A 258,851-nucleotide genomic window follows, 5' to 3' on the forward strand; every position below is an offset into this window, starting at 1 on the left:
AGAAGCAAAACTATTGGCATGCAAAAGAACCACAAAAAAGAAACTTAGACTTGGGACTTCCCTGGTGGTACAGTGGTTAAGACTCCCACTCCCATTGGGACCACTCCCAATGCAGGGGGCACAGGTTTGATTCCCGGTCAGGGAACTAACATCCTGCATGCTGCATGGTGTGGCCAAAAAAACCCCCAAAACCTTAGACTTGAGTTCCCTTAAGTATACGTAGACCCCTTTCACTCTTACAGTTTTTTTTGTTTGTTTGTTTGTTTTTTGCGGTACGCGGGCCTCTCACTGTTCTGGCCTCTCCCGCTGCGGAGCACAGGCTCCGGACGCGCAGGCTCAGTGGCCATGGCTCACGGGCCCAGCTGCTCCGCGGCATGTGGGATCTTCACAGACCGGGGCACGAACCCGCATCCCCCACATCGGCAGGCAGACTCCCAACCACTGCGCCACCAGGGAAGCCCCTACACAGTATTTTTAAACAGCAAAATTATCTCACAGACTTGATCTTTTATCAGGATAATGAAAATGTCAGATTTGGTTTAGACAAAGTACCATTAGAAGTTTTATTCATGGATATGATGTTCAAGGCATTTAAGAAATCCCCAAGCCTGCAGTGTGGAAGTGGATGGCACAACCCTGGAGCTATCAGCAAAGCCTTTTTGTGTGCTGCTGTTTCTGTTGGTAAAAGACAACACTCAGAAAAAAGTCTGACAGTGCCAGGAAAAGGACTCAGAAAATAATTTGATAAATGTGGAAAATAATTTGATAAATGTATTATGTATCCAAGCTTCGATGGGGTGATGATCCTTACCTGTGGCTTATGTGTGAGCTCTGTAGTCAACTGCTCAGCTAGTTTAATTTGCTCAAGAGATGAGGAAAGACTTGCATTTTGTGAATCCCAGGAAGAAGACTGACCAACATCTTTGTCATACTCCAGAGCAGATATTTTAAAATCCAGTTTCAGCACGGAGACCCTATTCAGTTGCTTGGTACGGCTACTGGAAGTGAGATCTCACAAAATCTTCCGGCTTGTCATGAGGCACAGTGGGATTGGGTAAGGAGTAACAGAATACAGTATTTCAGCCAAAACTTTTATTATGGCTAAAAAATACTGGGAAAAAAACCCATATCTTACTTTCTATAACATACAACTATTGAAATATACAGACAAATAATAACTTAAAGGAACAAATAGTTACAAGCAAACTTAAAGCTTAGCCCTCACCAGGTGGTGGCTGTTTTTTCAGCTCCCGCCCAGTGATCTTTCTAGTCTGTTAGTTCTTGCTCTTGAGCAGCCAGATTTTAGTCTGCTGGGAAGAGAGAATTTATGGGATGTAGCACCAGATATACTGTTGATCTCCAAAAGTGCGCTAGCTCTTAGGGCTGTGGGGGTAGGGGAGTAGCTGTGATCTTTAGGCTAGAAAGACTTCCTGAGGGAGAAGAGTGTGGAGCAGAGTTAAGAAGAAAGCATGGGAAAAAATTAAAAAAAGAAGAAAGCATGGGGATAAGTACTTTGATCTTAAGAAGTGGGATACAGATTATTAATAGTGCCTAGATTTATATGAAGTTTATTTCAAATACCTCCTATCTATCTACTGAGCAACTACGAAAACTAAACTCATAGTCCAGTTGTCTGAGAGGCTGCAGACATACATGTATGTAAAACTAGGAGGAAATTTCTGGCAGAATTAGGATAGTGTCTAATACATTACCAGACAGTAAAGCATGAACCCAGAATGTGGGTCAAGTCGCTGCAGTTCTGGATATATGTCAAGGTTTGGCTCCATGGGGAGGGAAAGCAGGCACAAATCTGTGGCCTGGGGGTTGAAAGTCTAGGCTTAGGTCGCAGCTCTCCTACTAGCTGTGTGCCCTTGGACAAGTGACACACTCTGAGCTTATTCATCAAATAGGGATAATATCAACTCTGATTCCTCAGGATTACTGAAAAGGATCAAAATGAGTTAAACGTTGAATTCAAAAAGTACAGTAGAAATGTGAGGCAATATAATTAGAAGAGAATAAAGGATTTTCATACACATTTCATTTGCATCTCGCAAAAAAAAATAAACCTAGAAAATGCACATTAGCATTTCCATTTTCCACAGAAGATTGACTGCCAGATACCGTCCTAAAGTCACGTAGCTAATAAGCACCTGAACCTATGAACCTAAACTCAACGCTTCTTGGGATTTCAAATCTCACGCTCTTGATTGCATTAGGTAGGAGCAAGGGAGAGCTGAGAACATTTAAGGAGGTTATTCAAAGGACCGGTTCTGGGGAGTAACTTAGCAATTAACATGCGAGAAGGTGACATCTGAGTAGAGCTGAGTGGGAGCCCGGAGACAGGGGAAGGCTTCATTCACAGAGAGTCTCTGGTATTCCTGCCCCTGGAGAGAGGAGGAAGTGCTGTTTCACCTCCATCCCTGGACCGCCAACCCAGCTTCTCCCCTAGACGATCGTTCGAGGCGGGAAGCGGGCGGGGTATCGGAAAGCCTGATGCTTAATGGTGAGTCCTCGGATCTTAAAGAGGGAGGAAAGTCCTGAGAGGGCGACGTATAGTTCCTTTTTATGTCTCGCTGTTCACGTAGCCCAGAGGGGCAAAAAGGCGTAAGCCCATGGAGCATCGAGAAGGACCACAAGCCTGACAGCCACCATCTTCTCGGTTCCGGCAAAAGACTACCAGGACCATAATGCAACGGTGCGCCGAGCCAATGGGTCGCATCTCGCTGCACACATGCAGGGAGATCCAATTCCCAGGGAGCAGCGAGCGGAAGACTACGAGGCCCATCAGGCAAGCCAAGGGCCTCTTCTTCCGATGACTGGCCTAGCTCTGGAAAACCTGCCCGCGCCCAGGATCCTCTGCGCGCAAGATGGCCGCGCCGGGAGCGGAAGCGGAGCGGAGGAGGTGCTAGGCTCTACGCCCCCTCGGCCTTCCGTGAGGACCGTACCAGTCCGAAGAAGGAAGCTCATGGACCCGAAAAATGCGTACTGCCTTTTCTCGCCGTGACCATGGGGGCGTACTGACAGAGCCTTTGATCTGATAGGCAACCCCAGCATTTCGCAGCCCTGACTTGGAACCTCCCCGAGGACTGCAGTGTAAGCGCGGTCTCTGCGTTCCGACCGAGGCAGGAGGCCAGTCAGGCAGGTCCCTCTGTCCCGACAGGTGGGACACTGAGCACTCCATGCCAGCGGGCGCGGGGAGGCGTGGCCTCCCCCAGGGCCGCCACCTCTGCTGGTTGCTCTGCGCTTTCACTTTAAGGCTCTGGTAAGGAGGGGCTGAGGGCAGGGAAAAGGAGGGGACGGGAGGATCGGATCGTCCCCGCCCCTGTGTCCCTGGACCGTGGAGGTGGGGGGGTGGGGTGGGGGGAGGTTCCCTGTTTTCCGGCTTCTGACTTTTGCCCATTTCCCCCCCTCACCCGCTTCAGCCAAGCAGAAGCTCCCGTGCGGGAGGAGAAGCTGTCAGGTGGGTGATGGTCTGGGAACCCGACGCCCCTATAGTTGTTTTGTTTTGACCTCCTCCCATATACCTAGAGATCAGGTGGAAAAGGGCGGCACCACGTGGAGCGAGGGCATTCAGCTGTGATGGGAAGTTGATGGGCAGAACTTAGGGGAGAAATATTTTCTGAACGAGGTCTGGGGCTTGCATTTCTCTCCCTCTCTAGTGAGCACCTCAAATTTGCCGTGCTGGCTGGTGGAAGAGTTTGTGGTGGCGGAAGAGTGTGCTCCATGTTCTAATTTCCAGGCTGTGAGTATCTGTTTTCTCTCCCCTTCTTCTTACATCGAATCAGACAGGGACTGTCTATCTAAGTATGCCTTTGCATTGTCTTTTCGTCTTTTTTCCTTGCAGTCTCAGTGTGAGTCCAAATCTAAACTGGTCTTGCCCCTGAAAATGTGCCCTTTTCTTTCCAAGTTAATGGCAACGTTCAGCTAATAACCGTGTTCTGTTCATTTTTAATCTAGTAGGTTCTGGAACCTGCCCTTGCCTCTCGTAGACTATTGACCCTGAAGTGTTCTTAGTAACACGTACTTCTCATCCTGTAACCACCACCTCATCACCCCCGTGAGAACTCTTCATTAGTTCTCTGTTGCCCACCAGCTCTGAGCCGTAGCACTTGGACACCTGCCCATTCTGAATGGCAGCCTTCCTGTTTCTCCTGCTGCCCCTTCCTAACAAGTGCTTTGGTCCTTTCCTCCTGGCAGAAAACCACCCCCGAGTGTGGTTCCACAGGGTATGTGGAGAAAATCACATGCAGCTCAACTAAGAGGAGCGAGTTCAAAAGGCAAGTGCTGTTTCTCTTCTTGAATCCTCCTAGATCACCCCTTTGCTTCTGTGACTTTAGGTAGATAGTCCTGCCTCTTCCTCTTTGTATGGAGGTAGCATGGCATATTGGAAAGGGGAGGGGATTTGGAGGCAAATTACTTGAACCGAAGTCCCAGCTCTACTCCTCAGCACTATATTATGGGCCATATTTTCTCATCATTAAAACTGGTTAATACCAGCTCTGCTTATCTCACCAGAAAATAAATTAAATATTTGAATGGGATTAATGTACTGTAAACCCTTTATTTTTATTTTTGGCCGCACCATGCGGCATGCTGGATCTTAGTTCCCCGACCAGGGATCGAACCTGTGCCCCCTGTAGTGGAAGCGCGGAGTCTTAACCACTGGAGCATCAGGGAAGTCCCTGTACTGTCAACACTTTAGAAGGCTGACGCTGGTTTCCTCTTTTCTCCTCAGATATATCTTGGTGAGGATGAAACAGGAGGGAGATTAGAGGGAGAGGCAGTCTGGTCTTCCCTGGGGATAACTGTTTCTTCTTGCCCTCAGCTGCCGCTCAGCTCTGATGGAACAACACTTATTCTGGAAATTCGAAGGGACTGTCATAGGTGTGGCCTTGGTCTTTGCTTGCCTTGTCATTGTTCGTCAGCGACAACTGGACAGAAAGGCGCTGGAAAAGGTCCGGAAGCAAATTGAGTCCATATAGCTACCTCCTCCCGTTTCATCTGGGTCTTAGAGACCCTACCTCAGACAGAAAGGGGAATGAACTGACTCGTGCCCCTGGTTCTCTGGAACCTTGTGGTGGCACCCCCTTTCTCCCATCTTCCTCGTCTAAATCATTAATGAGCAGAATAAAAAGAGTAAAATCGTTTCCTTCCCTAGTGTAATTTGGTTTGGGGCAGGAAGTCATGGGGGTAGAGAGGGAAAGGGGGTGGCAACTTTAGGCCTCAGTTTACCAGGTACCTATCTTCCTCCCTCTTCTACTACTACTTAAAACTGTCAGGATACAATTTTAGCAAAAAAAAAAATTTATTTCTCAGCCAAAATGTCAGTTTCCCCTCAACCCTATCCCCAAAGAAGAAATAAAATCACAGATACATGACAAAAGTATTTGAGGTGCCCCTTGACATAGGCAGACTGAGCCATGGGGTACAGACATCTAGGGCATCCTGATGTGATTCAGACCCCTGAGGCCAAACAGCCCTGAGTGGGAACCCCAGGAGGAAGCAGAACCACAGCCAGCAGAGCCCTGGATTCCTTATTGTGATTGGGAAGTGGTCCAGGAAGTGTTACCGCTCACATCTCATCTGCATGCAGCACAGTTCTGATGTGCCTGCTGGGGCCTGCCCTCCCTCCTGTCTTCCCAAGCAGTGTCCTTGTTGAGCCATTTACACCCTTGGCCCCAGGTGGCCCCTCCAATCTGGACTCCACCGCTGGATTCTCCAGATTTTCTGTCATGTCCTTGTGAGTCAGGATGTTTCTGGAAATCACTGTGGGGTGAAGGAAAAAGGGCAGTAGAATAGTGCTCCCTTGGTTGGGGATCCTAGACAGAACAGGACCTCCCTCCCACTTCTTGATTACTCTGGAAAACAGAGTCCTTTCCTGCCCTTGCCTCTCACCTCCATGAGGCTGGTAATCCTCAGGCCCAGCTTCTGGTAAGCCCTGAAAGGGGCTGAAACTGGGCAGGATGATGAGAGCCAAGGAGAAAAGAAGGATCTGGGAAGAAGCAAGAGGACATTTGGGCTGTGGGGACAATAAGGGAAGGGAGCAGAGGGCAGAGTGACTAGGGGGCAGTTGGGGTCATCAGGGATGGGAAGATAGGTCTGGCTATGGAGTGGGGGCATCAGGATGGCAACCTGGCAGAAGATGGAGGACGTGGCAGGGGAGATGGGAAATAGATTAATGGTACCAGAACACAAGTGCTAGTCTGGGCAGCTTTGTTGGAGGTTTGAACAATAAGCATCTGCAGCTGGCGGAGCTGAGTCACCAGGGAGCTGGGAAACGAGGAATGAAGAGTTAGATCTCCTGGGAACCAGGGCCCAAGAATGGTATCCCTGTGTGCTGCACCCTTACCCCAACACACGCACTATGTTTTCACTCACATGTTGTGCCTCTCCAGCTCCTGGACTTTTTTCTGTAGTTCCTGGTTCTGTGCAGAACAGGCAGCCACCCTAGGAAGGGTGGAAAGGTAGGATAAGGCTCTGTAATCATGAGTCCCTGACCTTGCCTGCCTCGGTGAGGAAGGGGGCCCAGTCGTGAATCCAGAAATGTGAGTCCAAACATACCTGCTCTCTAGTCCATCGATGTACTCTTTCTTCCGCCGCCGACTGTCCTGAGCTGACTGCTTGTTACGGATTTTCCTCCTGACCTTCTTGAGGACCCTCTCCTCTGCCTGGAGGCCCAGGGTGTGTCAGTCCTGGGCCCTTAACCTCCCCCAACTCCTCAACTCTTCCCCTGCTATCCTGGCTCCTCAGAGGCCATGGTAGAGCCGCTGGGTTACGATACCCTTTGGGGAAGCGTGTTACCTTGGTGAGGGGCAGGTGAGAGGGTAGGGACACCCCTTCCTGTCCCAGCAGACGCTTCTCCTCTTCTGTCAGGAACAAGGTTTGACAGGGCAGCTGGTGGGGGACGAGAGAAGATGAGAATGGAGAGAGGGTCATCCCATTTTCAGTACTCATGCTGTTCCCCTTGCCTGCCTCCTGGAGAGAGTTTCCTATTTGCACTGAGGAATAACAAACCGTAAAATGAGATGAGGGGCAGGGACCTTCATGCAGACAGACTGTTGATTAAACCACAGGGACTTCCTGAGGCTGACAAGGGAGAAAGGTGGTTTTGTCATATTTTTGCCCACAGACTTAAGACCTTGGCAATCACAGCAAGTTAGGAAGGGCCTATTCTGGTCCACATTTGCGGAGACCTTGTGGGTATTGGAAGAGGATGTGGAGTAACTCACTAAGGTAGGGTTTGCTTGACCTTACAGCAGGCAGATGATTCATTGTCAGCCATTAACTTCAGCTTGGCACAGTGTTACCATGACCTGCCAACCACAAGGAGATCCCTGGGGCGATGGCCCATCCTCCCCTAGGGGCTGAGCCCTAACTTTCAGACTGAAGTTCTGTCCCCTCTCAAAGAATTCCCCAAAGGCAACCAGACTGAACAACTTCTCATAACAAAGTATGTGGGGAACATAGACAGGTGTCTGGTTAATGTGAGCCCATCAACTGGGTAACTTGCTTTTCTGACTAATACTTCTTTTTGAAAGATTTATGCTTCACTTTGTGACTCAAGAGGAATTTGCTTTTGCCTGTTGATGGTCTTTGGCTTTTAGCTAAACCACTTCTATCTCTGCCTTATTCTGATGTTCCCTTCTTGCCTCTGTGACTATTTGGTGAATCGTTAGAGGGGTGTCCCTCCCAATCCACCTACTCAAAATCTCTAAAAATGAGGTCTACAGGTATTTATGTATGTACGTATGTATGTATTTTTGGCCGCGCCGTGCGGCTTGCGGGATCTTAGTTCCTGACCAGGGACGGAACCCGTGCCCCCTGCAGTGGAAGCGCAGAGTCCTAACCACTGGACTGCCAGGGAATTCCCCTAGAGGGTTTTATTTTATTTTATTATTATTTTTTTTTTCGGTACGCGGGCCTCTCACTGTTGTGGCCTCTCCCGTTGCAGAGCACAGGCTCCGGACGCGCAGGCTCAGCGGCCACGGCTCACGGGCCCAGCCGCTCCGCGGCATGTGGGATCTTCCCGGACTGGGGCACAAACCCGTGTCCCCTGCATCGGCAGGCGGACTCTCAACCACTGCGCCACCAGGGACAAAACCAAAAACAAAACAAAACAAAACCGGGACTTCCCCGGTGGTCCAGTACAAACTCCCCAGTGTTTCTGACGCACACTCAAATTTAGATGCCTCAGACTTTTTAAGATTCCTCAGCCCAAGATTCTAAGATGCTTGGCTTGGCTTCTGGTCTCAGCTTCAACCACAGATTTTCAGGGAGGCTAGAACCTATTCCCTGCCTTTTGCACACAAGGAGTCCTTTTCAGGATAAAGGGAGGAACAGTGACCTGGGCAAGACCCCCTCCTCATCCCCGCTGCAGGAACCAGCCCAGCTAGCCTTGGGAAGGTATGTGATGTGTTACTCCCCTACACTGTAACCATGGGCAGTGGGTGCCTGCTGAACCATTGTTCCAGTAAAAAACGTAGTTGCAGTTGCTTCTACATTCTGTGCCCAGTAACCAGTTGGATTCCCAGGTGGCCTGTCACGTTTCCACATCCTGACCCAAAGCCGAGACGATGGCCCTAGCTGAGCAGACAATGCTCATGGGTCTGGGCTTTCTCCAAACCCTATCCCTGGATTCGCTCAGCCCACCCTCTCCTTAACTGAGGCATCACCCCCTTACCCCCAAGGGATTCTGTCTCTCTTGTCTTTTCCTGCTCTTAAAGTTGCCCACATCTCCCTGGCATTCAGGCCTGATGCCACAAAAATTAGGGCAAAGACAGTGTTCAGCATCAGTTTTCCCCTCCCTCATCCCCTTCTCCCCAGTTCTGTGTATCAGGGAGTACTGACCCCAGCTGACCCCCAGGACTCACCAGGGCTGCAGGAGGCACTGAGTTTACAGTGCCTGCTCTGGGCAGGATGTGGGCATGAGCATCGGGAGGCAGCTCACTGACCACACAGGCATCAGGCACCATAAACGGTGGGCTCCACTGATCTGAGGGAAACATAGGTGGCTGGGAGAAAGGAGATGGATGGCCGCAGGCCCTGGGTAGTGGCACAGGTTGGGGAAACTCCCTTAACCCCAGGGTTAGGGCTGAACCTGAAGGGCCATTGTCCGCTTCCCACAAAGAACACTGACCTATTTGGATGGAGATGAGCCCTACAGCTGGCCCAGCTTCCCCCTGCATCCTCTCTAGGGTCCCTGCCTCATAGACAACCTCATAGAGGGCAGGGGAACTGGGTGGCTTGGGGGCAGGGGGACTGTCTGGATGGCGAGGATCCTCAGAGATTCCACTGTCACTGCCAGGAGAGGCTTCTGAGCAGTACACTTCATTGGGATCAATGAAAAGTTTCAGGAAATCTTCAGGCTCACTCTCTTGAAGACCCTACAGTAGAAGAGGGTGTATATGTGTATAAGGAAGAATTCTGGAAGTCCTATCTAACGTCAAAACTAGATCCTTCATGCTTCAGTTTCAGTCCCTTCTGTCCTTGGACATGAGGATAGTTACAGCTCATGTCTATTTTAGGGGCTCTGTCTTCAGACTTCTAAGCGGAAGCTGAAGCCTCTTGGACTTCTTATCACAGAGTTGTCTCAACCCACACCCACTCCCATTCATCACACTCACACAACCATGGCCCCCACTGGACTCCCAGCCTTGCAGCCCCTGTTCCTGTAGCCTAGTTACTGGGACCTCTGAAGGTGGACCATGGAGTCCCAGCTCCAGGAAGGATCCTGTTGAGAAGACGTCTTCTGGAGGCTCCAGCCACATTTCCAGCAGGTCAGGGGTTCTGAAATCCATGCTTCTGCGGGGAGGCATGGGGGAGAGGGGGGCAGTTGCAGAAGGAGAATGATGGCTCTCCCCCTCCCCCACCCCCCACAGTTTCTGGGCTCCTCTCCCTCTTCCATTATCCCCCTTCCTCACCTGTGCAGCCCCCTCGCCTGTCACCCGGAGCTCTCGCCTTCGGCCTTATCTCTCTGGTTCAGACCAACAGGCACCCCCCCTGGGTATTACCTGTTCCGAAGAGCCCAGCCCTGCCAAGCCAGCCTAGCCCGTTGATGGCCCCAAACGCTACACCTTTTCTTTCCTCCAGGATCTCGCATCCTGGACCTGCCTAGCCAAACCCCGCCCCCAGCCTTACACTACGTAAGTGGGTTGCACCTAGCCAGGAGCCACGATAGGGGCGCAGTAGCTGGAGCAGGGGGTTAAGAGGAGGAGCGTGCACAAACCGGTCTTAAAACAGCAGCCTGCCCTTTCTGCCTCAGTTTCTCCTAGCGATAGCAAATCTTCCTGAGGGTTTGCTGGCTCCTCAGGGAAGGATAGAGATGGCTGTGACTGGAGCACAGGACGCTTGAGTGCCTGTCCTCTGGACGTCAGTTTTACAGGCGGGAAACCACGGCGGGGTTGAAAACAAAGGAGGGAAGAGTCCATAGGATTGCCGAAGACTGACAGAGGCATCCCTTCCCCCACCTCGTGGCGCTCTTCCCACACTTGAGTCTGATTGGACGCTAAAGACATCCAGAGGTTTTGAGGGGTAGTGCATTGAGCCAATGGGATTACCGTCTCGAGGCAGGCTCCACCGTAACTGGTCGGAACGGGCTGTCAGAGAAGGAGTGGGGCCAATGCGGCCGGAGCACTTATTTGTCTGGCGGGGGTTTGGTTCTGAGGGAGGGTAAGAGCCAGGAGACTTACTGTAGGGAAGGGGTGGGGTATGTGTGGGGGGGGGCGCCGGGGGAACTTCCGGAATGTGGGCTGAGGCTTGGTTTGGTTTCACTTGCCACGTGACTCCGAAGTGTTAGGGAGTAAATAACCTGTTGACCCAAGTTATGTGACAGCACTTTGACTCAGCGGGCCGGAAAGTCGCGCAATCGCAGGTTGTCCAAATCCGTAATCCATGCATTATGCTACTGATAAAGAACAGCACTTATATACGCACACTCACAGGACTCTCTGTTAACTAACGGAGGGACAAGGGCCTAGAAAACTGCAAGAGGTTAAAAAATCATTCGGATTTGGTTTGGGAATGACTTATTTTTTGCGTATGATTACCAACGACAATATGCAATATGTGTCCTGCATTTGTATAGTTTACAAAATGTTTTTTGTAAGCATTGTCCCTCATTTAATACACAACAGCGCTGAGGTAGACAGGGCAGGTAATGTTTTACTAACTTTACCAATGAGAAGACAGATACGTGACTAGAATGTAGTAATACCGAAACTCAGGGCATTTTGCCTTGGTCCAGAGACTGATGACCCAGGAATTCACTTTAAATAAAATAATGGATATAGGATAATACTGATATAGGTATGATTTTTCATCTGCCTGCCTCACCATCAGTACTTCAAATAAAGGATAGCTGAGTGAATAAAGCACAAAAATTTGGGTTGATCCAGAGTTCAAACTGGTATTCTTCCCGTGAAAATTTAAATGGGCTGAGGGTGAAGACAAGAACAGGATATAATATTTATTGAGTAACTGATATATGGTCAGGTATTTTCATGTTACTCATATAATTCTCATAACAACTCACAGCTGGCAGAAAGAAATTAAGTAACTTTCTCAAGATTACTCTTGTTGACTGAAAAACATTGCACAACCTAAAAGTTGAGAATTTTGTTTTATTTGGCAGTCTTTCTGAGGACTTCAAGCCTGGGAGGCAGCCTCTCAGACGGCTCTAAGGGACTGCTCCAAAGAGGTAAGGGAGGAACCAGGATATACAGGAGTTTTTGCAACAAAGACCAGGTGGAACTTTGTATTAGGACTTTGTGTAGGACAAATACAACTTTGATGTATTAGGAACATCAAAGGATTATTATTAATTAAAGAAAACCAGATATCTCAAGTTAATGAAGTTAGCACTCTATGTATGGGAAAATGTAAGAGCTTGGGCTCACTGAAATTATTCCTTTGATTTACACCTTAGCTCTCTAGGGCCAGTTTCCTGTTCTATCCCATCCCAAGTCCCTCAGGGCACACCTTTGGAGGTGGCTGCAGTGGCTGAGGGCCTGGCAGCAGGGCAGCCCATTCCTATCCATCCTGAGTTCTCTCTGGGCTTACCAGGCGCCTGTAGTGGCTTGATGGCTGCAACATCCTTTGTTTACTCACATGGCGGGCAACATTTTTCATTCACACTTTGTAAGTAGCTGAACCAAGATTTGGATGCCTGAGCCCATATTCTTTGCACTATACAAAGCTACCTTGCTGGGGCTTTCTCAAATTTTCCCACTCTGGCTTTCCTGCTCATCTCCCCGCATCTTGCTCAAGTAGTGAGGAGACAAAGCAGGCTTCCTAGATTCATGCAGAGCTCTAAGGAAAGCGGAGCTGTCCTTGCTGAGATCTTTCCTAGAGGAAGAAAGTTTTCAAAGGGCTTCCTGCAGGCTGCATGTGTAGAGATGATTAAGTGGAAGATATACAGTCGTCCCTGCTTATCTGTGGGGGATAGGTTCCAAGATCCCCCTCGGACACCAAAGTCCTCAAATGTTCAAGTCCCTTAAGTAAAATGATGTAGTACAGGCAGCCCTCTGTATTCGTGGTAGCAGTTCCGCATCTGTGAATAGGGAGGGCTGACTGCTCTCAGCCTCTGTTAGAACTGGATGGAAACTCTGGCATCATCTGCTAGTCTAACTTCCCTCTTCCACCTGATTTATCAAGCTCCTGAGAGGGAAAATGACTTGCCTAAGATCACACATCAATTAAGGTAGAGCTGGGACTAGAACCCAAGTGTCCTGACTCCCAGTCCATGATTCCTTGTTAATTTACTAATTAACAGTAATCTTGAAAGCATAATTTGTGACAGACAAACCAGTGCATGCATATTATTCCCTTGAATAATCTGGAGTTTTCCCTAATAGTAATTTTTATCTTTTTTATTTTAAAATATTTATTTATTTTGGCTGAGCTGGGTCATAGTTGCGGCACATGGGATCTTTGCTGGGTCATGTGGGCTTATAGTTGTGGCATGTGGGCTTCTTAGTTGCGATATACGGACTTTTCTTTAAAATTTATTTATTTATTTATTTTTGGCTGTGTTGGGTCTTCGTTTCTGTGCGAGGGCTTTCTCTAGTTGCAGTGAGCGGGGGCCACTCTTCATCGCGGTGTGCGGGCCTCTCACTGTCGCAGCCTCTCTTGTTGCGGAGTACAAGCTCCAGATGCACAGGCTCAGTAGTTGTGGCTCACAGGCCTAGTTGCTCCGTGGCATGTGGGATCTTCCCAGACCAGGGCTCGAACCCATGTCCCCTGCATTGGCAGGCAGATTCTCAACCACTGCGCCACCAGGGAAGCCCCGGACTTTTTTTTTTTTTTAATTTGGCTGTGTCGGGTCTTAGTTGTGGCAGGCGGGATCTTTTGTTGTGGCACATGGGCTTCTCTAGTTGCAGCGTGTGGGCTCCAGAGCGTGTGGGCTCAGTAGTTGTGGCACGTGGGCTTAGTTGCCCCGCAGCATGTGGGATCTTAGTTCCCCGACCAGGGATCGAACCTGGGCCCCCTGTATTGGGAATGTGCAGTCTTACCCACTGGACCACCAGGGAAGTCCCAGTAATTTTTATCTTTTAATGAAGAGCTTGGAACAGCAACGATACTTTCATTAAGTGACAGGACACCAATACCACATTTCACTTACATCCTGATCTTAGAATCCTGTATGATTCTTTTCTCGTAGACCCCCTCCGCCAAGAAGTCCTGATATTCCCTTTTCTTAAGGAAGTTGCTGGCCTGCATTTCCAGAGCCTTCTCAGAGGCATCACCATGTCCCTTCTTTAGGTGAGGCCTTTTCACATTTGCAAAAAAAAATAGACTGACCCCCCCTTCATTTTCCTCCTTTGCACCCTACCCTCCCATGAAACTAGAAGAGGATTCGGATAGCACAGTGATGTGGGCCAAGAGTATCCAGGCTAAGGAAGCAGTGAAGGTCCAGAGTCGAAAATACCCTGATTCATTCAAAGAACAGAAAACAGAAAGGAGGCCCACAGGGCTGGAGGGAGAGAAGTTGGAGAGTTCCAGATGAGATTGGAGAGAACCCTGGCCAGATGCCTCGAGGCACGGTAAGGGTGATAAGCTGGAGTGTGCCGAGAGAAGCTCCTCACTGAGTGGGGTTTCAGCAACCTCTGAGAAGGGTCCCACCACTTTTTTACCCACTTGCAGGCAGAAGGCTGCAGAGAAGTCAGCTCCGGCCATTGGTAGTTCAAGAAGGGTTGATTTTCAAGAAATACCCTCACTTTGCTATTCCCCTTTTCCAATTCTTCCTTGTCCTTTTTCTTCCTTGTGGGTGCTGGCGAGGGAGTCAAGCAAGAAAGTCAGTTCTAAGAAGGGAATGCTTTCCCTTTGGTGCCCAGGTGCCCAGAAGGGGATCTTAGAATCTTCTAAGAGAGATAAGAAGACTTCGGCCCAAGACCAGGCAGATATCCTCAGAGATGTGGGAGGCGGAAGACTTGGGAATGCGGGGGTTGCGTATGGCGCACCAGCCTTGACCGCGGGGTTTCTAGCTTCCTCTTTTAGAATCTTCAAAGGATCGGAAGCCTTCGTTGACCGGCCACGTTCGCTGGTCAGACCTCCACCACTGCGTCCCAGGCCCTCAGCCCCTCAGCCCCTCAGCCCCTAGGTGCTCTCCGAATTCCTTTCCCTTGCCCCGCCCCGGTTGTCTTCGGCTCAGCCGGGCTCTGGCTGCTGGTCTCTGATTGCTCCTAGCTCACGTCACTCCCAGTCTGGCCCCGCCCTCTGGGCGCTGTCATTGGCCACTGGGGGGTCGGTACGCCGCGGCTGCGGGGGGAGGGGTAAACGATGGGGAGGGGGCGGGAATTCCCGACTGGAGGCCGGAACAGAGCGGGTGCCTTGTAGTGAGACCCTTGAGAGGTGAGTGCGGGATCCCAGAGAGCGGGATCTGGGTCGGCCGCCCAGGCTTCTCGGGGCCTACGAGCTGGAGTCCGGGCTCTCACGTTCTTCTTCAGCTTCCCGGCACGCTGGCGGCCTCAAACCCCGCCTCCCGGAGCCCGGACTTCCAGACACCGCCCTCAGCCCGTCCCGGGACCCCAGACGCCTAGGGCCCCTCTTTGGTCGTTTGCCCCGACATCCCAGCCTGTGGCCTGAAACGGTCGCTCTCTGCTCTCGGGGGGATGGCGCTGGGGAAATGGGAGCGGGAGAGCACCCCAGCTCTCCCTGTTCAGGTGGTCCACGAAGCTACCCATGACATCTCTCCCTGAACCCTCTTCGCTTCATCCATTCCTTCCTGGAAAGGAGGCTTGACCTCTCCTTTGCTTAGAGGACCCCAGCTCTCTAGTTTTCTGGGAGCTCCGCGTGAAAGGGTAATGAGATATCCACACAGTCCTCATGCCTCAGTTTCCCCCTTGCTAGGTCCCTGAATGAGTCACTTGAAAAAGTCACTTGAAAGGGATAAAGTCTGAGGGGAAAGAGTGATATTCCCAGTACAGGAGTGGATGAGTCACACTGGGATAGGGAAGGTCACAGAGTGGCTGGGGTGAGGGAGCTGCGTTCTGCTGACCAGCCTTCCCCTTTCCTTGGCCCCATATTTCCCTTGTGACCACTCCCCCACTCACCCTGTCTTCCTAGGTCTGAGAGTCATTGGAGCTACCACAGCCGCCATGGGGCCCTGGGGAGAGCCAGAGCTCCTGGTGTGGCGCCCTGAGGCAGCAGCCTCGGAGCCCCCAGTGCCCATGGGACTGGAGGTGAAGTTGGGGGCCCTGATGCTGTTGCTGGTACTCACTCTCATCTGCAGTCTAGTGCCCATCTGCGTGCTGCGCCGGCCCGGCACTAACCCTGAAGCCTCAGGTAAGCCTCTCCTTTTCCCTGCTGCCATGGACGCTTGGAGGAGGGAAGGCTCTGGGGCTAAGGAAGGTGACCTAAGAGGGGACGGCAAGAGTGACTATTGCTTAGGTTGGGTAGTGGGGCTCATTTGCTCATTCCCTTCTATGCTCCACTCCTGCCCAGCCTCCCGCCAAAAAGCCCTGAGTCTGGTAAGCTGCTTTGCGGGTGGTGTCTTTCTGGCCACATGTCTCCTGGACCTGCTGCCTGACTACCTGGCTGCCATAGATGAGGCCCTGGCAGCCCTTCATGTGACGGTGAGCCCCGGTCATCTGCATGTGACCCTTTGTATGTGGTGTTCAATCACATACCTCTGGGAGTGGTGGTTTGTATGGATCTGTCCATGTGTCACTCCACGACTGTATGGAAGGCTCTTGGCTTGTGACCCCATGAGCTGTGATTTTTAGTCATAGAGCATAACTCTTTCTATAGGTTCTCACCCTCTCAGTCCCTATGTGACCCCTACGTGCCCTTTGTGACAGTGTGAGGAACCCTATTACCAGGTGTGTGACCTATCTGTAAGGTTTCTCTAGTTTCAGCCTCCAGGAAGTTAATAGCCCTCCAAGAATCATCTTCACCCTTCACCCTTTCCTGAAGGGCTGGAGATAGAGGTCCCTACAGGCCTGGGACAGGTAGGAGGCAATTTCCAGGGACCCGGTGTTGCTGACCAAAAGGCTACATAACTCAAGGAAGTAGGATGTGGGGAAGATTAAGTCCAAGGCATAGGACAGTCTTATTGGAAAAACTGAGACAGTTGGAGGAAGTGAGGAAGTAACACTGAATGTAACTGTTCATCTGTGACTGAGTGACTTGTGTCTCTGTGTGACTGTGTGTAAGCTTGATTGTCCCCATGACAGTATGTGGCTCTGTGTGTGAGCATTTGGGAAAGTGGACCAATGTGTGGCCTACATGTGACACTTTGTGTCCATCTACCTCAGTGACTTTCAGCTGGGGGTGGTTTTGCCCACCCCTGTCATCCTCCCGCCCTCACCCCCCACCTCCCCAGAAAACATTCGATAATGTCTGGAGACTTTTTGGTTGTCCCAACTCAGGGAGGGAGGGCTTGCTAACTGGCATCTAATGGGTATAGGCTAGGGATGCTGCTAAACATCCTACAGTGCACAGGACAGCCCTCTACATCAAAGAATTATCCAATCCAAAATGTTACTAGTACTAAAGTTGAGAAACCATGATCTACATGTAACACTGGGAGTGACACCATAATCTGTACGGTGTCTATGGCACCAAGTGACTATATTTTTGTGTAACTGAGAGTGGCTCTGTGTGTGGGAACCCAGGTCTGTGTAACTGGGACTCCACTAAACTCTGCCTCTGACTCTTCCTCCCCATTCTTGGCCTGTCTCCTGAAGTCCACGCTGTCCCCTTTGCCCACAGCTCCAGTTCCCCCTACAAGAGTTCATCCTGGCCATGGGCTTCTTCCTGGTCCTGGTGATGGAGCAGATCACGATGGCTTACAAGGAACAGTCGGGGCCACCGCCTCGAGAGGACATGAGGGCTTTGCTGGGAACAGCGAATGGTGGGCTGCAGCACTGGAATGACAGATCAGAGGTCCCACAGGCAGGTGGAGCCCCGGCAGCCCCCTCAGCCCTACGTGCCTGTGTACTGGTCTTCTCCCTGGCCCTGCATTCAGTGTTTGAGGGACTGGCAGTGGGGCTGCAGCGAGACCGGGCTCGGGCCATGGAGTTGTGCCTGGCTTTGCTGCTCCACAAGGGTATCCTGGCAGTCAGCTTATCCCTGCGGCTGCTGCAGAGCCACCTGCGAGCACAGGTCGTGGCTGGCTGTGGGATCCTCTTCTCATGCATGACACCCCTGGGCATTGGACTGGGTGCAGCTCTGGCAGAGTCAGCAGGGCCACTGCACCAGCTGGCTCAGTCTGTGCTGGAGGGCATGGCGGCTGGCACCTTTCTCTATATCACCTTCCTGGAAATCCTGCCCCAGGAGCTGGCCACTTCTGAGCAGAGAATCCTCAAGGTCATTCTGCTCCTAGGAGGCTTTGCCCTGCTCACTGGCCTGCTCTTTATCCAAGTCTAGGGGGCTCCAAGATACGCACGGGAGGGAGGTTGGGTATCACGTGCCCTTGACCTTCCTCCCCCTCTCCCAGTGTGTGGGGAATAGGAAGGAGTGGGGAAGGGAGGTACTGAGGACCAAAGAGTTCTCTGGGAGGTAAGGATGGAGCCTTTGGCACTATTTGGCCAATGAGAGGGAAGTGGGCAGACAAGAGCCTGGCCCCCAGGCCCAAGGGACAAAAGATAGTCAAGTCACTAGAGACACGATCAAGGGACATTAGTATTGGGGAAGACACTGAGTGCTGGTATCAGGGATCAGACACTACACATAGGGACAAGCTGATAGTTGGGAGGCCGGAGGTGGGTACCCAGCTACTGTGGGATAGAGGTATAGAGAGGGCATAGGCCCAGAGTCAGCAGTCCAGTTGGCTCTAGCCCATTTCAGCCCTCTGTCACTTGGAGTGGACCCCTCCAACTTTTCTTAGCTCCTACTTTCATATCTATCTTCCTCTTCCCTTCTCCCAGGGGACTATTGCCAAATGGCATCTTCCTGCCAGTTTTGGTACCTTCTCTGGCTTCTCCAGCCCTGGTCACTCCTGTATTTTTAAAGTGCCAAATAAATCCCCTCCCACTTTCTCAAAGCACAAGTGATGGCACTGAGCCCTGCCCAGCACCTCAGTAGAAGGGGTCTGCTTGCTCTTTGTTTTGGTCCCAGATTGTGGGGTGGGACAGAAATGTTTGCTGAGGTGGGGTGGGGGGCAGGTTGGCAGAGCTACCGTCCTCCACTACTGCTGTACCCTAGGAATACTGAAAATGGACATGGTGCCCCGTGCCTAGATGATAAACACTGAGATGCCAAAACTTTTTTATACCAGAGGATCCCAAGGGGGAAGGGGAAGGCTCGCCCCCAGGGTTATTTTTTGGGGCGGGAGGGCTGTGCATAGGGCCATATATTCTAGAATCTATTTTACTAACTGACCTGTTTTGGGACATGTTACCCAAATAAAACAAGTTTCTACACATCTGTACGGTATCTGATTCATTTGTCTTGGGAAAGGGGTGGGCACATGGCAAGTCTGAGAGGGCCTGACTCCCAGATGTTTAGGGCTGTTTGAATATCCCTGATCTCACTGTTTACATTCAGGCCCCTCTAGTTCCCTTCCCTGGAGATGACCAAATTTTTCCTCTTGTCTCTTCCCGCTTCCTTCCCTGTCTCCACCCCTTCCCTGTCTCCACCCCTTCCCTTTCCTCCCTTTTCCTTTCCTCTCTTTAATCCCTCGCCCCTTCGCGTTTGTAGGCTCGGGACCAATGCAGAACTACTCTTCCCAGTTTGCCCCGCGCAGGGAGGAGCCGAGAGGGAGGAGCAAAGTCCCCAGTTCCCGGAGTCAACAGGGCAGCTGGGAAATGGTGTCCGTTTCCTCTCCCGTATTGCGTGACTGCGGCTGCGAAGGAGTCACGTAAACAAACTATAATTCCCGGCGGTCCCCGCGCGCAGCAGGTCAGGGCTAGGCTGGGGCCGGGTTCGCGGTGCTTGCTGAGGCGGCGGCGGCGGCGGCGGCTACGGCTGGAAGAGCCGGGCCGGGGCCCGCGGCGCAGGCCGTGGCTTGTATTGGGAGGGTGGCGGGGAGGGACGGGGGAGGAAGATGGCGACGTCGGGGGCGAACGGGCCCGGCTCGGCCACGGCCTCAGCTTCCAATCCGCGCAAGTTTAGTGAGAAGATCGCGCTGCAGAAGCAGCGTCAGGCCGAGGAGACGGCGGCCTTCGAGGAGGTGATGATGGACATCGGCTCCACCCGGGTGAGGGGCCGCGCCGGCAAGCGGGAGCGGAGCAGAGCACTTCTCGAACGGGGAGCCGAGAGGCGGGGCGGGGGCGGGAGCCGCAACGAAAGAGGCGGAACGCGGCCGGGGTAGCGGGCGCCTCCGTCTGGGAGGCACGGGTGGAGGGCCGGGGGGCAGGAAGACGGGTTTTGCGGGAGGAGGTCGAAACTCCAGATAGGCTGGAGGGTTTGGGAACGAATGGGAACTGAGAAAGTGAGGCAGGAGTGGACAGAGAGAGGAGATGGTCCCCGAAGCCCGGCGGAGGTAGGAGGTGGGTGGTCCTTGTGCATCTCTGATTGAGTTCTCTCAGGGACTCTGCTGAAGCATCTTCTATGTTGGGTTATGGGGTTGGGGAATGGCCTGCTTGCCCTAGTCTGGCTCTTCTCAGTTGGTGATCTCCTCTCATCTGGTCCCTCTGCCCTGTTGTGCTACTCTTGGCAGTTAGTATCTCCGGGAAAGGGCCCCTTGAGTGGTTTGAACGGCAGCGCTGGGTATAGTGGGCCAGGAAGTCCCCTCCTGCGTCCCGTCCCGTTGCTTCCTTTTTCAAATACTTCTTGTGGTTTCCTGACGTGAATGAAGGTGAGGTCCATTGCTCACAGACTGGTGGTATTTTGCCCTGGCCGCCTTGGAGGAGACATAGGGCTTTGGATCTTGAAAGGGGGTAACCAGTTGGCTATAGGTTATGTGGAACCTGATGGTTAGCTGAACTTTCTAGAGAGATGACTGTTTTGTGGGTCAGTTATGGGGTGCCTGGGAGGGTCTTCTGTGTGTAGGGAATATTCATTCCTGGGAAGTTCCAGAAAGAAGGAATCCTGGCGGCGTTGCTTCTGAAGCCCCCTGATCTTGGTTTCTTGCTTCCCAGGGCTGGATGTCAGAGAGAGAGAGGGGTGGGAGTTTGCCCAGCTGGTATGCAGTCCTAATTTAGGGACACATTATTCTCAAAACAGCAGGTGAGGATATTGCAGTGATCCCTTATGGCAGGGAGCTAGAAGGAATTTAAGGGGTGATGGATGGCCGAACATAAATACCACATTTCAAAGTTCTTTCTGCTCGTCTGACTGCCTTTGATTGAACCTGCCTATGACTGTAACTCCGGTTGTATTTTTGTGTGTGTCTCCCTTGACTCTGTTAGTCTTTTTTGTGTTTTTTACTCTTTTGAGTCTCTAGAGACCATGTGTCCTAGTTTTTGGGAGTCAGAACAGAGAAAGTTAGGTGGGGAAGCAAATCGTGTGTGTGTGTGTGTGTGTGTGTGTGTGTGTGTGTGTGTGTGTGTGCGCGCGCGCGCATAACCCCCTCTAACTGCCGTGAGGACCATGATCTAACTGTGGACTGTCCCCCCTTTAGGAGCTTTTGATCAAAGTGGGGGCAGAGGCAGGAAGGTGGGCCAGAGGCTGACCTCCATCTGACAACGGAGGAATGGTGGGATCTTAGGGCTTATAGGTACAAACAAAAGTTCAAAACTGGCCTTTCTTTCTTTGTGGTGCCTTGGTCTGTCAAAAGGTCCCCTCCACTCACCTTGCCCCTGTTGGGTAACTTTTCTTCTGCACATAAAAAAATCTAGTGGGCATACATGTCCAGGGCCTGGGGACCCAAGAGTCTAAAGCTAGGGATTAGAGACCTGGAGCTCAGCCTGTTATCTGGCCAGCTGGGAAGTCTCATTTGAGGCAGATGTGGCCTTTGGGGCCTATACTCCTGGAAGCTGGGGTTATCATGTATATTAGTAGCAGTCTTGAAGTGGCCCAAAGGTCAGCATAGTGCCTGCTAAACTCACTGGACTGACCTCTTGGAACAGAAAGTCAATTCTGTTGTTGCCCTATGCACAACGGTGTGACCCCTGGAAGCTCTTAGAATCTTAACCACTCATCAGCTGCCCTGGGTCTCATTTGGCTGGGGTGGCAGTAGCTGAGTCTTAGAAGTAGGTGCTCACCTCTCACAGAGGGACATGAGACCTTTAGGCAGACTGAAACCATGCCAGGCTGAGGGTTGTGGTGTCTTACTCCGGTGCCAGACGTATCTCCCCAAAGTGAGGATGAGGCCAAGGAGACAGCTCTGGGCCAGGCTGGAGTGGGCTACTGCTTTTCTCACCCCCATTCTCCAGGCTCCCCTACCAATTCAGGGGCTTTAGGACTATGTAGAAGAATGCTTCTTTGTTTTGGCACTGTTTTTCCAGTTAGAAGAGCCATCATTCCTTAGTTGTTCTAGTTTGGGAGGTACAGGCTCTGTGTAGCCTTCCTGAGGCTGGGCAAATGGCAGAGCCCAGGAGCTTGTGCCTGCCCTCCAGAGTGGGGAGGAAAGAGGCTGGCAGCTATGGCTCTATGGCATCCACCTGTGGCCCTTCCCTTGTCTTCCAGTTAGTCCTGGACACATCTGGAAGGGAAAGCAGAGGTGCCTAATAGGCACCCTTCCCCAGGAGTTAACCCATGTGACTAGCCTAGGGGCTCCTGGCAACCCCTCAGGGACTCTGTTTAGACTGATGCCGACTAGGACAGGCCCTGAGCAGAGTATCAGGCTCCACCTGGCAGGGTGATGCCAGGCATTAGTGATAGCATTGATGGGGGCAGCCTGAGGAAGAGCTAGGGCAGATTGTTTGCACCGGGTCTCAGTGGACCTTCTCCCCAGTACTGGCTTTTCTTCTGGCAGATCTCTTAAAAGCAGCAGCAATAGTAGCATGTCCTGGAGACAGGGATGGCAAGGATGGCCACAGGAACAGTGCTCAGGACCCTCCCTGACATTCCCATTTGTCCTCCATGTCTCAGTTACAGGCCCAAAAACTGCGACTGGCATACACAAGGAGCTCCCATTATGGTGGCTCTCTGCCCAACGTGAACCAGATTGGCTGTGGCCTGGCTGAGTTCCAGGTGAGTGGACACCAGCTGGGGGAGCGCAGGCTCTCACGCACCTCCCTCTGTTGACTTGCCTGTCTCTTTTGGCAGAGCCCCCTCCACTCCCCTTTGGATTCATCCCGGAGCACTCGGCACCACGGGCTGGTGGAACGGGTGCAGCGAGATCCCCGAAGAATGGTGTCCCCACTTCGCCGCTACCCCCGCCACATATCCTTCACTGAGGGGCTGCGGAGTCTGGAGGGCAGTGGGGTGGGGTTCCTCAGGAACTCATGGTAGGAAAAGGGACCTGAAGTGTTGTCCAGTGCCATCCTGTGGGATCTCTCCTTTACCCAGGTTCCCTGAAAAGTGCCATTTGGTGCGTGTTTCAGCACTGGCTGCTGTGACAGGGAGCTGCGCCTCCTGAGACTGTGTCCTCCATCTCTGACCGTCCTCACTTCAGCTTGCTCTTGGCTGCTAGAGGCAGGGCTCCGTGATATGTCTCATGCTACAGGGATTTTGCTTCCCTCCTGCTCACATTTCTGTTCATAGCTTTCAGTCTCAGAGACCTCCACAGACCTGTCTCCCCCAAACCCTGCCTAGATATTCACCTATATTTTCCAGCTCCTTTTTCTCTTCCATTCTTTGCCCCTATTGTTGCCCCTTGTAGAGGAGGAGAAAGGTGTTTGTTTCCTGAAACAACTCGTCTGCTGCCTTCTGTTATTTTTCTCTCATCTGGTCTCTCTCCCGTCCACCCCCTCCTCACTTTTTCCCTTAACTGGTGCTCTTCACATTGACAGCTCTCCCTATAGTCCTGCCTACTTATCTCCTCCCCCGGAGTCCAGCTGGCGGAGGTCAGTGTCCAGGGCGGGCAGGATCTCCTGCCCACTCTCTGACTTGTCTCTGGCGGGAGCTGGGGTTGGGTTTGGGCCCGCTGGGCCAGGCTTTCAGCAGTACCTCCTCCCGTAATGGCAGGGCTGGGAGGGGTGGGGGTAGGTGGAGTAGGTGGGTCAGAGTCCAGTCTTGGCCATGTTGACACGTGTGGCCAAGCCTCCCAGTCCAGCCAGAGCAGGACTAATGGCAGCTGGGGTGTGTGTGGGGGGAGGGGAGAATGGTAGGGTGGCAGGTGAAAATGGCTGCCTCCTGTCAAGAGTGGGTGCCAGGTGCAGTGTTCTGGCATTCAGATTTCTGAACCCTTCCCCTGTCCATCTCATCCGTAAGACTTACACCCAGCACAGTTGCTGGGCTCCAGGATTCCTATTCAGCTTGTCCTGGCAGAGAGGAGTTATTTCCAGATCTCCTAGGTTGTTTGGGGAGAGGGTTCACGGATCACAGATATCAGCAGAACCAGAAAGAAAGAGGCATGATGATCCTGGGTGCCCAGCCCTCTTGGCTGCCCCACACTTTCCAACCCCCATGCCTGCCCTCTGGTCCATTGCTAGCCTTCCTCCTCATCACTTTGTTTTTCCATCCCAGGACAATGCCCTGGGGCAATTTCCCTGCAGAGAAGGGGCAGTTGTTTCGACTACCATCTGCACTTAACAGGTGATGGCCCTTGCCTTCTTTAGGCCACATCTCTTCTTATCTGTAGTTTCTGGGGCCCTGCTCTCTCACCCCACCCTGTCCCAGCCCAGCTAGTGTTTTCCCCTACTGAGCAGGGCATGAGGACCAGGAAGACTGTCACAGGTGGCAGCTCATCTCTTTTCCCCGCACAGGACAAGCTCTGACTCTGCCCTTCACACAAGTGTGATGAACCCCAGCCCTCAGGACACTTATCCAGGCCCTGCACCCCCCAGCGTCCTGCCCAGCCGCCGTGGAGGTAAGTGGCCATGTCCCAGGGGAGGGAGTAGCCGTGGAGCTTTTGTTTGAAGCAGGTAGGCAAGTGGGCACTGCAGCCAGCTCCGCCGTATCCTTTGCAGGTTTTCTGGATGGCGAAATGGACTCCAAAGGTATGTGTTCCTCACCGCATTTGATATGTGCGGGTACTGAATGCCAGAGAATCTCTGGGCTGGTGTTGGGAGCTTTGTTCAGGGCCAGGGGGTGGGAGCCCTTCCACTTGCGTCTGCTTCCTGTCCTGCCTTCTTCTTCAACCCTCTCATCACCAGTCTTTCTCTTTCAAGTCCCTGCTATTGAGGAGAACTTGCCAGATGACAAGCATTTGCTGAAACCATGGGATGCTAAGAAGGTAGGCGTGGCCCACTGTCCCTCTTCTTTCCATGGGACGGGTCTTCAGGGTCCTCCACTGAGCTCTGTCCTCATTTGCCACCTTCTTTCTTCTTTCCTCAGCTGTCCTCATCCTCCTCCCGACCTCGGTCCTGTGAAGTCCCTGGAATTAAGTACGTATCTCTCTGAGGTCAGCTGAGCGGGTGGAGGAGGGAAGCGAAGGGAAATGTGGAGGGCTGATCTCTGCCCTTCCCTGACCACTGCCCCCCATCCCCATTTACATCTTTTCCTCTCCTTCCCCAGCATCTTTCCATCTCCTGACCAGCCTGCCACTGTGCCTGTCCTCCCACCTGCCATGAACACGGGAGGCTCCCTACCTGACCTCACCAACCTGCACTTTCCCCCACCGCTGCCCACCCCCCTGGACCCAGAGGAGACAGTCTACCCCAGCCTGAGTGGGGGCAACAGTACCTCCAATTTGACCCACACCATGACCCACCTGGGCATCAGCGGGGGCCTGGGCCTGGGCCCAGGCTATGATGCACCAGGTGAGTGGCTGTCTTGGCTGTGTGTCCCTGGGGTGCTGTCTAGCTGGAGGGACGAAGGGGTGGGAGGCTCGAGCACCTTGGGATTCTCCTGTGACTGCCCACACCAGCCCTTCACCTGTGTACCCCAGGATTCCCTCACAGCAGTTTTCTGCCAGTGAGAACTGGTAGGTGTGGCTTTTCCTAGAAAGAAGATGGAGAGCAACCCCCAAGCGGGCAATGCCATCCTGACTGTCAGGGACAGAGTAGGGAGGACATTGTGTTGCCACTTCCATAGTCTGGCCACTGCTACCCATTCTGGGCAGAAAGGGGCCCAGTTCCCATCAGTAATGTTGGCATCTCTGGTTTTTTGTCTGTGCCTACAGGACTTCATTCACCTCTCAGCCACCCATCCTTGCAGTCTTCCCTAAGCAATCCCAACCTCCAGGCTTCCCTGAGCAGTCCTCAGCCCCAGCTCCAGGGCTCCCACAGTCACCCCTCACTGCCTGCCTCCTCCTTGGCCCGCCATGCACTGTCCACCACCTCCCTGGGTCACCCCTCACTCAGTGCCCCGGCCCTCTCCTCCTCCTCTTCCTCCTCTTCTGCTTCATCTCCGGTGCTGGGTGCCCCCCCTTACCCAGCTTCTACCCCTGGGGCCTCTCCCCGCCACCGCCGTGTGCCCCTCAGTCCCCTGAGTTTGCCCGCGGGCCCAGCCGACGCCAGAAGGTCCCAACAGCAACTGCCCAAACAGTTTTCGCCAACAATGTCACCCACCTTGTCTTCCATCACTCAGGTATGCGTGGCTGCCTTCCCTACATGTCTGTCTCCCTTCCCTTCCTTCTCCTGCCAAGTTCTCTCCCTCCCACCCTGCTTTCCTCAAATACCTCTTCTTAACTCCTGTACTCCTGCTGTCATCCATCCCCTTGCATTCCTCCGTCCTCTGCCTGCCCCACTCTTAGCCACCTTGTCTCCTCTTGGCTTAAGAATACAAACCCTGGGGTTAAGTTTTCTGATTTCAAATCCTGGCCCCACCTCTTACTAGCAGTCTCCTTGGACAGTTATTTAACTTCTTTGAGCCTCAGCACCCTCGTCTGTAAAACCAGGACAGCAATGTAAGAATCAAAGGAAATCACATACGGAAAGTACGCAGCACCATGCCTAGCCCGGGTGCATGCTCGACAAATGATAGCGTGTCCTTTCCCTTTTCTCTCTTTTTTGTTCCGATCCTTCTTTCCTTGTCTGTGTTTTTTCTCCTGCCTCCATCCTGTCCCATCCGCTCTCCCATCTCCTCTCCTTCTTTCATAGATTTCATAGAGTCAGAGACTGTCAGAGGATGGAGCCCAGTCCCTTCATCTTACAGATGAGGAGGCTGGGGCCCAGAAGGGAAGTGACTTGTCCAAGTTTACACAGCATGTTAGGGAAGAGTTGGGACCATTACTAAAAATTCTTGGTTTAGGGTTTTTTCCTCAGTGTCAACATTCTTAGCTCTTCCCTCCCTCCCCATACTTGTCCCCTTTTCTGTTCTCTCTGCTCCCCTTCTTTCACCCTAACGCTCTTCTTCCCCTCTCCTCTCCCCTACTTTCCCTTTCTTTCTCTGTTGTTCTTCCCTGGAATGTGTGTTCTATGTTCCATCTTTATGCAGGTCCCCTTTTCTGTAGGAAAGACTGAGGTCAGGCCAGCAAGGGCTCTGCTCTCTGGGAACTTGGACTAAAAGCCTAGCTTCCCTCCTTCCTCCCTCCTTCCTCTCACAGTCCCTCTGGCCTCTTCAAGGCTTTAGAACAGCCATTCTCAAGGTCACTGTTGTGTGATCAGTCCCTTGTGAGGTGTGTCACAAGTAGTTGATTACTAACAGTAGTTAAAGTACCAAGGTTTAGGAATAGTTGACTCCTGGAGTGGATTCAAAATTATCCTTGTGTTAACCTCTCTCAGTCACTTTCATCCTGAGACGCATTTTTGAGAGTAGTTGCACCCCAGTGATGCCCAATGGAACGCTTTTGGGTTTGTGTTGACAATGGTCGCAGCTTAAAAGGGTGGGAAGCCCTGACAAAGAGCTCCTCTCAGGGGGCACATTGAGGGGTAAGCTTCCCCCTTTCTCCTTGCTTTTCTTCAGGGCGTCGCCCTGGACACCAGTAAGCTGCCCAGTGACCAGCGGCTGCCTCCATACCCGTACAGTCCCCCAAGTTTGGTTCTGCCCACCCAGCCACCCACCCCAAAGCCTCTGCAGCAGCCAGGGCTGCCCTCTCAGGCCTGCTCAGTGCAGCCCTCCGGTGGGCAGCCCCCAGGCAGGCAGCTGCACTATGGGACACTGTACCCACCCAGCCCCAGTGGGCATGGGCAACAGTCTTACCACCGGCCGATGAGTGACTTCAGCCTGGGGAACGTGAGTACCCGGGTCCCTAGCTCAGAAGCAGGGGAGGGGCTGGGAGTGGGCCAAAAGAGCCTGAGTGGTATCGAGGGGGGCATTTTGAACTGGGAGATCTAGGTGGGGGAGAGCCTTCTTACCTGCCCCCAGGTAACACAGTACCGCCAACTTGGGGCTCCTCTCTTCCTGCATTTGACCCCGACTCCTGCCCCTCTCCCCCAGCTACCTCCGTGCAGCTTGCTCTTTGATGACTACTGCTTTGACCCGTTGTCTTCCTGGCACGCGCATGCTCTGTCCCAGTAGGTACGGTGCCCACACCTACTTTGGGCCCCGTGCTCACTTCTGTCGCTGTGCTTGTGGCCATCTCCCGCCGTCTCTGCTTTTGTTCCCATGGTGGAGGTGGGAAGCGGGGTGGGGTAGGGGGAGGTGTATGAATATTACTGGGCAAAGAGGATGTGTTAGCAGAGCTAGGCAAAGGCAGGCAGGACCACCCTGTTCTGAAGCCTACTTTCTCAAGGCCTGTCTGTGTGTCCATAGCTGGAGCAGTTCAGCATGGAGAACCCATCAACCAGCCTGGCGCTGGATCCCCCTGGCTTTTCCGAAGGGCCTGGATTTTTAGGCGGTGAGGGGCCAGTGAGTGGCCCCCAGGACCCCCATGCCCTCAACCACCAGAACTTAACCCACTGTTCCCGCCATGGCTCAGGGCCTAACATCATCCTCACAGGTAAGAGGTGTGGGTGGTGATGGGGGATGGAAGAAGGGCGTGATACATTTGGTGGCACAGCAGGAGACTGAGGGGGTCTTGGGAGAGTTCGCAAGACATGGGGTCCTCACTCATCTCTTCTGCCCACACAGGAGACCCTTCCCCCGGTTTCTCTAAGGAGATTTCAGCGGCCCTGGCTGGAGTGCCCGGTTTTGAGGTGTCAGCAGCTGGGCTGGAGCTGGGGCTGGGGCTGGAGGAGGAGCTGCGCATGGAGCCTCTGGGCCTGGAGGGGCTCAACATGCTGAGCGACCCCTGTGCCCTGCTGCCTGACCCTGCTGTGGAGGACTCGTTCCGCAGTGACCGGCTGCAGTGAGGGCACCTCATCGACATCCCTCTTCTCGGCCCTGTCCCCCATCACTGTCCCTTTCCTCCCTTCCCCCTGGCCAGTAGAGACTTCACTCTCTGCCCCCAGATCCTCTTTCTAACATGAACGGAGGATCCCAAGAATGAGAAAAGGCAAGGGGTTTGTCCAGGTGGCCCCTGAATTCTGCACAAGGGATGGGGCTTGGGGGAGCTCAAGGGAGGGCCTAAAGCACTTGTAACTTTGAACCGTCTGTCTGGAGGTCAGAGCCTGTTGGAAAGCAGGGGGTAGAGGGGAGCCCTGGAGGCAGGGCTTGTCCGGATGCCTAGGGGTGGGCAGTGCCAGCCCCTCCTCACCACTCTTCCCCTTGCAATGGAGGAGAGAGCCAGAGTGGATATTATTTTTTATTAAATATATTATGTTAATAAAAAAATCATATCAAACCCTTGGTGTCGTTGGCTGCTGTTTGGGATGCAGGTCGGGATCGAGGGAGTTCTTGGGGCACGGGCCCTCTCATCTGTCCAGGGCCTTGCTGCAGCATCAGGGGACAGGGGCTGTGACTGGCCGGACAAGTTACTGCTCTTTCTCAACCCTGAGGGCCTGGCAGTGAGTCAGGAGATGAAGAGGTGACTGCTGGCTGAGCTCTCGGCTCTGGATTTTTCTGGTAGAATGATCCCAGTTTTCCCGGGGGTAGCTGGCCTCAGTGCTAAGGCTCCTAAGGAGAGAGGATTTAAAAACTACTGACGCCAGGTAGGTCTCAGGTTGGCTCCCTCTTCTTTATGGCCCTTTAAGCCCAGAGGACCTGGAAGTTAGCAGTGATACCTGGCCAGCCTCTGACCCCATGCTCCTAGGTCTCATTCCTGCCCCCTCACAATGCATGAATTCACTTCACCCTCCCCACTCTTCTCCACTCATTCATTCAGATGCTTGAGTGCTAACCTGTTCTGAAGAGGTTTCCTCTCTCTGGCTTGGGTTGCTAGCCCTCTGACCATCTGAGCTTCTGCCCTCTATTCTCTCCCCCCATGCAGCACAGAAGAGTAGTGCCCCTTCTCCATTACCCTCACCTCTTCTGCTCTCCCACACCCTACAGTCCTGGCCTTTCTTCCTCTTTCCAAAACTTGTCATTTTCAGAAAAGAGAACTCAGAGCTTCTGGCTTAGGCTGGAAGGGAATGCGGTGTGCCCTAAACCTGGAAGTAGGGGCAGCCACCTGGGTCTCCGCAAACTAGGTTTTCAGGGCCTTCACCCAGGCAGGAAAGCCACGTCTGAGTAGGACCGAGGGTGGGACGGGAGCGCGCCCCAGACTTCAGGGGTCAGTGTCCTGCGGCAATTGTTGGTTGGTGAGAAGCCGCCTGGGTGCAAGGGGCCCTCCCAGCCGCCAGGTGTCGCGCTGCAGGCGGTCGGGCGCTGGGCAGGCGCTGCCAGGGTCACGGCCGCCGGCCCGGGAGGTTGGGGGTTGGGGGGAGCCGCGGCGCCCTCGGTCCGGGAGGGGGGAGGGGGGGTGGGGGGAGCAGAGAAAGCGGGGCGCACGGAGGAGCACCCGGCCACCAGCGCAGCAGGAGCCGGAAGGGCCGTGCGGCGCGAGCGAGCGGCGCGGCAGCACAGTCCCCGCGTGGCGCAGCGCAGCGGGGACGCTGGGATCGCCCGGATCTCCCTTCACGGCGCCCCGCGCCCCGGCGCCCTCGGCCGCTTCTTCTTCCTTCACGTCGCCCCGGCGGGAGCGGCGCCCGAGTCGGGTGCGACATGTCCGGGGCCGGGTAGCCGCGCCGCCCGCCGGCCAGCCAACCCGCCTTCCGAGCCACCCGCCCGCGGGCCGGCCGGCGGGGGAGTCGCGGGGCAGGCAGGTAGGGGCTGGACCAGGCGGGGCGGCGGGCGGGGAAGGAAGGGAGGGAGCGCCGGCGGGGCGGGGGCTCTCCCCCAGCTGTTCTCCGGCGCTGCACATCTGGTTCCGGTTCCTCTCTCCTGGGGAAGTGAAAGTGGAGGGGAGGGCGCAGCCCGGAGTTAGCTAGCAGTGCCCTGGCGCCCTGCACCCCTCCTGCGCCCGCGGGTCCTAGAGCTCGAGCACCCCTCCCTCCGCTCGGGTCACGCGGCGGCCGGCGCTGCTGCCGTCACGTCTCCGGCCGCCTGCGCGCCCGCTCCTCTCTGCCCTCCTGCGCCTTCCTCACCCTCCTCCCGCTCGGCGCGCCCTCTGCCCCAACGCGAACTTCCCGCCGCCCGGCTTGTGGGCGTTGCGACCCGGAGTGGCGCCCCTGCCCCTTGCGTTCCCCAGGGAGAAAGGGCTGCCTTCTGCAGGACTCTTCCCTGGCTCGGTGAGGAGAGGCCCGGGTGCGGAGGTCCTGCCGATGGGGGCCACTCGCTCTTCTGCTGGTCTCAACCTCATGGCTCCCGCCTGCTGCCTTGGGCATAGGGCATAGGGCATAGGGCTCCCTCCCATTCGCCAGCACGGGACGAGGCATGGGGCTGTGTCCCAGAGCTAAATCAGGAGGCTGACGCTAACTCCTGGCCTCACCTCGCAGATGTAGAGACTAAATTAAGCTGGAGTTGGTGTGTGTATGTGTGTGAGGCCAGAGGCCAGGTTAAGGAGAGCCAGCTTGGCTACTGAGCTTCCTTTGCCCCCTCTTCTCTTGGCAAGGGTGGGAGGTTAGGTAGGATTGTACATCCTGGATCCAGGCTGAGCCTCCTCTGCCTTGCTCCGGGTCCTTTAGTCTAAGGTTCCAACTTGGAATGATGCTGTGTTGGCACCTTCAACGGTACCCCCCCCCCCCAGCACACGCGCGCACACACACACTCACACACCCATAGGCTGGCTTCCGCTGAGCTGCAGCTTCCCCTCCACTGTTTCAGGAAGTCACCTCCCTTCCCCTCTGAAGCGGCCCCCACGCCTTCGGTCCTCAGCTGCAAGCCACCCACCAAGCTCTTTCCCAGCTTCTGCACCCTGGGGCACCCCGGGACCCTTGGGGCTCCTACTCCCTGGGGTTGGGCCATGAAGGCAGGTGAGAAGAGTTACTGAAGACCCGTTGTGGGCCTGTTTCTGTCTCTGGGCTCCATGGAGGAGGGCTTGGGGATTTCTGGGACTGTCTCCCACTCTGCTTTGGACTTAACTGGGGATACCTAAGGATCCTGGAGGTTGGAGGGCAGTGGTTTTTTTGTCAGATAGTGGAGCTAAGTTAGGAAAAAAGGACACTTGAGTCTGGCAAAAAGACGCTTAAAGTTTGGGTTTTGTGGAGTCCTCACAAAAACCTAGAAGTGGGCTCTTTAAGAACATTAGCTGGCTCATGAGGTTCTTAGAATGTCAACTAGAGTAGGAAGGCCAGAAACCCATAAAAAGACTGTAGTTGGCATGATGTCATGGCCAGAAGGAATGATGTCATTGCAGGCCATTACAGAAAAGACTGTGATCTCTGTTATGTTAGGGAGTGAAGTGGGGCGGAGTCTTTAAAAAGGACACAGAAACTATGATGTCAGAGCCCAGGTTAGCTGTGTGCGGTGGAGTGGAGTTTGGGTTCTTTGGGAAGAGGGCTGGTACCACCAAGAGGGAGGGTCCTGGTCTCTTTAAGGAGCTGTGGTGGGCTGTGAGGGCCTGGTGATGTCACAGGCGGGAGAGTTTAGGATTGGCTGACCACTGATCCTGCTTTTCCTTGAAAGGACTAGGAAGAGGAGGGAAGCAAGAGGGGGGACTCCCTGGTTGCCATGGCAATACCAGCCTTCCTTGCTTCATCTCTCCCCCACTTGACCATTCCAGATGCAGTGAGTGAGGGGGGGGCCATGGCGGAGGAGCGGCCCCCCCGGCTGGTGGATTACTTCGTGATAGCTGGGCTTGCAGGGAACGGAGCGCCCATCCCTGAGGAAACGTGGGTTCCTGAACCCAGTGGGCCCCTTCGCCCTCCCCGGCCAGCTGAGCCCATCACAGATGTGGCAGTCATCGCTAGGGCCCTGGGCGAGGAGGTGCCCCAGGGCTACACATGCATCCAGGCTTCTGCTGGGGGCCACCCCTTGGAACTCAGTGCTGGGCTCCTGGGTGGAACTCAACCAGTCATCTGCTACCGGAGGGGGCGTGACAGGCCCCCCCTCGTTGAGCTGGGGTGTGTGCACCTACCCATGCTGGCACCAAGGGAGGCTGGGAGGAGAACTGGGGTGAGGCAGGGAGAGGTAGGGGTATGGGATGAGGGATGTGCAATGGGAATGGGAAGGGAGTGGGCTACAGGCCAGGGAGAAGGGCCTGAAGTTGTGCGTACTTAGTTCTCACACAGATTTGGGTGCATATACTAGTGCTGCTACTTGCTAGCTATGTGACCTTAGGCAGGTTATTGAGCCCCTCTGAGCCTTTTCCCTCATCTGTAAATTGGGGAAAATAATACCTCCTCATAGCGTGGTTGAGAAGATTAAGTGAGATAATCCATATAAGGGACTTAGCACAGAGTCAATAAATGGTAGCTTTTATTCTTAGTATTTATTAATGAGCTTGAGAACCATGGAAGGTTTGAGGAGTTGTTACTGATCAAGAAGTAGAGCCAAGGGCAGAAGAGGGGCACAGGATTTTGGAGGGCAGAGTTCAGCAAGAAGTGGGCCCTGGTGTTGGGGTTTGACTAGGCTGAGTAGGTAGGACTAGGTAGGCAGATGTAGCAGGACTGGGGTCTTGCTCCTCTGTATTGGACTTTTGACATCTCTTTCTGTTCTCTGTGCCAAGGGTGTTGTATGAGGGGAAGGAACGTCCCAAGCCTGGCTTCCAAGTGCTAGCTACGACACCCTACAGCCACTCAGCCAACCTGGCCCCTCCAGGCCCTGGGCACCCCCGCACCTACCTCACTTACCGGCGGGCAGCAGAGGGGGCAGGGTTGCATGCCCTGGGCATCACTGACCTCTGCCTGGTGCTGCCCAGCAAGGGCGAGGGCACGCCTCATACTTACTGCCGATTGCCCCGCAACCTCAACCCTGGCATGGTGAGTGGGGCCCCGAGCCAGAAGCTGAGACCTGCCCCATCTCTGTGTGACGGTGTGGACCCTGGGCACAAAGGGTATCCTAGGACCAAGGCATCTAATGGCGGGGCGGGGCCCAGAGGCGTGATTCTTGTCTTGGGGGACTGGGATTAGTGGGAGTTATAAAGACAAAGACCACGTGGGGGTGGTGGAGAAAATGAACCCCAGAAACGTTTGTTAGCTGTGTGTCTGCTTGTCTCTTGCCATTTCTGGGGCAGTGGGGCCCAGCAGTGTACCTGTGCTACAAGGTGGGCCTGGCCAAGGCCAACACGCTGGTGTATGAGGCAGGTGAGTAGCCCCTCTGTCTCTCCAACCCCTTGACCCTCTGTGTCCCTCTGCCCTGGTGCCTCTTGGCTGGTACCTTCAGTGTCCACAGAACTCACTTCCCCTTTGCCGCTTGGCCCGTCTCTGGGATCCCCTGCTTCCTTCCCCTGGAGTCTGATTGACCCTACTCCTTTTGGGTACCCCCACTCTGCCGGGGGTGCAGAGCTGCTGGGCCGCTACCCAGAGGAGGACAATGAGGCGTTCCCGCTGCCCGAGTCAGTGCCCGTCTTCTGCCTGCCCATGGGGGCCACTATCGAGTGCTGGCCTGCCCAGACCAAGTACCCCGTGCCCGTCTTCTCCACCTTTGTGCTCACGGGTGCAGCTGGTGATAAGGTGGGTGTGCAGAGTGTGGTCAGGGGTCCGGGCTCCACAGGGCCCGCCTGACTGCCCCTCTGCCCCTGCCAGGTGTACGGTGCTGCCTTGCAGTTCTACGAGGCATTCCCGAGGACCAGGCTCTCGGAGCGGCAAGCGCGGGCCCTGGGCCTGCTGAGCGCCGTGGAGCGGGGCCGGGCACTGGGGGGCCGAGCTGTGCGCAGCCGCCGTGCCATCGCTGTGCTGTCCCGCTGGCCTGCCTTCCCTGCCTTCCGCGCCTTCCTCACCTTCCTCTACCGCTACTCCGTCTCAGGCCCCCACCGCCTGCCCCTGGAAGCGTGAGCACGAGACTTCCCCGGCACTGGGAAGGGTTATGAGGGGATCTCGGGAGGCCAGGAGAGATGGACGAGATTAGGCTGGAGCTGGGGGTGGGGGGACCTGGGTGGGCAGAGGAGTGGGGATGGGGCTGTAGTGTGTGGCTGGAGAGTTGGTCCACTGCAAAAGTGCCCCTGGCTGAGGGGCTGAGTGGGACCTGAAATCCACTTGCTAGCTAAGTCCTGGCCAGGGGCTGTGCAGGCCCAGAGGGAATCTCTTTTCTGATTTGCATAAATGCTGTACATAATGGAGGCTCTGATGGCTGACACCATTCTCGAGGTGGATCTCAGGGAGGAGTAAGGTTCTTGTGGACAGGTGAAGGAGAAGAGCAAATGTGGCTGAATGAAGTAGACTGGGAGTCTGCCTCTGACTGGACCCCTCTCTCCCCCAGGCACATCTCCCACTTCATTCACAATGTCCCCTTCCCTTCCCCACAGAGACCCCGCATCCTGGTGCAGGTGAGAGCTGAGGCTGAGGCTGGGGCTGGATGGGAGGAGGAGAACTGCCAGGGGCTAGTCTTCACCATCCTGACTTGTGGCTCTTCTGTCTCCCAGATGTCTCCCTATGACAACCTGCTCCTCTGCCAGCCTGTATCCTCACCCCTGCCCCTCAGGTATGTGCCCAGGTTGGGGGGGCTTTGATGACCAAGGACATGGTAGGTGCCAGGCAGATGGGCACAGGTGTTGAGGTCTATGCAGGCTGGGCCCAGGTGGCGTCTGTGCCCAGTGACTAGGGAAAGGCCTCCTGCTGACTCTTCCCCCACCTTGGCATTGCCCGCAGTGGTGCCAGCTTCCTGCAGCTGCTGCAGAGCCTGGGCCCAGAGCTGGCTATCACGCTGCTGCTGGCTGTGCTCACGGAGCACAAACTGCTAGTCCACTCACTGCGGCCGGACCTGCTCACCAGCGTCTGTGAGGCCCTCGTCTCTGTGAGTGCTACCCTGCCCAGACTGCCTTGCCTAGAGTGTTCCTTCTGGTGCCCCGGTCCCTACCTAGATTCTCCTTACTTTTCTTTTCTTGGGGAGGGTTCCTCAGCCTATTTACCCTTGGGCACGACCTACAGGACATACAGCTTCCGTCAGGAGCTCTTCTTTGGAGCCCAACTCCCACAGCTTCTCTCAATAGGCACCACCCCCCAGGGCCAAGGCCCCCTCTCCTGCTGCCCCTACGCCCTGCTCACTGGTGCTCACTCCCTGATGCTTTAGATGATCTTCCCGCTGCACTGGCAGTGCCCCTACATTCCGCTGTGCCCGCTAGTGCTGGCAGACGTGCTGAGCGCCCCCGTGCCCTTCATCGTGGGTATCCACTCCAGTTACTTCGATCTGCATGACCCGCCTGTGGATGTCATCTGTGTTGATCTTGATACCAACACACTCTTCCAGTAAGAGGGCTGGGTCTTGTCCAGGGGGTTTCGAGGTGGGGGGCAGGAGAGGGCTGGTGTATGCAGTGTACCTGCTCAAAAGGAGCCTCAGGCAAAACGTGGAGGAGGCTGGCGAGGAGCCCCATCACCCTTTCTTCCTTCTGTTTATCTCACAGCACTGAGGAAAAGAAGCCCCTCTCCCCTCGGATCCTGCCCCGCAGACCCTACAAGGTTCTGCTGACTACACTGACAAACCTATACCAGCAGCTGGATCAGAGTGAGGAGCGTGGGTGGGGGTGGGAGGCTGGAAACTGTCATTGACCTTGAACCTCCAGTTTGGGGAGGCCTGTGGGGAGCTGACCTTACCTGAGGAGGTTAGAGGAGTTAGGCTTTCATTTGGTGGAAGTGAGAGGAATTCAAATTCCAGTTTAAGCAAGACGGAAGCGAATGTCACGTTAATATTCCTGAATATGTCAGGGAGGTTGAGCTTGTCATTGGGGAGGCTTGAAACTGTTACCTGAAAGTAACTTTTTTTTTTTGTAAATTCTTTTTTTTTTTTAATGAATTAACTTATTTATTTTTGGCTGCATCGGGTCTTCATTGCTGCGTGCGGGCTTTTTTCTAGTTGTGGCGAGCGGGGGCTACTCTTTGTTGCGGTGCATGGGCTTCTCATTGCGGTGGCTTCTCTTGTTGTGGAGCACGGGCTCTAGGCATGTGGGCTTCAGTAGTCGTGGCTCGCGGGCTCTAGAGCGCAGGCTCAGTAGTTGTGGCGCACAGGCCTAGTTGCTCCGTGGCATGTGGGATCTTCCCGGACTAGGGCTCGAACCCGTGTCCCCTGCATTGGCAGGTGGATTCTTAACCACTGCACCCCCAGGGAAGTCCCTGAAGGTAACTTTTTAGTTACTATTGGTACCAGGTCTGTTAGGACCTGCCGGTGGTGGGGTAGCAACAGCGACTTCTGTGTGAAGGGCAGGGTTGAGGCAAGCCCTACGGGTGCTGGCCCTGATTCTCAGGCTGCCCTGGTCCCCAGCATATACTGGACCCGAGGAGGAGGCCTCCCTGGAATTCCTGCTGACAGACTATGAGGCAGTGTGCGGCCGCCGGGCCCAGCTGGAGCGCGAGGTCCAGGGAGCCTTCCTCCGCTTCATGGCCTGCCTGCTCAAGGGCTACCGGGACTTCCTACGCCCGCTCACCCAGGCCCCCTCTGAGGGGTCTCGTGATGTCGACAACCTCTTCTTCCTGCAGGGTAAAGGGGCCCTGTCTCTGCTTGGGGCGGGGGTCACGGGAGGGGTGGCCAGGGGCTGGGCTCCATGGGGAAGCCCGGGGGGACGAGGAATCACACAGTTTCTTGTTCCTTCACTCAGCACACGTTTTTGTGGGCACCAGCTTTGAGCTGTATGCTCTTCTGGGTTTGGAGAGGGGATAAGGGTACAAAGATGAACCAGCTGTGGCCCTGCCCTCTGGGAAGCCTTGGGCTTGGTGGGGACACAGTGACGCCTGTGGTGAGCCGCCCCCATGGGCGAAACTCTTTTCCCTTGGAGACTCCCCAGTCTGAGGTCCTAGGTGCCAACAGATAAAAGGGAGGGATTCCGTGGGACTGTGGTGCTGGGGTAGCTGAGCTGCTTGGCTTGGCGTGTGGTGTAGTGGTGCCAGAGGGGCCAAAGAGGGGATGACTTTGATGGCCTTGGACGCCAAGTTGGCAGGGAGCCGAGAAAAGGGTTCGGAAGGGGGTGCCTGTGGTAGGGACCCCTGGTAACCTTCCTCTCTGCCCCATTCTCATCTGTCAGGCTTCCTCAAATCCCGAGAACGCTCCAGCCACAAGCTGTACTCCCAGCTGCTGCACACACAGATGTTCTCGCAGTTCATTGAGGAATGTTCTTTTGGCTCTGCTCGGCATGCTGCCCTGGAATTCTTTGACTCTTGTGTTGACAAGGTATTGGGCATTATCCCTTCTCTTCATGCCCTTTGCCCTCTGCTCTCCTCTTGGCAGTCTCTGTTATCCCAGGTATCAACACTCTACATCTCATCTGTGGCAGGGATGGTGCCCCTGGAGTTATACAGGGCACAGCCTATGCAGCATATGTGACCGGCCTCATAGACGTACTGTCTTCCCATTCCTCACTCCATCCCCCAGCTCTGTCTCCAGGGCCTTGGTGGAATCTGGACCCACTACCTCCTTCCCTGTGGCTATGCTTTCCTGCGAGATGCTCATTCTCTTACCATCCTGCTCCAGGTCCACCCAGAGCAGGAGAAGCCGGAGCCAACACCCTTGGTGGAGCTGGAGGAGCTGTCAGGAAGTGAGCTCACTGTCTTTATCACACCTCCCGAGGAGCCGCCGGCGCCAGAGGGCAGTGAATCTACCCCCCAGTACTGGTGAGAGCCTCTTGTCCCCTCACTTGTTGTGAGGCCCCATGGGCTGACTTAGTGCCGACTGCTCCTGATGTTGCCTCTCTCTGCCCCTCCAGCTACGATGGGTTCCCCGAACTACGGGCTGAGCTGTTTGAGTCTCCTCAAGAGCAACCCGGGGCTCTGCCTGTGCCAGGTCCATCCCGTAGTGCCCCCAGCAGTCCTGCCCCTCGCCGTACCAAACAGGTAACCCGCAGGTGGGCCCCCCAGAGGCATCTGGCTCAGGCCAAGGGCTGCTGCTTCAGTTTCTTCATCTGTAAAATGGGTATAATAGTATTTACCCCATAAGGTTGTTGGAAGGTTTCAGTTATGTCTGGCACATGAAATACTAGCTATTGTTACCACTGTCATCATCCTCATCTTCATTTTCTGAGCACTCTGGGAAACCAGGGCACCTGCCCGAGCTCAAGCTAGGCATCTCTGCTTGGGGATCCTGGGCTGTGTGTGCAGCATCTCTCCCGCCTCGTCAGTGCACAGACCCTTCCTCAGGGAGGGTGCTGTTTCTCCCACACTATTTTAAGACCTGCCCTGCCCTGGCATTGTACTCACCCAGGTGTGTCCCCTGCCCTACCTAGGAGATGAAGATCGCACAGCGGATGGCGCAGAAGTCAGCAGCTGTGCCTGAGCTCTGGGCCCGGTGCCTGCTGGGCCACTGCTATGGGCTGTGGTTCCTGTGTCTGCCTGCCTACGTGCGGTCGGCGCCCTCCAGGGTGCGGGCACTGCAAACGGCTTACCAGGTGCTGCGCCAGATGGAGAGCCGCAAGGTGGTGCTGCCCGACGAGGTGGGCACCTGCGCCCAGTCCCAGGGGCTTGTGCAGGCATGGGAGCTGTGAGAGGGAAACTTGGTGACCATGGAAAGCAGATGGGGAGCACGGGCACACGTTGAGAGCTCCATCACATTCACTGAATTAATGAGCATGTTCAGGGTGTAGCAGTAGAGATTGCAGGGTGGCAGGGTCAGCAGGAAGGGTAGGTGGCTCTGAGGCAAGCCCAGGAGCTGCCAGGGGCCAGTGAAGTCTGTGAGAATTGGGGAGGCTGGAGAAGGGTGCTTGCTGAGACTTGAGGATTTGGGTTGGGAGTGAGTCCGCTCTCATCCTGCACATCTCCTGGCCCAGGTGTGTTACCGGGTGTTGATGCAGCTCTGCTCACACTATGGGCAGCCCGTGTTGTCCGTGCGGGTCATGCTGGACATGCGGCGGGCAGGAATTGTGCCCAACACCATCACCTACGGCTACTATAACAAGGTACCTAATTTGGGGTCGGGGGGGATGGCAGCCTGTGCCGGGTAGGTATGTGGGAAGGATGCTGCTCCCTGACACCTGCCGCTCTCCCCTCTCCTTGGAGGTTGGGTCCATACAATCCAACAAGGTCCTGTCACCATTGTCACCCATTGTGCTCCTCTAGTGCCTTAGCACCTACAGACGGTTTTCTCATACTTGGCTGCTTTGATCTTCACCCACAATACCCCTGACAAGGAGGTTGGGCGAGTACTGCTACCTCCCGATGATAGCTAATAGTGGGAGCCAATATGCCAGGCCCTGTTCCAAATACATTTTCCACATCAAATCATTTTTTTTTTTTTTTTCTTTTTGTGGTACGCGGGCCTCTCACTGTTGTGGCCTCTCCCGTTGCGGAGCACAGGCTCCGGACGCGCAGGCTCAGTGGCCATGGCTCAGGGGCCCAGCCGCTCCACAGCATGTGGGATCTTCCCAGACCAGGGCACGAACCCGTGTCCCCTGCATCGGCAGGCAGACTCACAACCACTGCGCCACCAGGGAAGCCCACATCAAATCATTTTATCTTTACCACAGCCCCATGAAGTGGAATGATTATTGTCCCCATCTTACAGATGAGGCCATGAGGTTGCAGGGGCTTAGTAACTTGTCCGAGATACCACAGTGAGTAAGTTAGGGAGTTAGGAGATGCACACAGGCACGCCGATGTTTCCTGAATTCAGGCCCTTAACCATGATACTAACCTATATTTCCTGTTTTTTAGATGAGGAAACTAATGACCCAAAAAATGAACCGATTTCTTCAAAGCCCATAGTTTATAAACAGCAGAGTCTGGATCCAGGTTGTCTCCACTGCTTCTGGCTTCCTCTAGAACCCCTCAGGGTGGCAGCTGCCAACTGTCTCTTCTGGGCTCTTGCTCCCGGCTGAGCCATTGGCAGGACAGTCCTAGGCAGGATGTCTGGAGGAGAAGGTGGTCCCTGGGGCTCCAGGTCAGGCAGTTGGCGTCAGGCTGAGGCCAGGGTGTGGAAGTAGGCCATCTTCACGGGCACTGTGCTTGGCAGGCCGTGCTGGAAGGCAAGTGGCCGTCTGGTACACCGGGTGGGCGCCTGCGCTGGGCCAAGCTCCGGAACGTGGTCCTGGGGGCTGCTCAGTTCCGCCAGCCCTTGAGAGAACGGCGGCAGCGGTGGCAGCGTCAGAAGCAGGAGGAGGAGGCAGAGACGGCAGCACAAGAGGCAGGCGGCTCCCAGACAGGTGGGTAGGGGCTGGTGACACGGGCAGGGGGATAGGTGTGGAGAGCTGGGGCTGGCCTAGTGGCTGGCACTGGGCGTTCTCAGAGTGGATAAACTATACTTGGCTGGTAACAAAAGAGGTGAAGTTCTGCCTGGGAGGAGCCCTGTAAATCCAGGTCCACTTAAGGAGCTCTGTTTCGGAACTGGGGGCTGGGTTTCTAGCTGGCTGCCTTTCAATCCCCTCTCTTTTACAGAGCCCTATCTGGAGCGCCCCTCCCCTACCCGCCCCCTTCAGCGCCAGACTACCTGGGCTGGGCGAAGCCTGAGGGACCCTGCCTCGCCTGCGGGGCGCCTGGTGAAGAGTGGCAGCCTGGGTAGTGCCCGAGGGGCACAGCCCACTGTGGAGGCTGCCGTGGCCCACAGTGAGTGCCCTCGTCCCACACCCCAACCCTCAGCCCCGTCAGCTTCCCTGACCACTTGCCAGTGAAAGTGGGGAAGGCCAGAGCCAGGATGGACGGGTGGTGCTTTGTGGTGGGCACTGTAGGCGCTGAGGGAATCTTGCCTGGACTGTCACCATGGTGGGGGCTGTGGTGCCAGAGTCTGTACAGCCAGGAATTGTGTTTACTCAGTTCCTGGAGGAGGGACTGGCCTCCATCTTCCCTGATTCTTTTCTGCCCTGTAGTGATAGAGGCCTTGGGGGTACTGGAACCCCGGGGATCACCTGTGCCCTGGCACGATGGAAGCCTCTCAGACCTGAGCCTGACCGGGGAGGAGCCGGCACCTGGAGGCAGCCCAGGGGACGCAGGCTCAGCCCTGAGTACCCAGTCCACTGAAACCCTGCAAGGGCCAAGTGGGCGGGTGCCCAAGGCTGGCTGGCATCAGGATGAGGCCAGCACCCCCCGAAGAGGGCTGGGTGCCCGCCTCCAACAGCTGCTCACTCCTTCCCGCCGCTCCCCTGCCTCTCGTGTTCCTCCGCCTGAGCTGCCCCCTGACCTGCCTCCCCCAGCCCGCCGCAGCCCCATGGACAGCCTTCTGCGCCCACGGGAGCGCCCTGGATCCACTGCATCCGAGGTAGCCAGTGAGGGGAGGGTCCAGACACTTTAGCACCAGGAGGCCTGGGGAGGAGCTGCTAACCAGGAGTGCCCAGAGAGGGCCTTGAGGGGTGGCTGAAGCCAGCATCCTGGGTGAAGAGGAGCATGGGTGTGGCTAACTATGCTTTCTCATGTAATGGCAGAGCTCAGCCTCTCTGGGCAGTGAGTGGGACCTCTCAGAATCTTCTCTCAGCAGCGTGAGCCTTCGCCATTCCTCAGAGCGCCTCAGTGACACCCCTGGATCCTTGCAGCCACCTTCCCTGGAAGTGAGGATAATCCCTCCCACACAGATGTGCTTGAACACACACATACACCACACCCATTCACTCTGTCAAAGGCAGGGGTTGGGGAGGAGGTGGGAGGAGCCTGGGCTGGGATGTGAAGATGAGAGGGGCTGGGGAAGGAGCACGGGCTCCAGAGCCTAGAGGCCAAAAGGGGCCTGCTTCCTGGGGTCTCCTTGCCTGCAGATCCTGCTGTCTAGCTGCTCCCTGTGCCGCGCCTGTGATTCCCTGGTGTATGATGAGGAGATCATGGCTGGCTGGGCACCTGATGACTCCAACCTCAACACAACCTGTCCCTTCTGCACCTGCCCCTTTGTGCCCCTACTCAGTGTCCAGACCTTTGATTCCCGACCAAGGTGCCCAAAGCAGGGCGAGTGCTGTGGGTGGGGCAGGGAGGTGGAGGTCCGAGGGCTGACCCTCCTGCTATCTCGCTGCAGTGCCCCCAGCCCCAAGCCTGCCTCTGCTGGTGCCAGTGGCAGCAAAGATGCTCCTGTCCCTGGGGGCCCAGGCCCTGTGCTCAGTGACCGCAGGCTCTGCCTTGCCCTGGATGAGCCCCAGCTCTGCAACGGACACGTGGGGGTAAGGGCTGGGCCAAAGGGGCACAAGCAGTGTGTGTGTGTGTGTGTGTGTGTGTGTGTGTGTGTGTGTGTGTGTGTGTGTGTGTGTGTGTGTGTGTGTGTGTGTTGCCCTGTGGGTGGCCCCAGTGGTGCTGGGGAGAGGTAGGCATTGAGGGCAAGGGACGTCCCAGAAGCTGTTGGACATGGTGGCCCAGTGGGAATTGTGGCTCTGAGGATGGGGCTGTGGTACATGCCCTCCATTGCCCTCCCACTTTGTGCCTGACAGGGTACCTCCCGGCGTGTCGAGAGTGGGGCATGGGCGTATCTGAGCCCCCTGGTGCTGCGTAAGGAACTGGAGTCGCTGGTAGAGAATGAGGGCAGTGAGGTACTGGCGTTGCCTGAGCTGCCTGCTGCTCACCCCATCATCTTCTGGAACCTTCTGTGGTATTTCCAGCGGCTACGCCTGCCCAGTATTCTGCCATGCCTGGTGCTGGCCTCCTGTGATGGCCCCCCACCTCCCGAGGTCAGTTCCCTGATATGGTCCCTGCTTCCTCATCTCCCAGCTCTGTTTCTCAGTCCTCTGTGTCTTCAGTGCTATAGAAAGAGCACAGGCTTTGGAGTTGGTTGTACCTGGTTTGACTCCCGGCCCTTTCACTTCACTACTCTGAGCTACAATTTCTCATTTGTAAAGTGGCATAAGTGCCGCCCCCCCACCCCCACAGACAGGGCTGTTGTTAAGGCACCTAGTGTAGTGCCTGGTACCCAGACAATAATTTGTTAATGTTCATCTATTTATTGCTCTATTCACTGCACCAATATTTATTGAGCACCTTTTAGGTTCCAGACAGAGTTTTAGGCACTAGGGATGTAGCAGATTACAAAACAGAGTCCTTGCTCTCAATAGAGCTTGCATTCCCACGGGGAACAAGAGTTCCTTTCTCTCTTCTCTTTGGCTATGTCCTGTAATGTTCCTGTCTCTTGGAATAACGCCTGTCCATTTCCTGTCCCCTGCCTCCCACCCCATGAGCCTCTCTCCTTTATCTTGGCTCCCCGCAGGCCCCATCTCCTTGGATAATGCCTGATCCAGCATCTGTGCAGGTGCGGCTGCTGTGGGATGTCCTGACCCCTGACCCCAACAGCTGCCCACCTCTCTATGTGCTCTGGAGGGTCCACAGTAAGTCTGGTATTTGGCCTAGGATGGGAAGGGGAAGGTCCCAGACTTAGAGGGCTCAATAATCCTGGCTACCTTCTTTTTTTTCACCCAGGCCAGATCCCCCAGCGGGTGGTATGGCCAGGCCCAGTACCTGCATCCCTTAGTCTAGCATTGCTGGAGTCCGTGCTGCGCCATGTCGGTCTCAATGAGGTGCACAAGGCTATAGGGCTCCTGCTGGAAACTCTAGGGCCCCCTCCCACTGGCCTGCACCTGCAGAGGTATCGTGTTCCTATCTGAGAGGTCCCTGGTCTGTCCTGGGCTCCATACCCCCTTTATCTCACTTATACCCTTTTGCCTCCACTCCAGGGGCATCTACCGTGAGATCTTATTCCTGACATTGGCTGCTCTGGGCAAGGACCACGTGGACATAGGTGAGGGAGCAGGCAGGGGGCTGAGGAGTTTAGGGATCTGGGGCCAGGTGTGGAAGCTTGGAATCCTAATATACTGACCTACCTCCACCCTCTTTCCTAGTGGCCTTCGACAAGAAGTACAAGTCCGCCTTTAACAAGCTGGCCAGCAGCACGGGCAAGGAGGAACTGAGGCAGCGGCGGGCACAGATGCCCACCCCAAAGGCCATTGACTGCCGAAAATATTTTGGAGCACCTCTGGAATGCTAGGGACCCTTAAGCTTCCTTCTCCAGCCTGGGCTGAGGAGGTGAGGGAGAATGGATTCTAGAGATAACCTGCTTCCCTGTTGCTTTCATAGAGGAGTTGGGAATAGGCTGGGAAGCATGCCGAGCCGTAGGCTCTGAATGGGGGCAGCAGGAAGAGGGACCCACTGTTACCAAAAGTCACAATTCCCCTATCTCCAACCTGCCCTCTGTGCTCATGTTGATGTTGGAGGAGGCCTGGGGGGAGCTGGCACATCTCTGTTCCGCCTCATCCTATACCAGGAACTCCTCTCCAGGGTACCCACAGATCTGCACTGCCCTGGTCATTTTATAAGTTTTTGTTTTAAAAAACAACTAGAAAGATACACAGCTACTGAGCCTTTGCCCTGAATGGGAGGGAGGGATGTCATTCCCCACCAATGATGGTCCCGCTTCCCTAGAGTTGCCGAAGGAGCCCAAGGCTCTCCATGCTTTTCTACCTTAGTGTTTGTATTTTATTTTAAGTTATTTATTCTGGAGCCACAGCCCCCTTGCTTATGAGGTTCTTATGGACAGTGAGAAAGAGAAGGGAAATGGGCCCACGTGGTCCAGTGGTTTGTAGCTCCTTGAAAGTTAGGAGGTGGGAGCTAGAGGAGTCCCAGCCTCCCCTTAGGAAAAACTGGTGCCCCTCTGGTCCTGATCCTTTCTGTCCACTCCACCTTGGGGAATGCTTCACCCACCCAGGGCCCTGACTGTGCAATAAGGATTGTTCCTTGCGAAGTTTTGTTGGATGTAATATAGTAAAAGCTGCTTCTGTCTTTTTCCTTCTGCCTCCTGTTCTCTGAGACTGGGATAATGGTGGGGATACCTCACTTTTTCTCCTGGCTGCACATCCTCCTTTCCACCTTTGCATCCCTTGCTGCCTTCAGGCACGCACTGCTTTCCCTGACCAGGTCTGGTTCTGGTCCCTTGGGGCACAGGGAGTTCTTGGAGCAGGAGAGGGGTGAATCCGGTGCTGGCTATGGTGGTGCCAGTCTGTGTGGTACTTCCGGCCCTCCCACACAATCACCCCCTTGTCCCTCATCTGTACCCCACACAAAGACTCCATTCTCTGGGGGCCCTGAGCTCATCTCTGCCTTCTTTCCTCTCCCCACAGCTTCCCCCTCCCAACTTCTCCAGTACCTCCACAGGGCAGCTCTCACGCATCCTGGGAGCCCTGGATCTCATTCTAGGCCTCCTTAGTTGCTCTAGTTGAAGGCAGTACTCTTCCAACCAGGGACTCAACCTGGGGACAGCACCAGGAAGACAGGGGCAAGGATTAAGGGGCTCACTGCGTGTGGGCGCCAGGCATCCAGGCATCATTTTTCTAATCCTTTTGGTCCACTCGGAGTTCTCCCTTTCTTTCCTATATAATGAAATAAACACAGGAAACACTCCTAACAGAGCTGCAAAATCAATTACCAAAGGAATTAGCCAACAAAACAGAAATATCTTGGGGAAGGAGGGCAGGAGTGTCAATGGAGGAAATAACTTACATGAGCCTCTAGCGCAAATTCCTGGGGGTGGATATCGGTGGATGAAGAGAGCCATACTACTTCTGAATTCTGGGACCTTCAAGCCAGAGGATGCGTCCCCATCCTAACTTGAGCAGTGTCCTAAAGGAGCTGCAAAGGAGGGGCTTAGGAAATGCCATCTGTTTTTGCCAGGGACTAGGAGATGCCTTCTTCAGAGGGGAACCCTCATGTCACCCCAGGTTCTGATCAGACCTCACTCCCTAGAGTCAAACTTTCCCTGTATCATCCCCAACAACCTTCTGCAAAGTTGAGTGACTTCCTTCCTGAAAACATAAGTTTCTGTTGAGTGTAGCATGCCCAGCTGTGCACTGAACCATCTGGAATTATAGAGCGAATTTTGGGGCTCAGTCCCTACCTTAATAGAGCATACAGTCTTCCTGGTCTAGAATGCCCCAATGATGACTCTGCCTCCCAGCTTATGCTGCTCCTTTTTCAACAGGCCTGTAGTCAGATGGGTGGAACTACAGAATTCTTTAACCGCGAGAGTACCTGCGGATTCCAATAGCAAAGTACTCACCACAGCATCTGACATCTCTGTCCTGTGGCTTAGGGAACTGTATGAGGGGCAGGATAAGTCCAAATTACCTGGCCCCATTTCTTTTCCCTGACTTTAGAGTGTGTAGGTTCAAGTATGACAAATTTTAGTTAAATCTTGTCTCTGGCACTTACTAATTTTATTACATCAGACAAGTTACTTAACTGCTGTGCCTCAGTTTTTCCTCATCTGCAAATTGGGGAGGTTGTTCAAAGATTAATTATATAATCTACATAAAGTGCTAAACACACTCAATAAATGTTAGCCACAAAAAGAAAACGAACAAACAGAGCCTGCATAGGGCAAAGTCACGTCCACTACACCAGTGGCCTTGCTTACCTGTCTGTCTTGGAGCTTGATCGCTCCAGATTGAAAGTTCCCCCTCCACGGCCTGATTTTAATTTTGCTGAAAGGCATTTTCTCAGGCCTCACTAGTATCTTCCTCAGGCTAGTATCTTCCACTACTGTGTTTCTCATATCCTTGCAGCCCTTGAAGAATGGCCCTTCAGACAGCAGAGAGTGCCCTGGACTGATAATGGACAAAGCAGCAGGTTAGGGAAAGAGGGCTGTACCTTCCATGAGGGCAGTGACTTTGTCCCATTTACTGTATATCCCCAGCACATAGAAGAGTATCTAGTCACATAATAGGTCTTCTATCGTGTGTGAAATAACCGAGCCAGTGAAGGAATTAAAATGACATAATTTTCAGTGTGGTAAAAGACAGGTACTACAGGTAGAATACCAATCGAAGCTGAATTTTGAACTAAGAGGGTGAAATTGTTGGAAAAGTCAGGAAAATTCTCGTAATAGTTAATGTTTACTGAGTACTTACTATGTGCTTAGCACTATCCTGAGCTTTTTTTAAAAAAAATATTTATTTGTTTGCACCAGGTCTTAGTTGCAGCAGGCGAGCTCCTTAGTTGCAGCACATGGGCTCCTTAGTTGCGACTCGTGGGCTCCTTAGTTGTGGCATGCAAACTCTTAGTTGCAGCATGCACGGGGGATATAGTTCCCTGACCAGGGATCGAACCCAGGCCCCCTGCATTGGGAGCATGAGGTCTTACCCTGCGCCACCAGGGAAGTACCCCTCTGAACATCTAAAATGTATATTTTATAATCCTCACCATTACCCTATGAACTAGGTACTCATCAAGCATTCCCATTTTAAAGATAGGGAAAGTAGGGCATAGAAACTAGAGGTTAAGTAACTTGCACCCAAATCACACAACTGGTAAGAGATCCAAACCCAGACAGTTGGACTCCAGAGACCATGTTCTTGGAAAGAGAAGGTGTTTTATCCACTTTAGAATTGGGGCATGCCTCTGCATGTGTGTGTGTTCAGGGGCCCACCTGTATTTTTGTGGACATGTCCTTCATTAGTTTCATTTCTATTGCACAGCATGACTTCTAAATGATTCGAAAAAACACATTCTAGTGCTTCTGGAACCAGTTATTTCTGGGTTCAAACCACTGCTTAGTCACTAATTAGCTGTCTGACCTTTTCAAGTTCCTTAGCCTCTCTGAACCTTTTTTTTTTTTTTGCGGTACGCGGGCCTCTCACTAACTTGGCCTCTCCCGTTGCGGAGCACAGGCTCCGGACGCGCAGGCTCATTGGCCATGGCCCACGGGCCCAGCCGCTCCACGGCATGTGGGATCCTCCCGGACCGGGGCACGAACCCGTGTCGTCTGCATTGGCAGGCGGACTCCCAACCACTGCGCCACCAGGGAAGCCCCTGAACCTGTTTCTTGATCTACCTGGATTCAAGTTTCAGCTCTGCCACTTACCATGTGTAACTTTGGGCAAGTCATTTGATTTGTACCTCATTTTCCTCATCTGTAAAATGGGGATAACAGCATCTACCCCACAGAGTTATGAGGAATAAATAAAATAACCCACGCATAGCTCTTAAAAGAATAAATAAGGATGCATATATAGCACAGTGCCTCAGTCTCTTTTCCCAAAACGTTAGCTATTATTATTCCTTCAACACACTGACTCTGATACTTGGTCTCTATCCTCAGATGCTCAAGAACAATACTTGTGGTAAGTGCTCGAGAAACGCTGAGAGTTTAGGTGGGCCTAACTGCTTTTGGGAAGTAGGGAGGCTAGCAGGAGTTGGGCCTTGAGTTAAGTGGAGTCGGTGGAGTGGGAAGCTGTTTCCCTCACTGTGAACCTGACCAGACCAAGAGTTCCCGAGAGGAGCTGCGAGGGCTCTGCACGGCGTAATTTCTCAGCAATTTGGCTAGCTGCCTTTTTTTCTCCTGTCGTGGTTCAGTCACGACAGGACCATGCTGGGATACAATGAAGACCAGGAAGCTCAAGGCCTTTGGCAGATGGAGACAGGCCACGCCCCAAATAGACTGCCAGGCCTGAGCGCCTCAAGCTACTTCTATCGTGAAATTTCTGGATTCTGTCGGGATGAAACACCATCCAACACAGAGCCCAGCGCCGTTCGCCAGTCTCCATCTTTAGAATTGGAAGAATGAGAACAGGCCAAAGGGGAATCCCGGTTTTGGGATACTGGGGTACGGCGGCTGCCTGGGGACCAAAACGTCTCTAAGGTAAAGTTGCAGCCTGAAGCGATTTTTTGACCCCCGACACTTAATGGGCTGCTGAAGACCCGGATGTGTCTGGGACTGGCCGAGGTACCCATTAACGCGCCCCCGCTAGACCATCCCCCTCCTCCGTTTACGATTGGGTCTTAGGTACGCCAATCATCACTTCTCCAGCCACTCACTCTTCAAGGGTGGGGTGTAGCCCCGGCATCCTGTCTCCTATTGGTATGGCCGAGAAGAGGAGGGCGGGGAGGCCGGCTCAGGTCGCCCAATGGGCGTCGTGGCGTGTGGGGAAGGCGGAGTCGAGGCGCTTGGCAGCTGCCCAATCAGCGTCCTTGTTTGTGTGGTGCCGCCGCCGCCGGTGCAGCCGCCGCCGCCGCCGCTGCCCCCGTCTGTACCGCAGTGTCTGCTCCGCCCGCCCGCCCGGGTCCGGCCCGCCCCCCTCTCCCACCCCCGCCCCCGGTCCCGTCAGCGGGGTCCGGAACCTACTGTGCCGTAGCCTCTTCCTTTTTCGACGCCGCCGCCGCCGCCTGGGGAGGCGAGCTAGCCGGGAGTTACACCGCCACCGCCAGGTGAGGAGCTTTGGCCTAGGCCAGCCTGGCCGCCCGCCCGCCCGGGGGCGGTGAGGAGCGAGGAAGGGAGGGAGGCTGGGAGGAGGCGGTGGTGGCGGAGGTGGGGGAAGGGAAAGGTGGAGGGGCGGGGGGAGGGGAAGCGCCCGCGAGCCGACGCCCGCCCGCGCGCCCCCGCCTTGCGTCCCCCTCCCCCCACCCCGGCACCGCGCGCCCCCGCCTCGCGCTCCCCCTTCACCTCATCCCTTCCCCCCGCTCCGCGCGCGCGCCCCGGTCTTTCACTTCGGCCTCGCGCGCCCCCAGCTCGTGTCCCTTCATTTCTTCTCCTTTTACTCTTTCTCCCCTCCCTCGCGCCCCGTTTCCCCCGCCTTCCCCGCTTTCACTCACTGCCTCAGGCCCGCCATGCTCCCCTCCTTCCTCTCTAGCGCGCCCCCCCTTAACTCTCTCCACCCCCAGTGGTGCCCTCAGGGTGCGGGGGCCGCTCCCTGCTCTCAGTCTTGTGTTTGCTGGCGGTTGGGACAAATGGGGGATCCTTAAGGGTGAAGGAAGCACGGGATGATTACCTTTCTTAAGGCGAAGGGATCTGGAACGCAGAACCTTACTCCTTTATTTCATCGTCCACCGTTCCCTCGTCCTCCCTTAGAAGGGAATTGTCTAAGCCTGTGTGGGTACTTGTCTTCTGTAGGGACTAAACTACCCCTTTCTTCAGCCGGGCTTCTGGGACCCACTGGATCTGTATCCCAGTTCAGTGCCTGAGGGTCGATGGAACTAGAACTTACCTTTTACTAAACCAAATCCGGACTTAGAGTACTTTTTGCCTCCCTGCTCTAAGGAGCTAGCCACTCCTATGAGTGCAGAGCTTTCGGTGCCATTCGCCGGCCCAGGCACTTTTCCCCTTCATAAAGGTATGGTAGCCTCCTTGGATTCTTCCCTAGCATCAACTTCCCTCCACACACAAGGTGTTAGTTCATAGGGCTGGCCCTGAAGTGGAGATGGAGGCATTGATGGTGGGTGGGTGGCATGTGGATGCTAACTGAGCTAGCTATCAGCCTTTTCTGCTGCTGTCATCTGGAGAATCAGGTAGCCTTCCGAGAACCAGTTTTCTCATTTCTAATAAATGATTATTTAGAGGGCTTTTGTGTGCGTGTGAAGAGAGCAGGGAGATGCTTAACGTAGTGTGTTTCAGCAAAGGAAAAGAGTAGTGCTTTCAGGCCAGACTCAAAGAGATTTGAACTTGCAGCAGCTGGAGTAAAAGCCGGTTTAACAGATCTGTGTTGGGAGAAGAGCTGATGCTTTTGAGTTTTTAAAACATTTTTCTCTCAAAATTATTTTTAAAAAAGACAATGCATGCATGTGATACAAAGTGAAAAGAAGTCTCTCTCTCTCTCACCTGTGTTCTCCAGCCATCCAGTCCCCATCCCAGTACAGATGACTTCTGGTTGTTTTCTTGCAGCAGCGGGCTGTCTATATGTTGTTGTCTGTATGTTGGAGATTATCCTATTTGGGAGTTTAGTGCTAACTTTACTGCTTCTTCTTTGATACACTGATTTAAACTCTTCCTTGAGATAACCATTTGGATTCATATTTTTGGTGTTGGAGCAGTCTCGGTAGGGTATTGTCCTGTAGTAGCATTTCTGTTGGTGCTTGGTTGGGAAAGAGGCTACTGCTGGAGCTGGTAAAGGTGGTGCTTTGGACAGGCTCAATATATTTTGAGCGAAGGCCCACACCTGTTGGAAATGGTGCTGCTTTTTTGTGACTGATATTCAGTCTCTGACTGTTTTGGAATGGGCTGGGTCAAGAATAGTCTTTCCTTGGGCTTTTTAAGCAAATGGGCTGTATAAATAACGAGTTAATGGGAGTACTGATTTGGTAGTACTGTGTTCCGTTTTAAGAGGAATATAGTTTTTTAGTCTAGTGGCAGTGGTAGTCATCATGGTAAGGAATGAAGTGGATAAGTATTAATTAGCAGGAATCAGAAGGCTGGACCTTTAGGCTGAGTGACCCAGTTTGAGAAGAGGTGAGGCTTATGGACTTTTGTCCTGCCTATTCCTGACTTGAAAACACTTTTGATGAGGTGAGAGTGATGAGTAGCTGACAGCAGAATCCATCTTTTTGACACTGTGGTTTGCCTTCCCTGCCTATGTGTGATGTCTGTTAACTTCCTGTTTAGAGGCAGTCCCAGTAGGGTCTGAATAGAGGCTACATTCAAATACTTGTCTAGGAACAACATTAACCAGGTTCCCTGATCAGCACTTCAGATGTAAGTTATGGCAGTAACTTTTACTGCCGTGTTTAGTGTAAGGCCATAAGGTGGTGGGGAAGGGAAACGTGAGAATTCTGTTCTGAATTTCAGTCTTAAAAGTACATTCAAAAGTCTGTGTGCTGCCTGCCTCCCCTTTTTTGGACTAATGTCTCTCCTTACCACCCACCACCCCCACCTTCCCCCCACCCCCACCCAGATCTCCAGGTTGGGTTTTGTTTAGAGAACAGCAGTGTGGAAGAAGAGTCAGTGTGTCAATAATAGTATCCTAATCTTCTGCTGGGACCTCTGGATTAAGCGTTATCTCGTATGTTGTATGTAAACTAGGCCTGTTGTTATTTTAATTTAATTTAATTTATTTATTTTTGGCTATGTGGAGTCTTCCTTGCTGTGCGAGGGCTTTCTCTAGTTGCCCAGAGCCAGGGCTACTCTTCGTTGCAGTGAGCAGGCTTCTCATTGCGGTGGCTTCTCTTGTTGTGGAGCACAGGCTCTAGGCATGTGGGCTTCAGTAGTTGTGGCTCGTGGGCTCAGTAGTTGTGGCTCGTGGGCTCTAGAGCGCAGGCTCAGTAGTTGTGGCGCACGGGTGTAGTTGCTGCAAGGCATGTGGGATCTTCCTGGACCAGGGCTCGAACCCGTGTTCCCTGCATTGGCAGGCGGCTTCTTAACCACTGTGCCACCAGGGATGTCCCTCTTGTTTCAATTTACTGATTCTTCCTTTCTTCCTTACCTCCCCCACCCATCAAGCTGAAGGTGCATATTTAGGGGAACAGCAGCTGTGCTGTCCTGGTTTCTAGACTCTGCAGCTTATTCCATGTTAGCCACCTCATTGGGAGTCATGCTGACAAGTAGCCCCTCTGCACTCAGCTCAGGATGCTCATTTAGTTCATTGAGAAAAGCCAAACCAGCTTTGGTTGATTAAAACAATTGCTCGATAAATCATGATTTGAGCCATACTGGAACTGAAGGACTTTCTTCTCCAGACCACTTGCAGTACTTAAAGCTTTGCTTCATTACATATTAAGGCACAATAGCCAGGCATTTTCTGAGACAATTTAGAGGGGAAGAAAAAAAAGACACAGAGTCAGATTGACTATAAATCTAGTCCTGGCATAAAGCTGTTCACCTTTTGCTCAGGAAAAATCCAGCCTATCAGGCAGTGCCACACGAAGTTGCAGTTCTCTTGCATTGGCTAAGCAAGCAATCCTGGGAATTGGATACATAAGGAAGTTCAGCTTCTGTTGAAAAGAACTGGCTTTGGTGGGGGGAAGCTTCTGTTAGCCATATAGTTTATCTTCAGTAATCCCTGTGATGTTTTTTCTGTAGGTACTGGTTGGGGATTTTGGTGGCTCCAGAGTACATGAAGCAGAGAGCCTCCTATATTTGCGTAGTAATGATGAAAGCCTCTGAAGAGTAGATTTGATTTGAAGTGCTCCTTCTTCATGTTCCATCTTTTACCTTCTCTTTTATGGATATATGAAATATCCCTATACGGTTTGAGTTTATTCAGTAGGAAAGGAGTGACCCAGGGTCATTAAGGGCTTAACCAGTCTGATATACTTCTAGAAGGTATCTCAGTAATGTTTGATGTCTCCCTCACAATCCTCTGGTGTTTGCCGTAAGTTGCCATCAACCGGCAAGACGCTATCGAGAGTTCTGGCTTGTACCAAAAGCAACAGATGAATGAGGACACATATTTTGTTAATTTTGAGGTATGAAATGGTCAAATCCCAGACCTTAAAGAGTCATAATAATTGCAGAAGCTTCTTTGACTACATGTGAACTTAGTTGTTATTAATACTAACAGTAAACTATTAAGGAAAATGATAATACTTTGGCATTCCTGAGCCATTCTCTTGTTTTTTTTTCACATCTGGCTAGTATACATTTTTAAAAGTAATTCAGTTACTTGAACCTGAAAGTCATGCTTTAAGCCTCCTAATAAAGCTTTCTTGATCTTGTCTCATTTATGGGGAAGGTGGAGTTTGTAATCTACCAAAAAATAGGCTGGATATTAGGATTTAGATTAGACTTTAGGATTAGTAAATTCTCATTATGGTTGTGAGGGATTAGAAATGTTAATTGGAGAGGTTGTGCATCTCTAACCTAGAAGGTAGTTATAAAGTTAGCTTCTTGAGGATATTTAAATTCAGACTTCCTTGGAGGGAGTTTGTGGGCTAATAAGTGGCAAATTGGAATAGCAGAACACCAGCGTAGAGTCTAGAAATCCCGGGTCAAATCCTAGCTTTACCATTTATTTGACACAGGATTTTGGGTAAACCTCCTAAATTTTTTTTTTTTTTTTTTTTTGGCCACGTGGCTTGTGGGATCGAACCCAGGCCCTCAGCAGTGAAAGCATGGAGTCCTAACCACCAGACCGCCAGGGAATTCCCAAGCCTCCAAATTTTTGAACTCCCGTTTCTTGCACAGTAAAAGCCAGTCTTTACCTTGGGCTCTAAGGTCTTACATGATCTGCCTCTCCCTATTCTTCTCTTTTTGATCTCCTGTCATCCTCCCTTTTGCTCACTCCATTCCAGCCACATTGACTTGTTCCTTAAGTGCATTAGCCACACTCTATCTCAGGACCTTTGCACTAGTTATTCCCTCTAGTGGGAAATCACTAGTTTTTCCCACAGAGATAATACAAATGACTAATTTTCTTACCTTCCTCAGTCAAGCCTTTGTTTAAATGTCACCTTTTCAATGAGACTTTATCCTACCCCTATTTAAAATTTCACCTTTAGCTTCCACCCCTCACTTGTAATCCTTCTCTGTTCTTTCTTTTTCATACAGCACTTACAGCTTTCTAACACACTTATTTGTTACATTTATTGCTTATTGATTCCCCTGGTATGATGGAAGGTCTATGAAAGCATGGATTTACTCTGATGTTTTGTTTAATGCCTAGTGCAGTGTTTGGCATATAGTTAATACTCAATAACTATTTCTTGATCAAATAGGAATAATAATAACTTTTCCAAACTTCGTATTTGTTTATAACAAAACTATGAAATGTGGTATGATACAGGATATTAAAATGTTTTTTGAACTTTGAAGCATTATACAAATAACGATGATAAAATGATTGCCTTCCCTTTGAAATGGTAAATAACACTTGATTGTGGAAAAAAATCTTCATATATATTCACATATATTATCACATCTCCTAAACTCCAGCCCTCTGTTTCCAGTTGTCTACTTTGTGCTAGACATATCCATCTCTGTATTCCATTGGTACCTCAAGCTCAGCATTTTCATCATCTATTCCCATTTTGTGATTCATTGAGTCACCTAAGCCAGAAATGAGAGCATCATTGTCAATTCTCTCTCTCTCCCTTATCCATTACTTTCCAAATATTTCTGAATCTATACCTTTTTTCTGTATCTCCGTTGCGGGTCTCCTAATTCAGGACCACAGCAACTCTTATTTGGAATATTGCCATGATCTCTTACAGTTCTGTTTGTTTTTAGTCGTTTCCTTTTAAACTCTCAATCATATTCTCTTCAGAATAGTCTAATGGAGATCTGATTATTCTACTTGGCCTTCTCAAAGGTATTCAATAGTTTCCAATCATTTAAAGGTACTCTGCATAATATCAAAGCCCCTTTGTAAATCTTGACCTTTGTTTTTCTATCCAGCCTTACTTTTCTCCCTTTACAGTTTATACATGAGCAAATACAGTTCTTTTATTCTTTTTTTTTAAAATTTATTTATTTTTGGCTGCGTTGGGTCTTCATCGCTGTGTGCGGGCTTTCTCTAGTTGCGGTGAGCAGGGGCTACTCTTCGTTGCGGTGTGTGGGTTGCTCATTGCGGTGGCTTCTATTGTTGCAGAGTACGGGCTCTTGGCACACGGGCTCAGTAGTTGTGGCTTGCACGCTCTAGAGAGCAGGCTCAGCAGCTTGTGGTGCACGGGCTTAGTTGCTCTGTGGCATGTGGGATCTTCCTGGACCAGGGCTCAAACTCATGTCCCCTGCATTGGCGGGCTGACTCCCAACCACTGTGCCACCACGGAAGTCCTCCAGATACAGTTCTTTCAGTTCCCAGATCAGCTACCAAATTTCATCTCAAACGCTGCTGTCTCTGGGAAGCCTTCCTTGACTTGCCCAAAGAGACTTAGATATGCTTTCTTCTTTGATCTCACTGTAATTTATAAATATTGCTTGTCTCCCCCAGTAGTCTGACAACATTCTGAAATAAAGAGATAGCATGTCTTTTTACTTTTGTGTCTCCAGTGCCTATCATGGTGCCTGTCACCCAAAAAGTATTTTAAAATATGAATAATTCTGTGGGTTGAGAAAATGCTGCGTACATTTAGAAGATGCCCTATTTGTTATGTTCTGGGAGCAGAAGAACAAGTTTGGAGTCTTGGTTCTTTTTATCATCTGTGTGACCTTGGTTGAGTCACTTGAAGTCTCCAAGCCATAGTTTTCTCAGCATAGAAATGAGGATCAGTAGCTGCTTTATCTGTTTAACTAGGTCTCTTTGTCAGTCAAATGAGATTATGCATGTAAAGATGTTTTATAAGCTAAAACACTGTACAGTTGTTAGTTATTATGTACTGACACAAGCTGAGCTTTTCTCACAACTCATTTTTTCTTGTTTATATTCATGTAAGGCCCTTTTTATCACTGAAACCATAAATACTCTTCTACAACATGTGTTCTGTTCATATCCATTTTTATCAGTAGGTGTAGTGTGTTCCTGTATATCATTCTTTTTTTTTTAAATACTATTTATTTGGTTGCACCAGGTCCTAGTTGTGGCAGGCATCTCTTTAGTTGCAGCTCGCCAGCTCCTTAGTTATGGCATTTGAACTCTCAGTTGCAGCATGCATGTGGGATATAGTTCCTTGACCAGAGATTGAACTTGGGCATCCTGCATTGGGAGTGCAGAGTCTTATGCACTGTGCCACCAGGGAAGTCCCCCTATATCATCTTAAATGTGGCAAATTTAAAGGCTTTCTCAGTCCAGTGGATTAAAAAGTTTGCAAAATCCTGAGAAATTACACTTCTCAGGGAGTACTTCAGTCATGGATTCTGTAATTTTTCCCTCAGATTTTAAAAAATTGCATTTTTGCAACTTTTGGAACTTGAAGGGAATTTTTTAAATTATTTATTTATTTAATTTATTTTTGGCTGCGTTGGGTGTTTCTTGCATGGGGTCTTTCTCTGGTTGCAGCGAGCAGGTGCTACTGTTCATTGCAGTGCATGGGCTTCTCATCGCGGTGGCTTCTCTTGTTGCAGAGCACGGGCCCTAGGTGTGCCGGGTTCAGTAGTTGTGGCACACGGGCTCAGTAGTTGTGGCTCGTGGGCTCTAGAGCTCAGGCTCAGTAGTTGTGGCTCATGGGCTTAGTTGCTCCGCGGCATGTGAGATCTTCCTGGACCAGGGCTCGAACCGTGTCCCCTGCATTGGCAGGCAGATTCTTAACCACTGCGCCACCAGGGAAGTCCCTGAAGGGAATTTTTAAAATGTAAATATAAACTCATTTGTTGAGCACTTTCTTTGTGTAAGGCTTTATGCTATTTAAATTCTTACAGTAACTCTTGTGAGGGAGATATTATGATCACTTTACAGATGAGAAAACTCAATTCCCAGAGAGGTTGTCATTTTGCTAGAATCTCAAAAATTAATAAAAGTGGTGAATCCAGTATTTGAACAACTCTGCCTGACTCCAAAAGTTGTGATCTTACCATTCTCCTAACGCTTCTTACAGAGTTTTGTTTTGCCTTTACAAAAACAAAACAAACAAAAGAAAGATAGTTTTCCTCAATATTAATAGGTCTTATATGAAAATATAATGTCAAATAGGGTTTTGAAAAATTCTGCGTTAAGTTAAGGCAGATTTCTTTACAACATGATGTCCAGAGCCTTGCGTGCCTAAATATACATTGTGTATTAGGAGTGGTAAAAGAATGGCTAAAGGATGCAAAGCTTCTGGAAATTATTTGACCATGAAAGAGCATCTCTTCGAGAAGACAGTACTGCACCTTGATATTCTGCTTCCCTGTAGTTCTTCATGGGTTGTTGTTGTTGTTGTTGTTGTTTAAGGGTTGTCACTCTTGAATGAGGGAATTGACTGCTTTAGTGTGCTGGTTTTTCAGAGAACTAGTATGGTGGCCTTAGACTAGGTATATTTTAGAAACTTCACTGGTTCGGAGGCTGCAGTTTTTTTCCTTATGAATCTTCTAAGGCAAATGGCACAGCTCATCCAGCTTGGCCCTCACCTTCAGTGAGTTCTCAGGAGGATAACTGTTACTGAGCTGCTGCCCCCACCTTCTTTCATCTGACGTTCTAGGAAGCAGGAGAGTAAGGTTTCAGCTTTGTGAGTGAGCAGAATCCCTTGAGCCAGGAGCAAGAAACCCTTCCTTTCTGTAAAGATGGTAGTATCACACTAAGAAATCTGTAAAGCCCCCCATTCTTTCTCTTCTGTGAATCATGCAGGCAGACCTGGGGATCAGAGGCAAGAAGGAACAATACCTTTGATTTTTTTCGGTCCTTTAAAGATGATACATTAGTCTTGAAATTAAAACAAAACTTTGAGAAATTTGTCCTATGTTCTTTAAAGGCATAAAGGTTACCTGAATGGTGTGCACCACTAAATAGGTTGAGCTACCAGTGAAAAACGTTGAAAATATTTCCCCAAGAGGATAACATCTTTTGGAGGGAGGGGCACTTTTCTAACCACTCTTTAACATTTATATGGCTAGATTGATTGTTGCTATCAAATGGATTGAAGCAGTTGGTCATGTGTATTGTTACTGCCCTGGACAGGTTGGCTAGAAGATCCTATATTAGATTCTATGGAAATCTGATATGAGTAGTATGACACTCTTCTCATGTAGTAGTGTCCATGAATAATTATTATGTTACTCTAATGCTCTTCTTTTCTCATTTTATAATTCAGTTAGTAAAGAATGCTTGCTGAGTTCCTTGTCTGAGTGCATTGTGAATTTGAAAGTTTTGCTTTCTTAAGAGTATATTAAATCCAGATATTTTCTGCCAAGTGAATGGAAACTAGAATATGGGTCTCTCTTTTTTTAATATATAAATTTATTAATTTTATTTATTAATTTTGACTGCGTTGGGTCTTCGTTGCTGCGCGCGGGCTTTCTCTAGTTGCAGCGAGCGGGGGCTACTCTTTGTTGCAGTGTGCGGGCTTCTCATTTCAGTGGCTTCTCGTTGCGGAGCACGGGCTCTAGGCACACGGGCTTCAGTAGTTGTGGCTTGCGGGCTCTAGAGCGCAGGCTCAGTAGTTATGGCACACGGGCTTAGTTGCTCTGCGGCATGTGGGATCTTCCTGGACCAGCTCTCCAACCCGTGTTCCCTGCGTTGGCAGGCGGATTCTGAACCACTGCGCCACCAGGGAAGCCCAGAATATGGGTCTCTTACTGCACTAGGATTCAGTCTTAAGTTTTCATTAGCCTCCATTTTTAACTCTTCACCTTCTGCTTGGAGAGCTCTTTCCCAGTTGAGTTCTGTATAATGCATTAATATTGAACTGAAAGCTTTCAAGGAGTATGGGTGACTGGAAAAGGATCTTTTACAGCTGTGCTTGCAGTGGACAGAGACATCTTAAAAATAGCAAGTGCAACTTTGAAAACCCTTGAGGGTTCAAGGGAATAAGATGTCTCTAGCTTAAATAGTGGTGTAAAATTTTTTTTTTGAGATTTAATAAATTATTATACACGAAGGGGTACCATCTGTAATGAACTGTTTTGACTGTTGCATTCATACTACCGAAGTCTTGATATATATCTGGTATTAAATTGTAGGTTCCCAGTTTTGTCAGAGACAGAGTGGTAGATGTCACAGAAGAGTATAACCAAGGTTAGAATCTGAGCAGTTTCTATTTCCAGATTAAACCTTCTATTCTGGCTGGCTGAATACCTGATAATATTCACAGGAGGGAGTAAAATACAATATGATAAAGTTGTATCAAAAATTAAAACTTAGAAGTGTCTCTAGTTATGTGTGACTTCTTTGCTGTCTTCTAGATTCAGTTTGGTTGAGAGTGTGAAGATGACTGTATAAGGGGCACTTTTATGGTGCAGAGGTGTATTGGAGGAGAACAGTGAGATTTTTACTCCTTGTTTTATAGCTTTAAGAATTATCTGAAGAAGCCTTTGAAAGTGGTCATTTTAATTTTGTTGTTACTGGGGCTGCTTAGCACATCTTTCATGTGTTGCCTAGAGTGTTACATTAGGTTTTGCTGGTTATTCTGAAAAACTTTGCACTCTCTGTTGTTCTCCTTCAGAACCAACCATTCTTGGTGTTGTGCATACATTTAATTCTGGTGTCTGGATATGAGAAAATAGTCTAGTATTGGTACTAATCTTGGGGGTATTTTTACATAATTAGTTGAAATCTTTCCTTCTTTGGTTAAACTAGAATAAGTTTTGGTCACTTTTAAAAGTATAGCTCTGCAGTTGGAAAGTCCTAGGTTCAAATTTCTACTTTGCTGCTTACTAGTTGTAAGACCTTTAACTTCTTTCTGCCTGGCAAATAGTAACTCTGTACCCATTAAAAAATAATTCCATGTTATTCCTCCCCTTAGCCCCTGGCAACCACTATTCTACTTTGTCTCTGTAAATTTGACTACTCTAAGGACTTCACGTAAGTAGAATCATACAATTTTTGTCCTTTTGTGTTTGGCTCATTTCATTTTAGCATAATGCCTTCAAGGTTCATCCATGTTGTAGCGTGTGTCAGAATTTCATTCCTTTTTAAGGCTGACTAATATTCCATTATGTGTGTGTGTGTGTGTGTGTGTGTGTGTGTGTGTGTGTACACACACACTTTACCGCGTTTTGTTTATTTGTTCATCTGTCAACGGACATTTCGGTTGTTTCCACCTTTTGGCTATTGTGTATGATGCTGCAGTGAACATGAGTGTACAGACATCTGTTTGAGTCCCTGCTTTCAATTCTTTTGGGTGTATACCCAGAATTGGAATTGCTGGATCATATGGCAATTCTATGTTTAATTTTTTGAGGAACTGTCATACTGTTTTCTACAGTGACTATATCATTTACATTCCCATCAGCAGTGTACGAGGATTCCAATTTCTCTATGTTCTTATTACCAACACTTGGCTATTTTCTTTCTTTTTTTTTTTAATTTTTGTTTTTATAAAAGCCATCCTAATTGCTATGGAGTGGTATCTCATTGTTTTGATTTGCATTTCTCTAATGATTAGTGATTTTGAGCATCTTTTTATGTGCTTATTGGTCATTCGTATATCTTCTGTAGAGAAGTGTCTATTCAAGGCCTTGCCCATTTTTTAATTGGGTTGTTTGTTTTCTTGTTGTTGAGTGGTAGGAGTTCCTTATACTAGATATTAATCCTGTATCAGATATATGATTTGCAAATGTTTTCTCCCATTTTGTGGGTTATTCTTTTACTCTGTTGATAGTGTCCTTTGATGCACAAAAATTTTTAATTTTTTAAAAAATTGTTTATTTGGCTGCACCGGGTCTTAGTTGCGGCATGCGGAATCTTTCAGTTGCGGCATGCGGGATCTAGTTCCCTCACCAGGGATCGAACCTGGGCACCCTGCATTGGGAGCACGGAGTCTTAACCACTGGACCACCAGGGAAGTCCCCAAAATTTTTAATTTTGATGAGATCCAGTTTGCTTTTTCTTTTGTTGCCTATTTTTTGTGTTGTATTAAGAAATTTTTGCCAACTCCAATGTCATGAGCTTTTTCCTCCTCTGTTTCCTTCTAAGAGTTTTATACTTTTAGTTCTTACATTTAGGTCTTTGACCCATTTTGAGTTAATGTTTGTATATGCTCTAAGGTAAGGGTCCAGTTTTATTGTTTGGCATGTGGATATCCAGTTTTTCCAGCACCATTTGTTGAAAAGACAGTCCCTTCTCCATTGAATGGCCTTGACACCCTTGTTGATAATCATTTGACCATATATGCAAGGCTTTATTTCTGGAGTCTCTGTTCTGTTCCATTCATCTGTATGTCTGTCTTTATGCCAGTACCACACTGTTTCAGTTACTCTAGCTTTGTAGTAAATTTTGAAGTCAAGAGGTGTAAGTCCTCTGACTCCTCTTCTTTTTCAAGATTGTTTTGGCTATTTGGGATCCCTTGAGATGCCAGAATTTTAGACTGGGTTTTTCTGTTCACATTCTTTTTTATTTTGGGCCAAACAGTATAAAACTAAACTGAATGGGATGCTGTTACTATAATATGGCAGCTGATTCCTATCACGGAGAGTTTTAATTTCACCTAGCTCCTTGGATCACAGTATTTTTCTCTATGGTATTAGAAACAAGGTTACTCCAAATAGCTTTCGTTCTTGTAAATGAATTTGTTTGTTATGGTTGGAACATTTTATTTATTGTTAAAAGTTTGGTTCAAATTTAAAAAAAAATCAAGATACACAGTGAAAAGTTTTTCATCATTGTTTCTCACCTGCTTAGTTTTTTTGTTTGTTTGTTTGTTTGTTTTTGCTGTATGTGGACCTCTCACTGTTGTGGCCTCTCCCGTTGCGGAGCACAGGCTCCGGACGTGCAGGCTCAGCGGCCATGGCTCACGGGCCTAGCCGCTCCGCGGCATGTGGGATCTTCCCGGACTGGGGCACGAACCCGTGTCCCCTGCATCGGCAGGCGGACTCTCAACCACTGCACCACCAGGGAAGCCCTCACCTGCTTAGTTTTAAGCCCCATCATTGTTATTCCTTTCTTTTCTATCATTTCAGAGTTTTTTATATATATGCAAGCAAATGTGAATTTATTTTTAGTTTTTCTTTTTACGCAAAAGATGGCATAGTTTTCCACGTCTTGCTTTTTTTCATTTAATAACATAGGAGATTTTTTTCAAATCTATATGTAGAGAATTTACTTATTCTTTAAATGAAAATTTTAAGGGTGAAAATCTTTTCATGGATACCAGAACTTCGTTGGGAAAGAATATTCGACTTTATGGCTGTATACCTTTCCTATTGCCTGCAGGTCTTGCTCTTTAATAACTTTCATTGCTATTATTCTCTTAGTCAGCATTGAGTAAACATAATTCGAGTACTGCTAGGTTATTAAACTTATTGTAGGAATGCTGATTACGTAGTTCATAAAGTCTGTTTTGTAATTTCATCGGTAATCCTAAATCCCAAATTATGTCAGAAAATCCTAGGCCCTGATCAGTGATAACAGGGTTATTTTTCCATTTCCTGGAGTATAGACCCCAGGTGGTTTTCTCTCTCCTAGACTGGTTTGGTTTAGGAAAATGACAGTTAAAGAGAAAACTTGGGTCTCTTTTCCGTGGAGCTCTGTTTACTTTGTAACCACTTAAATCGGCTGGTTGTGGGGAACTGAAAAAGCCTGACCATTCATATATTCATATGAACATTCGTAGGTATTAGGTGTTTATTGTACACCTACTGTGTAAAAGACATACACATAGGTGTTGTAGAGTATGTAAAGATAAATGATACAGCCTCAGTCCTCAAGAAGATACATAGTACAGAAGAGAAGACAGGTATTAAAATAACTGCAATACTAGATACAATGTATTTATAAATTAAGTAACCAGCATAAGAGGAACAACATATCAGCACCTTTTACAACTTGGGTCAGAGTGTGAGTTAAGCTTACCAAATCCTGAAAATTCTATTTTCAAAACCTCTCTTTATTCCATCTATCTGTGTCTTTCCCAACTTCTGTTGTTTTAGTTTTAGCCATTGTAATTGTTTGCCCATGTCCATTTAATACCTTGGATATGTGGTTTCTTTGTTTTTGTTTTTTCTGGCTGCACTGTGCGGCTTGCAGGATCTTAGTTCCCCAACCAGGGATTGAACCCATGCCCACGGCACTGAAAGCTCCAAGTCCTAACCACTGGACCACCAGGGAGTTCCCTTGGATATGTTTTTAGGAATAACTAACATTTACTGGGCTTTTCTATGTGCAGGCACTATTTTAAGCACTTCACATTAATTAACTTGTTTAATCCTCACAATACTCTAAAGATAGACGCTGTCATCATTCCCATTTTACAGATTAAAAAAACTGAGGCGCAGAGAGCTTAAGTGATTTGCCTAAGGTCACATACCTAGTCAGTAAAAGAGCTGGGACACAAAATCAGGAAGTTTGACTGTTACGCTTAAATTCTTGAGTATTGGGGCTTCCCTGGTGGCGCAGTGGTTGAGAGTCTGACTGCCGATGCAGGGGACACAGGTTCGTGCCCCGGTCCGGGAAAATTCCACGTGCCGCGGAGCGGCTAGGCCCGTGAGCCGTGGCCGCTGAGCCTGTGCGTCCGGAGCCTGTGCTCTGCAACGGGAGAGGCCACAACAGTGAGAGGCCTGTGTGCCGCAAAAAAAAAAAAAAAAAAAATTGTTGAGCATTATGCTGTACTCTTCGTGTGTATGTGTGTATTATACAATGTTTGTCATTGTTTTAGTGGCTGTGCAATATTTCATTGTATGGATATATTTTAATTTGTACTTAATCTGTCCCCTCTGAGGAACATTTAGGGTGTTTCCAGTGTGTGGGAATACTGTCATAACCAGGGTTCCAGTGAAACATCTTACATACATCTTTATACATTTTAGTATATCTGTAGGTAAAATTCCTAGACATACAATTACTAGACCAAAGGGCATGCACATTTAAAATTTTGTTAGATACTAAATTATCTTCCAATAATTTGTATTTATATTTAATATATTCACACCAACAGGCTATGAGAGTTTCTAAAACAACTCAATTTAAATCTAAATTTGAGGGAAGTAGTGTGGCTGGACAGTGATGAGTACTGTCTTCAAGTGCCTTTGAAAGCACTTTTGTGCCTTATTAGAATTTCCTTCCTTAAATGCAGATATCTTTGGATTTTGATTATTGGCCATGTAACTGTAGCCAGTTGTTGGGAAGAGGAGTATGCATTTTAGAAGCAAATTTTACTTTTTTGAAATGTCCTTCAAACCTCTCAATTGTCAGTCTAAATGTAAAAGTTTTGACAAGTTGATTTCTTGTCACCACAATCTTTTAAAATCAGGACGACTTCAGGAATAAGGAGCATATATAGTTCCCAGCTGACTGTTCTCATGGAAACTCCTTACTGGAGTTCTTGTTAAACTCCCAGTAGGCAGAGGCAGAAAGCCAAACACTGCTAAATCAGCAGGGTTATATGGTTTTTAGGGAATGGGGATGTTAAGACAAATAAGACCAAATGCCTTTTACGACTCATTTCCTTTCCAACTAGTTTTCTGCTCATTGTTCAGTTATTTATCTTCTTCTTCATCGCATTTCTCTGTTTTTAGGGTGAAGTGATTCGTTCTATTCAATAGATTTAAATTTTGTTTAGTGAACTTAGAACTTATTAGTAGGCCTTCACTTGCCCAGAGTAGGGGATTACCTTTGGTGGTACCATCACCCTACATACATTCTTTATTTTATCCCACATTAATGGCCTACTGGCAGCAGTAAAATGAAACAAACTTAGTTTTCGTACACATCCTTAAGCAGTGATAGGAAATTTGACTAATTCAAGGGTATGAGATGTGTTCAAAGTTACCATCTCCTTTGGAATTAAAAGAGCATTGGAGACTGTTTCATTAATTTATTATTGTTGGTGGTGATGTCTTGTTTAATTCCTACTCAGGAAGTCTGTCATTTTATTTCCAAGGAGCAAAACTTGTCTTTTAGGCCTGTTAATATCAGTTCTATTAAGTTTTGGATTACTATAATATTTCCTTCTGTTGACCAAAAGATTTAGACCCACTGCTGATCTTTATCTTCCTTATTGCTTGACACTGGTTTTGGGAAATGAAGAGGAACAGAAACTGGAAGCTCCAGATGTCTTATCATGAGTACTCCCTGTTTGTAGTGTAAGTCTAAATGAAGGCAACTGTGAATGGGGTTCCATTTTTTTTTTAATACATTTATTTTATTTATTTATTTTTGGCTGTTTTGGCTCTTCGTTGCTGCGTGCGGGCTTTCTCTAGTTGCGGTGAGCAGGGGCTACTCTTCGTTGCAGTGTGTGGGCTTCTCCTTGCGGTGGCTTCTCTTGTTGTGCAGCACGGGCTTTAGGTGCACAGGCTTCAGTAGTTGTGGCTCGAGCGCTCTAGAGCGCAGGCTCAGTCGTTGTGACGCTCAGGCTTAGTTGCTCCGCAGCATGTGGGATCTTCCTAGACCAGGGCTCGAACCCGTGTCCCCTGCATTGGCAGGCGATTCTTAATCACTGCACCACCAGGGAAGCCCTGGGTTCTAATTTTAAAATGTTGGAAGCTTAAAGATTTTGATATTTGGGGTGAAATTTATTCTTGAAGTTTTCTTTTATCTCTTTTAGCTTAGCAAGAAATATCTTTAAACAAACCTTAATGAAGGAGAAAGGATTTCTCTTCCATTTACTAAGTAAAATTGATGGCTTTTTTTCTTTTCACTTTCTTTTATGCTTTGGATAAAATTAGGTTAGGGTCACTTTTGAGACTTCACTTTTAAAGAGGTAATATCAGTAAAGAGCAAGTGCTAGTGTCTATCAGAGTAAACTCCATGGAGAGAAGAATTTTGCCTTATTCACTGTTGTAGCCCTTGCACCTAAAACAATTCCTGCCATATACTATGTAATTAATTTGTTGAGTGAACAGGAAGTAGAAAACTAAATTGTGATATCCCATAGTTGGCATTCTGTATACCATATAAGATGAATGAACTAGTTACATGTATCAACCTGGATGAATTATCAAAGGTAATGTTAAAAAAGTAAGTTGCAAAGTGATATACAAATGTATATTATATAATCCCATAAAAATTTTAAACTTGAAAAATGATATGTTTTATGTAGTTATACCTGCACACATAAAGTAAAAGTACTAAAAAAACCCACAGGGCTTCCCTGGTGGCGCAGTGGTTGAGAGTCCGCCTGCCGATGCAGGGGACACGGGTTCGTGTCCCGGTCCGGGAAGATCCCACATGTCGCGGAGCGGTTGGGCCCATGAGCCATGGCCGCTGAGCCTGCACGTCTGGAGCTTGTGCTCCGCAACGGGAGAGGCCACAACAGTGAGAGACCCGTGTACCGCAAGAAAAAAAACAAAAACAAACAAATTCAGTGTAGTGGTTACCTTTGGGGAAAGGAAGAGAGAAATAGGATTGGAATACTTAGCTTCAGTTTTGTTTTTTTTGCTTTTTTTTTGCAGGTGAGAGGCCTGCGTACCGCAAAAAAAAGAAGGATAAGGCCCTCAAAGCCTAAAATATTTACTGTCTGGCCCTCTACAGAAAAAGGCCAATCTGTGGTATAGATGAATTCTTTTCCTAGAATAATGGTGATATAACTGGGCAGATGAGCTGCTATTTGGTGAATACTTGTAATAAGTTGGAGGTAGTTATCCCCAGATTGTGTTTTTTGAAAGAACATACAAATCAAAGAAAAGTCAGCCGGATGTTGACTTTCATGGAAGTTTTAAAAATGGTTGCCCAGGGACTTCCCTGGTGGTCCAGTGAGTAAGACTCGGTGCTCCCAATGCAGGGGGCCCTTGTTAGGGAACTAGATCCCACACGTGTGCTGCAACTAAGAGTTTGCGTGCTTCAACTAAGAGTTTGCATGCCGCAACTAAGAGGTCCGCATGCTGCAACTAAAGAGCCCTCATGGCACAACAAATACCCCGCATGCTGCAACCCCACGTGCTGCAGCTAAGACCCAGCACAACCTAAATAAATAAATAGATAAATAAATATTTTAAAATTAAAAAAAAAAGGTTGCCCAGTAGTAGTCTCATCTTCTTGAGTAAGTCTAAGTCTAATGTATTTTCCCCCTTTGAATCACTCCTTAACTTGCTTATTATTAAAGTTCCTGATGACCTTGGATATTTGACAGTTTTAAATACCTACCAGAGCTTTGGGATTGGTGTTTTGGTAGCTTATTGTTTATTATTTCCGACAATTTTCAGTAGAGCAGCAGCATTTTAAAGGAATGTAATATTTGAATATGCAAACATACAAAGTCACTGAAGTAGGGACATCTCTTTCAGTAATCCTTCTTTTACATTTAGGTGTATTAAACTTTGGCCAAGTGTTTAGTTTTGGGAACTTAACCTATATAGCAGTAGTGGTGTTTTGAATCCATTGCAGTATAGTTGGTGTTTTTTAAAGACATAGTGCTAGGTCCCTACAGAAGAAATTTTTCTTATGCAGGTACTTCCACTTCAGGGCAACATGATGTAATTTTGATTATTTGTAAAAATGTCATGACTTATTTCCCTGAGAAACGTTAATCTTTCCCTTGCACTCCATTGGGTAGTCTGAGACATTCAGTGCTAAAAGTCAAGTAATCCTATTTGAGGTGACTGTCTTGTTCACATTCTCCCCAGGTTACATAAGACTGTTCTGCTCTCATTATATTAGAAGAAACGGAAAAATAAAATCAGTGCTCTTCATTTTTTCTTCCTTATAAAAAGTGTTTTAAGCGATATTGTTTTAGTTTTCAAAGCCATAGCTACAGTATTTTTTATTCAACTGGAAATGTTTGGTTAATGAATTTTTCTTTTTTAAAAGACCCTTCAAAAAGGGATCTTAATACTGTTGCCTTGGATATAAAAAGCAATAAAGCATAAAATATCTGGTCTGATGACATTTTTTTTTTCTAAGAAATTTATGGATGTACAAGTAGGATATAGGAAGATCTTCTAAACTTCTCTGTAGTTAATATTTCAGTCAGTATTAGGAATTGCTTTCTTGGTCTGAAAATATTCCGGTCCACTCTTACAGGTTCACAAGCTGTTCAGTTTTTATGATCCCTCCTACTTTCCTTTTTGTTTCAGATTATCCCCTTTATCTGCCCTACTTGTTGGAGTAGAGAATCCAGTTCCTGTTTGAGTGGGGTTTTTGCTTGGGGATAAGCAAACTGTCTTAGTGTTAGGAGCCAATATATTTCATACCTGATCTCATGCAGACCTCTTTAATGCTACTTAGAGATTTTCTTGTTAGAGGGGTTTTTGAAGGACCATTCTTTTTTTTTTTTTTTTTTTTGCGGTACGCGGGCCTCTCACCGTTGTGGCCTCTCCTGCTGCAGAGCAGAGGCTGCGGATGCGCAGGCTCAGCGGCCATGGCTCATGGGCCCAGCCGCTCCGCGACAGGTGGAATCCTCCCGGACCAGGGCACGAACCCGTGTCCCCTGCATCGGCAGGCAGACTCTCAACCACTGTGCCACCAGGGAAGCCCTGAAGGGCCATTCTTAACTTCCAAAATCAAAGGTATGAAAGTCTCAGTGAACAGGATATATATGACCCTAATCTCAGATGTGATTATCAATCTTAGAAAGCTTTGTAGGTAAAAAAGAATGAGTAATTGGAGCTGTGTGCTAAAGGAAGGACCTGAATACTGTCAACTCTCTTGAATTCAAGAGTAAATCATTGCATCATCAAGAAATATTTAGGTACTCATCTCCCTGCTCCTCAGATGTCTTGGTTCTGTACCTTTTGCACCTGATTTCTAGCAGCACTGAAGCAAGGAAATACTATCAAGCTTCTTGCCTATCAGTTTTTTTTTTAATTTATTTATTTTATTATTATTTTTTTGGCTGCGTTGGTTCTTTATTGCTGTGTGCGGGCTTTCTCTGGTTATGGCGAGCGGGGGCTATTCTTCGTTGCGATGTGCGGGCTTCTCATTGTGGTGGCCTCTCTTGTTACGGAGCATGGGCTCTTTAAAATATGCTCTCTGTATTTTCAACATTAAAATTGACAACCTCAGTAATAGTGACACTTTGGGCCAGATAATTCTTTGTTGCACGCAGGCTTCAGTAGTTGCAGCACGCAGGCTCTAGAGCGTGCGGGCTTCAGTAGTTGCAGCGCACAGGCTCAGTAGTTGTGGCTCGTGGGCTCTAGAGTGCAGGTTCAGTAGTTGTGGTGCACGGGCTTAGTTGCTCCATGGCATGTGGGATCTTCCCAGACCAGGGATCAGACCTATGTCCCCTGCATTGGCACGCGTATTCTTTTTTTTTTTTTGCGGTACGCGGGCCTCTCACTGCTGTGGCCTCTTCCGTTGCAGAGCGCAGGCTCCGGTCGCGCAGGCTCAGCGGCCATGGCTCACGGGCCCAGCTGCTCCGTAGCATGTGGGATCTTCCCGGACTGGGGCACGAACCCGTGTCCCCTGCATCAGCAGGCGGACTCTCAACCACTGCGCCACCAGGGAAGCCCGGCAGGCGTATTCTTAACCACTGCGCCACCAGGGAAGTCCCTCTGTTTTGTTTTGGGTTTTTTTGGTAAACTTTTTTTTTTAATTGAGGTGTAGTATAAATACAGAAAATGTTTTGTAAGGTGACCACCTAGATAGAGATATAGAAGATTACCTCCACCCAGGAGCCTTTTTCATGCTCCCTCCTAGTCATTATCCTTCCCCACCCCTAAAGGTATTTGACACTATTACTTTTCTTACTTCCTCTGATAGTATTTGTGTTAAACTTCAGGGTTGAGGTTGTTGGTAACACTAGCCACAGACCTCTTTGAGAGTAAAATCATGTTGGTGGTGTTCACTCTAATCTAATGGTTCTTAACTGGGAAGGATTTTGCCCCCTACAGGACATTTGGCTGTGTATGGGGACATTTTTGGTTCTCAAAACTGGTGGTGGTGGTACTACTACTGGCGTCTAGTGTGTAGAGGCCAGAGTAAGCATCCTACAGTGCACAGGACAGACCCTAGAACAAAGAATTATCTGGCCCAAAGTGCCACTATTACTGAGGTTGTTAATTTTAATGTTGAAAATATAGAGAACATACTTTGAAGATATTTAAATTTGACAATCAGACATTTACCACTTTTCTCTTTCCAAATCTTTCCTTTTATGTTGGCCTCCATTTATCTCATTAGTGTTATATGAGGTGGTTGTCCTGAAATTCTAGTAACTGGTTGTCTCATAAGTGTACCAAGATTGTCACAGATTGAAGTGAATTCTTAACTTGCCCAGTCAGGACAGTAGGTTAGATTCCAAAGCAATTTCTCCATCTCTGATCATTAATGGATAGTTAGATCTAGTTCTAGCATAGCCTGTTGAGCAGAGGAATTCAGTGTGGTAATTATTAAAGTAGAGGATAGATTTTTAAAGTTTATGGAAGTCGTGTAGCTGTGATAATTTATTTTATCTTAGATTCTTTCTTGTTGGAGGCTCTTTTTTTTTTTTTTAATGTCTATTTATTTGGCTGCGCCAGGTCTTAGTTGTGGCACGAGGGATCTTCATTGTGGCGTGCAGGATCTTGTAGTTGCGGCATGTGGACTCTTAGTTGCAGCATGCAGGGATCTAGTTCCCCGACCAGGGACTGAACCCAGGCCCCCTGCATTGGGAGCTCAGTCTTAACCACTGGACCACCAGGGAAGTCCCTGGAGGCTCTTTTAAAATCAGAGATTGAGTGGAACATGAGCATATAGAGGGTAGCTCTGTGTGTGTGTGCGTGCGCGCGTGTGTGTATATATAATATATGCGTTATAGGCATTGTCTGTGATTTAGTGATAAAGCTAAGAGCAGTCTTTACAACAGAAGCGAAAGATGAGAAGCTTAATGCAGAGTAAAATATCTGAAGCTTTAAGCAAAGCTGCTCATAGACTAGGAGCTCTACCCTTTGAAAACTAGAGAGGGAGAGACACTGGTGGATACCTAGTCAAAAAGAATCCATGTGCTTAGAAAATCTATGGCAAAATGTTAATTTGACTAGTAAAACATGTCTTTTCTCTGTGGCACATAGTTGATGACAGGTGTTTAGGATGTTTGGGTTGAAATTTTTGTTCGTCTGTTTGTTTATTTTAGTTTTTTGGCTGTGCCACGTGGCATGCGGAATCTTAGTTCCCTGACCAGGGATGGAACCTATGCCCCCTGCAGTGGAAGTGTGGAGTCTTAACCACTGGTCTGCCAGGGAAGTCCCTTGAGTTGCATTTTTATTGTCAGATGTGTGTGAACATTTAAATGTAACTTGTCTGAAAAGAACTTGGCACCCCTATAAAGGTACAGGGAATAGGAGAGAATGAAAACAGCAGTCAAGTATTAAGAAAGGAGATGTTCTTAGGCCTGGTCCCTAGGAATCAATAGCATGCTGCTGATAAAAGGATGAGAATAAGTTAGGGATTTGAGACTATAGTATTTATTTATTTATTTATTTATTTAAAATTTAATTAATTAATTAATTAATGGCTGCATTGGGTCTTTGTTGCTGCGCACGGGCTTTGTCTAGTTGCGGTGAGCAGGGGCAACCCTTCGTTGCGGTGCGTGGGCTTCTCATTGCGGTGGCTTCTGTTGCAGAGCATGGGCTCCAGGCGCGTGGGCTTTAGTAGTTGTGGCACACAGACTCAGTAGTTGTGGCTTGCGGACTCTAGAGCGCAGGCTCAATAGTTGTGGCACACGGGCTTAGTTGCTCCATGGCGCATGGGATCTTCCCGGATCAGGGCTCAAACCTGTGTCCCCTGCATTGGCAGGTGGATTCTTAACCACTGCGCCATCAGGGAAGTCCCTGAGACTATACTAGTTAGATACCTTGTGGATCCCCCTGGAATTGCTTTGTTTTTTGGAAGAGAATTATTATTTTGTAGTTGTTAAATACTAACTTAATGCTCTAGATGATTTTCATGTTTCTTTTTCCTAGGGATAGACAGTGAAATTCCCCAGTGCCCTTGGGAGGGTAAACCATCCTCATAGAAAAGACTGGTCTAGGAACATTTTATGTCTCATGAGAGATGAAATAGTGGATGTAATTTGCTTCTTCTATATGCTGATTAAGTCACTGAGAGTAGGGTATAAGAGTAACTTTTTGTTATTTGCAGAACTTGAACAGTAGAGATGTTTGTCGTCTCTACAATTTTTTTTTTTTTATGGCCTCACCACGTGGCTTGCAGGATCTTAGTTCCCCGACCAGGGATTGAACCTGGGACCTGGTAGTGAAAGCACCCAGTCCTAATCGCTGGACCACCAGTGAGTTCCCTCTACAACAATTTTATTTCCTATAAACCCAGGACGGAACACATTGAGGAATACTACTTTGAAAAAAAAAAAACAGTACTCCTTAATTTAGATACTATCTCAGAACAGGAAATCTTGTTCTCATTTTCTTTAGTACCTGTGTAAGAAGACCCAGTCCATATTCTGCTGTATCAGTGTAGTTAGTTTTTATTGCTTTAACCAAGTTTTTAATAAATACATCCTCCCAATTAGTGGTAGATACTTCAGTATCATCAATCACTAATTTATCACTCTGAAGTAATTGAAGACTGATTTTTTTCCCCATTAAAATAGGAATTATTCTGTTTTACTTAATGAGCATAAATCACCTGTTTTTAAAGACTAAATCAGTGCATTATTCTGGAAGTAATTCCCAATTTGTGCATCAAGCTTGGGACAGCAAAATGGTTTTCTTTGTAGTACTGCTTGATTGCATGTACTGTTTCTAAATATGTGGAGAAGAACTCCCATGCCTTAAGAATTAACTTCTCATTTTGATTAGTTGAGCTTATCTACACTTAATGAAAAAATGGAAGCTTATTGATCATATGAATGGGGTTCTACTCTTCTTTGATCTGATTGTTACTGTAATAGTAGTAATTTCGAAATCATGAGCTGATTTCTCCAAATAGACTAGACCCGCTGAAAACAGAACTATAAGGAGTTTGCAGGAGAGGACTAACAGCTATGCAGCTTGGGTTTTTAGCTTGGGATTTTTAACTTTAGCTTGGTTTTGGGGGGTTTTGTTTGTTTTGTTTTTTTGTTTGCTTTTGACACCAATAAATAGCTTGTGAATTTTATACAAAATAATCTTAGGTGTATGTTAAAATTTTTAAGTTGGCTTTTTTAAAAAAATAGATCTTTATGGTGGGTGGGGGTAAAAAAAGAAAAACTAGATCTTATTTTTTAACCTTAGCAGTGGTTCTAATTTTGATCCATTTGTTCTCTGAGCCCAATGATATTATATCAAAACTGGCACAGGGCTTCCCTGGTGGCACAGTGGTTGAGAGTCCGCCTGCCGATGCAGGGGACACAGGTTCGTGCCCCAGTCTGGGAAGATCCCACATGCCGCCGAGCGGCTAGGCCCGTGAGCCATGGCCGCTGAGCCTGCGCGTCCGGAGCCTGTGCTCTGCAATGGGAGAGGCCACAACAGTGAGAGGCCCGCGTACCGCCAAAAAAAACTGGCACAAAAAATTTAGCAAATTACTTATAAAATTTGTAAAGAGCAGAGATGGGGAACTAAATAGTTTTTGTAAATTTGTTTCTGATATTGCTGAGGTTTTTAAAAAAGTATTTGATTCTCTGAAGTTCGTATTTGTCTTTTAGGAGTACCTTCGAGCTTTTAGTTATAATTAATTTGAATCTTGTTTCCTGATAGATAATCACCTTTTTCCTCACGATGATTATTACCCTTTATAATTTGACCTTCCCAGATGTTTATCTATCAGATGTCTTTTGTACATATCTAGATTGTATATGTTTATTAGCCTTTCAGAAGAAGTCCTGGATGAAGTCTTCTAGGATTAGAAATCAAAGAGTTTGTATTTTTTACTTCAGTTGTATTTGGCTGATATTTTCTTTAGTCCAGTGGCATAGAATGGAGATTGGCACAGCAAGCATAGTGAACTGGGCTCTTGAGTTTTGGCCAAGAAATGCTGAAGTCATCATGCTGTAGTGGACCAAGTGTGGACATTGGAGCCAGCATCTACTGAATGAGTTAGCTGAATGACCGACTTCATTCAAATTTCTTAATTTTACCAAGTTAGTTTCCATATCTATAAAACGGGGAAAGGACCTCACTTTTCTGGTTTGTTGCGTGGATTAAATAAATATTTAGTGTATTAAATGCTCAGTGAATGTTAGATCTTTTCTTTTTCTTAAAGAATTTGATATTCTTCAGAGCATCACAACTTGGATAACATTTACCAAGGAGTATTTCTAAATTTAAAGTTTTCAGTTTACACAATTAAATACCTTTGGTTTTGGATGATGATGATTTAGCTGAAAAGAGCAGGGTCACTGGCTACCAGATAGTTGTTAATTTTTGAGGATCTGAGGAAAAATACCTGTTGGTTTGAGAGCATCTCTGGTACCTCTGGACTACTAATCAGTTTAATATAAAGGCAGGCATTGTAGTAAACATAGTATACTGTCTTAGCCTGTACACTGTTGGAGAATTAACTCTTTGCTAAAGGTAATCACTCCCGACAGCTTAACTGTATCTAAGCCTTTTATGTTATCTTAAACACTGATAACCAGTGTTTTTTTAAAAATTTATTTATTTTAATATTTATTTATTTATTTGGCTGCATCAGGTCTTAGTTGTGGCGGCATACAGGGTCTTCACTGCAGCATGCAGGATCTTTCGTTGCAGCATGCGGGCTCTTCATTGCGGCACGCGGGCTCTCTAGTTGTGGCACACGGGCTGACCAATGTTTAAATGCAGTCAAATGTATGGGTTTAAATGGGCATGACCTCTGAATGATTGTTAAAAATGGACAGTCTTCCCTACCCTGATTAAACATGAAACTAGTGAACTTCAGTTTGAAATTCATAGTTGGTCTCTTGTGGAAATGTGTTAAGAGAAAAATTGATTATTTTCTTTCCCGCATTTATCACAGACATCATGTTTTCCTTTATCTCCTAAAATGATAGTATCTAGATCTGGAGACCTCTGATGGGCTCCTATTAAGTACAGCTTATTGTGACTGAGGTGGTACAACATCAACCACTTGAAGCTTAGCTTGGTGTAGATGTAGATGTAGGGTTTTCCTTTGTAGTTTGTAAATTATTGAATGTCTTATGCCAGTGATCAATACTACCTATTTCAGATTTAGCTCAGTATTCCTTTTCTGAAAATTGAAGTTAATATTAGATTGCTCAGGAAAACTTTTATTTACAAATTAGTATCTTTGGGTAGGGTGTCAATTATTTTTCTCTTCTCTAGACTCTAGAAGCTTTAATATTTGGGCAAAACAAGAGTTTTGTAGGAGATTCTTTTTTTTTTAAGGCATTTTAAACATGTTTATTTATTTGTCTTAGTTGCTTTTTTTTTTAGTTGCGGCATGCGGACTTCTTAGTTGCAGCATGCATGTGGGATCTAGTTCCCTGACCAGGGATCGAACCCGGGCCCCCTGCATTGGGAGCATGGAGTCTTACCCACTGGACCACCAAGGAAGTCCCTTGTGAGAGATTCTGATGGAATAACTACAGTTATGATTTGAGTTTCAGAGGCCCAAATGAGGCAGGTATTTGGGTGATATATTGATAAGAGGTATCAATTGAAAAGTAAGGAAATCTCTCCCCTGCCCCCATCATTCCCTGTTACTGTTTATAAAGATTATTTTCTTGCAGAGATCCTAGAGTAAAGGTCCTCCAGCTAGTAGACCGCCAAAACAGTTACACTGCCTTACCTCCTCTTTGGTTGTCTTGGATTTCTTTCCCACCGCTTTCTGACCCCTAATCAGTACTCTTGGGAAATACAAACTCCTTATAAAGTGATTGGAGACATTTGTTCTAAAACCAAAAAAATGTTAATTAGGAGAAATTGTTGTAAAATGTATATTACAAGGGCCTAAGCCATTTTTATAGTTTGCATGTACTGTTATGACTACTTAGCTGTGAAACCTTGCTATATGATTTTTGTTAGATGTGGATTCAACTGCCCTGAGTGGTGTGAATTGATAGGGCTAAATGAGCTAACTACCTGTGAGACAGCTTCAGGAAAAAAATCTTTAGTGAATTTATCTAGTGTCTTATCAGTGTCTGTTCCCTAGCACTAGCAATAAGGGATAAAGAAAAGGAGCTTGGTTGCCAATATGTCTTCATTTTTTGGTAATTTGGGGTTTGGTATTGATGCTGTGATTTCCTGTCTTGGATGTTGGCTTTGGAAACTAAACAGTTAAAGCATCATGATTTGAGAGGAAACTGGCTCTCATGAATGAAGGCAAAGTTTGGCACTAGTCCAGAATAATGGGGGTGATAGTTAGGGTGGGGAGACTGACTTTTGTACCACAAATGACTTAAAAATTAAGAGATAATTCCATGTCCTGAGGTTATAAACCGGCTACAGCTGGTTTTTATCCCCCCCACCCCGCTCCTGCCCCCGCTAGGCATCATGGGTAAAAGTAAGCATCCCCCTGTTTCTTTTGTTTAATATAACAGTACGCCATGTGATTGGCAGGGCAGTGCCCGCTTGGAGACCGGGTTTGTGCAGGTCTCCCAGGGGGGCTGGCACGTATGAGGCCTCCCCTGTGCAATAGAAAGAGCTTCTCTTACGATAGAAGAGAGAAAGGGAACCCCCCCAAAAAAACAAAACAAAACAAACAAACCTAAACCCATCTCTTATTCCTTTTTTTCCTCCTTTTTCTGTTTCCTCCCCTTTCTTGTCTCCAGCTTTCCTGGCAGCTAAAGGAGGGAGCAGAAAAATGTATACCTGTAAGTACATTTAACTGTCTTGCCCGCTCCACCCCCCGCCCATTTCCCCTTTTTCTAAAAGCAGAAACTCAGTTCTTCACAGCCTTTTCCTCACTATGTGTAGAAGGTGATACGCTGAGGTTTCTGATGGGGTTGAAGTAATAAGTACTGTTGCTTTTAAAAATTTGTTGCAGGATAATTGTTTCTCATACAAAGCTCCTTTTGGTTTGGATCCTCAACCCTTCTACTTCATCCTTTTGCTATAATGGTCTCTGGATTCTAGTTTTCTTCAAGCTGAAGCTGTGAGAGGAATGTTATGCTAAGGTCTTCTTTTTCTTTTTTTAAATTTCTTTTGTCTGTAGCAGTGATGGTTCTAGCTCCCCCTTATCCTCACTACCCACCCCCCCTTCCTGTGTCAGCTCCGATGCTGCTCTGTGAATGGAGTCAACCAGCTGACTGAGTGCTGGCATCGTGCCAGGGGCTGCAAAGCAATGAGAATGTGCGCGCACTCGCATGTGTAAGTGTGTACAGAACACAAAGGGAAAAGCCTGCAGTCTAGGAAATCACAGGCTATTATATAAGGAAGTCTGCGTCATCTCTGCTTACTTGTGCTGATGGACAAGGAACAGGGGGAGGGCAAGAAAAATACCCTTTTGATGTATATACATACACACACTTTTTTCCTTCCTGTCTTTATTTAAAAAAAACAAAACAAAAAAACACATATTTCTGTTGTGGCAAAATGAGACAGGGCTTCTCTGTCCAGGTGGTAGTGACCTTGTTCCTAGTGAAGTGTAGTAATAACTCTTCTGGGAGGTGAAGCAGTTTGTTCTGAGTCTCTTCTTCCTGCCCCGATTCGGAGGTGTGTGTGCTTGAGGAAGAGGGGTGACTAGAAGAGAAATGCCTCCTGAATTTAACAGCTATAATTTGTTAGATACTTTTTTCTTTTTTTCCAGACTGTTTCTAATCATTCAGGATTGCCAAGGGTACGGGGTGAGGTGGGGAGGTGCTCTTTTTTTTTTTCTTTTAGAAACTTATTTATTTTTGGTTGTGTTGGGTCTTCATTGCTGCACATGGGCTTTCTCTGGTTGCAGCAAGTGGGGGCTACTCTTTGTTGCGGTGCGCGGGCTTCTCATTGCAGTGGCTTCTCTAGTTGCGGAGCACGGGCTCTAGGCCCGTGGGCTTCAGTAGTTGTGGCTCGCAGGCTCTAGAGCACAGGCTGAGTAGTTGTGGCGCATGGGCTTAGTTGCTTCGCGGCATGTGGGATCTTCCCAGACCAGGGATCGAACCTGTGTCCCCTCCATTGGCAGGTGGATTCTTCACCACTGCACCACCAGGGAAGTCCTGGGGGAGGTGCTCTTAAGGAGAAGCAAAAGGCCAGGTAATAGAGCAAATACTATCTATTAGCTATTCCTTTGAGTCCTCTCCCTCTTTTCTCTTTATTTCTTGTTTTTGTTTTATTTCGTGTATTACAGAAATGCAGTAGTCTCCCCCTGCCATCTGCTGCAGAGTTAGGATTGTTCAAAGGGAAGGTCAAACAGCATGTGAAAGGAAGGAAAAATGAAAGATCTAAGCTTCCAGACATTGCAAGTGTTACGATTTTGGGATTCAGTTGGAGTGATTGTATCTTTAATTGGTCATTAAGAGCTCATTTAGAAATTGTATTTCAATTTACCACTAATTTACCATGGTGCCTTTTTTCCTAGTTTCTTAATTTCTCTTTATGTGCTTCTTAGGTGTGTTAACGTATATATGAAACAGCTCTTGTGTTAAGTGGAAATGTAAAATAAAGTGTGTTAGTGAATAAAAGAAGGTCATACTGTTAACAGTCATTTTATGTAAGTTTATTTTTGCTCCTGTCTATTTGGAGTAATGATGCTGATGTGCAGTAAGTGGGTAGGGAGAGTTTAGAGTAAGAGAGAACTTTTGAACTAGTTTATCCTATAATAAGGTTTGTCATGCTGCAGTCAAGAGGAAGTTCCTTAATTCAGTCTTTTTGACTCTTTATGTTATGGCCCATGAATTTGTGTTCTTGCCATGTTTTCACAAGCAACAATCTTTGAATATACTGTGTATATTTTTCTCTTTGATATGTGAGTGTTGATACAAGTGTGAGGAGGTGCATATGAAGTTGTACTTTCTTTAAGGGTTGCTGGTTGGGACTTAGAAGAGTGGCTGGCCTGCTTATTCCCTAGGCTGCCCCCAGTTATTTCCCCACCACAAGTAGCTGGATCTCACTCTTCCAAATGTCCATTTTGATTAAGGGAGATTTTTTTCCTCTGTCAGTTGAATACTAAAGACAAAACAGCAACAGAGACCAGCCTAGCTCAAACCTAAAGGCTAGATAAAGATTCATTCCAAGTTGTGTGATTCCCTAGTTCTTGGAAGTAATAATTACCTTTTTGAGTTGATATTATCCTCTTATACTATTGGGTTGGCCAAAAGGTTCGCTCAGTTTTTTCCGTAAGATGGCTCTAGTAGCACTTAGTTGTCTTCAACTTCATTCAAAACAGTTTTGTTAGATTGTATGTGACAGCTGTCATATCAACGTGAATTTAAAAAACGACATCAAAATTGGTGAATTTTTGTGTAGCCACTTTAATGTTGAAAATGGAAGAAAAAAGCAACATTTTTAGTATATTATGCTTTATTATTTCAAGAAAGGTAAAAATGCAACTGAAATGCAAAAATAGATTTGTGCAGTGTATGGAGAGGTGCTGTGACTGATCGAATGTGTCAAAAATGGTTTGCGAAGTTTTGTACTGGAGACTTATCGCTGGACGATGCTCCACAGTCGGATAGACCAGTTGAAGTTGATAGCGATCAAATCGAGATATTAATTGAGAACAATCAACGTTATACCACGCGGGAGATAGCCGACATACTCAAAATATCCAAATCAAGCGTTGAAAGTCATTTACACCAGCTTGGTTATGTTAATTGCTTTGGTGTTTGGGTTCCACATAAGTTAAGTGAAAAAAAACTTTCTTGACCGTATTTCCACATGCGATTCTCTACTTAAACGTAATGAAAATGTTCCATTTTTAAAACAAATTGTGATGGGCGATGAAAAGTGGATACTGTACAAGAATGTGGAACAGAAGAGATCGTGGGGCAAGTGAAAGGAACCACCACCAACCACACCAGAGGCTGGTCTTCATCCAAAGAAGGTGATGGTGTGTATATGGTGGGATTGGAAGGGAGTCCTCTATTATGAGCTCCTTCCGGAAAACCCAGCGATTAATTTCAACAAGTACTGCTCCCAGTTAGACAAACTGAAAGCAGGACTCGACAAAAAGTGTCCGGAATTAGTCAACAGAAAACGCATACTCTTCCATCAAGATAATGCAAGACCACATGTTTCTTTGATGACCAGGCAAAAACTGTTACAGCTTGGCTGGGAAGTTCGGATTCATCCACTGTATTTACCAGACATTGCACCTTTGGATTTCCATTTATTTTGGTCTTTACAAAATTCTCTCTCTTTTTTTTTTTAAATTTATTGATTGATTTATTTATTTTTGGCTGCATTAGGTCTTCGTTGCTGTGTGGGCTTTCTCTAGTTGCGGCGAGCGGGGGCTACTCTTCATTGTGGTGCACAGGCTTCTCATTGTGGTGGCTTCTCTTGTTGCAGAGCACAGGCTCTAGGCATGCGGGCTTCAGTAGTTGTGGCATGCAGCCTCAGTAGTTGTAGCTCGCGGGCTCTAGAGTGCAGGCTCAGTAGTTGTGGTGCATGGGCTTAGTTGCTCTGCGGCATGTGGGATCCTCCCGGACCAGGGCTCGAACCCGTGTCCCCTGCATTGGCAGACGGATTCTTAACCACTGTGCCACCAGGGAAGTCCCTACAAAATTCTCTTAATGGAAAAAAATTCAGTTCCCTGGAAGACTGTAAAAGGCACCTGGAACAGTTCTTTGCTCAAAAAGATGAAAAGTTTTGGGGGACTTCGTTGGTGGTGCAGTGGTTAAGAATCTGCCTGCCAATGCAGGGGACACAGGTTCGATTCCTGGTCCAGGAAGATCTCACATGTCTCAGAGCAAGTAAGCCCATGCGCCACAACTGCTGAGCCTGCGAGCCACAACTACTGAGCCCACAAGCCACAACTACTGAAGCCTATGCCTAGAGCCCGTGCTCCGCAAAAAGAGAAGCCACCGCAATGAGAAACCCACGCACCACACAGAAGAGTAGCCCCCGCACGCCGCAACTAGAGAAAGCCCACGCACAGCAACGAAGACCCAATGCAGCCAAAAATTGAAAAAAAAAGTTTTGGGAAGATAGAATTATGAAGTTGCCTGAAAAATGGCAGAAGGTAGTGGAACAAAAGGGTGAATACGTTCAGTAAAGTTCTCGGTGAAAATGAAAAATGTGTCTTTTATTTTCACTTTAAAACTGAAGGCACTTTTTGGCCAACCGAATATTATTTGTAATGTCCTCCATGGGAACCAGCCATTTTGCAGGTGCATATGTATAGTATTGTTATGTTTTAATTCTATCTATAGGATGCTTGCTTATTCGACTGATAGGTTTCAGAAATATTTTGCAGTCTTTTACTTTTAACTTTTCTCTTTGTACCTGGAAGCAGATTAGTAAGGATAATCTACGGTTAGGTAGTTAAAATCAGTGAGGCATAAGTTAGCACATTCTATCAATGGACAGATTTTTTTTTTTTTCTTAATTCCCATAGGCCCTAGTTACTGTTTAGGAGTGACTGAAGAGTTTTGAAGGATGTGTGAAAAATATGCCCTTTAACCACCTCTGTCTCCTTCATTCTAATGTTTTATATATTTTTTTAGCATCTTTATTGGCGTGTAATTGCTTTACAATGGTGTGTTAGTTTCTGCTTTATAACAAAGTGAATCAGCTATACATATACATATATCCCCATATCTCCTCCCTCTTTCTTCTCCCTCCCACCCTCCCTATCCTACCCCTCTAGGTGGTCACAAAGCACCGAGCTGATCTCCCCATTCTAATATTTTAAATAATGTCTGGCAGCTTTCCTTTGATATATATCAGAACTTTTCTGCTGATTTATTATAATTCTTTATAATATATATTATTATAAAATATATTAGTATAATAAGATAATATATTTGTGCTGATTTTTTATAAGGTGATAGTGGGAGTGGGCTGCTTACCTCCTATTCATGAGCTTTTTAGGCAGCACATCCTAACTTGTCTCATTTAAGCATAGGAGCCTTTATGATCCTTGTTGTGTATTAAAGAGAACGGTGTGTCATCTAAGGCAAGGTCACCTAGGCTCTTCCATTCAAGGATGTGAGCCAAGGTTTGTGCAGTAAACTCAATGAAATAGAAGAGACTGTTGAAACAGTGACAGTCTGTTTTTATTTAGAATTACTGCCTTAGCAGTTTGGATTAAAAAACTAAAAATAGGGGGCTTCCATGGTGGCGCAGTGGTTAAGAATCCTCCAGCCAACGCAGGGGACATGGGTTCGAGCCGTGGTCCGGGAAGATCCCACATGCTGCGGAGCAACTAATCCCGTGCATCATAACTACTGAGGCTGCGCTCTAGAGCCCGCAAGCCACAAATACTGAAGCCTGCGCGCCTAGAGCCTGTGCTCTGCAGTGAGAGAAGCCACCGCAATGAGAAGCCCACACACCGCAACGAAGAGCAGCCCCCGCTTGCTGCAACTAGAGAAAGCCCGGCAATGAAGACCCAACACAGCCATAAATAAATAAATAATAAATAAATAAATAAAATCTATTTTAAAAAAAGGATTATTTTTTTAAAAACGACAATATAGACAGCATAGTCTGATGATTAGGAACATGGGCCGTGCAGTAAGAAAGACCTGTGTTTGAGTCAGGCTTAGCTACTTACAAACTATGAGACCTTATCTGTTTCTGTTTTCTCTTCTGTAAAAGGAGAATTATTTAAATTATTAAAGCCCTCCTTTAAAGGGCTTAAATGAAGTAATGCATTGTGAAGCACTTTAGCACAGTGCTTAGCAAATAATAAGACCTCATTGAGTGTTAGCAGCTGTTACTAATATTCCTATCTATTGGGTTTGTGTGTACTGTTTTCAGTGTTCCTATAAGTTTCTTTAGTCAGTCTGTAACTATATCCTTTTTAAACTTTTGGCATCTTCTGAGTTACACTGGGTTGATTGACATATATGTCGGAAGAGTCTAGATCAGGAGTCAGAAACTACAGCTACTGCCTGGTTTTATAAATAAAGTTTTACTAGAACACAGCCACACCCTTTTGCTTACAACAGCAGAGTTGAGAAGTTAGCCCACGAAGTCTAAAATATTTACTGTCTGACCCTTTACAGAAAAAGTTTGCAGACTCCTGTTCTAAATCAAGAGTCCTTTTTTTTTTTTTTAAGAAAAGTGAACCAGAAAGCAAGTTCTGGAAATCAAAAGGGAAGTAATTAAAATAGACTAGATTTAAATGGACCAGAAGGAATTAATCATTTCAGGCTTTTAGGAATGGGATTCTTTAGCCTGGGGAATAGTGGGAAGAGGTCCGTTGACGTAGCTGATACGAGTTAGGTGAAAGAAAGTACTATTTGGAATTGGTTAGGCAATAACAGTGCTTACATGGTCTGTTGGGGCATTTCATAGTAGTGGGTAATAAGGGAGGTACAAAGGAGAGATTTGCTGCCAAGGAGTTTGCATTAAACCTGAAAAATAGTATGAATTGGTAGGTTACTCTAACAAGTGTATTAGAAGTGTGATCTACCTTTTTGACCCACCTTCTAGAGAAATGGAAATAAAAACAAAAATAAACAAATGGGACCTAATGAAACTTAAAAGCTTTTGCACAGCAAAGGAAACCATAAACAAGACGAAAAGACAACCCTCAGAATGGGAGAAAATATTTACAAATGAAGCAAGTGACAAAGGATTAATCTCCAAAATTTACAAGCAGCTCATGCAGCTCAATATCAAAAAAACAAACAACCCAATCCAAAAATGGGCAAAAGACCTAAATAGACATTTCTCCAAAGAAGATATACAGATTGCCAACAAACACATGAAAGGATGCTCACATCACTAATCATTAGAGAAATGCAAATCAAAACTACAGTGAAGTATCACCTCACACCAGTCAGAATGGCCATCATCAAACAATCTACAAACAATAAATGCTGGAGAGGTTGTGGAGAAAAGGGAACCCTCTTGCACTGTTGGTGGGAATGTAGATTGATACAGCCACTGTGGAGAACAGTATGGAGGTTCCTTAAAAAACTACAAATAGAACTACCATATGACCCAGCAATCCCACTAGTGGGCATATGCCCTGAGAAAACCATAATTCAAAAAGAGTCATATACCACAATGTTCATTGCAGCTCTATTTACAATAGCCAGGACATGGAAGCAACCTAAGTGTCCATCGACAGATGAATGGATAAAGAAGATGTGGCACATATATACAATGGAATATTACTCAGCCATAAAAAGAAACGAAATTGAGTTATTTGTAGTGAGGTGGATGGACCTAGAGTCTGTCATACAGAGTAAAGTAAGTCAGAAAGAGAAAAACAAATACCGTATGCTAACACATATATATGGAATCTAAAAAAAAAAAAAAAGGTTATGAAGAACCTAGGGGCAGGACGGGAATAAAGATGCAGACCTACTAGAGAATGGACTTGAGGACACGGGGAGGGGGAAGGGTAAGCTGGGACAAAGTGAGAGAGTGGCATGGACATATATACAACTATTAAATGTAAAATCGATAGCTAGTGGGAAGCAGCCTCGTAGCACAGGGAGATCAGCTCGGTGCTTTGTGACCACCTAGAGGGGCGGAATAGGGAGGGAGGGAGACGCAAGAGGGATGAGATTCGGGGATATATGTATATGTATAGCTGATTCACTTTGTTATAAAGTAGAAACCAACACAAAAAAATAGAAGTGTGATCTGTGGACTCTTGTGGATCCCTGAGACCCTTTCAGGGAGTCTTGCGATGAAGGCTATTTCATAGTAATACAAAGGCATTATTTTGCCATTTTCCCTGTGTTGGCATTTGCACTGATGATCCAAAAACAGTGGGGAGTAAAACTGCTCTGATGCCTTGGTATGAATCAAAGCGGTGGCACCAAACTGTACTAGTAGTCATTGTATTCTTCATTGCCATACAGTTTAAACTTGCAGGTAAAAAAAAAAAAAATCTAGTTTCACTTAAGGATGTTCTTGATGAAGCAGTAAAAATGAATTTTATTTAATCTTGGCCTTTCAGAACATGGGTTTTGAATATTTTGTGTGATAAAATGAGAAGGACTTATAAAGCACTTTTGCTACGTGTTGAGCTACAATGGTTGTCTCAAGGAAAAGTGTAATCAAGCTACAAGCTACCTAGCTGCTTTCTTCATAGAACATTGATTTTACTTGTTACTTGGTGAAAGAATAATTAGGGACTTCCCTGGTGGTCCAGTGGTTAAGACTGTGCTCCCAATGCAGGGGGCACGGGTTTGATCCCTGGTCGGGGAACTAAGATCCCACATGCTGCACGGTGTAGTCTACAAAAATTAAAAAAAAAAAAAGAATAATCAGTGAACTATGATCTTTAGATTTGGGTATTTGGCAGACATATCTTAAAATTTTTCAGGGAAAGCAACTGACTATATTTGTGCCCAGTGATAAAATTCGAATAAAAATTAAACCATGAGTTTGACAGCTTCCAGGACTTAAATATCAGTACTTTTCTGATGAGATTAGTGGTAGTACTGACAAATGTGATTTTTTAAAATATATATTTTATAATGAACTGTGTCAGCATTTGAAATCTGCATGACCTAGTGGACCAGAATTTTCCAGATGATCAATGCATGATGTAAAAAAATCATGCTTGGGTAAAAGAGCCATTCAGAGTACACGATAGACAATGGATTTTAAAGTAACAGTATGAAGTTTATTGATAAGGTTTCAAATTTCACCTTGCAACTAACCTTTAGAAACGACTGTGTTTTTTTTTTTTAATTGAGGTAAAATTCACGTAACAGAATTAACTATTTTAAGTTGTATAATTCGGTGGCATTTAGTACATTCACAGTGTTCTGCAACCACTACCTAAATCAAATTTCAGAACATTTTCATTACCCCAAAAGGAAACCTGTGCCCAGTAAGCAGTTGCTTCCCATTTCTCCATTTCCCAGCGCCTTGCAACCACTAGTCTGCTTTCTGTCTCCATGGATTTATCTATTTTGGATATTTCATATAAATGGAACCATCCAGTATGTGACTTTTTTTGTCTGTGTTCTTTCACTTAGCATGTTTTTGAGGTTCATCCATGTTGTAGCATGTATCAGTACTTCATTCATTTTTGTGCGTGAATAATATATACCACATTTTGCTTATCCATTCATCAGTTCACATTCATGTGAACATTGGGGGTGGTTTCCACCTTTTTTGCTATTGTAAGTAGTACTGCTGCGAACATTTTGTACAGGTTTTTGTTTGAATACCTGTTTTTTTTTTTAATTTATTTTTTATTTGTTTATTTTTGGCTGCGTTGGGTCTTCGTTGCTGCCCACAGGCTTTCTCTAGTTGCAGTGAGTGGAGGACGGGGACGCTACTGTTCGTTGTGGTGTGTGGGCTTCTCACTGTGGTGGCTTCTCTTGTTGTGGAGCATGGGCTCTTGGCGCATGGGCTTCAGTAGTTGCGGCATGTGGGCTCAATAGTTGTGGCTCACAGGCTCTAGAGTGCAGGCTCAGTAGTTGGTGGCGCATGGGCTTAGTTGCTCTGTGTCATGTGAGATCTTCCCGGACCAGGGATCGAACCTGTGTCCCCTGCATTGGCAGGCAGATTCTTAACCGCTACGCCACCAGGGAAGTCCTGAATACCTGTTTTCCATTCTTTTAGTTATTTACCTATGAATGGAATTCCTGGGCCATATGATGATTCTATGTTTTTGATAATTCTAACTTTCTGAGGAACTACCAGACCATTTTCCAAAGCAGATGTCCCACTTTACATTCCTGCCAGCAGTATACTAGAATTACACTTTCTCCATATTCTCACCAACACTTATTTTCTGTCTTTTTGATTATAGTCATCCTGGGAGGTATGAATTGGTATCTCATTGTGGTTTTGGTTTGTATTTCTCTAATGACTAATGATGTTGAGCATCTTTTCGTGTGCTTTTTGGCCATTAGTATATTTTTTGGATAAATATCTATTCAAGTCCTTTGCCCACGTGTGTTGAGCTTTGAGTATATCAAAGATGAAGGTGTCCACAATTCTGACCAATTGAAAAGAGTATTAGAATACCTTTCTCTGGTATCAGTATGAACTCACGAGTTTTAATCTGTATACATGTTTTTGCACACATACACATATACAGATATGGACATGGACATGTGTTTGTACGCACATACATATATTTCTTGTTCTGAGAGGACACCACCATAGCGCAGCAAGCACATATGACACCAGTTCTTGGTTTCTAGGTGCCAGTATCCAGTAAAAGGAACCAGAGCTCCTTGGAGAAATGACTAGGGCAGAGAAAAAACTCACATGAATCTGAAATATCATGTGTAACCAGAAAGTAATGAAATGCTAAAAAAAAAAAAGATGGAGAGTCAACTTGAAGGAGCTTCCAATGACCAAGTCTGGGACAGTTTGAAGAATAAAATAAGTAATGATAGTAAGGAACTATATAACCCATGGGATAAAATAAATATCCACAAGTCCGTACTGCTATAAATAAATACTTGAATAAGTAAATGGGGAAGAGGGGACAGCTATTTATTCCAGTAAAATTCAAAATGTATAAGAATGATGGAAACATTAGGCAAATGCTACAGTAATAATTGCTGCAGGCAAGAATTACCTGTAAGGACTTCCCTGGTGGTCCAGTGGTTAAGAATCTGTCTTGCAATGCAGGGGGGGCCCGTTCGATCCCTGGTCAGGGAACTAAGATCCCACATGCCGAGGGGCAACTAAGTCTGCACACCACAATTAGAGAGAAGGCCATGCACCGCAATGAAGGGAAGAGCCCGCACTTCAACGAAAGAGCCTTTGTGCCACAGCTAAGACCCAACACAGCTAATAAATAAATAAATATTAAAAACAAAGAAAAATTATCTATAGATGTTAAAATTAGTGGGTGGAAGTTTGATGCAAAATGGGATTTAGCATAACCTTCCAGTATTTCCCCATAATAATTTTTCAATGGAGAAACCTGGCAGACACCACCTCAGTCAAGTGATTAGAGTTAACATCACCCATAGTTCAACATATTGACATTATGTACTTCCTGACATGATACACTGAGAAGGCCACAACATCACTTTTGTGACATTGTCAAAAATACATAGGCTCAGTCTAATCATGTGAAAACATCAGGCAAACCCAAATTGAGATATATTTTACAAAAGAACTGGCCAGTACTCTTCAAAAATGTGAAGGTAAGGAAGACTAATAAACTGCCACATGTTAAAGGAGACCAAAGAGACATGACAACTAAATACTATGTGGGATTGTGGATTGTATCCTGGGTCTGAAAAGGATATTAGTAGGAAAACTAGTGAAATGTGCATAAGGCCTGTAGAATAGCTAATAGTATTGTATCAGCAATTCAGGGGACTTCTCTGGTGCCACAGTGGTTGGGAATCCACCTGCCAATGCAGGGGACACGAGTTCGATCCCTGGTCCAGGAAGATCCCACGTGCTGTGGAGCAGCTAAGCCCATGTGCCACAACTACTGAGCCTGCACTCTAGAGCCCGTGAACCACAACTACCAAGCCTGTGCGCCACAACTACTGAAGCCCACGCGCCTAGAGCCCGTGCTCTGCAACAAGAGAAGCCACCGCAGTGAGAAGCCTGCGCACTGCAACAAGAGTAGCCCCTGCTTGCTGCAACTAGAGAAAGCCAGTGCACAGCAACAAGGACCCAACAGAGCCAAAAATAAACAGAAATTTTAGAAAAACCAATATTCATTTCTTTGTTTCAGTAATGTTGTACTGTGGTTATGTAAGATGTCAACACTACAACTCTACTTCAGTTAAAATATAATTTTAAAATACTTCAATTTTAAAAATAATTTTTTAAAAAGATGTTAACATTAGGGAGAACAGGATGAAGAGTATGTAGGGCTTCTCTGAACTATTGTTGCAACTTTCTGTAAGTTTAAAATCATTTCAAAGCTGAAAAAGTTTCTTTAAATAGTGAGTTCATTAAAGATTTTAAATTTTTAAAAAATGCCCTTCTTTTTCTAACTACTCATCTGTTTAAGACCAGATTTTTGGGGGGACTTCCCTGGTGGTCCAGTGGCTAAGACTGCACACTCCCAATGCAGGGGGCCTGGGTTTGATCCCTGGTCGGGGAACTAGATCCCGCGTGCCGCAACTCAGAAGTTCTCATGCTGCAATTAAAGATCCACATTGCAGCAGCAAAGATCCCGCGTGTCTCAGCTAAGACCTGATGCAGACAAATAAGTAATAAATACTAAAAAAGTTTTTTTTCCTCCATATATATGTATATATATATATATACTTCAACTAAAACAACATATCACAGCAGATTGAATGCAGCAGCAGTCATGGGAATCCAGCTTTCTTTTTTGTTTTTTAAATTTTTTTTTGGTCTGCATTGGGTCTTCGTTGCTGCACACGGGCTTTCTCTAGTTGCAGCAAGTGGGGGCTACTCTTCTTGCAGTGCACGGGCTTCTCATTGCGGTGGCTTCTCTTGTGGAGCACAGGCTCTAGGCGCGTGAGCTTCAGTAGTTGTGGCGTGCGGGATTAGTTGCTCCGCGGCGTGGGAGATCTTCCTGGACCAGGGCTTGAACCCATGTCCCCTGCATTGGCAGGGATTCTTAACCACTGCACCACCAGGGAAGTCCTAATGAACTAATATTTTTAAAATTCTGTTTTAATTTCTAATACAGTGACTATTGATAGCTATAGACTACAAGCAAAAAATCTCTTTGGAGTCTTAATTTTTAGGAATGTCCTCTTAAAGGGATCCTGAGACCAAAAAGTTTTGAGAACTGGGAGAGTATGCCTAAGAGCTGCAACAAAGATCCAAAAACTCAAGGGCGCAAACAAGATAGAAAGTATTTCTTTCATGTAATTGCCCAAGGTGATTGGTTCTTGATGCTCTGTTGTTTTGTGTGGTAATTCAGGAACTCAGGTTCTTTTATACCAATTTTCCTGCTGATCCCTAGAACAATGGTTCTTATACTTTAGCATGCATCAGAGTCACCTGGAATGCTTGTTAAAACATAAAACACAGTCCCTAGTCTCTTTCCCCAGAATTTCTGATTCATGGGTTTGGAATGGGGCTCGAGAGTTTGTATATCCAACAAATTCCCAAGAGATGCTGATACCACTATCAGGGGGATCAACTTCTAGGGTATTGTCCTTGTCTGCAGGCTTGAAACTGTGTTGCAGCCAGCAGGAAGGGGAAAAAGCATGAAAGAGTTTGCCTACTTTTTATAGTTCTTGGGCTGAAAGCAGCACACATCACTTCCTCTTTATTCCATCGGCAAGGCAAGAATTTAGCCTAACAATCACCAAGGGAGGCTAGGAAATGTAGTGAGCTGAACAGCTAGGTAGCCAGTATTTCCATTACTATGGAAGGACGGGGGGGATTAATTTTGATGGGCAGTGAGCAACAGTATCAAGACATTGGAAGAATAAATACTTGGATAGGACTAATTAACTAGGCAATATGTTTTATTAGGTAAGGAACAGAAATTTACTTAGAAGTGTGGCAGGGGAAAGTCTAGGAGAGTAGTATATGTATATATAGAAGTGAAACTGTCTTTTGGAAGATTGGGACGGAGTAACTTGGTTAGGAGGGCAGAGTAGAGGGGGCCAGGTAGTAAGTAATAGTGGAAGGTATTGTACTGCAAGAAGGCTTATCAGATTTATATGATAAATTGATTCAGCAAGAAGCCAGCTGAGAAGCTGTTCTCTCCTGCTGTAAGGGTCTTAAGGTCCTTCTCTGTTGATGCTCTGTGTTGTTATTTTCCCACTCTAAATCTTAGTCACAGAAATCATTTTAGGGGCTCTTGGTGCCTTGGTGTTAATTACCCATATATGTGTATCTGATACATAATTTTCTCTAATGTGACCCCAGGGGGTGGCAGTTGCATGGTATATCCCCTTGCCTCCTTGACCTACAAACCCAAATGAAAAATGGGGAGCCAAAACTTAGCTGACCACCTAGAATAGCGTGGGGATATTGTATGGGGGTTGAGGCTTCTTGCTTTAGAAATGGGAAGATGTTTACATAGAGAATAATCATCAAAAGTCTCCATCTAGTAAGAAGGCTGAATAATCCTGAAATAGCAGAAATGAATCAGTTCTGCTGTTGAAGTTAAAATTGTGTAGCATTTGCTCAGTCTCATTTGCTCCATTGTCCACTACCAAAGTAGCATGCAAATGAAGGGCTCAGTTATTCACTTAACAGGTAATCATTGAGTGATTTTTTTTTAAGTGCCAGGAACTTATCTCAGAACTGGGGATATAGCAGTGAACAAAGTAGACAAATCCTTCACTCCATAGTGTTTATAAGTTAGTAGAGGAAGAAGGAAGACAATAACCAAATGCATACTATGTCAGAAAAATAAATCAGGATTTGGGTGAAAGGGTTAATGTGCCTTTGTTTTCAGTGTAGATCAATTTAAGTGGGACCCGTGATATTCTACCTAAGAATGGCTTAAGACAAGTTCTGTGTCATACATGTAAGTTTTGCACCTTTAATTTGTAGAAGTAAGTCTTGACTAGCAGAAAGTTGATAAAAGTGAAATGTGATTTCTTTGGATCCCAGCTTCCTTCTTTGTAGGCTTGATGTTTTGTAACAGCTTTAGTGATATTTGTAGTAATCTGCCAGTGTCTTCTATAGTTGTGTCAGGTTTATTTCTAACCTATGGTTGATAATATTGCTAGATATATTGTAATATAATAAACATTTAAGGGTATGATCTGTCCTGTGTCTTTTTGTCTTATACAGAGATAAGGGTGGTCTCTCTTGGTTCCCTGTTATCGAAACCTCCTTTTAATGAGAAATAGTTAATAGAGCTCAGATACTCACATTGATGCATACTCTTCTCAAGCCCTTGTCCACAGTCTTTTCTGTTGCATCAAATGTTGAATTCCAGAGGTTGTTACCTCTAGGACTGTATGGAAGCAACTTCTAAGATGATCCAATAAAATGGTACATTCAGAGATAATTTTACTCTTTGTAGCATCTAACATATTCTGTAGCCATTTTGTTTTTCCTTAAGGGCTTTTACCCCCATTTGAGGAATTCGTTTTGCAGTTTGGTTTGTATGTGTTTAAGTTCCTTTAGGGAACTAAAATAGAGAGCTTCCATCCTAGGGAAGTGTGGAGTTAATTGTTGGGAATAATTGGCAGTAGGAAGCATTAGATTGCTTGGAAGGAGCTCAGCTATCTGGTTTGCATTAGGGTAGTTTGGAGATGTGCAGAACAGAACCATTGCTCTGTGATCTTTGCCAGGACCTGGAAGTACAATTTGCTTCCAGTTTGGTGGAAGTCAAATGGCCATTCATTCAGCTTACATTTGCAAGTAGTGGGCATGAGCCTACTAATCTCAGAAGCTCCATTGAGATAGAATTTATCGGTATGGTTATGTTTATCCCTTTAAAGTAAAGAATTTTCATTACAGAAATTTTATTAGACCTACTCTTTGTGGAATAAATATCTGGCTAGGCTGCTACTTATAACATTCTCCCTTCTCTGTTATGAGTAATGTAGTATACAGAGCTATGAATATCCTTGAGGGATATTCTGGAGAAATTTTTGTGAAGCCAAAAACTTTTGTAAGACTCTCCTAAAGCTTACAGATCACTGCTGTTTCCCTTTCATGCCCACCTCCCAGTTCTTGTTTCCTCAAAGTGCGGTTACCCTCACAGTCCACTGAATTCAAATACCTCTGGTTTTACTAGTCTGATTATGAGAGTGTGTATATGGTAAATATTTAGTTGGTGTGTGTGCTACTACTTTCATATGTTGTACCTATGGCAGACAATAATTGAATAAAAGTCTTTACTGATGGAACAGAATGTTACAGTTGCAGCGAGCGGGGGCTACTCTTCCTTGCGGTGCGCGGGCTTCTCATCGCGATGCCTTCTCTTGTTGTGGAGCACGGGCTCTAGGCGCGCGGGCTTCAGTAGTTGTGGCACATAGGCTCAGTAGTTGTGGCTTGCGGGCTCTAGAGTGCAGGCTCAGTAGTTGTGGTGCATGGGCTTAGTTGTTCTGTGGCATGTGGGATCTTCCCAGACCAGGGCTCCAACCCATGTCCCCTGCATTGGCAGGTGGATTCTTAGCCACTGTGCCACCAGGGAAGTCCCAGACAAGTTTATTTAGTCTAAGTCTCAATAACTTCTTTCACAGGATAGGGATAATGCAGACTTCATAGGAATGTTTTGAGAATTAAATGAAGTGTTGTTTCTGTGTTTCTTAGCCCACAGTTTTGATATTTAGCCTCACTCAAATGTTATTCTCCTTTCTCCTATATCCCCTGCCCCTTTGCTCCCAGTACACACCATGTTACTTCTCTTCCTGTTGAAGTGCACTTTCCCCCAACTGTTTTCAGATTTGTGTGATGAATATATCACTCAAAAAATGATTTGTCTGAGAAGAGGCTCTCCTGAGTATGTGTGTATGAAATGTACCTAAGAGATCATGTTTTTCAGAGCAGTGTGAAAGATCACAACTGTTCAAAACTCTTCTTTCCTACCGCCCATTATTATTAGTGCCCTGGTATAAAACATGAAAAAAAAATTTGTTGTTTTCTTCTTTTAAGTATTATTTTTATAATATTCCTAAGGAAAGCCTACATTTTCTCTACTTTGCCCAAATAAAAATGGAGTGTTATAGATAAGCTCTGAAGGAGGTTGGAAAAATGTGGCTAACTCCTATTCCTTTATTTAATTATGTACTCCTTAGGTTACTTACTTCCCTGTTTCTTTTGTGAAAGTTTAAGGCAGTCATTCTTCAACTATATAGAGTGATAATAATCACCAGGAAAATATGATAAAATGCAGATTCCTTGGCTCCTCAGTGAGAAATTCCAGTTCATTACTTTGAAATGGCCCTGGGAGGATACATTTTAAACACATATCTGAAGTAATTCTGATGTAGGGTCTAAAATGATACTTAGAGAAACATGGATTTAAAGTAAAAGAAAAATGACAAAATTAAATTTATTGAGTTCCATCCATGAGTGACACATTGGTCTACATTACCCTCTTTAGTGATACTTCTCCAAACCTTCAAAAAAAACAAATTTTGGGACTTCCCCGGTGGCGCAGTGGTTAAGAATCTGCCTGCCAATGCCGGGGACACACGTTCTATCCCTGGTCTTGGAAGATCCACATGCCACAAAACAGCTAGGCCTGTGCGCCACAACTACTGAGCCTGCGCTCTAGAGGCCGCAAGCCACAACTACCGAAGCCCGCATGCCACAACTCCTGAAGCCCATGCGCCTAGTGCCTGTGCTCCGCAGCAAGAGAAGCCACCGCAACGAGAAGCCCATGCAACCACATAGAAGAGTAGCCCCCGCTCACTGCAACTAAAGAAAGCCCGCACGCAGCAATGAAGACCCAACGTTGCCAAAAATAAATTAATTAATTAAAAAAAATTTTTTTTGTTTGGTTTTCTAATATAGCATGGACCAATACTTTTGTACATATAGTGAGATGAATTACTGGAAAAGGGGGATAAAAAAAGATATCCAAATACAACCCCAGTATTTTGTATTGTTAGATTCAACAGGCATAAAATTACTCTGTCAAATTAAAATAAAAGTTTCTTAATGTTTACTCGCAACCTCTATGCTTAATCTTATTGCAGAGTGGTAACAAACAGTTCATGGACCAGCACCAGTCTGTGGACCACAGTTTGAGTAGCATTGCTCTTCAGAAAATGAAGATGAATTTGTGTTAACTGGCAAGCTAGAAACCTAGTCTCTTCTACAAATCCCAGGAAGCCTGATTTCTTCATCTATAAAACTGAGACAGTTTTACTACTCTGCCTATCTTATATGGATGTTATCTTCATATAAAGTGTAATGTATGTAAAAGTACATTGCAAACTAAAAAACTAATGTAAGTTACATTAATCATCAGAAACATTTATTGAACATTTATTATTGTTCAGGGACTTTTTCAGCAACTAGGGATATAGAGATACTACAAGGAGCTTACTATTCAGTTATATATTTGTCACATAAGGTTGGCAGTATGCTGAGCTGACAAAATTCCAGCTTCATAAACATTTTCCTAGACTTGTGCAGTCTTTTTCTGAACTCCAGTAGCATACTTATATTTTTTAAATATGTAAGTTTGGAATGTTTCTTTGTAATGCCTGAGATAAAAACTTTTTGAAAGTACGTAACATATTTCTCTAATAGATTGGAAACATTTTGGAGGCAGGCCCTCTTTTGAATTGAAGCTTCTTATCCTTCTCATGTATGGGTCCTGTGCTTTTAATCCTGGAGCAGATTACCCCTTCTCCCAACTGGCTCCCAGTCTCAGGCTTACTGCCCAATACCATACCCTTTCTCTCCTCTGACTACCTCCTGTTCTTAGAGTGTTTGCAGAAGATAGAGTTCCTTTAACAGGAATTTTTGACTGCCTTTTATGAACAGGTTAGGTGCAAGAGATAAGAAAATGAATAATACATAAGGTTCCTGACCTCTGGGAGCTCACAGTTTTTTTTAAGGGAAAAGGACAAGTAATTCAATAATGAGACACGTACTGACATGTTCAAAATGGTTTGAGAACACATGGGAAGAAAAAACTGCCTAGGGGAACAGGGAAGTTTTCATAGATAGGATGACCATCTAATTTTGAGACACTGTTAAAGGTGAAAGGAATATTGTTAATCATCAGGAGGGGACACCAGGTATAAATTGGGACTGTCCCATGCAAACTAGGACATATTTCACCCTATTCATAAATGTCTCTATGTAGTCTTAAAGTAAGAGTTGGAGGATTTACTAGGGAAAGAAAATAGCACATAGAAAAGCTTGGAAGCAAGAAAGAATATGTAGGTGTGCCTAGCGCATGAGATACTTGAGGGCAGGAGTAGTAGAAGATAAGGTTGCAAAGGTAAATTGGGATGAGCTGATGTAGGGACCTGTGTGCTAGTGTTGTAGATAATGGGAAGTGTTTGATATTAAGGATGGGATGATAAGATTAGATTTTTTTTTTTTTAAGATCACTTTACTGGCTATATGGAAGATGAAGCGGGGGACACCTTAGATACTGAGACCACAAGATCTTTTAAAATATTTGCTATAGATTAAGAGAGAAAAGATGATATTCTGAATTAAGGAATGGCAGGAAAGTTGGAAAGAATGGAGAGACTGCAGAGACATTTAGGTCTTTTAGAGATATTTAGATTTGTTGGGGGAAAAGGCACTTGGCTTCCAGGACACCACGCTCTCCTGTTTTCTTCCTACCTCACAGACCACTCTTCAATCTTATTTGCTAGGTATTTTCTTCAATTTATAAATGTTGGAGTACCCCAGAGCTCAGCCCTCATACCATCTCTCTGTTTACATTCACTCCTTAAATGATTTTGTCTACCCCCGTGACTTTAAATTCTGTCTGTATGTTTATGACTCCTGAATATGTATCCTCAGCCAAACATTTCCTCTTAACTCTAGATTGTGTCTAATAGGCATTTCAAACTTAACATGTTAGAAATACACTTTTCGTTTTTCACTCTAAACATGCCGTTATTCACCATTTTCATAAAAGGCATCATCATTCATGATAAAGCCCTGGAGTCATCCTTGACTGCCTTCTTTTTCATACTTCACATCCAGTACACCAACATTTCTGTTGGCTCTTCTTTCAAGGTATATCCTGATACTTGGTTTGGCCCCAGGATTACCTCTCCTACCTCCTTTCTTGCCACTCTCCCTCTTGGATATGGCACTTCATCTTTACCTTTTTACTGTTTCTAGCATAATACTAAGCACCATTCTGTCTCAAGCAGCATTCTTGCTTTTTTCTGTACCAGTTATATTCTCTCCCATATATATGCATAGCTCACTTTCCACTTAAGTCAGGATTTAACTCAAATGTTATCTTTTTAGATAGGACTTTCCCAACTGTGCTTTTTTTTTTTTTTGGCTGCATTGGGTCTTAGTTGCAGCACGCGGGATCTTTGTGGAGGCATGCAGGATCTTTCGTTGTGGTGCACCAGCGCTTTGTTTTGGCATGGGGGCTAGTCTCTGGTTGTGGTGCACAGGCTCAGTAGTTGTAGCACGAAGGCTTTCTAGTGGTGCTTGGGCTCTAGAGCACACAGGCTTAGTTGCCCTGAAGCATATGGGATCTTAGTTCCCCGACCAGAGATCGAACCCGAGTCCCCTGCACTGGAAGGTGGATTCTTAACCATTGGACCACCAGGGAAGTCCCCCAACTGTGCTTTTAAGAATAGTCTCTTCCCCTGATCTGACGCTCTATCCCCTTTTCATGCTTAAATATTTTCAAGGTACTTATCACTGCTTTACCTGCCCGTATTATTTGTTTATTGTTTCTTTTCCCCACTAGAATGTTAAGTCCATGAGTGCCTAGAAAATGCTAATAATAAATATTAGGCATTTCATAAATATTGTATTTCATGGAATCTAAGATGCCTTTGATATTTGTTTTTAAATTGAACTGTAGTTGATTTACAATGTTGTGTTACTTTCTGGTATACAGCAGAGTGATTCAGTTATACATATATATGTATTCTTTTTCATATTCTTTTCCATTATGGTTTATTACAGGATATTGAATATAGTTCCCTGTGCTATACAGTAGGACCTCGTTTATCTATTTTATTTAATTAATTTATTTTTAAAAATTTATTAATTTTATTTATTTTTGGTTGCATTGGGTCTTTGTTGCTGCGCACGGCTTTTCTCTAGCTGCGGCGAGCAGGGGCTACTCTTCGTTGCGGTGCATGGGCTTCTCATTGTGGTGACTTCTCTTGTTGCGGAGCACAGGCTGTAGGTGCACGGGCTCAGTAGTTGTGGCACTTGGGCTCAGTAGTTGTGGCACACGGGCTTAGTTGCTCCAAGGCATGTGGGATCTTCCCGGACCAGGGCTCGAACCTGTGTCCCCTGCATAGGCAGGTGGATTCTTAACCACTGCGCCACCAGGGAAGCCCCTACCTATTTTATATATAATAGTTTGTATCTGCTAATCCCAAACTCCTAATCTCTCCCTCCCCCACCCCCTTTCCCCTTTGTTAACCATAAGTTTTCTATGTCTGTGAGTCTGTTTTCTGTTTTGTAAATAAGTTCATTTGTGTCATACTTTAGATTCCACATGTAAGTGATACCATATGGTATTTGTCTTCCTCTGACTTACTATCTCTAGGTCCATCCTTGTTGCTGCAAACGTGAAGATGCCATTGGTTTAAGATGTGTCAATATTTTATGAACCAATAAGGAAGAAGAAATACTGTCAGTTGTTAGATGCCATTGATTGTAAGATATGCCCTGATATCAGAGGTTAAAATAGAGGAAATTATGTATATTAGAATCTATGAAAAAATTATTTGAATGAAGTAGGAAGGAGTCATCTCACATGACTTTAGGGTTTCTAACTTGATTAAAGGAATGATGGTATCTATTATAAATATGGAATACAAGAGAAAGAATAAGATTGATAGAGGAAAGGATACCTCCTCACATTGTGTAACTCATGTGGCAGAAGCAAGAAGAATCTTGCAAGAAGTGGGAAGAAGTCAACTATCTAGTCTGAGACTTAGATTCGATTCTTTTTTTTTTTTTTTTGCTGTACGCGGGCCTCTCACTGTTGTGGCCCCTCCCGTTGTGGAGCACAGGCTCTGGACACGCAGGCTCAGCGGCCATGGCTCACGGGCCCAGCCGCTCCACCGCATGTGGGATCTTCCCGGACCGGACACAAACCCGTGTCCCCTGCATCGGCAGGCAGACTCTCAACCACTGCGCCACCAGGGAAGCCCTTAGATTCTATTCTTGAAGTCATCCATATCATAGCACTCTTATTACTAGGTCACTTCTTCTCTGAGGGTAAACACATCTCCAGATTTCTCAACTACTGTATGATCCTTGAATTCATCCTTGAATTACTTGTATTTCTTACTACTGTGTACATACTGGGTGCTTCAGAACTGTTTGAATGATTTCAGGAAAATCTTCACTTGATCCCTTCATTGAGATGGAGGTTCTCATTTCCTCCAGCCTTCTTTCTGTGTTGTTGGATTGTCTGATTTGGAGTTATTTAAAATATTACATGGGCGTGAACAGGTCTTGGTAGACCTGTAGCTGATTGATGCCTCCCAGTGGCAGAAAGCAAACCAGGAATTGCCTCTTCTTAAAATGTTAGAAGGGGTGATGTTTCAGCATTTCCTGTTTATAATTGTCATAAGGATTTATTTACTAGGATTATCCCATTCTGAACCCCATAGACTTCTGTAGTCTGAATTCTCCCTCTATCACTTTTTTTCCTTTTTACCTTTTATTCAAGTCCTTTTTGGACTTGAATAGATGAATATAGTGGACTTGGTGATTAATCTTTACATATTTTATTAACATGAAAATTTTATCACTTGCAACGAGTTTTATTAGTGTCTACAGTTGAAAAGGGAATCTTTGTTCTATGAAAGGACACTGTAGCAAAGGCAAGGCAGAGCTGTGTGTGTGTGTATATATATGTATATATATATATTATTTTATTTTATTATTTTTTGTGTGTGGTACGTGGGCCTCTCACTGTTGTGGTCTCTCCCGTTGCGGAGCACAGGCTCCGGATGCACAGGCTCAGCCGCCATGGCTCACGGGCCCAGCTGCTCCGCGGCACGTGGGATCTTCCCCGGCCAGGGCACGAACCCGTGTCCCCTGCATTGGCAGGCGGAGTCTCAACCACTGCGCCACCAGGGAAGCCCCTATATATATTTTTTAAGTTATATTTATAAAAATATTATAAAGCTACTGTTCCTTTTTAAATATAAAAGCAAGACATAAGGAGTCCAGATTTCTCATCTGATGTGTCTTTTTTCCAAGGCAGTTAGTAGGACCGTGATAACTAACGCGGAATGATCTCACTTTTCAGGTGGGACCCTGTCATCTACATGTAAAGAGCAACTTAATCCCTTACAGACCCAGCTGGTAACCATATCCACAGTATCGGGAAGTCTACATGCACTTCACCTTAATAGTGCTGCTCTATTGAATGTCACACACTGTCTGTATTAAATATATCCACATTACTGTTTTCTGTAGCCAGGTTAAAGGCCTCCTTTTGAAAAAGGAGTCTGTTCTGTTCTGCTTATCTTTTTTTTTTAAATTAAAACAATCTTTAAACTTTTCAATTTTTTAAAACTTTGAAAATGTTTAAATATGTAGAAAAAATGTGAAGAATAGTACAATGAACAGCTATGTTACTATCTTGAGTCAACAGTGAATGTTTTGCCTCATTGATAGGTAGTAACATATACATATTTTTGCTGAATCATTTCAAAGTAAGCTTTAGACATTACCTCTGAACACTTAAGATTGAAGTGTTAGGCAGAATAATGCCTGTTCCCCCAAGATGTCTATCGCCTAATCCCCAGAACCAATGAATATGTTCAGTTTCATGGCAAAGGGAAATTAAGACAGCAGATGGCGTTAAGGTTGCTAATCAGCTAACCTTAAAATATGGATATTATTCTGGACTATCCAGGTGGGCCCAGTGTAATCACATGGGTCCTTAAAATGGAAAAAGGCAAAAGAGAGAAAGATGGCAACATGAGGAGTGGGCCCAACATTGATGGCTTTGAAGATGGGGAAATGGCCACGAGCCAAGGAAAGCAGGTGGTCTCTAGCTGGAAAAGGCACAAAAATAGATACTCCTCTAGAGACTCTAGGAGAAATTAAAAGAGTCCCGGCTGATGCCCTGAATTTGGTCCAGTGAGACCCATTTCAGACTTCCGACTTCCAGACTGTAGGATAATAAATTTGTACTGTTCAAACCACTAAGTTTGTGGTAATTTGCTTCCCCAAACAAGAAAGACAATTTTCTATTCAACCACAATACCATTATCACACCTAACAAGATTAATAGTAATTCCCTAATATTATCTAATACCCAGTCCATTTGAAATTTCCCCAGTTGTTCCTCATAATATCTTTTTGTAGATTTTCTTTTTAAACCAAGATCTAGTCAAGTATCATACCTTGCATTTGGTATGTCTCTAAGTGTCTCTTAATTTAGAACAGTCTGCAGTGACGCCCCCCCCCCCTTTTTTTTTTTTTTTTGCGGTATGCGGGCCTCTCACTGTTGTGGCCTCTCCGGACGCGCAGGCTCTGCGGCCGTGGCTCACGGGCCCAGCCGCTCCGCGGCACGTGGGATCTTCCCGGACCAGGGCACGAACCCGTGTCCCCTGCATCGGCAGGCGGACTCTCAACCACTGCGCCACCAGGGAAGCCCTGCCGCCCCCCTTTTAATATCAACTTTTTAAGAGACCAGACTAGTCTATTTGCAACATGTTCTTCATTGTAGATTTGTTAGATTGTTTCCATATGGTATCATTTAGCTTGTTCTCGGACTCTGTATGTCCCGTAAACTGGACTTCAGTGTAAAGTTTATATGTTTTTGGCAAAAATACTCATGGAAGATGTTGTATACTTCATACTGCATCACATCAGGAGGCACATAATATCTGATTGTCTCACTGTTTACACTGCCAAGTTTGGTCCCTGGGTTAAGGTGATAGCAAGATCTTTCTGTTGTTAAGGTGTGTTTTTCCCTTTGCAGTTAGTAGTCTTTGGTGTTGTTTTGTTTATTTTAAGCTGGGTGGCCTATCTGCTCTGAAAGGATACTGAGCTAGTTATTATGAAAATAAATTTTGAACTTCCAGACCATCGTTTTGACTCTGGAGTATAGCAGACCATATAACTAAAACCGTTTGCAATTCCATTGCAAAACACCACCTAGTGATGCTGGATAAAATATTGTAAAACAAACTTTTTTTTTTTTTTAAAACACATAGCTGAGCCTGAAAGAAGTAAGGAAAATTCTCAGGAACCACATGAATGAAAGGGAACTGAAAATGAGCAGTGTGCATGTGACTTAATGCTGTGGCAGTTCTGGGGGCTTTTCTAGTTTCAGTAACCAAAAGACTCGGTCTTTTTTTTTTTTCTTGGCCGCACCGCGAGGCATGCAGGATATTAGTTCCCGACCGGGGGCCCCCGCAGTGGAAGTGCAGAGTCTTAACCACTGGACCACCAGGGAGGTCCCTAAAAGACTTGGTCTTAATGCTCATGAGGAGTCCATAGACAAAGTTTAGGCCTGTATGGAACAGAGGTAGAGATGAGAATCCCCTTATAAAGCCAAGATCCTTAAAGGCTCATGTTCAGGGAAGGGAGGTGACCATAAAAAATTCCATCCCCTAGTTCAAGGAAACAAGAAAACTTTTCGGTCTCAGCTTAGGCTCTGACTAGGGGTGGGTGGGAATCTCCCCTGAAAACTTAAGTATGAGGCTACTCTCATATGGATTTAAATTATTTTTGTCTGAGATCCCCAAGCTGAGAAATAAATATAAAAAATTATTCGGAATGCTTTATATCCTTGCAGTAACTGGCAGAAGCACGTGAAAAACTGCTCTGGAGGAACAGGTCCACAATGCAAACCACACAGGATTCCTACAGATAAAGTCCCAATGAAGACAAGGTGCTCTTAAAAAAAAGACAAAAAGCACAAGAAAACAATTCATTTACCATGAACAAGAGTCACAGATACAATAAGCAGCAGGAATTGAAAACTTCAGATAATAGAGCCATTGGCTATAGTCAAATACTTGACTATAATAGAGCCATTGGCTATAGTCAAAACTTCAGATAATAGAGCCATTGGCTATAGTCAAATACAAAGATTTGAGAAGAAAAAGTACTTTGGAGACAGATTTGAAAAAATATCTTGAATATCTTAAAAAGTACAGATTATGGTCTTCTATTCAGCAGGTATTTATCTAGTACATACTATGGGCCAGGCACTGAAAAAACTATCTCAAGGAGCTTATATTTTAGTGGGTGGGAAACAGACCAACATATATAAACATAATAGGCCAGGCAGTTGTAATTACCAAGAAGAAGAATAAAGTTTTATAAGGGGGTGACAGAGTAATGATGAAAGGTGCTGTGTTTTTATCGTTTGTTTGTTTTCCCTAATAGATGCATTAGGAAAAGGCTCCCTGAGATACGAAGGAAATAAGGGAACAAGCCACATGGCTATCAGGGGAGATCAAGGAGACTAAACTGACTGGAAAGGGAGTTTATGGGAGAGTATTGGGAGATATAAAGTCAGATGGTAGTGGGCCAGATTATGTAGGGCCTTATAGGCTATGATAAAGACTTGCAGTGCTGTTCTGGTTACTATTGCTGTGCAACAAGTTAGTTACCCCAAAACTTAGTAACTTAAAACAGCTGTTTTATTATGCTCTTGGATTCTGTGGGTCAGTAATTCATTCAGGTTGGGCACAGTGGTGATTGCTTGTTTCTGCTCTAGTGAATGGTGCTGTAGCTGGGAAGATGCAGAAGTGGGGAAGATGTATTAGTGGGGGGCTGGAATCATCTGAGGGTTCATTCACTTACATGTCTGGTGCCCTGGGCTGAGATGACTTGAAGAATAGGCCTGTCAACTGAAGTGTCTACATGTGACTTCTCCCTGAGGCTTTGCTTCTTCACACTATGGCAGCCTCAAGGTAGTTGTACCTCTTAGAAAGCAGTTCGAACGGTCTCCAGACTTCAGTGTTCCAGAGGATAAGGCAAAAGCTGCATTGCTTTTTATAACCCAATGGCAGAAGTCACCCAACATCACTTCTGCTATACTCTACAGGTTGAAGCAGTCATAAACCCACCTAGATTCAAGGGAAGGGGACACAGATTCCCCACCACCACCACCACCACCTCTTGATATGAGGAATTTCAAAGAATTTGGGGTGACAGTGTTTGTAAACCACTACAGATGCCATTAAAAAGCATTTTGAGCAAAGGAGTGATATGATCTCATTTAAATTTTAGAAAGATCACTCTTGTTTCTCTGTGGAACATCGACTGAGAAGGGCAAGAGCAGAAGCAGAGTTTAAAAAAGTTACAATAGTCTGGGCAGGAGATGACAATAGCTTGGACTAGAATAATAACATGACAGTGGTGATAAGATGTCAGATTTGAAATATATTTGGAAAGGAGTACTGACAGAATTTACAGATGGAATGCATGTAGGGTGTGAGAAAGAGAAACCAACAATGACTCCAAAGAGTTTGATTTAAGCAATTGGTTGAATGGCGGTGTCGTTTACTGAGGTGGGAAGCACTAGGGGAAGAAAAAGTTTTTATCCCAGGAGTTCAGAAATTCAGTTTTGGACATAAGTTCATAAAATGCCTGTTAGACATCCAAATGGAGATAACAATTAGGCAGTTGAATATATAAAGAGAATTTTAGAGGAGAGGTGAGGTCCGGGAATATAAATTTTGGAATTAGCATATAGTTGCTCTTTAAAGCCATAGGAATATATGAGATTATGTAGAGAGTGAGTGCAAATAAAGAAAAGGTACATGATTGAGCCCAAGGGCATGCATACAGTTAGAATTAGGAATATCAGTAGAAACTAGTGAAGGGGAGAGTAAGAATAAATGGTCATGAAGACATACAGATGGGGAAGTTCCCTGGAGGCCTAATGGTTAGGATTCTGGTCTTTCACTGCTGTGGCATGGGTTCATTTCCCTGGTTGGGGAACTGAGACGTGCGGCCAAAAAAAAAAAAAGACATTACAGATGGCCAACAGGTACATGAAAAGGTGTTCATCATCACTAATCATCAGGGAAATGCAAATCAAAACCACAGTGAGGGTTTCCCTGGTGACGCAGTGGTTAAGAATCCGCCTGCCAATGCAGGGGACACGGATTCGAGCCCTGGTCCAGGAAGATCCCACATGCTTTGGAGCAACTAAGCCCGTGCGCCACAACTACTGAGCCTGCGCTCTAGAGCCCGCAAGCCACAACTACTGAGCCCTCATGCCACAACTACTGAAGCCCACAAGCCTAGAGCCTGTGCTCCGCAACAAGAGAAGCCACCACAGTGAGAAGCCCGCGCACCGCAACGAAGAGTAGCCCCCGCTCGCCGCAACTAGAGAAAGCCCACGCAGAACAACGAAGACCCAACACAACCAAAAATAAATTAAAAACAAAAAAACCCCCCAAAAATAACAGTGAGTTATCTCCTCACACTTGTTAGAATGGCTGTTATCAAAAAGACAAGAAGTTAGTGTTGGTGAGGATGGGGAAGTGGGAATCCTTGTGCACGGTTGGTGGTAATGTAAATTGGTGCAGCCATTTTGAAAAACAGTATGGAGGTTCCTCAAAAAAATTAAAACTAGAACTACCATATGATCCAACAGCTCCACTTGTGGATATTTATCTAAAGGAAACAAAAACACTAACTTGAAAAGATAATGTACCTTCATGTTTTTTGTGGCAGTATTTACAATAGCCAAGTCATGGAAGCAACCTGAGTGTCCATCAGTGGATGAATAGGTAAAGAAAATGTGATATATATGTGTATACACACACACACAAAGTGGATTAGTCATTAAAAAGAAGGAAATCTTGCTATTTGTGACAACATGGATGGACCTTGAGGGCATTATGCTAAGTGAAATAAGTGAAACAGAGAAAGACAAATACTGTATGATCTTATATGTTGAATGTAAACAAAACAAAACAAAACAAAACAAAACAAAAAACCCCAACTCATGGATACAGAGGGCAGATTGGTGGTTGCCAGGGCGGCTGGGGGGAAATGGAGCAAAAATGGGTGACGGTGGTCAAAAGGTACAAACTTCCAGTTATAAAATAAATCATGGAGGTGTAATGTACAGCATGGTGACTATAGTTAATAACACTTTTTCTAAAAATTGAAGTATAGTTGATTTACAATATTGTGTTTCAGGTGTACAGCAAAGTGATTCAGTTACATATATACTTTCAGATTATTTTGCATTACAGTTTATTATAAGATACTGAATATAGTTCTGTGCTATACAGTAAATCCTTGTTGCTTATCTGTTTTACCTATAGTAGAACTATGTATATAGTTTTCAGACAAACTAAGCTTTGAGACCATAATTAGGGGAACTTTTTAAGATACAAATAAATATAAATTGTAAAGGAGAACATTGATAAAGGAAATTTAAAATGACTGAAAAAGTCTTTATTTCATCTTTGTTTTTAAATGGTATTTTTTTGACAGGTATGGTATTTTAGATTGTCAGATTTTTTTCTTTCAGTATTTTAAGGATGTTGCTGTCTTCTCTTTTGCATTGTTTCCAGCAAGAAATTTGATGTTATCCTTATCTTTACATGTAATCATGGTTTTTTTTTTGATGTGGACCATTTTTTTAAGTCTTTATTGAATTTGTTACAATATTGCTTGTTTTTTTATTGTTTTTGTTTGTTTGTTTATACTGAAGGTTCTTATTAGTCATCAGTTTTATACACATCAGTGTATACATGTCAATCCCAATCACCCAATTCAGCACACCACCATCCCCACCCCACCACGGCTTTCCCCCCTTGGTGTCCAAACGTTTGTTCTCTACATCTGTGTCTCAACTTCTGCCCTGCAAACCGGTTCATCTGTACCATTTTTCTAGGTTCCGCATAAATGCGTTAATATACGATATTTGTCTTTCTCTTTCTGACTTACTTCACTCTGTATGACAGTCTCTAGATCCATCCACGTCTCAACAAATGACTCAATTTCGTTCCTTTTTATGGCTGAGTAATATTCTATTGTATATATGTACCACTACTTATTTGCTTCTGTTTTATATTTTGTTTTTTTGGCCGTGAGGCATGTGGGATCTTAGCTCCCAGACCAGGGATCAAACCTACACCCCCTGCATTGGAAGGCAAAGGCTTAACCACTGGACAGCTAAGGAAGTCCCTTTATAGTAGTTTTGAGCAATTTGATTATGACGTCCCTTGGTGTAGTTTTTATCATGTTTCTTGTGCTTCAGGTTTGTTGAAGTTCTTGGATTTGTAGGTTTATAGTTTTCATCATTTATTCATTTTGACTGTTATTTCTTTTCTTCTCTTTATTCTTCTTTTGGCTGTGTTGGGTCTTAGTTGCTGCACACGGGCTTTCTCTAGTTGTGGCGAGCAGGAGCTACTCTTTTTTTTTTTTTTTTTTTGCGGTACGCAGGCCTCTCACTGTTGTGGCCTCTCCCGTTGCGGAGCACAGGCTCCAGATGACGCGCAGGCTCAGCGGCCGTGGCTCACGGGCCCAGCCACTCCGCAGCATGTGGGATCTTCCCGGACCGGGGCACGAACCCGTGTCCCCTGCATCGGCAGGCGGACTCTCAACCACTGCGCCACCACGGAAGCCCCATCGCCCTCTCTTGAACTCAGGAGTCTGCCTGGCTCTGCCTCATTTCCCCCTCCCCACATTATGTCCTAGAAACTCTCCTATGGCAGAGTTCCCTGGCAGTCCAGTGGTTAAGGCTCTGCGCTTCCACTGCGGGGGGTGCGGGTTCCATTCCTGGTCAGGGAACTATGATCCCACGTGCCATGAGGCCAAAAAATAAATAAATAAAAGGGTTTTTTTAAAAAAAAAAAAGTAACTCTCCTATGGCAAAAACGAGTGCAGTTGTAGAGCTCACCTCATTTGTTTCCTGTCCCTCTGGGATCTCTATCCTTTGTTGCCTGATGTCCAGTGTCTTGAAAACCTTGTTTCATGTATTTTGTCTGGAGGTTTTTTGTTATTTCAGGTGAGAGGGCAAATCTGTCCTGTGTTACAGAATCTTGGCCAGAAGTGGAAATCACAGCATTGATTTAAACATCAACATATTGGTGCCTAAATGTTGAATTGGAGAATGATTACTGAATCAAATATTTTTGCTGTGGAGTTCTACACAGCAGTTAAAACAAATGAATTGGTGCTTCATGTATTTACTTGGATAAATTTTAAATATTAAAAAATTAAACATTGAAAAGCAAAATGAAAAAGGATACATACAAGAGCTACTTTGTTTTTTTTTTGGCTTTGCCGGGTCTTAGTTCAGTGTGCGGGAATCTCTTAGCTGCAGCATGTGGAATCCCAGCTGCAGCATGTGGGATCTAGTTCCCTGACCAGGGATCAAACCCAGGTCCCCTGCACTGGGAGCGCGGAGCCCTAGCCACTGGACGACCAGGGAAGTCTCCCAAGAGCTACTTTTAAAAATACATGAACTAGGGAATTGTTTAGGTGTGGTGCGGCCTAAACAAACAAACGAATAAATAAATACTATACTATGTACTATTTATGGATACATATATATGTAATAGAATGATAACAAATCCATCATAATGCCTTTCTCTGGGAAGGGAAGAAGGGAGGATAGAGAATGGTTTGGTGGGGAAGTGACACAGAGTGCTTCAACTGTATCTGTAAAGTTTAATTCACTAAAAATAAATGAGTATTTCTCTAATGTGATTAAATGAGGGAATAAATATAAAGGGCCTTGTACATTGCCTAGTAAATAAAAGGCAGCTCAGTAGATACTAATTCATTTTACTCACCTCTATCCCTCCTCTTCCCTCTCAGAATCTTCTAAAAGTTTTCGCTGCAGACCTGTATTTTGATTTGGGGCTAACAATGAGTCAAAAACTTGACAAGCATGAATCTAAAGCTTTGTCACCATCTGACCATTCTTGTTTTTTACAACAGTCAACAGTAAATTTAAAGCTGGACATTTTTCTCCTGTAAATTGTTGGACACAATTAACTACTCTTCTTTAATTTGTTGACATGTCATGCTTTCCTAGTTTTCCACTAGCTCTCTTAGTTTCCTCTGACCAGCCAATCCTTAAATGTAGGTACTGCCCAAGGTTCTATCCTTGGCTCTTTTCCTTCTGAGTATATATTCATTTCTTTTTCTGGACAGTTTCACTCATCCCTGTACATTACTTCAATTACCTCCTTTACCTGTTCAAATATTTATCTCCAGCTCTGGCCTGAACTCTGGCTCTCTTTGTGTGCCTCGTATCCACCTGTTTATTGGATATCTCCACTTTGATTTCATTTCAGCACTTCTGACAGAGTTATCTATTCTTTAGGATATTTTCAGTTTAGGTAACAGAAAACCGAGTTCATACTGGCTTAAACATTAAAGGAATTTATTGGTCTGTGTAACAGGACTAGCTTCAAAGTAGTTTGATCTGATGGTACAGCTGTGTAATTAGCTCTCCTCTCAGTATTCTACTGTGCACAGTGTCTGCTTTATCTGCAAGCTGCCTTCCCTCATGATCACAAGGTGGCTGCCAAAGCAACACACCAGTGTTACATATTTTCTCATTCAGAGGAAGATAATAGAATTGATAGGACTTGGTGACTTAGATTTAAGAGTCTGGAAAAGTCAAAGATGATTTCCAGGCTTCTAACTTTTGCCTCTGGATGAATTGAATACTCTTCATTATGAGGAAGAAAAGCAGGATATAGGGAAGGCAGAGGAAATTTAACATCTAAGTACTTTAGTTATATGCACTTCTGTCTCCTATCAGAATGAAATTGTTAAAGACAGTGACCTGGTCTTTTTTCACCTTTACTCCTAGTACCTAACCCTGAACTTGTCACATAGTATATATGTAATGTCTGGGGGGGAATGGATGTGTTAGATGCATGTGCAAATACATGAATACACAACACTGCTTCTTAAGATTCTCTCTCTCTGAGTAGCGAGATGTACTGTGTAATAGATTTTTTTTTTGGAAATAGCTGTAAAATGTATAATAGATTTTTGAAGTGAGCTAGACCTGCGTTGGAATTCGAGATTCACTATCCAAAGCTTTGCAGTCTTGGGGTACTTGATTTGACACTTTTTCCCACCTCTAAAGTAGAAATAGTACCACTTAGTAACTTGTTGAGGTAATTTAAATAAGAATACATAATAAAGTGCCTAGTAGCTAGTAGCATGTTTGACTTTTAAGTAGGTACTTAAGAAATATTAGTTATTATTTGCAGCCCAGAAGAAACAGAAAAGTTGGATTAGGCATTAAAAGGCAACATACAACATTCATTTTACAGAATTTTTGTTTTACTTTTTGGAGAGGAATTTGTGTGTGACAAACTTACATTGAATATTATTTTTGCAACTTCATTGGAGTATAATTTAAGTGTATGATTCAGTGATTTTTTTTTAAAGTAATTAATTTATTTTTTGGCTGTGTTGGGTCTTCGTTTCTGTGCGAGGGCTTTCTCTAGTTGCGGCAAGCGGGGGCCACTCTTCATCGTGGTACGCGGGCCTCTCACTATCGCGGCCTCCCTTGTTGTGGAACACAGGCTCCAGATGCGCAGGCTCAGTAGTTGTGGCTCACGGGCCCAGCTGCTCCGTGGCATGTGGGATCTTCCCAGACCAGGGCTCGAACCCGTGTCCCCTGCATTGGCAGGCAGATTCTCAACCACTGCGCCACCAGGGAAGCCCTGATTTTTTTTTTTTTTAAAGTAAATGTGCAGGGACTTCCCTGGTGGTCCAGTGGTTAAGACTCCACGCTTCCAATGCAGGGGTGTGGGTTCAGTCCCTGGTCAGGGAACTAAGATCCCACATGACTCGTGGCGCAGACAATAAATAAATAGATAGATAGATAGATAGATAGATAGATAGATAGATAGATAGATAGAGTTGTGCAGCTGTCACTACAATCAAGTTTTAGATCATCCCCAAAAGATCACTTTTGCCCATTTTTAGTCAGTCTCTGTTACATTGGATTTTTTTTATTGTGGCAAAATATACATAAAATAAAATTTACTATTTTAAACATTTTAAAGTGTACAGTTCAGCTTTGAGTACTTTCACAATGTGCAGCCATCACTACTATCCATTTAAGAACTTTTTCTTCATCGCAGAGACATGCGATGTTCCCATTAAATAATAACTCCTTACTACCTTCTCTCCACCCCCAGCCACTGATGGACTCTATTCTGCTTTTTCTCTATGAATATGCCTATTTTAGGTACCTTATATTAGTGGAACCATAAAATAGTTGTCCTTCTGACTAAGTAAAGTCAGTGTCTGGCTGACTTAGTATGATTGTTTCAAGATTCATCCATATTTCATTGGATTTTGAAGCAGGCATGGCTATGAGTACATAAAGTTGGGCCAGTAAAGTCAAGAGTAGGCAACGAAATTTTGGTCAGATTTCTCAAGCCATCTATTGAGAAAGATTACTTACCTCAGACATTCAAATATCTGGTTCTGGTTTCTCCCAACTTCCAGTGTACCCATTTATGTCATTATAATAAAGGGGAAATTTTTTGAACTGATTTCAGCTATTCATATAACTATCAGTTGAAGAAGCCAAGCTAATGATGGCATCCCAAATTCCATTCAGCTCCAGGTTGTTGAATTTTGTCATTTTGTCATATACTTTCAGTGCTCATAAATATAATTTATCTCAAAACTTAGAACACTGTATTGTGTTAATATACACTCATATATTTTGCTGTGTACTTTTCTAAAGTACTTTTTTCATCTAGGTATATAATTAGTTGAGTGACAGACTTTTTACCATCTGCAACTCCTCATGGTATTCTCAATCATACTCTCAATATGAGGTGTTGATCAAATTACCCAAGACATTGTTATTGTGGAATTAGGGCTTAACTTTTGATATTCTGTAGCATTCAACTTTCCAGTCACTCCATCTGGGGGTATTTTTCAGAGGTAAACCACTTCAGAAGTAACACATGTCAAAATAAGAAATCTTTGAGGATCCTGCAGCTAAAGAATGTTTATATATGCTATAATATGTTTCATATCTATAGCTGTTAAAAGAGAATTAAGAGGATATGGAGAAATTGGAACCCTCATTGCAGCCATTTTGGAAAACAGCGTAACAGTTCTTCAAGATGTTAAAGAGAGTTACCTTAGGACCCCGCAGTTCTACTCATAGTTATATATCCAAGAGAATTGAAAACATGTGTTCATACAAAAACTTGTATAAATGCTATAAAGTTCATAGCATTATTGATAATAGTAAAAAGTGGGGGACTTCCCTGGCTGCCCCAGTGGTTAAAACTGTGCTTCCACTGTAGGGGCATGGGTTTGATCCCTGGTTGGGGAACTAGGATCCCACCTGCCACATGGTGTGGCCAAAAAAAAAAAAAGGGAAACAAACCAAATGTCTATAAATTGATAAATGAATAAACAAAATATTATATATTCATACAATGGAATATCATTAGGCCATAAAAAAAAAGAAGTAATGGTATATGCTACAACATGAATGAACCTTAAAAACATAATGCTAGTGGGATAGGGAGGGTGAAAGGGAGATGCAAGAGGGAGGAGATATGGGGATATATGTATATGTATAGCTGATTCACTTTGTTATAAAGCAGAAACTAACATACCATTGTAAAGCAATTATATTCCAATAAAGATGTTAAAAAAAAAACAAAACATGGGCTTCCCTGGTGGTGCAGTGGTTGGGAGTCCGCCTGCCGATGCAGGGAACATGGGTTCGTGCCTCGGTCCGGGAAGATCCCACGTGCCGCAGAGCGGCTGGGCCTGTGATCTGTGGCCGCTGAGCCTGCGTGTCCGGAGCCTGTGCTCCTCAACGGGAGAGGCACAACAGTGAAAGGCCTGCGTACCGCAAAAAAAGTCCAAAAAATGGGCGGAAGACCTAAATAGATATTTCACCGAGGAAGACATACACAGATGGCCAAGAGGCATATGAAGAGATACTCAACATCACTAATTATTAGAGAAATGCAAGTCAAAACTACAATGAGGTATCACCTCACGCCGGTCAGAATGGCCAGCATCAAAAATGCTAGAAACAATAAATGCTGGAAAGGGTGTGGTGAAAAGGGAACCTTCCTACTCTGTTGGTGGGAATGTAAATTGATACAACCACTATGGAAAACAGTATGGAGGTTCCTTAAAAAACTAAAAATAGACCTACCATACGACCCAGCAATCCCACTGGGCATATACCCTGAGAAAATGATAATTCAAAAAGAGTCACGTACCACAGTGTTCATTGCAGCTCTATTTACAATAGCCAGGACATGGAAGCAACCTAAGTGTCCGTCGACAGATGAATGGATAAAGAAGATGTGGCACATATATACAGTGGAATATTTCTCAGCCATAAAAAGAAACCAAATTGAGTTATTTGTAGTGAGGTGGATGGACCTAGAGTCTGTCATACAGAGTGAAGTAAGTCAGAAAGAGAAAAACAAATACTGTATGCTAACACATATATATGGAATCTTAAAAAAAAAAGTTACTGATGAACCTAGTTGCAGGGCAGGAATAAAGAATTAGACATAGAGAATGGACTTGATGACATGGGGTGGGAGGGCGAAGCTGGGGTGAAGTGAGAGTATCATCAACGTATATATACTACTGAATGTAAAATAGTTGGCTGGTGGGAGGCAGCAGCATAGCACAGGGAGATCAGCTCGGTGCTTTGCAGTGACCTAGAGGGGTGGGATAGGGAGGCTCAAGAGGGAGGGGTTATGGGGACATACGTATGCATGTGGCTGATTCGCTTTGTTGTACAACAGAACCTAACACAGTATTGTGAAGCAATTATACTCCAATAAAGAGCTCTTAAAAAAAAAAGTCCAAAATAGGCAAATTTAGAGACAGAAAGTAAATTAGTGGGGAATAGAGGTGAAGGGGGAAGAGAGTGACTGCTAATGGGTATGGGTTTTTTTAAGGAGGAGATAATGAAAATGTTCTAATACTGATGTGGTGATGGTTGCACAACTCTGTGGATATACTGAAAACCACTTAATCATACACTTTAAATAGGTGAACTGTATGATATGTGAATTATATCTCAACAAAACTGTTCTTTAAAAAAGAGAAAGAGGGCTTCCCTGGTGGCGCAGTGGTTGAGAGTCCGCCTGCCGATGCAGGGGACGTGGGTTCATGCCCTGGTCCGGGAAGATCCCACATGCCACAGAGCGGCTGGGCCCATGAGCCATGGCCGCTGAGCCTGCGCGTCCGGAGCATGTCCTCTGCAACGGGAGAGGCCACAGCAGTGAGAGGCCCGCGTACCCCCGCCAAAAAAAAAAAGAGAGAGAATTAAGAAACATTACCTGAAAATTCAGAGATCTGAGTTCTGACTTTTCTCTGGTCTCCAAAAGGTCTGTTTCCTCTTGCTGGAAATTCTTTTGTTGGTTACTGTTTTTCCTCATTATAACTAGAAGAAAATCAGATAGCTCTTATTTTACTCTGCACTACAGGAAGGAAGATGTCTCAAGTGTATACATGTTTTTCTTCGCAAGAGCACCAATTAACATTGGTAATCTTCTCTGTCTTACTACTTGAATCTATGAATTATCAAGCCTGATCTTGTATCTTAGGTGTAGTAGTCATATCCTGAGGGTATAGGAATTAAATTTTGTTGAGCCCTCTTCCAAGTGCCCACTTCTACAGATGGAATTGAGGCTTGGGGCGGTAAAGTAACTTATTAATATTTGACCTTGTAAAAGTAGCAGTTTGAACCTATGTTTCGATGACTCAAAAATTTTTCTTTCCAGTGTCACATTGCTTTTTCCTACCAGGAAGATAACCCTGGATTTAAAAAGTGCTGGTGAAATTGTGTGTCTAGATTTTGTTAGTGTAAGAAATCAAAATGAGAAGGACAAATGATTATTAGCTTGTCTGTAATAATTTTGCTGTATGAGTAAAGAAAATATTACCTTTTATCAGCCTGAGTTCTTCATTAACCAAAGCCAAGATACTGAATTTATATAGAATTGAGGGCAGATAAATGGGCCCCTCTGACCCTCGCTGTATCCAGACAACTGAGGCTTCCTGTTAGATGCCCTTGGTCTCCATCAGTAATATAGGCCAATTAAAGATATGCATGAGTGACCTGAGGAACTTCCCATTCATAAAAGAGTCTTCTCCAGGAGAAGAATTTGGTATGAGAATTAAAACCAAAGCATCTGACTTTTGAGCATGCATGTACAGAAAGCCAGTCACAAAAGAATGTTTACTTTTTTGAGAGATGTAGGCTCTTAATGGACTATCCAGGTGAGCATGGTATTTGGTTTCAGGCATCTATACAGTAAGAGCCTCAGTGACTGGAAAGCTTTTGAAGTTTACTTTCACTGCTGAGGTTGAGAGATGAAATCTCCTTTAATATAGATCATCTAGGAAGTTATAGGGTAGAATGTTAGCTCATTTAATGTTGACCTTCCATGTATATACCTATGATTCTTCTTTCCTTATGGACTATTTAAGGGCCTTTATTCTGATAAAGCACTTGTATATTTCTTTCCATAGGATGGATAGAATGACAGAGGATGCTCTTCGCCTGAATCTGTTGAAGCGGAGCTTGGACCCAGCTGATGAGCGAGATGATGTCCTGGCTAAGCGACTCAAAATGGAGGGGCATGAGGCCATGGAACGTCTGAAAATGTTGGCACTGCTCAAACGGAAGGATTTGGCAAATCTTGAAGTGCCACATGAGTTACCCACCAAACAGGATGGCAGTGGTGTCAAGGGCTATGAAGAGAAGCTCAATGGGAATCTCAGGCCTCATGGAGACAACAGGACTGCTGGAAGGCCAGGCAAAGAAAACATCAATGATGAGCCTGTGGATATGAGTGCTAGACGGAGGTATGGCTTGGTTCAGCTGCCTCCATAGATAGGGTCTCATCATAAACTAAGCCTATGAAAAATGAATGACTTCCAATGAGAGGAGGGTGTTTTTCAACTTAAAGCTTCTTGAATGAAGACGTACCTGTGCTATCTGGCTTGACCGTGAATTCCTCTTGTTTCTAGATGAAACTAGGTGCCTCCAAAAATTATTACCCTTAAGATAAAGTGGCCATTTCTGGATAAAGGAGGCACTAAGAGTTGATACCCCAGTTAGAAGCGAGTTAATATACACTTTCACTCTAATCTTATGGCCATTTTAGGAGGGAAGAACAGTCTTTTCTTCAGATCATCCCAAGAGTTTTAGGGATGTGTTTATTATGGAGACCTAGCTTTTATTACATCAAAGAGCATGGGCCTGTCTTTTCTTGTGTTAACAAGGAACTTTATGTGCTAATCCTCTACATTCTTACTTCATTTGTGCCACATTCCCCAAGCCCCATATGTGCATACACATTCACTTATATGAGTACCCTCATGCTTGTGCTCTTTCATACACACAGCACACAAGCACATGTTTTCACAGGTCTTGGTCAAGGTTGAGTATTTGGAACTGTGGAGAACACAATATAAAGAGGTACCTAGAACTGGCTGAGGTTAGAGTCTACCTGAACAATGAATCATAGTATAGACAACCCTAGTTTTAAGAACATTCAGTTTATTTATGGTTCAGAAACACCTGATAGACATGAGATTACTCTTCACTGTTCAATTGCCCTCCAGTTGACCTTGCTGACTTTGTCCTAGGACTGATCTAAAGCAGGATCCTTAAGAAGCTGGACTGATGCAGAAAGAAGAAAAAAGGAAGGAATGATTTACAATCTTACTTGGGTTTCTTTCTCTACCTTTTAATGTTTACTTATTAGTATTGTCCCAGAATTATTTTTTTAAACCACACCCAGTAGGGGAACATTGTTCTTGGTAATAGCATTAAAACCCTTAGGAAACTTCAGGTAAGTTCTCTAGTGGTTGTGGAAGAAGAGAAAAATTCTTGGGAGCTATACATAGTATCGGCAGAGTATTATGAAAGTAGATTAATCCTTAGATCCTTTTAGAAAAAAAGAAAAGTGGGTGAATGAGATAATGCACCTGAGTAACCCACTTGCCCCATAATCACCCTTAACCTTCTGGGGCAAATGACTAATCCTACTTCACTGGGGACAATGAAGAGGAGAAATGTTAGGTGGATTCCTTACATGCACATTGGAACTGAAAATGTGTTTTTCATAGAAACATTGTTACACATTTTGATAAGATCTCAGTTCTGTTGGAATTACAGTGTATCACAGATAAATTCTGTATTGAAAAGAGTACCCTGAAAACTCTACCAGTGTGTTTAATTTTATTAGAGGAATGAACTTTTGAAACTTGATTCTTTGGAAACTGGGAACTGTTTTTAATGGTCTCCAGGAAAAGAGGCTTGATGTAAACCATCTAGATCCCCATTCTGCGTGAAAAAATGGGCCCTATCTCCCCTGTCGTTCTTCTTCCCTTTCACCAGACCAGATATACTGACAGCTATTTCCACTTAGCCTCAAGCTTATTGTAAGAATGAACTAGACTGATATAGATTGCTCAGCATGGAGAACAATGGTTTATTTGATGTGGATAAAAAAGGAGGAGGGAATTGGAATTTAAAAGCAGAAAGAAGGAAGGGCTCTTGATGTGATAGCCATAATTGCCTAAATATCTTTTTTTTTTTTTGCCATCAGTTGGGCAAGTTATGATATCTGTGAAATAAGATATGCATGAAACCAACACTGCTTATGTTTTGGAATGCTGTCGAGATGTGGCAGTTTTCTTTCTGGTTTTGTTTTTACTACCTGGATAAGGATTAGGAGTTTTATAATTTCTGGGAATTTGCCAGTCTGAGTCACAAAATGATGTCAGCAGCAAGTCTGGCTTTTAATATTATCTAATTGGTAGGGTTTCATACTTAAGAACACCAAATATTGTAAATCATATATGTGTTTGGGAAAGTAGCAAAATAATTTCTGTCCCCGGAAAAGCTTAATAAATGAGGCCAGAATTCCAGGTCAAAAGTTAAAAAAAAAAAAATTGAAGAATGAAACTTGACTTGGGCTTTGCCTTACCTGTGCTATCTATCTAATGTGAGTCTCATTATATCTGGGAATAAAATATCATTTAGGGTTTTCTCAGATACTACTTCCTTATAAATGTCGCTCAATTCCAAAATCTCCATGTAGGAATGTCTCTGCTTGTCCTGTTGCTGGACAGTCCTTAGCAGTAGGTGGCACTCATTTGAGCAAGGAAGAATTCCTTAGGTTAGAAATAATCTGTGAGGTGTGTATCCAGCCAGGACCAGGATGGAAAGAGTTCTGACTGTCGATGTAAGCATTGGGGAATCATGTAGAAGAAGTAGAAATCTACCAGACCTCAAAGTTGTTCACCCATGTTCTTGTTAGGGATGGGGAAGGGGGGGCATGAGGGAATATAGAAATGATAAGTAAAAATTCAAACTCTTCATTTAGGCCTGACCATTACTCCAGGAACTTGGGGTTAGAGAATGGAAGGTTCTTTTCTCCCTCTAGTGACTTCTTTTTCTGTAAGCCTACATTCTCAGCTTGCTGTGTCTGTGAGCAGTGGTTATAGAGCGATCCAGACAAACTTAATAGTTCCCAAGATGGTCATTATTATGACTGTCTCCCTACTTTATTTCCTCAGCTAAATTTGGTTGTTTTAGTAACTCAGTTTTACCCTGTTGAGGAATTGAATGCCTGTCCCAGCCATCCAGGGTGCCTTGTGCAAAAGGCATCCTAGTCCCAACAGTACCTGAGACAAGAGGCCCTGAGAAATGGTCAGAGACTCTCAGGACTATAAAGATCTGTGGTTATAAAAGGTTTGAGTTACCTGTTTAAATAAGATCTAAGAACACATTGTTTTAGACCTACATACTCCTGACTATACACTATAAATCTCAAAGAAGTAGGGTCAGCGAAGATAACTCTGAGTTAAGAAATCAGAGGAGAGTTAGAGGTTATGGCCGCTGACTTGGGAACCTACGGCAATTAGAATTTGCAGGGTTCTTGTTATCCAGGTCTTACGCAGTGAGTGCCATTTCTCATGATTTTAGAGGGACAAGATGCTCTTAAGGCTTGCTCCAGGAAGACCAAAACCAGAGTTGTCTAATAAATAGGATTGGCCATAAGGCATAGCCAGTGTGGAAGATTTAGATTTCAAAGTTATTTCTAGACAGTTTCTTTCTGAGGGAAGATGCTAAGTAGAACTTGCAGGTAGATGCAAGTCCCATGTATTTAATTCTGAAGTTTCAGTCCTCCAGAAGGCTGTAGACATTTATACTTAGCACTGTCCATTCTCTCAGGCCATTGACAACAGTACCTTCTTTTGGCCTTAACTCTTGACAGGATAGACTGCCAAAGGAGTTGTCATGTAACCTCCTTTTTTGTAAATCATCAGACAGGCAGGACCATGTTATCAGTATCATGGGTTGCCTCCTTAGCAGTGTGTCATCTGTATTTGGGGTGGACAAGTAGGCTCTACTGCCTTTGTCTTTCTTCCCCTGTGAAGCTAACCATTTCTTTCTTGACCTTCTCTGTAACTAACAAGACAACCCAAAAGGAGACTGAGATATAAGGAAAACATTTGGAATTTTGATTAAAATCAGTGTGACAAAAACACTCATCTCTTTTTCCCATTCCTAAAGCCAGTCAGTGTCTTTCTGTCTGCATCTTCTGTAAGGAATTTAGATGGGAAAAATACTTTTGCTGAGGTTTTGTCGTCACTTACATCTTGGTGTCTATTTTATCCTTTGATTTGGATGTCTCTGTCTTTCCCTGGGTGAATCAGGACAGATTTAAGTTTCCTTGGATTTCTTTGGTCAGTGTAGAAAAGTTTTCTGAACTTTTCTATGAACTTCCACTGTTGGAAGTACCTTAATTTTTCTTCTCTTGTCTAGTGAGCCAGACCGAGGAAGGCTTACTCCCTCCCCAGACATCATTGTTTTGTCTGATAATGAGGCTTCCAGTCCCCGTTCCAGCTCCCGAATGGAAGAAAGACTCAAAGCAGCCAACCTAGAGATGTTTAAGGTAAAGAAAAGAAAGATTCCTTTCTCCATTTCTTGCTTCTACTATTCTCTTTAATTCCCTGAGACTCCCATGTCTGGTTTTTTAGTGTTTACTTTTTGGATCTAAAAACTACCCATTGATGAAACTCTTCATATGTGATTCTCAACCTCAAGGGTGTGCCCTTTTAGAGGGAACTATTAGAATCAAGTGGAGAAGACAGTTTGAAAATGCATATTCAATATAATTTCTTTGGAAAATGAAAACTTCATAATTCAAGTCATGTGAAGTAAACTTTTAGCTAGAAGGATACATTCTATACTCTATCCTGGGTCTCGGAATATGGAGGAATTCCTAAGTTTTCATGTATTTCTAGAGGAAACATGGCTTTAAAAGATTGAGAAACATTATTTTAAAGGAAAGCAATATCTCCCTTTGGCTGTTCTATTTTGCCAGGAATCTGGTTAATTAGCATTTATATGTGGTCTCTTCTTTCACTCTGTAAGCAGTTTTTGAGTACCTACTGAATACCAGGCACTGTGCCAGACTGTGTGCTAGGGACGCAAAGATAACAATTCCATTGCCCCTTGTGCTTCTTGTGGAAGGTGGAGGTTTGGGACCTAAAAGAAGAGATCATCTTGCAGGAAAGGACTCTGAGTAACTGCTACCATAGCTGATAGTCTCCATGTTTCCTCAGGGGAAAGGCATTGAGGAACGGCAGCAGCTCATCAAGCAGCTGAGAGATGAGCTGAGATTGGAAGAAGCCCGACTGGTGCTGTTAAAGAAACTGAGACAGAGTCAGCTACAGAAAGAGAATGTCGTCCAGAAGGTACTGTGCCCGAGAAATAAGGGACTAGCAGAAAGCAAAGAAAAACTGGTTTGAGAATGGGCTGCCCCAGGTAGATTCAGCTGGGTGGCTCATTCTTCTCTGGTTCCATGGTTTTTAGTCTCTAGGAATAGTGATTTTTTTTTTAATCTTGGGCCTTAATCAAGAAAACAGTGATTCTGTTTTTCTTATTTTCCCTCCTGGTCAACAGGAGCTTCAGACTGACAAGGAGTTTTGAAAGTCTAGAAGTGTACCAAATTTCTGCCTCCGATTATTAGCCTTTTCCACTGTCTCATTTTCTCTTCTCTCTCCCAGACTCCAGTTGTACAGAATGCAGCATCTATTGTTCAGCCATCTCCTGCCCATGTGGGACAGCAAGGCCTCTCCAAGCTTCCATCCCGGCCTGGGGCACAAGGGGTTGAACAGAATTTGAGGACATTGCAGGTATGTGACCCATAGTGTGATCTTAGTTTCAGGGGGCCCTGTTATCCTGTCTCTGTATTGGGGCTTTTGTAAGATCATAGAAGAACCTGGCCTTGATAGAGGTGTTATTACCATAGATAGTCCTTTTGGTCCTTAATGGCATGATTTAGTCTGCAGTAGAAGGATGAATAACTAATCTTCCCACCGTAGTCTTTCTTCTCCAGAGGTTTCCAGCTTAGCCCTTTTCCATAGAGGGTTAAATAGTTTATACCAAAGAAGCTAGGGAATTCCTAACCACTAATCAGGTTTTATAGTGATGGTAGATTTATCCCCATAGATCCTTACACAAAATTACCAAGTCTGACTATGTTTCTGTGTTTCTACTTAGCTATGTATTATAGGCAGTGTTTTCTCTTTGGCATTTTGTGAAGCGTTTTACCGCTATGACTGTATCTTTTCCTCTTCTTACCCTTCAGGGTCACAGTGTTATCCGTTCAGCGACCAATACCACCCTCCCACACATGTTAATGTCTCAACGTGTGATTGCGCCAAACCCAGCCCAGCTACAGGGTCAGCGGGGCCCACCTAAGCCTGGCCTTGTACGCACCACAACACCCAATATGAATCCCGCCATCAATTACCAACCGGTAAGAGGGAGCCCTCATGGGGAAACAGAGAAATCATTTTTATTTTTATTTATTTATTTTTTTTATTTTTATTTTTATTTATTTATTTGGTTGCACTGGGTCTTAGTTGCAGCAGGCGGGCTCCTTAGTTGCTGCATGCATGTGGCATCTAGTTCCCTGACCAGGGATCGAACCAGGGCCCCCTGCATTGGGAGCGCGGAGTCTTAACCACTGTGCCACCAGAGAAGTCTCTCTCTCAGCAGTTATAGTTCGTAGCCACTATCATTCTCCTTTCTTACATGCCAGAGTCCTTTATCAGTGAAGTTGGACACCTCATGTCTTTTTCTGAGCTTGGGGGAAGCTAAGTAGTTCATACTAGGATCAGATAGTGTTCTCTGCCACGAAAGTAAGAATTGGTTCTTTCTCCCACATACCATCACTGACCCCTATACTCAATCTGTTTCAGCAGTCAAGTTCTTCCGTTCCCTGTCAGCGTACAACATCCTCTGCCATCTATATGAACCTTGCCTCCCATATTCAGCCAGGGACCGTGAACAGGGTGTCCTCACCACTTCCTAGCCCCAGCGCCATGACTGATGCTGCCAACTCACAGGCTGCAGCCAAATTGGCTCTTCGCAAACAGCTGGAAAAGACACTCCTGGAGATTCCACCCCCTAAACCACCTGCTCCCTTGCTTCATTTCCTGCCTAGTGCAGCCAATAGTGAGTTCATCTACATGGTAGGCTTGGAAGAAGTCGTACAGAGTGTCATCGACAGCCAAGGTAAGGCTATTTGTTGGTCAGTCTTTTTATCTAAACAAGAAGTTGTCAAACCTGATTGATATGGGCAGAGTATCGCATGGTACTGTGTAATATGAAATAATCTCTCTTTACTATTGCCAAACCATCTCCTGTCTCTGATTCGGAAACTGTTTAGGAGCAGCGTATCAAAAAGCTTTTTGTGTGTCTGTGTATCTTAGACTTAATATTTTTGCTGTGTATTTTGTATATCTTGTCTGTTTTTTGCAGTATATTGTTAGCTCTTTTAAATGTGCCTAGCGTGATGCATGCATAATTTGAAGACTAGAACACTTATTTTTAATGTTAGTGTTTATGTGGCATTGTGCTTGCATTATTATATTCAGTCCCTGCTGTTTGAGTGCTTTTAGTTGAGAAAATAGACTGATAAAGATAACTAGGACCACATAAAAGCTGTAAGCCAACACTGAACTATAAAGTATTAATAACATCACACAGTCTATTCTGACAAAAGTTATTAAGCCTGAATTTCTAAACATAAGGACTTAGGGGAACACCTGAGGAAAGTGCCTAAAGGGCTCAGTATTGGCTATAAATAGATCACAAAGTGAATAATTCAGACACTGATAGGTAAAAATTATGAATGTATATGATAGAGTAAGTGTAGACTGAGGTAAAGAGATGCTAAGAAGCAAAAGTACTGGCGGAATTAGGTGGAGCCCTTTGACTGAATTGACACACATTTTCTTCTCAGTGTGGTTTAACAGGAAATCAGAAAACTTGAGTTCTTGTCCCAGTTTTGTCTTTTGAAGCTATGTTTCTTAGACTTAGTTTCCTCATTTGTAAATGGGGATGGTACTGTCTAATTCCCTGAAGTGATGTTGCAATCAAATGAAATAAAAGTATTTTATAAATTATAGAGGCTCCTTCTTAATTCAGCAGAGTAAACTCCTGGAAAAAGATCATCTGATGAAAAGAAACAGAGGAGATACAGAGGAAATGTGAAACCACTGATTATTCTTTTTGTTGGCATCTAGGGAAAAGCTGTGCCTCACTTCTGCGGGTTGAACCCTTTGTTTGTGCCCAGTGCCGCACAGATTTCACCCCTCACTGGAAGCAAGAAAAGAATGGTAAGATTCTATGTGAGCAATGTATGACCTCCAACCAGAAGAAGGCTCTAAAGGCAGAACACACCAACCGACTGAAAAATGCTTTTGTTAAAGCCCTACAGCAGGAACAGGTAAGAATTCTGACTACTTCTCACCAGCCACCTGCCCAGGTTTGGTTTTCCCAAAAGACAGTTCTTTCTAGTTTAGAGGAGTTGTCTCTCTGATCCCCACAGTCCAGGTGATCTAGGTTTCTGAATCTAAGTTCCTAGAACCTAGAGGTCTGGGTTCCCTTTTTTTCTTCTTACCATTCTGCCTTTCCCATTTCCATTTGGCTGTTTCTGATTGGGTTAGAGCATAATGACATATGGCTGAGCTTAAGGGAAAGGGACAAAAGGCTTGAGACTCTTGGCTTTCCCTGGTAGTACTAAATAATTCCTCTATTCTTGATTTCATGTCCTTAAACAAATGGATTTTGGTGAGAGGGATTTATATTTGTACTAGAAATCTCTTTGAGAGAAGTAATTATCTGCAGTCCATATTTGACAAAGAAATGACAAAGGAAAGGGTAGATTATAAAGTAGCCCAATGAAGATTAGTGGTTGCTAGAGTGTGTGAACTCTCATATAGTATTAATAGAATGAGAATATCTTGGAGTGGGGAAGATGTGTTGGGAAGCTCAGATTCTTTTCCACCCCACCACCCATCAGACCCCTCTGGGTAGCATCATGGGTCTCCTGGAAAATGGGTAGACAAGAGTCGAAAAATAAAACTTAGTAACTCATCAACCTTAATTAATTACATTAGGCAGCTCATCGCCAACACCCAGATCGCTCCAGCCAACTTCTGAGAGCCAGCTTTCTTGGAGATGGGATTCCTAATCATTGAAGTGTGTAGGTTACTTGTACCCAGAGATCTTAGTTCACCTACCCCACCAAACTCTTTTGCCTTTTCCATATCCCTCCAACTAGCTGGCAACATTAGAGATAAGAAGACCTCTAGGTTTTCTGGTTAGGAAATTGGGTGCTGTCCTGCCCAACTTGACCTGATGACTCCCAACAGGAAATTGAACAGCGATTACAGCAGCAGGCAGCACTCTCCCCCACTACGGCTCCAGCTGTGTCCAGTGTCAGTAAACAAGAGACCATAATGAGACATCATACGCTTCGACAGGTGAGGATTTCTCTTGAGGTTTTGTCAGCCATTTATCTCAATTTGTCCTTTCTTCTGCCGAAAATCATACAGAAGTACTCCCATATCCTTACCTCCCCCTTACACCTTCCATCATGGTAAAGTTATGATCGCTTGTCTCCTCCTCATTGCAGGCTCCACAGCCCCAAAGCAGTCTCCAGCGTGGTATACCCACGTCTGCCCGTTCCATGCTTTCCAACTTTGCACAGGCACCCCAGCTGTCTGTGCCAGGTGGCCTCCTTGGTATGCCAGGTAAGAAGGGTTGATCTGAGAACTTTTCTCAGGGATTGACTAATTAGTATGCAATTCTTTAGCAGCCCCTTTAGGTGAATTGTTCTTTCTTTTGTTTTCTGCTCTTTCTTTAGGCCCTACTCCCTTCACTCTTATTTGGCAAAGGTTTGCTAAATCCATATTACATGCTAGGCACAGTACACTAGGGTTTTAGTGGTGAAAATGTCACAGTCCTGTCTAGTGTGCCCTCTTAGTGGGCATGTGGTTATTGATCTCTTTTGGCCAGAATAGCAGGGTTAACTGTCCTGATCCAGTTTGAATGACCCAGGGATGCTTCTTTACAGTCAGCAGGCCCAAAACCAAAGCAGATTCAGTAATTCCCTCTTTGTCTTGATTATTTTCCTTTCACCACTGTTTTCTTTGACTCTTCTGTACCATCAGAACTGTTTATTATTCCTGGTAGGATTGAAGTTTTGGGAAGACCTCTCCTAAAGCTTGAGAGCAGGGTGGGTAGTTGCTACTGAAATAAAGCTTAACTGAGTCTGCAAAGATGTAGACAACTTCTAATGTTTCCTCTGCATCTCCACCACTGCAGCCCCAGGGTAGTGTGGAAGAAGGTGTCATTTCCTCTTTTAATACCTGCGCTCCACTTTTGTCTCCTGGGTCTAGGTGTCAACATTGCATACTTGAACACTGGTATTGGAGGACACAAAGCCCCCAGTCTGGCAGACCGACAGCGGGAATACCTTTTAGACATGATCCCTCCCCGGTCTATATCGCAGTCCATCAGTGGACAGAAATAACGCCTGTTCCACTTGTACTGCCCCAACCTTGTATCCTTTACTCCTCTCCTCTCCCATTGCCCCCAACTTCCGTCGCATGCAGTGCCTGTACTGGTGCCTACCATACACGGAAAACAAAACAGAAAAACAGAAGACAAACAGTAGAAATCAACAAGAAAACACACGCCCTGCCCCACCACCTCCTCTTTATTTCACACTGCTGCGATCTGTTCTTCTGCCACTTTCTCTCTTCAGTTTTCTATAACAGTGAGGTGGATCTTTGCCTCTGATAGAGGTCAGAATGAGGTCCTGGGGAGAAATCCAAGCCCTCTGACGTGTGTTTCTAAAGTTTGTTTTTATGCTTTAATTATTATTATCATTTTTAATGATGTTGTGTGTCGTCCCTTTGTTCAGTGGACGGTTAAACCTTTCTATTTTCCCCCCAATATTTTTTTTTTCTCTTTCGTCTCTTTTTTTTTTTGGTAAACACAAATGATATTCAGTTAAGTGATAGGAGCATTGCAGTAGGGTCCCCAACTGCCAAGTAGGACATGACTGGGAGTGTTAGGGGCAGAAGTTTTTAATGCACTTAACCCCAGGGTCAGGGGGAGGTGGTGGCATCAAACAAGGAGGAATAGCACACCCGCTCTGGGGTGTCTCTGAGCTGCACAGTTCTGGAGGCAGTGTTGAGTATTGAAGTTGGGCTCTAAGAATGAGGGGAAAGAGCCTGGAAGGAGAAGCTTTAAAACTTAACCACCCTAGAATTGACCCATAAAGAAGGGGGAGAAAGGGGCGTGACATTGAGCATAATGTTGAGCCAAGGAGGACTGAGACCAGGTCCTGGCCTTCTGGATGCTGGGGGAATGAGATTGGTCTCCTGACCCCAGTGGAGACACAGGAGTCTATTCCAGGCCAACTAGCCCCAGATTATTTCATCTTATTTTCTTTGTAAAATTCTCCCCCATCCCTGTCTCTTTTCTTTTCTTTTCTTTTTTTAAATCCTAATCTGCCCTTGGTAACCACAGCCCCATCTGTAATATAGAGGAGTGGCTATTGCTAGCCTGACTTTGCTGTGTGTCCTGGACATTGGATGGACATGAGTGAGTGAAATGTCAAAGGGAGGAAATAGAGGAAGAAAGAAAGAGGGGTTTCCCTCCCAACAGTTGCGACTTTCCCATTTGTCTCTTTACCTTCTGAGCGCCAGGAGATGAGGGTGAGGGCACCTAACAGATTGGAGCGCTGCCCTGACCCTGCTGCACTAACTGCAGAGCCAACCGCTCAAAGCCAGACAATTCATGTCAAAACCAATCCTGGACTTGTGCTATACAAGTAGATGTTGTCTTTTTTCTCCCCAGAATTCTATAAATTTTGCTTTTTTGTTTGTTTTTATTTTTTTCTTAAGTGCTACTAATGTAGAGAATGAATTGAATTGTGCAATGTTGCTGTTCTGGGGATTGGGGAGATTAGCATCCCATTTGCCCATACTGTGGGGGAAGGGGGAGGGGACCAGGCTGTTTTTGAGGTAAGGGAAGCCCCTTAAAGGTAGAGGTTTCTGCTCTCCTCATAGTGTATGCCCACCTGCCTCTCCAGCCGTAGAAGCTGCCAGAGTTCAAGGAAGGGATATTCTCAGCAAAGAGGTATGAAGAGAGGAGTTTAACATTTTACCCTTGAAAGCAACCTGGGGAAGGTCCCCCACTTTTATTTTTAAAATTAAATAATTTTTTAAAGTAAGAAGGCACTTTTAAAATTAACACACACACAAACTGCACATCCTCCCCATAAAGTTTGGGGAGGGGATGGGAGAAGGAGCTGGAATCAGGCTCAGTTCCCCCCACACTGGCCTCTACTCCCCATACTCCAGAGCCACTGTGGGTGATTATACTGGCCCTACGGGCCTTCCTGGCTTTTTTTTCTTTCCTCCCTTCCCCCAAATTCATTGAGCACTTAATAAAGGAGCAGAGATGCAGCCTGTGTCTGGGCTCCCCCAGTGGTGAAATGATCTGGAAGCTAGACGCTAGTAACAGGTAGTGATGGGGTCGTTTCGAGTATTTTTCTGGGGAATGTGGAACCCCTGACTGTAAGTGGTGGGAGAGGGAGGGGGGTTAGTGGAACTGGGTCTGGGATTATTTTAAAATTATATATATATATATAAAGATATATTCTTACATCTCTCCTTTGCCCTCTGTGCTTTGAAAGCACTGGATAAATCGTTTGGTTTTGCTTTTCCCTCTTCCACAAAATTGGAAGCTTTTTAAAAAATATTTTCCCTGCAAGTCATCTTGCCTTGTGGCATGTCTGTCTAGCTTCTTCCCCCCCTAGCCCCCATGATGAAGTGCCATTTCTGTTATGTCTCCCCTCCCCCAGCTCAGAGGTGCTCAGAGGTACGAGGTACCCAAGTTTGTCAATTGAGATTAAAAGTAAGGAACAGAGAATGTGCAATACCGTCTGGCTGGGGGGTGTCCCTGCCCTGAGCTGAGTCCCTTCCCTGGGAGCCAGGCCACCTTTGAATGGGGCTTGGAAGTAATATGTGTCGAGAATGGGGGATGATGGGGAAGGAAAGCCTGTAGTCGAGTGCCTGCCAAGGTGCTGAGGCGATAGGGGAGAGGATGGAGTCTTCCCTGTTTTTATCCCCTCAGGGTCAGTTACACAGAGGCTGCTTGTTGACTAGTATAGCTCCGTGACCCTTTGCTCAATCGCTGAGGTTTGATTTCTTACCCACTCTTCTCCCCATTTGCATACCCTTCCCAGGGATTAGTGACAGGGGTGAGGTTCCCCTAATCATGGTAAAGTATTAGCCTTCCACCTCCTCCCTTTCCTCCCTCTCCCTCATCCTTCTGTTTTCCTCATTCCTCTGCTTTTTCACACTGATTGCCTTGTGTCCCTCCAAGTCTATTGTTGCTGTCCATCCCCAGGCCTTGGGCCCCATAGACACTAAACCTCATGCCCTAAAGATAGGAGGAAAGACCCTCTGTTCAGAGTTATTTTACCCCTGGAGCATTGAAGCTCAGGGTGATACTAGAGTGAGGATCCCACCAGTTTTGCCTGGCTTCCTCCATCCCCAGAGGCTTTAAAAGTAGTAGTAGTTTATGGACAGTGGCTTACTCTCTAGAAGCCTGATATGGGTGGATAAGCAGTAAGGCTTGGGTAAAACTGAGGGACAGAGGTCCTTATTTGGTTTTTTTTTTTCTTTTTCTTTTTTTTTGTCATTTGACCACAGCATCTGGACTTCTTTCATCCCTGGAATAAGTACTTTTTCCACATTTTTTGGATGTATGTATGGTAGACAATTTTTTTTTTAAGACACAGAGATAAATGTTTTCCTGCTTTGGTTACCTTTCCTTTCCCCTTTAAAAGGAATTAGCTATAGAACTGCTTTGTAAAGATGCTTCTTGATATTTTACTTTTGTTCCTTTTCCCCAACCACTCCCTTTTCTCCCCACTTCTCCAGAAGGCATAACCTTCTCTCCACACCCCACACCCCAGTCCTAGGCTCCCTTCCCCTCCAACAAGACCTTCATTAGCTTATGATATTTGCTGCCGAGATGTTATAACAAGGACTCATTCGTGTATATAAGCTATTTCTTGATCCATTTAAAAGGAATTGTACATTGTGTAGAAAAAAAAAAAACTGAAAAAGAGAAAAAAAAGCCCTAGCCATGGATATTGTGAAACTGTGTTATGTCATTTTGTAATGTGCCCGTTTGTGTATGATCCGTGCAAAAGGGTTTCTGGGGAAGGGGCGGGGGTAGGGAGGCAGGGCTGTGGAGGGTGGGTAGGGGAGTGGGCCGGGCCCAGCACACTGAGACTGGCAGCTGCCCCAACCCCATCCCTCCTTAGAGATGCCACCTCCCCCACCACCCACCCCTAATTTGTGCCTTGCCTCCCCACCCTGGAGTAGTCCCTCCGGGTCACCAGCACTGCCTTGGCAGAGCCCACTCCCTACCCTAACCTGCCCACCCTCCCTACCCCCCAGCATTAGGTTGATACTGTGGGGAAGTGCTGGGGGTTGGGAGGTAGCCGAGGAATGGGGCAGTTCCCGGGGGCATTGAAACCAAGTATTATTATGAATTGTAATTGTATTTGCACTGTTTTTTTTCCTCTGATTGCATCAGCATATATACAATATACCTATATAACAAAATTCAGTGTCAAGCTTTCTTATGCAAGGGATTTCCTTCAACCCCAAAAAAGAAGCTAGTTTCATGGGCCTTTGAGGGTGGATTGTCATGGGATGATAGAAATGATTTTAACAAGTCATCCTAAGAAAGTCTCCCCTAGGGAGAGTCATATCCATCTTTGTAAATTGGGGTGAGGTTGGGTTACTGCAAAAGCTAAGGCTCTTAGTCCGGACTGTGGAGAGTAAAGAGAACCACAACACAAAGGGAGGTGGGTGGTGGCACAGTCTGGAGACCTGGGGTTTAGTCCCAAGCTTTCCTACTAACTTGCTATGTGACCTTTGGTAGAGTTAATTTTCTGGGTCTCAGTTTTCTTATTTGTGAAGTGATGGCAGACAGGGGGAGATCATCTGGCCACCAAGTTTAAAATGCTTCCTTCCCCACCTACAAAACAACTTGAGGTGAGGAAAGTGTTGGGCTGAAAACCCATGGAGGAAACCAAAGTGACTAGTGTTGAAGTGGGTAAATGCGTGACCAGTACCCTTGGAGAGCTGCCAGGCCCCTACTGTTCCTTTTGGTTTAGGAAAGGCAGCAGAGTGATGTTTAGGACATCAGTTAAACCTGTGACATCTTTGCCCTCATGTCTCTAGTCATCCAAGGGCAGGGACCAGGCCCCAAGCCCCACCTCACAAGCAGCTGCCCTCAAGGGTGGTTGACCACTGAATACCCCAGGTTGGTGGTCACTCACACCCTTTGTGAGCTACAGGATGCAGAACTTTACTCACTTCTTGGTAGGAGAGGTCAGATATAGTCTACATCTTGTCTCCTTCCCTCAGATCTCATCTGAACCCCCTAAAGGCAGCTGTCTGAATAGCTGTCTCCTTCAGGGGCCCAATTTCCCCACAGCCTGGGCTGAGTACTCCCACACTCTAGGTCTTGGCTGGTAAAGCCTGGAGAGGGTATAGGATGGTGGGTGAAGCCCTGGTGAAGGTGGAAGGATAGATTGGTGGTGGGGTGGGGAGCAGGGAGGTGGGATGGGGAATGGTCTTCTCTGAATGGGGTGGGTGGGAGGGGAACAAGACCCTTTTGCACAACTCTTTAAGTTTCCTTTTTTTAAAAAAAAACAAAAAACAAAAAACAAACTCTAATTTTCTGCATTGTGTTTGGGAATTAAAATGAAAAAACTAAGACCAATAGAAACTGGTTTTCAAAAAGGCAAATACACTCCCATCTGTTTCAGATGCTGCTGAGCATTTCAGCAGTGACAGATTCAAATAATAAGCTAATTTTTGGAGAAAGGATTAAAAGAAAAAAAACTTTGTAATATTTATCACTTGCAAGCTATGTTTAATAAAGAAAGGAATGGTTTCTAAACTTTCCTGTGGCTTGTGCTTTAGTCATGGGGGGCGGGGGGGGGCAGTTTGGTGGGAGAATTTTAGGGGCGATCTGGAGATTAGCTATGACATACCCCCTCCAGTCAATGGGGTACCTTTAGTTTGTGCCCTTTTCTTCAATTGTGTTGATTATTTAAAGCCCTTACTTCTGTATTATTCTTCCCCTCACCTTTATATAGATCCAGGGTTCTGGAAGCCACTGACCCCACTTAAATTACCTGATGACGTAAGGTCTAAAGGTATCCGTAAGGAGGCTGCATTTAACCCAGAGGCTGGATCTCCATCCTGTCCTAAGGAGAGGTGTACCCTAGCTGTCCTTGGCCCTTCTCATCACACTGCTCTAGACTCCAGTAACAATCCTTTGTAGCATGCTGGTTTCTCCAGGTGGGGACCTTAAAACAGCTCACACTGTTCTTTCCTTAGCAAACTGCAGAATATGTAGTTCCTCAGCCTCAGTGCAACATGCCCTGAAAGATCTGGAACCGCTCTGTCTTACCATGTCATCACCCCCACTTCCCCAGGTTTTCCTTTCAATCCAGAACATTAACCAGATCCTAATTTATTTTTTCCATTTTGGTTTATTTCCAACAAAGCTCTTAGACCAGGCCCACCCAGAGGAGAGGATGTTACTTCCTCAGGGACCTGAAGTTTGGGGCTGTTCTTAACCTCTTGGTCCCCTGCCACATTTATTAGTTAAAGCTGCTTACACCCCTTGTGCAGTTGGGGAGGGGCAGGGCCCAGCCTTGCTGGAGGTCTTGTCACTGGTATGAGCATCATCCTACAAGAGCACAGAGGAGACAGTGTTTGGGGTTCCCCCTAAGACCTGGGTTTTCCTTCCTCCGAGACCCTACCCCCTTTTGGGCACAATACTGGACAGCCTTGGAGGGAGGCAGATTGAGGGAGAGCCTGGGGTTTGGTTTTAGGTTTGTGGTAGAGCTGGACGAGGAGGGACAAGGAGGCCAGGAGGGCCATAGGTCAGAGGGAGGAGTGGGGAAGAGGTGGTCTTTGGACACCTAGAATTGAGGGGAATAGATGTGTGGGGTGCTCCACAGCATCTGTGCTCATTCTACAAGGGATTCAAGGCCACCAGAACCTCAACGCAAACTAATATCTCCTTTCAAAAATAGAAAAATGAGGAGGCATGCCTCCCAAAAGGGGTCAATGCTTTGGTTCTGGAAAGGGGGAGATGGGCATTTGGTTGCTCAGAGAAGCAGCGTGTGTGAGCTTAGATGTTCAGAACTCTTCTCATGTTGGGACAAGGGGGCAAGGAACTTGGCAGCCCCTTTGTCCACCTGCCTATTTAGACCACCAGGAATGCAGGTTGCCTGTCCCTGGTCAGACGCCAGCTTAGGCATGAGGAGACAAACAGATTTCAGACCGGGGGTTCGGGTTGGAAGATGGAGTTGCTGACAGAGCCCCTTGCCCTGAGTCCCCTTCTTGGTGGGGGGGGGGGGGGGCGGTGCTTCAAAGCTATATATCTTTGGGTAGTTCATATTTGGATCAAGAGGATATATTCGATGGGGTTTTGAGGGAGGACTAATGGGTTGGAGAGAACTCCCACCTGACATGGTTTAGTTTGAGGTTATTTGGTGTGTGGGGGAAGACACAGATTTCCCCATTTCTTGAGAAGGGAGAAACAGAAATCACCACCTCTTCTCTCGCCCTATGGTCAGACCTGACCCTCCCCGGAGAGGGGCTTAGGGACCTTTGGTTCTTTCTTGACTCCGGGGTGGCAGGGAGAGGTGATGTAGATTCTTTGGTGGGGCCAGAGTTAGTGGCACCTGGGAGGGAGCCAACTTGGAGGGCCCTAGGCTAAGGGCGGCTGCTCCACGGCCACCTGAGAGGGAAGGCGGTGATCAGGCTTCGGCCCCAGAGCCTCAAAGCACACTACTTTCTCCTTCCCAGTCCCCCTCACCTGAATCCCCCTCACCTGGGTGATGAGTCAGTCTTCTCCTCCGGCTTCCCTCCACTCGGAGCCTGGCCTCTGCAGCCCCCAGCTCTGTCAGAGGCAGTCTGAGGCACTGCCCAGCACTCTTGGGACCCCTGTCTGCAGAAGAGGCTGCCCGGATAGGGAGGGTCAGCACCCTGACCTGTCTGGGGCTTCTCTCTGGCTTAGCATCCATCGGTCCCAGCCTTTCATCCTGTTCCATACTCCACGGGGAGAGGCTGGGCCCCTTCCTCGTGCAGAGGATGGCAGGGATCTAGCTCTGGCCCACTTCTGCCACCTGCCCTCTGCCTCTGGAGCCCCAGTGCTCTCTGCCCCGCTTCCTGCAGCCCACCAGGCCTCCTCCCACTTCTGATGCCACACAGCTGTGAGAAGAACTGGCCCTCCCTCTCTGCCTCAGTGTCCTTATTTGTAAGACAGATTACTCAGGGATAAAAGCCCTTTCTTGCTCTTTGGGCCTGTGCCACCATAGTGCAGACTGTCTTCCTAGCAGTTTTCCACATATAGCCATCCTGGCCCTTACCTGTGTCTCCAGCCCAGGAGGAGGCAAACGATGAGGGCAGCCAGGCCCACGTGGATGCCCACCACAACCCCAGGCAGCGAGCTCTTCTCATCCTGGCTGCAAGAGCACCCAGCCTTGGACTCTGGACACTGCCATCTGTCAGAGGACCAGGATGGAGGCAAAGCTCAGGCCCCTCCTCCTCCCTGAAGACTGACAGCCGTAGGTCCTATGGGAAGAGCCTGCTCTGACCCCGGGCCTGCTACCCTCCTACGGGACCCCACTCACCAGGGGTGGCTAGGGGCACTTCACGCAAAGAGACAACATGGGCACTGCTGTTACCATCCCCGTTGCCCCTGAATGCCTGAAGCTTGATCTCATAGAGGGCGGCTGGCTCTGCAAGAAGCAGGAGATTGTGAAGGGAACAGGCCTGGCTGGGCCAGGAAGCTCAGTGCCTGGGGCAAGACCACACTGAGGAGGGGCCACAAGAAGGTTCAGGGCCTCACCCAGATCTGTGTAGAGGAAGGAACTGACAGTGCTAGCCAGGAGCAGGGGCCCCTCAAAATGGGCAGCGGGCAGCTTGCAGTGAAAGAGTTTGAAGCCCTGGATGGGCCCCAGCTGGGATGGCAGCTCCCAGGAGGCCTGAACAGAGGTGGCGTTGAGCACGTCTGTGGAGAAGCCAAGGGCAGCAGGGGCTGCAGAGAAATGAGATGAGCTGCTTGGCAGCCCTGTCTGTCTGAGGCCAGGGGCTCTATAAGGCTGGAGAGGGTGTCCCTCACTGCTGCCCATGGTGGAAGCGTGGATGGAGGCAGGGTCCTGGCTGGCACCCTCTGCTGAGTAGGCCCGCAAGTGGATAGAGTAGACCGTGTCAGGCTCCAGACTGGAGAAGACATGCTCAAAGGTGCCTTTGCCCACGGCCTCTTGGAGCTCCGGACCAGCTGGCTCTGAGAAGCAGAGCAGCTTGGCAGCCAGCATCCCTCTCCCTCACTACAAACATCCCCCACCCCCACAAAGTGGGCACAAAGCTTCAGCTGGGTCTCCAAGGAGAGCAGGGAAGGGGGCTGCAGAAGTCAGAGCCAGGATGAGAAAGGGACTGAAGAGCAGAAGGAAGTACCAGAGGACCACAGGTCCAGAGGCCCGGCCAGTGTCCAGACAGGTCTGGGGGTCACTAAGAGTGAGAGAAACTTGCCCAGGGACACACCCAGTCAGGGGAGAAGTGGGCTGGGGTCAGGGATTCCCGTCTACCCACCCACACCCACCTCCAACTGGCCGGAGGTGCAGCACATAGCCAGTGATGTCCCCATTGGAGGGCGGTGGTTCCCAGAACACTCGAATGGCAAAGGTGGAGAGAGCCATTGCCTGCAGACCCCTGGGGGCAGGGGGTGGCTCTGGGTCCCCGTCACAGTCAGGCGGGTACTGGCCTGGTTGGAGCCCGCGCTGTTCTCTGCCACGCATTGGTAGATGGCCTCATCCTCTGCTGAGATCCCCGCCAGCATCAGTGTGCTAAGGGAAAAACAGACGTAGCCACTGGGGGCTCCTTCCCGCCAAGTCCCCTGCCCTGGTTGGGTGGTGAGACCCACAGACCTGCCCAGAAGCAAAAGGACACACCACCTTGTGTGGACATTGCTTGTATGGAGCAGACAGGGCAGAGCCTCCCGTGGGTGGGGGTGGATGCAGGGGGTTTGAGTGGGTGGTAGAGAGTGTTATGAGGAGGTGGGGCTGGACGCCTGGGGCAGGTGAGGATACATCGGCAGTCAGGCAGGGTGGAGGGGGCGGGACGGGGGTACCTCAGGTACCTGTTGTTGTGGGTTAGCCAAATGTTATCCCCAGGACTCAGCCCCTTCCCATTCTTCAACCAGGCCAGCCAGGGTTCGGGGACGCCCTGGGCCATGCAGGTGAAGATGGCGCTGCTGCCTGGAGGCCTGGACAAGGATTGTGGCCACTGGACAAACTTGGGCGGAGCTGGGCAGGCAATGGCAGGTGGAGGGCGCCATGAGGCCCGGCCTCTCACCTTCCTCCTGCCCCTGCCCCTCTCCCCATTCAGGTTCCCATGGGGGGATGGGGCACCCCAGCACCCTCCCTGGCTGGCCCTTGGGGCTCACCCTGCACGAGCAGGACGCCCTGTGCTGTGCGTCAGACCCGGGTTCCCGGCCGATTGGCTGCACAGACGTAGACAGCTAAGTGCTGGACCGACACATCGGAGATCATGAGGTTCCCGGTGCCCAGGACTTGGGTGCCCTCTACGCCGATGGAGCGGCCACCTACAGGGAGATGAGGGGTCAGAGCTGCGAAAGCGCAAAGTGCTGGGGGCTCCAGGAGGTGGGGTGGGACAGGGTGGCTTCACACTCAGGCGGCTCCAGGAGACCAGTGGCCGTGGGTGGCCTGTGGCGACGCATTCCAGCACTGCCGTTTGGTGTACCGTGAGCGTCAGGTTCTGAGGTCCAGACAGAATCTCGGGCTCCTGCAGGAGCCGTGGGGATCCCACTGTGAGGTGGAAATAGCAAATCGAGGGATCAGGCAGCAGCACTCTCCCCCTGCACCCAGGACAAATTTCTGCTCCCGGAGGACCCTTCTAGTCCTCAAGTGACCAGACCCCAGAGCAGGTGCTATTTTACTTCTGGTTTACAGATAAAGAAAATCACTTGCCCAAGGTCCTATGGCAGTAATTACAGGTGTACCTCATTTTATTGCGCCTCGCAGATACTGCGTTCTTTTTGGTTTGTTTTACAAATTGAAAGTTTGTGGCAATCCTGCGTTATCAGATGATGATTAGCAATTTCAGCAATAAACTATTTTTTAAATGAGGTATGTACATTGTTTATTTAGACATAGTGCTATTTAATAGGATATAGTATAGTGTAAACATGATTTTTATATGAACTGGGAAACCAAAAAATTTATGTGACTCACTTTATTGTGATATTCGCTGTGGTCTGGCACGGAACCTGCAATACTTCCGAGGTCTGCCTGTATCAGGGCTAAGCAGCTCTGGCGTACTAAGCAGGCCCCAAGTTAAACTGGAGGGGCGGAAAGAGGAGAGGTGTAAGCATGCCCCGCTACAGGGTGCCCCTGGAGGGCCTGCAGCAGTGTCAGAACATGAACTGGCCAGGTAGGGGGGTACCCTGGGGGGATACCCAGGGGCCTAGTCCCCTTCCCTAAGTCACCCACAAAACTGGCAGGAGACCCCTCCCTCAGAAAGAAAGCCAGGCCCCCCTGAGAAGTCAGCGTGTCTCAACTGCTCAGAAGGGATGCAAATGTTTTTTGAAATACACTGCTCTTTGGGTCTTCATTTTATGCCACGCTCTCCCATTTTTTTAGGTTCTTCAACGAATCATCACTGGGGGGCTGCCATACGCCAGGCGCTCTTCCCACACTGGGAACAAATAGCTGTGAACAACAGGGGAAACAGGCCTTTGTTTTCCTTTATCTAGTCACCCCCCGTTCTTGCTTTACCACTTTGTATTTTATGAGACTTTGCAACGTATCTTTAACCTTTTCATAAATGTCCCTTATTAAGAACTCCTCTGGGGACTTCCCTGGTGGCACTGTGGTTAAGACTCTGCACTCCCAATGCCGGAGGCCCGGGTTCTATCCCTGGTCAGGGAACTAGATCCCACGTGCATGCCGCAACCAAGAGTTCACATGCCACAACTAAAGGAGCCCACTAGCCGCAAATGAGCCCACCTGCTGCAACTGAGAACTGGCGCAACCAAATAAATAAATAAATAAATATTTTTAAAAAAGAAAAAAAAACTCCTCGGGAATTCCCTGGTGGTCCAGTGGTTGGGACTCTGCGCTTCCACTGCAGGGGGCCTGGATTTGATCCCTGGTTGGGGAACTAGGATCCCACAAGCCACACGATTAAAAAAAAAAACTCATACAAAATTTTGTCTCTAAAATGAAAGTTTCCCAAGGACTGGTATAAAGTCTTCCACATCTTCAAATCTGCCTCAAGGCCTAGAATAGTATTTCACCCATTCTCCGTTCATTCATCCATTCATCCCACCATCATATACTGAGGGTCTACTTTGTACCAGGCACTCCTCAGTTTGCCTTCCACAAGCTCTAGTTCAGGCTGTGGACTGTCTTGGAATGTCCTGGCCTTGGGCAAGAAGACCATGTTCCACCTGGTCAGACGGTTCAGTGATGTAGAGCTGGTCCATGTGATGACACTTCACACATCCCTGGCTGAACCTCTCCGTGTGCCAGGCATTATACTGTGAGCCCCAAATGCATTGTCCCCTTTAATCCTCACTACAAGCCTGTGAAGACAGTGATTTCTCCAAGTTTACAGATGAGAAAAGCAAGTGTCAGAGAGGTTAAGTAGCTTGTTCAACATCAGAGGGACTGGCAGAGGCGGAACACAAACCTGGATCTTGGAAGCACTGGACAGCTGACAGCATACCCCTCTTGCCGCTGTGAGCTCCTCGAAAACCTGGGAAATTCTGTGTCCCTGGCGCCTGCCCAGGGTAAGGCCTACCCCAGGGAAGTGTTTTAGGAGTGAATGGCTGGGGCTTCGGTACCCAGCTCCTGTCCCTGGGGAAGAGTCTACACTGACCTCAGCTCCTTTCCTGATATTTAAAATACAGGCAACCCACGAACCCTCAGTTACAGGTTGATCCTCTGTGCCCAGCAGGCACCTGCTTCTTCTCAGCTGCCTGAAGCTCTCTTGGACATTTATTTCCCCGCCTCTACATGCAGCAGGATGGAGAACCCGTGCCTGCCCGTAGCCCGGCATTTGGCCAGGAGTACTGATCATCATGGAAGCCTGGCATCCCGCCCTGCCCTCCTGCCCCGGATGGTTGATGGGAACAGGAAGTGGGAAGCCAGAGGAACTTCACCCGGGCTTCCCTGTGCTCTCAGGGAGGAGCCCCTGATCCCCACCCTTTGCTTTCAGTTTCTAAGTCAGCTCCAGAGCAGAGACACAACAGATCCCCCTCTTCCCCTTTCAGTCTTCAGTTTAAAAACTAAGCACCCTTTGGTGAAATTCTGCCTTGATGCTTGCCCAAGGTCCACTTGTTATCTATACTATGGGGCCCCCTAGTGGATGATTCAGGCACGCCTTTCCTTCACATCCCCGGTGGCATCTCCGCTTCAGGCTGTGGCGTCAGTCTTACCTCCGTTTCCTGCTAGGTGCCAACTCTTCAGGGGCTCTGCTGTGACCCTCACTTTGGGCACAAAACTCTCCCACCCCCACATGGCCTGCATTTGGGGTCGTTTTGGGTGTTTCATCTCAGGTACAAAGCTATTTTCATCCTCACCCCAAGGAGGAAACATGCAAATGTGCACACACACACACGCATATGTACATCTAAGCCCACCACTTACAAACACAAGCGCACGCAGGCATTCACTCCCAGCCGAGACACAGGAGCCCACACTCAACCCATAAAGGGCTCCCACTGCTCTCTGGATCAAGTCCAAACTCCTTTTCATGGTGGGCCTCGCCTACCTTTCCTACATCAATTTTTTGTTACCCTGAATTCTGCCCATTCTGTGGTCCAGCAGCATGGAACTGTCTGCATGAACTGTGCTATTCTCACCCTTGTGCTTTTGCACAAAGCAATGCCAGGAATGCCACCCTCTCCACCTTCCTGACCTTGGACTGCCTCTCTCCGCTCACCCTTCAACAGCCAGCTTGGTATAGCTTTCTCTTGAGGCCCTGAGCAGCCCTTGCCCACAACCCAAGGCTGGGTTAGAGGCCCCTGCCCTGGGTTCCCATAGCACCTCCCTCGCTACTCAGTTGCCAGCTCTGGGAAGCCAGCGATAGACCGAGCCCGTTCCGCCTGCTGACTGCTATGTTCCCACACCCAGCACAGTCCTCATATGTAGTCGGCGCTCAAAACTATTTGTGCCACATACAACATCGGCCACACCCACTCCCAGTGGTGCCAGCTCCCACACCCTCCTCTCTGCCCAGTGCCCACTCTGATTCCCCTGGTCCTTGCTTACCCTTCAGGATCAGCCAGGCATCCTGGCTGTGGCGGGGATGTGTGCCACGCAGCGGTAGGTGCCCACGTCAGCCCGGTAGGTGCCCACGTCAGCCCGGCTGGTGATGTGGAGGATGCCACGAGGCAGCGGCGTCACCCTGAGGATGCAGGAGTCGGGGGTCCGCGGCTGTGCAGTGGCCCATAGCCTGCCACCCCACCACTTCTTGCTGCTGCTCACCGGTGGCTGGCAGTACTCAAGGTCGTGCCGTTGTGCTCCCAGGAAACGGAAGGCTCCAGCACTCTCCCGGATCAGGCACCGGAAGCGACTCCACCCAGCTCAACCTCGACGGACTCTGGATGTTGATGGAAGCGCGACAGACCTAGGGCACAGGGACCACCTGAGCATAGAGAGCTGGCCCCCAGCTCTGCCGCCAGCAACTCTGTCCCAGAGCCCCAGCTCCCCGTCTGTGCCCACGGCTGCCACTCCCTGCTGACGGCCTCGCTTGCACCCCTGCAGTCTCACATCTGTGATTTCTTTGGGCCATAAGCACTTTGCCTTCCTCTACAACATTTAAAATTCTGGTTTACATTTGCACTGGTATCAAGACAAATATAATCCAGCACTATAAAATAACAACGCATTATTATATATTCATTATTATATTCACTTTTTCTTCTGGTGCCCTAGGCACTGTGCACACTGCGTCTAACGGCCAAGTAAGCATTGCCCAGGCCCACCCTGGGCAATTCTGTGCCCCGCGGGTGCCGTCTGTGGGTACCCCTGCACATTCTCGTCTCCCCTGCCCACACAGGAGCAGCCCAGTCACTTACTTGCCAGCTGCACCCGGGCCCGCCGGCTCACCAGGCGCCCAAAGCGGTTCTGGGCCACGCAGTGGTACTCGTGGGCGCGGGAGGGGAGGCTCCAGTGGGAGGGCGGGGTGGCCAGATGCAGGGAGCCGTCGGGCATCAGGGTGGCACTGCTGTCCTTGGCCAGGACCAGCCCATCCCGCTGCCAGGAAATGGACACGGGCAGCTCACCCTCCACCCGGCACGGCAGCACCAGTGGGCGCTCCCGCGTGGCCACCACGTCCCCCAGCTCCTGCAAGAAGGCCAGCTCAGAGCCTGCAGCGCGACCCGCGGGGACAGCCAACGAGGCCTGGACGCGGCGGCCTCCTGGGGCCCACCACCTCCCCTCAGTTTTGAGCCCCTCTCGGCCTGGGCGAGGGGTGAGGAGGCAGGACTTTAGTTTGGGGGGACCTGGGGGCAGCAAGGGAGGATGGGGAGGAGGGCCTTGCAGTCTGAGGAGCAGGGCCGCCGTGATTGATAGCCTCTTTCAGCTGGGCCCTGGCAACGGGGAGGGGGCGGCGCGGGCACAATGGCGAGGCCAGGGGCCCAGGCATGGGCATTGTGCTCCCCGGGGGACAATGAGGTCGTCCCCTCTCTCCCCCGCCCGCCCATCTGCGTGTCTGCCCACAGGGTCAGCTTCCCAGGACTCCTGGCTCTCCTCTCCCACCGCTGTGACCCCAGCCGCTGAATGAGGGAAGGAGCACACTCACATACTCACAGACACACACTTGGACTGCAAAGCTTAACCTCACAGGCCACCCCATAACCCAGACACAGTCTCCATCCCAGACACTCTCGCAGAGGATACAGACACAGGTCACACAGAGATGTCACTATAGACTCAAAGTCGCAAATACGCAACAGACACCAATGTCCCGGACCCAGAAATGCACGAGCAGAGCTGCGAACCCACGTGCTTAGACGCCAACTACACGCACATGCGTGGATATGGTAACAGCCTACGAGGCTGAGCAGGGACCTGCCCAGCGGAGGGCGGAGGCGGACAGCAGCCTCGGAGGGGCCAGAGCCCACAGGCCCAGGGCTTGGGCTGCCTCGGGACCCTCGGGACACCTGCGGGGAGACCTCTCGACCCTTGCCTCTCCAAGACCCTCTGCCCGACAGCCCCTCCTGACTGCACAGCCCCCGCTTTCCTTCCTGGCGAAGCCCCAGGACTGTAGCCGAAGTCTGCTCCCCCAGTCTCTGCCTCTACACAGCTCTTGCCCACAGGTACATGCATACCTGTCCTCCCTGCTTGCCTACAAGGTTCCAGCGCCTCTGCTATCATCAGCTCGGTGCCCTGCACCTTCCTCCCCCACTTTGCCCCCCAACTCTCCCGCCCCCATGTCTTCCCCCGTATCCTTCTGTTCACCTCTCCCACCTGGCCTTCGCCCACTGCCCCCCACTGCCCTCAGGCCCCGCCCCCGCCCCCCAGTCTCGGAGCAGCAGCAGCCCTGGCCCCGTGTCTCCACAGGCCTGGCCCCCTCAGCCCCGGCTGCTCCCCAGGCAGCTCTGGCCTTCTGCCTGCAGCCTGGGGGCCCCAGGCTGCAGGCATTCCCAACCCACACACTCAGGGGGCACAGTGTTGGGGCTCTGGCCCTGCTGCGGGGAGCCCGGGGTCTGAGGGGGCCGGGCCGGAGGCTGCTGTCCCTGCTCCGTCTCTCCCGGAGCCGGGTCCCTCTCTGCCTCTGGCCTGAGCTCCCCCCCCATCCCCACTGCCCTCTCCTCTCAGGGCCAGGACCCCAGACACTGAGACAACTGGGGCGGTGGTGACAGGGGAGGGCTGCGGGCCGATGAGAGGAAGGCAAAACTGGGGGGTCGAGCCCGCCCCTTTTCCAGCCTCTAGAATCTTCTCCCAGCCTTAGACCCACCCCTCACTCCCTCTCAAACACTGATGAATGAGGTTCTGGGGGTGGGGAGAGGCATCTGCTCCCCTAAGACCAACTCTGGGGGTCCAGGGCCAGAACGGGGAGGCCTGGGGTCTGATCTGGGGGTCCCGGGGAGGGGCGCAGAGCCCCACTCTCCTAGAGGAGTCGCCGTCCCAGGCGCTGAGCCGGGCCCAGCGTGACGGAGCCCATCCCATTAGTTTGGTCACGGCCCCAGCAGCCCCCTCACCATTCACAGTGTCACTTTCCAAAGCTGTCCTCTCTATTCTTGTTGGGACAATGGAGTGGGGCCTTCCGGGGAGGTGGGGATCCAGCCTCCATTGCCCCATCCTGATAAGAAGGAAGAAACCTGGGCCCCTCCCCTCGCCGGGCTGACCATCTAAACATGCGAAAAGTGGGGGACCGCCCTTCCACCGGAGGAGCCTGGGACTCAGGAAGGTGCTGACGTTCAGACCTAACTATTTCTGTAGGACCTCCCTCCTCTAAACTGCAGCCTCCCCCTCAAAAGCAAAGTTTCTGGAAAGATGAGAGCGGGGGTTGTCTGTGAGAAAGGATGAGGAGAAAAAGCAAGGGTAGGGAATCTAGTTGGGGCAGAACACAAGGACACAAGCATCCAGGCCTCTGCCCCCACAAGCCCCAGCCAGTCTGGCCCCTGACCCAGTCTCCCCGAGTCCCCTTCCCCTCACTCTTTCTCCTTGGCTTTGCCCAGCTTAGGCTGTGCCCCTCATCTCTTCAGAACAAAGCACCACCCTCAGCCTTCTCCCTGGCAGGTTCAGCCTCCTCTCTGGCTCCCCACCTCCTGCACAGGCATTCAGAATCAACTCATCCGACACTGCCTCTCCCAGCTCAGCCCCCTCCTCCTAGACCCGCAGTCCTGGGGGGTGACTGAGCCTGGGCTACCCCTAAATGAGATTGCCTTGTGGGAAGAGAGCCTGCAGCCTCCCCACTGGGCCTTCCTCACCCAGCCCTGCATCTCTCTGTCCTGAAGCCTCCAATGCAGGTTCTCACCCCTTCCCTGGAGTGGCCTCCTGAATAGTTGCAGCCTGGAGAGGGAAAGGATCACAGGCCCTGAGGTCAGGAAGACGTGGTTCAAATCACTTACAAGCTGTGTGATTTGTAGGCAACTTTACCTCTCTGAGCCGGCTTCATTGATAAAATGGGGGTGGACGGGATAGAAACCACCTCTCCCCATGACTGGGAGGATTAAGTGAGGCAAGGGCTTAGGATAGAGTGTGGCTCAGGTGAGCATTTGCAGCGCTTGGTCTTGCCCCACTATCTGGTTCTCCTCCTGTCAAAACCCCTCTCCAGCACCTACTAAGAAGATGTCTCCTTATCTGCTGCACTTACCTTGTCACCTCCTAATGCACACTCCAGAGTGGCCCACAGGACAAAGAAGGACCAATAAAGAAGACCTGGGCTCAAGTCCAAGCTCTCTCATTAACCAGCCATCTTGCCTTGGGCTGGTATCCCTCACCTCTGAGACATGCCCCTTGTAAGATGGGAGGAAGGGCAAGCCCACCTTTCAGGGTTGTGATGATCAGGTGAAATTCTTTGTATTGATACTTTAAGGGCCAAGAGCCACTCCTCCTCCTCCTTTTTTTTTTTTTTGCGGTGCGCGGGCCTCTCACTGTTGTGGCCCCTCCCGTTGTGGAGCACAGCCTCCGGACGCACAGGCTCAGTGGCCATGGCTCACGGGCCCAGCCGCTCCGTGGCACGTGGGATCCTCCCGGACCGGGGCATGAACCCGTGTCCCCTGCATTGGCAGGCGGACTCTCAACCACTGCGCCACCAGGGAAGCCCCCTCCTCCTCCTTTTTAAGAACAGTTTGAGGGATAATTTACATACCTTAAAGTTCACCCATTTAATCTGTACAATTCAATGGCTTTAGGGTATTTACTGAGTTGCACAACCACCACCACAATCTATATTTTAGAACATTTTCATCACCTCCAAAAGAAACACTGTATCCATTAACAGTCACTACCCGTCTGCCCCCTCCTTCACACCTGCGCCTGCCAGGCAACCTGTCTACTTTCTGCTATTTTCTGTCTTTGCCTATCCTGGACACCTCTTCTAAGTGGACTCATACTACATACGGTCTTTTGTGTCTGGCTTCTTTCACTTAGCATGATGTTTTCCAGGTTCATCCACGTAGTGAACACGCATCAGTACTTCATTCCTTTCTATGGCTGGGCACTATTCCATTGTATGGCTATATACCACAGTTGTTCACCCATTCACCAGATGATGGACATTTGGGTCGTTTCCACTTTTTGGCTATCATGAATAATGCTGCTGTGAACATTCATGTACAGTTTGTGTGGAGACGTGTTTTCAGTTCTCTCAGGCACATTACCTAGGAATGGAATTTCTGGGTCCTATGGTAACTCTGCACTTTGAGGAACTGTCAAGCTGTTTTCCAAAGTGGCTGCAGCCAGGTACGTTCTAAGCACTTCATTTTATAACCCTCAAGACAGGAGTTAACTTTATTGGTCCCAGGACCCTTTAAGAATTTGATGAAAGCTTCCCCCAACCCCCAACCTGAGCCCCAGGTTGGGAGGTGCTATCCCAGGAATATGGCTCCGAATAGCCTTTTTTTTTTTTTTTTGGCCACACTGTGTGGCATGCGGGATCTTAGTTCCCCGACCAGGGATCGAACCGGCACCCCCTGCAGTGGGAGCCCAGAGTCTTAACCACTGGACCACCAGGGAAGTCTTCCGAATAGCCTTGATGCTCAGGAAATGCTGGCAGGATTGAACTGCTGAGAGCTGCCCTCTTTTCCTCCCTCCCTGACAATTAAAAATTGGCCCAACCCTGAACAGCCGCAGGCTCTCCTGGAACAACTTCCTGCGAAGGTCCGCCTAGCAGATGAAATCCTTCTGAGGACTCCTCTAGCACACCTGGGATGGTGTCTCTTTTCTCTCTCTCTCCACAATCCTCCTCTCACCCAGGATCTGTATCTCTTTTCATACCCTTTTTTCTTCCTCCATCTTTCTCTATCTCCATCTGTCTCCCCATCTGTGGCAGGCGGATGAAGAGGTCCATGTCTCTTAACTGAAGAGATGCATGTCCTCATCCCTGAACCTATGAATATGTTTGGTTACATGGCAAAGGGGAGTTAAGGTTGAAGATGAAATTAAGGTGACTAGTCACCTGACTTTAAGAGAAGGAGATGATCCTGGATGACCCAGGTGGGTGCATGTAATCACAAGGGTCCTTAGAAGTGGAAGAGGCTGGCAGAAATCAGAGGGAGAAAGGTCAGAGAGATGTGATGGGAGAGGGAGCCAAGCTGCTGTTGCACATTTTGGAGAGGAAGAGAACAGAGAGGCGAAGAACGCGGGTGACCGCTAGAAACTGGAAAAGGCAGGAATGGACTCTCCCCTGGAGCCTCCAGGTAGGAATGCAGCCCTGGGAACACCTTGCTCTTAGCCTGGTGGGACCCAAGTCTGAAGTCCAACTACAGAGCCCTAAGACAGTAACTGTGTTGTCTGAAGCCATTACTTCTGTGGTAATTGGATACAGCATGTAGAAAACTCTACAGGATCCCTGTATATTCTATCACCAACACTGTCACCCCAACTCCTCATTTCACCTCTGCATGGGTTTCTTGTGCATCTCCCCAGCTGGAGAGTGAGCTCCACCAGGACAGAGACTTCACGTGATCCCCGCTGGGTGCCCAAAGCCAGAGCAAGTGGCACTCCCTGTCAGCACGGGGTAAAGGGAAGAGGAAAGGAGAGCCAGCCAGCCTTGCAAAGCCATGCCCGACCTCCCTCGGCTCTGGTGCACATCCTTCTCTCTCCTGCGCAGAGCTGGGCAGAAAGCCTGGGGAGGCTGCTCCCGCCCACGGAAGGCGCCTGTGCCCCGACACCGCCCCGCCCTGAACGGTCCCTCTCCTACTGAGCTCTCCACGCCCTTGGGGGTACTGTCCCCACCCTGGGATGTTTCCTCCACGGGACCTGATCCCAGGCAATTCCTCCGCTGCCCACCCGCCCCCACCTCGCCTTGGCCCTTGCTGGTCTCTGGCGCTCCGCGCTCTCTGTTCCTTCTGCTGGGCGCATCTTCCCTCAGTCTTCCCTTTCTTTGTTGAAGCATTTTCAAATAAATCCTGGACATCATCTCATTCCACACCTATATACTTATGTGCATCTTTTGAAAAACACTTTTATTTTTTCCGTAGCTGTAATGGCATTATCATATCTAATAAAAGCAATGTTACCAAGTTCAACCTCCTGCTCTGGATTGGTTGGCCTGCCCCGCAGCAAGTGGGTGAGATGTTGGGACAAGGAGTAACGACTTCATTCAGAAAGCCTGCTGACTGAGAAGGTGGCAGACCAGCACCCCAAAGAACCATCTTCCTAGTTAGAGTTCTATACTAAAAGGGGAGAGGGAAAGTCCTGGTTCCAGCCAGACTCCGGAGGGGATATGTCAATTTCTTCCTGCAGCCATTCCCAGGTGGGAATGTGAGCTAAACAAAGGTATTTTACCTTAAGGTTCGTTACCTGGGATGCAGGGTTCCCATTATGTATAATTTAAGTTTATAGGCAACATCCCTTTAGTGATTAACTTTGTATTCTATTGATATTATAAGGTCCTTTCCTATTATAGTTCCCCACTGTCAATGACCCATTCCACAATCCTGTGTGAAAAGGGAGGAAGACCGCTCTACTCTGCTGAACCGTGCCTACAAAGAGGTGATTATGGAATGGAAATTAGAATCGTTTAGTCAGTAGTACATTCCTCTTTCCTTTTTTTATCGACAACTATTTGAACCTGATGAAACCCCTCAGCCCTTTGTTGTCTAACTTGTAGTCAGACTTGGAGTTTTGGTTCCAGCTGCCCGTACATACCTATTAATTTTAACTTTCTGACTGTGCCATAATTATACAAGATTCCTGTGCTATTCATTTGAGTAAGATTAAAAAGGTAGGTTGACCCTTCTCCAGCTACAATGAAGTTACAGTCTCAATACTTTTTTTTTTAAAGAGCAACCTTAAGCCTTCAAAGAGCTCACAAACCCATTGCTCTCCAGGCCTCTCAGGAGTTGGGTTGTTTTCTGATGACAGTGGTGCTGCTTTAATCCGAGTGTGATGAATCCACGGCTTTACCCCAGCTAATCCGACAGACGAGTGCACGGTAAGTAATACGACATGGGGTCCTGTCCACCTTGCAAGCAGCTGATGTTCAGGCCCTTGTTCTCTCCAAGTTTTAAGCAGTACTCAAGTCTCCCCTGGGTTGAAAAGGATGTAAGGCTGCTTCAGTTGGATAGGCAGAGCTGTTAGAGGTAAACTCAGGAACAGAGGTTAGTATAGTGCCCAAAGCTCTAACATAATTGACAGCTGCTAGGTCTTTCAGAGCATTTATACATTCTTCTGCCCAAGCAGACACCTGGAATGGCCTACCATACAATATTTCAAAGGGGCTTAATTTAAGCCTGCTTCTGGGAGCCACTCTGATCTGTAGCAGGGCAACTGGCAAGACCTTATCCCAAGTTAAATTAGTCTCCTGACATATTTTAGCAATGCTCCTTTTTAAGGCAGGATTCATTCTCCGTTTTTCTTATTGATTGTGGTCTCCAGGATGAATGTAGTTTCCAGTTCACGGTAATGATTTAATCCAAATCAGGAGATAATTTCCTTAAGGAGAGCTTTAACCACTTTGGAGGCTTTTTTTTGTTGTTGTTGTTCAGATGGGATATGCTTCCACCCATCCTGAGACAGGGTCTAAACACCAGCAGGTGTTTGAAGTTTCCTGCAGCTCAAAGCAGTCAAGTCTACTGGCCAGTCCTTGGTGGGGCAGGTTTCTCTGTGTTGGGTTCCTGTCCGGGGAGGTCTAACAGCACTCTTTGGGTTATTTTTAGCACGAATCATGCAATTCTGAGTGACTGGCTGGATGGTCTTTTGTAGGTTAGGCCCCATTGCATAGTTTTGACTCCACTGTAAGGTGGCATCTCTCCCGTAATGGGTACCTTAGGAATGTGCTGCAGCACAGTGTCCAAGAGGGCCTGAGGGATCAAAACAGTTCCTTGTGCGCTACATTTCCAGTCAGGCGAAGTGTGATCAGAATGAAACCCTACTCTTCGGTCCTCTCTTTGTCCTTTTCTGAATACACCAGCTGGTATTTTGACAAGTCAATCTGTGGGAGAAGTGATCCTATCATGGCTTGATAACCACCTTCCTTTGCTGCCCTCTTTGTGCTTGGCCAGCTAACCAGTTGCCTTTTCCATGGTGAGGGACATCGAGGTCCCCTAGTTGGCATTCTAGAGGTAGTAACGATTTTGTACTTCTCAGGAGACTCCAGTGACTGGGATGGATTGAGAGGTTTTCTGTGCCGCTTTGGCACTCACCACAGAGGATGCTGTACCTGTATTTATCAGAAAGTCAATCCGCTCATTCCCCACTGTCAATTTCACCTGGGGCTCCTGTGGTGAAATTGGAATTGGGCGCCTCAAGTCCAATAGGGCCTCAAGTCCGAGGGAGCCCCTGGGCCACTTCATTAAATCAGGGTGTTTCTCTCTTTCCACCTCCTTGTTGCAGGAAGGGGGATGCCCTTCCACGGTCTGAGAGTGGGTGCTTGTCTAACACTCGGAGATGAATTGTCCGAGGAGACACACGTGCTGACAAAGCAAGAGACTTTATTGGGAAGGGGCGCTGGGGCAGAGAGCAGCAGGGTAAGGGAACCCAGGAGGACTGCTCTGCCACGTGGCTCGCAGTCTCTGGTGTTACAGTGATGGGGTTAGTCTCCAGGTTGTCTCTGGCCATTCCTCTTGCTTGGCCCATATTTGGCCTGACTCAGGGTCCTTCCTCGTGCGGCACGCATCTCTCAGCCAAGATGGATTCCAGTGAGAAGTGTCCTGGGACGTTGGTAGGACAATATTATGGACTGGCATCTCTTCCCTACTTTTGGCCCCTACCGAATTCTCCCAGTTAGTTTTTTGGGGCAGCACCATGTTCCTTATCGGAACCTCCTGTTGTGAGACAAGTTGTTATCATCCATCGTGCCTGACCAAGGCAGGCGGCTTTGGTCAATGGTTCCCTAACAATATGAGAGGCTCCGGATTTTTAATTCTTTTTCTTATGTTTTAGCCTAGGGCAATCTTTTTTCCAATGTCCTTCCTCCTTACAGTAAGCATATTGTTTGTTCCCCAGTGGTGGCTCACCTCTCTTTGGGTTACTCGCCTTCCAGGAATCCAATGCTGCTGTCAGAAGAGTGGTGTTACATTTTGCATCTTCTTTCTTCTGTCATTGTTCCCTGTTGATGCTACCAACTGAGAAGGTACGTTGGGAACGAACCCATCTAGGGACTTCCCTGGCAGTCTAGAGGTTAAGACACCGCTCTTCCACTACAGGGGGCGTGGGTTTGATCCCCGGTCAGGGAACTGAGATCCCACATGGCCACACGGCCGAAAAATAGAAAAAAAAAAAAAAGCACCACCTAATTTTTGCAACTTTCTCCTGATATCTGAGGTGCTTTGCCCAAAAAAGGATAAATTTACCATTCTCGTATTTTCAGGGGTCTCAGGATCTGCAAGAGTGTAACGTCTGTAGAGCTGGTAACTATTCATTTGTTTTTTGCTGAATTTCTTGAATTTTGTTCAAACTCTTTTGCTTTGGTTCCCCTTTCAAAGTCCTGCCAAGATGCATTTAAGGCAGTGCTCTCATAAGGGCATTCCTCCCTCATTGGGGTCCCAGTTTGGTTCAGCTGTGGGTACTGCCAAGTGGGCTTCAGGTGTACCATTTGGGTCTGCTAGGTGGAGCTGGTATGCTTCTTACCGGGCCTTACCAGTGACCATTCTCCTTTCATCTAGAGGATCCTCCCTATAAGAGGGGTCACCAATTAGACAAGTGTGAAGTGGAGAAAGCCCGTAGAAACATAGCCGGCTGGCCATGTGCATTTAGATCCCCTAAATAACTGCGTAAGGAAAATTGTCCTGCTCTGGGAGTGGCTCTTGGCCCAAACTGGGTGTCCGGGCGGGTCTTAGATGGTGTTACCAAACCAGGTCCCTGTGCCCCAGGAACTAAACACAGGATTTTCTAATTGAGCCCTGTAAGGAGGGGGAGACAGCCTGACCGCTTCCTGAGCCCCAGCGTTGGGAATTGGGGCTGGATAGGAATGGGAGGCGGTGGAAGGGGTGGACATGTTGGCATAACAGCTGGAGCAGCTGGACAGCCAGCTTGGCCCGAGGTTGGAGCAACATACCCTCACCCTCATTCTCTTTCTTTTCTTCCTGCATGACAGATTTTCCCTGGGGTTTCTTTTACCATAAAGTGACAACTGTCTGACTTTTTCTCACCCTGATGTAACAGCACAAATGCTTGCACAAAGAAAATTTCATTATTCTTCCCCACTTCTTCACAGAATAGGTACAGAGCCATTCAAAGGCCACCGTAACCATTAGAAGGATACCTTTTGCCTTGGCATCCACCAGCCGGACTGGGTTCTGGGGTGGGGCTTTTGGTGATTTTAGAAACCAAGTGGAACCTTTCTCTTCTCCCTGGGAATGTCCTTTCCTCCACTGACATCAGTCTGTAAGTGGAGAAATGGTACCAAAACAAAATGAAATGAAAACCCCAAAGAACAGAAAACCCTAAGTAAACCCTCAAGTTTGGTCTTGGAGTTTTTTACATATCACAAGAACCATCAACTCAACCCCACGTAATGTGACTGTGACGCCTCGGAGAGCTGTTGGATCCAGACCAACAACACAGGAGACCACAAACAACGTAATTAACCAGCAAAGGTGAGGGTACATGGTGCACAGGGTCCCAAAGTAAACCTGCCTAAACCCCTTGTGGAGATCCTAACAGGTACTACGGCTACATTGTTGCAATAAAATATCATCTTCCTCTCAGTCATGGCTTCATAGCTGTCATCAGGTCACTTATCCAAAATGCGCCCCAGAGGACTTCCTTTATGGAGAGTTGAAACATTCCCCAATTTTTAAAGACAGAAATACAAGACAAACAAAACCCAAGTGGCAGGACTTCCCTGGTGGCGCAGTGGTTAAGAATCCGCCTGCCAATGCAGGGGACACGGGTTCAAGCCCTGTTCCAGGAAGATCCCCCATGCCACGGAGCAACTAAGCCCGTGTACCACAACTAGAGAAAGCCTGTGCTCAGCAACGAAGACCCAATGCAGCCAAAAAACAACGAACAAAAAAAAACCAAATGGCGCACACACGTGCTAGCATCCAAAGAAACAAATGAACCAGTTCCAAATTGGCTAAAAAAAACAGCAATTATTTCCTCTAACAGGGTACCCCACTCGAATACAAAACAAACTGGCTTATTCCAGAGAAAAAAAGCCCCAAACAGAGGTAATTGAGTTCCAGCTGCCCACCAGAGCGAGCGACTTACCCTACTGTATTGAGCCTGTCGCCTCCCGGATGTTGATCCTTTGCTCCAACTGCCAAGTGCTGGGGCAGCCAGTGCCATTTTGGGGAACTTTGAGGGGAAGATCCTCAGGACAAGTGATCCTGGTAGCTGCTAGGGCCTTACCCGAAAATTCCCCAACTGCGTTGGCTGGCCCCTAGCACAAGAGTCCTAGATGGTTTCACCAAAATTTTTTACCGAGTCCAAGCTCATACTGCTTGCCGAACGACAGGCCAATCAATTGAGAGATGTGTTGCTGGGACAAGGAACAGTGACTTTATTCGGAAAGCCAGCAGACCGAGAAGACGAGTTAACTTCCCAAAGCACCACCTTCTCCGAATTAGAATTCAGGATTCTTTTATACGAAGGGGGAGGGAGTAAAGTCCTGGTTCCAGGATGTGTGAATTTCTCTCTTCTTGAAGCCATTCCCAGGTGGGCCTGGTCAGGATGTTTTCTGTGAGCTAATCAAAGGTATTTTAGCTTAATTATCTTTTCCTGGAAGGCAGGGTTCCCAGAGATGGGCCATTATGTATAATCTAAGTTTATAGGCAACATCCCTTTAGTGGTTAACTTGTAATAGAATAGTTTCTTCCCTATTATAGTAACAATAATTTCTTAATATCACCTAATAACTAGTCCATAATCAAATTTCCCTAATTGTCTCAAAAGTGTCTTTTTACTCTTTTTTTTTCAGTCGTAACAAGGTCCATACGCTAGGCTACATTTGGTTATGTCTTAAGGATCTAATTGAGGCAAGCCCTGCCCCCACTCCACCTCTCTCATATATCATTGAGTTGTTGAAGAGACTGTTTAAAATTTCCAGTAGAAGTCCCTGTATTCTGGATCTGTTTGATTTCTTTGGTGTTATTGTATATGTTCCTCTGTAAATGGATATTGGCCCTGGAGGCTTGGTTAGCTTCAGGCTCCACTTTTAAGAAAGAAAACCTTACAGGCAGTGCTGTGTGCTGCATACTGCATCTCTTCAGGAGGCAAGTAATGCCTTGTGGTTCCACTTTTAGTGATTCTAAGATTGAGTGGTGGTGGGACTTCCCTGGTGGTGAAGTGGTTGGGAATCTGCCTGCCAGGGTAGGGAACACAGGTTTGAGCCCTGGTCCGGGAAGATCCCACATGCTGCGGAGCAACTAAGCCCGTGCACCACAACTACTGAGCCTGCGCTCTAGAGCCTGTGAGCCACAACGACTGAGCCAGCATGCCACAACTACTGAAGCCCATGTGCCTGGAGCCCATGCTCTGCAATGAGAGAAGCCACCGCAACGAGAAGCACGTGCACTGCTACGAGGAGGGGCCCCCGCTCGCCGCAACTGGAGAGAGCCCACACACAGCAGCGGAGACCCAACGCAGCCAAGAATGAATGAATGAATGAATAAATAAATAAATAAGATTGAGTGGTGGCTTCAGGTGGTGACAACCTGATCGCTCCCTTGTAAAATTCCCCATCAGCCTTTCATCTGATGGTTTTATTCATTGATGATAATTTCCTGCCTCAATTTCATTAGGGGTTGCAAAATGGTAATTTTCCAGTTCTATAATTCCTTTCTCACTCATTAACTGGAGTTCTTTTGTAAAGAACTTTCCCTCATCAACTAGGACAATTTGGTAACCCTGAAATACAATTCATGCAGGAAAGGAGGGACAAACGCTTAGTTCTTTCCTTTAATTGCCAGTATTCAGAGTAAGGAGTTGGTGTCCTACCCCACATGTTTCTCTCCCCCTCTAGCCCTTTATCCTCCTAGCCCCTTTTAGTATCACTCTGAATGGCTACATTTTGTATGTTCAATGTTTCAAGGGCCTCCATTAATCTTTTTGACAGTTCAGATTGCCCTATCTTAGGCAATGGGAGCTCGGTGTCCTTTTGCTGTTACCTCATTTCTTGATATCTTTGCTTTCCAGCACAAGATGCCCCAATGCTCATCCTGAGTATTTCCTGCCGACCTGGAACCAACCTTTCCTCCAAGGACCTGGGTGCTGGGAGATCTCACTGTTGTCAAACTGTCCGTTGCTTCTAGGCTTTTTCAGTGACATTATAAGATTTTTACTTCACTTTTTTTTTATACTTATATCTTCTTTTCTCTTGCTCTGGAAACAATGACTCCTAACGTTTATTATTATACAATATGCCATAGTTTCAAATAATACCAATTCTACTAACATGTACACTACCAAATGAAATGTAACATATCTTTATATCTTTATTTGTCCTTAGGGAAAAACTAACTCTTGCAATATTCTCCCTGTATAAAAAAGTAGACAAACTGTACTTCATCAAAATGTAAAATCTTTGTGTTTCAAAGGACACTATCAAGGAAGCAAAAAAACAAACCACAGAATGAGAGAAAATATTTGCAAATCTTATATGAGATAGGGAATTTGAGTCCAGTACATTATAAAAACAAAACAAAAAACAAAACAAAACCCTCTCACAACTCAACAGTAAAAAGGCAAATAACATGATTAAAAAACAAGGAAATAATTTGGAAAGACATTCTCCAAAGAAAATATTCAAATGACCAATAAGCACATGAAAAGATGTTCAACATTATTAGCCATCAGGGAAATGCAAATCAAAACCACAACAAGATACCATATCACACCCACCGTGACTGCTACAGTTAAAAGACAATAAAAAGTGTTAGTGAAGATGTAGAGGGACTTCCCTGGTGGTCCAGTGAGTGGGACTCCGTGCTCCCAACGCAGGAGGCCCGGGTTCCATCCCTGGTAGGGGAACTGGATCCCACATGCATGCTGCAACTGAGAGTCCGCATGCCACAACTGAGACCCGGCACAGCCAAAATATATAAGTAAATAAATATTTTTTTTAAAATGTACAAAAATTGGAACCCTCATACATTGCTGGTGGGAATGTAAAATTGTGCAGCCACTGTGGAAAATAGTTTGGTAGTTCCTCTCAAAGTCAAACACAGAGTTTCTATAAAACCCAGCAATTCCATTTCTAGGTATACACACAAAAGAACTGAAAATATTTTGTCCACACAAAAACTTGTACACAAATGTTTACAGCAGTACTGTTCAAATAGCCAAAAAGTGGAAACAGCCCAAATTCCATCAGCTAATGAATAGATAAACAAACTGTGGTATATACCTCCAAGAGAATATTATTAGGCCATAAGAAGCAAAAAAGTACTGATACACGCCACAACGGGGATGAACCTACCTCGAAAATATTACGCTAAGTGAAAGCCACTAGTACACAAAAGGTCACATAGGGGCTTCCCTGGTGTCGCAGTGGTGGAGAGTCCGCCTGCCGACGCAGGGGACACGGGTTCGTGCGCCGGTCCGGGAAGATCCCACATGCCGCGGAGCGGCTGGGCCCGTGAGCCATGGCTGCTGAGCCTGCGTGTCCAGAGCCTGTGCTCCGCAATGGGAGAGGCCACAACAATAACAGGCGTATCGCAAAAAAAAAAAAAAAAAAAGGTCACATATATGACTCCGTTTATATGAAATGTTCCGAATAGACAAATCCATAGAGACAGAATGCAGACTGGTGGTTGCCAGAAACTGGGTGACGGAGGAATGCTAATGGTTAGGGATTTCTTCGGGGGTTATGAAAATGTTCTAAATTAGATAGTGGCTATGTTCTATGAATACAACTTTACTCTTTAAAAGGGTGAATTTTATGGCACTTGCATTATAGCTCAATTAAAAAAAAAAAAAGTTTCCGCATTTGTTCCCTAGAGGCCCAAAGAGGAGAACTTCAGTTACCTTGACCCTGCCCCACCGTTCTTCTCTTAATTTTACCGGGAGCTCGGGGCGGCGGCAGTGCGCAGGCGTCTTTCTGCGTCGGAAGGCGCGGAGGGGCTTCGCCCCGCCCATGCAGGATGACTCCTCCCATTCCCCGGCTTGCCCCGCCTCCCTCGTGCGCGGGGACGTGGGCTGCGGCGAGTCAGCCGGCGCCAATCCCTGCTTGCGGCCCAGCTTAGGTTTCCGCAAGTGTGCTTAGCCGCCACCTGGAGCCTGCCAGCGCGTGGGCGCTCGGGAATGAGCAGGACTAGGGGCGCGTTACTGCCTTTCCCCACATAATCGGTTTAGGCAACACCCCGTCCTGGGAGCTTTCTGCCAAGCCCTAAAGGGAGCGGTCACCAAGCATCCCCGGGGGGCTCCTCCTGACACTCCCTGTCCCTACGCGCGGGGAAAACTGCAGCCCGGCGGCGGGGTAGGGATGAGGCCCTAGAACAGGCGTGGGCAGTCTTTCTGTCAAGGGCCACACGGTAAATAGTTTATGCTTTTCAGGCCATATGGTCTCTGTCACAACTACTCTACTCTGCTTCTGTAGTACAGAAGCAGCCAGACAGTATGTAAAGGAATGCCCGTGGCCTGTTCCAATAGAACTACTCATGGACTCTGAAGTCTGAATCCCATACATGTCATGAAATAGTCTTCTTTTGAGTTCTTCAGCCATGTAAAAATATAAAAACTATTCTTAGCCACGGGCTGTAAAAAGACAGCGTGGTTTGCCTACGTCAGTGCCTTTTTACACTGGTAAAATACAGTGCCCGGTATTTGTCAAGGACACGTGGCCTAAGTAGCCCGGGGAATCCACAGACGCAAAGTTGAGACCATTGCCTTGGTCTGAGGATGGGGTGAGACAGTTCTCTGATTCCACCACCCTCCCACTCCAGCGTCCAAAGTCTCAGGGACAAGACTCCTCAGAAAGGGAACTCACCACCTGAGGACCAACCTATTTGATCTTGGCAAATTTCTCATAATTCCATTTTATTTTATTTCACTGGATTTTTTTTGGGTGGGGTAGGAAAACAATTCTTTTAAAGTGCATTTTACTTTAATTGTGGTAAACGGAAAACCTCTTTCGGATCCAGACTGTGTGTTCTTGCAGCTCTCAATTTCTAGCACTAGTTATATAGCCTCTGTGACAAAGCTGGTTCAAAGAGCTACGACTCTGGAGGGCAGCGTGCCAGGCCCAGCCACCTGGATCAGCCTATTGGAACAGAAGCCCCTCCTCTCACTGTCCTTGCTAAAGTGCAGCTGCACAAAAGCAGGCATCAAACAGGGACAGCTGACATATTACACTCAGTATTTGTGTGTTTGCAGAGGGAGACGTGGGGACAGGACTTAGGCCAGCGCTTTTCAGTAGAAATATAACGTGGCTGATATGTAATTCTGCATTTTCTAGTAGCCAAATTTACAAAAGTATATTCATCTTAATATATTTTATTTAACCCAATACGTCCAAAATAGTATTTCAACATGTAAGCAATATAAACAATTATTAATGAAATATTTTTTCTTTTATTTTTTGGCTGAGTGGCTTGCGGGAACTTAGTTCCCCAACCAGGGATTGAGAACCTGGGCCCCAGCAGTGAAAGTGCCAAGTCCTAACCACTGGACCGCCAGGGAATTCCCTGAAATTTATTTTATTTTTGATGCTAAGTCTTTAAAACCTGGTGTGCATTTCACACTCACGGCACATCTTGCTGCAGACCAGCCACATTTCAAGCGCTCACTGGGCACATGCAGCTGGCGGCTACCATATTGTACAGCACAGATTTCGACCAAATGAAACAGGGATTGTGTGTGCCTCTAGTCTGTTGGTGACGCTGAACTGGGTTTGTTGGTGGAGGGTGGGACAAGGTGTATGTTTTGGAAAAGAAGGGTTAGCCATAAGGACCCAAAATTGGTGATGGGGTGCGTTCCCAGACCTCTCAGGTTGGGGAGAGGGGTTGGAAGGGGAAAGATAACCCAAGGGAACGTAGTAGAATTTTTTGAGGACCCACAGCTTAAAACAGGGGGAGGGGGTTTTAGTTCTAAGACAAGCAGCAGTTTCAGCATTGCAAGCTTTTAGATGATTAACTTTTTTTTTTTAACCTATCTTGAATCATAGTTTTATTTATTTATTTAAAAATTTTTTTTCTTTTTCTTTTTGGCCACACAGCTTTCGGGATCTCAGTTCCCCAACCAGGGATTGAACCCAGGCCACAGCAGTGAAAGCACAAATCCTAACCACTAGACCACCAGGGAACTCCCTGATGATTAACTTTTTTTTTTTTTTTGCGGACGCGCAGGCCCAGCGGCCATGGCTCACAGGCCCAGCCACTCCGCAGCATGTGGGATCCTCCCGGACCAGGGCATGAACCCGCGTCCCCTGCATCGGCAGGCAGACTCTCAACCAATGCGCCACCAGGGAAGCCCCTGACTAACTTTTTTGACGCCTCATTTAGGGGCCAAGGACAGGACTTTTCCCTTTTGATTCCCCCCATCCCTCTGCCACCATGTGCATACATGCACTCTGAGCCCTGCTCCAAGACGGGCCTCAGTCAAAGTCTCCCCAGAACCTGAGGGGCCCCACCCTGGGCTGCTACTTCTGGGAATATAGAACTAAGAGTGGGTAAAATCGGGAACGTTTGAGTTGGGGGGCTGAGTGGCCGCACCCTTCCCCCTCACTGGCTGGCTTATCAAAGCCAGCCAGTGAGGGGAGAGGGAGGTTCCTTTAACCCAAAATCAAACCTCTGTTTTGCCCGGTTGAGACCCTTCCCCAGGCCCCAACCACACGTGAGTCTGTGGAGATGTTTTGGCTGTCCACAGGGGTAGCATTTGTGCCTCTGTCCACTTCGGCCATTTGAACCAATCCCTTGGGTCCTCTGGCTCCCCAGAGAGAGCAGTGGGGGCCCTGCACTCAGGGAGTGAAACTGGGACAGGATATCCACAAGCACAGACAGACATCAGTCATCAGGGGTTTTCCAAGGACAAGGATCACACGGGGTCACCTGAGAGGAAAAACACTGAGATCCAGACACTGAGCTCAGGCCACATGGTCAGGGCAGGAGCGCCTGTGGCTCCGGGCGGGTGAAAATGTCTGCGGGAAAAGCAGTTCCACAGACAGACAGGGAAGCGAATATTGTAGATGAGAAAGACAGAGCCAGATGGGCTCTGGCCACATTTATTACAAAATAAAGATTACAAACCTGGTATAGAAGAGATCCCTGACGGCGGCTGATACACCTGCAATAACCCCACCCCACAAAGTCCCTCCCTCAGGCACACTGGTGTGGAGGCTCTCAGATGCGAAGGTCCCCGGCCAGGAGGGCACTGTACCGGGCAGGTGTGAGGGGCAGGTAGGCGCCCCCAGCCTGGTCCAGAATGTAGAGGGGGTCGGACAGTGCACTTGGGTCAAAGCCCTCCTTTGCCATCCGAACCTTCTGCTGCTTGAAGGTCTCTGTGGTGGCCAGTGACTCCTGGGGAGGGGGAGGGGTCAAAGGGGGCTGAAGGAAGGGGTAGTCTGCCCCAGTGGCTCAGGGAAATCGCCTGAGTTTCGTTAAGGGGCAGGTCTGGGGGAAGGGGGGGATGAGGTCAGGGTTTAGGGGAGGGGGTGACAGGGAAGAGAAGGGGCCAGGCCTGGAGGATGGAGGGGGTGAAAAGCATGTGTCTGGGAAGGAACTGTTCTTTCTCTTCACAGAATGTATTACGTGGGGGTCCCTTTGTGGGGTTTGGGAGCCACTGACTGCTGCAGATATACGGGGTGAGGTAAAGGGTCAGGGCAGGAGTGGCTGGTTACCTGAAGCCTTAGGAATCGAGGCCGGGCATAAGGTGGCAAGTTCTCGGAAACACGGACGTAGAGCTGCACAAGGTCCAAAGAGTGGGGGGGACGCAGAACCAGGGCTGCCATCCCAGCCCTGCCTTCGTGCCCTGGTGGGCGTGGGGGGCAGGGTCAGCCGTGGTAGCTGACCACCACGAGGCCTCATGCTCCCTGCGCCCAAGTAATACCACTTCAGGGTGGTGGGCTGGGTCCCCGCCGCCCCATGGCTGGGCACCTGGCACAGTGACTCCGTAGACGTTCACCTCCTGAAGAAAATCCAGGGCCTCCAAGGCCTCAGCCACCTCGGTCGTGGCCACATTCTCCCCCTTCCACCTGCCAGAGAGCAGAAATTGGAAACTGGGAGTCAGGGGTCAGGGCCTAATGAGATTGGTGGGGAGAGTAAGAGGTCAGGGATGAGGGCGAGGTACCAGAAGGTCTTGGGGAAGACGTGTTTAGGAGGTTGGAGATGAGAGCTTAGATGAGAAGCTGGGTTGGGGCAGATTAGGGAGTGGAGGTTTAGAGGGTTTGGGTCACAGAGATGGGATGTCCAGGAGAGAAATCAGAGAGTTAGGGGCAGATACCTGAAGGTGTCTCCAGTACGATCGTGGAAGCGAAGAAAGCCTTGGTCGTCGCAGACCAACAGGTCCCCAGTGTTGAAGAAAACATCCCCAGGCTGGAAGACATCCTTCAGCAGCTTTCCCCGGGCCAGCTCTGGCCCCCCAGCATAGCCCAGGAAGGGTGACTGCTGGTTCACGGGGGCCACCAGCAGCCCTGGCTCACCTGGTAGAGTCACTGGGGTCAGGGGGCCGCCGCCCACCACACTCTCCAAGTCCAATCCTCCTCTGCCAGCCAGCTCCACCACCCCTACCCACCCCGCCTGGACACAAACCTGGAGATGTGGCCACACAGAGCCCCTGGGTGTTCCGAATTGGCTCCCCTGTGGTGACATCATAGCGAATCAAAGAGAAGGGGAAGACATGCTGGGGGAAGGGAGACCCAGGCACTGGGTCATTTCAGTTGCACGAGCCCCCTCCCCAGCAGCCCCCCGACGTTCCACAGGTTCTCCAGTTTCCTCCTGTAACTCACCTTGTAAAGCCAGGAGGCGCGCCCCACAGCACCCCGCTGTCCTGTGTAGTTGAAAGTGGCCACGTTGCCCTCTGTCAGTCCATACGTCTCCAGCACCTGCAGGGGCCCGAAGCGCCTCACAAAGCGCTCCCAGGTGTCTGGTCGCAGCCCGCTGCCCACCACCAGCCGGACCTTATGTCCATGTTCTGCCTTGCTCTGAGACAAGTGGGGGGAGGGGCAGGAGCTTCAACACCAAGATGCCAGCTCCCCCAGGTGCAGCCCTGTCTCCCACTCTCCTTGCACCACTTCCACCGTGACCTCCTTGAGGTGCCCTAAGCACCAGAATCCTACCAGCCCAGGCTCCTTACCCTCCCTTTCCATTTTCTTCTTGCTTCCTCTCCCTCCAACTCCCAGACAACCGTTTCAGTGTCCCCTGCCAACTGCCCATCTCCCTGCCTTCGTGGCTCTGCCCAGGATCTGTGCCCACGCACCGGGGGCTGGTTCACAAGGTATCGGCATAGTTCCCCGATGTACTGGAACACCGTCACCCCGTGCTGCTGGCAGTCCTCCCAGAACTGACCAGCTGAGAACTTGGACTTCAGCACCACTGTGGCCCCTGCCAGAATCAGAGAGGGTGAGGAGGAAGGAAGGAGGTGAGGTTAAGAGCTGGGGGGTGGCGGGTCACGTGAGGAGTCCTGACCCCCTCCTTTTCAGGCATCAGCCTTCACTGTACTGTAGTTCCCCGGAAAGGCCTGGCTGTGACATTCACACTTTCCAAAGGCCAAGTTGGCCCTCATCCTTTCCCACCGTTAATGCCCTCTCCCTACTTCCCATCCCCAAGCAGTCCATCGTCTGAACCCTGCCCCCAAGCCACAACCCTCTTCTCCATTTGCCTCTTCCTGGGCTGACAGTCACAGCCCTCCCCTCCCCTGGCGCCTGGAGTTCTGTGAACTGCATGGCCGCCCTAGTTGCTCAGCCTGTAGGTCTATGCAAGTGATGCTTCTGCATTGAACCAGGAGCTCCTGGAGAGGAGGCCCTGCCTCCTTCCTCTGGATTCTCTACCCTGAAGGACTGAGGAAGCATCCCCAGGTGAGCACACCACAGTAGGTACTTAATAAATGTTTGCTGGCATAAACATCTGCCGGAGGGCTGAATGGGGGGTTGGGGTGGGGGAGACTGACCAATGCCCAAGCATCCCACGATGCCCAACAGGGAGCCAGACATGTGGTAGAGTGGGAGGGCAAGGTAGATCACATCCTCCTGGTGGGCGCCGCACAGCTGGTAGAATCCTTGGCATTGCAGGACCTTCAGATGACTGATCCGAGCAGCCTTGGGGAGGCCTGGGGGGAGGGGGAGATCAGGGGAAGGGTCTGAGCTCCAAGCCTTGTCTCCCGCTTTGGCCCTGTTGGGTTTCCCACAGAAAGTGGCAGAGGCAAGGCTGAAACTAAGAAGAAGGCAGGCCAGGCCGTCCTAGAAATGTGGTAAGTTCGGAGAGGTGGGGAAATGAAGAGGGGTGGGAGGGTTGGCGAGACAGAAAATATGGCCGCTGGGATCAGCCTCCTCTCTGGGGGCTTTGGAGAAGTGGACTACGAGCTGAGGAGGTCACAGTTCCTGTTCCCAGGCTCCTGCCTTCCTTGTCTTCAGTTTCTTGGAGGTAAATATCGTGTCCAGCCCTCACCTGTGGTGCCAGAGGTGAAGATATACAGGCACGTGTCCATTATGTTCTGGGGGGCAGACAGGTACCCGGGCACTGGCCCATCCACTTCAGCGGAGGCCTCAGCCAGAAAATCGGTGATTCCAGCAGGATGGGTTTCAGAGCCTGCAGCCCACAGGTGGAGCCCCATGGCTCTCAGGGCTGGCAGGTCAGGCTCCAGGGACTCCAGGAACTCTGGATGGGGCGGGAAAGCATAGCTCCACAGCTCTACCGCTACCCAGAAGCCTTCCCCACACTTTACCCCATTTGTTCCCCCACCCCCACCTCGCAGAGCTCCCGAGTGAGGCTGAAGAGTACGGTACGGACGCGCCATCATGGGTCTGGGACCTGGAGCCCAAGTCTTCGGAAATCCTTGGGAAGCCAGAGACCCAGCTTTATCCCTTCGCGAACCCAGAGACCCGTCTCCTCACCCTTTCCGAACCCCTGGCCTCCTTCCCAGCGCACTCCTTCTTTGCGCCCCTCTGACACGCCCCTTTCTGTGGCTGGCCCCGCCCCCGTCGGTCGAGCGCTCCAGCCTTACCTGGCGCCAGCACGAGCGCGCGGGCGCCGCAGCTGCGGAGACAGTGCAGTAGGGGACCCCGGCGCAGAGCGGTGGGCACAAAGGCCACACGCAGGCCGGCCTTGGCCAGCCCGAACCAGAGCCACAGGAACTCTGGGCAGGCGGGGAGCAACAGCGCCACGATGGCCCCAGGTGCCAGAGGGGCCGCGCCATCCCCTTCCCGCACGGGCCGCGCAGCTCCGCTTCCGGCCGCCGCGTCTCGTACGCCGTGCACCGCCCGCTCGCCTTCCCCGGCGCCCCCCTCGCCGCTATCGCCGCCGCCGGGCCCCCCGTCCCAGCCTCGCGCGCGCAAGAAGGCGCGCGCAGCCCGGTTGCTCTGGCGCTCGGCCTCCGCGTAGCTAAAGCGTTGCGCGCCGTGAATGAGAAAGGTGTGCGCGGGGCGCTGCCGGGCCAGCTGCGCGAGGCGCCAGGCCAGGCTGCAGCCCCCCTCTGGACCTTCCGGGTCTGCGGCAGCCGCGGCCAGGGCGCGCGCTCGAAGGGCCCGTTTGCAGCGTAGGGCGCGCACCGAGAAGGCCAAGTCTGCCGCGAGCCAGCGCAACTGCGGCCATAGGCGCAGCTTCAGCAGCAGCAGCGGCAGCAGCAGCAGGGGTAGCAGCAGGAGGGCGGCCATCGTGCCCGCTTCCTCGACTCGGCCCCGTCTGGCCCCAGCCGCTCGCAGACTGCCCAGATACTCCCTTCTGGAAACCTGGGGCCGCTGGTTCTAGTGCTTAGACCTCGCCTTCCCGGGAGCGCGCGCGCTGGCACACGCCTCTTCCCACCCAGCCCCCAACCTCCCTCCCCACGGGCGGAGAGCAGAGGCCCGGGAGGAGTACTAGTGGGGGGCGGCCCCGCACGCCCGGCCCTCCCCACAGCTACGCTCCGCCCTAGGCGCGCTCCCTCCCGGACGACTCGCAGCCCGCACCCTACCAGGTCCTGGGCGGTGCTCACGCCTTCTCTTAATCAGGATCGGGGCCGTTTTAGGTTTCCTCCTCAAGGGAGGTCTAGACATCTGGCTGGACTTTGGACCCCCGGCCAGAGAGCCAGGGCACTAGGATCCAAGTCCATCCTTCCCTTTCTTCCCGTTTTCACCCGTGACAGGAGGGTGGCACTGCTCTCCCAAAAGAGACTGAAGAACTCGGCCCCTTGCCCACATGGTGCTCCAAGTCCCCGCACGAAAGCCGGAGCTATGCCCTCCCTCCAGCCGCCAGGAGCAGCAGCAACCCCAGCGGGGTGGGAGCCGAGAGTGAAGTAGGGGAAAGGTGGAGGCCCAGACAGCCAGATTTCTGGAGGGGCCACGGCGGAAGCCCCTCCCCTTGGGCAAAGGTACAATAACTGGGGCCAGCCAGCTAATGCTTTCCATCCTAGTTTTAATTGCGGCAGAGAAAACTGGGGAACGAGCGAGGAAGGAAAAAAGGCCTCCGGGAGTTGAAACGTTCAAAGGAAGGAGTAGCAGCTTTGAGGGAAGGGAGAACCTGGATTCTGTAAAAGACAAATTTGCAGGCTGAACAGGAGGAGCTGTCTGCAGTCGGCCCAACTTCACTCCTCTCTCCTCAGCCTGCCCCTCACAACCTCCCAGGACAGCAGGGGAACAAAAGCATAGCCAAGGAGCTCTTTTCTGCCGGTACACATGGACAGGCAAGTGGCCAGACTGTGGAAGAGAGTTCTTTTTCCCAGGTATCTGAACTCTCTCCCTCACCCCCAAGCATTTAATCCTCCAGTAGTTGGTAAGCACAGAGTATGACAAATACCGGCTTTTGGAAGCCTCTGGTTTCTTGAGAGATGGGTAAAGACAAACAGCCTTTTGGGAGGTGGTGCCAGCATCAGTTTCTGCCTGGCCAGGTCAGCGCCTGGCCTGCAAAGCCAGTGGCAGCCAGGATGGGGGCAGAGAAGCAAGAAGGATGGGGCGGTAAAGCCAAGCCTTCTGCTCCAGACATAGAAGGAGGTGGGCAGGAAGAGAGAAGGGGAAGCTGTGAAGGGGGGGGGTGCCCATTAAATCAAGACCACCTGTACGGGCACAGGGTAAGTGGGGGCAGCAACTCCGGCACAAAAGAGGTTCTGGCTTGTTTTATTGTCATTTAAAAACAACTTTTAAAATGCGATTATCTCTGCCAAAAAAAAGAAAGAAAACGAAGACAGAACCAAGGAAATGTGACCATTTGACAGTTCTGTGGAACATGTCTCTGGGACTCCCTGGGCTCTGGCCCGACTTGAGGTGCCAGCTTCAGGCCAGCACAAGCCTCCAGGTGGGGCTGTGGCCTCCCTCTCAGGTTCCTTCCCAAACACTTGTGGCATCTGGCCCATGGAGAGGAAAAGGCGACTTGACCATGTCACAGATTAAATGCCCACTTCATACTGGCGTATGGAGGGCAACTATATAATGCCTGTTCAGAGCAAATCAAGACCTGAAGGGGGAAGTTGGAAGGGGCACCCACACAGTTTTCACTCTCATCCTAGCCTCTCTGGCCAGCTGCCCCTCTGCCATTTCTCTTCTCTACTGAAACACTTTTGGGGGAAGCTGGGGGAGGGGGCAGGAGGCTGAAGACTTCCACCACAGTCCAGGTTTTGTACAGCCTCTGGTTTCAGTGGGAACCCCAGTATCAGTGGGAGCAGCAGTGTGATGCGGCTGGAGGCCCCAGAGAGGAGGGAGGAGGGACTGGGGGGCTGCACGGCAGCTTCTCAGGCTGCGCTGAAGGAGGCAGCTCGTCCTTCTCCCAGGGTGAGCTCTGGGATGGGGACAGGGTGTTGCCCCTACGATCTCCCCAGCCCCTATTAACCTCTGATTCACCAAGGAGGGGAGGGCAGTCCAACTGGGGGTGGAATGGGGAACACAGGGCCTCAGTCACTGTCAGACCCCACTGCAGAGGACCCCTTCCGTTTCCGCTTGGTGGGCTTTGGTTTTGTGTCTTCTTCCTCCTGGAAGAGATGGAGGGGAGGGAATCACTAGCCTGGGCAGCGGCTGGCCCCAACTCTACCTGCACCCCAACTCTCCTTTTCCTCCTGTGCATGGCTTGCACGGCCAGGGGTCTCACCGAGGCACTGCTGGAGCCTGACTCTTCCTCAGCATTGGGGGGCTGTGTGGCATTCTTTCGACTTCGGGGGCTGGACAGAGCTGCTTTTCGCCGGCTCTTGGGTGGCTTGGTGGAAGAGTCCTCGTATTCCTCGGCCAGGGAGAAGAGATCGCTGAACCTAAGGGAGAGAACAGGCTCTCAGAGGGTGGGGGTCCTGGCCCCATGGCCATCCTCCCATCCTTTTCTCTGACCCCATGCCAGGGTCTCCATTTGTTCTCAACTCCATTGTCTTGCTGGTCACTAAGTTTGTGTCCCCAGCAGGCCACCCTCACCCAGGCCTTCTCCCACTACTTCCCAAGGCCCAAAGTGCAAGGAGCCTCACTTCATCTTGTGGGCTTCGTCACAGCTCGCCTGGACGTGCTGCAGAGCCTGCAGAATTGGGGTCTGGCTGAAAACTAGAGGGAGGGAGAACAGGGAGGGAGGAACAGTGAGGTGTCTGAGAGCTGCCCCACCCGGATGCACGGATGGTGTGAGCCAGGGCAGTGCCATGCGCTCGGAGAGGGCAGAAAGCATACAGTTCTGCTTGGTGTTGGTCAGGTTGAGACGCAGGTTGTCCAAGTGCTCTAGGATCTGCTCCAGAGTCAGCTGGGCCAGCTTGCTGCTGGAACTCCTCAGGCTGCAGGGAGGGCACAAGAGCCAGAGTCTGAGCTTGGGGTGACGGCTCCAGGAGAATGAGACACCCTCCCCCACTGAGGTCCCTCCTTAAGGCAGAGGCAGCCCATACAGAGAAGGGGATAGGAGGGCTGGGAGGGCCTGGCAGGGTAAGGGAGGTGTGCCTGGAACAGGGACCAAAGACAGGGCACTAGGAAAGGAGGGGAAGGGGCCACAGTGGTCCTGCACGCCAGGTAGCTTCACACCACTAGATGTCGCCCACAAGCCAGGCAGGGACCGAACTGCACGGCCCTGGTGCTGGCCTGTGGACAGAGGGCAGCCCTGGCATGGAGGGTCCCACCTCTGCCTCTTGCGCGGAAGGCTGTTGTTCTTGATGAGCAGGGACTTGATGTGCTCCGCCAGCAGCTCGTCGTGCTTCATGCACCAGTGCCTCAGGATGCTGGTGGTGAACTGGTCGTCGGGGTGGCAGGGCCGGCTCAGCACCATCTTCACCATCTCCTCGCTGGGCCTGGGGGCGAGGGGAGCGGGGCGCCCTGCTCACACAGCTGGCCACAGGAGCCCCTGGAGCTCTCCCACTGGCTTTTTCCCCAGACCTCGGCCTCCCCATCCCTGCGCCACCCCCAACTTGCGGCAGCTTCCTACTCTCACATCCCTCTCCTTCTTCTCTTTGGGCCAAGGAATGCCTGGTTTCATCCTCTGCGGAAGCCAGGAGACAAGAAGTGAGACTCTTCAGCTTCTGTGACAGTAGAAGGTGCGTGTGTGCGCGTGCATGTGTTGGCAGGGAGGCCCACTAAGTCTCCCGCACTTTGCCCAGGACAGTCAGGAAGTGGGCCAGGCAGGTAGGAGGACAAGTGTGTGGTGTGTGCGTGCTCCCCAACCCCTGCCCCACTGGGTGGGTGGGCCACCCTGGTGTCTAGCCCGAGGAAGGTACAGGGGAGGTGGCGGGAAGCCACAGCCCCCACGCAGCCCTCCAACCTTCCCGCCTCCTTTAGGAAGCGCTGGACCGTGTCCACTCTCCCAGCCAAGAGAGGAGAAAAGGTGGAAGGAAGGCAAGAAGGTAGGAAGGAAAAGATATACAGCTGTGGCCCCATTTATCTGGGGCTTTTGGAAAAGTGCCTGTGATGGAGGGAGGGGCCTCTGCCTTCTCGCCCTCTCCGCCCCACCCCTGGCAGGGAGCACGGGGGTCCAGCTGGCCCTGCTTTCCGCAGGTTGAGCGAGGGGATGGTGTCTGACCCCCCTACTCTGACCCTTCCTCCTTTTGGATTAGCCGCGTGGTGGCCTCAGGAGCACGGGGGAGGGGAGCAGGAGCCACCGGGGATTAGAACTGCTGTGGCAGCAGGAAACGGGGATGTCCGGCCCCCACCTCTGAGGGCAGCTCCTGGTGGGCAGGGGGGTAAAGTCGAGAGGAAGCCCAGATCCCAAGGGAGCTGCTTATTTGTAAATCACTTTGGGGGAAGGGTAGAATAAGCAGATGTCAACAATAGGAAAAAACACGGCCAAAGGAGCAGGACAGGAGCCCTTTATATGGCAGCATCTCTTGGTGTGTTGAGATTGAGGACTAAAGAGCCCCCGAGGGTGGAACTCACTTCTCTCTTCGGAGCTGAAGCAGTAGGCAGGACAGGGCCTCTGGGTGCTCTGTGGGGGAGGGGAGAGGCTGTTCAGAGGAATGCAAAGTTCCAGGAAGAAATCCTGGCACCTCTCCCATCCCCCAACCAACAGCCACTGCAAAGAGCAAAGATAATCAGCAGGAAACCAGGAAGAGCAAGCCCCTAACCCACTCCTCCAAAATCCCGAGCCCCCTGAGCCCCAGTCTAGCACCTGGCTCAGAGGAGGCCTGCAGGATACACCTAAAGGGCAGAGGCGACTGACAGGGAGCCTGCCTTTTCACACTTGGCACTTTGGCGGGAAGGGGGCCGGTGGATCTGGGCTCATCTAGAAAGAAGCTCAGAGGCCTAAGCCTTGCAACAGCTGGACTGGGAGTGCCCTCTCCCTGCCGTGTTCCACACCCACAACCCGACTCACCTTTGTACTTGAGGTGCTGCAGGATGGGGATTATGGTCTCCAGGGGGATGTTGTGGGCCAGGAAGAGCTGCCAGGCACAGTACTGCTCAAAGGTTTCCCAGTCCAGGCTCTGGACTGAGGAGACAGAGAAGAGATACCCTCATTCATAGTCTCAATCTCCCTCCCTCCCTCTCTCTCTCTCTCTCTCACATACACACACACACACAGACAGGGCTAATCCACTGACTATCAGCACCCCTGGCAGGGATGGTATAGGGGTGGAGACAGTGATCCGAAGACTACAGAAACTTTCCCTTTCACACAAAGCATAGTTCCAAAGCCTTCTCATACAGCTTCTGTAGTCCCATCAGCCTTGAGGCTGGAGGACCAAGGGACTTTCACAGAGCAAAAAACAGATCCAGACAGACATTGCCTGAGGCCACACGGCAGGGTGGAATGACATTCTATCTCATTCTCGGCCCCGGAACCAGCTTTCCTGTTACTAGAAAATACACAGGGCTGCCACCCCTCTCTCTTCTCCCTGGGCACCTCAGGGCTTTGCTCACTTACTGAGTATATTGAGGACTGAGTCTTTTCGAAACATGACCAGGTTCCCCATCATCACATGGCAGACCAGCTCCTGGAGCTAAGGGGGAGAAGAGGAAGAAGGCAGAACCCATTTGGTTCTAAAAGAGGCCAGGAAGCTTGTATGGAAGCAGAAGCAGGAGGGCTCATTCAGGGAAAAAACCAGAGGAAGTGAAAACCTAGTCTTAAAGGAATGGGGAGGAAATGGCACATGACGGATGCCAGGGGCTTTGAAGGATGAAGGGGACTAGCAAAGGAGCAACTGGCTTCAGTGGTAAACACAGGCCTATTCAGAGCAAAAATAGTTAAGAAAAACTACCCCTTGTGTCCTGATGGCGGAGGGAGAACAGGCAGCTTCTCTACTTGGATGTAGTCTGAGCCTCTGAGCCATCCCAGCCTGTGCTGAGGGAAGGGCCATGGGGGGCGGGATTACAGGTGTGGGTAGGAAAAAAGCAAAGGAGGAAGGGCTCTTGAGTGCTACGCTTCCCCATCTATGAAGGGGGCAAATGAGCAGAGAGAAGGAGCAGAAACGGGACCCCAGTTGAGGCCTGAGAAGGGACACAGGCCAAGCTACAGCCTCGTAGGGACCTATGCATGATAGAAAGGTCAAATAGAGATGGTCTGACCATTTTCATTCTGAGCCAAGGGGAAGACAGACTGAGAGCTTAAAAACGCAATCCCCTCGGCTTCCCGAAGAACGGGAGTGCCCCCAAAATGTGGACAATAAGGGGAACTCCAAGCAGGACTGGCATGGCCCCAGCTCGCCTCCCAGGGGCTCCGCTTTCCTTCCCAGCCCCCAGGGCCTAAGGTGCACAGAGCTGCAGCCAGGAGCAGGGTGCCTGAGAACACAGGCTCCCTGTCTGCAGGCTGAGGGGGAGGCAGAACCCCGTTTCCCCAGGCCTCTCGGGATGACAGCTCTATGTTCACCTGTGCTGAGTCAATAACAGCCACAATCATGTTCAGCAGCTCCCCACTCCGCAAGGTCTCATCTGGAAACTGGAGGAAGAAGAGGGAAAGTAGGGCATAAGTCCAAAATGCACGCCTCAGCTTTCACCTCATAATTCATCGCCTCTCCCTACCACATGCTCAGGGGATGCTGGGCTAGCCAGACATGGGGTCCTAATATAAATCCCTAAACAAAGATCCAAGAGTTATGAAGCTGGGAATTTAATCCTTAAAGAACCCAAGTTTTTAAATCTGTGTGTGCACACAGTGTGTGTGTGTGTGTGTGTGTGTGTGTGTGTGCACGTGCCATGTGTAAGGAAAGGAATGAGGAGCCATCTAGAGACAAAGCTAGAGCTGAAAGGGACTGGACATGGTGGTTAGTTAGCTCTCTGTGGAGTGGCGACAGAATTAGCATTTGCATCTCTGGCAGCAAAGAAATCCAGTCTATACTAACTCTTGCCAAAGACGAGAAGGTGTAGAGAGTGTATATATTTGGGGAGTGTGCAGGGTATGGGGTAGGCAGGGTCCCTTCTGGAGAGGCCAGTTCACCAGGGAGGGAGCTGGGCATCTGCATCCCTCCTCCCTCCAGTTTTTGGCTGACATCACTCTTCCTCCTGTTATGCCCTGATTTCCCTGTTCCTGGTAACTTTCATCAAGAGGAGGAAGAGCTGATACCTCCTCCTATGTCCCAGTTCCTAGAGGAGACTCTTAGTGAACCAGGGAAATGAAAGGTGAGTCTCCACTACAGAGGCCCCGGTCTTTGAGAACCATTAGAAAGATTGGAGGGTGAGCCATCAGACGGCAAGAGGGCTTTGGATACGTGAACACGGATCTGGTCGGGGGCCCTGTCCTGGGTCCAGAGGATGGGGCCAAAGCACAGGAGACAAGTGTATAGGCCCAGACCCCAACTCACACAACGAGAATTCTGGGGGTTTTAGAGATTTTTCTAATTGATAAAGAGAGGTAGAAGGAGGGGACGGCTGTGGTGTGGGAGGAAAGGGCCTACCGAGGCCAGCAGGGATGGGGAGAGGAGGGTCAGGGTTGTGTGCCATGAGATAATGCAGTCTCCCGTGAGCCCGCCGGCACTGCTGCCCCATCCCCGTGGATATAGATAGAGGTGCTGACCTCTGTGTAGATGGAGGGTGTGAGGTGGCACAGCAGTCGCACGTCGTCCTCCTGGCAGGCCTTCATGTCCATCATTAAGCAGGTGTGCAGGTCGCCCAGCTGGGTGGCCTGGGCAAATGACTCGTACAGGTTCATCTTCCCTGCGGCGGCTTTGCTGCAAGACCAGTTGGGCCTCAACCAGCAGCCTGACCCCAGTCCACAGTCTCAAACATCTCCTAAGTAGACCCTCACTCTAGAATCCCTTTGCTGCCCAAGATGCCCTGGGCTAATCTCTCTCATGGCCCCCCCACTGCCTCCCCCCCAAGGACTTGGTGACTTATGGGAATTAGGAGACACACTTCTTTCTCCCCATCTTTCCCCAGTGTTCCAGACAGGGCTCAAACCACAATTAGTGAAGAAGCTACTATCTGGTGACAGTAAAGAACAAGAGAGAGAGAGGGCTCAGGTCAGGTTAGAGAAAGCTTTCTCTCCTGCTCTTTGGGCTGTGAGCAATGAGGGCAATAACACACAGAGACCCCGAGACTCCTACCTCACACGATATACAAAAAACTTAACTCAAAATGGGTCACAGGCCTAAATGTAAGAACTGAAACTACACAACTCTTAGAAAAACACATAGGAGTAAAGCACAAGTGACAAAAGAAAAACTAAAGTGGACATGATCAACATTTAAAACTTTTCTGTTTCAAAGGATACCATCAAGAAACTGAACAGACAACCCACGGAATGGGAGAAAATATTTGCGAACCATACATCTGATAAGGGACATGTATCCAGAATATTTGAAGAACTCTTAAAAATCCACAAGAAAAAGACAAATACCCAATTAAAAAATAGAGGTTCGAACAGAAATTTTTCCAAAGAAAATATGCAAATGGCCAATAAGCGCATGAAAAGATACTCAACATCATTAGCCATCAGGGAAATGCAAATCAAAACAGTGATGAGATACCACTTCATACCCATTAGGCTGGCTATAGTCAAAAGCCAACAAGTGTTGGGGTGCATGTGGAGAAATCAGAACGCTCACACTCTGCTGGTGGGAACATAAAATGGTCGCATCACTTTGGAAAACAGTTTGGCAGTTTCTTACAAATTTAAAAACAGTTACCATTGGACTCAAAAATTCTATATACTCAGGAAAATTGAAGACATCTGTCCATGCAAAAAGCTGTACATGAATGTTCACAGCAGCTCTATTCACAACAGACAAAAAAGTGGAAACAACCCAAATGTCCATCAACAAGTGAATGGGTAAATAAATCGTGGTATATCCATACAGTGGATTATTTAGCCATAAGAAGGAATGAACTACGGATACACACTACCAACAGGGATAAACCTTGAAAACGTTAGGCTAAGTGAAAAAAGCCAGTCATGAAAAATCAAACACTGTATGATTCCATTTATATGAACTATCCAGAATAAGTAAATCTATAGAAACAGAAAAGCAGATCAGTGTTGCATGGGCTGGGTGAAAGGGAGAATGGGAAAGTGACTGCTAATGGGTGTGGGGTTTCTTCTTGCGGTGATGACAACGTTCTAAATTAGACAGTAGTAACAGTTGTGCATCTTTGTCAATATACCAAAAACCACTGAATTATACACGTTAAAGCTGTTATTAACACACACACACAGAAGGCCCTGGTGATGACAGCAAACGGGGACGGGGAATCAGGTATGGTAGGACAGAGGCTCTCCAGGATGCTTCCCGGCACCTTCTTAAATGTGGGGACCACACCCACCTGGCCCTTAGGTAGTAAAGCAGGTGGTAGCCAATCTTGGGCTGCTTCTGATACAGCTCAGAGAGAAGGTCCAGAAGCAGAGAGAAGCTGCTGTTGTCTTCCTGCATCTGGCACAGGTTCCTGGAGTGGGAGATGGGAGTACAGAGGACAGCTTTACCTGGGGGAGACTCTCCTATGGCACTTCAGGGGCCATGGCTATCTGTGCCCACTGCATACCCCTCCTCCTGGAGAGGGAGCCCCATTACCCCAGGACAGAAGCAGAAGTGTGCTGACAGGGAGGATGGATGGCAGAGCAGCATCTCCTACAGCTGGACCTAAACATGAGGTAGAGAGGCTTACCTAAATATTAGGTAGAGAGGCTTCCCCACAGATTCCTCCAGGGACCTACAAGAGAAGGGTGATATATGAGAGTCCATGTGAGGGGAGGAAGGGTGGCTTGCAGGCCGATATTATGGACAACCAGCTTGAGGCTAGATGCCAGCCTGCTCCTTTCCTAACCAATGTTAAACTTCCCACTGCCCCGGAGGCTTGCTTACAGAGAAACCAGGTTCCTAACACTGAGCCAAAATCTAGTTGTTGTCATTGCAAGTGAGATTCTTGCCCTTCAGGGCGGTTCCAGCCAAGGGTCCAATCCCACCTGAAGCAGCAAAGGCTGGGGCTGCTGGGTGCAGCAGCAGGGGCAGGACGCACAGGAGGGGTGCTAGTGCACTGCCCCAGTGCGCTCGCTGTTTGGCAGGCAAAAAATAAATCCTCGTTTAAATGAATCAGTATGTGTGAGAATAAAAAGTGAAGAGATGATTTTTCCCAAGTCCTCAGCAAGGTGCCTCTAGGACTTGGGTCATCCTTCTAGCTCCCTGAGGCCGAGGGGTGGGGGTGGGGTGGGGGAGTAGTCAGGAAAGATGAGCCTTACTCCTCAGTGATCTCCTCGGGCAGCACCTCCCCTCGAAAGTGGCCCTTGAAGAGCTCCTGTAGGCAGGAAGCGAGGACAGACAGCTGCTCCGAGTCAAAGTCTTCCTGGGTGGTAAGACAAGGAGGGACTATCACCACCCAGGCCCAAGCCTCACTGCCCCCACTACCCAGAGCCTCTGAACTCATCGGCTTCTCCCTCCAGGATCAGCCGGCCCCTCCCCCATCCGAGGGGGACCCATCTAGAGTAGGGGAAGGAGGCAGTCAGATGCCTGTGGGGCTTTAAGCTGGGCAGGATGGGCTGCTTCCTCCCTTAGGGGGTGGGTTCCTCCTCACCTCCAGGACCTGGTCCACGATTTCCTGCATGACCTCACACTGGGCCTCTGTATCACTGCAGTGCAGAAGGGAGAGGAAATCTCAGGGACGTAAATGATAGCAGAGGGCAGGACACACACCCAGAACAGCGTGCTCAAGCACACTCCCGTGCACAGAGAAAACAAAGGAGCTCTGTGGGAATCAGGGCTGTGGCTGAGGAGGCCTCAGGGCAGAATCTGCTGCTCTCTGGGCAGAGGCCAAAGACACGGGAAATCCCCATAGTCCTGCGCTTCAGGTCTCAGAGGCTCTTCTACTCAGAACCTTGGAGTGAGAGCCTGGGATGCTGGGGAACATGGCTGCCCCCTCCCAGCCCACACCCTCCAACCCAAACTGCAGAAGGCATCTCCCATGCAGCTTCAACCACCTCTCCACACACTCCCACCACATCCCCTCCAAACCCACCACTCTGCCACCCCACTAAGCTCCAGGTAGAAGCCCAGGGCTGGACCTCCGGAGTTTGAGAGCAGGGCGGGCACCCACCTCCCCTTCTGAAGCTGGAGCACTTTGTCCCTCAGGGACTCATCCAGCTGGTCAAGGTAAGGGGTGATATCGACTGGCTCTTCCACCACTGTCTCCTTGATTGGGTGGAAGCGAAACTCTCTCTTCTTTCCTGAAGAGAGTGATTTAGGAAAGAATTCACTTGGCCCAGACACGAGAAGCAGAGACAGCCCCCTGAACAGTCTGGCCCTCCTGACATGCGCCTCGTGTGCACCGTTCACTCAGAGCTGTGAGTGCCTGAAGCACTTCCCTGAGCGTGTGCGTGTTCTAGCCTCAGGAAGCAAGAGAGGGCAGGGACCACTTCTCCTTTTTACCCTCCTGCTTCAGTGTCAAGTGCAGGGTTCTGCACCTTGGAGTCTCATCCAGGAATTCTGTTAACAAAACTAACTCAGAGGCAAAGATGACAGAGAGACTGCAGAGAGGCTGCTCCTGCCAACCAGTCCTCTCGGGATTGACACAAGCCTGAACTACCTCTGCTGCCAGCCTCACCTTTGCTGTTGAGATCCTCCTCATCGTCACTAAAGGCTGCCTCTGCGTTGTCATAGCAACTCTCATCCTTGTCTGACATGTGGTTGTCCATCTCCATGGAAACTGGCTCCTCAATTTTGACTTGGGAGTAAAGAAAGACAAGGCATTATTTGATGGCCTCCTCTGTCCCATGCTCCTGGGAAAGGGCGACTAAAGGACAAGTGGAAGGAAAAGGAGTTCATGACCTAAATGGAATATGAATTCTGGAAGGACAGGCGTCTTGTCCTTAACCCTCCAGGGCTTTTGGTGGGGATTTTGCTAGGAATGAGAGCAGCACAGAACCTGCCTCCTCTATGCTCAGCTGAGGATCAGTGAATAGATAAGACCAGGTACAGTCCCAAGTGCTCTTTAATTTAACACTAAGTTGGGAGGCTCTGCTTGGCTTAAGCCCTTACCCCAAAACAGAAAAGGAAGGGTGTGTGTGTGTGCGTGTGTGTGTGTGTGTGTGTGTGTGTGTGTCTGTGTGTGTGTGTGTGTGTGTCTGTGTGTGTGTGTGTGCGTGCGTGCGTGTGTGTGTGTGTGTGTGTGTGTGTGTGTGTGTGTGTGTGTGTGTGTGTGTGTGTGTGTGTGTGTCTGGAACTGGAAGCAAGATTTGAGACCCAATATGACAGCCTCTCATCAGAGGCCAGGACCTGGGGCTGAGAAGAGAGAAGAGATGGGCAAAGCTTAAGTGAGATAAACACACATTCCATGAAGGCCTTCTACCTACTGAGGAGAGGTTAGTAAGAGAAAAAAATTGGAGTTAAGAGAGCAAGAGAGCTTAGTGAAAAGCAGATAAGATTAGATGGAGAGGGAGAACCAAGGAAAATGACACAAAAATGAATAAAAGAAAAAAAGAAAAAACTAGGGAAAGAAAAATTGAATGGGACAGTGTCACAGGGTAGAGCACTACACAGGGATGACATCCTAAACAAGGGCTCTAGTCTGAGCACCCTGGATGTCTCCATCCCTCTTTTGAAACAGGTGATGGAATGGATGGGTCTGTACCTTCCACAGGTGGGCTGGGAGAACTGCAGAACTCAGGAAACTTCTCCCTCAGCATGGCCCGCAGCTCCTTATCCAATTTAGGGTTGTCAAATAGGGGAGCCAAATGCCTAATGGGGAACATGAATGAAGGTCAATATCAGAGCGCCTCACTTCTAACGCAACATGGAGTTAAGCAAATAGGTTTAAGCCCAACTGGAACAATTGGGCCATACTCAGATCCTTAGGAAGGGTCACCAGGGCACAGGGAAGGCATTTGGTGCCCTCTGCAAGAGAGAAATTCCTCTAAGAGTCAAGAGGACACATGCCTAGCAGTCTGCGGTGGAGCCAGTACTTTTTATACCTCTTGAGGGAAAGGGTCAGCAGTGGTACAGCAGTATCTGGATGTGCCCGACCTAGTGAAAAATGAGACAACAACCCATTTCCCTGCCCCACAGACACATAAAGTCCTTACGCCAGGACCCGTTTCTCCACAATGTGATTGAGGGAGGAAAAGACACCCTGCCGCACATGGCCCTCCAATGGTGGATAGAAGTTGGGAATGATCTGGAAGGGAAGAAGAGGAGGAGCGAATGAGCACAGGACTTTCCATCCAGAGTGTTCTGCTGAACTAGATCTAAAAAGCTGCTTTGGTTTTAATCAGGAGACACTGGGAAGTATGGCTGCAGAAAGGACTGGAATGTTCCTGACTGTCCTGTGCTGCTAAAATGGGAAACTCTTACTCAACCTAGCTGCTCCTCAAGGAGACCAGATTTTACCTTGAGTCATCATCCTTGAAGCTGAGAAACCCAGTGGAGACATGGAAAGATTCAACTGGAGACAGTGGAAATGAGGAAAAGAAGCATTCACTAACTTGGGAGATAGGACCCATGGCCATGACCCACTTCTGCTCCCACAGTCAAGGGGCACTGGGAAGACCTATGCACTGACCTACAAGGTTAGAAGGGACACACACTTAACTCTGCTCAGGCAGCATGGGGAGAAAAAAAGGCCTATGGCACTTACACGGCACATGAAGTCCAGGAGTGTGGCAGTGATGGCTGGGTGGGGCTTCATAGAGTGATGCATGACCAGGATGGCTGGCTCTGGAGAATGTGGAATTAAAGGGTCCCCCCACATCAGACAGTCTATTTCCACCTCCATAAAATGAGGTATCAATATGTATGAATGGCTCCAGAGAAAGCTATGTCTATCCCCGCCCCCCTCGTCCTGCTGAGCAGACCCAAAAGCAGACAACCCCCAAAACAGCTCATAGCCCTCGTCTCCCTTCTTGTCCCCAGCATTCAGCTTGGAGGAGGGAGGTAGTAGGAGAAGAGAAGCAGGAGCTAGGACAGTCTTTTCCTCCGCCTGGGCCCTCCCCACTCAAGCCCAAGCCTAAGGCTATGGGGCGAAGGGGGTGGAATGATCACTTAGCCTCATCAAAGCAATTTTCCTTTTAGGTCAAGGGAGCAGTGATGAGGAACAACGGAACTGCTCCCAGATAAGCTGCCTCCACACCACGCTGCCCTCAGATTTATGGCCGCTATCACTGAGACAAGGCAGCAGGGCTTGGGGGATGGGGAGTGCTGCTGCCTGGTCTTGGTCACATACCTATGTTCATAATGCTATCCTTGTCTGGGCTAAAGAACAGCCAGTCGTAAAACAAAGCCAGCTTGGCATTAGAGGCAGCGACGTTTGACTGGAAAAAAAAGAAGAAAAAAGAGGGCTAGTTTCATCAACCAGCTCCCTTTCCTTCAGAAGCCCAAGGCAGATTCCAGGGCCCACATGACTGCTCCATCCATGAAATTCAGTTTCTAGTGAGACAGGGTAGAACCCCCCGCAGGGTTGAAGGCACCCAAATCTGTATATGAGTGTGAGTACCCTGTGGTCTCACCAACCAACGGCCTGGGTTCTCACGCATTCAGTAGAACACATCCTTGATCCCACAGGGAGAACAGCTGGGCCTAGCGGGGCGGTCCCCTGATCACCCCTGAGCTGAGACACTCAGACTAGCCCTGCAGCTGCCTGTGCTGAGCTCCCCAGGCACATTCCTGAAGGAAAGACCCTTAGGCATAGCTTGTTGTTATATCTGAATCAGCACATTCCAAGGACCCAGTCAGACGGGGGAGGGGGAACTCTGTCAGAAGAGGTCAGAGGGCAGCTAGATGCCAGAGAACAAGTTTCCCACCCCGGGCACAGGGAGGAAACGCTGGGAAGGAAATGGCTCCACTGCGGATTCACTATGTTTGGAGAAGGGAAGTATCCAGAGCTGATGCCAAAAGGCATGGAAGTGAGGGTCTAAGGAACACAAGACCTGAATCTGAGTCAGGAACAATTCAGAGGAATAATCACATGTGGTTTCTGGAAGCTGATAGGAAAGACAGGGATGCCTCAGAAACCCAGGCTTGGAGATTGGCAGTAAAGGTATAGACGAACCTGTTCAACCCTAAACCCACGTGGGAAATAAAAAGTGTAAGTAAACTTCTAGAGACACTAAGGGAGGCGGGGCAAAGGCTGAGACTCTCAGGAAGAAGAGAGCGAAAGAAGGGTCCTTAGCGGTCGGGTGGCCCAGAGGGTCAGGAAGAAGCATGGAAGTGTGAGACACAAGGGAAAGAGGGGCCCTTCACCACCCAACAGCCTCCACCCCATGCCCAGCCCCTCACCGTGCATGTAGTCAGAAGCCAGCCAATGATGGCCCACCGGGGCAAGATATCTGAACTCAGCACTTCATTAGAAGGGTGGACAACCCCACAGATGTAGCGAATGAGGTCACAGCGCAGAGACTGACTGTCTGGGGTTGACAGGTACTGGCGCTGGAACCAATCCTGGTATCGCTTTTGTTGACCAAACCGCACCTGGGGGAAGAGGACGTTAGAAAGAAAACTGGGAAGGGAGGGTGGGGTCTCTGGACAGAGGGAAATGAGCACCATTCAACTCTAGGCTTGACCTAGACCTCAATTTCTTCCCACAACTTATTCATTAATTCGTATTGTCTCTCAAGTCTCCCTGCCTTTGGGAAGACATCCTGATTTAAATCTTCCTTGATTTAAAAAAAAAAAACAACGTTGTCTCCGCAGCACTGACTGAAAGCTTCCTGAGGCTGAATGACCTAACAGGATCATTATCCAAAGCATACAGACTCTCCAAACCTTGCATCAAGTCCCTCCCCTAAACAGACTCTAAGTGGATACAAACAGCAACCCTAAGGGGAAAGATCTAGATTTCCTCTTCTATTCCCAATTTAACCAAAATAGAAAGCAGAAAGGTTAAAAAAAAAGCAAAAAAACACTAAACCAACACCGTCCAATAGAACTTTCTGCAATACAACTTTCTAGATGGTGGCTATTGAGCGCTTAAAATGTAGCTACTCCAACTGAGGTATTGAATTTTAAATTATATTTAATTTTAACTAATTTAAATTGCAACATGTGGCTAGTGGCTACCACATGCGACAGCCCAGATCTAGACAGTTCTCCTGTATGACTTGGGAAACCGTAAGTTGGCTACAGCAGTGGTTCCCTAACACCAGACTGGCTGCAGAGGGATTGCTGCCTGGAAAGTCTGTTACAAATACAGATTCCACAAGTAGATTCTCTGGGAGAGTAAGACCCAGGAAGGTGTATTTTTTTTTTTTTTTTTGCAGTACACGGGCCTCTCAATGCTGTGGCCTCTCCCGTTGCGGAGCACAGGCTCTGGACGCGCAGGCTCAGCGGCCATGGCTCACGGGCCCAGCCGCTCCGCAGCGTGTGGGATCTTCCCGGACCGGGGCACGAACTCGTGTCCCCTGCATCGGCAGGCAGACTCTCAACCACTGCGCCACCAGGGAAGCCCAGGAAGATGTATTTTTAACATGCTCCTCAAGCAATGCTGCCATAATTCAGCCATGTTTGGAAACCAAAAGGCCGTAGCTCTCTTCCTGAGAGGTCATGGTTCACCCAGAGGAACCGTGAGTTTAATTTCCCAGAATGAGCACTCTCACTCTACCCTTTCATAGCACATTTCACGCTTGTAAATTACATTATTTGTATACAAGTATTGGTTTAATGACTGCTTTAGGTAGACTGAAAGCTTCACAAGAACTGGAATTGTAAGCCTTGCTCAACACCGTATCCCCAGTTCTTAGCTCCATGCCCAATCACACACTTGACCACCCCTCCACCCGGCAGTAACCAAGCGTAGGACATCTACAGGCTGAAGGAAGAAGCCTAGGCCAGCACCTGCAGCTTCTCTTCCTGCTGCAGTAGGTTAGCTTACCCGGGATGTCATGAAGAGGAGCTTAGTCTCCATGTCTGGGGTTAAACGACATGCTAGGAATTTTCGAGATGTTCTTGACTGAAGAAGCTGTAGGATACCTGAACCAAGGGTGCAAGGGAAGAGAAAAGAGAAGGCTGAGGACCAGAAGGAATAGAAAGCAGGTGGGCAACCTGAGCCAGGTACTGATGGCCAGTGGTCTTGCTCATGGGGAAATTCTAAGACATGACCAAGAGGTCGAGCACAGGTATAAGTTGGGGTTCTAACCAGCACCTGAATGATCTGCTCCAACCAACCACCATCCCCAGGACCAAGATATATTCATTCTTTTCTTCTACTGGCCATCCAGAGCCCCCTACTCACTTCACTCCAGGTGGCAACATGTGGGAAAGTTAGGGAAAAATACGGGGAGCCCTAGCCTCTCTTCCTGCTCCTGACCGTCCCATCACTGGGTCCTGGGATCAATGTGGGTTGTGGCATAAGCACGAGCTCTGGAGTCAGACAGACCTGGATCCAAATCCTGCCTCTGACACTTACTAGCTGTGTGGCCTTGGGCAAATTACTTAATCTCCTTGAACCTCATTTTCTTTACCTGTAAACATGGAAAGTAAAATATCCATCTTACAGGGGTGTCCTGAGGATTAAATGAGTTAACATACATGAGCCTAGCACACAGTAGGCACTCAAAACAACTCAATACACGTTCAATATAAGAGCAGTACAACATAAGGTAAAACCAGGGCTTTCTTCTCCTTTCCTGACTACTGCACTGATGTTATGTGTGCACATGTACGCGCACACACGTGCGTGCTGGACGCGGGGTGGGCAAAGCTGCACAGTCACTGTTTAGACCATGAGGACCCTGGGAAGGGGAAGGGAAGTGTAAAGGGCCTTGCTGGCAGAGGCACACAGAGACTCTTTCCCTCCCCCAAAGAGGATTTTGGCCAAGCTGGATCCTTGGAATTCAGAGGCATGACTGCTCCTGGGGAGAAGCCTTCGCTTACAGGACAAATTCCAGCCCCTCTGCTGACTCAGTCTCACAAGCTGACCTCTGACACCCCTGACAGACTCAGTGAAGCTGGAAACCGGTCATCAGCTCCCCTCTTGAGCCAAAGAGCTGCCGGGACAGGAGGAGGAGGATCACAGCTCTCTGTCTCACTTTCTCTTAAATGACAGCTGGAGCCTGCCAAGTAGGGGCTGTCTGGGAGGGAAGCACCTGAACTGTCTGTGTGCCCTGCCGTTCCTACACCCAGCTGTGCTTGGCAGAGACTGCCCAGTCCCAAGCTTCCTCAATCTGACTGCCAACGCTCTCCTATCCACCAACCTCTGCCCTCTTGACACCACCTCTCAAGGACAGGCTGCCCCAACCCTTGCTTACCTGTGAACTGAGGACTCAAGGCCTGAGGGTTATGGATAATATCTTTCCAAAGCAGTTCAAATTCTGGTATCCTGGCAACATTCTGAAGTAGTCTTACGAGGTCTCGACCAATCATCAAACATTCCATGAACTAGATGGGGGGGATGGCAGGAAACAGGAAAGAGCATAGAAACATGGATTGTTTACCTGTTGCAGGGAGGAAGGAACAACATGTTCTAGGCAGGGGAGGAAAGAGGGTCGAAGGGGTTATACGATTTTTTCTGGAACCAAGGGTTGGCTCCAAGCTGTTCAGGGGAAGACAGCTGAAGTGGGGGACTGATATCAAGGATGAGAGGTTACTGGAAACTGTGGAAGCCCTGCTGGTTTTCACATTAATCCGTTGCCCTGTCCTCCGAGAACTGCTTCACTCCAGGTCAAGGGATACTAAGACTCAAAAAGGCTAGGGCTGGCAAGTTGAACCCCAGACATCTTACCCCAGAACTTGCTTGGTCCAACAGAACATTCCGTGGTAATGGAAATGATTTCTATCTGTGCTGTCCAAAAGGATACCCATTAGCCACAGACGGCTAATGAGCACTTGAAATGTGGCTAATTCAACTAAGGAAGTGAATTTAAAATTTTTATCTAATTTCAATTAATTTTTTTTTTTTAGGCCATGCTGTGTGGCATGAGGGATCTTAGTTCCCTGACCAGGGATTGAACTATGCCCCCTGCATTGGGAGAACAGAGTCTTAACCACTGGATCGCCAGGGAAGGCCCTAATTTCAATTCATTTTAATTTATACTGCCACATGAGGCTAGCGGCCACTGCATTAGACAGCTTAACTCTAGCATCTGTCTCCCTTGGGAGATCTGACAGTGGACAATTCTCAATCCCACGTGATCCTGGCAATTACCCAGGTGGGTAGGTGGGGGAGACAACCTAACAGTGGGAACACAAGACAGCTTCTGTCTGTGGTGTGCTGTGCAACAGTGTTCATGAAGCTGACCAGGAAAATCCCTCGGATGCCAGCGTAACCGGCAGCATTCTAGGAACCAGGGCTACTCCACACTAATTTCTCCATCCTTCTATCCTCATCTGTCTTAGAGTGATGAAAAAACAACCGACCTTGAGCCACCTCCATCTCTCCAACACAACACCTCTGACCCCAGGTCACCACACAGAACAGAAAGAGGTGTCCCATCCTGGGTTTCACTTCCCCACACTGTTTTTGTCCTCACCCGCTCCCGAAGCAGTGAGATGCAGAAGTCCACCTCCTTCTGCCGCAGGGCCTGCAGCTGGGCGGTCCCATGGTGGTCCACGATGAGGCGGAGGTATGTGTAAACAGCCATGGCAATGAGGATGCTGCTCTTCAATACCCATTCCCTGCAGGGAGGGAAGACACTGGCACCTGTACTCCGTCTAGACCCTCCCAATTCACCCCCACACTTGGCTCCAGTGCCTCACAGATGTTTGATGACTAGCACTGGGAGTAAGTTTTTGGTTCCTTAATTGGCCGCTCCTGCTGTCGTTAACTATCTTGGACTATTAACTGGCTAAGGTAGGGACAACTTCCCCCCACTCTACCAAGTGCCCGATAAAGGCTAAGTGCTAAATAAAAGCAATCTCTCTAACACGTAAGAACTTAGCTTCCAATAAAATAATTTTGTTTGTTGACTCCGTCACTCAAACATTAACTGAGTGCCTATCGTGTGCCAAGCACTGTCGAGGTACAAGGGACAGAGATAAGCCAGAGCTTCTGCCTGGCTCAGACTACAAAGAAAAAGGTTTGGAAGTGTCCCTCAGTCAGTGGTTCGTAAAGTGTGGCCCAAGGACCTCTGGGGATTACCAAGACCCTTTCAGGACCCTGGAGATTTCAGAACACACTGTGTCAGCTTGTCATTAGCAGCCCACCATGTCACAAACCTTCCCCTGGCTTGCTCTCTAGCCACTGATCCCACACTCCCAGTCAATGAGTCACCTGCCTTAAATCATAACCTGAAAAGAAGAACGAGATTTTGGATAGCAAACCTATTTTCCCGGGAGTTTTAGACGTTCCCTGAGGAAAGGGGGAAATGAAAGAGTTGTGCGTTCCCTGCTGCTTGAAAAGGGGTGTTAAGACACAGTAGGGAGATTACAAAGACTCCAATGCTGGCTCAAAGCACCAAAACTGGGGAGCTGTCTCCCCCAAGCAAGTAGTTTTTAAGGGCTTTGGCACCCCTGCTGGAAGGCAGGGAACCAGAGGAAGAAGACAGGGAGTTTAATTAATCCAACCAGGCAACATCCTGATTCCGGAAAAGTGCTCAAGCCACCTAATTAAGAGACTCTGGCCTTTTCCTTTCACAGAATGAAAGCAGCAGCCAAGGACACAGGGATGGGTCTCCCTCCCACACCTGCTATCTTTTAATTCCATAGCCCTAGAAACACTTGGGAAGGAGTGACAGGGAAGGTGTGGAAGAGGACAGTTTTAAACTTCTAGGGACTCACTTGCAACAAAGGATGTGAGTTTTTTGGAGGGCAGGAGAAAAGGTAGGGCAGTTATCTGACACCTGTACACTAAGACTGCACTCTAACTGCCCAAATGAGCGGAATTCTGCTTTAAGGTATGGGAACAGGAGGTATCTGGCACCAGGGACAAAATGAGAAAAATCACTTTTTAGGAAGATTTGCTAGTGATGAATGTAACTGAATCCTGGGATGGGGTAATGAACAGAAAGAGAGATGAAAGTGAAACCCTCTGACCCAGGGCGTTAGGAAGGTACAGCGACGTAAGAGAAGCAGAGACCTGGTAAGAAACCACTAGGATCTCATGTGCTGTGTGCTGGTACCAAAGACGGAAGAAGTGCCGCCAGCCGCACCTGCAGCTGCGCATCCAGGCCCAGGGCACTAGGTGGCACTGCTCGGCAGACCTGGCCCAGCTTTCAAGCTCCGGCAGAGCACAGAACACAGCCACCTCTTTCACAAGTGTGAATAGGGGAGGAGGTCCACTCTTCTAAACCATCGGAAATATGGAGGTTATCAGCCCTCTCAATCACGTGACTACTCTGGTGTCCTCTCCCAGAATAGACTCTGAAATCAAGCAACAGGAAGACTGAGGCCACAGGACTCAGAGGTAGGCCTCACCCCCAAACAAGTTCATATATGGAACAGCCCTCATATTTTCTGGTCCTTTACTTTGATGGGGAAGGGAAAGAATCAGCTGGAAAGCCTCATGCCCTCTGCACCACTGGTCTCAGTGGCCTCCTCACTCCCACCACCGCCTGTGCCACTTCAACAAAAGGGGGGCATGGGTAGGATGGATAGTCTTGGAAGGGAGAAAAGGGGTACCTGCCAGGCCTGGGTGGCTGGCTGGCCCTACTCTGCTGAGCTCATTCTCCCCCACCTCCCCCCAAAAGATAAACATTCCATGGAGGTCTGGATCAAAAATAAACCCTTATCAGATGAAACGAGTTTTTCCTGGGCTCCGAGAGATTTTAGCAAAGACCTTCTTTCCCACTCCTTCATCCCTGGGCCATACCATGGCATTAATTCCTTCACTTGCCACCAATACACTGGTCTCTCCCTCCCCCACCTCATCCCCTCTAACCTAAGGTGTTCTTGGGCCACTAACAGTCCTCACACAACCGTTGCATCCCCATTCCCCACACTCACACCCACTGAGGCCATAGCTGGCTCTTGCCCCACCCTTCACGATAGACTCTACCTCTGCTCCATCAGGATATCCAGAACACTCTCTGCCAACCAGATATTTTTTGCCGTAACATCCCCACCTGATCAAAGGGGGAGAAAACAGAGAATCAGAATGGCTCTGATTAGTGACTCAGCTAATCCAGTACACTTCTTCACCATCCTACTGGTCCATCCCTAACTGTTATCCCATCACTGATGTTCTGAGTGCTGGAAAGACTGTCTTCTGTTCTGTCACACTTTAAAGTTTCCCCCTTTGACTCCAGAGAGAAGGGAAGGGAAGGTTTGGGATTTTTCCAGAAACCAGAACTGCTACTTTTCCATAAACAGGGGGTTGGAATGGGAATACTTTGACCCCTGAAAGGGAATGTCTGGGAAGGAGATATGAAAAGCCCATGCTTGGAAAGAAAGGATGGTATTTCAGACAGGGCCTGAGAAGTGCAGGTGGCTAGCAAGAGCTGCGGTCCAGCCACTGGATGTCCCAAATCCTATGTCAGGCTCATGACAGGCCAAGGGTTTCTTGCTTCCAGGTATCACCGTCTTGAGTGCTTGCTATGAAACTTCCTGGGGCTGAATTAAACATTCAGTAATGCCAGACCAAAGTCTTAGGATGAGAAGTGGGGACTCCCTATTTGGGAGAAGCCAAACAGGGAAGAAAGTACCAGGAGAGTGGATAAAAACAGCCAGCACAACAATGCTATGCCTTGCCCCAGGTCCTAATTTAAAAATTCCATGTTCACAGAGTCACACATCACATAGATTAAGGTTTATACACATCACAACAGGAGCATCAGTGTTGTACAAAATCCTGAAGAGGAAGCAAAGAACCAAGGGGCAATGGTGAGATAGAGAGGCAGGGTCATTTTTAAACAAACACATGTAATTTTGGGGATAGAAGTAGCAGGGGCAGGCCTCTTGGATATTCAGTGGCTCAGACAGATGTCACTGATGCCAAGAAGATAACAAAACCTAAATGTCAGGGTCTGTTCTGTGACACAGTTCGTCCCTCAAACTGGCCCCAAGTGTTCAGAACATTGAGATGGAGCCAGAGAAGATGCCTGGGTTTCTGAAAGTACAGTGTGATGAGAACCAATTATTTTGCCCTTACTTCTCTCCCCATTCCTTCCAGATTCTTCCTGATCCAATATGCCACGAAACCCCAGAGTGAGGACTGGTTACAATAGGTCAACTATTTGATACCAGGCCTCGAGTTTGGCAGGACGGAAAAGGAGGCAAGACTTATTGCTTCAAAAGGCCCCCAGTAATTTTTCAATTTCTTTCTGCAACATACGTGGCCAGAAGATGCCTGGGTCAAAAGGAAAGAGTCTAAGCAATCCAGGAATCAAGTCCCTCAGGTACTTAATCATTCTCCATTGCCTGGATTTACGCTCTGGGCTGCTCTCCTTTCTTCTTTACATTCTTGCCATCCAACTCACCGGCAATCTGCTTCATGAATGTCATGCAAACACCATCGGCTCCCAGAACCCCACTCTTCACTAGTTCCCGTACCAACCACACCAACTAAAGGAGAGAGGAAAAGACAGATGAAGAGAAAGTCCTGTGAATTTGAGAAAAGGGCTAATCCAATCACATTAGAATTTAGGTGTACAAAGGTAGTGGTATGTTACCCCCGATTCCTCCTTCCCTTCCCCTTAGGAGAGGATCCATTCTGTTAAGTCTCTGAGCTGGATCTCTCTTTTCTTTCTGGCCTTACCTGAGTACGGCAGGTATCCTGCAACTTCAAGTACTTCTCCATAAGTATCTGGTTGATTTTATTCAGGACAATATTCATGCCGTCACGACTCACCAGAGCCAAGTCCCGGTAACACTGTGAGAAGTGAGGTTTGTGAGCAGCCAGCAAGCTGAGGACAGGCTCCTGATCCCACTCATTATGGGCCCCCTGCCCCCTGGACTCTCCAACTTGAATACCACCAATGCGATATGAGTGGCAATGAAAGACTTTCCACTCTGGAAGGCAGCTATGTTCACCACTGTACCACCAACGCAAAGACTTTCCACTCTGGATGTCATCCTTCCACCCCAAGCCTACCCCTTGCTCCGTCACATAGGGTGGGGAAAAGGGACTGACCTACTCTAATAAGGCGGAAAAGCCTGCTAAGAAAGGCTCCCTGTCCCCTACCTCCCTTCTTAGGAAGCGTCACACTGTTTGATGCCACCAGCTGAGCAAAACAGGTGGAGGCCATCTGCTTTTCATCTGCCAGTAAAAGGTCACTGCAGAATGGGTTTGGTTGAATAGCTTGGAAAGGATCTCAAAGAGATTTTTAGACTTGTATTGACACAGCCAGATGAAGTAAAAGGCTAGGAGTATTAAGGAAAGAGGCTTCAGAGACCATGACCCCGGAAAGAAAGGGCAGAACCAAACCAAACTTCCTTAACTAAACACCTTTCTACTTTTCTCTGGGCTGCCCTTTGCTTCTGCCAAGTATTAAAAAAGGAGGGGTTTTAAGCACACCCAACTCTGGGGGAGGTGAGGGAAAGCATGCCAATTTCCTCTGAGAGCTCTTGTTTCTCTTCCCGCTAGAGCTTTTCTCACCCTGTCTCTCTACAGAGACCAGACTCCTGAAGGACCATCTTAGGGGACCTCATTAGCAATCTCCTTAGCCTGCTGAGTTCTACACTGTCCGGGTCTCAGTACAAAGGGTAAAATTTAGATAGGCAGTATCCCACAACCTTAGAAGGCCAGTAGCAAGGACAGCATCAACAATAATAGCGATTATAATAGGGAACATGCATTGGCGTTGTGCACAAACTTTATATTCTCTTTATTGCATTTGAATCACATAATCACCCTATTTATTAACATCTCTGTTTTTACAGATGAGGAAACAGGCACAGAGAGATTAAAGTGATTTGCCCCAGGTCACATTAGAGATAAAAGGAAGACTCAAGTCCCAGCACTGCAACTCTACACTCCATGCTCTTAACCACCCCATACCACCGTTAGAAATAACTAAAAGGAAACGAGGCTGCTGGGGATGTAGGTAAGCGTTTAGAGTGGCTTTGTGACTACTACATTTCTAAACTCGTTCATCCTAAGCATTCAAAAGAGAAGTGCTGATATTCCTCAAGACCCCTGCTCCCTGGCCTTGGTGTGTCTAGGGACTCCTAAGAGATTAGCTATTGCTACTTCCACTTCCTCTATTGTCCTTAAGCCAAAACAATCTATCTGATAAAAATACGAACACTTAGAGAGTCCCCCATGTGCCATAAACTTTTCAAACCCAAAGGAGAATTTGATTATCCTCTGAATGCATCTGCAGAAGGAGGGCTGGGAGATCAACAGTACAAGCAAGGGAACAAGAAAGAGATAAGAGAACCCAGTGACCTACTGCCAAGTGCCCGTGAGTAAATGTGGTTCAGCCCTGGAGCCTCCCCTGGAGGAGTGAGTGACAGGATGGGCAGAGGACTGAGGGAAGCAGAGGCAGAAGGGAAACCTATGTCAGGCCAAAGATAGAGACACTACTAATTAGTAGTGGAGGAGCAGAGAGGAGAACAGAGAGGAGCCCTGTCTGTTCAAAACAAAAGCAGAAATCCCAGAAATGCAGAAGAGACCCAGGACAGGGAAGGAGGACAGCCCCTCAGGAGACATAGGGTCAGATGAAGCAAGCAGATTCTGTCTGCCTAATTCCATGCTCCATCTGGGACCTTATCAACCACAACTGCTGGTAACACATGGCAGCTCATGGTACCAGGAGTATCATATTCCTGATGCTGCAGTTGTCTCTCCAAACTCTGTGCCAGTTTGCTGCCTGGCTTGGAAGATAAGTAGATGGGGAAAAAAACTCAGTGGGAAACAGAGGAGAGGTATTCTCTCAAAAGAAAGGAGAGGTGACAGAATGGTGCTGAGGTAGCGTATCTGTCCTGTGTTGGGAGTAGCGATATTCCAGCCTAGGCCCTCATAGCCCCCAGCTTTCTTTCTGGAGCTGCCTGCTGAGAGAAGCATGAACCAAGAACTGCCAGGGCCTGGACTTGACCTTTGATGAAGAGGGAACTTGGCATCGATGTTAAACCCTTTCCTATCACCTGTATCTACTGACAGCGAGAGGCTGCACAGAAGCTAAGGCCTCCAACTTAGCCTCCCACCACATTGCAGTCCCCCAGCCAGGCCTGCTCCCAGCTATTCAGTTCAGACATCAAATAGGAAATAAACTCAAAGAATATAAACACAAGAGCTGCCAACGCAAGTTAAGAAGGTAGAACTGGAACAAGATCCACGCCATGCATGTTCCACTCTCCACCAATACCTGACTGCTCTCTCCTTAACTAAGTTCTCGTGTTTAGCTCCATCTACTAAGAAGTCCCAGAGAGCTGGTCCTAACTCTTTGAACCTGCCTGCCAGCACTGACAGCGGCTGCTCAGCTCATGCCTTCCCAGAGCAGGTTTCTGATGTGTTCAAGACTCAGTTTCCACTACCACCTTCTCCAGCATCCCCACCTCCCACCTCTCAGGCCATGGAGATGTAGGAACAGCAGAATCTCCAACCCACCCTGAGGTTTCTGTTCCAGTGACAGAATTAACTCCAAATAAACCCTTAGGAAACACTCCCCCCCTTTTTTTTTTCTTTAACATCTTTATTGGATTATAATTGCTTTACAGTGGTGTGTTAGTTTCTGCTTTACAACAAAATGAATCAGTTATATATATACGTATGTTCCCATATCTCTTCCCTCTTGCGTCTCCCTCCCTCCCACCCTCCCTATCGCACCCCTCCAGGCAGTCACAAAGCACCGAGCTGACCTCCCTGTGCTATGCGGCTGCTTCCCACTAGCTATCTACCTTAAGTTTGGTAGTGTATATATGTCCATGCCTCTCTCTCGCTTTGTCACAGCTTACCCTTCCCCCTCCCCATATCCTCAAGTCCATTCTCTAGTAGGTCTGTGTCTTTATTCCTGTTTTACCCCTAGGTTCTTCATGACATTTTTTTTTCTTAAATTCCATATATATATGTTAGCATACGGTATTTGTCTCTCTCTTTCTGACTTACTTCACTCTGTATGACAGACTCTAGGTCTATCCACCTCATTACAAATAGCTCAATTTCATTTCTTTTTATGGCTGAGTAATATTCCATTGTATATATGTGCCACATCTTCTTGATCCATTCATCCGATGATGGACACTTACGTTGTTTCCATCTCCGGGCTATTGTAAATAGAGCTGCAATGAACATTTTGGTACATGACTCTTTTTGAATTATGGTTTTCTCAGGGTATATGCCCAGTAGTGGGATTGCTGGGTCATATGGTAGTTCTATTTGTAGTTTTTTAAGGAACCTCCCACTCCCCTTGTTTAAACTGAAGCCTAAAACAATGCATTAGGATCAGTCCTCATCAGTAACTCCTACCTAAAACTTTTGCAGTACAGAAAGTACTTTGTAAGATAATCACCCTTTTAGGGAGAAGGATTAAAGCAGTAAGAGGTCACAGATTCTTCCACCATACTCTGACCTGGCTCAAGGCCTCTGAATGAGTCCGTGCCTGATAGTTCCTCACTTGCCTAAAACTGTATCCTCCTGGGCTTCCCTGGTGGCACAGTGGTTGAGAGTCCACCTGCCGATGCAGGGGACACGGGTTCGTGCCCCGGTCCGGGAAGATCCCACATGCGGCAGAGCGGCTGGGCCCGTGAGCCATGGCTGCTGAGCCTGCGCATCCGGAGCCTGTGCTCGGCAACGGGAGAGGCCACAACAGTGAGAGGCCCGCATACCGCAAAAAACAAAAAACAACAACAAAAAAACTGTATCCTCCTAAGTCCTGTCTCCAACCCCTTTGTCTGAAAAGGCCTGACCTGGGGGCCTGTCAGCCTAGGAGGCTCCTAGGTAGGGGATGTACTTGGAAACCTCCAGCATGTTCACATAATCCTGGTGCAGCTATCAACCAACTATGAGACCCAAGGTGAGGGCCTGGGGCCACCCTCATGGGGCTGTCATAGAGCAAAAAGAAGACAAGGTGCTCTAGTTCCTTGTCATGTCTGGATGGCCAAATTCATGACATAATAAGCATTTATAATGCACAGCCCTGTGGCCTCTCACTGCCAGGTCAGGCAAAGAGCTAGAAATACTACAGGGCCCTGCCCCCTTCACTGAAGTTTACTGATGTACCCTAGCTGATTCAGATCTCACCTGAAACACAAATAAAACCAGTGGGCAAGATGAATTTGCACTAAGATGACTAAATAAGATTTTAATTGTACGTATAAAAACCCACCACGTGAGAGAAAACTAAACCTTAACCCCAACCCTTCACCGCCATCTTTGCCAACACTTTCTTTAAAATAGAGGGGCTAGGCTGGATCACATTACTGGTTAACAACACTAGATTGGAGACATTCATTTGTCTTCAAGGATCTCGATGATAAATTCAGTATGAAAATGAAATGCTAAATTTTTTTTTAAAGATGTTTTTGATGTGAACCATTTTTAAAGTCTTTATTGAATTTGTTACAATATTGCTTCCACGAGGCATGAGGGATCTCCACTCCCCGACCAGGGATCGAACCTGCACCCCCTGCATTGGAAGGCAAAGTCTTAGCCACTGAACCACCAGGGAAGTCCCTGAAATGACAATTTAACTCAACAATGTCCCAGCCCAGAAATGGCCTGGGAAACCAAGGGCATTGGTTCCCAAGGCCATTCACCAACTTGTGAATACTTGCTACCCTACCACCCACCCTCACCCCAGATCCTGCTCCAGTTGGCATCAGGAGTACAAACACATCAGGTTGCCACGCCCGTAAGTCCTTCCCCTGAGGTTAATTCCAACAGCTAGGCCAGGGGACCATGAGCATCCGTCCTTGTCCTTGGGAATGATTTTCCCTTGGTTTTCCTTGAACAAACGACAATGTATCTGACCTCCAGGTTTCTTACAGGTACACTGGGAGTGGTTTGGGGGTAGAGAACAAAGCCACCAGTTTCACATGGCTTTTTGAGAGGATTAAATGAAATGTGTCTGGGACTTCCCTGGTGGTCCAGTGATAAAGAATCCACCTTCCAGGAGGGAAGGGGAAGCTGGGGCAAAGTGAGAGAGTAGTACTGACATATATATACTACCAAATGTAAAATGGATGGCTAGTGGGAAGCTGCTGCATAGCCCAGGGAGATCAGCTCGATGCTTTGTGACAACCTAGAGGGTGGGATAGGGAGGGTGGAAAGGAGGCGCAAGAGGTAGGGGATATGGGGATATATGTATACATATAGCTGTTCTGCAGCAGAAACTAACACAACATTGTAAAGCAATTATACTCCAATAAAGATATTTAAAAACAAAAAAAAAAGAATCTGCCTTCCAATGCAGGGGACACAGGTTCGATCCCTGGTCCGGGAGCTAAGATCCCACATGCCGCAGGGCAACTAAGCCTGCGCGTCACAACTACTGAGCTGGAGCGCCTCAACTAGAGAAGAGAAAACCCGCATGCCACAACTAGAGAGAAGCCCGTGCACCACAACGAAGATCCCGTGTGCCGCAATGAAGACCAGACACAGCCAAGAAAAAACAAATAAATAAATGAAATGTGTCTGGATAGAGCCGAACACAATGCTGGACACAGAGCATGTTTGTTTCCTTCCACACTCCTTTTGTTCAAGGAAGGGGCAAGGAGAACAGTGAATTCCCCCTCTCCAAGCTCTTCTCTGTCAGTGTCATGCAGTTAATGCCAGATACCAGACATATGTTTCTAAACCATCATGCAAGATTCAAGGACAAAGAAAGTGGAAATCTAGAGAGGCAAAAGACAGGATTTTGCTCCTTTCTTATAGAAAGAACGGAATCCAAAGAGATCATCCTGCTCAGTCCCTCGCCTCAGGAAGGACTTCTCTTAAACCATTCCACATAAAGGAGACTCCTCTATTTGTAAAGAACCCCAAACTAATTTTCATACGGTATTCCTCAGGAAGTCTGACTCCAGTGTACTTTTTTTTTTTTCCCAGTGTACTCTTAATCACTACATTATTACTGCCTCACCTAACATTAAGCTGTCTTACTTATTTATTTACTTATCTAACTACCTATCTATCTATTTATCTATTGGCTGCCCTGCGTGGCTTTCAGGAACCTGGGCCACGGCAGTGAAAGCCCGGAATCCTAACCACTAGGCCACCAGGGAACTCCCAAGCTGTCTAATTTAAATCCTACTTGCTGCAATGTTAAACCTGGTTTCTGTTCACCTGCACTGATAAAACCTGCAAACTACAAGTCACGCTCTTCTGGATAAGAACTCTCAACAGACTTGCTTATATTTGTGCTCTTCTCTGGATTAAATCCCACCTCTTTTAGCCTTGACTCATCAATCTACAATTTTTTTTTAAGTCTTTATTGAATTTGTTACAATATTGCCTCTGTTTTATGTTTTGGTTTTTTGGCTGCCAGGCATGTGGGATCTCAGCTCCCGGCCCAGGGATCCAACCCACACCCCCTGCATTGGAAGGTGCAGCCTCAATCACTGGACTGCCGGGGAAGCCCCTAAGTCTACAATTTAAAACTCTCTAAATGCTTTTTCACTCTCACAACTGCCTTTTCTTGCCTTTTAGCTTCAGAATCTGGAAAAAGAGAAAGGACTTTAGTCGGAGTGACCAATTTACTGAGTGAAAAGGGAGTTGCAACTATATTTGGAGAACAAGACGATCTAGCCCTGGTCAAAGGGTGTGGTACTATTCCAGTTAAACCATAAGTTCTACCATATTCTCAGATCATATCTGAGAAGGGAGTGTGGGTCCAGAGAAGGGAGTCTTACCTTCTGGGCTTGGGCAGGTTCGGTGAGGACAAGTGTGAAGAGGCCCAGGCAGATTTCCTCGTGCTGTGGGGGGCCTTTGCATACCTGGGATATGAGGAAAAAAAAAACTAGTTGTCACTCACAGGAGGGAAGTTCTTGAGCACAGCTGCTCCCAGAAAATTTGGGACTCTTGAGTGACCTGCCAAGGAGAATCATCAACTCTTAAATCTGATGATTCCCTTCTCCTAAAAGTGATGGGGCATCTGTTTTAGGAGAGAGGTGGAGGGAAAGGATGGACCCATACTGCTTTCTCCAAGGCTTGATGAAGGATAGAGGCAGAAAATAAAGAGTGTTTAAAATGAGAAAAAAAAACAAAACCCTACTCCACACCTTTACCAGACCTTAACAGCCTTTAGTAGAAAGGGAGCTACAAAGAGTCACTCATGGATTAACAAGTGCACCTACCAAGTCAAGACCTTGGGCAAATCACTGAACCCCTGATATTTGTAAGGTGAAGACATAATAAGAATAATTACTACTAATAAGTAAGAAATATTTACTGAACATTCACTATGTGCCAGAAACTACTCTAAATCCTTTACATGTATTACTTTGAATCCTTTCAACCTCACAGACTGATTAAGAAATGTAAAAGATCAAATATGTGAGAATGATTTACAACGAAAAAAGCCACCACAGAACTATGAGTTATTTTTTAAAGTTGTTATTCAAAGACACCTAAGGCTCCAACAGATGGGATTCCCACGTTAAGAAAGAAAGAGAGGAGGGGGGGTGGTGGTGGGATGAACTGGGAGATTGGGATTGACATATATACACTAAAATAGATAACTAATAAGAACCTGCTGTATAAAAAGTACATAAATAAATAAAAGAAAGAAAGAGAGGAGTTGGGAAGCCTGGTTCAGGAAACCAAGACCTTAACTTCAACCCCCTAGTTCTTAACCACTGAAGTCTTTCCATCTTTTTTTTTTTTTTTTCTTTTCATCTTTTTGATCATGTCTGAAAGCTTTCAAAGAAGCAGAAATGGGTACAGGGAGAGTATTATACTCACGTAGGCATTGAGGGCGTCATTGGCCTCTCTCTCTGAGACACCAGTAGTCATCGATGTCACAATGCTCATACATCTTTCCAACCTCTGTGAAGGGGTGAGAAAAAATTCAGAGTGCTCCATACCACCACCTGTGATGTATTTCTGGCCCCCAATAAAACTTTTTAAAAATTTAAATCTCATCACGTCTCTAGACCTAACTACCAGTTTACAAGTCAAGTCACCATGAGGATATAATCAGCAAAGTCCAGAATGTATAAATCATGACAGGCTTCCTGATTTCTTTAACATTTAAATTGCAAGGAAAAAAGCAGGGAGGGAGAACCCCATGTATTAAAAGAAGCTTAAGGGAATTCCCTGGCAGTCCAGTGGTTAGGATTCTGTGCTTTCACTGCCGGAGCCTGGGTTCGATCCCTGGTAGGGGAACTAAGATCCCACAAACCACGAGGTGTGGCCAAAAAAAAAAAGAGGCTTACGATTTCAACCTCTTGAATAAAATAAGAATCCATGAGTCTGTGCTGATAGATAGATATGTACATACATGATAAATGAAGGGAAAGCTCTTCCTTACAGTGGAATGCCAACTAAAACTGCAGAAGGAATGACAGGAATAATAATTGATTCAGGCAAATATCATCAATGAATGGTAAAACCAGAGGCAAAACTTTCACAAGAGAATATTTACATAGGTTCAAAATACTAATTACAAAGAGAAAATAACTGTAGGAAATCCTGAAGGATACCACCTTAACCAAGTGATCAGAGTTAATATCCCAAATAACAAGACAGACTGACAGCTGACATACGCGCCTCTGATATGGTGCATTGAAAAGGCTAAACATCACTTCTATGGTTTTCTTGCCCAAAATGAATAATCTCAGTCTAATCATGAAGAAATTTTGACAACCCAAATTGAGAGAGATTTATAAGATAACTGGCCTATCAAAGTGTTTAAGGTGAGGGACAGAGATAGGACTAAGAATTAAAGAGACAGTACACCTAAATGCAATGTGTGATCCTGGACTGCTATAATGGACATAATTGGGACAACTGGTAAAATATGAATATGTACTATAAGAGTAACGTATCGGGCTTCCCTGGTGGCACAGTGGTTGAGAGTCCGCCTGCCGTTGCAGGGGACACGGGTTTGTGCCCCGGTCCGGGAAGATCCCACATGCCGCAGAGCAGCTGGGCCCGTGAGCCATGGCCGCTGAGCCCGCACTCCGCAACAGGAGAGGCCACAACAGCGAGAGGACTGCGTACCGCAAAAAAAATAATAAAACAGGTATTATGTAACAGAGGATCCTTGTTCTTAGGAAATACTCCCGGAAGTATTTAAATCTTCAGTGGCACTGCGGCTGCAACTTACTCTCAAAACATTAAAATAATAACATGTATATAGAGAGATAATGAAAAAGCAAATGCAGCAAATGTTAACAATTGGTGAATCTGGGTGAAGAGTATATGAGAGTTCTATGTCTTACAATTTTTCTCTAAGCTTGAAATTATTTTAAAATAGTTATTAAAAAATTAAAGGGATATATCAACTGCAACAAATGTGTGATCCTTGTTTGATTACTGATCTGAAAAACCAATTATAAAAAGAATTTATGGGAATTCCCTAGTGGTCCAGTGGTTAGGACTCTGCACTTTCACTGTTGTGGGCCCAGGTTCAATCCCTGGTTGGGGAACTAAGATCCCGCAAGCCATGCCACAGGGAAAAAAAAAAAACCAAACAATAAAGCACCTGAGGAACTTAAGGAAAAAACGTTTAAAAAAAAATTTTATGAGACAGTCAGTTTGAACAATGAGTATATTGTTACACTGAGGAATTATTGTTAATGTTTTTAGGTGTGATACTGTGGCTATGTTAAAAAGAAAAAAGTCCATCTCTCACAGACATACATATGAAATATCTACAGATGAAACGATACAGCTTGGATTTGCTTCAAAATAATCCAGAGGAGACTAAAGGGAGATAAGACAAGATTGCCATGTACTGATAAGTACTGAAGCAGAGTGATGGCTCCAGGGCAATTATACTATTCTATTTTTTTATGTTTGAAATGTCCCTCCAAAAAGATAAAAACAAACTTTAAAATAAAAATGAGTGTAGGAAAGAAAAGGACTAATGAAGAACAAAAGGCCAAACTAAAACCTTCCTGGGTCTCTAGTCAAACAAAGGCGGGGAGAGCTGCATTAAAGTCCATCCAAGGACCCTTCTTAATTACAAAGGCTTAACTCTAAGACAGCATGTGCTCAACCTTCTAAGGAGATCTTAAGTCACTGATCCTGTTCCAAAGCATTTAATACTAAACACTGAGAAAATATTGACAAAATGTATCTCATTTAAGTCAGTGAGCCTCTCCATTATTACCACCTAAACTACTTCCTGAGTCTTTTAAAATTTTATCTTGAGGATTAACCCCAAAACTGTTTAAGAAAACCACTTACCAATTCCCAGTGATAATGATGCTAGCAAAACAGGGACAAAGGCAGACAATTTACCTCCCCCAATCCTAAAGGTCATCACAAAACATCTTGTTGAGAACTACCACATTGTCAAGAACTGACAAATAAGGGCAACAGGAAAGAGGTCTAGGAATGAAAGACCACCATGTTTCTCCTTTGACCATCATCCTGAGTTTGCCTACGTCCGTCCCTACCTAAGAGCAAAGCAGAACTGAGTGTTAAGACAAGGAGCTCCCATAGCCACAAAAATTCAACCTAAATTAGGCCCAAAGCCACCCAGGTTTGACAACATCACTACCCAGCATCAGGTCTGACTATCCTCCAAATTAGGTCAGATAAGCGCGCTGAGCCTTAATCAACAGCACCTGCGTACTTGTGAAAAGGAGCTGTGAGATCACAGGAAAGCTGAGCTGTAAATCTCACAACCCACCTCTCCCACAAACTCTGAGATCCATCATTACCTAGCCCAGCTCCTATATGATAGGGGGAGGGAGGAAAAAAACCTCAGGTTGTATTTTCTCTTTTTAAATCGTATCCCTCTCCTCCTAAGATAGGTATCAATGACTGGAGGACCAGTTCCTCCAGTTGCTAAATCCAGGGTGTTCTTGCTGGGAGCTCTGGGAGGCCTTGCTTATCCGGCCTGGGTTAACAAACAGTTTCAGAGTGGAGGAAGACGGTGAGCAAGCAGCCTAAAACTCTAGATATTACTTCCTACCAAAAGGAAGAAATCTCTGTTGAATCAACAGAGATGCGAGGGAAGTCAAAAGAGCAGCTGGCTGAGGAGCCAACTGACAAGCAAGGAAGAGAGGGTCCCTCCACCACTGGCAAGCCTTAGGCTAATCTTAGGTGAGTTACCTAACTTACCAAGACTTATTTAATCCTTTACTTATAATACCCTGGTTTTCTTACCTGAAAAATAGAGACAAAGCCTATATCACAAGGTTGCTCTGAGGATTAAACAAGATAACATACGTGAAAGCACCTAGCAGGTAGCCTCAGTTGAATTAGACTCTATTCCATCTGTGAAAAAGCTCAGCGATCACACAACTAAGTCCATGAGGACCAGACAGCCCCCCAACGCCCCCTGCCACTACTTCTAATGGCATGCCCTCAAAGATCCCTGAAAACTGAGCCCTCCTACTACAGGACGTGGGTAAGTCCCTGACCAGGCTGCAAAGCTTCCTCTCCTACTTTTGCCTTCTATGAGAGAAGAGTAACGGGAGAGGGGAGGAGGCCTGATGGATGGACCCTGCACCAAGGTCCTCACACAAAGCTGGATACACAGCCCTATGGGCTGGCCTAGTTTCTAGCTGTGATGTAACACAGAGACCTTGGACTAAACCAGGTTTCTCTAGGCCCCTCCTCAATATTCTAAGCTCCACTCAGAGGCCTGAGTCAACTCTATGGGTCACTGCCTGGTCAAGAAATAAAAGTGGCCTCTTGGAACAGTGAGGCCCAGCTAAGGATGTAGAAAGTGGGAGAGTCCAGAATTTGGAGGCGTGGATAAAAGCAATGAGGAAAGAAATGTGAGGGTCAGTCCTTCCTAGGCAGTAGAAGTATATAAAAGATGCTGCTCTTCCTGAACTACAGAAACTACTTTCCCAAACAGAGATGGGAGAACTAATTACAAATCATTCAGAATGATTGAAGGACCACATCCCCTCAAAGAGGGCTGCAGGAAGCCAGATCCCTACAATCAACCAGCAGTACCCCTCTCCCCCCCAGTCTCCAGAGGCTCTTTGTAAAGATGGAATCACACACGCACCTGCCAACAACTGCTGGCAGAATGACTCTGTTCAGAGTAAGCCCTTCACAACGGCACCTCAGAGCTGAGTAAATATTTACCATCTCTAGGAGCTTCTAAAATAATTTTTCTAGTACTAAAACTACCTGACCATGGTTTCCATGATAGCGCAGTAGATGGAGTGGGGGTAGAAAGCGGGGAGGTCTTCTAGTTTGCAAGTATACACCTGAAGCTGGAGACTGAAGTCTGAGGATTGCTAACCTCTCAGTTTCCCCTCCCTTGGCCAGGTGAACATACAGTTTGTTAAAAACTGTATATTGGGCTTCCCTGGTGGCTCAGTGGTTAAGAATCTGCCTGCTAATGCAGGGGACACGGGTTCAAGCCCTGGTCTGGGAAGATCCCACATGCCGCGGAGCAACTACGCCCGTGAGCCACAACTGCTGAGCCTGCGCATCTGGAGTCTGTGCCCCGCAACAAGAGAGGCCGCGATAGTGAGAGGCCCACGCACCGCGATGAAGAGTGGCCCCTGCTTGCCACAACTAGAGAAAGCCCTCGCACAGAAACGAAGACCCAACACAGCGAAAATAAATAAATTAATTAATAAACTCCTACCCCCAACATCTTCCAAAAAAAAAAATCTGCCTACCAATGCAGGGGACACGGGTTTGAGCCCTGGTCTAGGAAGATCCCACATGTCGCGGAGCAACTAAGCCCGTGCGCCACAACTACTGAGCCTACGCTCTAGAGCCGGCAAGCCACAACGCCTAGAGCCTGTGCTCCACAACAAGAAAAGCCACTGCAATGAGAAGCCCGCGCACTGCAACGAAGAGTAGCCCCCGCTCGCCGCAACTAGAGAAAGCCTGCACGCAGCAACGAATACCAACGCAGCTAAAAATAAATTTTAAAAAACCCTGTATATTAAATACTGCCCCTCTATGGGAAGTCAGTGGCCTTGAGGGACTAAAATCCAAAGGCTTAAGGAAAAGAAGATATGATCTGACCTACAAAATCCCCAAGGACCCACATTAGTAAAGAACTACTGAATGAACTGGGTTCCAAGTATTCTACAACCAAGAGTCACTTTTATGTGAAATTAGGATTTAAGGGGAAAAAAATTAGAGATGACTCAAAGCCCATTCCCTGGAGAATCTTCACAGACTGGACGTGAATTACTCCTTGGAGAAAACCTGGAAGGGACATACCTCTAACCAAATGCAACCCTGAGACTTGTCCATAGCTTAAGAGGAAGTTCTAACTTGTTTGGGCCACAGCTTCTGCTTTTAGCCTGATTTCAAAGTGGACAGGGTCCTTCTCCACAGAGGAGTGACCGGGAGCTTTGAAGGCTTGTGAAACTAGGAGCTACATGTTTTAAACCCCTCCAATCTTTGGCACTATTTTCATCTCATTCCTCAAATCTGGATGGGGGTGGGCAAGAATTCCCCATTCAAAGAGAAGAACAGGGCCAAAGAGAAGAAAGGATACAACAAATGCTCCCTTGGGTAGAAAAGCCACAGTCCCTGCCTGGGATGCTCTTCACCAGTGCTTCATACTCCAGGCCTCTAAGGGGCTTTCTCATCACTCCCAGCTGTAATGACTCCAGTCTCTTCACTACCCTCACTGGGTTTTTGTTTTTACCTTTCTTGTGAGCGTATTAACTCAGTCTTCAGATGATAAGCTCTGGAAGGCAGGCCTTGGGTCTTCCTCATTCTATTTTCCTATCAGACTCAGCACAGAGTAAGTATATATCTGGTCAGGAAGCTACTGCCTCTGTATTCCTGGGCAAGAGGTGGGCCTATGCTGGAAAATAACCAAGCCAGAACAAGCTGAGATCAGTCAACACCAGGTTTTGATAACTTCCATGTGCAGAGATCTGTGCGGAGACCCAGAGGAAGAAACCAGTAAGTCTTGACCTTAGAGACACTCTGGTCTAGTGGGAACCAAATACATGGGGTTAAAAGCAGTGGCAAGACTTGTTGGAAAATTCAAATGCAAAGAACAAAGGGCAAAGAAGGAAAGAGGGGAGGCCGACACATTCTGGGAAACATCTACACCACAAGGGATATCAGAAAAAAAAGGAGACCCTCCCTCCCCCTTCTCTCTGGAAACAGTTTAAAGTTCACTCTCAAGACAGTCCAAAAAAGCAAGAAAATAAATGCTTCCTCTCTTTTGTGGTCCCCTTCTGCCATATCATTTCGCTTACTAGCAAACGTATCACTACTCAGAAGAACAGGATGCTATGGTACAAATTAGAGCAGGACTACCTTTCCAGCAATCAGGGTGGGGAATAAACCATTTCGCCAACTGGTGTAGGGATCAAAGGTAGTCAATGACTTTCTTACTACAATTCTAAAGTTTCAGTGCTAGATAGAACACAAGGCTCAATAAACACTTTGACAGTGACAGTGGCCATTTCTAAAAACGCAGATAATTTAAATTACCAGGCAATCCTGGCAAAGTCACTTGTATTTATTTTGGGAATACATTACTTTTAGAAGTATTGTTTATGTTCCTAATTATATCTACCTTAGCTGATAAAAACAACAGCAGAAACAAACTTTGATTCATCTAAATGCACACAGAATTATGGGGGAGAAGCATGATGGGAAGCCAGCCGGTCTGTGAACAGACACTTGTGATGGATAATTCACAAAGCTGCTATCCAGCCGCTCCTTGATTCACAAAGCTTTTTTGCATGTATGTTCCACCATCTTGTATCTGCACCAACATTTTTTTCAAATTTAAACTATGAACTCCACCTATCTGCTTGACCACCCTCTAACATCTGATACAGAGCAGTGACAAAGTCAGAAGCAGGGAAATGGCCAGTGAAGAGCCAGAGCCTAATAATTTACTCATCCTGTCCCTGGATAACCACTAAGTTGAATGCATTAGGTCTTACAAACAGTCCAGCAATCATGTCCCACTTCTGGGTCTCATATTCCTAAGTATGTCTTTTCATGTATAGCAGTGGAAAGGGATAAATGATCAACTCTGGATTGTCAGGGACAGGGCAAGAGGAACAAGTCGGGGAGGGTCGGGTCAATTATTCAGTAGTCTAAAATCCCCATTCAGGCCCACTGCATCGCCTCACCCTACCCTCTTTCTCAGCATCTATGTGTTCTCTCCTTTGTGTGTGTGCTATCTGGTTCTGAAGGAGAGTCCCCTAGGTCCCATTCACCCCGCACCTCACCCCACTACCTAACAAAACACAACTCACTTTTCCTTAAGTCTTCACTCATTCTCAATGCCCAGTTAACATCACCGGCAATTGATGGTGTCTACATGAAGTCAATACTATCTAACGGGAAGGGTCCACGGTCTACTGCAAGCTCCTATCAGCCCCCCAGACACCTACACATACATACGTTACATCTCAACTCAATGTATGACCTAAGATGAAACAGGGTAAATATTAATAATAGCTGTGGCCTGTAATGGGAAAGGAATGTCAAAGATAAATTCAGTTGATCTCGATGCTGTATCCCTTCCTCATCAACACCCCCCCACCATTTTCACACTAGTAGCTGCTGTTTCGACCTGTCCAGGAAGTTGGCCCACACTTCCTCCTTCACAAGCAGGAAGTCTGTAGCAGTGTTTGTGCTGTCTTAGAAAACACGTGAAGGCCTCCTCCCCCACCCCCACCCCGTATTCGCTCCAGTTTCCCTCCTCAACCCCATTTCTTAACTCCCTTCCCCACCCCCCCACACCTACCTCCTCTAACTCATCCTTGGCATCCAAACTGGTTGCAAGTAGCAGCCTCCCCCCTCCTGGGGCTCCTGCTCCCGCTCCTCCTCCACCTCCCGCTGCTCCCGAAGCAGCTGCTGCTGCTGCTGCTGCTGCCGCCCCCTTTCCCTTCTGTAACTCCATGGCTGCAGCCGGGAGACGGGAAAAGGCCAGGGAGTGGATGGATGGGAAGTCCTAGAAAGGGGGAACTGGGGATTGCCAGGGACTGGGGAGAAAGAGGGACAAGTAGGGGAGGGGAAGGAAAGGTTCCCTGGCCTCTCCACTCCTCCCTCCTCTCCGAAGGGCCGCTCCCGTGCAGGAGGCAAGGCAGACGGGCCTCCAGGTCCTGCCTCTGGAGTGGCAGTGCTGAGGAAACACCGTTAGCTCTTAAGTATGCTGGGGTAAGGGTCTGCACCCCTACAGGAAGGGTAGGAGAGGCTTCTGTCCTGAAGAAGTGGAAGAGGAGCCCTTTCTGGCTTCTGACCCTAAGAGAAGCAGAGAAAACCCTAAGTTTCTGCCTCAGGAGGTGGGGGAAAGAGGAGTCCTGCCCCTGAAGCATGGGGTAGGAAACCTTCCTGGCTGGTGCCCCAAGGGTTGGGGAGCGAGGTTCCTTTGGTTCCGGCCCCCAGGAGTGAAGGTGAGGCAGTAAGCGCTATAGGAGGACCAGCTTCTCCCTACACCACACAGACGCGGCCATGGTGGAAGGGCGGGGGGTGGGAAGACCGAGGGCGACGGCGGGGGAGGGGGAGGAATCGTGGAGGCCCGCGCCGGAAGTGAGCAGTCGTGGTCCCTGGCCTCCGCCAATAGCGGCTTCCGCGGTGGCGCTGAGTCTCGAAGGGGTAGGCCGACGTCGGCCCGCTGGCCTTTTCCCGGGCTGCCAATGGTATTGAGCAGAAGCGAGACCGGCCTGATGGACAACCGGTGTGCCCAATAGCATCCCTCCTTTGACTCGGGGGGCGGGACGGAACTACTTCCCGGAGGTGGGGCGGCTGTGAGAGATTACCAGGAAGGAGAGAGGCTGCGCCTGCGTGTATTAAAGCGCGTGCGCGGCGCTGGTCTCCGCCCTCTTTTCCTCCCTTATTCGGAAGCTCGGGTGGGTACGGGAACCCGGCGCTGTTCCTAGGGAGCTTTGGGAAACCCGAAGACTAGCTACGAATTGATAGTGCATTCACTATCAATTCGTAGGAAGTGGAGCCCTAACCCTTAAGCAGCCCCAGAGCAAGTGTCATCGGATGGTATGCAGCCAGCTCCCGGAGCTAAGAGTACGTCACACAAGCCAGTGTATGCGTTCATGCAAATGCAGTTATCAGCCGGACGTTGCCAAAAAAAAAAAAAAAAAAAAAAAAAGTTCATGGACCCACCTGTGTACTAGAATCGTGCACTGATTCATTAGAATCGTGCATGGATTCATTATTAGAAAGGCTTCTGGAAGCCCTATATTGTCCTCCTGCCTTATCTGTGACCGTGTCAGCATTTGCCCCCAGAAGCCCAGTGTGGAAGCTTGTTTTTGACATTCATTATTTTCCTCCCGTATTCAGTCACTAAAGGCTGTTTGATTTTTTTTCTTAGAAATGTCACTGGTGGCTTCCCTGGTGGTGCAGTGGTTAAGAATCTGTCTGCCAATGCAGGGAACACGGGTTGGAGCCCTGGTCTGGGAAGACCCCACATCCCGCGGAGCAGCTCAGTGCACCAAAACTACCCAGCCTGCGCTCTAGAGCCCACAAGCCACAACTACTGATCCTGCGTGCCACAAGTACTGGAGCCCGCATGCCTACAGCCCGTGCTCTGCAACAAGAGAAGCCACCGCAATAAGCCCGCGCACCTCAATGAAGAGTAGCCCCCGCTCCACGCAACTAGATAAAGCCCACACGCAGCAACAAAGACCTAACACAGCCAAAAATTTAAAAAAAAAAAAGAAATATCTCTGGAATTTCTTCCTCTCTAGCCTATATATGTGTATATATATATATGGTATATCTTTAGGGGTTACAATGGATTCTAAACCATTCAACATCCTGCCACTTCTCTAATCTTACTAAACTACCCTCTCAGGCACTTTCTAAATTTCCCAAATCCTTAGAAAACCTATCTGACTCATCCGTACCTAATCAATATAGTCTCCCAAGACCTTAAATTCCTATCATTTAAAAAAAAAACAATGCCAATAATAAAAACTCATAACAATTCAAATATTAAAGTTGAAGTGAACCTTCTTTTTTCCTTTTCACCCCTCCAGTCTTACTTCTCTTGAGTCATCAGTGTCACTAATTTGTTGTATATCTTTCCCTACTTTTTCAAACATGCATAAACACATATCCACAGTTTATTTCTTTGGTTGTTTTCTAGCAAAAATAAAATCATGTTTTACAATTTCTTGCTTCTTGCTCAATTAACATTTATATCCTGGCAATTTTTTCCCCAAAATCAAAACATGGAAATCTACTTTATTCTATTTAACAACCTCAAAATATTCTCCTCCTCTCCTCTGAAGAAACTGAGCTCTTCCCTGATCCTGCCCCCACCTAGTTGATTTCTAGAACAAAAGACCTTCCATTTGTCAAAATCTACCCTGTGTTGAAGGTAATTGAGATTACAAATAGAAAGTTTTTTTTGGAGGCAGGGGAAACTGTAGTTATCATTAATAAGAATCAAATAATAAGGCCCTAGAATCAAGAAAAAAAGACTCACAGTGCTGCAGAAAGTTCCTCCATCAGGGAGAAAAACAACCCAATGCCTAATAATCCTGAGAGGCTTTTGGGTTGTGATAATGGAGGATTTCTCCCTACCTCAGACAGAATGATGAATTAAAGAAAGGATCTGGGTAAAGACTAAAAAGGCATGCTTATAAAATATACAGAAAAACATAAAGCTGAGACTACTAGCTAATAGACTGGATTGCCAGATTGCACTGAAAAGGTTGTTAATGAGATCAGGGAATGAACTGAACATAACAAGAAGATATTTAATAATGAAAAATGTGCTTATTTACATGCCTAGGCCTTATACTAGTGGGTTAAAAGCCAAAAAGTGCTTTTGGTTTTTAAGTAAAAATAAAAGACACATGTTTAATTTTTCATCAAGAACTTTATTGAACAGTGTATTCACCGTTTTGTTCCACTAACTTCTGCCATTTTTCAGGCAGCTTCATAATTCCATCTTCCCAAAACTTTTTATCTTTTTGAGCAAAGAACTGTTCCAAGTGCCTTTTACAGTCTTCCAGGGAATTGAAATTTTTTCCACTAAGAGAATTTTGTAAAGACTGAAATAAATGAAAATCTGAAGGTGCAATGCCTGGTGAATACGGTGGATGAATCAGAACTTCCCAGCCAAGCTGTAACAGTTTTTGCCTGGTCATCAAAGAAACATGCGGTCTTGTGTTATCCTGATGGAAGAGTATGCGTTTTCTGTTGGCTAATTCCGGACACTTTTTGTCGAGTCCTGCTTTCAGTTGGTCTAATTGGGAGCAGTACTTGTTGGAATTAATCGTTTGATCTTCCAGAAGGAGCTCATAATGGAGGACTCCCTTCCAATCCCACCATATACACACCATCACCTTCTTTGGATGAAGACCAGCCTCTGGTGTGGTTGGTGGTGGTTCCTTTCACTTGCCCCACGATCTTTTCTGTTTCACATTCTTGTACAGTATCCACTTTTCATCGCCCGTCACAATTTGTTTTAAAAACGGAACGTTTTCCTTACGTTTAAGTAGAAAATCGCATGCGGAAATACGGTCAAGAAGGTTTTTTTTGCTTAACTTATGTTGACCCAAACATCAAAATGATGAATATAACCAAGATGGTGCAAATGATTTTCAAGGCTTGACTTGGATATTTTGAGTATGTTGGCTATCTCCCGCGTGGTATAACGTTGACTGTTGTCAATTAATGTCTCGATCTGATCGCTATCAACTTCAACTGGTCTACCCGATTGTGGAGCATCGTCCAGCGAGAAATCTCCAGCACGAAACTTTGCAAACCACTTTTGACACGTTCGATCAGTCACAGCACCTTCTCCATATACTGCACACATCTTTTTGCATTTCAGTTGCGTTTCTACCTTTCTTGAAATAATAAAGCTTAATATGCCGAAAATGTTGCTTTTGTTCTTCCATCTTCAATATTAAAATGGCTACATAAAAATTCACCAATTTTGATAAGTCTTTTTTTAAATGCAGACTGATATGACAGCTGTCACATACAATCTAACAAAATTGTTTCGAATGAAGTTAAAGACAACTAAGTGCTACTAGAGCCATCTTACGGAAAAAATGGAATGAGCCTTTTGGCCAACCTAATAGAAAGGATTTAAAACAAACAGGGATAAATGTGAGTTCCTGAAATTAATATTAAAAAATTAGTGAAGGGCTTCCCTGGTGGCGCAGTGGTTGAGAGTCCTCCTGCCGATATAGGGGACACGGATTCGTGCCCCGGTCCGGGAAGATCCCACATGCCGCAGAGCGGCTGGGCCCGTGAGCCATGGCCACTGAGCCTGCTCGTCCGGAGCCTGTGCTCAGCAACGGGAGAGGCCACAACAGTGAGAGGCCCGCGTACCGCCCCCCCCCAAAAAAAGAAAAAAACAAGCATTATGACATTGAATTTGGCAATGGATTCTTAGATATAATACCAAACGCATGAACAAAAAAAGTAAAAAGAAATAAACTGGGCTTCATTAAAATTTAAAACTTTTGTACATCAAAGGATATTATCGAGAAAGTTAAAAGACAACCCATAGAAAGGGAGAAAATATTTTCATGTCATATGAGGGTTTAATATCCAGAATATATAAAGAACTCCTAAAATTCAAAAAGAAAAAGCAAACCACCCAATTAGAAAATGGGCAGAGGACTTGAATAGATGTTTCCCCAAAGAAGATATACAAATGGCCAATAAGCACATGCAAAGATGGTCAACATAAGGGCTTCCCTAGTGGCGCAGTGGTTGAGAGTCCGCCTGCCAATGCAGGGGACACGGGTTCGTGCCCTGGTCTGGGAAGATCCCACATGCCGCGGAGCGGCTGGGCCCGTGAGCCATGGCCGCTGAGCCTGCGCGTCCGGAGCCTGTGCTCCGCAACGGGAGATGCCACACAGTGAGAGGCCCGCGTACAGCAAAAAAAAAAAAAAAAAAAAGATGGTCAACATCATTAGTAATAAGAGAAATACAAAGCAAATGCATGTTACAACATGGATGAACCTTAAAAACAATATGTTAAGTGAAGTAATCCAGACAGGAAAGGATAACTATTGCATGATTCCAGTTATATGAAATATCTACAATAGACAAATTCATAAAAATAGAAAGTAGATTAGAGGTTACCGGGGTTAGGGGAGGTGGGAATGGGAAATCATTGTTTAGTGGTTATAGACTTTCTTTTTGAGGTGATGAATACATTTTGGGAATAATGTTGATGGTTATACAACATTGTGAATGTAATTAATGTCACTGACTTACACACTTAAAAATGGTTAAAATGGCAAATTTTGTGTTGCATGTATTTTACCACAGTAAAAAATAATTTAAAAAAACTACAATGAAAAAAATCACCATTTGACAAAAATTATAGTAATAATGATTTAAGCAAGAATCAGAGAAACCCAAATTGAGAGACATTCTAAAACATAACTGCCCTGTCCAAAATGTTAAGGTCATTTAGACCTAAGACTGAAGGACTCTTCTAGATTAAAAAATACCGAGACATGACAACTATATGTAATGTGTGATCTTGGACTGGATCTTGGACTGAAAAAAAAAAATGTTTTCTATAATGTACATTATTGGAACAATTGGAAATTTGAAAACATGCTATAGACTAGATAGAAGTACATTTCCTGATTTTGACAAATAACTAATGGTTATGTAAGAGAATGTCATATATAATTTATACATATCTAAAATAATATATTAATATGTATATTTATACTTATATATATAAAATCCTATCCCTTTATGTTATAGATATAGATATATAGATGTATACAGATAGATAGAATGGGAGAGAAAGAGAATGATAAAGAAAATGTGGTAAAATGTTAATGGGTAAATCTAGTTGAAGGGTGTACAGAAGTTCTTTGTACCCTTCTTGCAACAGTTCTGTAAATTAAAAATTACTTCAATTTTTTAAAATTTCAAAAAGAAACTTATGAGATACCACTAAACACTTACAAGAATGAAAAGACTGACAATACCAAGTGTTGGTGAGGATGTCCAGTGATTGGCACTATCATACACTGCTGGATGGTGTGGAAATTAGTCTAATTACTTTAGTAAACCATTGAACAGTATCTACCAAAGTTAAACAGTTGCCTGTCCCAGGACATAATAGTTCCACTCTAAGTTTACAGCCAAGAGAAATTAGTGTATGTGTCCACTAAAAGGCATGTATAAGAAAGTTCATAGGACTTCCCTGGTGGTCCAGTGGTTAAGACTCTCCGCTTCCACTGCAGGGGGGGGGGGGGAAGGGGGCGGGGCGTGTTTGATCCCTGATCAGGGAAGTTCCACATGCCAAGTGGTGTGGCCAGTAGTATTATTTATTACAGCAAAAAACTAGAAACAATTGTGAACCTAAAACTACTCTAAATAATAGTCTTTTTTAAAAAAAACTAGAAATAATCCAAAAGTCCATCAACAATAGAAAGGATATAGAAAGGAATAATATATATTATATATATATTCATTCAGTGATTCATATATATGAATCACTTTGCTGAAATCACACCTTAACTAACACAACATTGTCAGTCAACTATGCTTCAGTCAAAAAAACAAAAAGGGCTTTCCTGGTGGCGCAGTGGTTGAGAGTCCGCCTGCCGATGCAGGGAACACGGGTTCGTGCCCCGGACCAGGAAGATCCCACATGCCGCGGAGCGGCTAGGCCCGTGAGCCATGGCCTCTGAGCCTGCGCGTCCGGAGTCTATGCTCCATAATGGGAGAGGCCACAACAGTGAGAGGCCTGCGTACCGGAAAAAAAAAAAAAAAAAAAAAAAAGATAAATAACAAGGTTCTACTGTATAGCACAGGGAACTATATTCAATATCTTGTAATAAAGCATAATGGAAAAAAAAGATATTGTTATTTTTCTAGGTTTTGGTATGTTTGGAAGCGTTTCAAAATTTTAAATTTGTAATTTGTTTTAATTTATCTTCACATTCGAATTAAATATTTCATACCTAATTTTGTATTCTCTTTTTTTAATTTTTAATTTATTTTATTGATTTTTTTTTTTGGCTGCATTGGGTCTTTGTTGCTGCGCGCGGGCTTTCTCTAGTTGAGGTGAGTCGGGGCTACTCTTCGTTGCGGTGCACAGGGGCTTCTTTTGCTGCAGAGTATGGGCTCTAGGCGCACAGGCTTCAAGGGCTCTAGAGCACAGGCTCAGTAGCTGTGGTGCGTGGGCTTAGCTGCTCCACGGCATGTGGGATCTTCCCAGGCTAGGGCTCGAACCTGTGTCCCCTGCATGGCAGGCGGATTCTTAACCACTGCACCACCAGGGAAGCCCTGTACTCTCTTTCTCAAAGAGGACCTACCAGATTGTATAAACTTCAAGCCCCACAAAACCTGGATCCATCCTGGCTGGGGGCCAGCTGGAGAGGGACTCTGAGGAGACAGTAAGCCTGTCTAATGAGTATTTAGGTAGAAACACTGTGCTCTTAGGGACATAACCCTCCTCTTCTTCATCTCTTATATGAAATCTTTAGTAAAATGGGTATTTTTCACATTAAAATTTAACAGAGTACAAGGTGGGAGAGACTTGGATTAACAGCAGCAATGTGAGAAAAACTGTGGAGGTGGGGGAAGGGAGAGGTATGTGTGACCACAAGCTCCATAATAGCCCATTGTGTGACAGAGGCAAGGAGGTGAGAGTTGCCTGATCTCTGTACTCCTCAGACTGCACCTGGATGATTCTGCTTCTGACAGGGAGGCAGGCTGTCAAAGGGAGGTTGACGAACCAGGTGAACCCACAGGAGCTCACCCAGAATGGTACAGAGTTTGCAGTCAGATCTTAGAGAAATCTCTAAAGAAACTAGTGATGTTATATGGCTAAGGCTCCAATATGGGGCGGGGGTGGGAGTCGGGGAAGTGGGGGGAGGCGGTGGAGGGGTTAGCTGTTGTTGGAAGAGAGAGGAGACTTTACAGAGCTAGGAATGGCAGTGGTAGGGCCAGTGGAAGAGGTAGTAAGAGGCAGATTGGCCTTTCCATAAACATAAAGGGAATTTGTATTAAATACCCAATATCAAACAAGTTTTTTTTTTTTTTTTGCGGTACGCGGGCCTCTCACTGCTGTGGCCTCTCCCGTTGCAGAGCACAGGCTCCGGATGCGCAGGCTCAGCAGCCATGGTTCATGGGCCCAGCCGCTCCGTGGCATGTGGGATCTTCCCAGACCAGGGCACGAACCCGTGTCCCCTGCACCGGCAGGCGGACTCTCAACCACTGAGCCACCAGGGACGCCCCCCAAACAATTTTTAATTCACATTGGAATGATGTTCATCAAATGTTAACAATAACTATTCAATGGCAGAATTTTAATTGTCAGGCAGATTCTTAACCACTTAAACCATGATGGCTTTTTCATATGACAAGGCACAATCTTCTCTGTACCTCTTTATAGAAGTGTGTGTCATTTCTAGAAAACAATAAAGTCACAAGTTTTTGTTTTTTGGGTTTTTTTGGCGGCGCTTGTGGGATCCTAGTTCTCTGACCGACCAGGGAAGCCAAGTCCTAACCACTGGATGGCCAGGGAATTCCCATCACACTAGTCTTTTTTTTTTTTAAGTCTCTATTAGCTATAGGTGGTCTGCAAAGTCTCAATTCAGCTACTGGAATACCTCTACCCTTGCTTCTTCTTTGAACTGTCACACAAGTGGATTTATCAGACAAGCTCGTCCTGAGCTTCACAATTTATATAAAAACTCAGCTCCAGGCTCAGCAAAACAAAGGACCCGGGACTTCCCTGGTGGCGCAGTGGCTAAGAATCTGCCTGCCAATGCGGGGGACACGGGTTCGAGCCCTGGCCCCGGAAGATCCCACATGCTGCGGAGCAGCTGAGCCCCTGTGCCACAACTGCTGAGCAGCCCCCGCTCGCCATAACTAGAGAAAGCCCACACACAGCAACGAAGACCCAATGCAGCCAAGGATAAATAAATAAAAATAAATTTAAAAAAACAAAACAAAGGACCCTTCATCCAACAAGATGTGCCTTCCTTAGGTGGCAGCTGAAGGAGAATGAGCATGCTTCCTTGTCCATAAACAAAGATGATTTCCTCAAAAGCAATTCTGATGATAGAAATATCTCCATCTTCTTATATCAGGAAGAACATTCTAATTACAGCTGTTCAAAAATAGAATGGTCTTAGTTCCAAGTCCCTGAAAGTTTTCCAATAGAACATGGAAGTTACACAGATGTTTTTAAAAGGATTTCAGCCCTGGATAAGCAGTTGGAGTGCATAACCCCTAGTTTTTCTTCTAAGATTTTTAGATCTTACCTCTCATTGAGGGGTCTAATCATGTGCTGCATTTTGCTTCCAACTGTTCCCTGGACATCAGGAACTCCTTACATCTAGCATAATGCTTTGCATAATGTAGACTCTTAATAACACTAGTAAACAACTAGTTCTTACTACCTGCCCTTCAGTGTTCTAAGGATGTAGTGGGAAAAACCTCTTATAATCCTCCAGGCAACCCTGTGGGGTAGGTCCTATTATGACCATTCCCGTGTTAGAGCAGAAAACTGAGGCTTAGAGAAGTTGAGAAATTTGCCCAAAGCCACATGGATTGTAGGTGGCAGAGCTGGGTTTGAATCCAGAGTTAGTCTCTTACCCAGCATCACACTGCCTCTCACTTGATAGACGTTTGATATTACTCCAGTTCTGAATACTGAGATGTGGAATTTTGGCCTGGTTCTGGCCTGCTGGGAGTTTGGTGGGCTGAGAAAACATAAGCCAACCTGATCATAGGACATTATCAGCAGTGAAGGTATGCCATATGCAGTCCACATTTGAAAGCCAAAGGCAGAGAGTAACAGTGGGATGGCTGCATCCAGAAGGGGTACCACAGTGATTAACAGATGTATTTGGTTATGGAATCTTTGCTATGGAAAGGTTCTTAAAGGGCAATCAGCCCACCTACCCACTCACTGGTACAACATGTGTGATAGGGAACTGGGTGGGTGGGTTTTTTCCCTATCTGGTCCCACACACTAAACCTGGAGTTAGCACTATCAGGGTTCCTGCCCCCGCACCTCCTCTCTTCCTATGGCCTCATCATCCTCACCAGTATCCAAATTCATCAGCATCTTGATGGTAAACACCTCACCTGGAATTTTTCTTGTGTTCCAGCTCAATGAGATTAAATCTCCCTGGACAGCATTAGGGTTTTTCTTTATGGTTAATTTACTTATTTTTGTATTTTTACAGCTCTTGCAATTTAATGAAAAAATGACTTTCAGGATGCCAAACCGGCCTCCACTGCTAATTAGATTCCATGGATCTGTCCTGAAAGGTATAAATCATTAAAAAAAATTATCACTAAATGTACTGTTATGATAAATAAATTACCCAAGCTCTTTGATATAGAGAAAAGAGGGGGTTGAGGGAGGATATTTGTCTCCTACTATCAGCTTTTTTTTTTTTTTTTCTGGGTTCCAGCCTTGCACAGGGCTGGTTCCCTCTGCACACTCTCTACAGTGGGCCCTCCTACCCACAGCTGGACCACAGCTGGGCCCTCCTACCTCAGCTGCACTCCCTGCCCTTCCCTTCCAATGGTGTCATGTGGGCTGATGAGATAATGTATGTGAAAGCCTTTGTCAACTGCAAGGCACAATCAAATGCCAATGATTACTGTTGTTATTATTCTTATCATACTCCAGGGAAACCCTGTTGCCCCCCACCCTCCCAGACCTACGCAGGACAGCCTGGGACACTCAGCGAGGCTAGACAGCCCCTCCCACATGGGCGGAGGTTCTGGCGCAAATCCGTCTCCCTGGCTAGCAGGAGGGGCGCTACTGCTACCCTCAGAACACCGCCCCCCACCCCAGCCCCCCACACCTCCCCTCAGTAATGGCTTTCCCAGTCCTTCCTGGCTTCGGGGGCCTTCCTCCGGAAGGAAATCTCCTCAGTTCCAGTGAAAGTTCTTGAGCTGCTGAAGTCATCGACTCCTTGGGCCTCTCCTCACGCCCACTCCCTCAGCCCCCTCCCCTCCAAGTGCCCGCAGTGGAGCCAGGCTGCCCCGGAAGGATCTGACCGGCAATTTCCTACAATTGTCTTACTGGGGCTCCTCAGTCAATCAGCTACCCGCCCCTCCTTCCCCACCTTCCCCACCTTCCCCACCTCATCTCTTACAGTCTCCCCTCCCCAAACCCCAGTCTCTCTAGATATCCCAGCCTCCAGCCTGATCTTTTTTTTTTAATTATTATTTTTTAATTTATATTTGGCTGCATTGGGTCTTCGTTACCATGAGCGGGCTTTCTCTACTTGCGGCGAGGGGGGCTACTCTTTGTTGCGGTGCGCGGGCTTCTCTTGTTGTGGAGCATGGACTTTAGGTGCACAGGCTTCAGTAGTTGTGGCACGCAGGCTCAGTAGTTGTGGCACGCGGGCTCAGTAGTTGTGGCTTGTGGGCTCTAGAGCGCAGGCTCAGTAGTTGTGGCGCACGGGCTTAGTTGCTCCGCGGCATGTGGGATCTTCCTGGACTAGGGCTGGAACCCCTGTCCCCTGCATTGGCAGGCGGATTCTTAGCCACTGTGCCACTAGGGAAGTCCCTGATCTGACTTCTTAGGTCCCACAGTTCTCTAGTATTTCTACTCCCTTCTGGGACTGCCACTACCTGCGAGGAGGAATGGGGGCTTGGGAGTCAACATGGCCACCAGGGCCCACCAGGAAGGTGGGTGTGCTGTGGTTACCAAGGCAACCACCCTTCTGTTAGGCCTTCCCAGGGCTATTCATCCTCAGCTGAGGACTTGACTGTGTTAGCTCCTTCTCCCAATAAATCAAATCTGACTGAGGCCAAAAAGGGTGGGAAGAGAGCACAGGACATCAGGAAGGGTCATTAGACAAAGGGAGAACGAATTATCCTTTCTTCACCTCCAGACCACCATTTGTGTATCAGGGCGCCCTGTCCCGAAGGCAGACGTCCAAGCTCTCCATAGCCCACACCGACCTCCAGTCCCGCTGGGCGCTGGGCGTGGACTCCAGTAAGAGGCTTGGGGAGGTCGCAGGAGGGGCCTGTCTGCACTTGATGGATGGTACTGAAGAAATGTCTGGCACTTTCTTTCCCCATGGGGGAGGTGAAGCTGCAGCCACCTCTCCCCCGCATTCGCATTCCTGCCTGCCTGCTCAGGAAGGGGGTGGGGTGCGTGGCTAGAGCAGGGAAAGGAGGGCCCTTAGCCCAGCTGAGAGTCATGTTGTAAACTATCACTCACATTTGTCCACACTGGTGTGGGGGTGGATGGGCAGGTGGACAATTCCCACATTTCAACTGAGGTCAAAAGGGATCCATATGTTCCCACCTCACCCCTCCTTCTTGGCTCCCAGTCCTCCTGAGGCAGATGCCAGGACTCACCACTCAGTCCACACTCCGTATAGTCCTACTGTATGCTGGGCATTGGGTAACAGAGCAGTTCTCAAAGCGCAGTCCACAGATTCTGTGGGTCCCCAAGATCCTTTCAGGGGATGGATGAGGTCAAAACGATGTTCATGGGAATTCCCTGGCAATCCAGTGGTTAGGACTCGGTGCTTTCACTGCCAGGGGCCCCGGGTTCAATCCCTGGTCGGGGAACTAAGATCCCTCAAGACACACACACAAACACACACACACACACACACACACACACACACACACACGAGATTTTCACACTCCTACTAATTATGTTATTTGCCTTATTGACTGTTGATATTTGCACTCATGGTGCAAAAACAGTGGGGTTAAAACTTGCTGGTGTCTTAGCATAAATGAAGGCAGTAGCACCAAACTAGTCACTGTGGTCTTCCAAAAAAGCCAGTTTCTCTGAAGACTGTCTTTGATAAAGCCGTAAAAACTGAACATGTGATGGGTTTATTATAGTTATTTTAAATGAGTTAATAAAGACCTGTTTTAATTTCTAATACAGAATATACTGATAGATATGACCCACATAAACAAAAGCTCTTTGGGGCCCTCAGTAGCTTTTAAGGGAGTAAATGGGTCCTGAGACCAACAGCACCAGCACTGCTGGGGTAATTCGCAGGCTGTTACACTGGCTCCTCAAAACGGAAGGGGCACTGCAGCCTTTTTCAGATACTGCATTCCAACTTGAGAAACACCTTATTTGAAGCACAGGATGGAGAATATGACTGTGTTTTCTGGCAACCCGCTCTCCCTCAAGAAACACACTGTCACTGGAATAAAGATTTTAATGGTCTCCACTCACAGGAGAAGCAAGGCACACAAGCCCACAGCCCTCTGTCCTTCCCTTTCTCCCCTGTGCATTGCATCCTAGGTTGGGTGGTGGGGGACGGGGGTGGTGGTGTTTGTGGCCCATCTGGGCTAGGCCCAGATGTGGACTCCCCCCAGCCCCTTGATTCACCTATAATCCCTTTGCCTTTTCCTCCCCCCGATAAAAGTCACAGTGTAGCACGGTCAAGGGAAGAGGGCACAGGGAGGGGCAGGAGGATCCAGGAATCCACATCCCAGCCTGGCCTGGCCTGAGTCAGGGTGGAGAGTGGGTGCGTGTGCCTACGTGTGTGTGTGTGTGTGTGTGTGTGTGTGTGTGTGTGTCCCTGGGCATGGCTGTGAGTTTTGGTCCAGTCCTGTGAGCTCCAAGTTCTCCCCCAATACCAGTCCACTTTCAGAGGTAATGTCTGGTGTCTCCACTGGGGTCTGCACATCTGAGCTGTTCAAACTACTTCTTTGGCAATGGTGGGGATACTGCAGGCGAGGCTGAGGCCTGGCACCTCTCTGCCACCTCTGGCACAGGGAAGGGAGGTGTGGAAGGCCAGGAGGGGAGCCAGGTCAGCCTCGGGTGCTACTCGCCCGCTCCCCCAGTAGCCAGTAGGTCCGAACTTTGCCTTTGCCCTGGAGGGAAAGAGGAGTTTGGGGTGGGGAGTGACTCATCCACTTTCCCATATGTTGGGAGTGGGGTTGGCTGCTTGAGAAGGGGCCTGGGGGAGGGTAAGCCCTTTGGGGACCCTAAGGGGTGGTAAGGGTAGGGACTTCCTTTTCTACCTTCATTTCTACATCCCCTCGAAGCTCCAGCTCGAAACCACCGAACTCCTCCAGGACAGCCTTGGTCTCAGAAGACAAGTGGATCTTCAGGGCTGGGTAGGAGAAGGGAGATGAGAGAAGCAAGAGATGGGAGCAGGAGATCAGGGACTGTGGGGCTACAAAGATGCTCTCCCTCCTTCCTTTGGCCCAGAAAGCCTCCTAATTCAAAGTCCCACCCCCTCCATGTAGTGTCTGACTACACGGGCCTCTCCCTAAGAACTCTAGAACTGTGTTGTCCACCATGAAAGCCATTAGTCACCTGTGGCTATTTAAACTGTAATTGAAATATAGTGAAAAATGCAATGCCTCAGAGGCTACCATATTGGACAGCACAGCATAGAACATTTCCATTACTGCAGAAAGTTCTATCGGACAGCACTCCAGCGCATCACCAGGCTCTAGACAGACAACAGAGTGTAGTGGTCAGGAGCTCAGACATTGGAGCCTGCTCTGCCTAGGATGAATCCCAGCTTGGACACGTGCTCGGGGAAGTAGTATAAACTATCTGGGCCTCAGTTTCCTACTCTACAAAATGCTGATAGCAACAGGACCCATCTCAAAGCCTTCTGGTGAGGATTAAATTTAACATTATTCATTAAGCATTTTAAAAGAGTCTGGCACTTAGGAGGCACTATACGAGTGTTTGCTATCATCGTTCCTTAACTCAACACCCTCATTTCAGGGCTGAGGGAGCCCAGGCCTCAGGGAGGAGACCTGCCCAAATCTGCTGAGGTCTGCCCAGACTCCTGACTCCTGACTGCTGTTCCCCACAGCCCTTCTTTGACCTCCCTCTGAACTCGCCCCTACCACTCCTGGGGTCTGCATCGCAGAGGCCCTTTTCTGCTGTTAAACGATTTCTGAGAATGTGCTCCTTGAGGACTGAACCTCAGTGAGAAGCTTTCTCCACTTCGACACCCTCAACACAGTGTCCAGGGAATATCTGCTGAACCAGACCCCCTCTGGGCTCCCAAGAAGCCCTTTGCCCACCACGAGGCTTAGCTGGGGTCCGCGTGGACTCCCTAGCAAGCTTTGGTCTGGGTCGTCTTAGTATTCCAAGGCCTGGTACTCAGTAGTTGCTCAATAAATATTTACTGAATTGAATTGTGTTGACTACAGCAGGAGGCAGAAGATCAACAGGAAGCAAGCCCAAGGGAAGAGGTGGGAGCAAGCATTTATCTGGTACCTACTGTGTTCCAGGGCTTGGGCTATGTTTTTTAGAACACTGAGACAGGCATCATTTTAAAGATAAACAGGGACTTCCCTGGTGGTGCAGTGGTTAAGAATCTGCCCGCCAATGCAGGGGACATGGGTTCGAGCCCTGGTCTGGGGAGATCCCACATGCTGCGGAGCAACGAAGCCTGTGCGCCACAACTACTGAGCCTGCACTCTAGAGGCCGCGAACCACAACTACTGAAGCCCGCGTGCCACAACTGCTGAAGCCCGCACACCTAGAGTCCCTGCTCTGCAACAAGAGAAGCCACCAGAATGAGAAGCCCGCGCACCGCAACTAAGACTAGCCTCCACTCGCCACAACTAGACAAAGCCTGCGCACAGCAACGAAGACCCAAGGCAGCCATAAATTAATTAATTAAAAAAAAAAAGATAAACAGCTAAGGCTCAGAAAAGTTGAATGACAATTATCTGCTAGTCGTGTTATATGACTTTCTCACGTAACTCTTCTGAGGTAGGTATTTAATTCTCATTTTCCAGGTGAGGAAAACAGAGGCTCAGGGAGGTGTAGCAAACTGACACAGCTGAGTCGGTTGTAGAGCTGAGATTCACACCCAAGTGGGCTGCTCTGGAGCCCTTTTTACCACACCCAAGAGGGTCCTAAAGGTAGTTCCCAGCTGGAAACTGCTGGACATTGGCCTGGAAAGACTTTTCAATCATTTGCCAAGAGGGCACAGCTGGGACCTGAGTCTCTGATTAGATTCAAGGTGATGTGGCCAGGTTGAACCCTTATGAGAAGGGAGCCTGGGAGGAGACAGAACATGGATTGGATAGGCACCCACTGCCAGGAGAGCCTTCCTCAGCCACAGCCACCCTTCCCTCCCTGTCCCGCCTCGGGGACCCAGCATACCTTCCCCGTTAGACTCCATTCTTGAGGCCGTGTTTACTGTGTCCCCAAAAAGACAGTAACGGGGCATCTTCAGCCCTACCACACCTGCACACACGGGTCCTGGAGGGAGCGGAAGCCCATCAGTGAGGGAAACCCATCAGTTTAGGGAAGTAGGTGGGAGGAACGGAGAGTGGCCATAGGACGGGGCTAGAGCGCTCCAGGAGAGGCAGCAGGTGGGACCTGCTGTCGGTGGGAGCCCAGAGGTGTAGGTGTACGCGCGCACGGGGAGCGGTGGCGACGCGGCCGGCTTGTCTCTCATCTGCAGCTCCAGCCTGTGGGAGCCCCCTCCCCGCCCCTCCGGCGGCCTCACCTGTGTGGATGCCGATGCGCAAGCGCAGCTGCTCCTGGGGCCGGTGGCGGATGCGGAAGGAGCGCACCGCGTCCAGCAGCGCCAGGGCCATGCGGGCCACCTCGCGGGCGTGCAGCCTCCCGTTCCGCACTGGGAGCCCGGACACCACCATGTAGGCGTCACCAATGGTCTCCACCTGTGAGGGCCGCGAGAGGGTGCCGGACCTGAGGGCTGGAACTTTCTCCCGGTGCGGCCCCCACACTGTGGGCACCGCCTTCCTGTCCCCACCCCCCATCTACCAGCCACTGTGTTCGCTCATCCCCCAGCCCCCGCGCGGTTTTTCTGCCTGTTCCTGGGTCTCCCTGTGACACCTCCCTGTGACACTGTCTTTGTCCACGTCTCTTGGTCTTCCTGCTTAAGACTATGTCATTCTGCCCTCCACATCCGTCTGTCTGTCCCCTCCCATCTTTACTCACCTTGTAGACATCAAAGTTGTCTATGACAGCATCGAAGCAAGTGTACAGGTCGTTGAGCAGGGTCACCACCTGGAAGAAAAGAGAAGCCAAAAGGGGTGGGGAGTAAGGGGCCCCGGGGCCCCACCTGGGCTCAGGTGGGAAAAGCGGAACCAGAAGGCAGGCCTGTGGGATGCAGGTGCCAAGCGAAGCACACCTGGCTGCTCCGACACCTGGGGCTGTGCCTGACTTACCTGCATGGGCGTGCTCTCCGCCGACAGGGCTGTGAAACCCACAATGTCGCTGAAGTAGATGGTGACGCTGTCAAAGGCTTCGGCCTGGACCGTCTCCCCACGCTTCAGCTGCTCAGCCACTGAGCTGAGGGGTCAGGGACAGGTGCAGGATCAGAAGGTGAGGTGGGGCTGGGACAGGGGTGGCGGGAGCACCAAGCACAGGGCACTCACTGAGGCAGAATCTGGTAGAGCAGGGCCTCCGCCTTGCGCTTCTCCTCCAGGTAGGCCTGGGTCCGCTCCTCCACCAGCTCTTCCAGGTTGTTGGCGTACTGTTCCATGCGCGACAGCAGGTTATCCAGGATGTTGCTGCTGTTCTCTCTGGGGACAGGGGCGGCGGAAGGGGTGGTGGTGAGAGAGGAGCGGCACGCCCTACCCTGAAGCGCCTCCCCCAGGCTCTCACCCTACCCAGGCTTAATGTCAGCCCACTGCAGTGGAGTCCCTGGCGAGAGTCAGGGTTGGGGGGCAGAGCAGGATGGGGGTGGCAGGGGAAAAGGGTCGGAGGAAAGTCCAATTCATCCCTGAGACCCCAGGGTCAAGTTTCAAGCTTCAGACGTATTGGCTATTTTGAACATCTTTGTTGAACACAAGTGGCTTAGAAGGAGGTAGAAGAGGCAGAAAGGGACAGGGACCACTCGAGAAGGGAGTGAGGGCACACAGGCTGGCAGAGGGGTGTGCCTGGAGGAACTGGCCCCCAGGGGCACACTGGGAAAGGGGATCAAAGGGCCGGGTGGGAGCTCCCACGGAGGGCAGAGAGGTGTAGGGAGGAGGTGGGAGGCCATTTACTCTGCGGCCACTGAAGGCTGATGGAGTAGGGGCCGCTGGAGGAGCGGGGTATGAGAGGTAGGGGACTGTGGGACCAGCTGGGTCCTACAGTATTCACAGAGGGGGCTGCGAGGCTGTGGCGGGCTGGAGCAGGCTGTGTATGCGGGGGCTGTGTGTGGGCTCTGCCACCACAGGGATAAGACTTAAAGTGTGAGACAGGCGGTCGCTGTGGGGGATAGAGGAGGCTGGGGGGATTCAGGACTAATGCCAGCGACCTGTTAAATTTGCGCAGCATCAGGCGGATCTGTTGGAAGGGTGGCCGCTCCTGCGGGTCCTCGGCCCAGCAGCGCTGCATCAGCTGCCCCAGTTCCTCCAGGTGACTCTGCAGGGCCAGGGAGGGCCGGAAGGGGGGCTGTTCGCCCCGAGTCACACGCTCGATGATCTCTGTGTGGTGGGGGAAGAGAGGCCGAGGGGTAGGTTCAGCCTGGGGCCTGTTGAGAAACGGGGTGGGGGGTCCAGGACCAGGGCACGGGGCAGGGAAGCCCTGCAGGGAACTGGGCTAGTCATGCTCAGGGTCATTGGCAGCAGTGGAGCAAAGGGTGGTGGCATTTCCAGGGTTCCCTCTCTCTGGAGCTGGGGTTAGTTGACTGTGGCAGCATTAGGGGAAAGCGTGGTCCTCTCACCTTTGGGACTGAGATCCAAACCTTCCACGTGGAAGACACCACTCCTCAGGGCAATCTCCTGAAGGATGATCCCAAAGCTGTACACGTCACCAGCCTGGGAGCCCCGGGCAGGGGGTGAGGCCATTCGCAGGAGCTCAGGGGCTGTCCACAACTTTTCTGCAGGTCAGAGGTCAGGAGTCACAGGGTGAAGGGCCCCAAAGCTAAGGGATGAGGGGAAACAAGGTCCCAGAGGATGTGACTGGGACTGATCTGGAGACATCACAGGGGTTGCTAGGGCTAGAAGGGGCCTTGAGACCATTTCGTCTGACTCCGCTTTCTACTGATGATGAATTGAGCAGGGAGTCAGGAAAGGTGGGCCCGAGCCCACCATAGGCCAGGCATCAGCATCCCCACTGGGCTGTGCTGGGGGGGGTGGTAGGGGTCAGAGTCAGGTCGGGGCTCACTGGCATAGAGGGTGTGTCCTTGCTCGGGCTCCGGGTCCCTGAAGCTCTCCAGCCCGTAGTCAGTGATCTTGAGCACGAAGCGCCCGTCTACCACGCAGTTGGATGACTTGAGGTTCCCATGGGAGCAAATGGCCCCATTGTGCAGGAACAGCATACCCTGGGAAATTTGGGGAGGCAGGGGTCTCGGGCATGAGTAAGACCTCCGACCAACCACAGCCAGGGGAGAAGACTGCCTGGCCCCTCCCCCAACACCCAGGGGGCCCTTTTGGGCCTACCTTGACGATGTCATGGGTGAGCGAGTACCGGAACATCCAGTCCAGGGTGATGCTCTCGTTCTCCAGGATGTCCTGCTGGGCAGTGAGAGTCAGCCCTATACCCTGCACATGCCCCCAGGAGGAGGAGTGCAGGGGTTCCACTGACATAAACTGGCAGAACGGGACAAAGCTTTGGATCTACTCCAGTGCCACCACCCTCCCCCCACTCCCATTTTACAGATGGGGAAAATAAAGGTCAGAAAGAAGGAGAGGCTTGCCCAGGGCCTTATGTTGAGTCAGGGGCAGACCCGGGGCTAGACCTAGTTGTCCTGACACTCCCTTGTGGCCTCACCTGCAAGCTCCCACGGGGACAGTACTCTGTGAGGATACAGATATTGGGGGGGTCAGTGCAGGCCCCCACAAACCTGGTCAGGTGTTCATTCTGCACATCCCGCATCTGCAGGTGAGAGCCAGCATCAGAGCCTGACAGAGACCTCACTCCTTGCCAAGTTGCCCCCAACCTTGGGGACCCCTCACTCTCCTTAAGTCCCTATGCATTCTCTGCAGACATTCTAGGACCTTCCCTGGTGATTCCCACTCCTGTTCTGAAGAACCCTTCCCCAGAACCTGCTCCCTACTCCCTCTGCTTCCTAAGCCTATCCAATGGAGCCCCTACAAAATCTCCAGCCCTTCTCCCATCTATGATTCCCCTACTCGTACCCACAACACACGGGGGCCCATCCCAGGGCTACAGTGCTCATCCCTTCCTAGGATACCCTGCAGTCCCTCCATACCCATTCTGTTGGCCAACCTCCCCTGCGTCCCTAGATTCTTCCCTAGGCCATTGCCTCCCTCCCCACATTACATGCTTCAGCTCAAACAGGACTTCCCGCGTCAGCTCAATGCGTTTACGGTTCACACGTTTCACAGCCACGAGGTTGCCCTGAGTGAGGAATGGAGATTGTCACTGTAAGGGGATGGCCCAGCCCTGACAGCCCACCCCTGTGCTAAGACCGTCTCCAGTCCTCCATCATAGGAAAGCCCTGCCCCAGCCCTGAGGACCAGTGGTCTTTCCCCAGACCCACCTTATAATATGCTGTCTTGGCAAAGATTTGGAACTGGCCCTCTGTGGTCAGCAGGGAGCCGTAATTGGAGCCTCTCTGAAGGGACGGAGTGCAGGAGGGGTGGTCAGCCCATGGACCCGGCTCTCCATCCTGGTTGCTTGAGCTCTGGTCTTCACTACCCTGCCTTATCTTTGTGTTGCCCTTCCTCTCGTTCCACATCATAAAATCCTTTCCTCATTTATTTACTTTTTAAAAATGTATCTTCAGGGGCTTCCCTGGTGGCGCAGTCGTTGAGAGTCCGCCTGCCGACGCAGGGGACATGGGTTTGTGCCCCGGACCGGGAAGATCCCACATGCCGCGGAGCGGCTGGGCCCGTGAGCCATGGCCTCTGAGCCTGCGCGTCCGGAGCCTGTGCTCCGCAACGGGAGAGGCCACAATAGTGAGAGGCCCAAGTACCGGAAAAAAAAAAAAAAAGTATTTTCAGGGGGGTGGGGCGTGGGGGGTGGGATGAACTGGGAGACTGGGATTGACATATATACACTGATATGTATAAAATAGATAACTAATAAGAACATGCTGTATAGCACAGGGAACTCTACTACTTCGCTGTACAGTAGAAACTAACACAACATTGTAAAACAACTATACCCCAATTAAAAAAAAAGTATGCAGAAACTTTCAGATGATTATACAAAAAAACAAACAAATAAAATAAAATGTATTTTCACATATGCTATCTCTAACTTTTGAAAGAGCCCTGTGAGGGAGCTCTGTAGATGTAATCATTACCTGCGGTAGTCTCAGAGAGGGAATGTGACTTGCCCAAGGTCATAGAGCGAGTGAAGGCAGGGCTGGGACTAGAAGCCTGCTCTCTACCCTACCCATCAGGCACTACCCACACGCCCATTCCCAACTCTGCCCCCTCCCCCCAGTACCGGAGTTCTTACCCCGCTCAGGGTCAGCCGGCTGCCTGCACTCCGGAGGTGCCTCTCTAGGCTGCTGGGCTGCAGGTCCTCCCAACGCACCCGCCACAGCTCTGAGGCCAGTTCCTTCTCCAGCTGCATCTTTCTGAGGCATGAAATGTGCACCTAAGTCCATGTCTGAGCCCCTGACCCAGGGTTGGGGGTTGCTCAGCAGCCTCTCCTCAGAGCCCTGGGACCACTGCGGTTGCTAAGAGATGGGTGGGGCAATTAACATCCTCTTGGTTGAGAGTCAGGAGGCTTGGGTGAAATTCTGCCTCACTGGGGACCTTGGGGTAGTCACTCCACTTCTCTGAGTCTCAGGTTCATGTCTAAATGTCCTCATTTGGAAATTGGGGACCTCGACATTTATTTCAAAGCATTGTTACAAGAATGAAAAGAAAAACTGTGTGTGGAAGTGCCTGGCACACAGTATATGCTTGACCAGCATTGATTTCCTTCTCTCCCTCCTTGCTTCCCTCTGTCTTTAACTTTTCCTGCATTTTCCTGTCAGCCTCCCACTGGAAGGCAGGAGTGGGGCTTCCTTCTCTCTCTCCTCCACTCTGGGTTCAGCACTTGGTACACAGCAGAGCCTTCACCCCTGCTCAACGAATATAGGCCCAACCCCACAGGTGTTGGTCCACTGCTTCCCATCTGGTCTGTACAAGCAGGAAGGGAGGAAAAACGGAATCCACACCCTACGATGCCCCCAACAGATCTGCTCCTTCTTGGATCTCCCAGATCCTCCCTGGCCACTCCACCTCTGTCCCCTCCTCCTTCTCTCTTCCAGGTGTCCTGAGGCTTTTTAGTCTCTTTTCTCCCCCATCTCCCTGGGCCTTGCTGTGCTGTCCCTTTACCCCTCCCTCTTCCCTCTGGGTCCCTGCCACCTCCTCTGCTATTGGTTCTTTAGGTCTCCCAGCCTCAATCACCACCCTCATTCCAAGGCTTACCTGTATATGAAGAAGGAGATGAGCAGAATGCTGAGCAGGGAGAGGCTGCCCACCAAAGCCAGCACCTCCAGGGTGGAAAAGTGGTCTGTAGGGGAGAGTCCAAGTTGCAGCGAGAGAGATTTGGGTTAGACATTGGACAGCAGGAGGAAGAACCTTTATTTTTTTTATTTTTAATTTTTTTTGGCTGCACCGCACAGGCATGTGGGATCTTTAGTTTCCTGACCAGGGATCGAACCCAGGCCCCCTGAAGTGGAAGCGTGGAGTCCGAACCACTGGACCACCAGGGAATTCCCTGAAGAACCTTTCAATATTCAATTAGGGACTTCCCTGGTGGCGCAGTGGTCAAGAATCCGCCTGCCAATGCGGGGGACACGGGTTTGATCCCTGATCCAGGAAGATCCCACGTGCCGTGGAGCAATTAAGCCCGTGGGCCACAACTACTGAGCCTGCGCTCTAGAGCCCGTGCTCCGCAACAAGAGAAGCCACCGCAATGAGAAGCCCCCACACCGCAACAAAGAGTAGCCCCCGCTCGCCACAACTAGACGAAGCCCGTGCACAGCAACGAAGACCCAACGCAGCCAGTAAATAAATTAATAAAAGTAATATAATAATGAAATAAAATAAAAAGTTAAAAAAAATATTCAATCAGTGAACTGGGATGATGGATGAAGGGAAGAAAAAGGCAGGAGGAGTCTCTCCAGGAACCCCTCAGTGTGGGAGAGGAGCACGTATTTGACTCCCTGAGCAGGAAGGATGCAGCATCTCCATAATGGAGGCTGGGAAGGCAAGGGGCAGTCACCTTGGTTGCAGGCTGGGTCCTCATTGTCAAAACCACATTTGGGCACATCAGGAGGTGGATACCCCAGAGGCCAGTTCAGTTTGCGCCCTGACACGGTCACCAGCTCTTGGGAGGTTCCATTGAAGTTCAGAACAACCTATGGGAGGGCAGAAGCGGTCGGTGGGCAAGGGCCCTTGGTGAGGCCTCCCGTCCAAGGGAGAAATCCTGCCCCCCACCTACCCCATGTCTGCTGCCAGGGACTGTGTCTGCACTGTCAGCTATTCAACGAGTCCCTGCCGTGACTGGATACAGAGAGCCTCATACCCATGCCCCATGTTATCAGAGGGAACAAACTTGAAAATGACTTAAAGGCTTTATAAAGAAAACTCTGTATAGAATCACAGCCCTACACTCAGGGAGTTTATAATCTTGGATTGAAGCACACAGGAGACAGGAAAATGCGGTGTTCTCGGTCCACATTCCCAGGCCTCATCCAGGCACCCCTCGTCCAGGAAGCCTTCCCTGGATGATCTGCTCCTTGGTGCCCGTGGTCTCAACCCCTTCCTGTTCCTGTTGCACTTATAGAGCAAGATTACGTGCATTCATCTTGGCCCTGAGTCAGTCTGTCTCCGCTGGGAGGGGATCCTGCCTGCCTTTGGAGACATGGAGTTTCCTGAGGGCAGCACTGTGCTCCCTCCTCAGACATGGAGTTCCCCAAGCATAACACCTGTGAGTCCCTATCGTTCTGGTTGCTCCTCCAGATTGGCTGGATCTCTTTTATCCAGGGCTCTCTCTTATCCAGGGCGGTGGGAGGGTGAAATGTCATTCCCAGTTGGCACTGTCTTCTGGGGGCACAGCCTTACCCTGAAGGCGCCAGTGTCAGGATCCATATCCCAGAGGGAGAAGTCGGTCTCCCGATCTCCATTGCTGTCCATTTTCAGGTATCCTGTCACACCTGGGGGTATGGAGGAAGATGGCTGTGTTTTGACAGGGTGGAATTTCATGGGTCCCACGCCTCATCTCTGTCTGTTGATCTTTTGATCTGGGCACTTAGGAAGACTTCTTGATGGCACTAGGGACATGGGGAAAAGAGCCTAAAGAAGAAGAGAGGTAGAAGAGACTGGTGTGGGCAAGTGACTACCTGCACTGCAGGGCTAGGGGCTTCTCACTGCTTCCTGCCTGGGGCACCCCAAGGTAGCCCATTCCTGCCACCTCCAGTGCCTGACCTTGGAAGCTTCGGTTCCACATCCGCTGAGTGATGCCCTCCCCATCGGTGACAGTTCCCCCATGTGCTAGAGTCTCCGACACTGCCTGGACATAGAGCAGGAGCCCGTCGTGGAAGGACGCTGGGATGGTGTTCACCTGCAGGGGCAGGCAGAGCTGGGCTGGGGTGGGATGTATGAAGGGCACAGAGTGGGGCGCTGTCGGGTGGGGAATGGGAGGCATTGGGAGCTTGGAAGAGGATGGGAGAAAACACGCTCACAGCACAGAGAGATTTTACTACTTCTAAGACGCCTCCGCATGTATCACTGCTTCTGAATCCTGCTAGGCAGATAGGGCAGGACGTAGCATCCTCATTTTACTGATAAGGATTTGAGTTTCAGAGGTTGAACAACTTGTCAATGCCCCCCTCCATCATCAGGAGAGATACGGGAACAGTGGGAAGGGAAAGAAGGGGAGACCTGGGAATACGGGGATGGCTGAGAGAGCAGGGCGGCGACTGGCAGAGGGCTGTGAACTGGGGGCTGGAGGTCCACGCTGCAGGGTCCCAGAAACCCCTCCTACCAGGCCATCCTCCATGGTGAAGTTGAACTGCTCATGGGCCAAGTGTTTTAGCTTCTGTAGGAATTCCAAGTACTCAGGATTATCCGGCTCTTTATAGGTAATGATTTTGGCAGCCTGAGGAAGGGGTCAGTGGAGAGGGGAGAGCTGGGTGCTGACTCCAGTCCTGCCAGTACCCTGGGTGCCCACCTCCCAGAGCTGCATCTCTACTTGCTCAAGGTCAAATTGGACCCTATGTTCTGCGCGAGGTGCTGCCTGCTTCAAAGCAGGGGATGAACTGGGATGGCTTTTCCAAGTCCGGATGGTCTGTGAGATGGGAACATTATCCCACCTCAAGGGCATTCTCTCATCTTTTTAGCCTCCTGGTTCTGAAGTCCCCTGGCCCTCTGTATAGCCCTTGCCCCAGCCCCCTGCCCTTTGTCACCTAACTCTCTATGAGCATCCAGAACCTCTTTTCTGGAATCCTTTCAGACACTGAGGGACCCAGGACCCAGACACAATGTGCCACCAGCCCAGAGCCCCACAGCTTGGGCTTCCAATCTGAACACTCACCTGAAAGGCCTGGTGGGCACTGACATCCTGCCCATCCCCTCTCTCCCAGGGCCTGTGGGGAGCGAGGCCGTGTGCTCCTTGCAGGCTTTGCCCAAAGAGGTCCAGGTGGAAGAAAACATAGTCCTCCCCACTCAGGCCAGCTTCCAGGGCCAGAAGCATCAGGGTTCTGAAGGTGTCTGGGGAGCTGCAGATGTAGACAACTGGGGAGGAAGGGGGGTCACAGAGAGAGAGAAGAGCCTAAGTGTCAGGGAGTGGAGGGGGAACTGAAGCCGGGGCACCCAGGGGAGGAAATTCAGAGACCCTGAGGTAGTTAAGTGGAACTCCTGGCTCAGTCTGGGCTGTGGCCTGAGTAAGGTGAAGGGAGGGAGGAGGCGGTGGGAGGGGGAGGAGGAAGGAGCCCAGATAGGGAGAGAGGGAATAATGGAGCCAAAGGTGGGCAAGGTGAGGTCAGGAGCGGGGGAGAGCAGAGAAGGGCCAGCTGGAGAGGGGACTGGAAGAGGAGAGGGCGTGTGGGAGCACGGGGAGGAGAGTTGGAGGAGGGAAGAAGCCTGCTGGGAAGAGAAGGAAAATGGGGGAGAGATGAGGGATAGGAACTAAGCTGGGGCCCTACTAAGTGTCATGGTGGCTGGAGGCATTTTCTCCCTCCCGTTAACTCCGCAGGAACCGGTGGGAAGGAGGTGGGGGAGTGCGGAGGTGAGAAGAGAGGAGAGCCTAGGAACTGGAAGGGGGGGCGCATGGAGAAAGAGAGGGAAATAGAAACTCAGAGGTGGAAAGGGCGGAGGAGGCTGAGACAGGAATGAGGAGTCGCGGGAAGGAGAAGTCTGGCCCGGGGAAGAGAGAGGATGTCCCGGGGAAGGCCCGGAGGCAAAGCGGCCGGATGGGTGTGCCCGTGTCTCACCTCGGCCTTTGCGTCGCACGGTGCGCAGTAGCATGGTGTAGTGGTCGCGGTCGCCCTCGGCGAACTCCAGGTGGTCCACCGTGATGTTGAGGCGGTCGCGGACCTGCATGTACAGCCCCTCCACTACGAAGAAGCAGGGCTGGTCGTCGCGGGGCTGGTAGGCGTAGAGCACTAGAGCCTGGCGCTCCCAGCCCAGCCGTCGGTGCAGAGCCGCCACGAAGTCGCCCAGCTTGGCATGGCTGGGCCCGGCGCGGGTGGTCAGCGCGTACTCGTCCTTGGCCCCGAACCCCACAGCCGGGGCGCCGGCGGTCAGCAGCGGCACCCGCCAGTGCGCAGTGAAGCGGCCCACGGGGGCGGCGGCGTACACGCAGCCGGGGCCCAGGAACACCGCGGGGTTGTGCTCCCACTTGAGGTCCACGGCGGCCAGGGGCGCGGCGGTGTCGGAGCAGACGCCCAGCGCGCTCTCGCTGCTGCCCAGCACCGTGCGGACTGTCCAACCCGGCAGCAGGTCCGGCCGCGCCTTCACCCGGGCCAGGGCCAGCTCCACCGCCGGTCCCACGCGCGCCCACGACCACGGGTACGAGGTGTTGGCCAGAGGTAGCACCACGGCCACCGTCAGGTTGCCCGCGTAGCTGCCCGGGAGCAGCAGCAGCGGCGGCAGGAGCAGGAGCAGGCGCAGGCGGGCGCCGGAGGGGCAGCCGGGGCGCGGCATGGCCTCAGCGGGCACCGAGGCGGACAAGCGCTCCCACCATGGCCTCTGGCGTCCCCTCCGGCTCAGCGGCCCGTCCTGGGCACCAGGAGCGCCCCTGTGGGAGGGAGGACGAGCGGGGCGGGGGCGCTCACCCCGAGGCACGCTGCCCCTTCTAGCTGTGACAGTCTGCGCCAGGAGCGCCAGGGGCGCGCGACCGAGGGGTGCGCCCAGGGCGCTGCAGAGCAGGTGGGTGCGAGGAGAGCGCGGGGGCCGAGAGGACGCGAGTGTGAGCGAGAGCGTGTGTGTGTGTGTGTGTGTGTGTGTTAGGAGAGAGAAAACGAGAGCGCGAGAGAGCGCTCCGTGGAGAAGGATGGGAGAGGGCGCCAGGGAGGGAAAGGGGAGTGTGAGTGTTTGTATGTGTGCGTGAGCGCCTGGCCCAGGGAGTGTGCCAGAAGGGGCGTCCGGCCGGCCCAAGTCTCCGGCAGTCCGGGGGGGACTGGGGAGGACCCAAGCCAAGCTCCGAACCCTCCCTCCCGGCCGCTTCCCCTCCCAGACTCCGTGACCTTAGAACCAATCCTGGATCTTTAACTCCTTCGTCCCCGCCCCGAAGTCGCGGGCTCTTCCGAGTCTCTCAGCTTGCGCACTTTCCTTTAGATCCTCTTCGCGCTTCTCGGCGGCCAAACTTCGTCCTCCTCCGAGAAGCGGCACGGGTAGAAGGGGCTCTGTTGCGGGGTCGGGAAGAACTGAATAGAGAAGTGTGTGGGAACAACAGAGGGCCTCTTGCGCCCCACCTTTCCCTCCCCTCCTACCTGGTTCCGTCTGGGGAAGAGAGAAAGAGGTGCTGGTTTGGGATCTTGGTAGGAAAAAGTGTGTGTTTGGATGTGTGTCGGGGAGGTGCGGGAGGGTGACGGTTTCTGGAAAAGGCGTTAAAGTAGGTGAATCCAGGGTCCCCGTAACTAGTCCATCTAGGATCTCACCCCCCCCCTCCGGTTTACAGATTGAGCAGATTAGCGGAGAAAAAGGACCAGGTAGAAGGGCGGAGTTAACTCTTTAGTTCCCCAATGGCTGTAGGAACAGGGAGGGAGAGCTTGCGGGTGGCTGGAGGAACGAACAGGTGTGATCTCAGGGTCACTGCCGGCGTGTGAGTGTGTTTGTCTTGAGGAGGATTATTAGAATGGGATTTGTCGGGGCGGTGGGAGACAGTGTTGGAAATGACAAGCGGAGGGGTAAATTGGGGAGAGTATTTTGGGGCCCTTGACGGCTGGGCTGGGCTGGGGGCCGGAGAGCTGTGGAATCAGTCTGCCCTCTAATGGCCAGCAGAAGTCGTTGACCGTATTGCGCTGCCAACCTCTGCCTGTACCTAGGCAAGACCAAAGATCAGGAAACTTCTTCCGTACTGCAGATTTCCAGAGGACCTAGTACGTGTTAAGCACCGGCTGAAGGTATAAAGATTAAGACTATATATATATGTGTGTGTGTGTGTGTATATATATGTATCTCATATATATCATGTATATATGGTCCATACATTTGAGGAGCTCTATTTGGGACAAATAGCCATAATGTAATATAGTTAAATACTACAACAGAGAGATAGGTAAATTGCTAAAAGGCCCAGATAAGGGCTATTTTGCTTGCATTAGGGCCAGGAAAATCTCCAACGAGAAATAATTCAACAAGGGTAGGAGGATGAGAAAGGTATTCTGTGCAGAGACAGCAGAATACTGAAGTCTGTTTCCTACATATTTAGGAGAATTTTGAATATTCTTATGGTCTAGAGCAAACAGTAGCCCATGGACCAACTTCAGACGGCAGGCATGTTTTGTCTGGCATGTATTCTCTCTCTCAAATATATATATGTTATATATTATATATGTATATTATATATATATAATATATATATAATTTAATTGCCCACATTTTAAAATCAGCAGATGGCACATGAATATTTGGAATTCTGACTTGTCTTGAAATATTGGAGAGCTGGTAATCTAGGTCCTGCATCTCTCCATGAACAATAATCTGGAACCAAGTATCCATTCCTTCTTTGAGGTGAGTCTAGCTCATCACGGTTCCTATTCACCCTGTTCACTCATTTGCGTTACTGGCTTCATTAGCAGTGCATGTTTTCAACCCTGATCTAGGATGTAAGGTTTATGGGTGTAAGAATGACTGAGGAGGAGAGGCAAGAAAAGGCAGCAGAGGGCAGATCATGCAAGCTTTTGTGGGACAGGCATAACGTCTTTGTTCTATAACGAGGGCTCCAGAGGCTATAGAGGTAGATAGGAGGTTGGAAAAAAATTTTTTAAGTTTTATTGAGGTATGATTGTTATACCATAAGCTGTACATATTTAATGTATACAATTTGATGAGTTTGGACATATGCATATGCCCATGAAACACATCACCACAACACCAAGGTAATAAACATTTCCATCACCTCCAAACATTTCCTTGTGTCCTTTTTTTTTTGTGTGTGTGTGTGTGTGTGCGTGTGCGTGTGTGTGTGTGTGTGTGTGTTAAGAACACCTAGCATGAGCTCTATTTACAATAGCCGGGAGATGGAAACAACCTAAGTGCCCATCATCGGATGAATGGATAAAGAAGATGTGGCACATATATACAATGGAATATTACTCAGCCATAAAAAGAAACGAAATTGAGCTATTTGTAATGAGGTGGATAGACCTAGAGTCTGTCATACAGAGTGAAGTAAGTCAGAAAGAAAAAGACAAATACTGTATACTAACACATATATATGGAATTTAAGAAAAAAAAAATGTCATGAAGAACCTAGGGGTAAGGCAGGAATAAAGACGCAGACCTCCTAGAGAACGGACTTGAGGTTATGGGGAGGGGGAAGGGTGAGCTGTGACAGAGCGAGAGAGAGTCATGGACATATACACACTAACAAATGTAGTAAGGTAGATAGCTAGTGGGAAGCAGCCGCATGGCACAGGGATATTGGCTCGGTGCTTTGTGACAGCCTGGAGGGGTGGGATAGGGAGGGTGGGAGGGAGGGAGACGCAAGAGGGAAGACATATGGGAACATATGTTTATGTATGACTGATTCACTTTGTTATAAAGCAGAAACTAACACACCATTGTAAAGCAATTATACCCCAATAAAGATGTTAAAAAAAAAAAAAGAACACCTAGCATGAGATCTACCCTCTTAACAAATTTTTAAATGTATAATACGGTCTTGTTCACTATAGGGAGATGCTTTTTAAGTAGAATCAACTGGAATTCAGGAAGAACATACAAATAATGAAATCTAGGTGACATTGACTCATTAGTTGAGAAGCTAAAAGAAGCTGAAAGGTTTCGGGGGGAAGATAACCATTTTAGTTTATTGCTTTTGAAGTGCCTGTAGATATCCAAGTGGAGGTGTCCAATAGGCCATTGGATTAGTGGAACTGGAGCTCAGGAGAACTAGACTAGAAATCCAACTTAGTAATTGAGCTTCTCTTTCAACAATGGTGGCTTAAATAATTTGTCCAATCCTCAAGCTGAGCTGCAGACAACTAAAAATGTTAGATGAAATGCTTTTTAAAATAAACGAACTAAAAGACAGTGAGAGCATGAAAGGACAGGAAAGCAGACCAGCAATAGGAGAGCTTTTACCCTAGAGTCATTCGCTGATCCAAAATTGGTGGCAGAAAATAGGCTGTGTGGGGCAAGTGAGACAAAATTTGGAGTCCAAATGTCCCCAGAGGTAATTACTTAGGTAAACCACCTTCCTATTTAGGGTTAGGATCCTGAAAGGCTGCACTCCTAGGGGAAACCTAGGAGTAGGATAAACCAGAAGTAAACAGAAAATCCAGACCTGAAATAGTCAAAAGCCAAAATTAAGAACCAATTCATGAGTTTAAGAGCAAGTTGGACTCAACTGAGGAGTAAGTAATGAATTGGAAGAAAGGACAGAAGAAACCACTCAGAATGAAGCATGGATACAAAGGAATGAAAAATATAAAAGAGGGCATTGGAGATATAAAGGATACCATGAGAAAGTCTGACACCTTTATTTGGAGCCCAGGAGGGGGGGAAATAATAGGGTAGAAGCAATATTTAAAGAGATAATGGCTGAGAAACTTAAAAAAAGAAATGAAATACATCAAGCCACAGATTCAAGAAGTTCAACAGATCTCAAGATTAAAAAAAAAGAAATCCATACCTGGAGCCATCAGAGTGAAGCTACAGGAAATTAAACCAAATATAAAATCTTAAAAATAGGCAGAAAAAAGAGGATTGATTGCCTTCAGAGGAGCAACCATTTGATTAACAACATTTTTTTCACAGCAAAAATGGAAGCCATAAAATAGTAAAATAATATTATAAATGTGCTGAAAGAAAATGACTTCCAATTTAGAATTACATATCTAGAGAAAATGTCCTTCAAAAACAAAGGTGAAATAGAGATGTATTCAGAAAAACCAAAACCAAGAAAGTTAGCCACCAGCAGAAGGGCACTAATTCTCAAGCGGAAGGAATATTACTCCAGATGAGCGTTGGGGATACAGGAAGGAATAAAGAGCATTAAAAATGGCAAATCTCAATGACCACTGCTTTAATTAATAAGCATTAATGTCTTGTGGGATTGAACATATATACGGAATTTAAATTCTGTAAACGTATACACCTACACTTACCCAAGAGGAACAATTGCATCTCACCGCAAGAACGTTGTACAAAAATGGTCATAGCTGCTTTATACATAATGGCTCCAAAGTGGAAAGAGCCCAGATGTGCTTGCCTGTGTCTCAGCCAGTTGGAGGTCCTGAATTCATCAACAGGAGAGTGGGTAAACAAACTGTGAAATATTTATGCAATGGCATGCTACTCCGAAATAAAAAGGAACAAATTGCTGATAAATGCAAAAACATGGAAGAATCTTGAAATGTGTCAAGCAAAAGAAGCTAGACAAAAAAGAGTACATAGGATGTGAGTCCATTTATGGGAAGAACAGACGAAACTAATCTATGATAATAGAAATTGGAATAGTGATTGTCTCTAAGGGAAGGGCAAAGGGGTATGAGTGAATTTTTTGAGGTGATAAAAATGTTCTTTATGTTAATCTGTGTGATGGGCAGAATACATTACTCAAAATTAATCGATCTGTGGACTTAAGATCTGTGCATTTTGCTGTAGTAAATAATACTACAATTAGTATATCAGTATTAATATAGTACTTAAAAAAGTTACACAACAATATATATAGTTCTGGAGGGAGTGACGGTGGTAAATGGAATTAAAGTATTCCTTCATTTTTCACGAGGAGGGTAAAAGTATTACATAATATTAGGCCTTGCCAGTTCAAGGAGGCACGTTGTAATTTTTAGGGTAACCACTAAAAGAGTAGAAAAAGAGTGTGTAACTTCCAATTGACAGAGGCAGGGAAGGAATAATAAACAGTAATCAATGCAAAACAAGGCAAGAAGGGGGAGAAACAGGATTATAGAAGGACGAAAAGCACATAGTAATATGCTTGATGTAAATGCAACCATAGTATATCCATATCTGTGGCTGTGAAACTTCGTATAAGGGTGAAATCCGCCAGAGAGGTTGTAGAGTGAGGAAAAGAGAAATGAGGGGAAACTGGGCAAATGGCAGGGGGTCTGGTCCTTCTCTCCTGTCACTTCCCTTGCGCTCTTTTTCTGAGCTCTCTTTGCAAAGGCTGTCTCAGTTTCCCTGCTAGTCCCTCACCATCAGTATTTTCCCCCTCTGATTCAATCAATATACATACTCAAATCCGCTTCTCCTGCCTAAAGTTTCTAGCCTCTGTGAACCCCATCCAAACGTGTAGTGTTCACAGTCACCTAAAGTCCCTTCCTGTTCCATTTCGCTTGCTGATGGCAAAAACAGCCTCTAAAGCCTGCATTTTTGAGAGATGAAAAAGTAGGAGTATGGCTGTTACCTTTATTGAAGAAATTTAAAATTAAAACTGCTAGGAAGGAAAAACAAGGAAGCATACCGATAGCAGAGGATGGTTTCGATCCATCGACCTCTGGGTTATGGGCCCAGCACGCTTCCGCTGCGCCACTCTGCTGCTTCGAAAAATACTTTTCTATAAACTGTACAGAAAGTTCTCTGAATGCTACCCATCCTGATTTATTTACACAGCACCCCCTAGTGTCTGCAAAAGTCATTACTGTCAAGTCCGTTCTTATTGGCTAGTTCCTGACACAGTAGGCGCTTTTCATTGGTTCATAAGCCGGTTTACCAAAGTAAACCAATAGGCACAAGCGGCGGAGTACGGCGGGAGCCAATCGCGCCGGAGTTTGTTGGGACACGCCGGCAAGCCGCCTCTCCAGTTGTCTGCTCTTCGGAGGAAAGGGGCGGTTGGTGTGGCCTCCATTGTTCGGACTCTAGGACGCCATGAGGTAAGGGCTGTGGGGTGCTCTAGAGAGGTTTCGGGTATTCGACCGAAAACTGTGGAAAGTTGGGCTGAAAGGAGTCGGAGGACTTGAAAGGGCCGTGTATCTAGGGGCTGCACGGAAACCTGAGAGCTCCTGGGCTGGGAGAGTGGGGGAGGTCGGGGCCCGAGGAGGCGGGGAAACTCGGGCCGGGGATGGGGGTGGGGCCCAGGAGTGGGTAGGCAGGTTCGACACTTCGGTCTCTGGGGTGTTCAGATGAGGGGGTGTCCTCAGGTCCCAGGAGGGGCACTCCCCACTCCCCCGATCTAGACTGAGAAGGCTGGAACGTGCCTCATGCATCCTCAGTGCCAAGTGCTTGACATATAGGATATGCCGGATGCTTTTACCACGTGAACGAATAAATGAGCAGTCACGTTAGTCTCTGAAGTCTTAGGGTTGGAGTGTCCCAGCAATTATGGGGCATTTCTTGTAGGGCTCACTGAGCCCCGTCAGTATTCAATGTGAGGTTTGATGTGATTAATTTATCCAGAAGGCGGAGGTCATGGGGGATGAGGCTGGGCACTTGGAATTGGGGGGGAGAAGTGTAAGTGGGAATGGGATCGCTTGGCTTCCAAAGGGAAGTGCAGAGCGTTGGAGGTAGGCTAACTCGAAATCATGTGGCCGGTATGGTGGAGATTGCTTCAACGAGGTCAAAACAAAGTTAAAATCTATTCATGCATTTCTAGGGGTGACAGAGGCCGCGGTCGCGGCGGGCGCTTTGGTTCCAGAGGAGGCCCCGGAGGAGGGTGAGTGCCAGTTTTTAGCATCTCCGCAGTTGTTAGTTTCCATTTCAGTCATAAATAGGAGTTTGGAGTGGACTAATCTTACCTGCCTTTGTGAGATCCAGCTGTGGGTTAGAAGCATTCTTTGCATGCTCTCCTGGTAAATGAGTTTGGCCCCATTATGCGCAATCAGTTTGATTTGTGTGGTGAGTAATCTGGATTGTTTTTCGTATTTTAGGTTCAGGCCCTTTGTGCCACATATCCCATTTGATTTCTATTTGGTGAGTACCTTGGCCACTGTTCAACTGTGGTTGAGCCCAGCGTCTCCCTATTAATGTAGTCAGGTGGTAGTTGGAGCAGAGAAAGGGATTAGTGAGTGGAGTTGGGGATGGGTTTGAGGCAGCTGTGTGTCGCTTTACATACATAAACAGTGTAAGCTGGAAGGGGAAGACAGTCCCTCGGCCACAGTGGGCAGTAACATGGTTATAATCTTTGTTCTGAACAGTTAATGGTATCTCTGGCTTATCTGTTAGTGTAACAGTAGTAGGAGCTTAAATTATGGATATTCCCTCCGGCTTCTGTCCTTGTTTGAACATCTTAAGGAGTAAAAATAAGTGCTGTAGAATTTTCTGTTTTCAATTTTTTGTGTTGTGGCAACAGAAAGAAAATCTCTATTGTATATTATTTTTGGTAAGTAGTATGCAGTTGTTTATTTCTGGTTTAGTGTGAAATGGCCTTTCCCCGGGTCAAGCCAGCGCCTGATGAAACTTCCTTCAGTGAGGCCTTGCTGAAGAGGAATCAGGACCTTGCTCCTAACTCTGCTGAACAGGTATATTTTGGCTTCCTTCCTGAGATTCCTCAAAGAAAGCTAAAGAAGTAAATAACTACTGGTGAGGTTACTGTTATCAGAGCCTAAACTCCACAGAAAGTTTAATCGTTCTCCTTATTTCTCTTTGTGGGTAGAGGGAGAGCGCCAGGTGAATATATAAACAAATTACATGTGCATTCATATTTTTACTGGGGAATCTATCTTTGGGATCAAAAAGTATTCAAGGCTGGAAGGGTCAGGATATTCTCAGAGCCCATGCAGGTATTGCTTCATCTCCTGTTGAAGGGATTAGGGGAAAATATTCAAGCTTGGTGAGAAGTTGCTTACAGTGTTTCACCTGAGGGTATTTTTGTTTCCTGCTGTCTTTCAGGCCTCTATCCTTTCTCTGGTGACAAAAATTAACAATGTGATTGACAATTTGATTGTGGCTCCAGGGACATTTGAAGTGGTGAGTTTTTGATGATTTAGTCCTAGGAAAGGGGAGCCTTGTGGAAGTTTCCTTGGCTCCTGTCTCTTAATTCTGCAGATGCCTATTCAAAGCCACTCTTAAAATAGGAAAGTACAGTGGAATTCCTTTGTAGTGCTGATCTTGGGAACCAGACTTATATCGTTACTGTCAGCTAACCATGATGAACCAGGCTTTTCATGTGCTTATTTGGGGATATGATTTGAACTCTGCTACTTCCAAATCCGGGTAATAAGCTGTGTTGTAACTGAGTTCTGAGGGGAACTAGGCAGTCTTCTCACTTTTGAGTTTTCTTCTTGAAATCCCTTTTCCAACAGCAAATTGAAGAAGTCCGACAAGTCGGATCGTATAAAAAGGGAACGATGACTACAGGACACAATGTGGCTGACCTGGTGGTGATCCTAAAGATTTTGCCAACATGTGAGTGTACCTCTCTCTGGCCTTAGGAGCAGAACACAGCAGTTGGATTTGAGGCATAGGGATCTTTAAAGCCCACATTTCTTGTGAGAAAGGCTGTTTGGAAGACAAATGGGAAATTTAGTTTTTTAATGTGTGTTGTATCTGAAAGAATATGGCCAGTTACTATAAGGCAGTGTTTCTCAACTGGGGGTGATTTTGCTCCCCAGGGGATATTTGGCATTGTCTGGAGATGTTTTGGGGCTAATGTTTTTGGGTAGAGGCCAGAGTTCCTGCTAAGCATTCTGCAGTACACAAGACAGACGCTACCTCCCAACCCCAAACAAAGAATTATCCAGGCCAATATGGCATTAGTCCCACTGACAAGAAACCCTGCTGTGGAAAAAGGTGTGTGTATATAGGAGGAGGTGTCCTGTTCCCTGAGCCTTCCAATTTCTCTGTCCAGGTGTTAGCTTCCCCTTGTAAAAGTGTTCATTCAGCTGCTTGTCCTTGCTCCAGCAGAAATCAGAGTGCAGAGATGTATAGAAAAATCTACATAAATAATTGTAATCTTCATTATCTCTTGTTGTTTCAATCTAGTGGAAGCCGTTGCTGCACTAGGGAACAAGGTCGTGGAGAGCCTAAGGGCACAGGATCCTTCTGAAGGTTTGAGTTTGTTGCTGAACATGTAATTTAGTGGTCACAGGAGCCAGTTCTATGATTATAATGTCATTTTAACAAAGTCAGGTCAGGCTAGAAGGAAGAGCGAATGCAGAGTTTTAGGTTGGGGAAGTTTTGGGCAGAGTTCGCCAGCGTTCAAAATCCAGTTGATGTCCGTTACTTTTAAACTCTGTATTCTCAGCTCTGATTCTGGACTGTTGGTGTTTTTAAAAATCGATCTAAGGGACTTCCCTGGTGGTCTAGTGGTTAAGATACCCAGCTCCCAATGCAGGGGGCATGGGTTCCATCCTTGGTCGGAGAATTAAGATCCCACATGCCGCACGGTGCGGCCAAAAAGATAAATAAGTAAATAAACTTTAAAAACCCTATCTGTTCCCCCACCCTCATCCTGGATTTACCTTTGGTCATCTAATGGAAATATGAGTTTCAGCTTTTGATATTTCTTTTTGCAGTTTTGACCATGCTGACCAATGAAACTGGCTTTGAAATCAGTTCTTCTGATGCTACAGTGAAGATTCTCATTACAACAGTGCCACCCAATCTCCGAAAACTGGACCCAGAACTCCACTGTTAGTCTTTTTATTCTGTTGCTGTTAAATTTGGGGAAATTCAAAACATGGTATAAAGTGCTGTTGAGTTTACTTAGGTCCCAAAAGGTCACATATGGAATAGCAACAAACTATGTTTACCCCCAAACTTTGCTGTTTTCCTCTGTAATTTGGAAACAGTTTTACCAGCTTGCTAGTGAAATTGTCAAAGCCAGCATGGCCAAGAAAGCAGTTTGACGATTTAAGAAAAAGGACTGAGGAAATATTTATGGAGGGGATAGGCTTTCAGAGAAAATTGGGGCTCTTTCATGCTTCCAGATTTGGTTTGGGGGAGGAATAGTGATTTTTGGACAGGTGACTTGCTGATCTGGGGAACACGGGGGTGGTTTAGGAATTACTCTGTTATCCTGTCCTCCTTCCACATTCTTGGACTATGGCAGTGGGATTGAATTGCTTGCTCAGTAATGGGAATGTTTCATCTTGGTGGATGTCATGCTTGTCTTCTAGTGGATATCAAGGTGTTGCAGAGTGCCTTAGCAGCCATCCGACATGCCCGCTGGTTTGAGGAAAATGCTTCTCAGTCCACGTGAGTCCCTCCCTGTTTGAGTGAAGATATATCCTAATCCTTCTAACTACATTGAACAGCAGGATACCCCACCCCCCCCACCCCAATACTTCCTCTCACAGAACATTTTTGGCTGTGATCTTCTGTCTGGATTTTGATTTTTACCTTAAGTAAGCAAACTTAGGTTGAGGGAAGGGAATGTATAGTTCTGGAAATAGCTTCACCTCTGTACCTTAGGTGTGGAAGTAAAAAATCTTATTAATTTTTTTTTTAGTTATAGTTGATGTACAGTATTATGTTACAGGTATACGACATAGTAATTCACAATTTTTAAAGGTTATACTCCATCTATAGTTATTATAAAATGTTGGCTGTATCCCCCATGTTGTACAGTATATCCTTGTAGCTTATTTTATACATAATAGTTTGTACCTCTTAATCCCCTATTCCTATTTTGCCCCTCCTCTCTTCCCTCTCCCCACTGGTAACCACTAGTTTGTTCTCTATATCTGTGAGTTTGTTTCCTTTTTGTTATATTCACTAGTTTGTTTCATGATCCGTTATTACTTTTAATCCTGGTTCCTCTGACCTTCAGAGTTAAAGTTCTCATCAGGCTGCTGAAGGACCTGAGGATTCGTTTCCCTGGCTTTGAGCCCCTCACTCCCTGGATACTTGACCTACTTGTAAGTAATGAAGGGCAATTGGAATTCCTGATCCTCCCTATGTTACAGTAGTTCCTCTGAAACCTACCAGAATATGAAATTTGGTACAGATTAAAAAGAAATGGGGGGGAGGGGCGGAAAGGGGAAAGAAAAACAAAGAAATCTCATTAGTGGACAAGTAATCCAATAAAGATTCAATGTTTATTATTTCTTTGGGCTTTTGGAGTATTCAGTTAAATGAGTAGTTATTACTACACCTTTGTTTTTCTCATTACTGTTGTCATTTCATTAATGTGGTAATGGAGAGAAATTACTGAATGAGCAGTCATTTCAGAACTGCTTCTCAGCGTTAAGATTTTAGCTAGACATTAACCAGTTTTCTTCTCGATGGTTTAAAGTTTTGTTTGAAGATAGAATTGCCACTTTATGGCACACCTACCAGATTCACTTTCTTCTAGGGGCACTATGCTGTGATGAACAACCCCACCAGACAGCCTTTGGCCCTAAATGTGGCCTACAGGTATAGCATGCTGCTTTGGGTTTGGGGCTGGATGTAAGCTGTCTTGTGTGTTCTTCTGATACCTCTCCATGTTTCAGACGATGCTTGCAGATTCTGGCTGCAGGACTCTTCCTGCCAGGGTCGGTGGGTATCACTGACCCCTGTGAGAGTGGCAACTTCAGAGTACACACAGTCATGACTCTGGAACAGCAGGTATTGGGACAGCTCTGAAATGGTCTGTTGTGCCCCACTCTTGAATATCTGGTCAGAAGGCAAAGGGAATGTGGTTTTTAGTGGTCAGGGATTTGGGGGTTCTCACAGACTTTGGTCTTGAAATTAGAAGTTGTTTTTATCTCACTTTTCATGAGAATGTTAGTCAAATAAGGTATTTTGATTTTCATTGCTAATTTACCCTTACTGTGCTCTCCCTCAGGATATGGTCTGCTACACAGCTCAGACTCTGGTCCGAATCCTCTCACATGGTGGCTTTAGGAAGATCCTTGGCCAGGAGGGTGATGCCAGCTGTGAGTGACCACTGTGGGACAGGGGTTCTTTACGGTACTCTGTGATCTACAAAGAAACTCTACACTACTCATGTCTTACTGTTTCCACTGTGTGGGTCATGATTGTATGTTGGGCTACTTGTCTGAAGTCACCTTTTTTGTCTTCTAGATCTTGCTTCTGAAATATCTACCTGGGATGGAGTCATAGTGACACCTTCAGAAAAGGCTTATGAGAAGCCACCAGAGAAGAAGGAAGGAGAGGAAGAGGAGGAGAATACAGAAGAGCCACCTCAAGGAGAGGAAGAGGAAAGCATGGAGACTCAGGAATGACCTCCCTGTCTCTTCACCCCCTTTCTTACCCAAGGAGAAGACTGGAGCCTAAGCTAACTGCTGCTGGGCTTTATGTGGTGGCATTTCTGAGGGATAGGGGAGACAGGAAGGAAGATTCAGAGGACACTATAGAAGGAATTGTCATTCCACTGCATTCTGAAACTGGTTTAGTAGCCAGAAGTCTCCCATTTATGACCTATGCCATCCATCTATAGTGAAGAAGGGTACCAACTTTTATTCCTAATACTCTAGAATCCCGAGCTTCTGGAAACCTATCTCAACCAGTACTTTGTTGTTGAAATGTTGTGAACTGTTAGTGTTTGCAATTTTTTTTACTAAGAAAAAAGATTAAAGTACTTCCTAGTAGGGCTCTTGGTCTTGTTTTTCCTTGGTATCTGGCAAGCTGTTTTGCTTCCTTTTTTTTGCTTTATGAACTCTTCATTGAAAATGATACTTGAGTCTTTTCATTGTGAACACTAGATCTCAATTTGAATCTATATTTGAATTAATGCAGAAGACTCTTGGAACCTTTCCATATACCAGAGTAAACTGGAATACCATTTAAGCATTTATTGAATTAAATGGTTTTAGTAACACTGCTACAGTGGTCAAGCCAGTGCAGTCAACAAAAGAAGGTAGGTGGTCATTCACCTTGACTTTGCCTGCCCTTTCTAGTGTAAACAAAGGAATATTGGAAGTCACAGGTAGAGGACATTCTGCCCAGGTCCAACAACCTCGCACGTAATAGAGGAATCCCCTCCCTTGTTAATGAGGCCCGGAGATGGTAGAGGAGGTGGGCCTTGAGTATGGAGCTTAAAAAAAAAAAAATGTAGAGGCCTCAGCTCATTCTTGGAAGCAAGAACCATAATAAATCCTTTGGGATCCTGAGTCCTGCTGTACACAGGTTTCTTTGGGCCCCACATAAATGGGTAAGACTGAAGTGCTTCCAACAAACCACAGGGCTGCCCTTTTGATGTCCCAACACCTACAGGGAGTCCTGGAGGAAACAGGCAGCCGGGGAATGGTATTTGTGCTATTCTGTGGCCATGGGCCCATCTTCTGGCCTGTTACTTGCTTGGGGAACCAGGGGGGTAAACTCCTGAATCCAGCATTGCCCTCCTTCGGGCTGTTTCCTTGGCAACACTGTGGTTTAGCCGCCTCAGCCGTTCCTACAAAACAAGATTGGGAATCAAATTAACTGCTCTGTGAAAGGATTTGAGCTTGCTGTCAACTAGGCTGGAAAATATCTTAGACTTGCTTCATCTCAACGTTACGTCTTCTAAGGTATGTAAGAACATAAACGAGAGTAATTGGGGGTTAAGAATAAGAACAGTAAGTTCTATTTTGGCTGGCATTAGTTGACAACTCCCTTTCCCCAAAAAGACTAAAAATTACGGTGACTTTCGCTGTGTTGGGGACTTCATGACACCCCTTGAAAATCGGAGAATACCTTAAGGACTTAGAAGAACAAAGAATTACTGTTGGTAGGAAATTCCTTTACCTGGGCATTCTGTAGGATGTTATTAACCAAGACGACTCGTCGCCGGGCATTAAGGAGCTTCTTCACATAGGGGTCGAGATCCAGGGCCACTTTCTGATCCTCATTGATACGGCACAGTTCTGGGAAATGCAAGGAAGATGCAACTAAACACCTAATGGCCTTCTCGTTCTTGGAACAAGTAAGCTAGTAAATGCTATGGAAAGCACTCTTGTGCCACATGGGCACAGTCACTAGAAACTTAAGAGGAGTCCATCGGCAGCCCTGGAAGCAAGTGACAGAAACCCAGCCCCAGAGGTTGGCAAAACATAAGGTCCTATAGTGAGTTGTAGGATCCCGGGTATACAGGGATGCTTACTCACCGGTAGCTAGGTTGTCAATTTGTTCCCGGAGCTCTACTTGGCTCTCTCTGCAAAGAGGTACAAGGCCTACACGGTCAGTTAATGGAACTCAAAAACCTAGTCCCCTATGTGTTTCTTAAGTGCTCAGAAAAGCCAGCCTCTGCCCCCACCGGCAGGCCCTCCGCCGGTCTGCCCCGCCTCCAATCAGTTTCCCCAAATTCTTAGTCCCATCCAAACGCCGAACTCGTCTTATCTCCGCCCTTTCTTGGCCCCGCCCCTACAAAACCAAATCGAGGAGAGGCCCCGCCCCAACCTTCCCTCTTGGGCACCTGACGGCGTGGACGTGAGAGTCAAGCTGCTGCACAGCCGGTCGCAGGAACTCGAGGAGCCCCTCGGCGAAGAGGTCGCGGCCTGCGGGCCCCGCCACGGGGGTTCCTGCCCCGGACACAGCGGCGGAACCAGCTCCCGACATCACGAACTGCCCTTACGGCCGGAACCTGCCGCGAGGGCCGCCGGGAACTGAAACCCCGCCGAAGTGCGCCGCTAGGGGACGCCCGGGGAGTGCCAGCTCCGACCCCGGCCTGGGATTTCTGGGAAACGCAGTTTCTGGAGCCAGCAGGGCGGGGCGAAGGGCCGGGGGGCCCTAGAGCTACCGGGAGTTGTAGTTCTTTGTAGGCCATGAAGTGGCGGGTATTGAAAGTCTCCAGACTTCAAGGGCTAGAAGGAACCATTTTGGGGATGCGTACGTTTTGTTTTCTCCAAAGGTGAAAAATAAATGCTTATGTCCCCAGTTGTCCATAGCTTTCCCATGTTAATTTTGTGGGAAAGCCAGATGATAGTCATAGTATGGTATATTTCTAAATTTAAGTGTATTTTTTAATGGCACTAAAGTATGTGCAAAACTGCATCTGAATACTATACAGCCTTAAGAAGGAATGAAATTCTGGTACATGCTATGCGTTAAACGTGACATTATGCTAAGTGAAATAAGTCAGACACAGAAGGACAAATATTTAATGATTCTGCTTGTATGAGGTTTGTAGAACAAATTCATGGAGATAAAATGTAGTTCTATGTCCTGATCAGAACAGTGTTGCCCCTTCCGCCGTGGCAGCCATTGAGGAGCGGCAGCCAAGGCTCTGCGCTACCCCATGGTCGTGGGCCTCAGCACGGGCCACAAGGTGACCAAGAACGTGAGCAAGCCGAGGCACAGCCGCCGCCGCGGGCGCCTCACCAAGCACACCAAGTTCGTGCGGGACATGATCCGGGAGGTGTGCGGCTTTGCCCTTTATGAGCGGCGGGCCATGGAGCTGCTCAAGGTCTCCAAGGACAAGTGGGCCCTCAAGTTCGTCAAGAAAAGGGTGGGGACACACATCCGTGCCAAGAGGAAGAGAGAGGAGCTGAGCAATGTCCTGGCCGCCATGAGGAAGACGGCAGCCAAGAAGGACTGAGCCCTTCCCCTCTGTGCACAATAAAACTTTTCCAGAAAAAAAAAAAAAGAACAGTGTTGCCAGCGGCTGGGGGGAAGGGGGAATGGGGACTTGTTGCTTAATGGATACAGAGTTTCAGTATGGGATGATTTAAAAGTTCTAGAGACTACTAGTGGTGATAGTTACATAATGTGAGTTTACTTAATGCCACTGAACTGTACACTTAAAAATGGTTAAAGTTGGGGCTTCCCTGGTGGTGCAGTGGTTGAGAGTCCGCTTGCCGATGTAGAGCACACGGGTTCGTGCCCCAGACCGGCAAGGTTCCATATGCCGCGGAGCTGCTGGACCCGTGAGCCATGGCCACTGAGTCTGCGTGTCTAGAGCCTGTGCTCCGCAACGACGGAGGCCACAACAGTGTGAGGACTGCGTATCGCAAAAAAAACCAACAGAAGTTTCCCTACTTTTCTTTTGTTTTTCATGGCTTTCCAGAGAGTTTACATCTCTTGTTGAATTCTCAACAAGAGGCACAGCCCTCTGTCCTTTAAGCCCTAATGTGTTCCAGTGATTCACAATAAGTGGGCACCAGAATGTTCAGCCTTGAGCTTTGATGAAATAAAGCTCCTATTTTAAGGCAAACAAGAAAAATTTAAACATGAAAATGTTCTCTGCTTGGGAATTCCCTGCTGGTCTAGTAAAAAAAAAAAAAAGTTCTCCCTGTTTGGGCCTCTTGTCTTCCCTCTAGTGTGCAGTGTGCGTCTGCATTATGCATTAACCAGATCTCTCCAATGTCAGAAATACCAGCTCAACCATAAAGATAAATTTTTCTTTTTCTGATGCCAACCATGTAACTCCTTAGAAGATAACATTCCTTTCTCAATCCTGTAAGGCATCAGGATGACCCACCACTCACCTTGTACGTGCAGATATCTTTGGTAAACTTTAGGTACAATACCAATATATCATTTCCCTTAATGACAGAGATTGCTTGCAGGACAGACTAGGTCAAATGACCTGGGGAAGATACCTAATGGAATTTCTTAGCTTAAATGTTTACTTATTACCTCATTAATGTTACTAACTATGTTACTTGTATTCTGCCTATTTTACAAGATTATTGTTTCTTGCATTACCAAATGTGTGACTGAGCCTCCAATGAAAATAATGATGACTAGGCAACTTGAAACAATTGACCAAATGTATAGTTCTATAAGATCAATGATTGTAATAGCGTAACTCTAGATACAGGAAGAAACAACAAGAGCGAATCATTATCCAGACCGTAACAAACAAGTAAGACAGACAGTCCAGAGGCTTTTGGTTACTGTTGACAGGGCCTAGTCCGGTAATAGCACATTGGCCTATCAATGAAATCCTTTCCTGACATGGGAATGAGCATTCCTAGCACCATGAAACAAGCTGACCATGAAATGCCTCCCAAACCTTGGTTGAAATAAAGACTGAAAGGTAGAGGATTGTAAAATAAAGAATGTTGCCCACTAGCCAGTTCTATAAGAATCAAGTCATTAGCCACTGTGGTCAATGACCTGCAGTACACCCTGAAGGGAATTTAGAATCAGGATGAGGCACTTCGTGCTCTGGGAAAACTGGCAGAACTGGCCCTCAGTTATGTGTTTTCAGGAGAAAATGTTATGATCTCAGTTTCTTGCATCTTCCCATTCTTAGAAAAGCACTAAACCATGAACTAAGATCTCTATTTCTGGAGAATAGCAGTCACTGTCTACCAAGACGTGAGCTTGATTACACATACCCCTTCGTCAAAATCATGTTAAGTCCAAGCCTCCCACCTTAGCTCTTTGGAACAGTCCTCAGAGTTTCTGAAAGACTGTAAATGCTTAGGTTGGAGACTTCCCTGGTGGTCCAGTGGTTAAGACTCCACGGTCCCAATGCAGGGGACCTGGGTTCAATCCCTGGTCAGGGAAACAGATCCCACATACCGCAACTAAGAGCCTGTGTGCTGCAGCGAAGACCCGGTGCAGCCAAATAAATAAATAAATGTTTATATCTATCTATCTATCTATCTATCTATCTATCTATCTATCTATCTATATATCTCCTCAGGTTGGTTTGAATAAAATTTTCCATTTTATTTCTTTTTCCATTTCCATTTCTTAGATTGACTATTGATTAATTTTTTCATTGACAGTTTCGTCCTCAGGAATAAAGGTGTTTAAATCACTGTGGGAGAGTGGTGGTCAGCGGCTGCAAACCTGAGACCCCAACTGTGGCAACTTTTAAAGGCTTGTACAGTTTTTGTTGTTTACTGTGTTTGTTTCCCTCTATCTTTCCCTCTAGTGATTAGAGGTAAAACTCTCAGGAGAGGCTGGGGGCTTATTTGGGGAGTAAGTGGCAAGGAAGGGGGGTAGCTAGGGCAACGGCAGCCTGCTTCATAATCAGGCTTTCAGAAGAGGAAGCCCGGGGCAAAACGGTGTGAATGTTGAAGAGGAAAGGAAAAAGGGCCAAGTCCTTGAGGCCTGTGCCAGGGACAGAGAACAGGGGCTGGCCTTGGCTGGAAAAGAGGTTTATGATCTACGTCTAGACAGGAAGCCCCCAAGTTAGGCCACAGCCCTTTCAGGTAACTGTTTGAAGTAGGGTTGCCAAATTTAGAAAACAGAGCAAACAAAAAACTCTGGGACACTAGGTAAATTTGAATTTCAGATAAACAACAAATAATTTTTTAGTATATTATCTCGTAATCCTACTTCAAAGGCTGATTCTCTGAAGAAAATCACTCTGTGTTTTGTTTTTATGCTTTCCTTTTCACTCCTTATCACATTGACTTAGCTTTTTTTTTGAGTTAGCTCTTATATCTCAAGAGGGCATTGTATTAGCCTCCTGACTGATCTTCTTGCCTCTAGTCTCTGTACCCTCCAGGTCAGCCTGCACACTAACGTATCAGTCAGATTACATAATAACCCTGCTCAGAGAAAATAAGTGCTGAAAGGGACTCTAGAATCCATCTTTTCTTGATTCCTTGGACACCTCGGTGAGGGAGACTGGGCAAGGCTCTTCCAGAAACCCTGAAGTTGGATAACAGGTTGAAGGCCAGTGCTGGTTCAATTATTCATTCTCTAAACACTTATCAAATTCCAGGCATCATGGCACAAGGTACTCAGTGCAAACCCCCCCCCCCACCCCCCTGCTTGTGCCAGTATCACATAGCAGTAGTCCTCTGGTCCTTAGCTTCTCCACAGAGGCTGAAGGAGATGTAAGTCATAAAAACTCCCCCTCTCTTCTGTCTCTGAGCTCCCCAACCCCTGTTTTTTTTTGGCTGCCTTAGGTCTTCATTGCGACACGCGGGCTTCTCTCTAGTTTCAGCGCAAGGGTTTCTCTAGTTGTGGCACATGGGCTCAGTAGTTGTGGCATGCAGGCTGCTCTCTAGTTGCAGTGCGCGGCCTTAGTTGCCCTGCTGCATGTGGGATCTTAGTTCCCTGACCAGGAATCGAACCCGTGTTCCCTGCATCGGAAGGCGGATTCTTAACCACTGGACCACCAGGGAAGTTTGGTCCCGCCCTTTTTTTTTTTGACTGGCAGATATTTTATTCCAGTAGTTTGAATACAGACTGTAGCTACAGAGATATATTCACATACTTGCAATGAAAAGAAACCTTGACTCTGAGAGTCTTAAAAACTTCAAACCATCTGTGTAACACTGGCAAAAGTGCCTCCAAATCTGCGCAGGTTTTTATCTTGGGAGAAAAACCAAACAAGAAGATTTTCTTGCTCCACTGCAATTACTGTCCAAACTATTAAGGAATCGCTTTTACAGTAGGCCCTCCGTATCCACGTGTTCCGCATCTGCCAATTCAACCGACTCTAAGTGCTTAGGTTGACTTGCCCCCGCCTTGCTGGCTACCTGAAGGTGGGTCTGGGAGTATGTCCACGGGAAACCCCTGCATTGTGCTGTGCTGAGCGCTGCACTGGCTCAGGCAGTACCGCTGTTGTCAAACCCAAGTTTGTGTGCCTGATGCACAGTGAGGCCAAACAAACTGAAACATTGTTCGGAGCGGCGAGAGGTTTATTGCAAGGGCCATGCAAGGAGAACAGGGTGGCTCATGCTCAAAAGACCCTAACTCCCCGAAGGGTCTCAGGGAAGACTTTTTAAGGGAAAGGTGAGGGAGGGGAGTCACAGGGTATGTGATCAGAATGCGCATAACTCTCTGATTGGTTGATGGTGAGGTAATAGGGTGGTGTCACAGGGGTTAACATTACCAATCCTCGTGCGCCAGCTGGTCTGGGGACTGCAAGCTCATGGTCAGCAAGTAGTTAACTTCTTCTATTTGGTGGGGGTTTTAGCATCTGTAAAACAGCTCAGGAAATGTGCATCAGATACTTTTATCTAGGTACTTCAGGGAGGAACTAAAGATTCTGTGACCAGCATATGGCTGATTTACTGTATAAATTCTTACCAGTTCTCCTGGACCAACTGCTATTTTTGTCCCTACACGTTCACATTCTTTCACTCATTAATTCTTCTTCTTCTTTTTTAATGTTTAAAGTTGTACTGTTTATTTATTTATTTATCTTGGCCTTGCCACGCGGCTTGTGGGATCTTATTTCCCCCAACAGGGATTGAACCCGTGTCTTCGGCAGTGAAAGCAGAGTTCTAACCACCGGACCGCCAGGGAATTCCCTCACTCATTAATTCTTGCTAGGATTTTGTGACCCAGGGGAGGCCTGGGAGACTACAACTTTCATAAAGAAGAGGCAGGGTCTTCCCTGGTGGTGCAGTGGTTAAGAATCTGCCTGTGAAGGCAAGGGACACGGGTTCAAGCCCTGGTCCGGGAAGATCCCACATGAGCCCGTGCACCACAACTACTGAGCCTGTGCTCTAGAGCTCGCAAGCCACAACTACTGAGTCTGCGTGCCACAACCACTGAAGTCCACGTGGCTAGTGCCTATGTTCCGCAACAAGAGAAGCCACTGCAATGAGAAGCCCGCGCACCGCAACGAAGAGTAGCCCCCGCTCGCCGCAACTAGAGGAAGCCGGCATGCAGCATGAAGACCCAACCCAGCCAAAAATAAAATAAATTAAAAAAAAAAACTTAAAAAAAAAAAAGAGGAGGCAGGCAGAGGAGATGGGGGAGGGGTCTGTTGCGGGAAGGCACACAGCCACACTGTGCCCTCTGCCTGGCAGGCTAGCAGCACCCCGACATCCCACGTGGAGCCCGAGCGTGGCAGGAGGGTGCTCAGGGTTGTCAGAAGGTCCTTCCTGTTTGGAGTGGGGCACAGAATGGTGTCTGGTGACAGCTTTAACTATGGAGGGGGACCTGAGAGTCAGATTTCTTCGGGCCTGTCAGGTCCAGGTTAAGGGATGGGTATTGCCTGGTCTACCCTGATTTCTGGGAGGTGAGAACTTTGTCTGGGGAGCCCTACAATGCTTCAATGGCAGAGCTGAAAGGGCAGCAGCAGGGGTGGGAGTGGGGAAGGGGCAGGCAGCCAGGAGGCCTGAGATTCCCGCTGTATTTTTTGGTTAATATTTATTTAATTAATTAATTAAATTTATTTGGTTGCACTGGGTCTTCGTTTCGGCAGGTGTGCTCCTTCGTTGTGGCTCGCGGGCTCCTTAGTTGTGGCATGCAAACTGTTAGTTGCGGCATGCATGTGGGATCTAGTTCCCTAACCAGGGATTGTACCCGTGTCCCCTGCATTGGGAGCGCGGAGTCTTAACCACTGCGCCACCAGGGAAGCCCCCTGCTGTTTTATTAGCTGGTACTTGGGATCCACCGCCTCCACATCCTTCATTCTCAGACCAGGATCAGGTCAGACCCCAGGACTCCTGCTTATCCCAAAGGGGTCAGAAGGTGGAGGCTGAGGAGGACTGTCCCCCTCTTGAATCTTTCTGGTCTAGCTTTCCGTCATCTCCTCTCTCTTCTCCGTTTGCTGACCTGGTGTCCCCCCTGAAATTAAGTTCCCTTAGAGGATGTGCTTTCACACACAAAATCCAAAGGGTAAGTCTTCAGAACACTTTGGGGGAACTCATTTCACCCAAGACTTCCAGATAAGTTTTTTCACTGTGTGTGTCTCTTATCCCCATGTCTTTCGGTTTCTTTGACCCAATGCCAATGTCTGTGTGGGTTTCCCCACACTTTAAACAAGCAATTCTCAGACACCAGCAGGGTGTCCGAGAATTTAACTCAATTCTGACACTACTGGAGATTGCGTCAGATTCCAGTGTTGACTGAGAAACAAAAAGCACAACCTAGGGCTTCCCTGGTGGCGCAGTGGTGGAGAGTCCGCCTGCCGATGCAGGGGACGCGGGTTCGTGCCCCGGGCCGGGAAGATCCCACATGCCGCGGCTCAGCTGGGCCCGTGAGCCATGGCCGCTGAGCCTGCGCGTCCTGAGCCTGTGCTCCGCAACGGGAGAGGCCACAACAGTGAGAGGCCCGCGTACCGCAACAACAACAACAACAAAAAGCACAACCTAAAAGTTGAGAATTATGTTTTATTTGGGGCATTACTGAGGACTTAAGCCCGAGGTACAGCTTCCTCAGATAACTCTGAGGGACTGTTCTGAAGAGGTAAGGGAGGAACCAGGCTATATAGGAGTTTCTGCAAAAACAAACAAACAAAAAACCCCTACTTAGTGGAACATCAAAAGATTATGGCTAATTAAAGAAACAGACATCTCAGGTTAATGAATTTAGAGCTCTTCTATGTATGGGAAGATGAAAGAGTCTGGGATTATTGAAATTATTCCTTTGATATACCCCTTAACTATCAAAGGATAGGGCCAGTATCCTGTTTTCCTCCATCCAGAATCCCCTCAGGGTGCACCCTCGCACAGCTGCAGTGGCTAAGGGCTTGATGGCCTCAACATCCTTTGTTTACTGAAAAGGCAGGACATTCTTTGTCCACAGCAGGTTAAAGATCGTCCTATGACTGCCACCAGTGCCCCTCCATCCCCCCACTCTTTCCACTTCAGACACCAGTCTCTATCACTAGCCCAGGTTGTTACCTGTACTTTTGACAGACTGGATATAAGTCAGAGGTTCCCACGACACCCTCCTAGCGTTACTGAACGCAGGTTCGGCTGCTCGCCACTCCAAAGCCAATACTGGAGAGACAAGTGCTGGTAGGAATGGAAAGCTTGCTTTATTCAGGAGGCCGGCAACCTGGGGAAATGGTGGACTCATGTCCAAAGATTGACTCCGAGGATTCTGCTTTGACCATGAAGTTTTTAAAGGGAGAATCATCTGGGGAGGGGTCCAGAGTCTTTGTTATCCTCTGCTGTGTGCAGACTCTCTTCTGATTGGTTGGTGGTGAGGTGATAGGGTGGTGCTCCAGGAGTCTTGTGTTGAGCCTGAAGTCACCATCCTCCACCTGGGTGGGGGCCTTGTTCCAGCAGAAGAACTCAAAGGTATTTTGTTATGTATATCCCTTGAGGAGGAACCAGAATCCTGCCCTAGGCTGCACTATTGTTTTTTGACTGCTGCTTCTTCATTTCTGCATTCCCTCCCTTCCTTGATAAGCAACTGTTTGAATCTACACTTTGGAACTCAGGGAAGGTCAAGGAGGCTCTGTAAGCTCTCAGTCCTTTTGTTAGGGGAATGACTGACTGAAACCGCCCGCCCTGGCCAGGCACTGTAGTAACCACTTGCATGAATTATCTTAAACAGGAGGTCCTGGTAAGGAATGCGGAACTAACAAGCTACCCACCAACGGGAAGAATTCAGGAAAGGTCAAAAGGAGAGAGGAGACTCCAGTTCATATGTCCTACCAACCTCTCAAAATCCTTCTCGCTGGAATCCATCTTGGCTGAGAGATACGCGCCTCACCAGGAAGGACCCTGAGTCGGAATGATTGGCCGGAGACAACCCGGAAACTAACCGCATCACCATAAAACCTGAGACTGCGAGCCACATGGCAGAGCAGTTCTCCTGGGTTCCCTTACCCTGCTGCTCTCTGCCCGGGCACCCTTTCCCTATAAAGTCTCTTGCTTTGTCAGCACCTGTGTCTCCTTGGACAATTCATTTCTCAGTGTAAGACAAGAGCCCACTCTTGTCTTGCCCTGAAAGGGGTCCCCCTTCCTACAACACTTTTGGGTTTTTGTGAGGTCTTCATTACATAGGCATGAATCATTGGCCATCGATTGAACTCAACCTCCAGCCCCTCTCCCCTCCATGGAGATTGGGGGTGGGATTGAAAATTCCATCCGTCTAATCACAAGGTTGGCTCTCCTGGCAGCTCCCATCCTTTGGTGAGGTCCAAACCACCGTATTAACATAACTGTATCTCCAGCCCCTCTGCCCACCCCAGAGGTTTGTGGGTGGGACTGGAATTTCCAACCCTCTAACCACTTGATCGATTCCCCTGGCAACTACCCCCCTCCCCCCTTAGGTTACCTGGAGCTTTCCAAAAGTCACCTTATTAACATAACAAAAGACACCTTTATTGCTCTTATCACAGGAAATTCTAAGGGTTTTAGGAGTTCTGTGCCAGGAACTGGGGCTGACGACCAAATATATATTTCCTTTTTGTTTTTAATTTTTATTTATTTATTTTTGGCTGTGTTGGGTCTTTGTTGCTGCGCGTGGGCTTTCTCTAGTTGCAGCGAGCAGGGGCTACTCTTTGTTGTGGTGTGCGGGTGGTGGCTTCTCTTGTTGCGGAGCACGGGCTCTAGGCACGTGGGCTTCAGTAGTTGTGGCTCGCGGGCTCAGTAGTTGTGGCGCACAGGCTTAGTTGCTCCGCGGCATGTGGGGTCTTCCCGGACCAGGGATCCAACCTGTGTCCCCTGCAATGGCAGGCAGATTCTTATCCACTGCGCCACCAGGGAAGCCCCTAATATATATTTCTTATACCTCATAATATCACACCAAAGATGTGTTTAAATCTTAAATTGATAATCACCTTACACTAAAGGGTAAAGAAATTAAATGAATCAAGCCTAAATGGAGAATTAAGAGAATCCTTTAAAGAGGGCTCATGGAGCCATTGCTGCCCCAGGTCTACTGGGCTGCCTGCCCTACACAGTAAGAGGCCCTTGTCTGGGGATTAGTGGTGGTAGACTGCTGCCACCATCACAGGTTCCAGAGCCATCCTGGGCCTCAGTCTCCACTCTCGGCCGTCATCCTACCTGGCCAAGTCACTAGAATGGGTGTAGTAAGGTCAGAGAGACCATCCAGGCAGGAGAATAGGGCAGCCAGAGGTCACCTGCAACACCTCTCCCACTGGCACTACTGAAACAGATAGGTGGTGTTTCAGGGGGCTCTGAAGAGGTCCGGTCCTTTATGTCTCAATGCAGAAAGAATTCAGTGAGAGGCAAAGTGATAAGAAGTGATTTATTAGAATAGGATGCTTGTGAGGCTAACAAGCAGGCAGGCGAGCGTTATGCTGCCCCAAGTACTTAGTGGGTTACATTTTTCTAATCAAAGGAAGAGAGGGGATGGGGAGAAGACCTTCTTTGTCTTTCTTGAGTAGGTGTCACGCTTCCATCATCAGCTCCTCCTCCAGTTTGGGCAGGGGAGTTTTGTCCCTACATGGTCAGGCCAGGACTGCCATGGCACTTTGGAAAAATTATTTCAGGTCTCAGTACAATGAGGGTCTTTCCCTTTCCATAATGATTGTTTTTTTGTGTGCAAAGAGCATGTCCTAGGGGCCAAAAAACATGTCTTGTTGGTCATTAACTAACTGAGCTCACTGGGAAGGATGTGGGTCTCAAGTCACCATTGTTTAATTGTTTTGAGGCATGTCTCATTCTCCTGTTGTATGCTTTTGCTGCTAATCAAGTTAGCTTGGTTTTGTTAAGCGAGCCAATCTGGCTTTGATGATAAATGATTTGCTCTGGTTTATGAGTCAAATAAGCCCACATTGTTGCAGGATTTTCCCATTTATTTCTTGAGTGATCATTAATCTTACTGTGGTCTGCCAAAGCCCCCTGAAGTTTTCTCTCTATCTACAATCCCCTAATGGGGTTTCTGAGCTAACTGTTTGATTATCCTACTCTAACCCTAACACTACCAGCTAAAACTTGGAGACAGAACATAAGGAGTCTGGAGATGTGGTTTCCTGATAAGAGGCTGGAGGTGGTGCCTGGGGAAGGTCCAGGGTCAGAAACAAGATGATATGCCTATGGACTTAAAAAATTATTCACAACCTAAAAGTTGAGAGTTATGTTTTATTCAGCGGGAAATTTTAGGACTTCAAGCCTGAGAGGCAGCATCTCAAGTAACCCTGAGAGAACTGCTCAGCGGAGGCGAAGGGGGGAGCCAGGTTATAAAGATATTTTGCAACAAAGGGCAGGTAGCTGGGAACATCAAAAGATTATGGTTAAAGAAAACCAGATAACCCAAGTTAAGGAGTTTAGTGCTTTTCTATGTATGGGAAGATGCAAGAGTTCTGGGCTCACTGAAATCATTCCTTTGATATGCACCTCAGCTATCTGGGGCCAGTATCCTGTATTTTCACATCCTGAGTTTCCTCCGTGCTCACCGTAGGGAGTGGCTGCAGTCTGATGGCTGCTAGATGGCAGGTATTCTTTTCAGCCCTGAGTTTCCTCAGGGCTCACCAGCTCACGTTGGAGGGCTGCAAGCTGACGACTGTGACATCATTTGTTTACTGATATGGCACGAAATATTCCATTTCTCATGCCTCCACTGTGACAACTGTGTCTATATGTGTATTTGTGGGGAGGGAGAGAGCTGGAGGTGAGTCCTTAAAGGTGCCCGGAACCCAGGGAACTGGAGGCTTGGGCACCCTTGCCCTTCTCACATTGAAAACGAGTGGGGCCCTGTGGGGGCTCCCAGCCACGGAGGCCCTTTCGTCCCCCATTTCTTGTAGGCAAGACTTCAGCCTCGGGCTTCCCTGGTGGCGCAGTTGTTGAGAGTCCACCTGCCGATGCAGGGGACACGGGTTCGTGCCCCGGTCCGGGAAGATCCCAAATGCCGCGGAGCGGCTGGGCCCGTGAGCCATGGCCGCTGAGCCTGCGCGTCCGGAGCCTGTGCCACGCAACAGGAGAGGTCACAACAGTGAGAGGCCCGCGTACCGCAAAAAAAAAAAAAAAAAGACTTCAGCCTCCATGACCTTCCCTGAGTTCCAGATTGGAACAGTTGCTAATCAAGGGGTGGGGGGGAGCTGCCAAGAAACCACCTGAGGCAAGATTAAAGGGACCAGAGAAGCTCATCAAGATTAGGAGACCGACCACCTGAGAGGAGATTAAGGGAGTGCCAGTCCTGCTCACACCCTAATCTTGGCAGAGACCCCCCCCCACCTCTGAACCATATAAGACCCTAATAAAATCCTCCCGGGTTGGGACACATAGTTTTTTGAGGCAGAAGTCCAGTGTGTCCCCTTTGCCTGGCAAAGTAGTAAAGCTGTCTTTTTTATTTCACCCAAAACTCTGTCTCCGAGATTGGATTTGGCACCGGTGTACAGAGAGGCCGAGCTTTCGTTAACAACATTGCCTGCAGAATCAGCGCGAGAGGTAGTGGGAGGGCTGGGGTTGCAGTGGGATGGACAGGACAGCCCACGGGAAGAGGAGAGGGGACACAGAGGCCAGGCCAGGTCTCCTCCCAGGTCCCAGCCTCTCTGGGCCCTTTGCCTCCCTTCTAGGAGCCAACCCTTAGGCCTGCCCCATTTACAGTGCTGGTCTGGGTGCTGTTCACTGCTGGTGGGTGGGTATTAGCTGAAACTACCTGACAAGGCCGCAGGGGGCCTGGAGGAGGGGAGGAAAGTGCTGCCATTTGGACTTATGGGGGCTGAAGGCCTGTCCTCTGCCAGCCCCTTGTCTGGAAGCTTAGCTCTTTCCAGGGTATGAGGTCATAGGGAGTGGGTAGCTGTGGTGGAGGCTGGGTTGGGTGGCAGATCAGGCATCATGGGGCCACCACACGGGGACACTAGGGAGACAAACAAGAGCAGGCCAGGGAGAGGCATATGCCATGTGCTTTCTCCACTGCTCAGGCCACCCCTGACTCCTGTCTCTTGTGCTGACAGGCATCCCAGACTTCAGATAGCTAGGAAACTGCTGAGGGTGTGGCCTGCCCAGGTTCAGGCCAACTCTGTTTTGTTTTAGACTAACCTAATAGTTTCCCAGTCTCCATGGTCCTCCCTCTAGCCCGTTTTCACTTCCTACCACCCTTCTGAATAATCATCCCATGGCACTCTCCTACTTAAAGTCCTCAACCACTCCCCACTACCCAGAGCATAAAGCCCAAGGTCTTTAGCAGACAGTTGGGCTCCAGGCTACCCAATCTGGTCAGTTGTGTCTCCCACCCTACTTTGAAGGACCACTGAACACACTTTCCCTGCACCTTTTTATTCGTTCCCTCTCCTTCGAATATTCTTCCCCCCTTCTCTGTTAAACTTTCCCTTGACTTTCATATTCTAGCTCATCAATCTCTTCTCTGTACTCCCAATGCCTAACAATGCCTTGTTCGCGTCTGTATGGCAAGCCCTTGGCATACGGTCGCTGAATGAGTGAAAGGCTGACCCGGGAGCCAGGCTGACTCTCTTTGTCCCATTCTGCTCTACCCGGGACACTCACGAAGGATCGAGGATGGCAGAAGTGGGCACAGGCCTCAAGGAGACTCTGGGAACTGCAATGAGCAGT

General features: G+C 47.9%; 13 protein-coding genes and 1 long non-coding RNA gene across 21 annotated transcripts; 8 read left to right on the plus strand and 6 right to left on the minus strand.

Moving 5' to 3' along the window:
- The first annotated feature begins 2,856 nt into the window (after positions 1-2,856).
- On the plus strand, positions 2,857-5,142 carry JTB (jumping translocation breakpoint). Its single transcript, XM_082865722.1, has 5 exons — positions 2,857-3,265; positions 3,426-3,463; positions 3,663-3,745; positions 4,201-4,280; positions 4,829-5,142. Exons 1-5 carry the CDS (start codon positions 3,183-3,185, stop codon positions 4,983-4,985), a joined length of 441 nt encoding a protein of 146 aa, XP_082721848.1. The 5' UTR covers positions 2,857-3,182; the 3' UTR covers positions 4,986-5,142.
- Positions 5,143-5,462: 320 nt separating this feature from the next.
- Positions 5,463-10,424, minus strand: CREB3L4 (cAMP responsive element binding protein 3 like 4). Its single transcript, XM_082865721.1, has 10 exons — positions 10,229-10,424; positions 9,627-9,804; positions 9,140-9,386; positions 8,874-8,995; positions 6,805-6,897; positions 6,565-6,671; positions 6,382-6,450; positions 6,189-6,273; positions 5,899-5,995; positions 5,463-5,769 (listed from the first exon to the last, which is right to left on the minus strand). The coding sequence occupies exons 2-10, from the start codon at positions 9,798-9,800 to the stop codon at positions 5,576-5,578; spliced, it is 1,188 nt and encodes a 395-aa protein (XP_082721847.1). The 5' UTR covers positions 9,801-9,804; positions 10,229-10,424; the 3' UTR covers positions 5,463-5,575.
- A 4,362-nt stretch (positions 10,425-14,786) lies between these two features.
- SLC39A1 (solute carrier family 39 member 1) lies at positions 14,787-18,856 on the plus strand. The gene is made up of 4 exons (XM_082865609.1): positions 14,787-14,850; positions 15,565-15,783; positions 15,943-16,073; positions 17,212-18,856. The coding sequence occupies exons 2-4, from the start codon at positions 15,597-15,599 to the stop codon at positions 17,866-17,868; spliced, it is 975 nt and encodes a 324-aa protein (XP_082721735.1). The 5' UTR covers positions 14,787-14,850; positions 15,565-15,596; the 3' UTR covers positions 17,869-18,856.
- Positions 18,857-19,469: 613 nt separating this feature from the next.
- CRTC2 (CREB regulated transcription coactivator 2) lies at positions 19,470-28,977 on the plus strand. Of its 2 annotated transcripts, XM_082833399.1 has the most exons (14): positions 19,470-19,639; positions 22,417-22,518; positions 22,594-22,727; positions 23,280-23,333; positions 23,956-24,024; positions 24,195-24,298; positions 24,399-24,428; positions 24,600-24,664; positions 24,766-24,815; positions 24,946-25,190; positions 25,553-25,959; positions 27,277-27,546; positions 28,066-28,252; positions 28,384-28,977. In XM_082833399.1, exons 1-14 carry the CDS (start codon positions 19,487-19,489, stop codon positions 28,602-28,604), a joined length of 2,091 nt encoding a protein of 696 aa, XP_082689525.1. In that variant the 5' UTR covers positions 19,470-19,486; the 3' UTR covers positions 28,605-28,977. The 2 variants fall into 2 exon arrangements, with proteins under 2 accessions (XP_082689525.1, XP_082689524.1); XM_082833398.1 differs by lacking the exons at positions 19,470-19,639; positions 22,417-22,518; positions 22,594-22,727; positions 23,956-24,024 and having other exon boundaries at positions 23,282-23,333.
- A 2,497-nt stretch (positions 28,978-31,474) lies between these two features.
- On the plus strand, positions 31,475-45,359 carry DENND4B (DENN domain containing 4B). Its single transcript, XM_082832774.1, has 28 exons — positions 31,475-31,583; positions 32,333-32,672; positions 33,278-33,530; positions 33,785-33,854; positions 34,054-34,223; positions 34,296-34,540; positions 34,969-35,035; positions 35,132-35,190; positions 35,358-35,502; positions 35,779-35,954; positions 36,110-36,210; positions 36,964-37,179; positions 37,721-37,866; positions 38,167-38,306; positions 38,399-38,525; positions 38,915-39,121; positions 39,455-39,583; positions 40,636-40,825; positions 41,058-41,225; positions 41,486-41,874; positions 42,038-42,160; positions 42,362-42,531; positions 42,613-42,754; positions 43,019-43,255; positions 43,789-43,906; positions 43,998-44,163; positions 44,252-44,316; positions 44,417-45,359. Exons 1-28 carry the CDS (start codon positions 31,574-31,576, stop codon positions 44,560-44,562), a joined length of 4,515 nt encoding a protein of 1,504 aa, XP_082688900.1. The 5' UTR covers positions 31,475-31,573; the 3' UTR covers positions 44,563-45,359.
- Positions 45,360-49,659: 4,300 nt separating this feature from the next.
- On the plus strand, positions 49,660-129,930 carry GATAD2B (GATA zinc finger domain containing 2B). 3 transcript variants are annotated; one of them, XM_082833275.1, is made up of 11 exons: positions 49,660-49,772; positions 115,603-115,938; positions 119,915-120,044; positions 120,718-120,849; positions 121,162-121,290; positions 121,746-121,916; positions 122,362-122,677; positions 123,691-123,893; positions 124,822-124,932; positions 125,085-125,202; positions 125,851-129,930. In XM_082833275.1, exons 2-11 carry the CDS (start codon positions 115,604-115,606, stop codon positions 125,982-125,984), a joined length of 1,779 nt encoding a protein of 592 aa, XP_082689401.1. In that variant the 5' UTR covers positions 49,660-49,772; position 115,603; the 3' UTR covers positions 125,985-129,930. The 3 variants fall into 3 exon arrangements, with proteins under 3 accessions (XP_082689401.1, XP_082689402.1, XP_082689400.1); XM_082833276.1 differs by lacking the exon at positions 49,660-49,772 and adding an exon at positions 60,633-60,640; XM_082833274.1 differs by lacking the exon at positions 49,660-49,772 and having other exon boundaries at positions 115,476-115,938.
- A 3,354-nt stretch (positions 129,931-133,284) lies between these two features.
- Positions 133,285-142,399, minus strand: LOC309974186 (immunoglobulin superfamily DCC subclass member 3-like; the record flags this gene model as incomplete). Its single annotated transcript, XM_082858651.1, is given in 17 exon segments — positions 133,285-133,309; positions 133,941-134,061; positions 134,205-134,312; positions 134,423-134,611; positions 134,696-134,860; positions 135,176-135,310; positions 135,313-135,419; positions 135,713-135,878; positions 136,019-136,049; positions 136,053-136,177; positions 136,263-136,400; positions 139,883-140,004; positions 140,085-140,149; positions 140,151-140,173; positions 140,176-140,226; positions 140,678-141,103; positions 142,252-142,399. Coding segments are annotated over 17 exon segments (2,145 nt in total).
- A 16,508-nt stretch (positions 142,400-158,907) lies between these two features.
- SLC27A3 (solute carrier family 27 member 3) lies at positions 158,908-163,572 on the minus strand. Of its 3 annotated transcripts, none has more exons than XM_082862872.1 (10): positions 162,813-163,572; positions 162,257-162,466; positions 161,760-161,918; positions 161,070-161,194; positions 160,600-160,695; positions 160,403-160,493; positions 160,095-160,293; positions 159,749-159,846; positions 159,493-159,623; positions 158,908-159,172 (listed from the first exon to the last, which is right to left on the minus strand). In XM_082862872.1, exons 1-10 carry the CDS (start codon positions 163,459-163,461, stop codon positions 158,996-158,998), a joined length of 1,935 nt encoding a protein of 644 aa, XP_082718998.1. In that variant the 5' UTR covers positions 163,462-163,572; the 3' UTR covers positions 158,908-158,995. The 3 variants fall into 3 exon arrangements, with proteins under 3 accessions (XP_082718998.1, XP_082718999.1, XP_082718997.1); XM_082862873.1 differs by having other exon boundaries at positions 160,095-160,186; positions 160,403-160,450; positions 160,600-160,794; XM_082862871.1 differs by having other exon boundaries at positions 160,600-160,794.
- A 624-nt stretch (positions 163,573-164,196) lies between these two features.
- Positions 164,197-203,880, minus strand: INTS3 (integrator complex subunit 3). Of its 2 annotated transcripts, XM_082862849.1 has the most exons (30): positions 203,198-203,880; positions 195,274-195,357; positions 194,223-194,306; positions 187,192-187,305; positions 186,914-186,998; positions 185,494-185,560; positions 183,032-183,176; positions 181,811-181,940; positions 180,436-180,533; positions 178,845-179,036; positions 177,793-177,880; positions 177,208-177,287; positions 176,657-176,748; positions 176,206-176,312; positions 175,180-175,299; positions 174,673-174,802; positions 174,154-174,208; positions 173,822-173,925; positions 173,251-173,295; positions 172,912-173,031; positions 171,167-171,320; positions 170,024-170,092; positions 169,082-169,157; positions 168,533-168,646; positions 168,097-168,145; positions 166,851-167,018; positions 166,414-166,514; positions 166,221-166,293; positions 165,860-166,016; positions 164,197-165,743 (listed from the first exon to the last, which is right to left on the minus strand). In XM_082862849.1, exons 1-30 carry the CDS (start codon positions 203,351-203,353, stop codon positions 165,666-165,668), a joined length of 3,135 nt encoding a protein of 1,044 aa, XP_082718975.1. In that variant the 5' UTR covers positions 203,354-203,880; the 3' UTR covers positions 164,197-165,665. The 2 variants fall into 2 exon arrangements, with proteins under 2 accessions (XP_082718975.1, XP_082718974.1); XM_082862848.1 differs by having other exon boundaries at positions 166,221-166,514.
- LOC309977005 lies at positions 167,193-172,731 on the plus strand. Its single transcript, XR_014327021.1, has 3 exons — positions 167,193-167,261; positions 167,503-167,567; positions 171,858-172,731. It is a non-coding gene; the product is annotated as an uncharacterized lncRNA (long non-coding RNA).
- A 12,712-nt stretch (positions 203,881-216,592) lies between the features above and the next one.
- On the minus strand, positions 216,593-230,421 carry NPR1 (natriuretic peptide receptor 1; the record flags this gene model as incomplete). The annotated part of the gene is made up of 22 exons (XM_082832773.1): positions 216,593-217,242; positions 217,393-217,484; positions 219,512-219,610; positions 219,861-220,035; positions 220,316-220,384; positions 220,546-220,669; positions 220,756-220,902; positions 221,622-221,790; positions 222,030-222,185; positions 222,473-222,629; positions 222,748-222,819; positions 223,079-223,183; positions 223,592-223,669; positions 223,812-223,886; positions 224,738-224,858; positions 225,700-225,784; positions 226,499-226,634; positions 227,341-227,432; positions 227,704-227,839; positions 228,263-228,376; positions 228,812-229,011; positions 229,710-230,421. The coding sequence occupies 22 exons, from the start codon at positions 230,419-230,421 to the stop codon at positions 217,180-217,182; spliced, it is 3,177 nt and encodes a 1,058-aa protein (XP_082688899.1). The 3' UTR covers positions 216,593-217,179.
- A 6,299-nt stretch (positions 230,422-236,720) lies between these two features.
- On the plus strand, positions 236,721-243,470 carry ILF2 (interleukin enhancer binding factor 2). 2 transcript variants are annotated; one of them, XM_082832558.1, is made up of 14 exons: positions 236,721-236,783; positions 237,503-237,562; positions 237,777-237,819; positions 238,263-238,367; positions 238,738-238,815; positions 239,151-239,253; positions 239,830-239,895; positions 240,363-240,479; positions 240,966-241,044; positions 241,619-241,706; positions 242,144-242,205; positions 242,283-242,397; positions 242,618-242,708; positions 242,857-243,469. In XM_082832558.1, the coding sequence occupies exons 1-14, from the start codon at positions 236,779-236,781 to the stop codon at positions 243,015-243,017; spliced, it is 1,173 nt and encodes a 390-aa protein (XP_082688684.1). In that variant the 5' UTR covers positions 236,721-236,778; the 3' UTR covers positions 243,018-243,469. The 2 variants fall into 2 exon arrangements, with proteins under 2 accessions (XP_082688684.1, XP_082688685.1); XM_082832559.1 differs by lacking the exon at positions 236,721-236,783 and adding an exon at positions 237,260-237,277 and having other exon boundaries at positions 242,857-243,470.
- Positions 243,471-243,607: 137 nt separating this feature from the next.
- SNAPIN (SNAP associated protein) lies at positions 243,608-245,366 on the minus strand. Its single transcript, XM_082864546.1, has 4 exons — positions 245,186-245,366; positions 244,878-244,924; positions 244,519-244,637; positions 243,608-244,186 (listed from the first exon to the last, which is right to left on the minus strand). The coding sequence occupies exons 1-4, from the start codon at positions 245,326-245,328 to the stop codon at positions 244,085-244,087; spliced, it is 411 nt and encodes a 136-aa protein (XP_082720672.1). The 5' UTR covers positions 245,329-245,366; the 3' UTR covers positions 243,608-244,084.
- A 593-nt stretch (positions 245,367-245,959) lies between these two features.
- On the plus strand, positions 245,960-246,358 carry LOC309958492 (large ribosomal subunit protein eL36-like). The gene has a single exon (XM_082834400.1). It carries the CDS (start codon positions 246,008-246,010, stop codon positions 246,305-246,307), a length of 300 nt encoding a protein of 99 aa, XP_082690526.1. The 5' UTR covers positions 245,960-246,007; the 3' UTR covers positions 246,308-246,358.
- Positions 246,359-258,851: the final 12,493 nt, after the last annotated feature.

This window comes from Leucopleurus acutus (genome assembly GCF_964270905.1).
Source record: "Leucopleurus acutus genome assembly, chromosome: 2".
Classification (NCBI taxonomy): Eukaryota; Metazoa; Chordata; class Mammalia; order Artiodactyla; family Delphinidae; genus Leucopleurus; species Leucopleurus acutus.

Bases quoted from the DNA above. Each gene is read 5' to 3' on its own strand.
- JTB (XM_082865722.1), top strand. From the start codon at position 3,183: ATGCCAGCGGGCGCGGGGAGGCGTGGCCTCCCCCAGGGCCGCCACCTC. The intron at 3,464-3,662 runs GTGGGTGATGGT...CTCCCTCTCTAG, and splicing joins GCGGGAGGAGAAGCTGTCAG to TGAGCACCTCAAATTTGCCG. The intron at 4,281-4,828 runs GCAAGTGCTGTT...TCTTGCCCTCAG, and splicing joins AAGAGGAGCGAGTTCAAAAG to CTGCCGCTCAGCTCTGATGG.
- CREB3L4 (XM_082865721.1), bottom strand. From the start codon at position 9,800: ATGGATTTCAGAACCCCTGACCTGCTGGAAATGTGGCTGGAGCCTCCA. The intron at 6,274-6,381 runs GTGAGTGAAAAC...CTCGTTTCCCAG, and splicing joins GAGCTGGAGAGGCACAACAT to CTCCCTGGTGACTCAGCTCC. The intron at 5,770-5,898 runs GTGAGAGGCAAG...TTCACCCCACAG, and splicing joins GGATTACCAGCCTCATGGAG to TGATTTCCAGAAACATCCTG.
- SLC39A1 (XM_082865609.1), top strand. From the start codon at position 15,597: ATGGGGCCCTGGGGAGAGCCAGAGCTCCTGGTGTGGCGCCCTGAGGCA. The intron at 15,784-15,942 runs GTAAGCCTCTCC...ACTCCTGCCCAG, and splicing joins CACTAACCCTGAAGCCTCAG to CCTCCCGCCAAAAAGCCCTG. The intron at 16,074-17,211 runs GTGAGCCCCGGT...CTTTGCCCACAG, and splicing joins TGGCAGCCCTTCATGTGACG to CTCCAGTTCCCCCTACAAGA.
- CRTC2 (XM_082833399.1), top strand. From the start codon at position 19,487: ATGGCGACGTCGGGGGCGAACGGGCCCGGCTCGGCCACGGCCTCAGCT. The intron at 24,299-24,398 runs GTAAGTGGCCAT...TATCCTTTGCAG, and splicing joins CCTGCCCAGCCGCCGTGGAG to GTTTTCTGGATGGCGAAATG. The intron at 27,547-28,065 runs GTGAGTACCCGG...GTGTGTCCATAG, and splicing joins GTGACTTCAGCCTGGGGAAC to CTGGAGCAGTTCAGCATGGA.
- DENND4B (XM_082832774.1), top strand. The intron at 35,503-35,778 runs GTGAGTGCTACC...CTGATGCTTTAG, and splicing joins TCTGTGAGGCCCTCGTCTCT to ATGATCTTCCCGCTGCACTG. The intron at 38,307-38,398 runs GTGAGAGCCTCT...CTGCCCCTCCAG, and splicing joins GAATCTACCCCCCAGTACTG to CTACGATGGGTTCCCCGAAC.
- GATAD2B (XM_082833274.1), top strand. From the start codon at position 115,490: ATGTTAGCTCATTTAATGTTGACCTTCCATGTATATACCTATGATTCT. The intron at 123,894-124,821 runs GTAAGAATTCTG...GACTCCCAACAG, and splicing joins AAGCCCTACAGCAGGAACAG to GAAATTGAACAGCGATTACA. The intron at 125,203-125,850 runs GTAAGAAGGGTT...TCCTGGGTCTAG, and splicing joins TGGCCTCCTTGGTATGCCAG to GTGTCAACATTGCATACTTG.
- SLC27A3 (XM_082862871.1), bottom strand. From the start codon at position 163,461: ATGGCCGCCCTCCTGCTGCTACCCCTGCTGCTGCTGCCGCTGCTGCTG. The intron at 161,919-162,256 runs GTGAGGGCTGGA...CCCTCCCCCCAG, and splicing joins CTTCACCTCTGGCACCACAG to GCCTCCCCAAGGCTGCTCGG. The intron at 159,624-159,748 runs GTGCCCAGCCAT...CACGCCCACCAG, and splicing joins CTACGGAGTCACTGTGCCAG to GGCACGAAGGCAGGGCTGGG.
- INTS3 (XM_082862848.1), bottom strand. From the start codon at position 203,353: ATGGAGTTACAGAAGGGAAAGGGGGCGGCAGCAGCAGCAGCAGCAGCA. The intron at 185,561-186,913 runs GTGAGTTGGATG...CCCTTTGATCAG, and splicing joins ATTCATGAAGCAGATTGCCG to GTGGGGATGTTACGGCAAAA. The intron at 180,534-181,810 runs GTAAGCAAGGGT...CCCTTGGTTCAG, and splicing joins CTTGAGTCCTCAGTTCACAG to GTATCCTACAGCTTCTTCAG.
- ILF2 (XM_082832558.1), top strand. The intron at 237,563-237,776 runs GTGAGTGCCAGT...TTCGTATTTTAG, and splicing joins AGAGGAGGCCCCGGAGGAGG to GTTCAGGCCCTTTGTGCCAC. The intron at 242,398-242,617 runs GTATTGGGACAG...GCTCTCCCTCAG, and splicing joins TCATGACTCTGGAACAGCAG to GATATGGTCTGCTACACAGC.
- SNAPIN (XM_082864546.1), bottom strand. From the start codon at position 245,328: ATGTCGGGAGCTGGTTCCGCCGCTGTGTCCGGGGCAGGAACCCCCGTG. The intron at 244,638-244,877 runs GTGAGTAAGCAT...TGCATTTCCCAG, and splicing joins AATTGACAACCTAGCTACCG to AACTGTGCCGTATCAATGAG. The intron at 244,187-244,518 runs GTAAAGGAATTT...CTTGTTTTGTAG, and splicing joins ACATCCTACAGAATGCCCAG to GAACGGCTGAGGCGGCTAAA.
- LOC309958492 (XM_082834400.1), top strand. From the start codon at position 246,008: ATGGTCGTGGGCCTCAGCACGGGCCACAAGGTGACCAAGAACGTGAGC.